General features: G+C 46.3%; 2 protein-coding genes and 1 long non-coding RNA gene across 6 annotated transcripts; 2 read left to right on the forward strand and 1 right to left on the reverse strand.

Moving 5' to 3' along the window:
- Nucleotides 1-14,303: 14,303 nt before the first annotated feature.
- LOC135913357 (glycine receptor subunit alphaZ1-like) lies at nucleotides 14,304-205,468 on the forward strand. Of its 2 annotated transcripts, XM_065445956.1 has the most exons (10): nucleotides 14,304-14,429; nucleotides 154,489-154,581; nucleotides 171,186-171,397; nucleotides 176,450-176,517; nucleotides 183,286-183,598; nucleotides 185,400-185,534; nucleotides 186,205-186,566; nucleotides 197,605-197,649; nucleotides 198,955-198,972; nucleotides 199,545-205,468. In XM_065445956.1, the coding sequence occupies exons 1-10, from the start codon at nucleotides 14,305-14,307 to the stop codon at nucleotides 199,743-199,745; spliced, it is 1,572 nt and encodes a 523-aa protein (XP_065302028.1). In that variant the 5' UTR covers nucleotide 14,304; the 3' UTR covers nucleotides 199,746-205,468. The 2 variants fall into 2 exon arrangements, with proteins under 2 accessions (XP_065302028.1, XP_065302029.1); XM_065445957.1 differs by lacking the exons at nucleotides 197,605-197,649; nucleotides 198,955-198,972.
- Nucleotides 205,469-209,282: 3,814 nt separating this feature from the next.
- LOC135913358 (sperm-specific sodium:proton exchanger-like) lies at nucleotides 209,283-232,695 on the reverse strand. Its single transcript, XM_065445958.1, has 21 exons — nucleotides 232,569-232,695; nucleotides 231,439-231,513; nucleotides 230,419-230,477; nucleotides 229,464-229,680; nucleotides 228,441-228,708; nucleotides 226,958-227,347; nucleotides 226,235-226,441; nucleotides 224,783-224,864; nucleotides 222,607-222,791; nucleotides 220,164-220,256; nucleotides 219,987-220,081; nucleotides 218,536-218,596; nucleotides 218,136-218,411; nucleotides 217,233-217,439; nucleotides 216,267-216,743; nucleotides 215,124-215,219; nucleotides 214,665-214,844; nucleotides 213,668-213,805; nucleotides 211,897-212,094; nucleotides 211,176-211,313; nucleotides 209,283-210,448 (listed from the first exon to the last, which is right to left on the reverse strand). The coding sequence occupies exons 1-21, from the start codon at nucleotides 232,580-232,582 to the stop codon at nucleotides 210,386-210,388; spliced, it is 3,519 nt and encodes a 1,172-aa protein (XP_065302030.1). The 5' UTR covers nucleotides 232,583-232,695; the 3' UTR covers nucleotides 209,283-210,385.
- A 15,610-nt stretch (nucleotides 232,696-248,305) lies between these two features.
- LOC135913359 (uncharacterized) lies at nucleotides 248,306-251,630 on the forward strand. Of its 3 annotated transcripts, none has more exons than XR_010567977.1 (3): nucleotides 248,306-248,637; nucleotides 249,699-250,164; nucleotides 250,676-251,630. It is a non-coding gene; the product is annotated as an uncharacterized lncRNA (long non-coding RNA). The 3 variants fall into 3 exon arrangements; XR_010567976.1 differs by having other exon boundaries at nucleotides 249,699-249,846; nucleotides 249,949-251,630; XR_010567974.1 differs by having other exon boundaries at nucleotides 249,699-251,630.
- Nucleotides 251,631-288,358: the final 36,728 nt, after the last annotated feature.

A 288,358-nucleotide genomic window follows, 5' to 3' on the forward strand; every position in this document is an offset into this window, starting at 1 on the left:
TAATTTGGCACGAAAATATCCGTAAACTGGAAAAAAAGGAAACAACAAGGATTATATTTGCAACTCTGTAAGTAGGGGATAAAAATGGCGTGATGATTCTGTAAATTGCGCTTAATGAACATCAGAAGCACAGGAAATTGATATTGCACTAATATGCAAGTCAGACGTTGTTTCCAAAAATATCGTAAGCAGCGCAATAATTGCACGCATGCTGTAAACTCCTGTAACAAATTTGTCCGCTTCAGATGTAGATTCACTTTACAGAACTGTGGTATCTGTTCTACGTTTGTCTAAACTTCCCAATTTGCGCAATTAAAAAAAACATATGAGACATTGCATCAACATTATCCTTCCTGCAGTTGATAGAATTTGGCGTTCTCTAAATGTAACACTTTTTATTCAACTTCGTTCAGAAGTAGTCTAACGAAATCCTCTCATCGTTTTGAATGTATTTCGAAAGGGAAAATTCTGGTTAGCAGCGCGATAAAGTCTCCCTTATAGCAGCTTTCTTATTCGATGTTCCATGCAGTTGATGATAAATGTAAACTATATTAACTACTTGAAATTACAGCCTCTAGCGAACTGATCAGTACTTTCAGAACCGAATCCTAAGAGGAGCATCCAGGCATAAAACACACTTCGGCTAACCCCATGTAGATGAATCTTGCTTCGCATGCTGGAGTGTGCTTTAGCCTTATTAAACTCCTTCCCGGAAAGCTTTGCCGTCATAATGGCTACGCGGATGCGAGTGGAGACGCAAGCGGTTAGATCGTTACGTACAACACAAGGAAAACGAGAGAACATTAGAATGTAGTCCCGGAGTAAATGGTGCGGAAGTCGCTTGCTTGAGTCTCCTGATTGTTTTCAGATTCGGAGCGCACATTGCGTACCGTCAGCGCCGAAAGTGCAGTCTGCTAGTAATCCCATCTCTGTTTCGCATGCAGGCACGTGCAGTGTCCAGCTATACGCAAGAAGTCCACCTTCTGAAGCTATGCGCAGCTGATGTTGCCCATGAGAATTCGCCATAGCTCTCGACGAACGTCATTCCCGGCGCCGTAATTAGGAGGAGCCCTATCTTGGAAATTTTGCGCACACTCACCTTTGTCTTCCAGGTTGGTAATTTGTTGTTTCGTTGTTCGCTTCATCCGATACAGGTGTGCTGGCAGAGGAAGCTTCAGCTGTAAAAAACTGCTGTAAGCGCTACGGGGCTGTTAGCGGCCCACTAGGGCATAAACATTAGAAGAGTTAACTGCTGGGCTAGTTGGTGATCTTGCATAGTGAAAAGATTTTGCGCCAAAAAACGACACACACAAGAAGGACGACGACACCACGAGCGCCCGTGGTGTCGTCATCCTTCTTGTGTGTGTTGTTTTTTGGCGCAAAATCCTTTCAGTAGGGCATAACCATTGTTATTTTAGTCAACGCCCGATTATGAGTGACACCCAGTCTTCTGAGTCAACCTATAGATAGCAGAGGCACATTTTTCTTACCGATGGGCATTTCATTAATATTGTCCCTTGCCAGCTTTTATCGTATATTTGAGACTGTGTAGAAGGGCCCACATAAATGAACATATGAAAGATATCAACCGCGCCAGTAGTGCGAGAGATGCGTACGCTAGCGTTGTTACTGCCATCTTGCAAGTCTCTACAGCCCACAAGCAACAGCTTTAGTGACTGAAGGGTTTCTTGAGGAAACTGCATATTGGTGTAAAATGTGACGGAAAGTTCCGGGAATGGTTTTCTGAACGGAAAATACCTGTAAAAGAGAAAAGAAAAAGCATGAGAAGGGCATAACCCACAGATGATCAGATAATCTTTCCGAGAACGGAAGACCCACGAACAGTTTTGCTATCATAAATGAAAGGTCGAAGGAGAGAGTGATGACCGGACGAGAAGGGCAGGTTTTAGCTGTACGTTTACAAAAAACACATTTTACAGGAAACGCCCTGAACATTACTGCAGACAGATGCCAGTTGATTTGGGAAAAAGAGCCGAGAGAAGTTACACTACACCAGACATAATGAAAGATAGTCAGAATTTACATAACCGTACCACCGCTCACCCCCCCGCGTCTTCCCCTCGCCAAACTTCGAGCCAGACACAACCAATACCGCCTCTGCAAAGCTTCTTAAACCAAATCTTCCGGTTTTGCGGCCGAGATGGCACGAGGTACGAAGTGGAAGGCATGACGCAATCCTTAGACAAAAATGGTGCAAAGCTAAAAAAAAGAATTGGTTGTTTCTCGCACGCAAGGCAATAAAGCGCAAGAAATTGTTCGTGCTTGTTGGAGACGGTAATGAAACTGAAAGCTTGCACGAAAGTCCGATACAAGTACTCAGGCGTGGGCGTTCAGTACCACGTGGGTGGATGAAGAACATATTTACAACGTTTGGCATAATACCTTACAAATCCTGGAATGGCTATGGCTGTGTTCAAACTATATATGCATAATGTGGCAGTGTTGTTTGACTGTGTTAATAATTCATTTTTTAAAGATATACTGCGGTTAAAAGACATGAAGCTGGAGTCACCAGATACAAGAGCTATGTTATTGTCGCACTGTATAACACTATAAATTGTTATAATGTAACAGACCAATCACGTACAAATTAAACGAAAATTAGCGCACAGTGTCACAACTACATAAACCGCGACATCAGCTGATTAAGGCAGTTAAAGAATCAAAGTACAATATAGCCGAGAAGACAGCTAAAAATACCCAATTTTAACTGCGAATAGTGAAGCAACCGAACATTCGAAGTACCTTGCAGAAGCAAAGGCGAGGACATCAGCCGGTAACGAATTTCACTCAGTCATTGTGTGCGGAACGCACTAACATACACAAACTATTTGGTATGTGCAGAATAAAGCAGGCAAATAGTGATCGTAACGCTGTCGGGATGGGCATGATGAAAAAGGTTTGATGTACGTGGGCCACGATGTTCCTTTAATGTGAGACATCCTTCTCCCACTCAAGCCGGTTTTCTGTATCTGGATGTGTACGTTTAACGAGCATGGCCTCGATGCGTTAAGTCTCCGTTCGGAGTCGAAGAGCACACTGAGGCGGCCAAGCTAAGCTAGCTACCTTAGACAGAGCAGGCAACTACTATAGGTAGTAAATTATCGGAAATAGCCGACGCTCGGGGCAAAGTGCACATAAAGATTCGGCTGTTTCGCCCTGAAGGCGTCGCATTCCGGCATCATTTGCCACAGCACATACGCCATGGCCGACGCATCGCGTTATCCTTTTTGACAGAGGCAGCGCGCGGTTCCTGCTGACAGCGTCTCTGCCGTAGTGTCACATGCTTTCGTTCGTATACTTCGACGCGTCCTATGTAGAGACGCGTGAAATGCTTCGAAGAAGATGCATCATTCACAATGAACGCTCGAGAATACCACTCCCTGAATGCAACCTTACCTTCGCTTTTCGGGCGCCATCGCTGCCGATCAGAAAACACTAGCTAATAGCCAGGTGCGTTCTCAGGATTTTCTTTTCAGGGAGGGGGTGTGGGGCTAAGGTTCCATTATTTCCTGATATGTTCTCCCCATGATTGGTGCTTAATAATACAACTATTATCTTGAGCAAGCCCTTGGTCTGTCTGAAGGCGTGTACCATCCTGTACCTGTCCGGGGCGGACGGTCCAAGGATATGAGTCTTTGTTCATAGGCGAAGTGCCAGGCATAAGAGGAAGCAGTGCGCCGGCCGAAAAAAATTGGGGGGCTGGGGGGCGCTGCTGAAGCCTAAAACCCCTTAAACTTCGTAAAGTAGTGCCACGCTTTGAAGAATACCGCCTCCTCCTCCAGCGCTCTGGCCGAACCGACGCCGCGTCGCTATTGGCCTAATGGCATCACGTGGCCCCTTGCGCCGGCTTCGTTTGTTTACAGTCGCGCTTCAGTGCCATCTTTGCTCGAGAAGCGGCGCTTTTGGCGGCATTCCTTCTGTTCCTATTCTGTGTTGTTTTGATCTTGTGAACGCCTTGAAGGATGTTTTGTGGCAAGTGCGACGTCGCTTCACGTCATTTTCTGTTACCATGACCTGCTGCGCGTTTGGATGCCAATACAATTTTCGCAAAGGCAAGAATATGTTCTCGATACCGTCCGGTAAGCGCAACGGGTTAAGAAGAAAGACATGGCTTCACCGAATAGGGAGGGAGAACTTCCGACCAACTTCCTCCGCGCGACTATGTGATGTAAGTTGTGGCTCTCTCAGAGTATTGTATGTGCCAGGCTTGCGTATTGTGCTGCGGGCAATAACGTAGTAGATATTGCACAGTTCACTGTGCATGTTGTCATTTGTACGCACGCTTTAACATGATTTTTACGCAACGTCTGCTTTGCGTATATGCGCACTACGTGGTCGTGTTAGACATATTTGGTGCGCTTAATCGTTTTGAACGCCAACCGGCTTGAGTTCGCGGGCACGCGAGGTTTCGTGCGATAACGTGATTACGAAATTTTTAAGATTCAGCGCAGTCCTTTTGATAAAATTTCAGTCCCCATCATGAAAGCGCCTCAGGAGGGCAACTCTCTGCCTTTTGTGGTTACTTACTAGCCTTCTTTAGATAGACTAGCTTTGCCACATTTGTTCGTGTTCCTCGTTGGCGGTCGCCCGGTGGATTTGCGATACAGAGGCACCGATGAAAAGCGTGCGTGCTCTCCCGAAACCGTGTTACACGGTGCGTTCGTCGTCGAGCAACCGCATCATAGGTAATTGAGACGTATGTGCTAATTCGCGTGAGCTTTAAAGAGTGCGAAGCTTAAGATGCGGCGGTGGAGCACTCGCAAAGAAAACATGCGGTCGCCCGCCCGTTCCCTGGCTGGTTTAGTCGTCGTTCGAGCTCAGTCGTTTGCTCGTTCGTTTAGTTAGCGCGCTCATATAGTCGTTCGCTTGCTCGTCTATGCCACTATTAGTTTCTACTGTCACTATGCCTAATTGAGACGCGCTTGCTGTAGGACTCTTAGGCTGGCGCGTTCATTTACACAATGAGACAATAAATGGTGCACACGGACTTGTGACTGCAAAGGCAAATCTGTAATGCATCTATGTGAAAATAAATTGTTAACTTGCAACTCGAATGCCGTTTCATACCATTTTAACCTATGGATAAAACATCATTTCACTTGCCGCAATTTCGGCCGCGTCATAGCGGGGGGATTTTTTGCGCGATCATGACTTTTTAATAAAGTCATGTCTCGCAAATGTTGCTCCGAAGGAAGTGCAACCGTCATTGCATGCACCTCAGTGCAACTCGGTTCGCGACAAGTACGTCACTTAGTAAACGGACGAACCAACGCACGATGAAGTGTTATTCGTGATAAGTCATTAACCTGAAAAAATTACTGAAGGCCACAGTGGTCTTGTTTGAGATTTAGTCAAGCAACCTAGTCGCGCTGACGCTTCGCGCACGAATGCTAAAAACTCATTTTATTTTCTTGTGTATACGGACAGTCCCGACTCGATGATCGGCCGCGGTATTTTTGTCGGCGTTGACACACGAGAAACATAATAGCACCAGCGCCCACCTCTGAGGCTTTGCGCGCGCTTAGATTGGCAAGCACGCACGTTGGCGGCACTGTAGCTTGTAATACACTTTCGAACCTCCAGAGCAGTGATCTCCGTCAGCCTTTGTACGTCATAGCTGATACGTGCCGCGAATTCACATGGTAAGGGCGGCGCGGATTCTTTAGGCTTAGGGCTTGCTGGAAGCAAAGAGGTTGTCATTCGATGGTAAACGTGTTATTTACAACCATTCGGAACAAGATCTTGCGACACGCCCTTCACAAATGTTGCGTGCCTAATTGTAGGGCACGCGATACATTCGCAGTCGTCAACGCACAGCGTTAACACTCCTTCATATACTGAAATATGAAACAAAAGCTGCCGTTACCGAATTTGTATAAGCATCCGACTAGAAATTCTATGCTGTACACGAAGTTCCGCGGAGCTGGAAAGCCATGATCTAGTATTGCTTGTGACACATCCCTTTGTGTGTGGCTTATTAAGCGAAAGCCTTAGGCCTCTGTTTCATGGTCCCGTTGTGAGCTACAGAAAATATCACGTGACCGAAGAAAGGCGGGAAGCGAACCAAAGCATGTGCAGCCGCGTATAAGAGATCATTAATGATTAGGAAAGTAATGATTGATTAGTGATTGGATTAAGATGAATTCGGGTGTATTATGGAGGAATAAAGTCGATTAACGTCAATGAAGGTGCATGAGGCCGAATGAAGATGGATTAAGGTGCATAAAGGAGGACTAGGTTGGATTAAGGTCGATTATGTTAATTAGGGTGGATAAAGGCGCATTGAGGACGATTAGAGTGGATTAACGTTGTGGGGATTGGGGGAATTCGACGCGCCATTGTGCGGGCGCATTTCACCCATGTCTGTAATCCCAGCCACGTCGCCCTTGCTTCGAACCGGATTTTAGCGGTGGCGTTCCACTCGCCATGGTTCGTAGTGGGGGCGGAGCTAGTGACGTCACGCAGCGGTCCCTGGTGGCTACTGCCGTGACGGTACGGGCTCTCTCTTCTTCTTGGGGACAGCACCCGGTACGTACGATGCTCTCTCTCATCCGCCGACACCTTTGTGACTAGGATTGAGCTCACGCACGGCGCCTTTGCCCGTGCGGGGAGCGCGTACCTCATGTTGTTTCCTATCCCGACGCTAAGCCTAAGAACGGGTGCCTAGTGCTCGCGCGAGGTCGTACCACGCCGAGCCGCACTCATCGAAGTCCCAAGCCGAAGGAGATTGCCCGAGCTCTCGCGAGTTGGCCCATTGGTTATCGCCAGAGCAAGTAGCATAGCCGCCGGGACTTTTCCTAGCGGCGCGTCCCAGCTTGAGCCTGTGCTCTCGCAGCGACGTGCTACAGGCGCCCCTAGCTGTATTTTTCGCCCTTGGTGCGGGACCCCTTTGGTTCCCCGCCGTCCCGGGACCGGGCGTTTGTGCAGTGTTGGGTGCCGTTGGAAACAATAAACGGTTTCCTTCATTTTAGGGCAATACTGTGTTTTTGCGTGCGTCGCTCGGTAGCCCCACGTGGCCTGAGCTCGCGCGCAGCGGCGCTAGAGGCTGACGGCTGACGCGGCCCTGTGGCTCGCTAAGCTCGAACCCACGGTGGTCGGTACTCCTGTGAGACCCGAAGACCCCACAAAGTGCATGAAGAAGGATAAGGGTGGATTAAGGAGAATTAAAGTGCATTAACGAGGTTTAGAGTAGATTAAGGTCGATGAAGGTGGATTAGGGTGCAATAAGGAGGACTTTCGTGGATTATGGGGGACTAAAGTGAATAAAGGAGGATTGAGGTCGATGAATGTGCATTAGGAGGATTATGGCAGACTAATCGGTCTTAATACTCAATGAACCCCAATTCCCCTTAGTACACCCTAATCCGCCTTAATGCTCCTTCATCCACCTTAATACTCCCAATCCACCTTAATACAACCTAATCAACCTACATCGCCCCTAATGCACCTTAGCCTACCCTATGCGGTCTTAATCCTCCTTTATCAACCCTAATGCATCATAATCCGCCTTAATCCTCCTTCATCCACCTTAATCCTTATTCACGCACCTTAACCCTGCTTAATGGTCCCAATCTACCTTAATACACCCTAATCCGCTTCTATCAAAGCTAATCCGGCTCCATGGTCCCTAATCCATGTTAATGTACCCTAGTCCATCCAAATCGGTCTTAATCCTCCTTTATTAACCCTAATTCACCTTAATTTACATTAATCGACCTTACTCTTCCTTTATCCACCGTAATCCTCCCTAATCCTCGTTCGTGACCCTAATCCACCCTAATCGGTTTAACACCCTTTCATCAATGCTTCACCTTAATCCACCATAATCTGCCTTAATCCTCCTCCAAGCACCTTAATCTTTATTCATGCATCTTAATCCTTCATAATGCACTCTAATCCACCTTAACCTTCTTTAATACACTCTAACTAACCTTAATCCTCCCTAATCCACATTATGTCAAGCACTAATGATTCATTAATTACCTTGGGTAATCATTCTCTTATACAGAGGTGGACATGCTTTAAGTTCCCTCTGGCCTTCCTTGGGTCACGTGATACTTCCAGTTTACAACGCGACCTTGAAACATAAAGATCTAAAGGCTTTTGCCTTAAAACTTAAAGAAAAGCTCAATTTTGACTTGTTAACTCTCGTCACCTGCAATACTACGGGTACACTTGCACTAATTTTTTCAGGGCGCAAAACAGAATCGATAATACTGCACTTCCGACTGAATAACAACAGTTAGCGACGCGAAGTGATGGGGCCACCCCATAATATTAAGCATACTGAGGACAACCTCAACAAAAAACGCTGGTGAGCAGGCCGGAAGAATGAAAAAAAGAAATGCAGCATTAAGGTAAGCTTTGCTATGAGCTATAAGAAAGACTCCTCAGCTCGCAAACAACGTTGTTCTTTGTCGGAACAAAGTTCTTTCGGCCAATGTCATGCAACTACTGCTTCCTACGCAAGCCGTCACGCTTTCGTTCTGGTATCATTAAAACGGCATAACCGTCTTCAATCTTCTTGCTGCAGCTACATGCGCAACAGCCTGGCATAGCGCTACATATAGACCAGAAACACGGCGTACAACGTTCGCTACGCCGAGTTAAAGCGCCGAGCCAGGCGTGCTCAGGAGGAAAATGGCGTGAAAGAAAAAGAAAACACAAGCAATACTCAAGATCCGCGCGTTTCCAAGGGCGACGGCAGGGAGACCAATCTTCGTGCAGAAAAACGGGGGCAAAACTGGTTGCCGCGGGGGAAAGCGCAAAGGGCGAGGAGGAGGCGCTGCGGCGGCAGAGTTCAAAGAGTGTCGCTACTTTCGAATTATCAAGCCTTTGCGAGGTTACTTGGGTGTGGGAGCGGAAGGCGCGCTTCCTCTTTGGGGTTCGGGAAGCAAGCGGGACGGACGTGCCGTGCCGTGCGTGCGCCGACCCATGCTTCTGCGAGACCGTCTCGCGTGGCCGCCTTGGAATGCGCCACCGTTCGCGTGACTGTACGCGCCAACGACCAGGCGTCGAGATCCAGCATGGGGCGAACATATTCGCTCGCGGTGAGTCGGACTTCTAGATTTGTCGCGCGCCCATCGGCATGTTTTGTGGATAGCAACTCGGCTAGCAGGCATTGATCTATGAAAGGTGCAATAAATGCCCTTGTGATTGTTTGCACTACTGTGTTGTCGTTCCTTTGTCCCAAGAGCACGGGAGGAGAACCCCACATCTCCCACAGTTGTAAGCTGGACCCATTCACGAGCTAAGGAGTAGCCGGCGCCTTAAATAGTGCGTCAACATCTCCTTATATCACATCAATAAAAAAAATCGATCTCTGTGCGCGAAGCACCTTTTGCTAACTCGTGCAACTTACGTTTGAGAGCACTAAAGGCGCGGCGCGTTAGCAGGCAGTCACGTGATATTTTTTTTTTAATTTCACGCACTTTAAAGAAAGGCTGGAGGTGGAGGGGAAACTGAAGAGCAGAATGCAAGGAGGTTAACCAGAATAACGCCCGGTTGGTTACCCTACACCGGGGGAATGGGAAAGGGAAAACAAAATGACAGGGAGAGAGACGAGGAAAGGAAATTAGCGGCGAGTTCGCTGACGCGTGTAGTCTTATAGAATATCCATTAAATCCACATCCGCACAAGCCCATCGTCCTCAAGATGCACAAAAGCACCTACACCGCTTTATGTGCCGACGTGCGATGGGGGCGGTGTTCCAGCAGCACCTGCACAGAAAGCAGCTGGAAAAAATTAAACAGGGTCGTTTACCAACAAAGTAGTAGATCTCAGCATAGGTGAAATAATGCGATGTTTATTTACTAGCGCTACAACTTTCGTATTGAAGATTTTTTCGCCAGAGTTACAATTTAAAAAGTTAAGTAATCTTTGATGATTACTCAGCTTTGTTAATTGAAAAAAATAGCATGACATGCTCCATATGGCTCAGTACAATACTGCACCGATTCAACACGTGTTGCGGCGGTAGTGCCTATGATTGTATGTTTAATAGCTGGCGCCGATTAGCTGAAGCACCCTGTATAACATACAGCGTATGACGCGCAGCGGTGTTATCAGCCACGGATAATGTTTGTTCCAATTGGGCTGGCAGTTTCAATAAATGAAATTAATTGCTGAATGATTAGCTGGTCCGGAGAATGGTGAAAATAGTATAGCCAATTTATTCATACAAAATGTGCGCCTAATCCTTCTTTTACGCATTGTTTGAATGACTGCATTTGACTAAAAGAACTTGCCAAAGAGGGTTAACCAGAGCTTCGCTAGCGGTAACCATTTTACATAAAGAGTTTATAATGTTCTCGTCAAATACCAAGATTGCTCTTAAAATGCAGTGTCTGCTATAACCAAGTAATAAGGGAATGCTTATGCTTTGCGCTACACATCACACAATGTTTGCAGGCAAAACTTTTCCACAAAATTTATGGGCAGGGAGAAAGCTCGCTTTATTTAAAATGCAGACACGGCGCACCTTTACTCTGCGAGAGCAGTAGACCTCTTTCATTCTGCATATCTTCTGATATCGAAGCCGCAAATTTTCACGAGTCGCGCGGTTTCGAAAATAAATCGAAAATTTGGGCGTACCGGGAACCGAAAGTAGCTGAAGTATCCTTAAGGAAGGACGGCTGGCGTGCACAATTATTCGTGAATGCGCAAAGCGAAAAAAAAAAAAAACCGCACGGCAACCAAGCGAGCCGTAGTGAGCGTCGTCCGCGGTCAGACGTCTCACGAGAAGGCACCCTCTCCAACTTGTACTCTTATTATTTTTTTAACTTTTATTTATGTATTGAGACCAGAGTAGCAGTTTACCCACCCGTTGCAATTGGAATGGCCGCAAATCGTCGTCGTCGCCGTCGTCGTCGTAATCATGATCATGATCATCATCATCATCATAATATAATGTCATTCCTGTATTCGCACTTTTCAAATACGCTGGTGCCGCCATGTGGATCTTCTCCGAAGCCCTTGAGAGCAGTGATAGGTTCTGGGCAGTTGCGGTTTCAGCAGTTTTGACCGCTCTTCGGAGAGGCAACAAACAAACGACCCGCGAGAAATAACAGCATGTTCATTGCGCCATCATGCGGAAGTCGAGGAGTGTCGACGGAAATAAGCCTGCACAATTTCCGAAGCTTAAGAAAGAAACAACGTTGTGGGCGATAAAGAGGCGAACTGGGAAGAAAATGAGTGATGAAATGGTAGTTTGTAGCGAGTATTTAAAAAAAGAAACCTTATTGTGGGGACATTTAGGTTATCGTTTTGGAGGTTGCGCCGCATTCAAGTGTTGCTGCATGAATATTTGTTTTTTTAATTTTTTTGCGAAGCAGTTGTGCTACATTGTTGAAAAGAGTTTGAATCCTGGTAATTATGGTTGAAGAGGAGTGCCACTCATTCAAGAGTATAAAATTTTGCCGGAAAACTGTAGTAAAAAAACTGTGGCACTAAAGCCACAGTTTTTCAGGAAATTCAGGATTCTTAAAAACGAGCAAGAAAAGCACTGCAAGACTAAAGTGACTAAATGTAACATGCCTCTGAATGGGAATAAACTTGTCGTCTACTTTAGGTAGCTTCGTTCATCTCTGAAGGATAGCGTGCTCACCATTAGTGCAGCTGGCGGGTGCTTACTCTCGAACATTAGAGATATTAAAACAAGACAAAGTATGTATTCATCTTTTGCGGCTCCAGCATCGGATGGGGCCACAAAATTCAACCTTTATCGTATACGCGACAGGCTTTTTACAGCAGTTGTTATATTTTTTATTTATAATTTATTTGTAAAAAAACCCTACAAGGCCCCTACATTGCTATTGAGTAAGGTGAACGTAGACTCAAGTAAGTACATACAATCTAGTAACATTCATAATAATTTAAAAAGAGCACCAGCCTAAAAGCATAGCCTAAAGGTTAGAGAAACATATTAGCTACATATTGCTGTATATGAGTACATTAAAAAAGAACTCTATAAGTTTGTAACAAACGTATTACAGTGCAAGAAAAAGGTTGGAAAAATAACACCGAACAGTGAGTGCGATATCAATGGTTAACAAGGGTTAAGGGAGTTGAGTAAGTGCCTGAATTTTTCACGGTCAGTTTCCGCAAATATGTTGTCGGAAACTGACAAGCAAAGAGACTAAACGCAGGCTATACGCTGCTCGTGTCTCCTTAATTCCACCAGATATAAAGTTCTTGGCGTTAGACCGAACGAGACACATCTGCATTTCTTTAGAAAAGCCAAGGAATGTGCTGGGTGGTACTAAAGACTCGTAAACCACCTGCTTCTCCAGAGGCGCTTACTTTTCTGATCGCTCCATCACTCCCATCCTCGCCAAGTTGAACTATCGACGCGCCACCTATAGGCGTAGGACAGTGCAAATTAGCGGTGGCAATAAAGAAGACGACGATGATGGCAGCTAGCGCACAGGAAAATTATCTGTTGAATCAATACTGCAATAACTGCAGTGTCGGCCATGTGCATTTATGAACTGGAAAGTAGCATTTATGAACTGGAAAGTAATGTGTTTTTGTTGGGTTTACCTCGTTCCTCCCATTATCATCCCCCATTGTGACCCTTTTTCTTTCCCTCTTCCCCTTCACTTACGTAGGGTAGCAGGCCAGATGCTCCATTTTCCGGCCGACCTCTCTACATTTTCCAATCATTAAACTGCTACTTCTTCTTCAAGTGTGGGTGGTGACGATGTAATGCTAAAGCGTTTCTCTGTGCACCTAAAGGTTACTGCTCTATACTTAGGCCTTCTTTCTTTTTTTTCTACCCTGTTTGCTTTGCTACATGCCGTACGCCTTGAAACTGTGCGAAGCAAGCAACTCAAGCCTCGTTTCGCAACTTGCTTTAATTTGTTCTATTACCACTTGTAAAACAGCAAGACCTGAAGTACGGACGATGTGCACAACATCCGCGCGTTTCCGCCGCAGACAGTTTGCAACCGAAGCAGACGCGTCTAGGTTCCGCGTGGCGAGAGCGGAGGAAATGACGACGCGGCCGAAAGCACACTGCGTGTCGAGTTGGCAGGCGTCGAAGCACGCGGTATTATAGGACGGCTGAGATGGACACGCTGACGGGAACCCGCCGCCGACACGCACCGCTGGCGTTCACCGCGGAATCCGGCGAGAAACTGTCGACTCGGCGCCACGCGAGCGCGACCTTCAAAACAAACACGCGTGTCGCGCGCCATCTTCCTGCTTTGGTGACGTCATCCGAAATCCTTGGGGCTATGGCAGCCACGCGCAAGTGGCAGGCCGGTTTTCGCACGTACTGCACTACAGTTTTCGCCCCGAAACGCGCTTTGACTTGTAGTAGTTATATAGTGTGTCCCAACTAATGTTAGCCGATCGGTTCAACGAAAAAAGAAGATAAACACGCACGCACGCACGCACGCACGCACGCACGCACGCACGCACACACGCACGCACGCACATACGCACGCACTCTGCAAGATACGATTTCAAGACCTATCGTGGTCCGTTGTCAGAACTCTGCCGACCGAACACGGTAGGTCTCATAATTGTATATTGCGCTGTGCTTTTAGAAAGAAATTTTTGTTTTTGTACAGCTTGGCTAACGTTAGCTGAGACGCGTGGTATAGACATTCGGCTCACAAGACGTGCTTTAGTACTGCGCGATTCCCCTGCACGAATGTGGTTTTATCTGTGACGTAACACCTCCGCCAGATGGGAGGCGGGTCTCCGCAGCCCTCTTCTGGTTGACCGACTCTTGGCTGTCCAGCAGGGCCACTATGCGGCCGAGAGGCTTGGCCTTCCAGTTCCCATGTGGGGCGGTTCGCTTCGTGATGATTCACAGTCTGTAGGACCTCAATAAAGTTTTACCATACCGTATACCTTCTGCATGCATCCAATAAGGATAGTGACATCAGTGTAAGCACACCCTTCCGTGCTCAGTGAAATAAAGGATATGTTTATCTGCAGCGATCCACAAGAAACTCGGGTCTGCAAGCCTGCAGGTTATTTGAGCGCTATGTTGCGCGTTTTACTTTGATTCACTCTGATATTAAGCGTGAAATCTTGTGCAATCCAGAAGGCTTGAGATGGTCGTACTAAACGCTCAGCTGCTGTCATACGCTTGTAATGCACACTAAAGAACAAAGTTACATACTGGGGTTTTATTTGCCGAAACTGCAATCTGATCACGAGGCATGCCGTATAGTGAGGGAGCGGGGCGTGGCATGGCAAGAACTAGTGGGGGAGCGCATGGCTCCGGAATTATTTTGACCACCTGGGGTTCTTTAACGTGCACACAGTATGCAGTACGCTAGCGTCTTTGCATTCCATCTTCATCGGAATCCGGCTGCCGTGGCCGAGATCGAATGCAGTACATCGACCTTGACTGCGCCACGCCCTAGCCACTATAGGCCACCACGATGCGTGTAAGCCATTTTCTGCTTGTTCCAGTTGTATGTGCGCTACAACCGTAAGGCCATCTAAACCGATAAAGTTACGCTACCCATTTGTCTGTGTTGAAACATTACCTTCGCAAAGCAATGCTTTCCGGGATTTAAGCGCAAACCGCACCGTCCGGACAAAGAATGCACGAAAACCTGCTCCTCGTAGAAACAAATTTTCCGCGAGAACCTTCCAGCGAATGATGCAGCAAGAATATTTTTAACGGCCAACATTTCTCGAACACTTGAGCGCCTCGCGTGGTGCCAACCTCCCAAATGGTAAGATATATTTCTAAGTAATTGCTAAAGTTATAGAAGAACATTCTTGCACCAGTATTTTGCTAGCATTTAAAATTGGCTGCTTTCAAGAAACTGCACGGATTACACCTGGTATTCGTTATAGCGGTGTATTTTACTGAAGAACTTTGCAAAACATTCCCGAGTCTGGAATGGTTTCACGTGCAGTGTGCTTGCGAAAGAGACGACCGCCTCCTGCTTTGACTTCAGGAATTTCTGACGCAGAGGGAATATCCGGCAACAAAAAACGCGACAGGAATTCGACGTACGAAACAAGCACGTGTAAGAAAGAAGAAAAAAGCAACACCAAGCGAAGATTTGCGTTTGCGACACGACGGGCCAATCACGGAAGCATAGCATAATGGAACAGGGTGTGTGGTCATGAAATGCATTCCACTGGTAGAGAAAAAAAAAACAGAATTATTGGAGAAGGGAGCAAAACTATTCTTGTTTCAGCAAGAAGCCCACGGCGAAGTGCTCGATGTTTTGTTGCCTTACCGCTTTTTGGCTTGAGCTAAATTTCGTTGTTGCCGCAATAAATGTTTTCCGGTTCAAATATTTTATCAAAGTTCCTGCTTTCGTAAGTGCGATGTAAGTGGGAGTTTTCGTAATGAAACGTTCCCGCAATGGGTTTTACTGAAGGACGCCAAATGGGAACTTTTTCGCACAGCAAACAAGTTGTTACCTTTTGCTGTATAGATAGGAAAATGTGAAGCGAGGCGGCATTGACGCTGAACAACGGGAATGTCAATGTGCATACCACGGCATTCGCGAAAGTCAGCCCTTGAACACCATTGCGCAGTAAAGAAATTTTCTACGCGTTTAGCCAACCTACGCCGTAATAATGCGTGGCCAAACAGTCAAATTCGAAATAAAAGTGTGCTTTACTTGAATGAATGCAATGCGAATGCACGCAGTCGTCTATGACAGTTCCTTTTTGCAACTCTTCTAGCTGAAACCATTTCATATGCATTGCCTGCTACAGAGCTACAGATTATTACAATTTTCATCAAACAATCCTTTTGATCTGCTAAAATGACTTCAGGCCGTGTAGCCAAAAAGGCTACAAAAATTTCAGTAGTACCAGGTACCACAGATGCGTATAGGAAAGCAGGCAATGCCACGAGCCACCATAAATTATCGTGAAACAGGAGGCACTATCAGGAGCTCGCGCAGGCCTAACGCACGATTTAGGTTGACGTTCGGTGTTGTTTTGCGCTAACTGTAATCTACTTCTCTACCGGACTAGATATCCCTGATTTCATTCAGTTACAGCGCGATAGCATTGGAACATTCGGCTTCTAGAGCGTCGCCGAATATTTTGCCACCTTAATGCCACGTCGTTTACATCGCTCGCCCTTCCAACTGCCTCATTGGTGTCCAGCTGCCGAAATAACGCGAAAACAAAGAAACCGCATGATATTCTATCTGTAACATTAGCGCCATCTGCCGAGTATGCAATATTTACAACAGTATTCCCTGCGCTCTATTTAGCCGTTCTGTCCGCATGCGTTAAGTTTGCGCGCTGTTATTTTTCGCAGCAGTTCATCCGTCATCGCATTATTAAAAATTAAAAATTACCGCCCAGAAAACAATCGCCGTGAAACAACGCAACCCCAAACTTCCATGGCTAACGTGCGATATACTGACGGCTATTAAAGAAAAAGATGCCCTTTGGTCACGTTGTAAGCGTTGCCCGAACAATACACACCTTAGAGATCTGTACAGATCGCTCCGGAAAAGGGTAAACGCCATGATTCGGTCGGCAAGGCGTCAGTATTACACCAAGATCTTTTATGAAAGCAAACACTCCCCCCAAAAGACATGGTCAGCTATTAATGAAGTATTCGGACGAAACACCAATCAACCTTTAGAAGAAGTATTCGCAAAGCATTTCAGCAACCTTACGTCAGCCGTTCAAGAATTTAATTACTCTTTTTCTGTAGTGTCTTCACATCTTCAGCCTTTTGCTCCAGATGCGTCTAGCGCTGTTCCTAATACTGTACGATCGGCATTCTTGCCACCAGTTACTGCAGCAGACTTGCACAGCATCTTATTTAGCTTTAGACCTAAGAAACCACCTGGTATAGACGGTATCTCCATTCATGATATTCAACGTAATTTTTCTGTGCTTGAATCCGTCTTTCTCTTCATTATTAATGGGTATATAGATCATTGCGTTATTCCCGACGATTTAAAAGTGGCTGTGGTTAAGCCGCTCTATAAGAGTGGTTCTCATAGCAAAGTAGAGAACTACAGACCGATTTCCATTCTTCCTGCAATCAGTCAAATAATTGAAAAACACCTGCTCGTAACGATGACCAATTTCCTAAATAAAAATAATGTTCTATCACAAGCACAGTTTGGTTTCATCCAGGGAAAAAGCACTATTTCACTACTAGAAGAATTTACGGACGCTATCTACTCAGCTTTTGATAATAATGAATTCGTATGCGCTCTTTTTTTAGATGCAAGTAAGGCTTTCGATTCCGTTATTCACACATTACTTCTTGATAAGCTAGAAAGAATTGGCTTCAGGGGCCCATTTATAAAGTTATTGTCTAGTTATTTTAGCAATCGCTCTCAGGTGGTGCGCATAGGTGACTATTCCAGTACAAAAATAATGTTAAAATCGGGTGTTCCCCAGGGGTCTGTTTTGTCTCCACTTTTATTTAACCTATACGTCAATGATTTGCCTCAAATTGTATCAAAATGCTGCATATTCCAGTACGCCGACGATACTGTCCTTCTATCAACTCATGCATCATTTAATACATGCGTTTATAACCTTCAAGCAGATACCACGTCTGTAATGGATTGGTGTACAAGTAACGGGATTGGAATTAATAGACAAAAGACAAAACTAGTTTGCTTTCATAATCCCCATAAAAAAATTGATCGTCCTGTGCCATTTTTGTTCACAACTCTAATTGTATAAACTGCAAATGCATACCATTAGAGTTCGCAACTAATGTAAAATATTTAGGCATCATGTTTGATTCTCATATGACATGTAACACTCATTTTACAGGTATTAGCAAAAAGTTACGTTCAGTATCCTGTCTTCTGTATAACTCTAGATACCTGTTCCCGTTTTCTGTCCGGAAAGTCATTGTTCACGCACTTGTGTACAGCTATCTTAGATACGGAATTACCATATTTTATCACTGTTCATTTACATGGCGCGCAAAATTGAATTCTATTCTGAAATCTGTTCTTCGCAACGTTGCATACAATGAGACCATTCCTCCTAATACTAACCTATTTTCCTTTTTGCAGTTACCCTCATTTGAAGCATTATTTTTCCAAACTGTGGTGATAAAACATTTTTGGTACAGTGATTTTGTTTTCCGTTGATTCCTGCCAGACCACTAAGGCACCATAATACGTTCACTACCCCGCGGAGTTATACCCGTTTTGGTCGTTTTACCAGAAAATATTATGTTCCTAACGTTTTTAATTCTTTACCCACTGAACTGTACTCTATCTCATCAAAACGGACACTCAAGCTGTACCTCAAAACTAATTATTCTTCTGTTTAGTTGTCATTCACTAGAGCCTGTCCTATAGTTTCGATTAGTCTCGTTTGGTCTAGATTGGTGTGTATCCTTGTCTGTTTCACTTTGTATCTTTTCTAGCTTGCGTTTGCTCGTAGCTAACGTTTTGTTTGTGGTACTTTGCTTTTGTGTTGTAGCCTCCTTTTTTGTTGTAGTTTGCTTTTTGTAAATTGCTTCAGTTTATGGCTTGCTAACCATGCTTTATTTCGTTTCTTTTAGTACTTGTCGCTGACTGCCGAGTACAGCCCGACAAGCCTCCATGGCTTGGGCTGACCGGTTTTTTGAATGTGTACCATTTTCATGAAATAAAGGATATTATTATTATTATTATTATTATTATTATTATTATTATTATTATTATTATTATTATTATTATTATTATTATTATTATTATTATTATTATGCTAACGCTTGGCCTGGCGCCTCTCCTAAAGAACCGGGTAGCATATACTGAAAATGTAGAAAGCACAGCACCTTACCAACCCCTGTGGAACGCGACTGGCTGAAAGGCCGCCTGCGACGCTCGACGCCTTTTGCAACGCCCTGAGAGAATGCCGCGCCATCTAACGCATTTTAGGCTAACCTAACCTAACCTATCGTGGGCGACACGCAAGGGCAATTATCTTCACGGCGGGACATAAGAACGTTGCCGGCGGCGCGGCGTCTCAGTCAATCGCGGTTGCTAAGGCCTTCCAGATTTTCAATATACGCAACCCGGTGATTTCTCAGAGCCTTTTAGAGCGCAGCTCTTTGGCGTCCGTTCCTGGGTTTCGCGTCGTCGTCGGCCTCGTAACCAGCTCCGCCCCCCTTTCATCCCCCCAGCGCTAACAGCGACCGACTGATACCGCTGGATGCCGCTGACGCCGCTAGAGATTCAAGATAACGTGACTGCATAGAACACCGTCGCCGCCATAAAGAAATAGGAGGAAAGGGTCCCCCCCCCCCCCCCTGTTCTTGTGTGGCGGATAGGGGTTGACTCACTATCGGCGTCAGCGGCATCAGTCAGTCGCTGCTATCTCTTCCCTTCTCCCTTTATCGTGTTGTCCGCTTGCTGCGCGCGCTTCTGCCCCCATCGTTTGCCGCTGGGTGTACACGCCGCCCCCCTCTTCCTGCGAGTCTCGGGTTGTGGGAGAATGCGGGAGAACATCCCGTTCCTCTCACTCGTAACGCGTCCCACGGCTGTGACAACCTCGCGAGGCACTTGTATAGATCTCGTCTTTGAGAATCAAGCATTGGTGTACCAAGTCGAACATATATCAGCCTATTTCTCCGACCACAAAGCTTCCTTCATGACTGTCAAGAACTGTTAGTTGAGTCTTTGTTAAAGGAATACGTGTGAAAAAAAATTCTGTGATAGCGCATACATGTGTTGCTCGATTTCTTTTTTAACAACTCCGTTGTCGCGACATTTGACACGGTCTTTTGAGACGACGGAAATTTGCCGAACTTGAACGCCGTGTCATGGGGGATCGCTCCCTTGGTGACTCGCGTTATAACTGATCCGCGCGAGGGATTCCGGCGGCAGCAGTGCCAGAAATCGGTCCGGAATCGATCGACACGGAGAAGGCTTTTTCGGTGGAATTTGCCGCCGCCGAATCAGATTATGCGCCGCGCTAGACACCGAATGTATCAGTTTGAACTGGCCTTTATAGTGAACAACGTTTCCGGGTGGAAGACGAAACGTTTTTTTAACATTTATGCGCTTTTTGCAGCAAAGCTGTTATGCGACTAGAAGCGCTCAAAAATGTTTCATGCCAGTTTTCCTCAGTTTTCTGAAAAAAAGAAAGAGAAAAATGAAACAATCACTCACGAAGTTTATGTTTTGAGAAAATGTGGGGAATACAAAGAGCAATTCGCAGGCAAATCTTGAGAAAATCTATGTTTATTAGGGATTAAGTGAAAATTGATAGACGCTCATTCCCGACACCTTTAGCGATGCTATATAGAACGCTTCTAAGGGTTTTCCGCTTTCCTAAGAGGAGCAAGAACGGCAGAAATGTCATATCTTCAGAAAATGGGGGAAATGGGGAGAGGGGTTGCGCTTTATGGGTGACGATTTCCGAAAGTTTGAAGTGTGTAGATTAATTATGTGCCATGAAATACTCTCCTTTTCCCAATTTTCATGCGTTTTTTTGGTTTACTCGGTGAACTGTGTGAGACACTGCGTTTATATTTCGTTGAAGTAGGAAGCATGTTGCGAGTGGCAAAGGATAATTTTTTTTAATTGTGTAGGTGAATCACAGCCTTTGTAGAAAGTTAGGTACTCAAGCGTTCCAGGGTTTCAAATGGCGATCATTCGCAATATTTCCCGAACTCCTGAAACAACTGCACAATATACCAATTCATAAATCAGGAGAAATAGGGGAAAGTCTAAATGCAATGTGTGATGAAACATTCACGTTTCTGACTTTAATAGAAGCACTAAATACTAGGGCGAACCAGAAAGTTTTTTTGCCGCTATATTTTATTAACCAAAATTAGGTGCATATACAGGTAATTACATATATACGAACTATTCTACGTACCTTACACCATTTTTCCACATAGTCTCCACACCGGTTCAGACGTTTGTCCCATCTCAGCACTAAAGTTGTGATGCCTCTGACGTACAATCCGTTCGGCTAACTGTGGAACCACCGTCGGCCTTTTGCTGACTCGCAACACAACCACCTCACACCCCTAAACCCTATCAAGGACACAATAAAGTTTTATCTCTCACGCTTATCAAAGCGAGGCGCTTTGAGAAGCGTCTCGCTTTGGTGAACTTTGGTCAAGTGGTCAACTATGTCCGGAGTACCCCCCTGCGGCGGCGTGCCTCATGATGAGATCGTGGTATTGGCACGTAAAGCCCAGAAATATATATATATATATATATATATATATATATATATATATATATATATATATATATATATATATATATATATATATATATATTGACACGTGTACTTATCTTTATCGCGCAACCACGTTTCGCCGCTTAACAACTGTAATCGCAGAGCGAGGGAAGCGCCTGCATGTATCCGACGTTTCTGGAAAGTTATCGACGCTTCTATCCGCGTGTCTGTTGTCGCCGAACCTTGTGTTATCAGATTTCATCGCGTGACACGAATGGTGTAGAACTTTGTGGAAGACACGCGGGTCCCATCAGTTAATCTGGAACATTCGACGACTGATCTATAAAAGCCGACGCGCTTGACCTGCTGATCAGATTTTCGACGATCGCCGAGCGTGTTCGCCGCTTTCGTTGTGCTATAAGAGTAGCCTGTTTTGTGGGCACAGGTTCGCCCAATAAAAGCTAGTTTTGTATTCCACCGTACTGCTTCTTTCTTCACCGTCACTACCACGTGACATCTGGTGGAGGTGCTTGTGCGTTCATGTACCGAACGCCCCCGCAAAGCCGCGATCCAAGCCCAAAGCCCGAGGACAAAACTAACATCGCCGAAGACCAGCGTGCTAGCCGCAGACTGCAAGGACTGCCCCCAGAGCACGGACTTCTACCTGAGTCGACAAAGAAGATCGTGGTCAAAACAACCCCAATGGCTGCCCCAGCGTCCCCCGTTATCCTACAACAACCTCGGGACCCACCGACCTTCCATGGAGCAGCGACTGAAGACCCAGAATCCTGGTTGGAGACCTACGAACGAATCGCGACTTTTAACAACTGGGACTCCGACGACAAGCTGCGGCATGTATACTTTGCCTTAGAAGATGCCGCCAGAATGTGGTTTGAGAACCGGGAGTCGACCTTGACGACATGGGACCTCTTCCGTACCGGCTTCCTGCGCACCTTTACGAGCGTCGTGCGCAAGGAAAGGGCCGAAGCCATGCTGGACGCCCGAGTGCAGCTACCTAACGAGAACGTCGCCATCTTCACGGAAGAAATGAAACGTCTGTTCCGCCATGCCGACCCGGATATGCCTGAGGAGAAGAAAGTCCGCCTTCTCATGCGTGGTGTGAAAGAAGAACTTTTCGGCGCAATGATACGAAGCCCACCGAAGACCGTAGAAGAGTTCCTTCGCGAGGCCACCAGCATCGAGAATACACTCGAAATGCGGAACCGGCAATTCAACCGCCATACAAGCTCTACCCACTACGCCGGAGTTCAGTCACTCGCCGCCGACGACCTACGCGAGACTATCCGAGCTGTCGTGCGGGAGGAGCTACAAAAGCTGTTCCCATCATCACAGCCTCAAGTGGCTTCGATTGCCGACGCCGTGCGTGAGGAGCTCCAACAACAACTTGGAGTAGCACCTGAATCGCCGCAGCGTGAGCCGCAAGCGATGACCTACGCCGCCGTCGCACGCCGTCAAGGACCCCCTCCGCGACCACGCCAGGGCCCTGTCACGCCACAGTTTCGTCGTCCGCCGCCGCCGCCGCCAGCACGACCACCCGTCGCCCAGCGCACCTACGCGAGGAAGACGGACATCTGGCGTGCTCCTGACCACCGCCCGCTCTGCTACCACTGCGGAGAAGCGGGTCACGTCTACCGACGATGTCCGTACCGGGAGATGGGACTGCGAGGTTTCGCCGTCAACGCGCCGCGTCCACAGCTTGGCGAGCGCCCACGTGACATCGCCGATTACCTCGCCGCTACTCAGCGGAGCCCTCGACGGCCGTCCCGTTCGCCATCACCAGGCCGCTACCTGTCGCCGCAGCGCCGACCATACACTGGCCCAGCCCGGGGCCGGTCAGCGAGCCCATACCCGGAAAACTAAAAGCAGCAACCGATGGAGGTGCGGTTGCTGTTCGTCGAACGAAGACGATGAAGAAACCATCTCGACGACCTAATGACGACACGCCGCCGTCCCGACGAAGTCTGGAAGCCAAAACTACACCGACGAAAGACGACTTGACGACGCGACGTTCCAACTTCATTTCAACACGACGCAGCCGTGATCCAACGCCAAGACCTAACTGCAATGCCAGACAAAGAACAACCGACCTCGACGTGCTTCTCGACGGCCACGCAGTCACTGCCTTAGTCGACACAGGGGCCGATTACTCCGTAATGAGTGGACACATCGCCGCCCAGTTGAAGAAAGTGAAGACCGCATGGGAAGGCCCTCAGATTCGCACCGCTGGAGGACACCTCATCACGCCGACTGGGATCTGCACGGCAAGAATAAACTTTCATGACCGGACTTACCCTGCCACCTTCGTTATCCTCCAACAGTGTTCACGAGACGTCATTCTCGGTATGGACTTCCTGGACCAACACGGCGCAATCATCAACCTCAAGTCGAAGTCAGTAACGCTGTCGGAAGATAAAGCAATGCCGCCGGAGAGTCCTCGTAGTCACCACGCCTTGAGTGTGCTTGAAGATCAAGTGAGCATCCCGCCTCGCTGCAGCATTGTTATTTTGGTCAGCACCGAAACACCCGCTGACGTAGAAGGCGTCATCGAAGGCGACCAACGTCTACTGCTAGACCGTGAAATTTGCGTCGCAAGAGGGATCGCTCGACTGCATGGAGGGAAAACTGAAGTGTTGCTGACAAACTTCAGCCAGGAGTTCAAGCACATCAACAAGGGCACGACGATCGCGTACATCGAGGAAATTCTGGAAACAAGTAATGCGTTTGTCCTATCGGATTCCGCCGCATCTACCCCGACGACGATGGTTCCCGAACCAGACTACGACATTAATCCAAATCTCCCTATGAATAAGCAACAGCAGCTGAGAAGTCTGCTCCGACGATACAAAGGCTGCTTTTCGACGTGATCGAGGATTCGACAAACACCAGTCGCCAAGCATCGCATAATCACCGAGGAATGCGCTCGACCACTCCGTCAGAGCCCTTACCGAGTTTCGGCGCGAGAACGTGAAGCTATAAGAGAACAAGTCGACGAAATGCTGCGCGACGACATCATCCAGCCATCGAAAAGCCCGTGGGCATCCCCTGTTGTTCTGGTAAAGAAAAAGGACGGAACCCTACGTTTCTGCGTCGATTATCGGCGTCTGAACAAGATCACGAAGAAGGACGTATACCCCCTCCCACGGATAGACGACGCATTGGATCGGCTCTGCAACGCTAAATACTTCTCGTCCATGGATCTCAAGTCTGGCTATTGGCAAATAGAAGTCGACGAAAGAGATCGCGAAAAGACCGCCTTCATCACCCCAGACGGCCTCTACGAGTTCAAGGTTATGCCATTCGGACTGTGCTCGGCGCCTGCAACGTTCCAGCGCGTGATGGACACGGTTTTAGCAGGATTGAAGTGGCAGACCTGTCTTGTATACTTGGATGACGTCGTCGTCTTCGCCGAAAATTTCGACGTTCACCTTAGGCGGCTGGCAACAGTACTAGAGGCCATCAGGACGTCAGGACTTATTCTGAAGCCGGAAAAGTGCCGCTTCGCTTACGAGGAGCTTCTATTTTTAGGCCACGTCATCAGCAAATCTGGAGTCCGCCCCGACCCGCAGAAGACAGCTGCCATAGCAAAGTTCCCACAGCCCATCGACAAGAAGGCAGTGCGTAGATTTCTTGGCATGTGCGCCTACTACAGGCGATTTGTCAAGAACTTTTCACGCATCGCTGAGCCGCTGACGCAGCTAACTAAATGTGACGTCGAGTTCAAGTGGGAAACGCCGCAGGCCGAGGCATTTCAAGAACTCAAACGACGCATGCAGTCGCCGCCCGTACTTGCGCACTTCGACGAGAACGCCGATACCGAAATCCACACTGACGCCAGTAGCCTAGGCCTCGGAGCCGTCCTGGTCCAGAGAAAAGATGGACATGAACACGTGATAGCTTACGCTAGCCGGTCGTTGTCAAAAGCGGAAGGCAATTATTCCACAACCGAAAAGGAATGCCTCGCCATCGTTTGGGCTACAGCGAAATTTCGCCCTTACCTATATGGCAGGCCATTCAAAGTCGTCAGCGACCATCACGCCTTGTGCTGGCTAGCGAATTTAAAGGATCCCTCAGGACGGCTAGCACGGTGGAGCCTCAGACTACAAGAATACGACATCACTGTAACATACAAGTCCGGACGAAAACACTCAGACGCCGATTGCCTATCACGCGCCCCCATTGACCCGCCGCCGCAAGATGACGAGGATGACGACGCCTTCCTTGGTATAATAAGCGCGGAAGACTTCACCGAACAACAACGAGCGGACCCGGAACTTAAAGGCCTTGTCGATTATTTGGAAGGGCACACCGACGTTGTCCCCAGGGCATTTAAGCGCGGATTATCTTCCTTCACGCTTCAAGACAGTCTACTCGTGAAGAAGAACTTCTCACCAGTCCGCGCCAATTACCTTCTTGTTGTCCCGTCAGGACTTCGTCCAGAAGTATTGCACGCCCTACATGACGATCTGACCGCTGGACACCTCGGTTTTTCCCGGACACTATCGAGGATTCAAGAAAAGTATTATTGGCCGCGCCTGACCGCCGACGTCGCCCGTTATGTCAGAACATGCCGAGACTGTCAGCGACGCAAGACACCGCCGACAAGGCCAGCCGGATTACTACAGCCAATCGAGCCTCCTTGCCGACCATTCCAGCAGATCGGGATGGACTTGCTGGGACCCTTTCCGACGTCAACAACCGGAAATAAGTGGATCGTCGTGGCGACAGACTACCTCACCCGCTTCGCTGAAACTAAAGCACTGCCGAAAGGTAGCGCAGCCGAAGTGGCGAAATTCTTTGTCGAAAACATCCTGCTTCGACATGGCGCCCCAGAAGTCCTCATCACCGACAGAGGAACGGCCTTTACAGCGGAGCTTACCCAAGCCATTCTGAAATACAGTCATACAAGGCACAGGAGGACCACGGCCTACCACCCGCAGACGAATGGCCTTACGGAGCGGCTGAATAAGACCCTCGCCGACATGCTAGCGATGTACGTCGACGTCGAACACAAGACCTGGGATGCCGTCCTGCCGTACGTAACATTCGCTTACAACACGGCGGTGCAAGAAACAACACAGATCACGCCGTTTAAGCTGGTTTACGGCAGGAACCCGACGACGATGCTCGACGCCATGCTGCCCCACATCACTGACGAAGAGAATGTTGACGTCGCTAGCTATCTCCAGCGCGCCGAAGAAGCCCGACAGCTCGCCCGCCTACGGATCAAGACCCAGCAGCGTACCGACAGCCGACACTACAACCTCCGAAGACGCTTCGTCGAGTACCAGCCCGGCGACCGTGTTTGGGTATGGACCCCGATACGCCGACGAGGACTCAGTGAGAAGCTGCTGCGACGCTATTTCGGACCCTACAAGGTCATCCGACGTATTGGCGCACTAGACTATGAGGTCGTGCCAGACGGCATTTCGCACTCACAGCGGCGCCGCGCCCGATCTGAAGTGGTCCACGTGGTGCGCCTTAAACCATTTTACGGACGCTGATGAACTTCCTTAGTTTGTTGTTTTCTTTGCTACGAGTGCTTTTCTTTGTTACTTTCGTTTGTTTGCAGCATCGGGTCGATGCTTTTTAAGAGGGGGGTAATGACACGTGTACTTATCTTTATCGCGCAACCACGTTTCGCCGCTTAACAACTGTAATCGCAGAGCGAGGGGAAGCGCCTGCATGTATCCGACGTTTCTGGAAAGTTATCGACGCTTCTATCCGCGTGTCTGTTGTCGCCGAACCTTGTGTTATCAGATTTCATCGCGTGACACGAATGGTGTAGAACTTTGTGGAAGACACGCGGGTCCCATCAGTTAATCTGGAACATTCGACGACTGATCTATAAAAGCCGACGAGCTTGACCTGCTGATCAGATTTTCGACGATCGCCGAGCGTGTTCGCCGCTTTCGTTGTGCTATAAGAGTAGCCGGTTTTGTGGGCACAGGTTCGCCCAATAAAAGCTAGTTTTGTATTCCACCGTACTGCTTCTTTCTTCACCGTCACTACCACGTGACAATATATATATATATATATATATATATATATATATATATATATATATATATATATATATATATATATATATATAACAATCCTTTAGTAAGTGCCCGAAGGTGTCACGCTGCCATTATCAACTACATTTCCTAGTGTTGCGAAATCACTCTGCATTGCACAAACTTTATATTTATTAGAAATTCGGGGCCTCTTACGTGCAGTGTATCGGGAAGGTTTAGTGTTTCTGGTTTTAATTAGGATCTTTACAAATCATTACTGAACCCTCGAGGTTCGTCTGGTGCACTTGGTGACCTAAACGAGGCAGCATCTCTACGTTGTTGTGCCATTACCACAAGCCCGGATTCCGAATCTGCAAGATGCAGAATCTATCCTGCGAGCGCCATAATTCTCCCTTCACAAGTCAAGATGCTGCGCCTTCGTGCGGGAGAAGCCTCGGCGAAGCAGCGTGTTTGGACGTGTCCGCGTGTGCCAGACAGCCCGGCGCCGCACCTCCCTTTGCCTGGAGGTCACCGCGCGCGCGAACTTTGAACCGGGTGGCCAGCGCGGTCGCTGGTTGGACCCCTCGGACGACCGTCGTGTGCTGACTTTGTATTGGGCCGTTTGAGTGACAATGGTCCTCGGGGATTATAAAAGCAGCGACAGGCCGCCTCGAAAACAGGATCCGCCGACCTCACCGGGAGAGAGTGTCGCTCCCGACTGGGGTGAGATGTGTCACGCGTTTTCGCCGGACGTCGTCGTGCGAGAACAGTCGCGTTTGTTGTGAGCACTCGGCCCCAGTGCCGACCCGTTCATGTCCTGTATGATAACCTGTATATAATGTATAAAGTCCCTTTTGTTATTCTCATCGACGCCAGGCTCGGAGTCTTCGCTACCAACGCTCTGTCACGAAACGGGTGACGAGCTCTACGGGACCACAAAGCCGTAATCGTGGTGCAGCGGTACAAGTTCGTAACACTGGTGGCACCGGTTGGAAGTTCGTAACACTGGTGGCACCGGTTGGATGTCGTAATACTGGTGGCAGCGGTGGGATTGACCGGCATCAGCTACCTCGGCGCGGTGAGTGCCTGAAGTTTACCTCAAACACCAGACTTTCTCTGACACAGGTTATAGTAGCTTAGGGAAGGATTTGGTGTTGCATTGTGATAACCTTGTGTGTTTCAAGCCTAGTAAGAGTGTTTTGGAAACCAGGGGATGCTGAGGGGGTAAACAGGGCAGTGTGTGATATACTTGCATATGTGTTACTAGTAGTGTTATAGTAGCGTACGGCAGGTATATTCAAAAAGGGTAAACAGCAGGAGGACAGTGTGAACGATGGAGAAGTACAAGGTGAAGGAACTTCTCGAAATTTGTGAGGAGTTGGGCATTGAGTTGGGCTCAACTAAAAGAAAGAATGCGATCCTTGAGGTCATGAGGACTGGGGACGTAACGGCTGAGGAAGCCGCAGAGGCCTTGGCGGGTATCAATGAACGTCGGGAAAGGGAGGAAAGGGAGAAGGAACGTTGCGAGCAGGAAAGGAGAGAACAGGAACGTCGCGAAGAGGAAAAGGAGGAAAGGAGAGAACAGCAACGTCGCGAGGAGGAAAGGAGAGAACAGGAACGTCGCGAAGAGGAAAAGGAGGAAAGGAGAGAACAGCAACGTCGCGAGGAGGAAAAGGAGGAAAGGAGAGAGATTCGTGAGCACGAGCTTAAAATGAAAGAGTTGGAGACCCGAAATAGCTCGCCAGCGCCTAGTCTCACTTCTAATGTTCCAAGAATACGCGATCAACTTCCACCCTTTGTCGTCGGAGAGGATATGGCCAAATACCTCGTGAAATTTGAGCACGTGTGCGAACGGAATAGCATTGAGCGATCCCTCTGGGCACAGAATCTGTTAGCGTTGCTTCCTGGGGAGGCATCAGACGTAATAACTTGCTTATCGAAAGAAGCGTTTGAGAGCTACAGTGATGTGAAGGAAGCGCTACTGCGGAAGTACAAATTGTCGCCCGAAGCTTTCCGGCAGAGGTTCCGGTATGCAAAAAAGGGTAAGGAGTCGAATGTTGACTTCGCGTTTCGTCTAAAAGCCGACCTGGTGGAATGGCTGAAGGGCGAAGAGGTGTACGACGACCGCGACAAAATTGTCGAATGCATCGCGTTGGAGCAGTTCTACCGTTGCATTGATGAGGATGTCCGGCTCTGGCTGCAAGATAGGCTAAAGGAGGTTAAGCTAAACAAGGCAGCAGAGTTAGCGGAAGAGTATTACACCCGCCGCAGCTTGCACAGCAAGGCAGTGCGCGTAGAAAAAGCTGATAGAAGAGATGGGTTTTCCGGGAAGTCCGACGAACGGAAGCAAATCACGCGTCGCGAGTTTCGGAAAGATGAGTCTCTTACCAAAGAAACTGTAAGGGAAGGACAGAATGCATCTCAGAATGCTAACGATGGTCCCAAGCAGCGAAACGATACGATGCGTTCTTTTGAAAAACGGAAGCCGTTAACTTGCTACAATTGCAAAAAGCAAGGGCACATCGCAGCGAGCTGCCCAGAGAAAATTGCTTTTGCGACAATACGGGAAACTAACAAAAACATACGACTATTGGAGCCATATATGCGGGAAATTAAGGTAAACGGCAAGAAGTGCCGAGCACTTCGAGACTCTGCAGCAGCTATGGACGTTGTCCACCCGTCTTTCGTCTCCTCGAGTGATTTTACGGGAGAGTGCGCTTGGATACGGCAAGTGGCCGAGGAGGAGAGTGTCTGTTTACCGATCGCAACGGTTACCATTGAAGGAGAGTTTGGGAAACTTAACACAGAAGCCGCTGTGTCTGCCGCCCTCCCGGAGCACTTTCCCTACCTCTTCTCAAATAGCTCGGAGCAGCTGCTGAAGGATCAGGGCAAATCATTCTTTGCCGACGTGGCGTACATGGCCCTCACGCGATCCAAAGCGCGCCAGCTGTCGAGGGAACTTGACTTTGAGTCGGTGAGCGAACAGCGGTGCGGCACGCGGACTGATCAGGGTAACTTGAGTGGCGAGCAGGCACCGGAGAGGCAGAGCTCGGAGGCTGGCCTGGTCGAGCGTGTCCTGGAAGTGACTGGGAGTGACGCGTCCCGTGCTAGCCGCGATAAGGACACGACGCCGCAGTTAGGCGACGCAGGATCCCTACTCGCTCCGGTTTCCGCCAGCTGGCAGGAGCTGGCTGCAGTTGAAAGAGAAACTCTGATTCGCGAGCAAAAGGAAGATTGTTCAATAGCCGATCTGATGAAGAGCGTCAAACTGGGAGTGAAAAAAAAGAGGGTTTCATTTTACGAGGAATCTGGCTTATTGTACCGCCGCTACACAGATAAGCAGGGTCGCAAATATGAACAGCTTCTGATTCCTCGGAAATATCGCCGACAGTTACTGGAACTCGCGCACGAAAATGCGTGGGCAGGGCATCTTGGCTTGAAAAAGACCAAGGCTAGAATGGCTCAGGAGTTTTATTGGCCGTATTGTTGGAAGGATGTCGAACAATTCGTGCGCTCTTGCGACACCTGCCAGAGAATCGGCAAATCCACTGACAAGTGGAAGGCACCGATGAAGTTGGTGCCAGTCATATCCGAACCTTTTCGGCGACTAGTAATCGATATTGTAGGCCCTCTGCCAGAATCAACGAACGGTTGTAGGTATGTTCTGACCGCCCTGTGTGTCGCGACCAAGTTCCCCGAGGCAGTACCTCTTAAGGAGCTAAATTCCTCCCAGGTCGTGGACGCTCTGCTCTCAATGTTCGCACGCGTCGGGTTCCCTTCCGAGATTCAGTGCGACAATGGCAGCGTCTTTACCAGCTGCCTAACTTCTACTTTTTTGGAAAGATGCGGCATTAAAGTAGTGCACAGTTCCATCTATCACCCGCAATCTAACCCAGTAGAGCGGATGCACTCGGTGCTGAAGCGAATATTGAGAGCCCTGTGCTTTGAGCGTCACTGTGACTGGGAGGCCTGCATTCCCGCCGCTATGTTCGCCTTGAGATCGGCTCCCCATGAGAGCACCGGTTTTAGCCCCGCGGAGCTTGTATATGGCCGGAGCCTAAGAACTCCGTTGCGCATGCTGCGAGAGTCTTGGGAAGGCAGTGACGACGACCCAAATGTAGTCTCGTACGTCCTTGACCTCCTCCAGAGGCTCGGGAAAACTAAAGATCTTGTAGAGAGCCACATGAAGGCGGCGAAAACCTTGTCAAAGGAATACTACGACAAGTCAGCAAAAAAACGCACCTTCGAAGAAGGTAGCCAAGTGATGTTGCTGCGACCGTCGAAAAAAAACAAGCTCTAGGTTCATTGGGAGGGGCCCGCAAAGGTTGTAACTAAGCTTTCCGATACCAACTACGAAGTTAAATTAGGGAAACGGCCCAACAAAATTTACCACAGTAACTTGATGAAACCCTACATTCAGCGTCGCGCGATTATAAGCATGACGATAAATGCTGACGATGAGGAAGGGGCCGAAATCCTGACGACGGCTGATATGAAGGGATGTGGTATAGAGCTAATGGTGGAACAGCTGACGTTGGAAGCGCGTCTAAGTGCCGCCCAAAAGGAGGATTTAAAGGGAATCGTTTCAGAGTTTAGGGAGGTTTTTTCGAGCCGTCCCGGAAGAACGACGGTCCTAGAGCATGACATCGAGTTAACCTCTGATCAACCGATCCGCAGTAAACCGTACCGGTGTTCGCCCGTGCAGAAAAAAATCATGGCTGAGGAGATTCAGCGCATGCGTGACTTGGGGGTTATAGTACCAAGTGAGAGCGACTACACGTCGCCCTTGATACTAGTCCAGGCTCCAGGAAAAGATCCGAGGCCATGTGTCGATTATCGGCGTCTGAACGCGATAACCCGAGATCAGACATATCCTATACCGAACCTGGAAGAAACGGTAGAGACAGTGTCTAAGGCAAATTATATCTCTACCCTGGATCTCGTGAGAGGCTATTGGCAAGTACCCCTTACGGAACGGGCTAGCCGCTATGCCGCCTTCGTTTCCCCGCTTGGAACATTCCGGCCACTCATGTTGAGCTTCGGCCTCAAAAACGCGCCGTATTGTTTCTCTAGCCTGATGGACAGAGTGCTGCATGGTTTAGGCGAGTTCGCATTGCCGTACCTTGATGATGTTGCCATATTTTCGGACACTTGGGAATCACATCTGGAGCACTTGCGAGTCGTGTTGAGCCGGTTGAAAGAGACAGGTCTTACTGTGAAACCAGCTAAATGTCACCTAGGTTGCGGTGAAGTGACTTATTTGGGCCATGTGGTGGGGCGCGGCCGGCGTAGACCGTCCGACATCAAAGTAGCTGCTATTTTGAACTATCCCCGGCCAACCACGAAGACGGATATACGGGCCTTTTTAGGTTTAGCTGGATATTACCAACACTATGTGAGAGACTACTCTGACCTTGCCAGCCCGCTAACCGACGCCCTTCGGAAGTCGGAGCCCGTTAAGGTGACGTGGGACTCAAAGAAAGAAAATGCGTTCCAAATGTTGAAGCGAGCATTAAGCCATAAGCCGGTTCTGACGGCACCAGACTTTTCGAAAGGTTTCGTCATTCAATGCGACGCGAGTGATCGCGGCATGGGAGCGGTACTATGCCAGGAAGATGCTAGTGGTCATGAACGACCAATTTTGTATTTAAGTCGCAAACTAAGTTGTAGAGAAGAGGCATACAGCACCTCTGAGAAAGAGTGCGCCTGCGTTGTGTGGGCCGTTCAGAAGCTGGCTTGTTATGTCTCCGGTTCTAAGTTTGTTGTGGAAACAGACCATTGCCCTCTAACTTGGTTAAGTAGCATGTCCTCTAAAAGCGGCCGTTTGCTGAGATGGAGCATGACCCTACAGCAGCACAGCCTCGTTGTCCGTTATAAGAAGGGAAGGTTGAACGCGAACGCTGATGCTCTAAGTCGTGCATTCTAGGCCTCGCTTCTTTCAGTGGCCTACTCGTTCCTGCTCGTTGCTTACCTTCTCTTACTTCGCGACGACCTGTCCTGTTCACAGGGAGATCGGGGCAAAAATGAATGACCTCATTTGCTTCCTCAGTAGTATGTTTTCGGTCCAAAGCGATTTCAAGGGGACCATTCTAGTTGTCATTATTATTGCTGATTAATAATTGTTTCTATTTTGTTGTGTTGTTAATTTGAAAACTGGTTGTTTGAGCCTTGTGTACTAGATCGCACACCTGCCTCTTGTTGCAGCGGGAGCAAAAAGAGGGATAGCAATTTAGTTAGGTTGATTTGAATTATGGCCTTGTCTGGTGTTTGACGGGAGACAGAGGGCACTTGTTCGTGTTGGGTGTTGCCTTTTGCCGGTCGGTTTTGCAAGCTGCAGAACGACCAAGCGGGACCAGTGGCGAGAAGCAAGGTCTTAGGAACGACCCGAGCGGAGCTGGTCAAGGTGCCTTGGCGACGACGTGGTGAGCAGAGCTCCTGTCCTGACGAGTCGGACCTGGGCACGTGAAGTTACCTGGCGTCCCGACAATGGACGTGAACTTGGACGAGCCTGACGAACGTGCGCGCCTGGCATCCGAGCCACGTGGAGGCAGCTCGTCTTCCCGGCGCCTTATCTGAGGGCGGGGATGCTGTTGTGCCATTACCACAAGCCCGGATTCCGAATCTGCAAGATGCAGAATCTATCCTGCGAGCGCCATAATTCTCCCTTCACAAGTCAAGATGCTGCGCCTTCGTGCGGGAGAAGCCTCGGCGAAGCAGCGTGTTTGGACGTGTCCGCGTGTGCCAGACAGCCCGGCGCCGCACCTCCCTTTGCCTGGAGGTCACCGCGCGCGCGAACTTTGAACCGGGTGGCCAGCGCGGTCGCTGGTTGGACCCCTCGGACGACCGTCGTGTGCTGACTTTGTATTGGGCCGTTTGAGTGACAATGGTCCTCGGGGATTATAAAAGCAGCGACAGGCCGCCTCGAAAACAGGATCCGCCGACCTCACCGGGAGAGAGTGTCGCTCCCGACTGGGGTGAGATGTGTCACGCGTTTTCGCCGGACGTCGTCGTGCGAGAACAGTCGCGTTTGTTGTGAGCACTCGGCCCCAGTGCCGACCCGTTCATGTCCTGTATGATAACCTGTATATAATGTATAAAGTCCCTTTTGTTATTCTCATCGACGCCAGGCTCGGAGTCTTCGCTACCAACGCTCTGTCACGAAACGGGTGACGAGCTCTACGGGACCACAAAGCCGTAATCGTGGTGCAGCGGTACAAGTTCGTAACACTGGTGGCACCGGTTGGAAGTTCGTAACACTGGTGGCACCGGTTGGATGTCGTAATAACGTTTGGTGGCAGTAAGCGACAGGTAAGGGTAATATCTAGGCAAAACTTAAATTGAGTATAGCTACATGGGGCCTCGGCAACACATTACGCACGCAACTGCATTCGAGTGTTATGAACGTATCAATGTGCCAGTGTGCTGGCGAAGTAAAATATATTTGTATGAATTACTGCTTTCCTAAAAATTTTCTTAACAAGTACTCGAAAGCATTACGTGGTTTCAGACAAGTCAATCATAAACGGGCGCGGTTTTGAAGTATCAGATGCGCGTGCGTCATCAGATATCGCGAGCAGGTCGGTGCGCCGCTGTCGATACGTGGCAGCAAAGCAGTGAAAGCGAAAGCTTGACATTATGCCAGAGTCCTTGCAAATAGGCGCTAGAGTGTATCGTTCGAGGTGTCCACTACCTAGTGATTCATTGTGGCGATTTGAACGCGTGCTCTCGGCTCAATGTTTGTGAACTTCTGCGTTAGCGGAATAGAAAGTACATTTTCCTTACATGAAGAGCATACGTAAGAACTCTGTAAAAAACACCTTCGAGAATGTGTACCATTGACGAAAAGGAAAGCTTTCGGCACTGTCATTGGCTTAAAATTATTCATTGCAACACATATCTCATGACCTTATTAAAGTTTTGCATCCATTCATCCATCCAACACTTATTGATAACGCGAAAACGAACGCATTCTTGTAAACCATGCAGGGTCCTTGTATAGCAGGTGCGATATAATCATACTTCGAGATTGAATCATATGGAGAAGTAGTGCATGGCGCACAGGGCATACCACAAATCTTTTTGCTTTTCTGTTCGAAGCGTACATATCTTAGCAAAAATATGGTGGTCATCACTGTGAGAGAACGCTGCTGTTACATTTAATGAACTCAGAGCCGAAGCAGACACTAAAAATCGTTGTCTTTTTTGGTGCAGTCAGTATTTTATAGCCATAAAAAGCTTGCGCAAACGGCGCGAACCGCGTCACTATAGAACGCTTCAATATTTGTCGATAGTTTCTGGATTGCTCGATACATGTGGGTCGTGCTATCAACGCTCACTGCCTTGTTACATAAGCTTAACTATAACACGAATAGTTATTTATGACTCATATGCAGGTTCCGCGCTGACAATATCCCTTGACTGTGTCTTTTTTTATGCGAAGCATATTACGAGGGCTCAACCCAGCTCCTCAGGCGCGGCGGTGACCATGAAATCACGTGACACCGTGACGTCACGACAGAGGAGAACGAGGGCTCAACCCAGCTCCTCAGGCGCGGCGGTGACCATGAAATCACGTGACACCGTGACGTCACGACAGAGGAGAAGTGGCTTTGGCTCAACTCTTGCAAGACGGGCTGGGTGGGAATCGAACCAGGGTCTCCGGAGTGTGGGACGGAGACGCTACCACTGAGCCACGAGTACAACGCTTCAAAGCGGTACAAAAGCGCCTCTAGTGAATGCGGTGTTGCCTTAGAAACGCGCTGTTTCTAAGGCGTGCGTCTCTTGCTCAGGCGCACATTTCGTTGCCGCGCCGAACGCTGCTTTGCTCGACGCTCACCGCGTCCAATGCGGGGCGCGTAGTCGCTGCCCTGTAGCCCATTCTCTTACACCCCTTGGCGGGTCGACGGGAACGCTGTCGCGTTCCACTCTTGAAGGCGAAGAAGTAATGCATGAGTTGTTTCTTCGTCTAGCCGAACCAAATATAGCCAAGCAACAGCAGTTCACCAGGCTAAACAGTGGTTCAACAACTAAAATAAAGGCTAGTATGCTTCGCATCCTGGGCTTAACCTTACCTAAGCCACAGCCATTTTTTTTTCTTGCCCTTGAACAACCGCGCCTGATTTGTCACGAATGTATGAGATCGAACCTCTGGCTGCCTGCGCTGCTTGCCTTCTTTTATTGTTTCTACACATGTAAAGGTGCTGGTGGTCGTTTTGTAGACGGAAGTGTCGAATTTCTTACCGTTTTCTGCCAGTGGCTGCAGGTGCAAACTGATTTGTTTTGCGTCATATAATTGCAGCAAAAATGTGTCTAGCAGCGGTAGACGTGCCGCCTGAAACACGCGCGGTTATCCCATAAGCAGAGTTATAAATGTTTAGGTAATATATGCTTCCGATGTGTACATGTACCGCATCAAATTCTTGCGGGACGTATTTATCCACCAGGCATTTAATAGGCCACACAATACGAAGCCACCGGTTTCAAGTCCAACTTGAGCGTTCATTTCCTGCGGCATCGCTGCCTTCATTGCTAATATTAGAGAGTCGCTGTAGCCTTGAGCATCCGTCACAATGTGCTTAGGCAGAAGAACGTGCTTTCTCCTCTGGCTCAACACGCAGCTATTCGAAGATCTGGCGTGACGAAGAGATGCTGCGGTTCATTGTGTACTGTCCAGAAAAATGTAATCGACTTTATTTCCGCACTGCGAGGCTACCACAGAGCAAATGAAGTTCTGTTTTACCTCGAATTACGCGCGTTCTTACTGAACTGCAATAGAAACGGCCTATTAAGTTGCGCGGTGTCTATCGCCCTGGCAACTGTAGGCGGTCAAGCGCAAGTCGAAAGAATGTGTGCTTCTGGAGAGATTGATGATTCGACAATGTAACTGCGCTCGCTAGCGTCTGAGGAGTCTGGCGCAATTGAAGGCGACTACATAGAGGCCACAAATTAGAGCCGCACGCCCCTCTCGGGTATCGACAGTGTGCTAGGGCATTCTGGCGCCCAACCACTTAATGTGTGTGCTAATAAGACGAAGGTCTGGCGTCGACTCGTGGCTGTGTGCTCAGAGACCGGAGAAACACGACACATCGAGGCATCATTATGAAACTTAGACCTAAAAGGGTGACAAACATCACTTACGGACGGCCGACCACAAAAACAGTCGGTATTAATGCGTGCACGTGAGCGCATTAATTATAAAGAGAATCAATGCTGAAAGATATTCAGGGAACAGAAAGCGAATAAGAACGATACTAGAAGCGTTTTCTGGCATGAAAAAAACTCGCTAGCCGCCCTTTCTAGGCTCTAAAGTACGAATGAAGAGATGGGTAAATGAAGCAGAGCAAGGAGGTTAACCAGGGTCTAGCTCGGTTCGCTACCGTATATTTATATGACGGGGAAATGGGATGGAAAAATAAGAAGGAAGATGCTCGAAATGGTCTCTTTATAGACGCTCAAGACAGTGCTAAATGGCTGATCACCAAAAGGGAAAAGGGCACGGTTTTGGACGCAGGCAATAAAAGCCGTCTTAGTCGAAGTGCATACACTTGTAAATACACTTACCTCTAGCATGCATTAAAAAGCCCGTTGTTTTCTTGGCAGCCAAAGCCTGCAATTTTTGAGGAAAGTATATTGAAACTGCTCTTTTTATTTAGCGATTTTTCCAAGATACGTGTGTTTGCTTCATGTGTATATTCTTTTCTGCCAAGGGATGCGTGATGCGGGAGACACATGGTGCGATTTTCCGTGCGATTAGTCGTACGGCGCGTCGTGTGCGACTTGCCGCATGCGGCGATTCGGGACACATGGTACGAATGACCGAGCGGCGGCTAGCTCCGCCCAGAACCGGCGCCCCTGCGTGGAAGTTTGGAATGCTGCATAACTTCGAACAGAAAGTGAAAGCAAACGTACTTGCACAGCTCTCTTGTTTGGAACAAACGATGACAATATAAACACGCCCATGGAAGCACTGTAGACGTGTTTCCACAAGGCCGCGTTAGCAGTAACGGCTCCTTTGACAGCCGCCGATGGCTGTGCCGGCAGGCACAGCTCGCTCGGCCACCGAATCCGACACCGGTGGCGCTTGTGACACGATCGCCGATCGCTTGCAGCTCGTAAAACGAAGCGTCTATGTTAGTCGGCACAACGTGTACGCAGTTATCCTACGCTTATATTGCAGCACATTTGATTTCATTGGCGCCGACAGAAGCGAACGAGCATGCCAGGCGAGCTTGCGATCGCTGGGAGACCGTGTAGGCCTAGCTCGCCGGCCGTCTATCCGAGGCCGAGGGCCCATGCCGATGCGTCCGCAGCTCGTAATTAAGCGCCTAAATTCATCAGCACAATCAATGCTTGAACATTTATGTTTTTCTTATGTGAAAATACGGTTAGTTTTCTCGGTGCCGTTAGTAGCGATGAGTAAACACGCCACTCAGGCGAGCCGCTTCGTATAGACGATTGCTGGCGCATCTGCGCTGACGGCGTCCGTTTACTATATCGCACGACGTTTCATAACATGCACTCTTTTGAGGCCACTTTATTCTATAAGTTATTTCGTGTCAGAAACAAATTGCTGCTTATTTATGTGCCGCCGTCAGCGGCGAAAGAGGCCCTCGTTTCGACCAGGGAGAAAAAACAGACATGATCGGAGCGGCGAGGCGCTCGCTCGCCGGCTCCGCCCCGTCGGGTCTATGACGTGGCCGTGACGTTCGCGCTACCTGCGCTGTCATTGGCTGCGGTCGCCCGACCGATGCGGCGGTCGCACGAGAATATTCAGCAAGTTGGTCGCATGCGCGGCGTGCGATTCGGCGCCGCGTGCGGGGGATTTGGTTGAGAACCTGTTGAGTGCGGCTGCCGGTGCGAATGGTCGTACGACCGTTCGCACGGAAAATCGCACCATGTGTCTCCCGCATGAGGCGCACGTTGCGTGACAAGAATAACCGCACGAATGAGCATATCGATTCAGGCCTGCGAATATTTCGCAGAAATGAAATATTTAAGGCGCTTATTCAATGAACAAATTGTACGGAAATGGAAAATGCGCGTGACGATGCAAGCGGACTCTTAAAGAAACGTTCCATGCCTAAATCTTCATGCTACAATAATATATTTTTAAAAGGCAGCATATTCTGACTGGGAAGTGTCAGTACTGGGCAGATGCTGCACATGTGGTATAGAGTACACGTTCTCGGAACTTGAAGAAAACATTTTGGAATAACCGTGGAGCGTTCATTTTCAATAGTTCTTTTTTTATATCAAAACACCGTAGGTGCAGTTATTAACAGCGGGCCAACAGCACCGAAGCTAGGGGTTGGCGTTGTTAATTAAATAAATAAGAAATGCCAGTCTGAGAATTTCTCGCCCTATGTACAGGCGCATGAGTGTACTGCGGAAACACAGATCTCTGCTGATCGTTTTTTTTGACACTTACGACCGTCACACTTTATACAACTGATGGCGCCATTTCTTGCTCGTTCAGCAATCATTCAGTTCCTCTGTCTTCTTCATCGAACACGGTCACTCACCTTGGCACAGTTGCGCTTAAAGGGTAACTCCAGCATTCTCTAACCCACATTAGGATATCGTCATTTTCAAATGGCATTGACAGTCCTGTTACCGGTACGGTTGCTTCAGCTATAGATTAGAAACTCGCCAATAACCTTAAATAACCGATAAACGAGGTACCAAAACCGAAACGAGCTTCTGTGACATCACGACGAGTCGATTACGTCGGATCCCACACTACCGCAATGTAGACACGCGGAACACGGGCTAAACACGCAGTACACGTGGAGCTAACGCCAAAAGAACGAAGTTGACAATGCCTTCTGACGACACAGGGAACTTTTCCAGCTCTTGCGAACTAGACCGCGGCAATTTCAGCGACGATTTCAGCAAGAGTATCAGCGCTGAATCATCGCCATTGCCGCCGCCCCGCTAGGCAGTTGACGTGTCCAAGCTCAATGCATTGTGTTGCGGCAAAAGGAAGAGAAGCACGGCTATCGCGCCTGTCAAAACGACAACTGTCGGCCGTTGTCTCGTAGAAGAAGGAGCCAGCTTCGTCGTTTCTGGGCGAAGTGGCGAGTTTCTGACGTCACAAACACAGGGCGGCGAGTAAAATGTCCTACATTCGTGGGCATAAGTCCAGAACATGCGACCAATATTTAAGATTAATTTTCAGCAAAACTACATGACTTACAGTCCTATCGTTTGGCACAGATAATCAGAATGCAAAAGGGGACATATATGCAGAATTTTATTAGGGTCAGTGGACACAGAAAAATCGCCGGAGTTGCACTTTGATGTTCCACTAAAGATGAGTTTGCAATCGCAAGATCGTCTTTAGTGGAACATTAAAGGGCGTTTATTTGCATCTGAAAATTAGAATTATTATTGGCTGCATTATACGTTTCTCGGTTTCTACGCTCATTTAAGTGCGAGTTTAACGTTAACCTTTGGTTGACAAGAATCCAGTTTGTATTTACCCCGCTCCCGATTATGTAATACTACAGGATCTTTCTGAAATCGAGGTACCGGTGATATTTATTACAGTGGCTGCTACTGAAGCGGCGCGTTATCTTGCCACTTTACACAAAAAAAAGGGAAGTGAACTTTTGTTTAAATAATCAAGTAGTAGTGAAAGCTTCAAGGGTGGCCTCACGTTGATGTTAGTATTGGAGCATTCATTTTGGTTTTTGTAACAACCAATACATCAAACCTACCATGTAACTGCTTCAGTTCATTTCGAATGTCATGTCGTTGCGAAATTATTGCTTCTTTTTTTGCGGACAGAGACAAGCCAATTAAGTACGCAGCCCTATGCACATTTACGTATAGTTGATTCCGGTGAATTCATGCTTGTAGAGCTTGTAGAGCATGCTTGCAAGCGCCGTCAGACGTAAGCACAAGAATCCAGGGCCATCTACAGGGGTTTAGCTTTAATAGTAGTCATGAAAGTTTCTTTTGTTTCATGGCAAATTATTGCTCTTTCACAGTAGTCTTCAGAAATTTCTCGGAGTCCTTGACGATTTTTTTTAGGAACAAATGCGTTTCAAAGGGGAACTCGCCACCATGTTTCTGGTTGGTACATGATACGAAAGTTTCTTTTGTGATGATAACGTGTTACTAATTAGCACATATCAGAATTTCTTTTTAGAGATTTAGTCTTTTTCTTATGCGTTATGCGTGTTAGATTAAAATTCGACAAATATTCATATTTAAAAAAAAAAGCAAATAAAACACTTCGGAGAGCTACCACTACCGGGATTCGAACATCTGTTTACACTGGAACTTACATGCCCCACATTGACTGGGTAGGTGAACTTTCTTGTTTCGCAACTAGAAACTAGAATATTTGCTACTAGGAGAGAGAAGAGCTGCCGGTGCTCGCCGCTTCTTGAGCATTAATTCAACGGCACTGTAGCAAGAAGTCACTTCACACAAAAGTAACATGGCCAGAAAACTGAACTCTAGGGAACTTTATATTCTTTGGAATTCTTTATACTTGAGCCCAGGTGCGGCGTTCATGAACTGAACCAATTTCTAGGCCTAATCTCAGGTTGAAGTGAACTGGGACATCTGTACCCAATAGAGGTGAGTGGTGAAGGCTGAAGTTCATCAATTAGAACTTCAGAGGCCTTAAGCTAATTATTTCGAATGCAAATCAAGATTGTAGAAGCGTAGGCACAGCCACATCCGCGCTTTCGGCGGCATAATTTCGGTCCGAGGTCCGTCCGAACGATTATATTGTTTCCGTCGCCTAACCAAACATTTCTTGAAAAGCCAACACAATAATTGCGTATTGGAACCATGGTAAGCTGGGTAAACTTATGCGCCATAGTTGGTTACAGTATCAAAGAAAGAATTGAGTGACGTTACCATATACAAGGACAGCTGATTACACATATGGCACTACAATAAAATTCATTTAATGTGTCCGACAATCAAATCTTTTGTTTTTTTAAGTGAATAGCAAATGTTAAGGTAATGCTGTATCGCGTCATGACAGTACTAATAACGGGCCACATATAAATTCTACTTTGTTTTTCGCGCGGAAAACCTTGTGTGCAATCTCAAATTAGCGCCTCGTGTGAAGCTAATGCTGTGGCATGGCATGTATTGATTTTATAAATTTCTGATAGCTCCCAAGCAAACAATTAGAATTTTATTTACAAAAACTTCAAAAGCCATTTTCAAAAGTGAAACACGCGCTGTAAGGAACAAACACCGAACGCTTCAGAGTGAACAGTTACTGAACTATCCCATTCAAGGCACCCCAGATATCTCTTTCCTGGCCACCTTCCACCTAGCGACCTAACACATTTTAAATCAAATAAATGTCCTCTCCCTCTTACTATCCGCAATACGAGCAAAAAGGCGCTGAAGGTGCGTACGGTTACAATATGACGGTTAGAATGAAATTCAGGGCTAAGACGTGCCAAAACCACGATATGGCTATGAGGCACGCCGTAGAGGTGGACTGCGAATTGACTTTGACCAGCTGAGGTTCCTCAAAGTGCACCCAATGACCGGTACACGGGCACTTTTGCATTTCATTCCCATCTAAATGCGGCCGTCATGGCCCGGATTCGATCCCGCGCCCTCAGGCTTAACCAACACCACCTAAAGCACAAGGCCTTTTCACCCCTATCCATGCCGTCACGCAACCGGCCCGAAATTTCTATTCACAAGATTGGCGTGATGAAAGCGGTGACGTCAAAATCATTCTTACCTACTCGGAAGCGTTCCCATTAGGTTCTATGGCAGTTGGGCAAGTAACATGACGTCATGGATCGGAGTGAAAATGCCTTGTGCTATCTATAGGTGGCGTTGGCTTAGCAGCGCAACGCCAAAGACACTATGCCACCGCAGCGGGTAATACGGCGGTCAGTGCTCACCAAACCACATAGTCATCTTCTGCGCTTTCATATAAAATGAAACCTCGGATACGCTAAGCGCGAAATTCGCTGGCTCAGTACAACGCTGAGTACATAGTGCCCGACGCTGACAAATGTGTTTTTTTGTACAAGACGAAAACACATTCTTTCCGTCGCATGAAATGAAAGCAAGAATCAAAAGGCGTCGAAAGAGGCAAAACGTGCTTCCGTGTGCTACCTCGTTGTTTCCACCACGGTAGGTGCAAGACGATGCATTTGGCTTAGCCAGGCATCCGAACGTCGTCCTAGGGCTTTCAAGCGAACAAACCGCTAACCAGTTTGGCGTTGCGCTGCTTAACTCGAGGTCACGCGTTCGACCCCGGCCAAGGTGAGCGCGCATTCCGATGGGAGCTGAATGCAAAAAAAGGGTCGTGAACCGGGCTTCGGTTGGGCACGGTAAAGAACACGAGGGGGTCATAATTAATCCTCACTATGACGTGGGCCTGATAACCATACCGTCGTTTCTTGCACACGCACATGCACACGCACGCACGCATATATATATATATGTATATATATATATATATATATATATATATATATATATATATATATATATATATATATATATATATATATATGTATATAAGTACAGCGCCATGCTGCTTAAGTAATGAGGCCTCTTTCGTGAACGTGCGTATTGTACAGTGCCTCATGAAACGATGTCAACGGTGTAGAACATGAGACTCTCGGTGCGTTTGCCAAAGTGTGTTGTTGTACGAACTGGTGCATATTTGGAGGATAGAAATGGGTACGAAATAAGAGAGACGATGGACATCTGCTTTGCTCGGCAGAATAATGATACGTGTTTTGCTGACACTTCGATTGCGCTCAGAGAATGTTAGTTTGATATGATCTGTATACTCAATTGATTACACGTGCGCATCTCTCAGAGACAGCAAGATGGGCTTTCATTTCGCCGTAGTGGTTTACAGTAAACATATGCTGTATATGAGGACCCTGTCATGGGTGCTTGCTTTTAAAGCCCTAAGACGTGAGGTTTTAGCGCATGTAGCGAGGACAGGGAAAAGAGAGTACGATTGGTGCTCATGCTTTGAAGGGGGTCATGCAGATTCAGATCTTTGCATTGAGAGAAAGGTTTCCCTGTCACGCTGACATTACGCTTGCATAGCGTGCTTATCACGTGTGCAGCTGATACAGTGATTCAAACTAGGGTGGTTAAACACGTAATGTAAATAGGTTGATGACCGCCTCAAAAGAAGTTAGCCAACAAACGTCTGTGAAAAAATAAGGAGGAAACAGAAACTTTGATCGGGTGAAAACGTTTACGCGATCAAACGTTTCATGTGTGGTAGCTATAGCAGAAAGAAGTAGTCAACGCATGCAATATTCTTCATGAAATATTTTAAAAGCTCTAAATAAGCGCTGTGAAAGTTGAGCAGGAGAGTTACACTCAGTGCTCATGGTTTACTACTCCAGAATATTGTATAAATGATCGCGCTTCGGCTTCCCTTGGCGTTTCTGACGCGTTTCTATGAGTGCCTTTTCGGAACTGACTTCAGGAATTGGCAGAGCGGAAATGTACCCTAGGCCAATGAAATTTATAGCTATGGTGGCCTTTGGAATGGAAAGTAGACGGTCGACATACAGCGGTAATTAAACTATTATTGCCGAGGTCATACAGAAAATGCGACGAAGCACATTCCCGACATTCTGCATCAATTCGAGGTATAGTAGGTCAGTAGACAGCGACTCGGCGAAGCAAAAGTCCACTTATTATATATAAAAAAGAAAAAAAAAACATTTGTGACTGTTTTAAACCAAACTGACCCATCGCAGGCTTTGGACGGTTTCTGTTATTGTTAGTGTCAAAAAAACATTCTCAAATTAAGTTTCAGCACTGGCGACAAGAATGACGCGACCGGAACCAACCACCGTGGTCGCCCACGCACCTGTTCCCGAACGAAGTTGCTGCACTTAGATTTAAAGGCGTCAGTAAAAAACCTCACTAATAATTTAACAGCAGTAAAAACCTCGCAAATAACCTGCCACTGCGAAGACTACGATACAAAGGATAAAAGCAACATCAGGCTGCTACGTTCGTCGCCTTCGGCCGGTAAGCTCGCACACAATAAGGTTGCAACGTATAGAGAAAGTGGATACAAAAAGTCTTGCATATTTATTTATTTATTTATTTATTTATTTATTTATTTATTTATTTATTTATTTATTTAATACATACTGTGGACACGAAGTCCATTCAGGGTGGATAACACAATATTAGGTGGTCACAAGAGGTAAAACAATGTCGATACAATAAAATGCGGCAACAATGCGACAATAATGCTGATACAAAAGGTAAACAGTCGTGATACAAGTTTTATAAAGGCAAGTCGTTCCAGTCATTTATGGTGCGTGGAAAGAAAGAGTATTTAAATAGGTTGGTTCGGGCAAAATAGGGGGTCACTGCATTTTGGTGGTGTTGGCGAGTAGGTCTCGTTACTAGTGGACTTAGATACACTGCCGGGTCGAGTGCCAATTTGTTAAGTAACTGAGAAAGAAAGTCAAGCCGTAATGTTTTTCCACGCGATTCAAGTCTAGGAATATTATTAGACCTCATTAGTTCAGTTGGTGAGTCGAATGTCGAAAATTTGTTGTAAACAAACCGGACAGCCTGTATTTGGATTCGTTCAAGTTTCTTTATGTTACATTGAGTGTAGAGATTCCAGATAATACAGGCGTACTCGAGCTTCGGTCGAATTATGTAGTAATAAGCAAGCAGTTAAACAGAGGATGGGGAGTGTTTAAGCTTATATTTGAGAAAGCACTGTTTACGGAAAGCAGAGAAAGATATATTTTACGCGTGAAGGTTCTAGGACAGGCTGCTGCAAAAGGTAACACCTAAATATTTATATTTAGTAACTTGTTTAAGTGCATAGGAGCCTAGCATATAACTATAAGAGAGAGAGAGACAAATGGGAAGGAAAGACAGGGAGGTTAGCCAGTGTAAATACCGGCTGGCTACCCTGTGCTGGGGAAAGAGGTAAAGGGAATAAAAGGAGAAGGACGAGAGAAAAAAAAACAAGAAAATGCACACAGTAACGCGATGTTACGCGCAACAATAGTCAAATGCGTTCACACAATTCACATGTCCTTAAGAACTTGAGCAAAGCCCTTAAGGCCTTGAGTGCCGAAACCCGAGAGATGTTTTCTTGCGGGAAATGGGAAGAAAAACACTATATATTTCAACATTCAAGGTCACCCCCCATCGAGTGCAGCAATAGAAAATTTACTGAGACTAACATTTAGGTCATCTTGGTCACTAGTGTGGGTAATTTCTTTAAACAGTACACAATCGTCCGCAAATGGTCTTATTTGAACATTCGGCTTTACAACGTCCACAATGTGATTCACGTAGAAGAGGAACAACAAAGGGCCTGGTACACTACCCTGTAGTACTCCAGAGGTCACTGGAAGACAGGCCGAGCGATGCCCACCTACATCCACGAACTGTTCACGATTCACACACGCGCACACACACGCGCGCACACACACACGCACACGCACACACACGCACACGCACACACACGCGCACACGCACACACGCGCGCGCACACACATCGAAATAGCAACTTTCGTTTCGATGTGTGTGCCATGAGACTGCTTGAGGCGCGTTCCCGTGATGGTCTCGTCTGAAATGTCCAATGTGCAGACCGCCCATGTTAATGGAAGAGGCTTCTGTCTTCCTTTCAGTAAGAATAAGGGTCGAGACTGCTTCGTTTTTAGTTTCTGTGCCGTGCCTTGTCTCATACGGAGTTCCAGGGTACGAGATTCCCATACTCTCCGTTATTTCTTAGAAGTGGTCATGTAGGATGCGTCAGGCTGCTTCCGTGAGAAAAAGGAAAATAGCTACCAGGTACTGGCAACGAGGGAAGAATGTGTTGTAATTTGTAATAACCCCTGAAGCTCAGTCATAAAATATGGTTCTCACTCATGCTCAGCCCAGGTCCGAGAATTTGGCGATCTTCGCAGTTTAGAATTAATAATGTAGCGTAAGGATTTCGTCCCCACCTTAGCAAATGACGCCAGTAAATTTGTGCGCTGTGTCACTTAATGGTTGGCCACAGCTCGTAGATGACGAGATCAAAAAAAAAAAAAAGCTTTGCGAGCACCTGCAAGAGTTAGCGGTCGCTCATCTGAAGCCCTCTTTGAATATTGTCGTTGAATCTTTACCGTAAGATTACTAATCCTTCAGATTCCCAAGAGCTGCAGGACGACCTTAACCGCGTAATTGAGTGGTGTTCTAATTGGTGCATGCAACTAAATTCAAATAAATGCAAGGTCATGCGTATATCTCGTAACACTGCCACGCACACCTACTTTATTAATGGTGCACCTGTGACGTCAGTTAGCTCTTACAAGTATCTCGGCCTTCACATATCAAATAACCTTTCTTGGCACTCGCATATTGACTATGTTACTAAAAACGCTAATAGCATGTGTGGTTACTTACGCCGTAATTTTAGCTCTGCCCCTTCTTCCCTAAAGCTAACTCTTTATAAAACTTTAGTTCGCTCCAAATTGGAATATGCTTGAGCCATTTGGGATCCGACTCAGCCGTCATTAGTTTCTACTCTTGAAAGTATTCAAAACCGCAGTGCACGCTTTATATTATCTAATTATTCTCGCTATGCAAGTATTTCTTCAATGAAACGAACTCTTGCCTGATCTTTCGTCACGCCGCAAATCTTCCCGTCTCTCCCTTTTTCACAAAGTTTTTCACTTGAACCCCCTTTTAAAAGAGACCCTTCTTGCCCCTCCGTCTTATATTTCTGCCCGCACTGACCAAAGCCTTAAAATCGGGGTGCCATTGTGCCGTACTAACCGGTACAGTGACTCATTCATCCCCAGGACAAGCACGGACTGGAATCGCCTTCCCGCCTCAATCGCACTCATCACCGACGCTACTAACTTCAAAACCGCCGTTCTGAATGCCTTTTGTTAATACTTTTTGTTAATTTTTTGTTAATACTTGTTTGTATTTTTTACTGCATTACTTCTTGTTTTGACTCCACTCCTTTCTGTAACGCCTTCGGGCCTTGAAGGTACGTGAAATAAATAAATAAATAAATAAATGTTCATAGGTGTTGCATTGTATTTTTATGAATCGCAATAGGTTCGCTACGGTTCTCTCCATGCATAAGGTTGAAAGAGAAAACCGACACCGCCTGTGTTTAACTTCCCTATTGACTTGGCTGAATATTTCAAATAAATGCTGGGAACTCAGACGCGTCGTGAAGGAGAGCTCTGTAATAATTTTGACCATCTAGGTCCAAATTATTAAACGTTTTATTAAACATAAAAACGTTTCTGTATTTTGCCGGACGTACGGATGCACCTCCCGCCTGGGTTACCACGACGTGAACAGACCATGCTGTACCGTCTCTGTCTAGGTGCTGCCTTTACGAACTCATATGCTTTTCTTATTGGAATGACCAACAGCCCCACGTGCGACACATGCAAGAGCGAAGAGACGCTCATACATATCTGTGTCTGCTCGTGATATAGTGCCCAGAGACAAATGATGTGTAGAGCCCTGGACCAGTTGGACAATCGTCCACTATCATAACTGAAAGCTTTAGGTCAGTGCTCTGAAAGAACATCCACGTTGAAGGCCTTATTCGCCGTATTAAGGTTCCTGCGGTCTACGGGGCTTCCTGATAGACTTTAAGAACCGCGCCCCCTACCGCTCTATAGTGTACGCGCTTTGTTAGTGCTCGTCTCGCTTTCTCTCTATCTGCCCCTTCCACTCTCTTTCTCTCTTTATCCCCTTTAACCCTTTCCCCCGTGCAGGGTAGCCAACCGGAACCACTTCTGGTTAACCTCCTTGCCTTTCTCTGTATTCTCTCTCTCTCTTGCCGCCATCTAAATATGGCCTTCGCGAGCAAGAATTATGCCCGCAACCGCATGCGGGGGTAGAAGTAAACAGGATATCAAGTGGAGAGGTTACAACCTCTCCATTTTCGATACTCCGTGCATTGCGCAGAACCACAAAACAATAATAATCCAGTACAGCAGTTGTTACTGACCTATAGCAGTGCAGAGAGGTGTCAATAAAGGAGCATAATATAACAAGCGATGAAACAGAAATGCTAGAACAAGAGGAACTAAAGTATCCTACGACTACTGTACAACGTGAAATACAGTCACAAATAGAGCTGCAGTTTTGATGGTCCAAAAGTTTATGCTTGCGCTTTGGCCTAAGCGCGTTTATTTATCTTGTACGTGGATGAGCTTTGTCATAGGGGGAGAGGGTGGAGTATAGGAATGGGCAACGCGCATGGCTGGTCGATGACGAAACCAAGTACCGCTGATCGAAGCAACGCGTCGCACGAAAGCATTCTTGGGAAGTGCGCTTAGATTTTCTAACGTGACAACAGCGTGAACACGCACTCTGCGTCCACCGTGTGCCTATATGGTTCTGGTCGGTGAACGAACGGAAAGAAATTCCAAGCGAAACAAAATGCGTAAGCTCTGGCGGCCCTGGTGTTCCATAAAACTGACAAACGCTACTCTGCATGGCTCTACAGCTGCACATACTTGCTGACGCACAAGTTCAACTTACATAGGCACATACCGTTCGCTACATATCTACATAGACGGGGTGCATGCTTGCATGCACGCCTATGCAGAAAGTGGTTATTGCGTGTGCGCGGTGACCTATAGCACCAAGGCTGCTTCTCTCACAGCAACGAAAGTGCATGCTTCGCACGAAGCTCCTGTGACATTTATCCGCGGACTAGTTCAAAACTCGCCAAACAGACGCACTGCTTTGATGATGAGCACATGCATGCGAAAGACGCTTTCACGATAGCATCCCAAATGCTTTATCTGCTTTTGCGCACCGTGATTGAAGGCTACCCACTTAAAATTAATCACCGACGATTGCATTTTATTACGTAGCTGCCGGCACGAGAATGCTGCCGACTGACTTCATCAACATAAATCAGCCATATTACGATATTGTCGGCAAAGTGTCCTCAGTGAGCCGTGGGAACAAAGTTGCAGCCGGGCGCGCCTCGAAAGCTTTTGCTGCTCTGAATAAAGGCTAGCAGGCGTCTGATGTCGCGGCATAATATACTCCTTGGCGCTTCAAGTGTACCCGCCTCCACTAAAACCAAGACGGCATAACAGCCTCAATATTCCGTTATATGGCGCTATGCAAAAGGCATACATTACGTTATGCATGCGTAAAACATTACACGCTAAAGGCGGACCCACTTGGAGCGTTGCTGCTCTGGGATCACGAGCGTGGGTCGTTTATAGTCAAGTGAAGTTCTTGACGCAGGCCTGTGCATTTTTAGCGTCAGCGTCAGTTGCTATCTAAGCCCCAGTGAAGAACAAAAACTTGCTATGGCTCGGAGTATTCTGGAGAAGGCATTTGGCGCACACCGTCTGCCTCATTAACTTCATTGGCAGTTATAGCTACCATAGCCGGTGTCATCAAAGCCAAACCTTGGCTGATTAGCACAAGTTGTTTATTGTCTTTTTTACAGCGAAAGCTTTACTGGCCGCGAACTTGCGATTTCGCTATGGCGGTGCTCCGAGGAGGCACATGACGTCACAACGCGCGTCTCACCGGGGTTATTTCTTTCTCTCTCTCGCTCTCTCGCTGCCTGGTCACTACTACGCATGCGCCGCTAGTAGCACCGAGCCACAGGCGTTCAGCCACCGCCCTTTGGTATGACGTCACACCGCGTTCCTCGTCGTTGCGCTAGCCGCCGCTCACTTCGCCAGCTGAGTCGCATGCCTGATAACATGTCGGAGGATTGAAAAGGAAAGCTCGCGTGCGCCGCAACCACAGTTGAGGCGGCAGTATGGACGGCGACAATTCTGATAAGCAGCAGGAAGCCTGGAATCGACAACGGAACGAAATGGAGAGGAAACGAATTGCCCAGGAAACAGATGAACAGCGCACCGAACGACTGGCTAAACGCCGCAGCATAGCTAGACAACAAGACTAATTTGGACTTGCAATCAAGATTAACCAAGGCTAACCATGCTATGCCTTAGCCTTCGCTACGTATATCCTGGCATAGTCGAGCTAAGCCACTGCCAATTTTTCGCACTGGTTGCCACGCTGAAATAATGCTGAAATGCTGATGTGCTGAAATAAAAGTGCGCAGGCCCTCTTAGTCCGGAAACTAAAAAGTAAGTTGCATGAATAACCTCGCATACTTGTTCTAGATGGTCCGTCCGTGTCCCAGCAAATCTAAGCCATTTCTGGGTGGAGGGAAGATTACTTCTGGCTGTACACAAGGTCTTTAGCTGCTGAACTCGAAGTCCACGCGTTACGAAAGGTTTAAAGACGAACCTGGGCCGAAATTGATATTTTGTTATTGTTTATCTTTGTTGTTACCTTTTTATGTATAGGAGAAAATAGTCGTAAGCAGCGGTTCGTTCAGCAAGTTCTTCAGTTATCGTCTATGTAAAGTTATGTCCCAAAAGTACAGCTCGCGTAAACTTGTAGTGTCATTCTACAAACTAGCCGAAACTCTGATATTGGCGGTACAACAACATGGATGTGATGACCACGTGAATCAACTCTGTTGTCTCAAGTCAAGTCTGTTGTGCTCGACGAGTTGGCGAACCTTGGAATTCGGTCTGTATATTCCGTCAACCGAGCGGACACCTACATTTTCCTACGATCTCTTCTTCGCGAGGCCAGTACCCCTGTCGGCCTTTTCGCAACCCAGCGGAATGGCGAACAACCAATGATTGGCCGATAAGTATCAAGTGCCGGCGCGTTGGCCACATTTCCCGCCGCTGCCGCAATACCTGGACATCAAGCCAATATCAGTCTGCGCTCCAACCTTACCACCCCTCCCCAGGTACTTGTCTGTCACTGCAAGATTCCACAGAGCCATACAACTCTACGCAGGCGTCTTCATCTGCACGGCAGAGTCGCTCACCCTCGCAACTACGACCCCTGTCTCGCTCACCCACTATTTGCCGTTCTCCGTCCCCCATCTACCTGCACTCTACGGGAAGCTGAAGGGTGCAACTTCGAGAGGTGACGATGCTAGAACGACAGGTATTGCAATTGTTCTACTGACCTTACTGACGGAAAGTAATTTACTTGATGTGACGTAGATGGTGTCCCTATATCTGCTCTGCTTGGTATAGGCAAGCACATCTGTGTGATGAGTGACCAGCTTCACAGACAGGTCACTTAAGTCCTAACATCTGCGGCGTCCTGTCTTGTGCGAGTCGCTAGCGGAAGAACACTGGCCACAATAGCAATGTGTGCCGCTCGCGTTGGTATCAGTTTTTATCAGTATCAGTATCAATTGGTATCAGGAACGCATCTTTCCAGTCACATACGCCTGTATGCTGATGATTGTTGCATATATCGCGCCATTACGTCCCCTGCCGATTCAAGTATCTTACAAAATGACCTTCTAACAGTGTCCATGTGGTGCGACAGCTGGAGCATGAAATTAAACTCTGCCAAGTGCAATGTCATTCGCTTCACTAACAAGAGGGTACCACTTGTTAAAAATTACTTTCTAAACACTGAACCATTGATCGAGGTAATTAGTTACAAGTACTTAGGCGTTGTCTTTAAAAATAATCTTTCTTGGAATGACCATATAGAGAGCGTGGCGTCTAAGGCTAGTCGTATGTTAAATTTTCTAAAACGTAATTTCTGGAGGCCCCCATAAGGTAAAGGAAACGCTTTATTTAACAAACGTTCGTCCGATGTTAGAGTACGGCAGCTCTGCCTGGGACCCAGAGACAAACACAGCCATTAATCAACTGGTACGAATACAAAAACGCGCCGCCCGGTTCGTTACTGCCAACTATGATTTCACTCAGAGCTCATCACAAATACGCGTTAACTTGGGATGGCCACTTCTCGAGAACCGACGGAAATATTTGCGACTTAAACTTTTCTTCAGTATTTACACAGGCAAGACTGGTTTGTGCAGGGACACATACATAAAGAACCCAAGCTACATATCACCTAGAACAGATCATCCGCTAAAGGTACAAGAGTACAAATGCCGTATCAACCTATATAAGCATTCCTTCTTTCCAAAAACTGTACATGATTGGATTAAACTGCCGCTCGAAATTGTTACAGCAACGCCATCTGTGTTCGAAACTTTGTTGTAGAAACATTTATATCTTTAGTTCTAAAATGTGTTTCGCTTAGGACATAATAGGAGATTAACCTTTCCTGTCCGTGGCTTTTTGCCTTACTCGCTGCTCCTTTTTTCCATAACTTTATTATAATTATATTTATTATTAATACTATGATTTCGTTGTATTATGTACTAAAGTGTATTTATATTGTATTTCATAGTAACCTTAGGTGTAATGTTGTATTAAGTACTGTGCTTTTAATATCAATATTTTGTTGTATTGTGTATTAGATGTATCCTTTTGTAACATCAATCATCTGTGTTTCCATCATTTGTATATTCCTTCCCCCTACTCTAATGCCCAACATTGGGTGCTGTAGGTATGAAAGTAAATAAATAAATAAATAAATAAATAAATAAATAAATAAATAAATAAATAAATAGTTTTGCTTACTGTTCTTTACAGTGTGCCCATGACGTTATTCTAGGCCTTGATTTTCTATCCGCTCACTCCACTCTTATCTACTGTTCCGCTGGACTTGTTCCATATTATTTACCTTGTCGTGACCCCCCTGAGGAAGTTCCCAGCAGGTTCTGCTTCGCTGAGCACATTAGACCAGCCCCACAAGCCATGACCAGCGACCTGCTTTATACAGCTCCACCGGTGCCTGATGGTGACTGTGTTTTGTCTCCCCTTGCGGAAGTCCTTCTTGCTCATCACGTTGCTCTTCCGCGAACCGTCGTCAGTATCACCAGCAACTCTACCAGCCTTCATCTCGTCAACTTCGGAATCAGTGCCATTTTTTGCCTAGGTAACGACGTCCCCACCGCGCCATTGCCTACGCCAGCCATCTACTTTCTCCATCTGAGCGGAATTATTTCATTACTGAACTTGAGTGCCTTGCACTTCTCTAGGAAGTGGCGAAATCTCGCCGTTACCTATATGGTCGCCCTTTACATTGACCACAGACCACCATGCGCTCTGCTGACTTTCGTCCCTCACAGAACCTACCGATCGCCTAGGTCGCTAGGCGCTACGCGTACAGGAATACCCGTACACAGTTGCTTGTACGAGTTTACACCAGGATGCCAAGTGCTTGTACCACCACCCAGACGATGCTCCTGATGTCCTTGCCACCTTCTGCTTCTGCATTTTCGCTATCTGCTTCGCTGACCTCGCTACCGAACAGTGCCAAGATCCAAGCATACGTGGTATCATGGACATGCTCACACCTAGGTCATGTGATCCTTCTCTTGGCATGTTCCTATTCCAGGACGGTACTCTATATCGGCACAGCATGTACCCTAGTGGATCTTGGATGGTGCTGGTCATTCCCTGGCATCTTCGCACAAATGTTCTGTCCAAGCTGCACGATCTACCAACTTTTGGTCACCTCGGGGAATCAGCACGTACGACCGTGTCCGGCGACGATTCTTTCGGCCCGGTGTGTACCAATCTGTCCGCCGCTACGTCGCTTCTTGCGAGTGATGTCAACGGCAGAAGAAGCTATCTGGGCTCACTGCTGGTTTACTCCTATCTCTTGGCGTTCCTACCGAACCCTTCTATCGCGTTGGTGTAGACTTCTTGGTACCTTTCCCCACATCTGACTGATGCAACAAGTGGATTGCCATCGCAACTGATCGTACAACTTTGTTCGCGTTCACCAGAGCCCTTCCAACAGACGTAGCCTACTTCCTGCTGCAGAACATTATTGTTCACCGCGGCGCTCCTCGTCGACTTATTACAAACAGGAGTCGCTCCTTCCTCTCTACATTTGTGGCCTACTTGCTCCGCTCCTGTTCTACCAAGCACAAACTGAGTACGGCATACTTCCTCAGACGAACGGTCTTAGGAGCGGCTTGTTCGAGCAATAACGGCAAAGCTCTCCATGTGTGTTTCTGATAACCATCGTGACTAGGATACTGCTCTCTCTTTTGTCACATTCGCGGAAAATTCATCACGCCGGGTTACTCACCATATTATTACTTGGACGGCCGAGATCCGGTACTGCTTTCTTGATTCCATACTGCCTACCACTCAAAAGTCCGTGTCTCAGTATACAAGTGATGTAATTGCTCGAGCCCAAGAAACACGCCAAGTTGCTCACCGTCACCTTTGTGCTTCTCAAAACAAACGGAAAAGGATTTGTGACAGTCATCACCGGGACGCCGCTGATTTTCCCGGGGATCTTGTCTCTGTGTGATCACCCCCCACCCCCCCCCCCCCCCACCGCTTCGGCCTATCGAAAAAACTAATGTCCCACTACCCCGGCCCTTGCCGGATCGTCTGTCAGGTAACTGACGTAACCTACGAGATGTCGCCGGTCGCCCCTACTACTTGCTCCATCCAGACTTCCCATCACGTCGTTCAGGTCTGCCGCCTAAAACGCCACCAGTCCTTTTCTGCCTAAAAAGCAGTGGAACGGCTCTTCCATGCCAAGTGGAAATATGGTGCGCACCTGTGCACAGTCCTAAGGAAGATGAGCACGAGCTTATATCTGAAGAAGTGAACGCTTCAATGAGTAGGCTGTTGTATGCTTGGCTTTGTAAATTACTGTAAATTACTGTACATTTTGTAAATTAATTAAATTATGGGGTTTAACGTGCTTAAACAAACATCTGATTATGAGGCATGGCGTAGTGCGGGAATCCGGAAAATTTAGACCACCAAAGGTTCTCTAACGTACACCTAAATCTAAGTACACGGGTGTATTCGCATTTCGCCCCCATCGGCGGGCGGCCGCCACAACGTAAATACGCTACCCGTCTTGCTTCTTTTCTCAGCAAAAATATTATTCTAAACCAAACTTAACGGGAAGCTTTTGCTCCTACATGGGAAATGAGCAATACTTTCTTATGACAATGACTCCACCGCAATTCGTGAGTTATGTTGAACTTAAAAGTAACATTTAAAATGAGATTTCAGAAAGCGAATATTTATTTAGCTGCCACTTTTCTAAATTCTAAAAAATGCGAGATTTCAAGAAATAATACTTGAAGTATACGACTCTGTATCTCAGAAATTACACAATATCACAATTCTGTAAACTGCACCTAATATTTCCTTTATAGCGGACAAAAATGATATATTGTATGCCACCCTGAAATACACCACTAACTTCTGAATATGGCATTCGAAAAAAAATCTTCACAAGCATTGTAACAACTTCACATAAGTTATAAATTCATACATCAAATTTGTCCGATTGAGATGCTCCAAGGGATGCAGTTTAGAGATATGCGATATCAGTTTTTGATGCAAACTAACGGATTTGTAAACTTCGTACTTCCGTTCTTTGTTCAGATTTATCTATTTCTGATAATTGTGGTCAATAATGCCATGGCCTAAATCAAAATCGTTAGTGCAGCTATCACTGTGGTCTAACGTTCTCTCTTGAATGCAACAATTCTCATTCAGATCGGTTGAGCGGTTGCGCGATTTTCTCATAAAATCATGTATGCGTTTTACATGTACTTGAGCAGCCGGCATCGAAGAAAGGCGCGAGCTAAAGCTTCCTCGTATTGCATCACACCGGTTCTATAGGAAACCCACGAAACATAACGCTGAATATACGGAAGCCCACGGCCGCAATGGTTCACAAATAATAAGAAAAAAGAAACAGCGAAGAAAGGAAATCCAACGGAAGCTTTGCGGGAGCCCCTATCTTGGCAAGACATCTCACCCGGAATGCCGATGAGCTGTCTGGCAAGGAGTCTAGCAAGGAGAGCTAAAGCTTCCTCTTATTGCATCACACCTCTTCTATAGGAGACCCACGAAACATAACGCTAACTATACGGAAGCCTGCGGCCGCAGTGGTTCACAAATAATAAGAAAACAGAAATAGCGAAGAAAGGAAACCCAACGGAAGCTGTGCGGGAGCCGTTATCTCGGCCAGACCTCTCACCCGGAATGCCGATAAGCTGTCTGGCAAGGAGTCTAGCAAAATCATCGATTCATTGCCAGTCGAGCAAGTAGCAGGTTGTCTTCAAGATAAGGCTGATACATAAGCGCGCTCGTACCGACGTGAAGCACCGACGCGAAGCAACAGTCTAAGGGTGCGCTTCTTTTTATTATGTTTTCCTTAGTTTTGCGTCATGGCATACGTCACGGCGCGAATTTCAAATATTTAATCTCAATACGCCACGTGATGGCGAAAAAAGAAACTAAACATATGTCCAGAATTCCTGGGTATGCCTGCAGAGCAGATTTGTGAGGAGTGCGCTGTATTTAAGAACACGGGAGGTTTACTGCTTAAAAACTGACACTTACGTATTCTTCCGTGATTTGAATGTGAAAGCACCATGACTTCTCTAATTAATTGATTACGTTCATGATACGTAACGTCATGCATTGTCATGTACCCTTCACAACTTTGCGCTAATCCACCTTGTTTTAATTTGTACTAACCTTAATTCACCTTGACCCACCTTAATCCACCTTGCTCGAATTTGAACCAACCTTAATCCACATTATTTCACTTTACTCGACCTTTTTAATTATGGGGTTTTACGTGCCAAAACCACTTTCTGTTTATGAGGCACGCCGTAGTGGAGGACTCCGGAAATTTCGACCACCTGGTGTTCTTTAAAGTGCAGCTAAATCTAAGTACACGGGTGTTTTCGTATTTCGCCCCAATCGAAATGCGGCAGCCATGGCCGGGATTCGATCCCGCGACCTCGTGCTCAGTAGTCTAACACCATAGCCACTGAGCACCCACGGCGGGTTTTTCCTCAACCTTAATCCACCTTGCTCGAATTTGTACCAACTTTAATCTCCTTTAATTAACCTTGCTCTAATTTGTACCAACCTTAATTCACCTTAATCCACGTTAATTTACCTTCATTCAATTTGCTCCTTAGGTCCCCTTACTCTAACTTAACCTACATGACGATGATGATGATATTTGTTACTATTCGTTGCGGACAATGCCGGCGGTTCTGCCTCATGGGACATATAATGGTTTCACTACACTAACAAAGGTATGAGCAAAGTGTCTCGGATACACGATAAAATTTTTGTGTCTTGATATTTTGAATCTTTGCTATTGTTTTGATCACCGCCGTAATGGAAGAACTTGGTTGCTTTCTTTTTCAATGACTCCTACAGTGTTACTAGGTAGAGTCCTGCTATTTCTTTTGTGCGTGGACTACAGAGGCTTGAATGATTTATAGCGGCCTCTCTCACTTTCAGGGATGTATCGGGATGTATCGGGATTCAGGGATTTCAAAGATGTATCGCGGTCGATGTGCGTAATAGCTCTTAAATTTTCGTAGTACACGTATGGGGTAGTACTGCCTCTGCAGTTCGTGTCATGTACGCTTCCAAAGACGTACACGTTTCACGAAATGACAATATGGTTGAAAAATTACAGCACAATTTGGAGTTCTGAACTTGTGGCAAAAACTTGTCAAAAATTTTAGGACAAAATTTAACGCGTGTATGGTATTTGAAGAAAGAGGCAGGCTAAAATTAATTCCTGCAACCTTCCGTGAAAGGACTGCTTTATACGTATCGAGCAAGTGAGAAAGTTGTGCCAGTTTATGTTGATGATCTAGAGAGAGTAGCGCGACCATTTAAACAATGTTAGCATCGTCGAGCGTGAATGCTGGGATATTGCAGAATGTTCAGGTCCGAAGTCTCATTTCATAAATGTCGCGACATTGACAGGATAAAGAATTGTTTATGCAAAAAGTACATAAATTCTCAATACTATGTTGTAAGCATAATGATGTCTTCCTTCTCTGATACTGTTATTGTCATGAAGCATATGTGTTCTATTTAGTATGTGTCCGAACCCCATACGCTGAAAGCTAGCGTAATACAAATAGCGTGACAAAGTTTCTTCCCCAATTTTTAGAACTGCTCTAGCCTCACGTTCAAACTCTGGTTGCTTAATTCAGATTACTAAACTTAAAGTTTCCTAAGTATCTGTAGCCAATCGGAATTTCAGCTGGGAAAGTACGTTTTCATTACTTTTTTTTTAACAGTAATGTCTACTGTACTTTCCTCGAATCGTTTCGCCGACTGTTTAGCTCAGTCTGTCTAACGGCACATTTCATCAGAGCGGTGCAATCAAACCCCTAAGTTCACTGCGCGCGTGCCTGTAGGTGCTTAACTCCTGCTAAGAAGAGATGAACAAGAACACACTATTATTCTACTGCTATCCCGACCTGTCGTGTACAGAAATATCACTCATTAGTCTCTGCCAGACGAGTGGGGTTTCAAGTGTTATAAAAACAAAAGATAGCGTTAGTACCCGATGCCGTTGGATGGGTACCTCCGGTACAAGTTTAGACCCCGACGCACCGAACCGTTACACTCCGCTTTGTGTTGCACGCGCGCCTTTGTGCCCACGGAATGCAACGAGCTCGCAACGTGGGCAAACGAAAGAAAAAGGCAAACTCCGGACGACTGGTTAGCTCTTGTTTACGCATTCTAACTTGACGGAGACGCCGCCAAGCATGTCGACGCTCCTTCTTCACCACCGTCCTTTAAACGTTTCCACGCCTCCTGGCAGCGAAAAGCGTTTAAAGTTCAATGAATACAGGGCAAACGTAGGCACGCCCTCTCTTTAAGAGGATAAATACTAGTTCAATAGGAAAAGTAAAAGTGAGACAGACCGACAGCCTCCCGAGAGAGAGTCCAAACCGCACGCCGAGAGTAAACGAATAAAAATGGGGGAGGAGGCGAGTGCGGGGGGGGAGACGGTGAGCAAAAGGGGAGAGCGACAGCCAGAGTCACGTGACTAAAGCGGCCGTCTCTTTCGCGCTCTCTCCGCTCTCGCTCGAGGCTCCTCTCACGCACCCTCTCGCTCTCGTCGCAGACTCGAGCGCCGGAGTTTCTGGACCCGGCGGCGGCGACGGAGGCACGGCCGGCACGCGGGCCGGAGTCGAGCGGCAGACGCCACGACGCGCGCACGCCTTTGCGACCACGACTCGCGCGCGGAGCAGCTGCTGCCTGCCGCGGCACCGGTCATATATACAAGCGGCGTGAGTACCGCTACTGCGGCCGCCAGCAGCGAACAAGCCGCGCAGTTGGCCTGTCGTCGGCAAAACACGACGCAGGCCGCGAACTTCAAGAGCTGTCTTTCCGCTGCAACGCATCGCCGCTGACGAAACAGGCAGCGGCGCCGATCTCGCTATTGCATTTGATGTCACCGGTTCGAGGCGCGGGAGCTGCGTGAACTGCCAGTCATGAGGTGGCAAAGCCTCGGACGGAGGGAACCGAATTCCTGGTGGCTTCCCCTGTGTTCTTCCTGCCTTGCAGTGCAGCTGCTCTTCGGGGTACTACCCGCGGTCCGAGCAGTGGAGGCTGGGTGAGTCGTCTAGCCACGATTGCGCAGTCGCGGGCGTGATCCCTTCAAGCTGTCGGGAAGCCCAGCTGAGAGACACGTTAATTACGTTGCTGATGGAAAGCCACTTGTGCGTAAAACCTACACGCTACTAATTTAAAGTATTTTGCTGTAGCGTGTGCGGAAGTTGTTACACTGCGTGGTTAAAAATGTCAAGAATAACACTGACGTTATAACGGGGTAGGTCAGTGGCGTTTACATTTCTTGGAGGCCTGCTTGGTATTTATTTCCCTGCGTGCCTTTGCTATAAGTTCTTCGTTGGAAAGCTTCGCAAAAGCCAAGCATTAAAAAAAAAAAAGCGAAACACCGTGGCTATTCGCTAGCTGCTCGCCGCCAGTTTTTATTCTTTCAGAGCGCGCTCAATTTGCACAGCAGCTGATAGTAACGAGTGTACGTTGAAGTGGTGCATAGGGAAAAAATAACCCTTACTTTCTTGACCGCAGTTTTGTAGCTGATCCGATACAGGGCGCTCAGATAAGAGAACTGAATAGTTGCTCGCGGGCTTTTCTACTTCAAGTGTTTACGATTTTGAAAACCATGTTGAAATCTTTCCTACTGTCTTGTCCATAGCTTGTCAAGGAAAATGATGGAAGTGTACTGCGCAACTTTTACGCAGACCGTGGGACGGAAACACGCTTGTTTGTGTCTTCCTGTCCTACGGTCAGCTTAAAAGTTGCGCTGTGTGTTTCGATCATGCATTTGTACCAACTCGACCAAGTGTCTGATCTTGTATCGAGGAAAAGGCAAGAGTTCAGGGCAGACACCTATACGATTACTGAAGTGCACGAGTCGAAAAAATAAAATAAAGATCGACTGCTACAGGGCAGCCTTAGCGTGTGTGACATATGTTTAGATGTGTTTCCGGCATACTGTTTTCTAAAGAAATGTGAGAGGTATTATTTATTCTATTCTATTAGTTTATTCGAAAGACAGCTCAGCGGCGTCCAATTGGAAAGTAATGCTTTCGCATTTACAACTCGTAAGAAATACTTTCGTGTTCTCGGATTTTTTCTCTTCTTAAACGACGTGGCACTGCCGCAACGCTTTGTGTGGGTTGCTTTGAGTTTTCGGTTGTCTGTATCACAAAACGCACAGAGAAATATTAGGCTTCGTAGAGTTATTTTTTACGTTATACGCAATTGTAAAGAAGAAAGACGGTTGAAAATTGAACACAGATACATGCGTGTATTATGTGAGGTCAATGTATCGGAGGTATAATGTCAACAAGACTCAATGATAGGCGAATTGTGAAACTAGCCATGGTGGCTCAGCGGTTGTGGCATTCGGCTGCCGCCCACGAGGTCACGAGTTCGACTCTCAGCCGTCGCGGCCACTTTTCGATAGAGGTGAGATGCGGTCGGTGCAGCTTTAGGGGAGCGTAAAAGTACCCTGAGTGCTAAAAACTTATTCTAAAGCTCTGTACTAAGGCATCCTTCATATCTCGAAAGTTTTCCTGGGACGTTAAATCTTATGAATGAATGAAGAAACTTGGGAACTGGCTTTTGAAGACAAACAATAATAAAATAGCTTTTTTTGTATTCCTTTGTCCCTGCGGCGGAGCTGATCTGCGGGTGAGTTTAGTGCCTTCCATTGTGTTTGCGAATAGCCGGTCGTTGGCTGGCACTTCGCAGTGCATCAAAACTGATAACAGCCTCTTGAGACACCCGCCCGATAAAAGTGAATGTGCAAAAGAATGGAAACACTGGAAAAGTAAAATGCTAGGCTTTGCAGAAAGGAGCGTGCGAGAGCGGTCTCCGATCGCGTCGAAACAGCGTTGAGTGGGTTTCTTTGACTATAAACGAATTTACTGCGTCAGCAGCATCCTTTCAGAGTGAAGACGAACACCTTATTTTTGCTGGCCTTCTCTTTTTATCTTCAAATAATTACGGTCATGCACTATGGGTGAATAGAGAAGCAGCCAGTGGTTGCCGAGTTCTAGATTAGGGCAAATAATTTGAAATCTACTGGAAAACCATCGCTAGGGAAATAAATGAGGGCTCACCGGGACTGCGCTCTCTTACGGCCGCTTGCTGGCTTTGTCACGTGACATCTAGAAGAATGACACTGGATGGAATATCGAATTACAAGCAGAACACCGGCTCTTAGTTCTATCGAGCCATTTATGACGCAGTGCTTCTTCAACGACTTCAGAACAACGTTGGCTTGATTACCAAATAATGACGCTCGTTTGGAAACATATTCTTACCTTCACATACAAATCTTTCTTATTCTTCTAAAGATCGGCACATTATTGTTTTGGTGCTTTTATGTTTGACAAATAACGACATGCTCCAGCACAGCTGTTAGAAGATAAAAGCAATCCTGTGAACCCTTTTACGTATGAGCGGGTGACCCACGTAGCAACTTTTACTCAAATAAGTTCCATTGAAGCAATATATGCTTCACGCAGAGACGGTCTTTGCAAGACATGGAGCGAACACAGCTATCAGCGTACTCCTTATAATGTTAGGACAAAAAGGGGGAAGAATACCTGTCTAGACATCTAAATTACGTACTGATCGCCAAATGCGAAACAATTTGTTGGACTCATTCTCTCGGTTTTTTCTTCTTAAAAATTGCTCAAAAACTCGTGTCCGTCAACGACACAAAGCAGAAAGTAAAAAAAAAAACTTTTGCCGGTAAGAGAGAGAGCGAAATGGAGGGAGAAAGGTAGGGAGGTTAACCGATGACGTGCCTGGTTGAATACCCTACACTTGGGGAGGGGGAAAGAAGAATATATAAGGAGAGAAAAGAAACATAATAGTCAGTCATTCAAAGAGTCAGTCGCAGAGGAATCGCCGCTGTCACAAGCTTTCGTACAATCCAGTATCGTTCACGAAATGAAGAAGTGCTTTTGCGGCCTTTTTCATTCAAGAATGCCTAAGCCATGGTTCTACGTTATTGGTTACGCGAGCAGCTAGAGTACGAAATGAGGCACGTTCATCATCACGTGCTCTAGAAAGGACACGACAGTGCCTTTCAGTGGTTGCCGGGCCATTGTAGAATTGTCTGTAACGACAGCGCAGATGAAGCTGAGCGTTCGGCTTATCAAAAACATCAACTATTGCATTCCCTCGACCCCTCTATGCAACTGCGGCTGTTACCAGGACTTCTGCGAAATGAGGAAACAATGCTGTGCCGCTTACGCTTGGGCGTCGCATTCACCAATGCATATACTTTTTTGATAGGAATGACTGATAGCGCCGACTGTAATGCCTGCGGTGCCGAGGAAACTAGAACATCTACTGTGCTACTGCCCATCTTTTCAAAACGAAAGACATGACCTCTGCACAGCTCTCAACCAGCTAGATAGAACACCGTTCACCTTGAATAAGATCGTGGGACCATGGCCTCGCATATCGCAGCTACAAAAGGCCACAAAAGCTCTGCTGCGATATTTGAAGGCTACGGGACTGAGTCAGCGTCTGTGATCCGGACTGAGTGACCGAACGATATTCCCAGCGGACTTTCTCTTCTTCTTTTAATCTTTCCATCCCCTTTACCCTTTCCCCAGTGTAGGGTAGCCAACCGGGCTCAGTCCTGGTTAACCTCCCTACCTTTCCTTTATCATTTGCTCTCTCTCTCTCTCTCTTAGCGGGCTCCTATACCACTCTCTAAAACGAATGGTACGCGATAACTTCAGTCACTTGCTCGCCACATCACACTTCTACGATGTTATTCACCGTAGTTCACCAATTCACGCTTAAACTCCCTCAACCTTAACTTGCGACTTCTTCAGCCACCTGGACTGTCCCGTTGTGAAACAACTTTACTGTGTCGCACGTGGTTGTGCGTCCCATTTACCAATATCTAGTCATTCCTCATAGGGATAGCCAACAGTGCGGCGTGCAATTTGTGCTGGCGCGATCAGACTTTAGAGCACCTTCTCGGTCACTTCCCATCTTTGGCACTTAACGACATACTCTACAAGCTAAACTCAACCTGTTAGATAATAGAGCACTCTCGGACAACAAGTTTGCCCGAAATTTAAGTGGTTGTATTGTAAGCCTCTGCTAGTGCATGATCAGAACACTATAACCACTTGACTTAATTGATGACTATTCAACAGTTCGTATAGCTACCAGATGCGCCGTTTTTCAGCATGCCTGACACATGATATTCATCACTGACACGGGATATTCTGCCGTAGTGACAGATCGAGAGCCAGGTAATTAAATTTGTAAACGTTGCTTATAGACACCTCATTGTTAGCAGAGGTCGAAGACGTATTTTGGTGTGTTCCTGTTTTTTCATCGTGATCGCAAGAGTAACAGATCCAATGCACACGTGACACTCCCTCAGCACGTAGTTGACGTTGTGGAGCACGAACACAGGTAAAGGCGTATAGAGTCCTTTTGTTCACAAAACAATGATCACGGTGGGCACGCACTGTAAGTTATAATGTGAGAGAAAACATTTAATTGAAATTCAAGCAAGAATTATCGCAGAAATGCGGGTAATTGATTCACTCTCCGATGCCTGTTAATCAGTCCCCACGCTGGCGAATATTTCTGGTGATACCATATGGTTCTTACAAAACAGCATACGAATAAACGGCCTTGGACTAAAATAACGTGTTGTCTTTGATATATGAGTACTCAACCTGTGCTAACGGCCGGGATCGAATCGGGATCAAGCCGGGTCAAGCCCGCAGAGAGCAAGATGGTGATGTCCATGAGCACTGCCCGGGGAGAGACAACCGTCGTTTGCAGAATTAGGGGCCCCTCAGTGTGCCGCGAAGTCAAAATGCAATGCTCTGGTATAATTTGTACTCCATGGAAAGGCTCGGCACTAGCGCTTTCAAGAACAGTCTCAAATATGAAGTGGCTGCGTTGCGAGCGTTCTAGATATGCGACACTACTTTACTTATAAATTTAAACACTTGCATTCAGAATCTGTCCCTCCCTCTCGCCACTGGTGAAACCACCAATGTTTTTTCTTAGAACCGAAACCATGATTAGACTGCGGTAGCAAGCGCGATGCGGGTATGGTTTTCGGAAACTTTACTAATATTTAGGCAAACACAGCATGGATATGCAATGCTCGCCCGGCAAGGAAGGAGAGGTTATATGGCTTCCTGCTGAAAAAAGAATGAGCACTACTATAAGGAGAAAGTTTATTGTTCTCTTCCGACATTAAAGTAGACCTCTTGTGAGGGCATGGACTTGTATATGAAATGGCCCGAGGCCAGATCTTCAGTAGAAAAGTTTATTTTTGCCAGGGTGTCATTGCATAGATGTCAGTAGGTCGACTTCTACATGCTCATACAAACTACAGTATGATCAATGCGCACATTGAACATTCGCTCTATGGTTCAAGTTCATCGTGTTCTATACGTCTGAGACAGCCGAGTGGCGTTTTTCTAGTTATCAAGCAGTCACCCGACTGTTAATAAAATGCTTTAGTCCTCGTGTACCCGGTATGTGTTCCTGATAGAAAGGCTATTTTATTAATAATTTTCTTTTGTTCAGAATGCACCGTACAAAGGCACCACGCTTGAATCGTTTCATTAGTTTTCCTGTCTACGTTTAATCAATCGAGCACCACAGTTGTGTCATATATGCACTTGCGCCTAATAAAAATATCTATACGTGAGGTTCCTGTTCGCACCCACAAACATTACTTAGAAAGCGGAACCGTATGGCTTTCAACCCCTGCATACTCTCGCTCCATACAGCTCGCTTTATAGCCACTTGTAACATTAGCACTTGTATAGAGGCTGCCCCCTTACTGCTACCCACCATTCCAGAGCGTTCGCCGAACACATCATTGAAAAACCGAACATTTAATTACTCGCATCAGAATAGGCAGTACAGCCCACGCTTCTTTCGCGTTCAGCACTCCTCCCGGCGCAAGACAGTTTAGAGACGCGTTAGCACTATCAACACGCGCCGTGGTTGCTTAGTGGCTAAGGTGTTGAACTGCTAAGCACGAGGTGGCGGGATTGAATTCCGGCCACATTGGCCGCGCTTAGATGGGGGCGAAATGCAAAAACGCCCGTGTACTTAGATTTAGGTGCATGTTAAAGGACCCCAGTTGGTCCAAATTTCCGGCGTCCTCCACTATAGCGTGCCTCATATCAAATCGTTCTTTTAGCACGCAAAACCCCATACTAAAATTTTTGAATTTTAGCAATGTCAACTGGCCCGCGGCCGCATATAACAATTATAATAAGCTATTTCCTTTCTTTGTGTGTGTAGGTGTCCCTTGGCTGTGCTTTACATCTACCCCTAGTAGGCGTGTCACTTATTAAGCTCACTTGTTCACCTGTGTATTTTCACTAGGATGTGACGCGTTCATCGCCTTTCTTAATGCTCAACTTGAGTTAAGCGCGTACAGGACGCAGCGACCGCAACCTGAATGGTGACGTACTTCCAGAATAACTTTGTTATGTCTTTCAGACGTGTAACGCGAGAAATAGTAACCATACTTCGCCAGACTGTGTGTTTCAGCGCAAAGCGGGACGGGGGACACAGGAAAAAAAAGGACAAGTGCTTCGCATTTACAAATGTTAGCGGCTCTATGCACGGTGTTTCAACTATCGCGCACCAAGATCTAAAGGCATCCAAGTGCCACGTAGCTGGACAGAACCAAGTTAATGTTGTTTGCCGTCGCTTGGCGATACTCAAACTATTCTGTTTTTCATTGTGCCTAATTATATAATTTATCTTAATTCAATAATCAACTGCTCAAGTATTTCAATTAGATGAAAAGTGTCAATGAGAAAATTGTAGAGCAACATGATAAACTCCCCATACAGCTTTGTGTTGGTCAGTGCGTGCTACATAAAGGTGTTTTTCCGAACGTCAATGAAGCCCGTGAATACATGCAATATTGCCGCGCGCGGCAATTCAAAACAATCGTCAACTTTTCAGGGTATGCCTTCGCATCTGTAGGTCATCTGAAGTCACTTCAAGGTGTTCTGTTGCTTGGAAAGAAAGACAGGAAAATAAGCAAACACGTAAAACAATATGGTTGTTAAACTTAAGGGAGTTGCAGTGGGATGTCTACGATAAAAAATTATGACATTACACCGCATATTGCTCTGGAGATACTCGTTTACGAAACCGATTGTCTCAAGGCCTGTGCGTATTGACCGTGCTGAGCGGTAACAAATGGCATTCTGATATCAACGTCACCACGAACGTTTGCAACACAGCGATTTTTCTTTCACTATAGCCAATGTAAAAGGGCGTTTTCCTCAAGCCCCTCTCTCTTTTTTCGCTGTCACAAAGTATCATTAAGAACACTGCTGTTAAATATCGCAATCAGAATGACGCACAATAAATATAATGGCTGCAGTATCATCAGCATTTCTCTTTTTTTGTCGAGAGTGACAGCGCACTAGCGAAAGCTCCCGGCTGGTGTAAGCGCGGATATGCTTCCTGTATTACCTGACAGAAAAAAAGAGGAAAAGGCTAAGAAAAAGAGCGCTATGCAAAATACCATATCTTTGAAGTCTGCCCCGGATTACCGCGCACAATGAACGTGGTCCTGTTATGAACTCCTTCTGGCCAGCCGTACCTACCTGAGACGCGCCTTACAGGGTAGGCCAAAAAAGTCATTTCGACGAAGGGCTCGTGTCAGGATGCGCGCTCCAGTTTTGAGCCGACCGAGTGCTTTCTCGCGAAAGCTAGTTCGCCCCATTCTTGAACCGCGCGTCGCTGCTCCTGAATGAATAATGCTTTCGCTAAACTTCGACAGAGAGAGGCGCCAACCAAGGGGACGTTGCGGTGCATGGAGCGCCGTGACCGGCTGGGTCATTCCCGGGAAAAGTCCCGCGGCTCGTACCCCTTCGAAGCAAACTTTCTGAGCCAAAGTGACGACACCTCTCCTGTTCGTTTCGTGTTGTTTCTTTTCATCGAAGAGTGTCACTCTTCGCGCGTCGCCTTTTTGCCGTACGCACCCGGCAGGAGGCGCAGAGCCCGCCTCCGCGCCTGCATCAGCCGCGGTTATTTCTGCCGCGCGCCGAAACTTAGTGGAAACACCCTGGCGTTCGCGTCCCGTGCCCTTCCTACGTGCAACCTATACGTGGTACCGGAGTACCGCAACACGCCGCCGTGTCGGCGACAGTCGTTTAGACGGCTGGTGCAGCGCAAGATTTATCGCCCCTCTGACACGAGAGCGCGCAAAGTCTAAAGAGCACTAGCCGCAAAAGAAAACAAAAAGGAGGCAGTGAGGAAAAGGGGATGAAGCTTTGGAAGTCGGGCGGCAGGGTCAAAGCTCAACCGCTACGAATGTGGCCGTTATGAATGGGTAGAGACGAAGCGTGACCATTTTAAAGGACGCCTTGCTGCTTGCTCGGGACAGCTTAGTTAATCCTTCTTCTTCTAACTGCTGCAGCAATGACACATTTTGTTTGTTTGCGTAGCTGTCGTGGTTTAAAATATGGTGTGCAACATAAACAACAGGGTAGTGCGAAGACGAATGGCTTCTCGGATTGCCGTCACTCACATAATCTTGATTTTGAACCTCTCCAACATTTATCGTTTGATCAGCTTCCGGCCAAAGTCAATTCCTGTTAACTTCCTATTATTTTTGTCAATTAAGTCGTGTAACTATTTGCAGTAATAATCAAGCAGCCATATACGCTTCTCATAAACATGTTCCAACATTATACTACTTCTTTTCAAAACGATACCACATAGACGTTCGTGGAATCATCTATTTTTTACAGCCCAAAAGCTTTCTTACACACTAAAAAGCTTTCTCTCTGTCTCCCTGCGTGTGTATGGAGGTCACCACACTCAGACACCGTATTTCCTTTTCTTTTCGTCATCATTTCTGAGAGGAAAGATGCCTCAAAATAACGAATGTTCCCTTCTCCAGTATACGACGGGAAGCCCGGTGCAATTAGTTAACCTCCTCGCATCCGCTTTCTCTTCCTCTCATACTATTTGGCAATACCTCACCATTGGAATGCGCCACACTTCGAGGGCAAGCAGCCAAGGATGACGCCTTTTTTTTGTCTTCTGGCGTTTTGACAAATTTACTCGTTGCCCCAAAGGTCATCGCTCTATGCAGGACGGCGATGAAACCGTGTTCCGTTTTGCGCTTTCCTATAGTTGTCGTTGTCTCCGGCGACCGGCTCCAGGAAAGCAAACAGACGATCTGAATACAACGCCATTGACAGCATTAAGCTGTACACGACAAGGACCCATGGAAGCAATGGTGGTTTCGTGCTTATGGTGAAGCGCAAATCGAAGAGGAGGATCCTCAGCTCTCCTTCTCCCGCCGGCAAGTACGTCAATCGTGAAGTTCACCTGGTTTCCTCCGCACCACAATATGATGTTTGTTCGTTTTGCTTTGTTTTGTAACACGAGCAATCTGAATCGTCAGGCTCCCGTAGCGAATGAGATAAAAGACAGAATTAACTACGAAAGTTATGCAGAACCCCACACCGTAGAGTCCTGCTAAGCAAGGGCTTTGTAGTGTACAAACTGCCGTTCATGTCACGATGTTTCAACAAAGGAAAGTCCAGGGATAAAAAATGAATGAATAGAGTATTTTGTGGCCTAAATGTGAGTGGCGCCTCGTCAAGAAAGAAGCTGAAACATCTGTTGGAAGATGTTCTTGTATACGACGTCCAAGAAGAGAATGCTTAAGTACTAATTCCAAACGCACGATTCTGGTTCATCTTGGTTCCGAATACTGGCTGTGGGTTTTGAACGACGGTAGCCTGACTTCTCTCGGGGGGATATACAGAATGGTCGTTAGAGGGACGTGTTGGTATGGGGACATATTACAGCAAACAGCGTAGGAAAAGACAGGACAAATCGCTAAATATACGAACGACACTCGACACCCGTACGGAAACCGTGTCAACCAGTCTGAATTACACTTGTCCAGAGTGCTCGAGATGTTGGCTGCGGACTGTGCCACCTTCTGCAGCTGCTACCTTGTGGTAGTCCTCCAGGTTTTGCATTTGTTTGTCCTACAGCGAATGAACCTTGTATGCAGAATGACATGGAGTGGTCTCATTGTGGCGTCGGCTTTATTTTCTTTGCGAAGAGAGAGAAAGAGAATACAGAGGAAAGCAGGGCGGTTAACCAGAGGTAGTTCCGGTTGGCTACCCTGCACGGGGTGAAGGGTTAAGGGGGATAAAAAGAGAAAGAGAGTGGAATGGGGACATAGAGAGAAAGCGAGACGAGCACTAACAAATCGCGTACACTACGGAGCGGTAGGGGGCGGCGTTCTTAGTCTATCGTTAAGCCCCGTAGACCACAGGAACCTTAATAACGTGAGTAAGGCCTTCAACGCAGATGTTCTTTCAGAGCACTGACCTGAAGCTTTCAGTTCTGATAGTGGACAATTGTCCAACTGGTCCAGTCCTCTACACATCACTTATCTCTGGGCACTTTACCGCGGGCAGATACAGATAATGTGTATGAGTGTCTCTTCGCTGTTGCATGTGTCGCAGGTGGGACTGTTGCCCCTTCTAATAAGGAAACCATATGAGTTCGTGAAGGCAACGTCTAGCCACAGATGGTACAGCATGGTCTGTTCACGTCGTCGTAAACCAGGCGGGAGGTGTATCCGTATGTCCGGAGACAACGAACGCAAACGACGCATGGTGAAAACGGCATTACGGCCAATCTATCGACTGACCCCTTTAGACAAGTGTGATGCTGAGTGTTCGTTCCCTTATTCTTTTGTCCTGTTTTTGATCATCTTGCCTTATCATGTCGAAGAAGCTACTTATAGAAGATGTTTGAGCTTGGCCTTTGTGTCACAGAGACTAAGTGCCAAAGTCAAATAGCTCTTAGGTATTTAAGTTGATGGCAGTGACCTTGTTCCTGCCTATCTGGGTATAAGGGGCCTCGATGGTTCGCTCTCCCCAGTGACCTCAAGACAGCTTGAAAGATTGACCGACAATCATATTGCCGTGAGACACAAGAAGACTGCAGCATCAGGCCGGCACTGATGAAGAGGAGGCAGAAGTTGCTCCTCGCCATCTTGGATGCTGTTACGCCTGTGATACTCGCTTTATCTGTAAATATTTGTAAATATAATTTTTTTTCTGCAACAATGTTCATTTTTCATTAGGAGCAGATGTAGGGATAGTCATCCCGCCCCTGTTGAGAACTTGGTCGTGCAAGCAACGCAGTAGTTTGACATCCTTAAGACGCACGGATTTTGACTTAGAGTTGAAGAGGTTTCGAGATATACACTGTAAAATAATTCACACTCTTAAAAGTATATAATGGCGTAATTTATTTTACAATGTATGCCAGAGATTTGAGGCACAGTATTGAAACTGTGCCTCAAAATTCATTGATAACGTCAGAGAAAGCAGACACATACAAGAGAAAATTCAGCGTCTGGTGAACAAAACTCGAGATCAATAATGCACGCTTGCGCAAATCGCGGGAACTTCGCCAGCCAATTGTGCACGATTGCGCTAGTTTCTGCAACACCGCCGCCTTTTCGTTGCACTGGCGTTATATAAAAGTTATTGAGAGCTTGAAATCGCTGGTAGTTTTGGTGCAAAGGTTGCTTGCGACGTGTACACATAGTTCTACAAATGTGAGCGATGAAAGCCGATCTCTCGTTCGCTCCGTATGTATTCACTGTCAGTCACTTGCGTACAGGAAGACCCACATATTTTGATGCGCTATTGTTGATGGTGATCATACCTGGAGTCCTCACGTTTCTTACCTGAAAATGAAATTCATTTCTAATAATCAAATAGTCATGTACGCCGCAGCAAATCATGGATACCATCTATACCTCCCATATTATAGACATCCAGAGCGCTTGTCTTACTCAGATTTCTAAGCTAAGCGCTAAGGAAGATCCTGCCTTGTTGGACAAATTTCACTAACCTCCGATACTGCAGAGCATACAATCCCAAGCAGTTCGGACTTGTACTCGCTTCCCGCGATGAGCGTCAGCTGTAGCAGTTCCCGCGGCGGCACCCACGACACCTGCAGCGATTGGTCTTGCACAATAGCACACACATACCCCATACATCACCGTTGAGACGCTCAGAATGCACATTCGACAGCTTTCACGGCTATCATCGCGCTACTTAGCTTCTTTGCCAGTGCGGAAACCACGGGCCACTTTCTCCGGTGCTGTAACCAGTAACCATCCTGCTTCCACCCTGAGAATCACCCAACATCTGCATTGTCATGTCCCCGGCGACTCTGTGTGTCTTTCAATTCTTGCGACCCATCGATATTAGCTCTGAAGCTACTGTCTCTGTCTCCTTGTTATCTTTCTTCAATGTCTTACATTGACCGTGTGTACATATCTACATGCACATATATACCAGTTTCAAAAACACTACCGGAACAGTGCTTGGTGCTTGGATTGGTTACATCAAGCTCCATCTCCTATACAGGTCAGACTTTCGCATGTTACTATATAAGCAGCAGACTACCTCGTGGCTCTTCCAGGCGGCTACGACTACTTTATTCAACGGCTGATGGGCTAATTTATGGTATGTTGTTATTCTAATGCAACGCTAAACAAACTCTGCAGTTTGTACGGCGCCATGGTTCCTACGAGCTCGTGTGTGTATAAAATTAGGTAGGCACCCCACCGAGCTCCCGAGAACGGGCGTGACATTCTATGATGATAATGATGATGATTTATTGGCATCCACTTTTAAAGGTGGCAGTGATCAATATTCACCTAACCTGCTTGGTTTAATGAGGTATGCTTTACATGCTTTTCATTCGATCATTTTTATATACATGTTCCTAATCTCATTTCTCTTCCTGAAAACTTCTCTAACTTGTACCGCCACCTATGCCTGTAACGGATTCAGTCGTATCCATCAATTCTTGCTACTTTTTTCCCACCATTACTCTAAATGTATCTTGCTTATCTTGACTGCTGACCATTGCGATGCTTCCGTCCGCTATAAATCCGAGCGCTTCTGGAAGGCGTACGACATCTATAGATATGGGTCTCATCGGGTGAATCCCTTCGCATTCCATTAGGACACGGCGAGTGGTTTCCGGATTTTCGCTGCAGCATACGGATGCCTCATCCTGTGCATGCTTCAATGATTGTAGCGCCATTGCGGAACTGTCGGCAACAATAATGCAGATGAAGTTCTGTGCTCGGCTCCCCAACAATATTCATGTGCGCTGTTGAAAACTGATGCGGTGCTGCAACTTTACTCGCTTGCTCGTTGCACAACACTGGGACAATGGAACACACCTGATTTCGCCAACTCTAGCTTGTTTTCGCTGGACCGTGACTTGCGATTCCACCTGCCTCTCGGACTCCCCGTCGCGAAGCAACTTCATTGTGTCGCCTGTGGTTAGGCGCGGCGTTTGCCAACGCCCATTTATTCCTCATTAGAATTTCCAGTAGTGCTCCATGCAGTTCTTTCGTGTGTGACGAGTCTGCGAGGCTCCATCTGTGCCGCTGTCCGTCCATCGTTGGTCAACGTTATGATCGGCGTATGATCTCCATCGCTTGTACAACCAATCGCTATCGAAAGAGGCTAAAACATTGGTTGAAGAGCCCTTGTACGCACAAGGTCACTGAAGCACTAACGCGCTTTTTAAAAGCAACTGGACTAGTCTACGACTTCTTGTGACTTTGTGAATGAATCGTCCTCTGCTGGTACGTGATGTTCTCTTTAGACTCTCACTTCTAACTGCTCAGCGATGAAATCATCAACGACGTACTGGGCGGAGAGGGGCATTGCGCTTCACGTCAAGGTTGCCATTTCACCTGTTCCCTCTCCGCACATATGCCCGTGAATACTTCAACTGGGATGTCATCAAAGTGAAAAATAAAAGAATGACGTAGGCAAACATTTCGCTGGGACAAATGTAGCAGTACATCGTACGAGTGAAAACCAACGTGTTCGTTCTTCTAAGGAAAAAAAAAGCGAAATAAATATGCAGGTGGCGCGCACAAAACAAATCAATGCAGGTAGTTGCAGCTACAGAGCGTTGTTTGGGGCTCTGCAGAGCCGTTACCAAGTGCACCAAAATACTTTTATTTAGGACGAGCAATTAGTGGGAAGCAAACGTACGAAAAATACGAAGGCAGCAGCAAGGTCACAATGGTACGATGGCGACAGCGACAGCATGGTGATTGATATGTTTTACTCTGGTGAAAAAAAAAAAAAAACACTACAACCTGTTCCGTTAAAACCTGCATTGATCCCGAAAGGTACAACAATGTAACGCTGTCTGCGCAGCGCTAGCCTGGATAATGTGCACAGATCCCGAAGGCCGTCGCGTTATGACGCAGCACCTCAAAGCGCTAGCTGCCCCTAGAAAAGAACGGGACAACTTGGCGTGCTCTCACTTTTATAGGCGACATGATGCTATGCGACGGCATGCACGCGAAAGACAGGTGGCATGGTTGACTATTCGAGTCTTCCATTTCTGCGCCTGCAACCCGATTGAAAACTGGCGCGCGCAAGTTCTCCCACATTTTAAACAACTTTTTTTTTTTTGCTGTGTGGCGTGGTGCACGAAGCAATCGGCTCAATAAGCTAGTTGGCAATGGCACGAAAGAAGTAAACGAGTGTCTGTGGGCTAACGGGTAATACATTGTGTTTTTGTGCTGAGCGACATTGGTTCAATCACACAATTGTTTAGGAAGCCCGAAACGGAGCCCCAAGATACGATCCCATTTCTCCACCGCAATGTGCCTGGCATGGGGCAAATAATGCGGTGCATTGAAACAGAACCACGTCCTTGCAAGTAAAGCTATTTCTCCCACATAAAACCGACTCCAAATCAAATCTGTAGAACGTCGATCTGACTGTAATTGATCGTGAGAGTGATTTTCACGCAATCACGACACTGTAGACAATAATAGCAAATCAGAATGTCAAATAGAAAAAGCAATAAACAACGAAAATATTTGTGAGCTTGGCCCTAGATTACGAGTAGACACAGGACTCTATAAGGAGGAGTAACTGTTGGGCTAGTTGCCGTCGCGTGATTATTTAGTCTATGACATCTCAGAAAGCAATTATACCCCTATCAATTAAAAAAATAATTTGCTTAGATTTGCCTCTCAATGACATTAGCTTATTTCTTTGGCGTCATGGCGGATGCAGAAATGTTCAATATCCGCGCCTCTCGGGAACTATGTTTCGCAACGCCGAGGTATACTGGCGGTGTGCAGAGGCAGCGCGGTGTGGGCTGATCTCACATATAATTGTTAGATTGTCACCGAGTACGAGTAGATTAGCGTCAAAAAATAGGAACGCGTATGTGTTCGCCTTTTTTGTTACGTTTTCATTATATCTAGCACTGATTATCTGAAAAACCAGACGAAGGCATGTCATAAGGACGAGAAATAAGTCAGATTTAGGTCTGTTCACACTGGCAGATGTGTAAGAAAGGAAACGCCGATGAGCTTTAAACTTCAGGTATTCTGTTGTAGGTTTTATGCCTGGTCCTATAACTTTGAAAGGATCCGTCAGAACTTTTCAAATCTGGCATGGCTCAAGTTTGAGAGCTAACTGAAAAAAAAAGTGCGTCACTGAAATTGGAGCATGCCGCGTGACTTCAACAAGGAATTAAAAATACGAGTAGCTCTACTAGTTGTAACTTTTGTTTTGTTACCTTTTTGTTTGATGCTAAGTTTTTTCTCCTTTGTCGTAACTGTTCCCATCCTTACTCAAAACCCTTTAATGGGCCTGTAAGGTATGGGGAACAAATAAATAAACTAAAGAACTACTCTGAATTAGCATTTTGGCTCTTTTTCTTCTGACATTTCGCTCTCCTGATGACGTCATGTCGTGTCAGAAACCATGGCATTGCACCGAAACCACGACACAAATTTTCCGTGCCAATGTGCCGAGCCCGCTCACTTGGAAAACGAAACATAGGCGGCGCATAATTTTTTCATCTAATCAACACAATCTCCCTGTGTTAAATATTAATTTGCCTGAATGAACAAAATCCCTGTGCGGCGTCGCGACAGAATCAATCCCCCCCCCCCCCACCCTTCTTTCCCTCCAATATAAGCAGTCTCTTAGAGCACATTTCCGTGACCTCCTTAAGTAGCTCGAGAGGAAGCAATTAACTCTTTCTTCCCTACGGATATTTTCGCGTGCGAGGTAATTAGGACAACTGATCAATGTCCTCGGGAACATTGTATTTCTTCTCGTGCGGCTCGAGTAAGATGAAGCGAGAAAAAACTCCGAGATAAAACATTCCATTTTTTCTGAACCAGAACTCGAAGCTGACACGAGTGGCTAGTCGTATATGCTTCCTTTGGGAGTTCCCGCGGTGCGAAGCTGATCTAATCATGTCCTGGCAAGCATTGCCTTTGGCACCAATTCAAGAAGGCATAGAAGTCGGAGGGAAACGTTGCCGGCTGACCTGTTTTTATTATGCGTGACCCACGCAGCTGTGGTACTTGTTACTTAGCTCGTGCGTTTTGATTGCCTTTGTCGATAAGGGGGCTGTCTGCCAGCAGAGAAAGGCTAAGCCGAAATGCTCACGCCTGAACCTATTACTGCAATTATTTAAATACCACATGTCGCTTATGTGTTGTTCACGTTTGAGTTGGTTTTGTTCAGTTATGTAGTTACGCATTCCTTTAAATATAACTATGTGTAGATACGTCAATCATCTTGTATACGAAAATATCAACTCTTGTACGCGTTTTCCGGACTGTTCTTTTGGGATTTTCGCTTGTTTATGGAGCTGTCTGCGTCTCTCCTGCAATTTTACTCTATTCTGAGCGTGACTTTGCCTGTGTGTCGAATTTTCATTATATTTTACCGTCTTCGGCATTTTTCTGCGTTGTTCGTGCATCTTGTTTTGTTCTGTGTAGAGCAGCAACTAGCGCCAGTGAAGGCGTCAACCTCTCCTTCAATGTCGCCAGAAAAAGAAAGGAAAAAGAAACGGAATAAGCACGCATTATACGGAGCCCATTTTTCATCAACTTCTTGCGCATTTTCAATATATTTTGAATGTGGCGTTTTACACTGCGCGATGATCCTACACGGTGAAATACCAGTGGAAGTGTCTTCCACGCGATAAAAACAAAAAACAAATAAGAAACCAGTGGTACACGTTTTTGCCCTGATAATGCCGAGTCATCATACAAAGTAAAGCGGATGACGGCGCGCAGTAAGTACGTTACAAACCGCTCCATGTTGTTTCTGTTAAGTGGGTGAAAAAAACTTTATTTAAAATGTCCAGCGATTTGGGCGGGGTTGAGCCACAAGCACCCCAGGCTACGTGACGGCCTCGAGTACTTGGACTCGGGCCGTTTTCTCGGGTACTCCTGCTGCTAGCTCCCGGCCCATTCCCACATAGCACGTGCACGCTTTACACTCGTCGGATTAATGAAGGTCTGGGTGGCAGAGACGAAGGATCGCCGGGTTCGGATACGTGTGTGCCTGCAGTTGCGTCCGAGGAACTGCCTGTTTCTTGTTTAGTTTGCCGTGGGGTGGTGGGCATTTGCATCTGTTAAACCTGCAGTGTTGCTTGACGTGTCTGAAAGTAGTCGTGTGATCCCCCCGCAAGACCACTCCCGCATCGTTCTCGTGGTGGGCGAGACGTAATCTTTTATTCGGGTCCATCGTGAATTTACCTTTTCAAGAACATGGGAAATCCGAAAATGATCGCGCTGAAATAACACAAAACGAACTTGAATATATATTTTTTAAATTTATGATTGACAGCTGAATTCTGCAGGTGGTAAAGGAAGCATAATTTCGATTTAGGATTCAATCTTGTCGTAATGTAATAAGCCATAACAATTTAAGCACTAAGTTCTGATCTCCATAACTCAACTCCAAAGGCGCATATCGCCAATGTGAAAACTCCATCTGTTAGAGAGTCTAAAGCGGATAAATGTAGGATATTACCGTTTTACCTCTGATCCAAAAGCGCTATTTGTTGTATTTCTCACTTTCGTCCGGTGTTTGAATTTGCGCTGTAGGTTTACAGCTTACAAGTCAACGCAGCTGTTGTAGTTTTAAAGTTCAACAGACCTACACAAGATTGGTGTTTCTATGCTGCAAGTGTAATTGTGCGGTGACAGTATGCGGGGATAGTGACCGGCTGTGATTCTGTCTGTGCTCCCTCCCTCTCTCTCTCTCTCTCTCTCTCTCTCTCTACTTTCCTACATCTTAGCCTCCCTCTCTCCCTTTCCGCGGTGTAGGGAAGCATGCAAAGCACATTTTCCTTTCTGGTTAAGCTCCCTACCTTTCGCCTTCTTTCATCTCTAACTACTACTAACGTGAACTCATTACATTGTCTATGATATATTTTCCAAAAGTCTTATTCCCAAATTGTTGGTATATTTCAGAGCAGTCTATAATATATCAACTTTATCTGTTTTAGTTGTTCTAATAGACACGTGACAGAATCGTAATAAGTTTCTTTTATTACTGAATTCGAGTTGGAAGAGGCACGGTTCGGTAGTTAGTTTTTTTAAAATAATCAATGTTTCAGCAATTTCTTGTTATGGCAGTTGATGGCTGAAATAAAAAAAAAATATTCTGTGTACAATAGATAAACTATAGATTTTTAAGCTCAAATGCAACTAACATAATCAAATTCAGTGCAGTGAAGGTTCATTAAAACGACTAGTTTCTATGCATATATACATAGGAACTAGACGTGGGCTTTCGCTTTGCACGTCTTACAGTGTTGTGCTATAGCACTTTCAAGCTCCCATTCTTGTAAACACAATTCACTTATTTTGGTCTTTTTGAATTAATCAAAGCAATTAAAAAAATGAACAATGCACATGCGAGGTCGAGTACAGACGTCGACATTCGTTGCCCATAGTAGCAGTTGAAGAAAAATTTTGTAGTTTTTTACATCGGTGCATGACTTGACGCGAATACCGCGCACATGCTACCAACTTCCACTCAAACAGCTCGAGATAAGAAAAATGTGATCACTATCGACAGGCAATTCCTTGGACAACACAGTGATCGGCACAGCGTGCTTCCACATGGAGCTCGTGGAGGGCGGCGCGAAGAGCTAGCCGCCATAGCCACGGCTTAGTTAGGCCGGCAAGCCATGGTGCCGCGGTATCTCGTGAGCGGCAGGTACAGCGGACGCTGAGTTCAAGCGCGCCAGGATGTTCTATTCTCGCGCTAGATGCAAGCGAGCCGTCTTCTTTTTTCGTCGGCTCTGGAGGCGAGAGTCGCGCCGCTACAGGCATTGTCAGGATTGGGGGCTCAATCCCATCGCTCGTGATCCGTTGTCAAGATTGGAGTCGGGCATGAATTAGAAGGTAGCTGGCCCATGCCGTCGTCCAACTTATCCACGCTGAGGACGTTGATGAAGGGAAGGACTGCTTCTAATCGAGAACGAGGAATATGGGTTTATTTACAGTATTTATATCAGTCTAACATGACTGTTCGAGAAAGTACATCAGTCTCACATGACTGCTTGAGAGAGAGTGACCTGAGCAGCCGCACAACAGCGGTTTTTAAACACTCGGTCCTCTCCCGATACAAGGTGATGCGAACGTTCGTTTCGTCATCGCAAACTAGCCGCCTTCCCTCAGGACGGTCTACACACACAAATGCATACACGTGCGAAGGTCCGGTGCCGACGTCAGAGGGGCCCCGTAGAACTCGGAGCCGTTCCGGGTAGCGCGTTGGGGAGTTAGGGAACAATAGTTGGCCCGCCGAACTCATTCCGTCACAACGGCGATGAGGCTAGAGGTTAGTGGCGGTTTCAGCACAAAGCCTGCTTCATCGAACGCATCCTAGCTGAAGCGACGTAGAGTGGGGGATGCCCGTATTGTTCCCCGACGCAAAGTCGATTTAGTCACGCCGTGGCTAGAAGTTGGCGGCGACGCTCCCGGAATGTTGTCGCCATAGTTGTAACTGGGTGGCAAACTTGCACTGCAGCTGGCCGTTCTTAACAGCATCCGATCCTATAGTGCGAAACGCGACTGAAATAAAGTCTAATGGTAAAGCTCAGGTAAAGGAACCCAGGTAAAGTGCGCAGATGGGATTGATAGTGTCGGGTTCACGCAATCGGAGAGATGTACCAGGCAGCATCGGCAGCGTAGGTTGTGAGCGAAGCGCAGCCACAATGATGCCGCAGTGCGAAATCGCGACCTGTCGCCGGTTCTTGTAGATGCCCGGGCCTGCATGCGGGAGCTCCCAGAGTAGGCCGTCTGGCAGCTCGGGACTTGCGTGTAGATAGCGCAAGTGTTGGTCACTCGCGTTGTTGACGTAGAAGTGATTATAGAGGTGAAGAAACCAGATGGCAGAGCGGCTCCAGTAAAACTTCGGCAGGCCATGCATCTGCAGGAGGTGTGAGTACAGAACATCGGAAGGCTCACTTGCTGCTGCCTGCGATGAAATCTCGAATGCCGACAGTATCAGGTTATGGTGGTCGCTGAATGCATCGCGAAGGTTGTGAGTGTGAAATTTTCGCCTAGTGGAGCCGGTGGGAGACCCTCCGAGTCGGTGATGAGTGAGTTGCCCCCGAACGGAAAGCAGACAGCTTGCCGGAACGTCCAAGGAAGGAGAGCGGCGGGCCGTAGAGTAGCTGAAAGCGCTCGGGTTTGGCCCAGTGAATTCCTCGGAAAGAGTCGTCGCGCAGCTGCCTTTGAGCTGCGGAGGAGGCTTACGAACCGAGTAGAGGTTTGATGCTGGGGCAGGCGCCTGCTGAAGATCGGCACGGGTGGACGCAGGCGATGTTGGACGGCAAGACGCGGAATGACGCAATGGTTCAGATGGCGAGAGCCGTTGTGGCGGAGCGCCAGCTGGAGGTGACTGAGCGTTCGAGGTTACGTAGTGAGCAAAGACGGCTGCCCGCAAGTCCGTAGAATTCGGGGCCTGGAACCTTGTTGAGAAGGTAGTGGCTGTCCAGTTGAATGAACCAGATGTCCGGCATGTCTATGCAGAATTCCCGGACATCCTACCACCACGGGACGTATACGTCTGCCGGACCGCGCGAGGCCACGTTACTCACACTGACAGAGTCGGTGCGCTGACGCCGGCATGACTGGGCTAGCTCGGTCGTCCGGGTCACCAATTTGTGGGAGGCGGGGCGAGGAGGCAGCCGCCGTAGCCACGATTTATTTAGGCCGACTAACCATGGTGTTACGGGATCTCGGGAGCGGCAGCTGCTGCGGCCGCTCATTTCGAGCCCGCTAGCATGTTCTGTTCTCGCGCTACACGTACGTGAGCTGTCTTCTCCGCCGGCTCTGGAGGTGATAGTCGAGTCGCTACAAGCTCAAGAAAACTTATGCCATGACATTATGCCATGACATCGCAGTCGTCATACGGTGCATACCGATAAGACAAGATTTTCGGCATTGTATACATTAGATAAACATTATTCTCATTTTTCCTTTAGCAAGCGCGGATTACATTAATCGGGTGGTCGGCACTGTATTACGATTATGCACACAAAGTGGAACTACGCTAATAAAATAATGCACCGACGAATCGCACTACCTCTAAGTCGAAGCTTTTGTGTACATACTCGGAAATATCTTCGTCAGATATCCAAACTGCTGCACCCCTCCTTGCGTTCTCTCATCATATGAAGCGTCACAACTGTGCGATGGGACTCGCACTAATGGCACTGAACACGCCCTGCTACCGGCCGTTTAAGCCAATCGAAACGACGTTCTCGCGATGAGCGTGCACGCCTGAAGCAGCAGGTGCGTTCCAAACCGCGCCTCTAATTTCGGACCAATTTTTCAGCGGTGGACTTTCTGGCTGCGCGTGGTTCGAGCACCCTCTCTATTCATTTTTTTTTAATCTCTTTCTTCCGTTTGTAGGGTAGCAAACCGGATGTCTAGTTGACCTCCCCGCGGTTCCGTTATCTCTCTCTCTCTTTCTGTTATTTTTTTCCAGTATTAGCGACGTATGTTGCCGCCGCAGGCCATTGTTGCAGTATAAAGTGATAGTATTGGTAAAAGTATTGGTATAAGCATAAGTGGTATAAAGTATTGCTACAACTTAGTGATTCTGAAAGGCGTGATAAATAGCAGATCAGTGGTGCTGCCGGAAACATAACCACGTCGCTGGATACAGTTATGCATTTAACGCCGTGTAGGCAATGAGTGCTATTTATATATATATTTTTTGTACGCTGTAGTGCATGCGGGTGCGCTATACATTGCAGTGTATGCATGGTGCACTATAGTAAGTGATCGCCATCTGCATTCTAGTCTAGTCTGTTCTGCTTAGTTGTGTCACTATGCATCGCAATAAGGGCGCATATTGCGGCATTTTGTTGTATGAAGCATGGTGTTTGAATTCGCGGCATTCGGTGTATTCTGTATGAAATCATTCGGTATTGCATTTTCGTTTCATTCTTCGTGAATAGTTGTTGTCCCTCTTTCTTTAGCAGGCATCAAAGTCAGCACTTTCCTGATTACGTGTACTTGTCAAGAGATAAAGCACCCGACTGTCGGCATGGCGCATGCTTCTCGCAAAAGCAATAGTGTACTAGCAAGTATACTAGCAGTGCTGTTGCTATGGTGACCACTGCCGTGCTTCAACTATGCGTGCCTGTATTTTACTAGGAACAAGCCCCTATTAGAAACATTAACGTTATCGGTGTACGCTGAACGTGTACGCCCAAAGTTATCGTGAGTGTCGCTCGCTTACGTCCTGACACGCTCCCTACAATCTATACAGTCTCCGCGGCCTCCAATGCGTTTCCTCCTCTCATGCCAACATAGGCGTCATGACTTCGCAACGGGGCTGCTGGTAATGGCATTCAGCACGTCAATTCCTGGGTAGCGATAGAAAACGAATAAAAAGAAAGCAAGTAGAACTAGTTTACTGGTAACAGCATCCACGCATGAAAGCGTTTGCTTTTGACAGCGCGCCTCTTCCCGTCGGCGACAGGTATTTAGCCTAAACAGGTGGGCTGTCAAGTAAACAAAAGAAAGCAGTGCCGCGAGACGTCTGAGCTCAAAACGGGACAGGTAGAGTGCACAGCTTTTGTCGCACAGCAAAAACAATGCTTAACGGCCTCGTAAATCTTTTTCCGATGCGTCTGTGCGCCCGCGTTGACGCCTGCGTTTCTTCCGTTGACGCGGAGGCCGTTGCAGGAACTATAAAAGCACAGTGTTGTCACCGCCAGAAACGGATTGTGCAATGCTTTTATCACGCATCATAGCGTGCGGGAAAGCTTCAAGCGAAGCTTCGAAGTATGGCTACAGGGGGCGGTAAGCGATGAGTGCGAGTACTTTAGGGTAAGTAGGCGCAATAGTCCCGCTATAGAGCTGTTGACTTAGCAGGCTCTTATCTCTATACTGCGCTCTCTTCAACTTCTATAACTCGAATTTGAGATGCCTCGAATGTCTTCTCTGTTTCCTTTATCAAGGTTATTATAGATCTATTTCGCGCAACATAATAATTCAGACATTTCTCTCTCCACCATTCTAGCGACTGTCGCTAGGGCGCTTCGCTGCAGTTTTGCGTGTAGCTTATTTTCCACATCGTAAAAGCCCATTTCTAACAAACGCTCTCTATAAGTTCGCTGTGTGCATGGTAGATTTTAGGCTCTCATAAGTAAAACGGTTCAGTTGTAAATGGGCAAAAGAGTTAGCGTGAGATTCTTTTTCTTCGTTTATATCTTTCCAGGAGGGAGGAAGACAAAGAGGAAAGACAGGGAGGTTAGCCAGTGTAAGTACAGGCTGGCTACCCTGTGCTGGGGAGAAGGCTAAAGGGAAAAGGGAATAAAAGGAGAAAGATGAAGAAGCAGAGAGGCTGACCGAACTATTTAGGCTGCAGCATACTATACAGAAGAGAGCATACTACTGTAAAAGGGAGCATACAGAGAAGGGAGCATACTATTTAGGCTGCAACATACTACATTGAAGGGAGCAGCATACTTGTTTTGCGAGTTTGCAAGAAACTTTTTGAAGATTTGTCAGAAATATTTTTCAGCTTCATCGCCTTAGCTGCCTCCCCCTACCCCACACACAGACCCGCTTTGCAGCATCTCGTCCAACATGAATGTCTTAGACCATTTCGCCTATGAATGCTCAATCTTGCACAACAATGTCCAGGTGGTACGAAGGAGTAAAAAGAAAATGTGATGACAGGAAGACGGTATGTGCACGTAAGCAACCTAACTGCCTCACTCACTCATGCTTAGGCACCGCTGAGCGTTAAGGACTTTTTCCACGCGCTTCAAGAACAATGGATATTTGATGGAAGAAACTGACAAAGCGCGCTCAGGTGAGCAATCGACCACGAGAATAGATACCTTGGTTGCGCTTCCCTGCTTCCTGCTTTTTTACTTTTTTATTTGCTTTTACAATGTTTCTCTTGTCTTTTTCTAAAAAACTTTTTTGCTTCCTTAGCGTGTTCCCTGCGAACGGAGACTGCCTTTCCGCCTGTTCATGAGTGGCCATGCAGCACAGTTCTGACCGAACTAATTAGCGCACTGTCTACACCTGTATATGATCGGTCTCTTCCCCGTGCTCTCCCTGTCATGCAGGGCCAACTTAGTGTCGACATACACGACGAGCTGTCACCGCGTCTTGAGTTGCGGCAGAACCCCTCGAGAGCGTAGCGGTATCTCCTAGTATACCTGCGCCGCGCGAAGCCGAGACTGCGGCAAGCGTCGCGTACCTGCAGAAGCTTCGTTCCTTATAGCAGCCGAAATGGAGAGTGGCTGTCGGTACCACGCCACAATGGAGTGAGCGCTCTGCTGACTTGGCCACGTGAGGTCATTGAGTGCGGTAGGCTGACGGAGCACCGTGCCCCAACCACGCGGCCTTAAATAGAGCCTCCGAGAAAGTACGTCCCGGTTCACTGAGCCCCGCCATGCTTCGTGGGAGCTTGTGCGCTCGTAAACGGATGCATCGTGGACGAGTGTGAACGAGTGAACGAGACGTTCGGTTTCCTCAACTCTGCTTTCTGTCCTGCTCTTGTGAGCCCGGCGACTGAATGATTTATAATGTTTACACCACGCTGCGTTTCGCTTCAAATCGAAAGGTGGTGTAAGCCCGTCATTGAACCCTTGAGAGCCAATAATTACTGTAATGATCGTAATACTTTATGAGGACTCTCTGGCCCCGAGAAGAACCGAGGCCGCCGCTTATCCATTGCAGAAATCGAAGCCGCCAGCACGCAACTATACATAACTTATGAGTAAATTGTACAACAGATCAATGGTTCTTTTGCAAGGTTACAGCAGGAAGCGGTTCATCAAAGTTAGGCCTCTTTTCCGCGTCTGTTGAATTATGTTGTATTGCATTTGCAGTATTCGGCTACTTCGTGACCATTCTTGGCAAATACTCTTAACTGGTGGCTTCATATGTGCTTGCACATGTGCTGGAAATATTTTTTTTATTTACCGCTACAATAGTGATAAGATGATCACAATGCAACACGACTACTTGAGAGTGAGTGAGTGAAGACACTTTGTCATGGGGAATGCCTGCTGAACAGTTAGCCTTCCCCTGTTAGGGAGGCGTCACCGTGACGCGGCCATGACATCTTCGCGGCGTGCTGCGCCTCTACTTCGGCCGCAGCCGCATTACTTCCTTTGGTCGACCGCGCCTGCCCCTCTTTTGGGGTGGCAGCCTCCCTCCGGTTTCGCTCGGTCGTTGCCTTTCGAGGGCCGCCGAAATCTGCTGGACGGCCTGGGCTTGGACATCCTGATCATAGCACCTTGTTGCGGTCTCGAGCCGCGGCGGGATCGTTGCTATCGTTGCAGCTTCGTGTGGATTTTCAGCACAGTCCCAAAGGCTGTGAGCTGCAGTGGCTCTTTCCTTTTGGCACACACAACACAGGTCACTTATAGAAACACTTGGACACACGTGCCTCATCAGCACGTGAATAACGACCCCGTTTGAAGTTGTCGGTATAGAACCCCTTCCTTACGGGTCAAGCCCGGATGAGGTGGCGGCATAGTCCTTCGCTCTAGTCTGTACCACTTCACAATCTCGTTGTAGGAAGTCATTTTGTCTTTGGTTTCCCACCACCACGACGAGTTGACCGCAGTAGCAGCGGCACGGTTGGTTAGTCCTCGCTTGGGACAACTGCGAAACGCCTTCAGCTGGTGTAAGTCTAGGTTCGGCCTCTTTGTCTGACAGCCCCACTGAATTAGACTTCCTGCTAAAGTCTTACATCACATCACGTCTGTCAGCGACATCCCCAAGTCCTGCTATATCCCGTTCGTTCTTATACGTCTCTCTTGGCCAAAGGGATCATCCTGTCGTTCGCAAGTTAGATAGCATCCGCGGTCAGAAATGTTTCTCAAATGTTTGATCCCGACAAAAAAAAGAAGAATACTAAAAAAAGCACCCCTTAGCACCAACCGTAACAGGCCCACCGATGCTTAACACCACGAGAAATTCCAATTCTCCGAGTTCTACGGTGTTATGGCTTTCCAACCGGTGCCACCAGTGTTATGGAATCCCAACCGGTGCCGCCAGTGTTACGAACTTCAACCGCTGCACCACGATTGCGGCTTTGTGGTCCCGTAGCGCTCGTCACCCGTTTCGTGACAGAGCGTTGGTAGCGAAGACTCCGAGCCTGGCGTCGATGAGAATAACAAAAGGGACTTTATACATTATATACAGGTTATCATACAGGACATGAACGGATCGGCACTGGGGCCGAGAGCTCACACAAACGCGACTGTTCTCGCACGACGGCGTCCGGCGAAAACGCGTGACACATCTCACCCCAGTCGGGAGCGACCCTCTCTCCAGGTGGGGTCGGCGGATCCTCTCTTTCCAGGCGGCGTCTCGCTGCTTTTATAATCCCCGAGGCCCATTGTCACTCAAACGGCCCAATACAAAGTCAGCACACGACGGTCGTCCGAGGGGTCCAACCAGCGACCGCGCTGGCCACCCGGTTCAAAGTTCGCGCGCGCGGTGACCTCCAGGCAAGGGAGGTGCGGCGCCGGGCTGGCGGGCACACGCGGACACGTCCAAACACGCTTGCTCGCCGAGGCTTCTCCCGCACGAAGGCGCAGCATCTTGACTTGTGAAGCGAGAATTATGGCGCTCGCAGGATAGATTCTGCATCTTGCAGATTCGGGATCCGGGCTTGTGGTAATGGCACAACAGCATCCCCGCCCTCAGATAAGGCGCCGGGAAGACGAGCTGCCTCCACGTGGCTCGGATGCCAGGCGCGCACGTTCGTCAGGCTCGTCCAAGTTTACGTCCAGTGTCGGGACGCCAGGTAACCTCACGTGCCCAGGTCCGACTCGCCAGGACAGGAGCTCTGCTCACCACGTCGTCGCCAAGGCACCTTGACCAGCTCCGCTCGGGTCGTTCCTAAGACCTTGCTTCTCGCCACTGGTCCCGCTTGGTCGTTCTGCAGCTTGCAAAACCGACCGGCAAAAGGCAACACCCAACACGAACAAGTGCCCTCTGTCTCCCGTCAAACACCAGACAAGGCCATAATTCAAATCAACCTAACTAAATTGCTATCCCCCTTTTGCTCCCGCTGCAACAGGAGGCAGGTGTACGATCCAGTACACAAGGCTCAAACAATCAGTTTTCAAATCAACAACACAACAAAATAGAAACAATTATTAATCATCACTAATAATGACAACTAGAATGGTCCCCTTGAAATCGCTTGGACCGAAAACATACTTCTGAGGAAGCAAATGAGGTCATTCATTTTTCCCGGCGATATTTTCGCGGAATCCGAAGCTGCTTATATTTGCGACCCTGCTTATCCGTGTAGCGGCGGTACAATAAGCCAGATTCCTTGCCAAACGAAACCCCCTTTTCTTTCACTCCCCGTTTGACGCTCTTCCTCAGATCGGCTAGTGAACAATCTTCCTGTTGCTCGCGAATCCGACTTTCTCTTTCAACTGCAGCCTGCTCCTGCCGGCTGGCGGAAACCGGAGTGAGTGCGGAGCCCGCGTCGCCTAATTGCGGCGTCGAGTCTCTATCGCGGCTAGCACTGCCCGCGTCACTCCCACTCACTTCCAGGACCCGCTCGTCTAGGCCAGCCTCCGAGCTCTGCCTCTCCCGTGACTGCTCGCCACTCAAGTTACCGTGATCGGTCCGTGTGCCGCACCGCCTTTCGCTTACCGACGCTAAGTCAAGTTCCCTCGACAGCGGGCGCGCTTTGGATCGCGTGGGGGCCATGTACGCCACGTCGGCAAAGAATGATTTGCCCTGATCCCTCAGCAGCTGCTCCGAGTTATTTGAGAAGAGGTAGGAAAATTGCTCCGGGAGGGCGGCTGACACAGCGGCTTCGGTGTTAAGTTTCCCAAATTCTCCTTCAATGCTAACCGTTGCGATCGGTAAACAGACACTCTCCTTCTCGGCCACTTGCCGTATCCTAACGCACTCTCCCGTAAAATCACTCGAGGAGACGAAAGACGGGTGAACAACGTCCATAGTTGCTGCAGAGTCCCGCAGTGCTCGGCACTTCTTGCCGTTTACCTTAATTTCCTGCACATAGGGCTCCAATAGACGTATGTTTTTGTGAGTTTCCTGTATCGTTGCAAAAGCAATTCTCTCTGGGCAGCTTGCAGCGATGTGCCCTTGCTTTTTGCAATTGTAGCAGGTTAACGGTCTCCGTTTTTCAAAAGAACGCGTCATTTCGTTTCGCTGTTTCGGACCATCGTCATCATTCTGAGATGCATTCTGTCCATCCCTTACAGTTTCTTTGGGAAGGGACTCGTCGTCCCGAAACTCGCGACGCGTGATTTCCTTCCGTTCGTCGGGCTTCCCGTAAAACCCATCTCTTCTATCTGCTTTTTCTATGCGCATTGCCTTGCTGTGCAAGCTGCGGCGTGTGTAATACTCTTCCGCTAACTCTGCTGCCTTGTTTAGCTTAACCTCCTTTAGCCTATCTTGCAGCCAGAGCCGGACATCCTCATCAATGCAACGGTAGAACTGCTCCAACGCGATGCATTCGACAATTTTGTCGCGGTCGTCGTAAACCTCTTCGCCCTTCAGCCATTCCACCAAGTCGGCTTTTAGACGAAACGCGAAGTCAACATTCGACTCCTTACCCTTTTTTGCGTACCGGAACCTCTGCCGGAAAGCTTCGGGCGACAATTTGTACTTCCGCAGTAGCGCTTCCTTCACATCACTGTAGCTCTCAAACGCCTCTTTCGATAAGCAAGTTATTACGTCTGATGCCTCCCCAGGAAGCAACGCTAACAGATTCTGTGCCCAAAGGGATCGCTCAATGCTATTCCGTTCGCACACGTGCTCAAATTTCACGAGGTATTTGGCCATATCCTCTCCGACGACAAAGGGTGGAAGTTGATCGCGTATTCTGGGAACATTAGAAGTGAGACTAGGCGCTGGCGAGCTATTTCGGGTCTCCAACTCTTTCATTTTAAGCTCGTGCTCGCGCCGTTCTCTCTCTCTCCTATCCTCTCTTTCCTCCTCGCGACGTTGCTGTTCTCTCCTTTCCTCCTTTTCCTCCTCGCGACGTTGCTGTTCTCTCCTTTCCTGCTCGCAACGTTCCTTCTCCTCCCTTTCCCGACGTTCATTGATATCCGCCCAGGCCTCAGCGGCTTCCTCAGCCGTTACGTCCCCAGTCCTCATGACCTCAAGGATCGCATTCTTTCTTTTGGTTGAGCCCAACTCAATGCCCAACTCCTCACAAATTTCGAGAAGTTCCTTCACCTTGTACTTCTCCATCGTTCACACTGTCCTCCTGCTGTTTACCCTTTTTGAATATACCTGCCGTACGCTACTATAACACTACTAGTAAGACATATGCAAGTATTTCACACACTGCCCTGTTTACCCCCTCAGCATCCCCTGGTTTTCAACACACTCTTACTAGGCTTGAAACACACAAGGTTATCACAATGCAACACCAAATCCTTCCCTAAGCTACTATAACCTGTGTCAGAGAAAGTCTGGTGTTTGAGGTAAACTTCAGGCACTCACCGCGCCGAGGTAGCTGATGCCGGTCAATCCCGTAGCTGCCATCCAGTGTTATGGCTTTCCAACCGGTGCCACCAGTGTTATGGAATCCCAACCGGTGCCGCCAGTGTTACGAACTTCAACCGCTGCACCACGATTGCGGCTTTGTGGTCCCGTAGCGCTCGTCACCCGTTTCGTGACAGAGCGTTGGTAGCGAAGACTCCGAGCCTGGCGTCGATGAGAATAACAAAAGGGACTTTATACATTATATACAGGTTATCATACAGGACATGAACGGATCGGCACTGGGGCCGAGAGCTCACACAAACGCGACTGTTCTCGCACGACGGCGTCCGGCGAAAACGCGTGACACATCTCACCCCAGTCGGGAGCGACCCTCTCTCCAGGTGGGGTCGGCGGATCCTCTCTTTCCAGGCGGCGTCTCGCTGCTTTTATAATCCCCGAGGCCCATTGTCACTCAAACGGCCCAATACAAAGTCAGCACACGACGGTCGTCCGAGGGGTCCAACCAGCGACCGCGCTGGCCACCCGGTTCAAAGTTCGCGCGCGCGGTGACCTCCAGGCAAGGGAGGTGCGGCGCCGGGCTGGCGGGCACACGCGGACACGTCCAAACACGCTTGCTCGCCGAGGCTTCTCCCGCACGAAGGCGCAGCATCTTGACTTGTGAAGCGAGAATTATGGCGCTCGCAGGATAGATTCTGCATCTTGCAGATTCGGGATCCGGGCTTGTGGTAATGGCACAACAACGGGCTCCACACATTGCGCCACTTCGCGAAATTTCGGTTTAAGCTGTAGCTCGAGTATGTGCGCAGTGCCTCAAGTGAAATGCCTGTTGTTGCGCGGAGGCCGCGCACCTGTGACAACTGCCAAGAATTAGGACCGTTGCTTTAGCCTGCTGGAAATACATACCGTGCTCTCTGCCACACAGGCCACCCCAACATCTGTTAGGTTAGCTGGCAGTTGTCATCCCGTCAATTCCTTCACTGGACCATCAAAGGGGTCTGTTGATGCTGCCGTAGGTACGCTACCGCCACTCGCGTTGTTCAGGGAGCTGCCGTTCGTGTATGGGTGTACGGATATTTATCGGTGGTTCTTTTCTGGCAACTGAAGCGGAATAGGTGTTCCATCAAGCACAAGACTGCTTGAAGGAGCACCCATTCCCTGCTGTTGCGGAGCTCTGCAACCTCAGCCTAAGTATACAGTTCTCTACAGCGACAAGGGCTGTAGCTCAATAACAAGTTCTAGGTGCACTGTGACGAACGCAAAACTTGCAGATCCGTGCACGGACATACACCGGAAGAGCGCTGCTGCGTATAACAAATAGACTTAAAGACATGTCATGCTTTGAAAACAATGCAATTGGCTTGAAAAGCACATAAGGACTTAAGGAGATCTATAGAATAACGACGGTTTTTTTACGCCCTACTATATAGGTGAGTCACCGATTTTGAGCCTGCAATGTGGTGACCGCATCTGTACAATAATCAGACAGGCTTAGAATTACGCACGGGCTTTATATACCTTCGTTAAGAGCAAGCTATCTACGGGACGTTACGTTGCGCATCACTTAAGTTTAACGTACGAGAACGCAAACGTGAAGAAGACGTGACTAGACAAGCCGCCGTCTGATGCTTGGTGCGAAACATGTCTAATCGAAGACAGTCCATTAGCATGCGTGATTTATGCCGACACGTCTCATCAAACCTATCTACCTGAATCTCAAGTTATGAACTCTTAGTGCGCCTCTATTCAGTGTTATTTCGGTGATTCTAGCATTCATTTGCCTAATAAATAAATTGTTGGTTTTTATGTGCCAACACCACAATCTGAATGAAAAAAAGAGGCACTTCGTAGCGAGGGACTGTGAAATAATTTTGACCACTAACCAAGCGGGTTGCAACCCTAACGAGTGGGCCACCTGCCCGGCGCGTGAATTTGCGAACCGTGCCCGAGCTAACGGTTCGGCTTTTTCACAGGATTGCCCCTTCAAAGATCATTTTACCACCTTTCACCAAATTAAGTCGCATTACAGACACAGCAGGAGGAAATTCCCTCCCCCCAGCCCGAAACTGAACAGCGCTCAGGCTGTTACTTTCAGGCTTTTACAGACGAGATCCTACCTCACCCCCAGAGCGGTTAATTGTATAGACCCCAACTGCCTGCTCTCATGCTCCAGATGCGGTCACGCGTGCTGCTCCTTCGACCACATGCTCTGGCTGTGCCCGTACAACGCGGCCTCCGCCTTTCAATACAAGTCCAAGTGGGACGCCTTGCTGAAGAGCTTGGATTTCACGAACCAACTACAGGCCGTCCAAAGAGCCCGCGACGTCGCGGAGAGTCACCACCTCCCTGTCCCGTCGTGGGCGGAGCCACCAACTTGATTGGGGAGCCTTAGGTTACCCCCATTAAGTTCCTCAGGACACTCTAATAAAGTTCTTGTCACTGTCACTGTCATCTAGGTATTTTTAACGTGCACTTAAATGCGCTTAAATGCACAGGTTCCACACTGCAGCGTGAGTCATAATCAGATCTTGGTAATGCCACATGTTCACTTAAACAGCGGTTAAAAAGGCAAGGTAAACAAAATTAATTCGGAGTCTACCACTACGGCGTGCCTCATATCCAGCCAGTGCTTGTGGCACGTAAAACCTCAGAATTTCATTTTTAGGCCTGTGAACGCCTGAAACAACCAACTATCACTGAAATTGGGTGCTCACAGCTCATAATTTGCTATTGCGGTGGGCTATAGAGAAAGCGAAAGCTTACTTTACCATTTATTCGCAATTAACGGTAGCGAAAGCGCCTCCATCTCGATGATTCAGTGAAAAGGGGGGTAGGGGACCCACAGGTACCGCCACATTTGACAGCGATTTTTTCTAGCGTACGTTGTCCAATAAGGCACGTAAACAAAGTGTGCGTAAGTCACAGAAATCCACAAGCGTACAGACATTGCGCAGAGAGCAACAAACTGTTTCTTTTCGTACGTAAAGCTTTTACGTTTGCTTGTGTACGCAAATATATATCTGTGCAATACTGAGAGCCGGTAACTTATTCGCCGCGCGGCTGAAACGTGTTGACAGTGCTGAGAACTGTACAAAGGACACAGGGCACACATGTGGAGAACTCCGTCCAAAGCGGTGATACAGAAACCACAGCCTTTAGTCGATTAGGCATTTTCTTTGACGTATTCCACGTCGCACTGTCTCCAGCAAGCAACTGTGCCGGCTGCACATGATTCAAGCAGCGCAACGACCTTTCCGCGCTTCCTCGGATGTCGTCCGGAAGGCATGCGGGAGCCAGCCGCAATTCGCGCACGACTGAAAGGACCGTACGACAAACGTGTAGCTGTCTCGCTCGGCGACCCCGCCAAGTTAACCTTATCTCGTAGCCCATCAGAGGCATGTGCATGCCTGCGTCGGCATCTATGAGTACGAGCTCCCCTTCTCTCTCTCTCTCTCTCTCTCCAGAAGGTACAAGCGCCACGCAGCCCGAGCAAATGGCTCGGAGTCAGGGGGAGCGTATACCAGGTGCTGTTTCATCACCGCGCGTACGCAACGGCTTTTTTTACGCATCGTAACGGTGCCAGTTGGAAGGAGAACTTAGGAACATTTGTCTTCGGCACGATGACGTGTGTGAAGCACTTGGTATCAGCGAAGCAGGCGGCGCGCAGGTGACGACCGCGGGCCAAATGAGCTGACTGCTTGCCGCGTTTTGCAACGTGGTGTCGTGCAGCTCTGATCTGATTGCAGCGTGCTTTCGTTGACAACACAAAGAAAGCCTTTCATTCCTTTGGTACGTATACGGTGTTGCACGAGAGTAACTTTCGCCCAGTCCCCTTGCTGGCAGGTGAAGTCAATCTTAATCGGTTCTGTTGACTCACCGACGTAGCGCCGTGTTTCTAGAGGTAATGGGGAGATTGACGAAATTGAATGCTTCCACGAAATGGAGGGCGTTTTTGAGAAGTCGAGCATTTCTCGTATTGTAACAATCGATATAACGAGAATGAGAGCTAAAAGGTGACAAAAGCGGCCGACGTGAAAAGACAGGAGCTTGCGCTCTCCCGCTGTTCGCCGTTACGCTTTACGTGCTGTGCTATCGTGCTGTTCATGTTTACTCAAACTATCGTAGACATTGCTATTTGACTATTGGTTATTATGATTAATATTATGATTATTATTTGTTGATCTATATTTATTTCCTTGATTATTGGCAGTTCTTAACAATATATATCGGCACACGATTTTCGAGAGGAGACCTTGTGGCAGAGACATCAAACACTGCCAGCAGAGACATCCTTGTATGAATCTTGTAGTGGGGTCGCAGCATACGAGGGGGCATTGAACGTACGAGTATGTAGAGCTTTCACGACAAAGATTAGCGATAACACGTGAACGCATGCGACAACGATTCCGAATACATTAAAACTGTACCATGCGAACTAATACGCAGTTATGTACAGGTATGGAAGATTAATGAATCTTAAATGGCAGTCTCCCTTTCGACAAAAGTCGCTCGCGCCCATAAGGTCACAAGACATTTTTGTAGTGGGAATAGCACTTAACATTTCTCCTTTAGAGCTCCAGAGGGAACAGGAAAAAAAATAGACGAAGAAGAGAACAAGATAAGTCTACGTTTGGCATTCCTTTACACTTTACACGCTTCTGGCAGGTCACACAAATCATCACCTTTGATCCTTCATAGTTTGAAAGATGATAATATATTTATCTTCATTAATGTTTCCGACATTAATGCCGAATAAGGTCGCCATTTTTTCAGTTAAATGCACCAGTTCAATGCACGAGTACAACAAAATAAAAAGGATGGTATTTCGCGTACCGAAGCTGCTCAGCATGCTTTGAGACGTGGAAATACACACACCATATTGGACGGCTACGGAATGAAATTTGACCGCGTGTATACTTCTAAATTAGACGTGGGTGAATATACCAGTACTCATGTACGGGGCAGAAAGCTGGAGGCTTACGAAAAGGGTTCTACTTAAATTGAGGACGACGCTACGAGCTATGGAAAGAAGAATGATGGGTGTAACGTTAAGGGATATGAAAAGAGCAGATTGGGTGAGGGAACAAGTGCGACTTAATGACATCTTAGTTGAAATCAAGAAAAAGAAATGGGCATGGGCAGGACATGTAACGAGGAGGGAAGATAACTGATGGTCAATAAGAGTTACGGACTGGATTCCAAGGGAAGGGAAGCGTAGCAGGGGGCGGCAGAAAGTTAGGTGGGTGGATGAGATTAAGAAGTTTGCAGGGACGACATGGCCACAATTAGTACATGACCGGGGTAGTTTGAGAAGTATGGGAGAGGACTTTGCCCTGCAGTGGGTATAACCAGGCTGATAATGACGACGATGATGATGATGAATATAAGCTTTTTTCGAATACGAATAGTAACTATCGAATATCGAATCTAATATCGAGTAGTCATATATTTACAGCAGGATTATTTATTTTAGTGTAATTAGGTACGATGCCTGTTCTGATTAGTGCAAAAACACAGTTAAAGATCAGGAACAAAGGACCAGTTTTGAATACAAGATCGCCAACTGCCAACAAAACGGTGCGTGGATAGCCACTCAACAACTTTAGGGTCTGGTTGCAAACAATTTCACCAAGTAAGAATGGCTGTTGTATGACTAAATTTCCAAAAACGCTAAATAAATAGTTGCCAGTAAAGGATCAGAAGTAGGGAAAAAAAAAGCTGCTAAATGACCTGTGTTTCGCAGACACATATGTAAAGCGATCCGTTGCATAGGAAACGTCACTAGTTGTAGCGTAAAAATAAAACTGCTAGATGACTACAGATTGTCAGAAACTGGAATTGATAGACTCGCAAGCAAAACTCACAAATTGTCACATATGTCTCGATCCTACGCGAAACGGGAGCAGAGTTTGCATTAAACATTTCTTTTAGAGCGCAGCTCTTTGGCGTCCGTTCCTGGGTTTCGCGTCGTTGTCGGCGTTGTCGTCGTCGGCGTCGGCCTCGTAACCAGCTCGCCGACGAATCTGCTGCTCCGCCGCCGCGCATGCGCGCTGTCGGCTCTCCGGGCGAGGGAGGATGATGGAAGGGAGGAGGAGGGACTGTGGAGGATGGCTGGCTACACAAATGGCTCTTTGGCGTCCGTTCCTGGGTTTCGCGTCGTCGTCGGCGTCGTCGTCGGCGTTGTCGTCGGCCTCGTAACCAGCTCGCCGACGAATCTGCTCCGCCGCCGCGCATGCGCGCTGTCGGCTCTCCGGGCGAGGGAGGATGATGGAAGGGAGGAGGAGAGACTGTGGAGGAGGGCTGGCTACACAAATGGCTCTTTGGCGTCCGTTCCTGGGTTTCGCGTCGTCGTCGGCGTTATCGTCGGCCTCGTAACCAGCTCCGCCCCCCTTTCATCCCCCCAGCGCTAGCAGCGACCGACTGATACCGCTTTCGTGAGTCCGCTACCGCACTCACGAAAGACGTCGTGCACTTCCTGCAACTCGCATTAACCGTCCATCGATCCACACCGATGTTAGTAGTGGGGGACTTTAATGTTGACATAAAGACAAACAGCAATTTCCTAACACTTATGCGGGAGAACATCCCGTTCCTCTCGCTCGTAACGCGTCCCACGGCTGTGACAACCTCGCGAGGCACTTGTATAGATCTCGTCTTTGAGAATCAAGCATTGGTGTACCAAGTCGAACATATATCAGTCTATTTCTCCGACCACAAAGCTTCCTTCATGACTGTCAAGAACTGTTAGTGGAGTCTTTGTTAAAGGAATACGTGTGAAAAATAAAAAAAAAATTCTGTGATAGCGCATACATGTGTTGCTCGATTTCTTTACCTCAATCTATCGAAAAGGTGAAACAGCTTATTTGCTGCGCTCAAATTTCGCATTAGGAAGTAACGTAATCGTCGGTAATTTTTTCTACATTACTTCGAGAACGTTAGCCGTTGTCTCAGTTCTGATGATTTGCGATGCTTTCTTTAGCTGAAGGAAACCAGTAACCAACCTTTCACGTTCAGCTGTTGCGAAATATTGGGTCTGTTCCAAGTATTCGAAAATACCGAATAGTCCCGTTTCCAAGACGAATACGGGTATTTATAGTGTAGTAGTCGACTTGTATGCGAAACTTCGAATATTAGGCCGTCCCTACTCTAAATATAAGTGCCCGGAAGTTCAAAAAAATTAGGGACGCCTCAACAGAGAGAGAACTGTTAAATGAATCTTGGCCTTGTGGAGTTCTTTAGCCCGCATCGGCATGTAAGCGTATCTAGTCTATTCGCATTCAACCCGTAGATTGTAATGGCACGCGCAACGATGTCGTCCCCAGCAGAAAAACGTAATAGACCTTGCGCCACATTGGTGCGTTCTAGGAAAGTAAGATGAACTGAAGCATGCTGACTCAACTAAACTGGCGGTTTGTTCAGCTGCAACTCAGTTAGTGCTTTGGTTAAAGAAGGTACTTGCAGCTTACCCTACGTGGCTCACTGTTTAACCCGTTCCTCTCCGGTCTGCTAAGGCATGCATACAGGCTGAGCGATCCAGTTTCCCTAGATGACTTCGGCTAAATGTGCTTCGGGGGGGGGGGGGGGCACGGAAAAAGAAAACTTTTTTTAATCTCATAAATTGTCCGAGGTGATCTGACTCCTTCTGCTCTCTTTTTCCAGTACACATTGTATTTCGAAGTACCAGTTTCTCGATTGCTTTGTGTTTATAATTCATGCCAACGACCTAGTCATGTGGCAAAACTTGAAGTGTGTTTTGAAGTCAAACGAAGAAAGTTGGCACCGGTGGGTCGCTGTAGCTTCAGCAACGGAAGACGCGCGAGCGTTGTTTCTTTCTTTTCTTTTCAACTTGGAACTATGATAATTCAATTTTTGCAGGGAAAATAAATAATGAGAAAGTAGGTTGAGGCAGCGTCACGAACAGCTGACTGAATTTCGGAATTCGGATCAGGCGTACTATTCGGCTCGTTGAAAAGAACGAAGAAAAAAGAAAAAAAAAGCGCGCTCCGCGGCTTCACGGAGGAGATTGAACGTGCCCTGAGGCTTACTGCTATACGTGGAACATGCGCCTGACATACATCCCTTCCGGCAGGCGACAGCAAAGTCGCCCGCCAGACTGGCGCGGTAAATGTTACTCCAGTTAGCCTCGAGGCGCTCGGCCAGGCTGTACTAACTTGCTGGATCGCTCGCGCGCACACGTTACCCTCACTTGAGACGAGCAGATGGAGACGACAGATATACAGCATTCGCCGCATTCGCTGCCGTGCCTAGACACTTCTCTTTTTGTTTGCATCCTGGTTCATGCGCACCCCGTGATGCGATTACGAGCAGTTTGTCGTTATCGCTTCGGTGAAAGCAACAGTCGCACGTATAGGTTCCTGACAAAATGGCACCGTACTATAACCTTTCACCGTAACCACCGCGTCGGATCCGCGTCGTACCCTTCTTTGAAAGGGCGAGTGCAGTTGAGCCGTGGTTGGCATTAGAGGTATAAATATGAACCGAATGAACCGTGCGTGCTTCCGGGGGCACAATGTGTGATGAGAAATCTAGAACTTGTCTGGTTACTCGGAACTCCTGCCGGCTCGCCGCGAAGGAAGCGCATGAACAAATCTATGCACACACCGTTTACCGTCGATGTAGTTTTGCCGAAGTGAGGTAGGCACAAGCGACAGCCTACTAGGTGGTTTTTTTTTTGCTAAAGGAAAAAAAAAGACACCTCCAAAGGCGAGGGCGGCGTATTCGACTTAGTGCTATACGTCTGCGTCAGACCGCGCTGAAATGATTAACGTTCAGACTATGTTATGTCGAAACACAGTAACTAAGGTTACCTAAGTAATTTCGAACCAAAAACATGTAATGCTAGCGGGCTGCGTGTAATCAAGGGTAGCGGTTATTATGGCAAATAGCGCTAACTTGTCTGCATAAGGAAATTTAGAGTGGATATACCCCCGTGCGTCAATCTGCACAGCATAACCCTGCTCATGTAGAAATGTGCTAGCGCAAGGTAACTGCAACAGACCAAAACACAAAACAGGAAATGACGGACGTTGCTAATAAATGCTTATTTATGGGGACAACCGATCATTATTGGCGTTACTTGAAACACAACTAGCCTAACAATATGTATTTCTTGTGTTCCTATATATATTATTCCATCACCTCTCTCTCTCACACACACACTCACTTCTTTCTATTCCTCTTTTCCTTTTCCCCAGCGTAGGACAGTCAACGGGGCTCCTGACTGGTTAACGTCCCTGCCTTTATTTTTTATCTCTCTGACTGTAACTTCCGTAGTACAATGGTTAGAGAATCAGGATCACAACCAAAGGTAATGTGTTTGAACCCAAATGGAGAAATGCATCCACTTTCGGCTCAGGGGAATTCTGGGATGACATTATTAAGGCTTACTGGCTGATCGACAGAGGGAAGGCATTACCTGAACCCTATTGTGATCCATATAATGCTTATTGCCACTCGAGAGTTAGGTATCTCAGCACCACCGCCATGATCATGAAAGCGAGCCTTTGTGGATTCCCTCGTTCGGGTTTATATATACATTTAAATCCTCGAAGAAAAGCTGATTAGTTTGAAGCCACTTCTGGCATTTACCGAGAGTCACTTCGAAACATCACCAAGTTTGCATCGCTCATTTCTCTATAAGCGTATACGAGCTTTGGCGTGTTTGTGTGTGAAAAGAACTGCATAAAGAAAGCACGCCTGACTTTATTAATTTTTCGTTTTCAACGTTGGTTAGTCGGAATTTGATGCGTAAGTGTCAGATACACGCCAAGGCAACCGCGCCAGCGATGGCCGTCATACGAGCGTTATTCTCGCTTATCGATTTGACCCGGGCTCTCGTTAAAGAAAATAAAATAAATGCAGCGCGTACGATTGACCCCAAACTGCCTCTCTAAACGCGTTGTGAGATTTAAAACGCGGGTACTTTCAACCTCGAGAATAAATCACGATTATGGCAGTTGTCTCTGGCACCTTATACATTTCCGGGGGATCGCTGTTATTACGCAAAGGGTCGCGCAGAATATCACGGCGTGCCAGTCATTCTCTGCACTCAGAATACCCTAAGCTGAGCACTTTTTTTTTGTTTAATTACTCGCGTCCGACCACAATGGCTTCTTCACAAAAGAGTGTTCATCACTGTTAAAGAAAATAAGATAAGGAGAGTTGCAGAAGAAGCGATTCTCGCACTCATGACGATAAGGCTTTTCTGACTCGTCGCGCGGAAGGGCAAATGGAGTTTGCGTAACCCCAACGCGGCTTAACGACGTAGCGAAACAGAGGCCCGCCGGACGTTGGTTCGTCGCGGCGTAGGAGCCGCACGGCGTCTGGACTTTAATTGGAGCGATTGCAAAACGTCGCTCACTGGACAGCCCTACAGAACACTGTCTCGTCTTGTACAATGTACAAGCCGAAGTTCGGAAATTCGTGCAAAATATACGCATTTACGACAAGCTCCACTATCTAAGACCATCTTAGTTAGTGCTTTCGGTTGAAAAGCGGGAATGGGGAGGGGGCAGAATTAAGGTGAAGCGTCTAACGCTTCCAATATTCGGACGACTGCAACCATGAAAATTACGCATCACGAATACTTGTATTGTTTCTTATATTACTTTTTCTTCTCAGCACCTTTATGTTAACTTCTATACGTTGGAAATTGTTTATCTGCTGTTGGTCGCTGCCTATAGACGGGGCCGTGGACCTAGTCAAGCCTTATTGGCTTTTTGTTCACGGTCTTCAACATTAGTGGTGTTGAAAAAAATATTTATTTGAATCGAATAGTTGAGAAAACGCTACGAGTGTCTTTAAATGTATTTCTTGGAGACTCGGTATTCAAGGAAAACTGACTTGAACATAAACCTACGTTAGATGGGTAAATTATCATTTCGGTGCTCTAGGAGAGTTCTCTCAGTAGGAAAAGAAAGTCACGTATTAGTACGGAATTCACCTGTCAGATTGTTTTTACAAGATTATTAAACGTTTATATAGCCTTTATGTAGCCCACATAGTTCTGCAGCAGCAGTACAGCCCCTGCGAACTGCACCTCCAAAACCACAACCTCTCTTTGACTGCCGTCATCTGCATTAATTTAGGCCACCATTAATTCACTGCCATCATTATTTCACAGCAGCATTAATTAACGCCCACCCTTAGTTGGACACACCAGGGCATTTGCTTAAGAGAACGCGTTGCTGCTGCGCTAGTTGGTTCATACTCGACAGTTTAATAAGCGCACAACTCACATGAGACAAGCGTTAACTCGGAACTAAATTTTAATTAGGAGCAGACAGCATAAGTCTAAAGAATCATGAAAGGTCTGCTGATCGCACAGTACGTTAGGGACAGCGAACATCGCTGTCACCTTTCAATGCACAAGACGAATCAAATTTGCGTATTCCTGTGCAACGAACACACAATGAACGCAAATTTCTAAATCATACAAGACATAAATGAACACAAGAGAAACCTCGTTTCTTTGTGCATAGGTTACAGGAACTGAACAATAACTCAATCATCTCATATGCAAAACGAATACGTGGCCGATGCTTAAAGAATGTCCACTACTCAACTGGGAGAGCGGACCGAGCAGACCTCAACGCAATCATCCGATCGCCATTTCTGTACTTTGCTCTTCATTTCATCCTTATTTCGCCACATTATTACACATACTGTTCTTTTAAGTGGCACGAGCGTCGAGTGACACCCTTGTTTCTTGCGCAGCACTTCTGGTTCACCTCCTGAGATGACCGGGGACGAAATTCAATATAAATCAGACGAATATAGAAAAAAATACTACAGTACAAAACTCATTGGTTACATTATAGAAACAATATCAGAGCGTAAGTTTTGTTACAAGTAGAGTTGCCTAATTGTCTGGAATAATTTGAATTAATAAGAAATCACTGATTACCGCACACATAAGCACAGTATCGTAGTCTGTTGAAATACCCACCACGTGAGGAAGTATTTGGCGAAATTCCTGGAAACCCGGAAGTAGAAAAAATAAGTAATGACGTTACTAGTGACGTCATTACTTTTTTTGGATTGATCTTTTAGAATAAATGAAATATTAGGGTCGCCTACCATTTTTTTTTGTTTCTACATTGTTTTTTGTAGCCATCTTTTGGTTTTGTTCACAATCAGCTCGTAGTACTCCTCGTAGCTGACTCTGCTCTCTGCTTCGTCCATTCCCTTCGATCTCTCTTTTTTACACATTCTCCTCATTTTGCAACGTCTTTGTTTGATGAAAACGCCACAAGATGGCTTGGGTGCTCGTCTACCATCTAGAAGCATGCGTACCGAATTCCTTTTCTTACGCTGCTCATTTTCTTACCCCATGACACTCCTCTTCAGGAATGTGTCAACGACTTAAACACTGCTAATGATGAGGGACGTGACTCCGCGAATGCGCGGCTAATACGCCTATTATCAGCCAGTAATCTGTTGAGCCCCCGGCCGTAGCCTTAGAAAAAAGGTCCGTCCACCGACCAAAACTGTTGGCAAATAAACCTAAGATAACCGCGAAGTTATGCCTCTTCCCTTTCTAAATACGGTTAGCCCGTTAAGAAATCTAATCATTACACACACACACACACACGCGCGCGCACGCTGTCCGGATTGGGGGCTCAATCCCATCGCTCGTGATCCTTTGTCAAGATTGGAGTCCGGCATGAATTCCAAGGTAGCTGGCCCATGCCGTCGTCCAACTTATCCACGCTGAGGACGTTGATGAAGGGGAGAACTGCTTCTCATCGAGAACGAGGAATATGGGTTTATTTACAGTATTTAAATCAGTATAACATGACTGCTTGAGAAAAAGAATGTCAGTCCAACATGACTGCACGACAGAAGTGTGTCCAACATTCGCACCACAGCAGTTTTTAAACACTTGGTCCTCCCGCGATATAAGGTGGCGCGAACGTTCGTTTACTCATTGTCAACTTGTCGCCGCCTCGCAGAACAGTTTACGTACACATAGGCACACACATTCCGATGTCCGGCGCCGACGTCAGAGGGGCGCTGTTCCGGGAAGCTCGGAGCCATGGTGGGTAGCTCGTTGTCCTGCGTCCCGGAAGGCGCGTGGGAAGCAACAAAAACGGCTTTCCCGTGGCAACTCGTTCACGCGTAGCAGATCAGGTCCGCGCTGGAGAGCTCGGGCACACTAGTTCGCCCGCTGAACTCGTTCCGTCACAATGGCGATGGGGCTGGAGGATGGCGGCGGTGTCAGCACAAAGCCCGCTTCATCGAACGCATGCTAGCTGAAGCGACGGAGAGTGGGGGATGCGTGTCTTGTTCCCCGGTCGTAAGTGGGTCTCGCCATTCTTAACAACGCACACACGCACGCACGCACGCACGCACACACACACACACACACACACACACACACACACGCACGCACACGCATATTAATGAAATGATAAATAAATGGAAATGAAAGTGAATGAAAAGCAACTGGCTGTAGATGGGATACGCACCCACGTCTACGCAACACGCACACACACGCACATACGTATGTATGTATGTATGTATGTATGTATGTATGTATGTATGTATGTATGTATGTATGCATGTATGCATGTATGCATGTATGCATGTATGTATGTATGTATGTATGTATGTATGTATGTATGTATGTATGTATGTATGTATGTATGTATGTATGTATGTATGCATGTATGCATGTATGCATGCATGCATGCATGCATGCATGCATGTATGCATGTATGCATGTATGCATGTATGTATGTATGTATGTATGTATGTATGTATGTATGTATGTATGTATGTATGTATGTATGTATGTATGTATGTATGTATGTATGTATGTATGTATGTATGTATGTATGTAACGTATAGTGTAAGAAGTTCTACTTCCTAAGAATTCTGGCCTATGTTTTGAAGTTGGATGGCAAAATATGATACTACGTGTCTAGATGCTGCTTGAGGCTGCCTGGTTGCAGAAGGCCGAGAAACTCGCACGCCGAAGTTCTGTGCGATACTAATGGGAATTATTGCGTACTTCATTCGCAACAGCTACATCTTGTGAAAAAGAAAAAAAAAGGACATGTGCGCACCGCGAGGCTCGCATTCGCGGTTGCCGAAGCGGGCGCTCTTGCCACGTGGTGTAAAACGGTGGGCCGAGCGGCGCGGAGTCGAGGCACGAGTCCGGGCCCTCCCCGAGACGTTTGTGGCTCTTTGGCTCGGAAGCCAAAAGCAACACACGAGCGTCCCTTTGTATTCCGGCCACAGCGGGGAACGCTCACCGCGGGCTTGGATGGCACGCGACGAAAACGGCGGCAACTTGCACTCCGTGCGCAGACGCGAAATAACGCGCAAAAGCCTTATTTCACTGGTCGCACGATGCAAAGGGAGCGCTAAGGATAAAATATTCTGTTATCTCGATATTCGCGCGTCGATACCGCAGTGCGTAAGGCACCCGAAACTCGCGGAAGTGGGAGGACGGAGTAAACAGACGGCGGTATTCTCACCACGCAGCCCCTATTTACTCCTCGGCTATATCTTGCCTTGTTTACTTTAGCGAACTGGAAGCGAGTGAGTAGCTTGCCGGGAAAAAGAAAAATTGAATTTCACGATTGCCCGAGCGTTTCTGGTTTGTAAGCATGACATGTGTACGTAGGAGCCTCTCTGCTCGAGCTTACACCGCCACTCGCGAGTGAAATTCGCGCAGTGGACAATAGACGTCGAGCTCTCAAACAACGAGTCCCATGTCCTTCAGAAGGGATCCCTCGTCAGTTAGACTGCGCACGCAAAAAGAAAAAAAAAACGAGGGCGCACAAAAAATCAAAGCCTATTCATTTCTCTGCCTTCGAACCGATTTGTAGCGGCATAATTAAGTTGTCATTAGTTGTCATTAAGTTGGCATTACTGTAGGTAACTCCCAAGCTCCGTAATGCGATCCTAGAAATCTGTGCAACTTGCCCAGCTGCAAGCAAGGGCCCCGGCATGATGGCGACGACAGCAGTGGCGGCTGTGACGGGAAGACGATGACAACGACGTCAGTATCACGACGACACCGACGTTGGCGTAGGTGGCATGGTCACCACATTTCCCTGAATGACATCGTATAGACAGCGAACAGCCATGCTTGCCAAGGGAATGCTGCGCACAAAAGCTTCGCTGCACGCAACTGTACGCCATCTCAGTGGCGTGAGTGTATTGTGACAGGCCCACATCGCAGTAGACACCGAGCTTTTATTACAACAGGCACTCACAGCGAGAACCGTGAAAACCTTTTTCGCGATTCGTCCAGCGTTGTCTTCGCCTGTTATGGCATGGCCGGCTGTGGCCTCCGAACGGCCTGCACAAGAACCCGCCGTTTCGAGTCTGCGTCACGCACATTAACCTCGCGCAAACTGTTTAGCGCCAGAGTTCCGGGATAGTTTGGATTAGTTTCCGTTTTCTAAGGGCGCATATCCGTTATAGGGGATTGGCTATGCGCAGTTCCTGCGCCGTCCGACAGGTTCGACGAAATAAAGAAACCGCGATACACGCAGCTTGGCATACCGCGTGCTAAATGTCTGCGAACGCAGCACTGTAGCTGCTTCAGTCATCCGCTTACTTTTGTGAGCATGCTCCCTGCCCATCTCCAACTTTATAGCTTGCGCAGGCATTTTAGGTACTGTGTGGTCTTTCCGGAGTCCGCCCAAAGCCTTCAAAACAGATATACGACTATTATACGTCGGAACTCATAACGATGCAGGAGGATGTTTTTTCTAGCTCATGACTAGTAACGATGCGGTAGGTCTACAGCATGTGATCATCCAGGCAGCTGTTAATTGTGCTTTTGGCTTTGTTCTTGAGAAACGCAAATCGGCCGGTTTACTGATAGCGTGTTACATAACTTACGCAAGCATTTAGCCACGAATAAGTTGTACTGCAGGGAACGTAACAAGGACAGTCATTTTTTTTTCTAGAGCAATAACTAAGACATAGCAATGAAGAGGGAAGGTACGGGGGTTAACTAAGGACCAATGAACGCAGGTACCCAGATGAAGATAACTTAATTTCGTTTCATTAGTCTGTTTCTCGATTTATGGCAGGATTAGTAGCTAAACGTGCTCGCATTTCCCTGTTTTATTGTGTCGGTACGATACTTTGAACAATGCGAGCACCGATTGAGTAACAAGGTCTTCCTCTCGCTCCCTGTCATGATGATAAGAAAAATAGCGTTCATAAACGCTACATCCTATGAAAGGATGGCAAGATGGCTTCGCAATAACACTGCCCATCCTAATTAATTTAATTATGGGGTTTGCGTGCCAAAACCACGATCTGATTAAGCTACCCTAAACCGATTTGGGGACGTATACGGTTCACTGCGCAAAAAATTGCCGCCTCGAGAGCAAACCGTATGAAGAAGTCTACCACATGTTTCAAATGTATTAGTTTGTCAAAAATTATTAAGGGCTCCTAAATCACCTATGACATTTTTTTTAACACATTTTAAGTAAACACGCGTTGCCCGTACAGCAGACCATGATAAACATCTCTCGCGAAAATTGCACCGCTACACGCCGCGGATAAGCCACAAATCCTGAAAGCAAGCCAGTGTTCCTCTCCTGGCTTTTCCGGTCCCTCTTTCGAACGTATTTACGCCAGCAGGGAGCTGCGCCTGACATCACCAGGGTGAAGTTACCGATTGGTGCACCTGCGAGCAACGACAGCATCAACATGATCAGTAACTGCTGTGTGTGCGTGAGATAGATAGATAGATAGATAGATAGATAGATAGATAGATAGATAGATAGATAGATAGATAGATAGATAGATAGATAGATAGATAGATAGATAGATAGATAGATAGATAGATAGATAGATAGATAGATAGATAGATAGATAGATAGATAGATAGATAGATAGATAGATAGATAGATAGATAGATAGATAGATAGATAGATAGATAGATAGATAGATAGATAGATAGATAGATAGATAGATAGATAGATAGATAGATAGATAGATAGATAGATAGATAGATAGATAGATAGATAGATAGATAGATAGATAGATAGATAGATAGATAGATAGATAGATAGATAGATAGAGAAAGAGAGAGATCATAAGGGAAAGGCGGGCAGGTTAACCGGGCTGAGCCCGGTAGGTTACCCTGCACTGGGGAAGGGGAAAGGGGATTGAAAGAGAAGAAAGAAAGAAGTTCGCAGTTTGCACTATTATATATATTTATAGTATACACGCAAGCGTTGATCGCTGAGTCAGTCACGGGCGGTTATACAGGCCGGTGCATTTCAAGAAACGCACCAGCGCCTTTGTGGCCCTGCACATAGCAGACGCACGAGGCCGCAGACCCAAGATCTCCTCTGTGAACGGCCGATCGTCTAGGTACCCTAAAGCTGTCGGAAGGGGCACGCATCTCATCTTCTTATGTGGGGCAGTCCCACAGGAGATGTTTGGTCGTTTTTTCGGCATCAAGTTTGCAGCAATTGGGACGCCATCGTCGTCATGTAGTTGCCGTCGTCCGCCTCTTGTCACACAGTCATCGTCACTCCATCGTCATCGTACAGTTGTCGGCACACAGCCGTCGTCACGCTTCTGCAGTCACACTCCTCGTCATCCCATTGCCTTCATGCCGTCGTCATTCCATCGATGTCCTTCCGTCTTCCCAATTCCATTGTAATCATGCTGCTGTCATTTAATCGTGATTTTGACGCCGTTGTAATGCCATTGCCATGCCATTGTCATCATACAGTCGTCGTCATGCATTCCTTGTCGTACCGTCGTAATGATCTCGTCGTGGTCCTTCTATTCTCGCGATTTGATTCCCAACATGGCGTTTGTTCACACGCTGTAGTTCGGTCTTTATTTACAGAAAGTTAGCACTGAAGGATATGAAAGGCTGTAGTGTCTATTTGTTACTAGGGTTAAAAATTGACAACTTCAGATGACAACTAAACTTAAGCTAAACTAAAAAAGAACATTAAAGAAAATTATTGGTTGGAATAAGTGAGCGGATACTTTAGACTACGTCCTATGTTAACAGAAAGCATCGGGTTTACAAGGCACCATTTCTTCGAGGCCTTAAAAGAGGTATAGTGCAGGTATACGCGTACTTCATAATTTCAACATCTTCAGTAGTCTCTGAATTTCTTGTAGTTTGCCATCATTGTTCTTCTTTTTTTATGCGTAATTTCGCATTCGCCTCGGTTTTTGTCTGAAATCAACTTCATTTTCACTCTTCTCACTTCCGTGCTGAGATTAGACTGATCATCACCCATGACTGGCACGCTCATGAGATACAATAACGTGCAGCCGGCGAGCTTTTTTTTGTCAGATCCATAAAATACAACGTTAAAGTAGTTCACCATGCGCACCAAAAAAGTTCACCATGCACTTTCGCAAAGGTGAATATGGTCGTGACTTTTGTTTCAGCCACAGCGTTTCATACAATTGCTAGAGGTAGCTGTGGCGCTAGTGATTACGGAACCTGCAAGCAGGGCAGTTTGCCCAGCATGGGAAGGATGAGTAGTACATGAATTTGCCTAAACTTTGTCCTTCTGGCTTCAACTGGCCTCGTGACCATGCAAGGGGATTAATATTTAATGAAAGTACTGCGTTTTAAATAATTAAATAAACGTTGTCAAAATTGTCTGACAGCAGGGTTCGAACTCCGTACTTCAAGCACAGAAGCCCGATATTGTAACCATTACGCGATGGAATCATGGACAAGCGGCTCCACTGTAATCATCAGCGATTATGCATGCTTGCAAAGTCTTATTACCAACTGCATTAAAAAAAGTCCAAATTGCTTTGAAATTTAATTCGATTTAGGCACAGATAAAGCGTAATAAACGAAGCCACAAGGACGTCTAAAGCCCCAAGCATGAAGATCAGACAAATTCGTGCAGTGCCCGTCATTCCCATGGTGGCTGGGCGACCGCAGCGCCAGAGTTCCCTCTAGTAATTGCAGGAAACTCTGTTTTCAACCATGTAACCGAGTTCAGGTCGGTCGCCTCGTACTCAGTGCGCAGGCTTTGCACACCTGTGTTTCAACGGTTGTGCTTGTAGTCGCAGCTGTGCATATCACTTCTTTGCCGGACCGTCCAGAAAACGCCCCCACCTGCTGGCAGTGCGGCTTGCTGTTTCAAAATGGCCTGCTTTCGTGTTGATGTGCTACGCACACATTTGCCAATGCAATTCCGTGAAGTAACGATACTTGAATGTGCTCTTCCACTTGATGTTTGGGTGCAATGCTTTGCTCTTCGCCCTTTTAGCCGGTTTTGTTCTTCCAGCAGCAGTTGTTGGCTTTTGTGTGTGTGTGTGTGTGCGTGCGTGCGTGTGCGTGCGTGTGCGTGCGTGTGCGTGCGTGCGTGCGTGTGTGTGTGTGTGCGCGTGTGTGCGTGCGTGTGTATGTGTGTGCGTGCGTGTGTATGTGTGTGCGTGTGTGTGTGCGTGCGTTCTGAGAACCTGGAACGATTAAGAGAAAGACCGAGACTGTGGTGGCTATTTGGTTTATTTAACACGATTCCAATGAATAGTCCGTTAAAGTTCGCATTAGGCCGCAGACCAATATCTCCATTGTCCTCCAGGGTTGCCGTTTATTTTTATTTTTTTTTGTGGACGGGGGGGGAGGTATGCTTTTTCGACATTGCGCGCTAAGTTTTGAGAAGCTTAGTCTTCCTTAGTCGAGGGATGGTACAGTGCTCAACTCGGTAGAGTGTAATAAGCGTTCCAGAGTGGAGGATCATTTGAGAATACGGGGGTTATCGGGGCTACGGTTCTCGATGTTCCGGTGCGACGGCTATAGTCTGCCTTGGTCCTAGTGGCTTCGATTGCGATGCGTTCTTGCCATGCAACAGAGGCGAACGGCGACGCGAAATTTGGCAACGTTGATGTTGTTTGTCGGGCAGCTAAGGTGCCTTGGTCACGTGATAAAAGCGTGCCCCGTGGTGGTACCGAAATAAGGGCCTTTCGGGCGTCGCACGCCGCGGGGCATGACTTTTTTTCAAATTTACTGTTTTCTGCGTAAAGTCAAGCATCGTTCGCACAATATCTGGTTGGCCAACAGGCGCCACGTCAAAAGTGAGCTGAAAACGGGTTATACTTGGATTAACGCACTATAACAGTTATGGCTGTAGAAGGACTCCGACAACACTGGTGCACAGGACAACTTCGCGATGGAAAGCCAGGTAGGGCACTCGCATGTCGCGCGGAGATGCTCACTGTACCGCGACGCCAGGAGACGCCTTCAAGCTGCCACGAGACCCGCGCCTCGTGTGACAGAGCGCGGCGCGCGTGGGACGGCGGCGGCGAGACCGAGCTATTTCGATGCCAAGCCGGAGACGCCGCTGTTGGCACCCCGCTGGAAACAGCTGCGCCATCGCCCTCAGCGAGAGTGGGAGGTATACCGAAGCTGTTGGTTCGCCTCCTCCCCCCCTCCCCCTCCGCACTGTAGGTTGCGCTGAAGGCGCTTAGGAGTGACGTTGCGAGGTCGTTACACGCTGTCCAGTCAACTCACCGAAACCTACGCGACGCGTACAGTTCGCGCTCCTCTTTCGTGTGCCTCGCCGGAGCAGCACGACATAACAATAAAAGCGTTACCTATATATTACATGACTGAGTTCCTTCCCCACCCAAGTTATGGCCTCAGTAAAAAAAAAGGGGGGGGGGGGGCAGTTTCGCCCGAACGGAGAAGTACTGACTGCGATAGCATGGTTTATCGCTGTGCTTGAACTTAACGCGGAGGCGACATAGGTATACGCGGGTGCGCCACAATTTTTGGCGCCCTTCAAAACTTTAACGCGCCGCGTAGGGCCTGTAATGACATCGCAGGGGACCCACTACAGTACCTAACCCACTATGGGCTGCCATTGTCAAAATTCTGAGGAAGAATTTTGTCAAGAACATAAGACATGGTATGAACAACATTGGTGACTGGACATGTAGCATTATAACCCTAATATACGGCATGAATAAGCATGTGGCATACATGTACCTAAATATATGCCCAGTCCCACGATGACGCCAGTGGAGACATCGAAGATTCGCTTCCAGTGTCCTGACAATTTCTATCGGAATAAAATCAAACGCAGAGAAATATTGATCCACATGGTGAAGTTTGTAAAGCTAAGTGTTAATTAAAAGCTATACAACTAAATGCGGTGCGGACGGATGTATTTACTGTCATACTATACAACATATATTCTCATTCAATGTGCATCTTCAGAAGCGCAAATATAGCTTTAATCTTGAGCTTTAAGCTTTAATCAAGCTCATGCAATGTTTACGTTTCTGCACTACGCCATTTACAAGCTATGCCGAAATGCGGACATGAAATCAAGCGGATTCACACCGCGAGAAATCGATGCACCGACGTCACAAGGACAAATGTCATGTATGATGCCTATATAGTAAAGAATAGTGAAAAAATGTTTATGGCTGAGAAAATTACAACATATCTAAATAGATTTAAACATTATATATCCCTCGTATCACAGTGGCACGCACTCTTTCGGGATGATGATGATGATGAAAAACTTTATTTGTCCCTCTTTAAAGGGAAGGGGGCAATGTAATAGAGGGTGGGGGAGGAACTACTTGAAGTAGGCCTCCTTTATCCTCTCAGCCCACTCCAGGATGGCCTCCTGAAGATCGGGCCTGGAGCTGCGCAAGGCAGCATCCCACTGCTCCTCACTAGATATTAATTGCTTGAGGAAAGGGGGAAGGGGGTGCTTAGGGCACCCCCACATGATGTGGTTTAAGTCTGCTTTGGGAGAGACACAGAATTTACAAGAGGGAGCAAGGTAAATGGCGGGATGAATGCGGTGGATGAGGTAAGGGGATGGAAAGGTGTGAGTCTGCAGCTGTCGCCACAGAATTTCACACCTACGCGGGGATTTACCCATGAGTGGCCGAAAGGTTAAGCGGTCTAATCGGCAGTGTGTGCAGATGTCGTAGTAAGTAATAAGTCGATCCCGCGCTGTAAACGGCGCCTCCTCCGTGGCGAGGTCTGACACATCTGATGCCTGAGCCCGGACAGTAAATCCTCGGGTACTGGCATGAGCCGCCTCGTTTCCGGCAAGGCCCGCATGCCCGGGAGTCCAGATTAATGCCACAGTTTGATGGAAAGGATGGGCCAAGAGGAGAGAAAGGGCTGGCTTAGAGACCCTACCCGCTCCGAAGTTATGTATGGCTGTTTTGGAGTCGCTAACGATAACTGATGGATTTCGGGAGGATTCGCCAAGAATGGGCACATATCCAATGGTGCATATTTATTTGACATGAAAAACACAAACAATACACAGAGAAAGGGAAATACGAAAGGAGCAAGCTGCAGCTGCCACCAGGAGGGGCGCAAAGCCTACCTACTCTTTAGGAAAGAGGGGATAGAAAAAAAGTAGCAGTTTCGCCCGAAAGGGGAAACATCGATTGTGACAGCAACTTAGTGGATAGCAACTTAGCAACTCCACTATACGAAGCAAGGGTAGTGGTTATACCGGTCGTATAAATTTGCGAACATACTCATACTAACTCAATTAACAAGCAATGTGTCACGCGTGCACAAGAAAACATGAGCACAACTCACTCGGTGACCGCGGAAACTCTCTGTCAAAACGCTGGAGTGAGGAAGCGTGTCAACTGCGAGCGAATTCACCTTCGCGCAGCCTCAGCGTGAACTAAGCCTTGAAAACGCGAACTAAGCCGCGAACTAAGCTCAACGCGAACTAAGCCGCCAAAGCACACGCAAGGCGGGCTCTGTCCTCATCGCAGATGGCTTTCAAGACAGAGCGGCCCGGCCCGGTGCGCGCGGCCGCCCGCAATGACCGGAGTAGAACGTGCCCCTTCCCCCTCCCTACCATCGCCCCTGAATCTTGTGCGCGACGGAAGACGGCGCGCTTCCTCCGCGCTTTTCTCTCTTGTGTGCGCGAGATTAAGCCACAATCGCCGGCTCACCGTCGCACGCTTTCTCTCGCACATACTGCACATGGTGCGCGGCGACGATTTTATCAACCTTGGACTTCATACAGAACCTCACGGCGACGGCGACGGCAGAGATGAGCCCGGATTATCCGTATAATTTAAAGCAATGAAAGGAAGTTGAAGCTAACGAAAATGGAACTGAAGAAAAAAGAAACAGCAAGATGAGAGACGCCAAAGATGAAAGCAAAGCAAGAAGATACAGTGAGCAAGTAGGAACAAAACATACACGCTGGAACAGAAAAGAAAACGCAGGTTGCAATCATTAGAGAAAAATGTAAAAATATGAAAACAAAGCAAGAAATATTTCCTCCCTTGCAAAGCCTCCCACAAGCGGGTAGCCGACGCATTTTCCCGATAATGAGGCACGCTAAATATAAAAAAAAAATCAAAGAAGCCTTTCAATACCAAACGCTATTCCATTAGAAAGTATGGGCTCTAAATATACGTAAAAGCCATCACATTATGCGCAGATAGGCGCTGATAGCCTCGCTTTGAAAAAGAAAATGTTTGAGCGAGGCCAGAGGCAAGTATAGGCATCACGTAAACTTCGCTCTAAACTTACAGAAGAATGTCTGCCGTATGTTTCTTTTTTCTTGTTCTTTTTAATCCCGTGGCTTCACTGGAATACTAGAATGCCGAATCATCGCTATGCGTTATCTTTGTTTGCGACACCCACACTGGAGTTGTCTCCGCTTTCTCCGTTTACGCACAGAAACACAGAGCTCACACAAAGGAGCAAACTGAAACCATCAAGCTCACGCCGCCAGTTTCCACCATCCCCCAACTATCCTTTTAAGACTGTCACTGCCTCTTTGGTGGTGACAGTCTCGCCGGCAATCTTCGCCCAGAGATCACCCCCTCTTCATCAAAATGTCGATGGCCTTGACGGAGGCCTAAATCAGTGAAAGGACACCGTTGTTGTGAGAAGGAGCGAAGACCCGTCCCCGTACGCCTTATGTGTGACAACGGGTCCCCTTTCAATGTCCCTGTTCGTAAACGGGTGTTAGAAGTTTAGAGTCGTTTTACAATTGGTCCAACATTGCGCTGAAAGAAAGCTCGTGCTCCCTCTCCATTTTCTTTTACTATGTTTCCGCAGTACATAAGTTAAAAGATAAAAAGTAGAAAAGAAAAAAAGAATAAGCAATAATGTCTCACATACCGAATTCATGCTAAGCGGAGCACTAAAGAACTCATGACGTCGTGGAGGGTCCTTAGCTATTGTAACTCGTTTTATTGCGATATCTATTGTCTGAAGTTCACCTTACCTTTTTTTTTTTAATGGATCGCAAAACACGGTGATCCCTCGTTTCTGGATCCGAAGCAGATGAAACCTTCACTAAGGCGACGGTGGTTCTATCTAACGCGGTGGTAGTCCTTATGTGACATCTCTTGATAAGTTTGGCTTGACATTTGTCAACATTAGTCAGTGTGGACGGCAATACGGCAGTAATGGCGTTTCGTACTATCGCCTTAAGAAGCCAGCGTTGTCCGAGTGTCAAGCAACCGTCACGCCACTAGCCATCTCTTCACTTCCATTAAGACGGTATGGCTCGCGTGGCAACCCATGGCAAACACGCACGCGCACGCACGCACAAACACGCACGCGCACGCACGCACAAACACACACACACACACGCACGCACACACCCAGCGGTACCGCGGGAGAATTGACACCTCTGTTGGCATCTAATCCGTCAGCAGAAGCATCGGTGCGGTCCCAGGTAATCACACACAATCAACTAGAGACATTTATATCAAGTCGAATCAAAGGTGTTTCCCCGACCGAGCGGATCATTTCCTGTGCCACTATCAATTATGTGGTGCAGGAACTGGTAAAGACGTAATCCATACCTTTAAAATCCTAGGGGGCCTTCAATCTATGCTATGTACCGCAAAAAGTGATAACGGTAGGCGATTGGTATCTGGAGGTTGGGACGAATCGTCATTATGTTTTTTTTTTCTTTCTTTTCTTTTGGTTCCTTTTCTTTTCTTTTTCTTTTTTGTGACGCACCCATGCCAGCTCACGGCTTCACTGTCGGAAACAACCACGCCGACGAGGCTATACATCTGCGCAGGCATCCCATAATTGATTCTTGAAAATCTCTCTTTTTTTTTCTGAGAAGGGTTGTTATACTGAACCCGCCGTCCTAGCTTTCTGAAGCTTTTGGGTTGTCTTAAACTGTAGCCGGCACATTATAGATGACTTATCCTCGCTGTAGCTATGCTAGAACCCTCCATCTGGGACGCACAGCTACGCCGCCTCTGACTGCCAGTGGATTTTGCAAATGTCCATTCGTTACCACATTTGCAATGGCTGACATTTACGTGCGACAGTTGCAGGCTCCAGTCGGTCTTCGCCCACATCCTGTGCCTCTTCCCACGCTGCGCTCTTTAAGAATATCTTTTTCTAAGGAGACACCACTCTCTTTTTAGAACATCAGTTACGCTTTAAGCTTTGAAGCTCTGCACTGCCTAAACTGCTTTGGCACGCTACCAGTCTTTAGTCCTATATATTATTCATCCTTACATTTGCTAGTATTTCATCTTTGCTAAATATAATAGGCGTTCTGAGTCTACCAACCTCTCTTTATTTTAATTAAGCGCTTATTTACTCTCGCTATATATATCTCTCTTTCTCGACTGCGTCGAACCGACTGGGTATTGCTCATTTCTTTAGATATTCTAAATTAGATATTCGGCTTGTCTATATGGTTAAGATGAAATGGCAAGGCCGAGAAGAGAGAGAGAAGCAATGGGGCCAATGTCGGCAGGTTAACTAAGGACGTGACCAGCTGGCTACCCTAAGCCTGAGGAGGGGAGAAGGGGAAGAACAGCTAAGATGAGAAAATACAATATAGTCAGACGTTCACAGAGTCAGTCGCAGAGGAATTCCCGCTGTCACAAGCGTTTGTACGAGCCAGTGTCCTTCACAAAGTGCAGAATGGCGTTTGTGGCCTTTTCATGCAAGAATGCATAGGAAGAAAAGATCTTTTCTTCCGAGAGCGCTCTATTATCTAACAGGTTGAGTTTAGCTTGTAGAATACGTCGTTGAGTGTCAAAGGATAGGTAGTACGTGTCACAGAAGGTGCTCTAGAGTCTCGTCGCACCTGCACAAACTGCAGGTCGCACCGTTGGCCATCCCTATTAGTAATGAATAGACAGTGGTAAGCGCGACGCCCAACCACACGCGTTACAGTAAAGTTGTTTCGCGACAGGAGATTCGAAGTGGCAGGCGAAGTCGCGAGTTAGTGTCGAGGGAGCCCAAGCGTGCTTTGGTGAAACACCGGTGAATTCCATAGCAGAAGTGTGATATCGCGAGCAAGTGACTGAAGTCGCCGAGCAGCATCCGTTCTTGAGAGTGGTATAGGAACACGCTGACGTTTTTGATGAGCCGAACGCGCAGCTTCGTCTGCGCTTTCGTTGCCGACGATTCCGCAGTGACTCGCCAACCATGAAAATACAATGTCGTGTGCTTTCTCGAGCGCACGATGAAAAGCGTGCCTTATTTCGTACACTAGGTGCTCGTGTAACCCATGACGTAGGACAAATTGCCGAGTTCGTAGAGCTGCTGTGGAATCGCAGAAAATGGCCCAACAATTTTCTGGCTGCTGGAGCGCGTAATTGAGTAACCTAGAATATGAGCAAGTTCTGCCGCTGTGCCACGTGGTATTGTGCAAATATTTATATGTCTTGAAGAAGACATCCGATGGAACAACTACTGCTTCGATAGAGCTGTTGGAAGAGGTGGCACCAAATGCAATCACCAAATTAGACGAATGCACAGTGTGGGACGTTTACGCAGTGATGTCACGAGAACGAAGATGATGCTTGTGGAGGGAGGAATGACGATGAGAGGTACCATACATTTCTAAATATATTTCAGCAATTATTTATCTCTGCCTCACAATGAACATACCGAGCTAGCCCAAGAATGTTGCAGCACAAATCTAACAAAAAAAGTTAACCAATGAAGCCGTAAAACATGCACTATATTATTAGTAAGTGTGTGCTTTAGAAATGCTCATTAGCCGACGTTATATGCACAGTTCTGTCACGATAGCGTGCACGGCTGCTGCGCCATAAAAATCCCAAATCATCATCCCCTCTTCGCTGTTCTCGGTAGCAACCTTGATGCTCTTTCGGTATTTTCTTTCCGATCCATTTGTTCTATGCCATCCGCTGCTGTTGATTAGTGGGATTCGCCTTATGCTGATGAGCACGATGTCTTGAGCTCGATTCCAAGTAGCAACGGCCGCATTAGGTTTAACTTGATTACAACATTCTAATCAATGCATGAGTGCGCGTCAAATAATCGCGTGTGGTAAACTTTAGCAGGAGCTCTCCACTAAGCGATGTTTCTAGCAGCCCCGGTGTTTCTTTATAGATTGCAGATTGTTAATTTATTTTTAAAGATATTGCGGTACATAATTACATTGCGTTAGATTAAATTCACAAAAAAGGTGCCTTAGCTACTCTTAATGACAAATACCAATAAACAAGTGGCAGCAGGCAGTAGAGAATAAAAAAGAACAGAAACTACGAACCTGCCACAACAAAATATGTGAACCAGTGACCTGTAAAGATGCTTACTAAACCAAAAATAAAAGAAAAAAAAGAAAAGCAAGTATATTGCCACGACAGTGTGGGCAGAGGTATATGTATAAGATATAGTTTAGGCTGAATGGAATAAATACGATAAGTCTATTTACCCGGATAGTCCCACGTAGAGACTAGCCTGCTAAATATGTTTATCGTATCAAGTTCTTTCACTCACTCACTCACTCACTCACTCACTCACTCACTCACTCACTCACTCACTCACTCACTCACTCACTCACTCACTCACTCACTCACTCACTCACTCACTCACTCACTCACTCACTCACTCACTCACTCACTCACTCACTCACTGACTCACTCACTGACTCACTCACTCACTGACTCACTCACTCACTGACTCACTCACTCACTCACTCACTGACTCACTCACTCACTCACTCACTCACTCACTCACTCACTCACTCACTCACTCACTCACTCACTCACTCACTCACTCACTCACTCACTCACTCACTCACTCACTCACTCACTCACTCACATATTTACCCGCACGCCGCTGTTAAATCGCATGCCGCTGTCCATGATTTGACCTAAAGTCAATCAATGACGACTGGGCTATTCATTTGGACGATATACTTTAACACCGATTCGTCACTGTTCAGCCCGCACGCTGGTGAAGCCAATTTTGTGCTTTTTCATGACGAGGGGCCTGCAATGGGGCCTGTGCGAACGCATCTGTCTGCGTGGTGCTGTCTATGTGTGTGCACGCCTGCGTAACGCTAAACTTCTTTTGCCTCCCCTTCCGGGTTTTTGCGTGCTTGCTGCTGTCTGCTGTTGGGTCACTCGGTGTATCCGTGGGCATATTTCTGGATTTATATATATACAAAGGCTAGATTTGCGTCGAATGCAAGTATCAACAGAGAGGTGAACGTAACCCCCTGCGTGCAGACCGACAAAACAGTGCCAGTAAGCGCTCAGTAAGCTCCACTGTATCGCGTAATAAAAAATAAATTCTTATGCAAAGCGTGAAAATATAATGTCGGCTCCTACATAAACTTCTATGAAGCACACCTACTTGTTAAATATTAAGCGCTATGCGCGATTTACTTGATTCACTTACGCTGGTTGTCATATTCGTTTGTTGCTGCAAAATTCTGTCATTTCTTTCCTGAAAGGTTGCGCATTTGAGATCTTTGAGCTAGCTTAGTATGGGGTCATGTCGAAGAACTGTTGTTCATACTTGCTGAAGCCGAGTTTCTTCGCCGCTGGTCTACGCGGTACATAACCGTCTCCCGAGGCAAAGTCTTTCTACAGCCAGAATAATGCTCAATTCTGTTGCGTGAGACTGTATTTGTATGTGCCCCGGGTATCTTTCATAAATTCGAGGCTGACAATAACGCTTTTGCGTGGACGCTGTAAGAGTTTTGTTGTTCTTGTTGTTGTGTGTGGCAAAGCCAGTGTCACGCAGACACCATTTATTATTTCATTTGCTAGTCTGCTTTGTTTACATTAAGTATTATTTATTACAGGTGATGTACCTTATATTGTACTTTTCGTTCATGCCACAGGTGTAAGTGTGCCTACGGGTGAAACAGTTTCCTTGTCAGCTAACATTGATACAATAATAAATATGGAGGACGTGAGCACAGTATCTTCAATAAACAGCAAAAAGAACGGTGTTTTCGTTAAGTTTATTTAACAGTGTACTAAGCGCTTCACGATTATTGCACGTGTTTAACGAAAATTACGCCGACTGCCGGCCAGTTAACCAAAGCAACAATGGAGGTTCTGTTTTAACTCGTGAAGTATGTGCAAATGGACGCAGCGATGTCGTCTAGACAATATATTGCTGTCTCCACAGCATAGATAGGGGCGTTTCTATACATTATATCTGTTACCACAGCTGCTGGATAAAAAGGAAGGCGTGGCCTGCCTCGTGCATCGAAAACGCTGTCATCCGCCGCGGTGCCTCACAAGTCGGGGTCTCTTGTCTGGGATGGGCGTAGAAAATGCGTGAGGCTGAGCACGAGGTCGCGGGATCGAATCCCGGTCACGGCGGCCGCATTCCGATGTGGGCGGAATGCGAAAACACCCGTGTGCTTAGATTTAGGTGCACGTTAAAGAAGCCCAGGTAGTCGAAATTTCCGGAGTCCTCCACTACGGCGTGCCTCATAATCAGAAAGTGGTTTTGGGACGTAAAGCCCCACAATTTAAAAATGCGTGAGGAACGCTCTTCGAATGCCGTCGCCCGTGGAAGCCGACGCGTCCCGTCCTCGACCCCTAGCGACGTTCGGTCGAGCCATTTTCTTTCTCTATGGTCGAGCCACGCGGCCGAGAATGTAGCTATACGGCTGAGACATTCGCAACCATTGTGGCCCGCCTGACGCGTCGGACCGCACCTTTCATTTCATTGTATTTTAATCCAGTGGCCGTGCTCTTAACAACTTCGGGTGCAGGCCAGCACAGTGTGGTGGCCCGGCGTACGCTCTACACCGGCTCGAGTTCTCTGTTACGTACCTACAAAGTGGGCGTAGTGCGCCTATAATGCGATGAAGAAATGCGTGACCGATGGTGAGATCGGTCCAGCACGCGGCGCAGTGCTGCAACCATTCGGCTGCCATCGCACTCACGCTTCCCTCGCGCCAAAGTCGCTCTCTGGAACGTCTGGCGCCCGCGCGACGTGCAACCTTCTCGCATTGCACTCTCGTGACAGCCAGCACTTTGAGAGGCGGCGTTAGGCTTCACTCCTTCGTGATCAGCCTACGCTTTTACGCCAGACGACGATGCATTAAAAATGGGTGAAGTCAGCCTGTAATGCTATCGCATTAAAAAGAAAAATTCGCTATTTCTTCTTAGCGTGTGAATTAACGTTGGTGGACTAGTTACGATATTGCTAATGGCGCAGGAGCCGTACACGAATTTCCAATGTTCTGGCGTCAGGGTGAACCCAAGTACTTCAGTTCGGCGACTACTCAACCACTCTTTCCGCATGCGACAGAAGAAGAAAATGTCTGTCAGCAAGTGCATGGCCTACGAGAGTCGCACCAAACGCAGTCCTTGCTCTCCGGGCCGTTGTAAGTATCCCGACGAGGCGGCTAAGGCGGTGCGGAACGTTCGGAGTGTGGACCGCGGTCGTTTGGAGACAGAAAGCCCCCACTGAGAGCGAGTGGCGCACCCTACCGGAGTGATGCGCATCACTTGGCGCACGCTCCTGGCTCTGGCCCAAAATTCCGAGACGCCGCTCCGTTTTGCCACATGATGGATCCACGTGCGCTGCGGCATTCGGGAACAGACGGACGTTACGCAATTCGCTTCCCGTGGCACCGCACGACAAAGCGACACGGCCGTGTATCTCGAAACAACCGTGCCAAACAAACACGCAACAAGATAACAGACGGAAATTGCCTGCTCATTGAGTGGCACAGTCGGTCTCACCTCATGTGGTGAAAATCAAGCCGCTGTCACTTATATATAGCTCCAGTGCTGCTTTGAGACGATAAAACCATATCAGTGAATGAACCAATACATCAATAAATCGTAGCATGTTAGCAGAGCTAACTCCAAAGAACTGCGAAACGCGTAAAGAACTTCTGAAAGAGCGCAATGTTGTCTTGTGTGCATTTGGTTCCTTCCGAGCTATGACCTATAAAGAAGCAATGAAACCCACAGGGCGCGGTTTCAATCCTTGTTTCTTCTTTTTTTTTTCACTTTCTTTCTTAGTGCTGTCAGTGACAACTGCGGTAGCGAGGAAAGCATCGAGCGTGTTCTTGGTCATTGTCCTCCGTACAACCTCGAGATATAGTCGCTCGCGGCAGCAATACCCCTTCTGTATAGAAATCAAATCTCGACGGCCGGCCGCATTCCCAGCAGCCAATCTCGGAATACCGGCTTATAAGATCCTCACATCAAAAGCCAACAAACTATATAGGCAGTTTTTACTTATTATCTGTTTGGTTAAAGTGACCTAGTTAAATTACTCTAAGGGAGCCGCGTTTTTTTTTTAATATGCGCAATATTTTTACTCTCTGTCGTTGCTCGTGTATGTTCTTTGTCATCTTTCTGTGTTCCTTTACCCGTTCCCCAGTGCAGGAAATCAAACGATGTTTCTCTTCACCTTTTGCCTGCAATTTCTCTCTTTCTCTCTCTATCTTTATTTTTATTAATTGAACATTTCATGCAGATGCTTTTCTTTTCCGCTGTTCTTCCGTTAATAAAAGCAAACAAGGTAGAGTTTATTGGTCGGTTTAGCGGACAGCGAAATAGTAGACGTAAAGGACAACAATATATATATATATATATATATATATATATATATATATATATATATATATATATATATATATATATATATATATATATATATATATATATATATTAGCAACATCTGTGGAAACATGCGTCCTAAGTTGGGAAAGCTAACTCGAATAGTAATAACAAGAAACGAGTAAGCTTAACGCTGCCAGCGGGATCCAAGCTGCTGCTTTTAGCGTGAAACAAAATGTAATATCTTGACTTATAAACCACTAAGCCTACATACTTTCCTTGTTGGAAATAATGTGCTCACATGTGCTTCGTTTGGATTGAAAGGGATTTCTGTGGGACACTTTGGCAGCTGATATTGGAGTGTCGCGGTTTCAGTGCGCAGCGCATGTTGCTAGTGAGAGACTGTCACCTCCTTGGCCTGCGGTGTACGACGCTCGAAGAGTGGTGGTTGTGGGTCTCGAGACGAACAGGCTTATTGCACTCTCCTTACTTTTCTAGAATTAACCAGCGTTTGTAACTGGGACACTATTTCTTCTGTTTGAAATTCTTCAGTGGCGTGAGCTGCTGTGACCGGCACCACTGTGTGTGACCTGTATTGTGTGTTCTAATTTATTCTTTCAGACTTGTCATGTTGCTCCTTCTTTCCTGTTTCCTCCTCTCCTTCCTGTCTTCCATTCCTATGTTTGTGTCGTTTCTGAAGAGTAGGCAGGCGCTGTGGCCCTTCCGATGGCTGTTGCCGGCCTGCTCCTCGCTTTCTCTTTCCTGTTAATTGTATATATGTGTTCAAAGCAAATAATAATAATAATAATAATAATAATAATAATAATAATAATAATAATAATAATAATAATAATAATAATAATAATAATAATAATAATAAATTCTTTATCTGGTTGTAACTAACAAATCAATCCTCTCTGATCCTTTCTTTTTTCTCGCTCAATACAAGGTCTGGCTGTAAGCAGCGATGCATCCACAACTAAACTTCGACAGGACTTGCAAGTGAACTGTCGCCTTGCGCGTGGCCATTGCGGGGGCAATGCAACCTATTGGCGTGGTTTCAATTGGCTCAGAACTCTTGGATGGTACACACTAATAGGCTTCATTGTACCTCCTTGTATTGTCGCCTATACCGTGGTATTGTTTTGTTACTATTCTGTACATTCTTACATAAACACTTAATGCCCTCACCATCCCTCGCTCCTCCACCTTCCAATGAATAAGTCATGCGCCCGCCTTGGGCGGGACGGTTACGCCTTTCGCGGCAGGGCTACTCTCTTTCTTATGGTCTCTCGTTATTCAAATAAAAAGAAAGAGATTTAGTCACCTCTATTGGGGATGGCTAGTCCTTTTCAATTAGCGGTAATATACTAAGAAAAATATGGTAAAGTAAGACGCAAAATTTCTTGGTTTATAAAAATATAGAGTGGAGTTACACCAGGGAGTAACAGAAGTCCACATGTATTGCAAACACACTGGAACATGCAAAGACAATTGGAGAGGGCAGGTATAGCACCCCACACTATACGCATGCTCACGTTTGGTGCCATTACCAGGCCGTTGTGCCCACGTGCAGTCTACTCGAGAGCATCTGCGCAGGTTCGGTAGCATTTTTTCCTTTTACACCGAACCGAAGCTGGAGTGTGCTGGAAATTTGCTTAAGCCGTGTAAAGGATGAATGGATGGATGGATGCGAAACTTTAATGAAAGTCCTGAGGCACGCGACTCAAGGATAATAGGGATGCTTTTCGGCTGCCCCAATTAGCGTTGTATACACTGAGTTTTCCGGACATTGATCATTCAGGGCAAATGTGAGCCCGTGACTCTGTATCGATCGTATATATGTTTCTGTTTTCTTTCGTAGCAGAGGCATTTGTATGGCGCAGCGTTAGCATGCCGGTGCAAGCGCGAGCTCGCCGTGCCAGGGGCGACGACTAACGCAGCACAAGGCGGCATGTGTCCCGCCCTAAATGTCAGGAAGCGTGACAGTTGACAGCGAAGTCGCGCGGCGCAAGCCGCGGACCCACGAGCCTGCTTGCAGCACCTAAAACGAAAACAAGCCTGCGAGCCGGGAACAAAGGGCAAAAAGAAACGAAAAAAACTTCCCCATGGAAGAGCGGATAGAGAGATGCCACACAAAACGAGGCAACGCCACTAAGAGCAACAAACGAAGCAAAGTGGGAAGCACGTCCCTGCAGAGGCGCTGAAAGAAGAAAGACCTCAAGGATGAAAACGGTTACGAAGGCAAAAAAATAAGAATAGTGTGTCGTCTGACAGAGCAGGTCGCGGAGTTGAACGGTTAGGAAGGCAGCGGCGACGCGGGGATATATCGCAGCGTTTGGGCGCCTTGCCTTGCCACGCGCACAAGATGTTTCATCTTTCTCACGGAGGATCATTTGTCCGGCCAGACGTATTGGAGTTGGCTTTGACGCGCTCTGACGGCACCGCAACCCGTGGACACAGCTACGGGAGGCGCTGGTTTCTCGCCGTACTCCTTCGCCGTGCGGCTCTTCCGCCTGGCGCAGTTGCGCCACTGACGCCTCTAACCGACCTCGATGGCATCGCGTGGGAAGATAGTAGACGAGAAGCTCACACGGCCATCCCGCCCCCCTCTCCCCCCCCCCCCCAGATAATTTCGCTGGAAGTAGTTTGTTCCCAGCGAGAGCAAAGCTGTGTCTCCGCTACTAATAGTTGGCAGCGCGTGTGTCGTTGTTGTTCTTTCTTCCTAGCATTTGCGCGCAAACTGGCGTATTTTGATTACTACTAATACTACGACCACTATATACTCCTACTTCTGTTGTTATACTATACAAGGCGATCACTTTGATGCTTTTTTTTATTTTAAAAAATGGCGGGTTGCAGGTAACGCAATTCTAGCCCTTGAGCTGGATTATTCAGAGGGGCGAACATTACTTGCACGAGAAGTCGAAACACACATTCCGCAAATTAACAAAAAAATTTGTAATTATATTTTGAATGAATTACATTGCGGCACATATTACAATTTACTAATTGTCTCCGGTGAGTTTGTGAGGCGGGTCCACTTGTAATGAATTTCCAGAGTGACGCCAGTTTAGGGAGATGAGCCGTCAAACTTGCCGTAAAGATTCGCTGTTGTTCCACTTACTTGTCTAACATAACGCATTTCAATGCTTTTAAGCACAAAAGTAACTGCAACGGCCACGTATTTCATTCCGCGCTTTGGGAAATAATATCTCGAAACTGGTGTCATCCGGAAAATTCATTTCAAAGCAACACGTCTTGCAAGCTCATCGCTACAACTACTTGTTTCGATTTCGCGTGCTAGTAATGTCCGCCTCATCAAATAATCTAGCTAAAGGACAGGAATTATGCTATTAGCCACAGGCGATTTCTAAAAATTCCAGATGAAAATGATCTACCTGTATACTACATCCACTTCCTAGCGCGAGTAACTTCAACATCTGCAAGTGCGGCTTCGGCTGGCCTAACTACTTTTACTGTACTATTGCTACAGCTGCTGATTGCAATGAGTAGTTGAGAAAAATTATACGTATGAGAAAAATAGGACAGATCAAAGGAAATAGAGAACTAAGAAGAAACTATGGTAATGCTTGGCATTCGCGTTAACATACATTTTCACTATCCTCGGGGTCCACGTAATCTAATACTTCATATTAAATATAAGTTTCGCCTGAAATCAGGGCGCAATTCAAGTGTCTGTAATGGTGATTTTCCGCATTACCCGCCAGTACTGAATTTTCAATCCCGCCAAGCATTCGACCCTTCGAAACACTCCTCCGCTTTTCTGCCAACAGATAACACAGGGTATACTGGGTTTCTATGGTGGTCCGATGAGTAATAACTCTTTGAAAAGGAGAAAAGAAAAAATTTTTGACTTCGTGCCTGCTTGCGCAAAATAAAGAGAACAAGCCATAAACCTAAAGGGAACGGTATACATCATATCTAGTCGCATTGATGCAGTAGAGGCGTGACTAGAGATGAGAAAGTGGAAAAAACTGCGTTCAGCCCATTGTGCCCCAATTTCATTACGTCGTATGCGAGCATCTTGCAAAGTATGGGAAGGGGTGAAGTCAAGGTCGAGAGGGCATTCTAATAAGAGGCCGAGTGAGGCTGCGCACAAGGCATTTGATTTCTGCGGGTGCCACTGCTATGCAGCTTGAGCAAAGACAACTGCTCGCCCAGTGCATCTCATACGCATTTCACAACATCACATTGGAAAACAAATGTACTTCCTTGAAGCATACCGAATATGAATGGAAGCTAATTGAGTTGTTTGACTTGCAAGAGGTCGCTGGCGCAGAGCCACCGCTTGTATCTTTTCTATTGCAAAAAATGCCTTACTGTCCAGAGGGTGCGCTAACTTACCCATAATAATTTAAGACACGCGCATGTTCTCGGATGATGCCTCAGTATGTAAAATATAAATTCAAGAGAGAAAAATAATATTCTTCTCGGACATACTGTCTGGTACGTGTTCACGAATGCGCTGTAAGCTGTATCAAACCATCGGGTTTCTTGATGTCCATATAGGGAATCCCTGGATTTGAATATTTGGTGTGCGAAAAAGTTAGCATGGTGAAGAAACCTTCGGCGCGATTGAACATAGCCGCGGTGCCTGCGCAACAGTTCGACATGCCTGTGCAGGCCGATTCTCATTGTGGGGAAGGCAACGTAATGCATTGCGTGAGTTCTTGTTTTAAATTAAAGGGACCCTGAAGCACTTTTTACTGCAATCGATAAATGCAGCGCAAGTTAAAATAGACTATCTCTGAAATACTTTGCTTCAAACAGTACTTCAATGCGTTCAGAAGAATAGTTACTGACAATCGGAGGCCGCTTATGATGTCGCCCCTGTGCTGCCATTCCGTCTTCAATGACTTGTACTCCAAAGGCTACGGTGGAGCGGGGCATGCCCCTAACGCTGCGTCTACTGAACGTTACCGTGGCGCGCGCGGTTCAAATGTGATTTTGGATGTTCACGTATAGACGCCACTACTTCCGTAGACGTCACCACCAAGCCCGACGGGTGGTTCAGGACCCGTTCAAGACTCGAGTGCCTGTTAAGGTCATACATCCTACAGTATCCCAGCGATGAGCGAGATGGTGCTCACGCTGGCCGATTTGTGACCGGTGCACCACGAGTCGCAATTTATTACCCGATTTCAAAGGCCAACAACCTTGTGATCCGACCTATTAAGATGTACATCTAAATTATCGCGTTTTACTTCCCGAAAACCACAATATGATTACGAGGCACGTTGTAGCGAGCGGTTCCGGATTATCCGTGACCTCCTGGGGTTCTTCAACGTGTAACCAATGCGCGCTACACGTGCTGCACGTACCAGCCGTTGCCGGGATGGAAACCGCGACCTCATGTTTGGCAGCGCCTGCGCCATGCCACTGGGCTACCGCAGTGGGCTATCACACCTGGTGCGTTAATGCTTCTTGCGCCACAAAACGCTTCAACTGACAAACAAACAAGACACACGCTTAGATTTTTTTCACGCCAAAATGTATTGCACCAACAACGCAAGCATGAAAGCACTTCTATATTTACTGCGCATGGGCGGATCGAATGCTGGCAAAACAAATGTAACAGCGCTGTGCATTCAATGCGAGTTCCGCGTTTTGCCGTGCAGCGAAAGAGGTAACGATCGGGTCAGCAATGCTCGAAACTGGGCTATAATTCGTGGGTTTCCACTGTATGCTAACGTAAAAGACAAAAAGGACAACCACACCAAGACAAAGAAACAAGACTAAGCAAGTCTTGTTTTTTTTTTTTTGCGCTCGTGTCCCCGTCCTTGCGCGATTACACCCGCGCAGGACCCAAGGGAAGGAACGGCTGCTCTGCAAACCCCGCACGAGGTTCTTTTAGCGTTCGGTAAGACGCGGTCAATAGCGCGGGTACGTCTCACATTCAACTCAAGCTGCCGCTTTAGTGCTGCCTCGCCGCACACCGACATCAGAGTGGTTACGTAGGAAATCGCGTGCTTGCCTTTCTTCAGGCCGGGCTCCCACAGGGCGCGTGAGGATTGCGGTGTGTAGCTTTTTTCTTATTTTTTGTTCATTCTAGGAGGGCCTCCTTAAAGTGTTCTAGTATTTAAAGAAAGAGGACTCATAAATGAACGAAACTTCGCACCGTGCAGAAGCTTTACGGTGACCCAATAATAACCTGTTGGCTATCGAATTATTGTAGCGAAGCTTGCATGCTTATCGGTCTGCGGGTCAATCATTGTTTCTTAGCTTGTGTACGAGCGCTTTTCGAGACGCTGCAGACTCGTAATTATAGGGTTCATCGACGTGCACATAACGCCTCTTCAGATTCCGGGAAAGCGTAAAATTAGCAATGAAACACGTCAAAAATTCGTTTTGTACATGAGAGGCGAATTCAATGCGCAAAAGAAGGCAGGTGAACTTGTAATATAGCGTTATGGCATTAATTTTGTTTGAATAGCAAGCCGCACTCTTAGAAAAGAAAAGGCCACTAACTTTAACGTAGTAAATTCATATTCAACAATCCATATGCCCCGTAACTCTCATATCCAATAATTCGATATAAAACATATAGGATCCTATGCAAAAACCAGTTTTTCCTATATGCCATATGATGTTGTTGGATATAGGAGTTATGATGAACAGGGGATTTTATTGAGTAGGTATGTTTGTCACAATATTGACTACGCAGGTATATAAGTGGAGCAATTAACGGTAGGGGTAGTAACTTTACTTACTAAAGGTAGTCACCATTACTAACTGGACTCACAATAGGGTAGCAGCTGTAATATTGGGCTCATTATTACAGCTAAGAGCGCTACTAACAAAACTTCAGTTTAATTACCAGCAATATGGTAGGGACATATTATTTAGAAGCGCTCTTTCTATTATAATATTAGGTAGATATTGTGTAAAGCATATTCGTCAAAATTTGTAACCAATTTGTCAAGAAATAAATTGCGAAATAGCGAGGTAACCAAAAGTAAACCGCATTCTTTTTGTCACATTCATTCACCATGGTATGTAGTAATCGAGCTTAAACATGGACAACATTAAGGGTCAGCTTGGATAAACATGAACAGAAACTCATGAACAAACAGCAAACAACAACACCCATACCAAACAAAAGGTACTACGCGAGACGTAATTCATAAACAATTTGAGGAGTACTTATAGCCGTACATTGGGGGATTGCAGATAGTACTGGTGAACACCTGTATATTAGGATTAAAGCTGTGCACCTAAGTTTCTGCTGCGTACTATCGGAACATATGTGCGCGACAACGTAGCACGTAACCGCTAATGCGATATAATGAAAGACACTATACCTCCATCTATATTTTGCATAAATAAAACTCTCACAGCAAGGCTTAACTGAGAACGTCGAAGACGAGGTAGTAGATTTGCTACAGCTTCCATGCACTTTCATAGCTCACTTATGCTAGCAAAACGCAGTAAAATGTCAGTAAATGTCTATCGGAAATAGTAGGTGCAGTAGTTACTAACTTCTTATAACGTTTTTTTTTATTTTTTGAGGAATGCACAGCTGCTGCAAGACACAGATAAGGGGACGAATTGGCGTGGATTCTTTACGTAGCTTCACAAGACGTGGAATAAGATGGAGCGAGCTGGCAGGAAATACACGGGTGTTGTGAGGAAAGTGCACGTTCGGTCTTTTCCAAGTTTATTTGCCTTTATTTTGTCAATTTACCTAGGTCAGCTACGCAGGTAACTGCTTCTGAGTACACCATAAATATGATCGTTTGGCGCAAACAAGGAAGGAGGGGAAGCAACAAGGGGAGCGCCAACTTTCGACTGTTTATTCTCTATTGTACAACATCCCATATATACACGCAGGTGAATGCGCAACACACAGAACAGCTTCAATCGCGCGAAACCATAATCACAGCCGGCTATCAAAACACCTTCTTTCTGCATGCAAAAAGTAAAACTGATGTGTCGCTAATACAAGATGAACCTCGCTCTGTAATATGAAACGCCACAAACAATTCACGTGCCGTGGTGTCCCTGCTTCTTCCGAGAATCCGTATCTTGTCCAGTCGTGGCTCATACGGACGTGAATTGCAGTGCTTAGGTAAATGTGCTCCGTTTTTACCTTTAAGTGATAGCTCATGTTCCCGCGCAAAGATTTGGAACTGATAAGACGCATGCTCCATTGGAAATTGCAAGAACAACGCCCAGGGGTTCGCGGTTAGGGCAATTGTGAGTGAACGCGGTAATCAGCAGGAAATGATTAGCCAGTTTTTAATGAAAACATGAGCTGTCCGCCCCATGGCGTTTCTCTTCTGTGCCGTCCCGCATAACGCCGATAATTTCCCGTGAGTTTTCATGCAGTACAAGCTGACGCCTTTAAAAGCTGAACAGAAAAACCAAAAGTTCACTCGGCATCGAAAGCAACCCATAGGTGGCCACAGGGAGCCTGTAGCTTTTGCTCGGTTACCTCTAGTTGTCAGAGCGCGGTGACAAGCTCTTGTATGCGTCATGGTGCGACCCTGCGGGTGCCTATACGAAAGGCATAGAAGAGGTCGTCGAATACGGGCTATCCTTCGAGGGAAAAAAATAATAATAAACACAAGCGAAGGCAGTGAGGTCAAAGTGAGATTTGGTTGATTGTACTGAACAGGCTTAAAAACAAAGAAATGGAATGATAAATAAAAGAAAAAAAGGGAATGGAAGGTAAACTTGCATAAGAGCGACGGTACGGACTACGTCTTATATGGCTTACGGCGCACGTAGTGTCCTCGAGAAGCGCCTCGACCTTATCGAGGAATCCGTGGAGACATCAGATATCAGACTCCTACAGAATGCTTCTCTACGAGAAAATCAGGACTTCCTTCCTCGCTTGTCTAGCGCTTATACAAGGAAACGCTTCGAGCTTCTCCCCCATTGTACACTGCCGGTCTGCCAAATTATCTAGCGGTTATCGAAATGTTTGACTGTGGTCGGGACCTCGTCTCGTACGTGATACAAAGTGAGATAGCTCGCACTGCAGATTCGGTGTTCTGACGCCTCTGTAGAAACGCGCTAATTTTACCCGTGGGCAAAAACCATTTTCGCATGGTTTCTCGAAGTGTACGTTGTCTCAAGCAAGCGTGTTTTTTTTTTAAAGAAAAGGTGTTTTGTGTGAAGCTGTACATTGTTATCTACGAAACCGTCAGAGTAAGCGCCACAGGGAGACTGACAGTTACGCAGTCGCAATAATGTAACCAGCGCGCGACTGCAATGCGCCTCTGCCGCACACGCCGCTATCGGGGCCCCGTTACGATGTATCCTATGCGAGCGGCATTCGCAAAGACGCAGTTTAATGCATGACGAGCGCGTTAACTTCAGAACCTTAACCCAGCGTCGCGAAAGAAGAAACACAGTGTAACGGTTATGCGGAGATGAAATGTTAATGGGCGGGTCGTCGCCAAGCTTGTCTCGCTTGTCGCCGTGAAAGACTCGCTCGTGTTCCGAAGAAAGAATGAAGAGAGGTGCGACAGCTTTCCTTAAAGCGAGAACGGTTAAGTACCTCGGTGTCGAGCACCGCGAGGTCGTTCCCAAAATTGCCGCCGGCACTCTCGACGCACCCGCTCCACTTGATTTGTTAACTATTCGCGAGCACGCCACGTTTGATCAATATGGCGAAGCGATTCCAGCCCTGCGGTTTCCTAGTTTTCCGCTGACCGGAATCGCTTCCGTCAAGTCGTTCTGGCGCGATTCGAATGCTCTTCGCGTAACGGGCTGCTACATCTAAGCGCTTCTTCCGAGCTTTTACAGTGTCGCTGATGTCGTTGCGGTGTGATAGCGACTAACGAACCGTGGCAACCGAAAGCACCAAGCGTTTATACGTACATGTCATAGCCTGCATATGATGGCCCTTCACCGCAGCTGCTGACACGTCGCGTTCGTATGATTGTCCCAGAATAAACACTAACATTAATGCCGTTGAGAGGCTGTAGTTACGCTCGTGCAAACCGGCGTACATCACGATTATCAGCTCTCCACCGGCGTGGCAACAGACCTGCTGCCCTTTGTTGTCACTTGTTCGATTTCGTTTTTGTTCAATACATCGCATAGAACTTATAAGCATACTTGCTCCAATCTGAGCGAGTCAGGCGGGAAAGCATTGTTGTTGCGTGACACGCGATAGACACTTAAGTCTCTATAGCTATAGCTCTCTGGCCATATGTGTCTGAAATGTAATTAGCGGGGCTTCTGCAGTGATTCTGGCGATAAACAGTTGAAGAATAGTGTTTGCAACCAAACGTAAACGCATTACGTACGTAAAGAAATAGCATCGTCCTCACTGCGCACGCTCCGAACGTTATTGGGCTTTTGTAGCGTACGTGCGCTATGATAACGCACGTTATTTTGCGAGTTTGGCGTTCGTAATGTTTACGGACGCTAAGAAATAGCGTTGTCGAACATGGCGGCACATATGGCTCCCGCTTCAGCGGCCATTCTCGGGATATAGCTAGGCTCTCACCCGTGCTGATCGCCAGTAACTATTGTAATGAGCTTTCGCTTTCTCTAAACTTACCTGAAATGTTAGTTATGAGCGCATCGCGCATCCATTTTCAGAGATCATTCGGTGATTCTGGTGACCGTAGGCCTAACGAGACGCGTCCGCATAGCAACAGACGAGACGTTAGAGAGTTTTAGTATTGGGGACGCAAGGCGTTGGGGCCCCAAGCGCTTGGGTGCGTTTGCGTTTGCGTACGCAAGCAGAAACGTGTTATAGGTTAGCGGCCCCAAACGCAAACCACAATGAGGTCGCATGCGCTCGCAGCACCACCAACGTCTGATCGTTGCTGTGTTATCATGTTATAAAATATTAAATGAAGCATGTAAAGTAAAGTACATTAAACTCTTTTTATTAGAAGCAGTTAATAGAGAGGTTTACAGCGTCCGGGAATCGGGTAAACGCAGGCTGGGGCATTGGGGCGGAGCCATGAACTAGAGCGGCCTGCATGGTGCTGCCACCTGGTGGCGCAAAGCTCAAACAGACAAAAACAGCTAATATTGCAGTAACCAAGTGTATTTTACTTTGTGGGGGTATAAATTTTTGGCAGCAACACAATTAAGCCAGTGCCGATAATTTACACCAGCAGCGAAGTAGAATAGACTTGGTTACAGCAATATTAGCTGCTCTTGTCGATTTGAGCTTTGCGCCGCCAGGTGGATGCACCAAGCAGGACGCTCCCGTTTATGGCTCCGCCCCAACACCCCAACTGCGTTTATCCGAATACCAGACACACTAAACCTCTCTAATACACATAAAAACGACGTCTGTCGACACTTGGCGAAAGATTTATTAGATTATCTACCCGCTAGCTACTCGTAAGTTCTCCTACACCGCAAGAGTCACGTGGGTAACGTGACCTCTTAGGGGCAGCGATGTTTTCGGCCGCTCCAACAACCCAAGGACGCAAGTAGACGTAGCGGTCTGCGCATGCGCAGTAACGTCGCCCCTAGTTCTTGCGTACGCAAGCCGCTTGCGTCCCCAACACTAAAACTCCCTGTTAATTTGAGGGATTGCCAGGCGTTTGGCGCAGGCGCGAGTAAGAGCAGGCGCGAGAGAGAAAAATTGGAGGACGCTTAAGCTTCGCCTTCAAGAGTGGGACGCGACAGCGTTCCCGTCGACCCGCCAAGGGGTATAAGACAATGCGCTACGGCACAGCGATCACTTACGATGCGCCCCGCATCGGACTTAGCGCCCACCTATCACGCGGTGAGCGTCGAGCAACGCAGCGTTCGCCGCGGCAACGAAACGTGCGCCTGAGCGAAAGAAACGAACCAAAGAACTCGGTGTCTCGGAGGGGCCAAACGTCGTATCAGCCAAACGTCGTGATCGGCACGGGCAGAGAGATAGATAGTAATCTAAAGCGGGAGCACGGCGAAGCGTCGTCAGGGGAGAGGGAGTCCCGCGACGCGCCTGGCAGCGGTCCCAATGCGCGCGCGGCGCGCCTCCTGTCGGGGCAGCGCCGTACATTGAGAGGAGGGGGTCTTCTGTGTTTGCCGCAAGATGGCTCTGCGTGTGCGGAAAGCGCAGAAGAAATGCAGCGGAAACGCACTTCGCAACTCGTGTAATTGTGACTTCTGTACGTTACATGTTCATAATTACCGATATACACCGCAGTATAACTTTCCACGGCTCGTTTCGAAGGCAACACCGCATTCACTAGAGGCGCGTTTGCACCGCTTGGAAGCATCGAACTCGTGGCTGAGTGGTAGCGTCTCCGTCTCACACTCCGGAGACCTGGGTTCGATTCCCACCGGGCCAATCTTGGAAATTGCTTTTTATTTATGAAGCGCCTGCCGTCATTTATCGCTCACGGTCAACGCCGCCGACGCCGACGCCGACGACACCGGCTTTTCTGCGACACGAGCTCCTTAACGCTATCGCGTTAAAATGTGGGGGCTTTAGCTCCTTGAATATAGGACTCTGCCTAGGCACTGCGGGGGAGGTTTCTTACCGCGTGTTGTATGCGTTTGTCCCCTAGACAAGCCAGCATTGCGTAGTGCGGCCTAATTTGTTTACGTTCCGCCTGGCTGCCCGCGCGGTGAGGCAGTGGGCACGGACGCCCCATTTGGTGATCGCTGTGTCTGAAGAGGCAAGGTTCTCACTGGCGTTGCATAAGTCACGGGTCGCTTTTTTCGTCGCGATGACAGAGTGCATTTTTTTACAAGCACTGCTCCAGGAGGGCACATCGAACAGGCAAACGGAGGCCTTAGGAGGGCACCTGAGGTTATAATAAAGCAGGCGGCGCAGTTTCTCCATGGCACCAAAGGGGTAGAGGGGGGATCAAAGCTGGGAGCAGGGCGGCCCGTGGTTTGGGGCCGCGGAGGCCGGAGCGTTCCAGGGGGTGTTCGCATAAAAAAATTGTCTGTCCGGGATAGCGGACAGCCGATCATATATACACCCCTGGCACGCGCAGGCCTCGGCGAGCCCCGACCCACGGACCAGACCGGGTTCTAGCTTTGGTGTTCGCGTTGCCGCTTTGGTGTCCTGGAGGCGGCGCCGCCAGTAATGCGAAATAATGGCACGTTGTTACAATTAGTAAAACACACGATTGAATAAATACGATTCCGTCCAGCCGCCAACTTGTGACGCTAAGTTCAGCACTACCGCGCCCTGCAACTTTAGCAACACCAGTCAGAACTTTGCCTCTGAAGGTACGTCGAACAGACTTGCTAAGGACTTCTAGATTTTCAGTATATATGGCCCGGGCTCTGCTACGGTCTCAAGCTATGATCCGCCACGATTGACTTAGCACGCGACTCGCAGGTGCGAGACACTCTGTCTGACACAGCGTTCGTCAAATCGGGCCTCAGTGCCCGCTGCTTCACCTATTTTACCGCGCCGGCAGCCAGCGTCCGAGCATAAACTCGACCACACACGGCAATGCCGGCATTTCTAGGGGACAAACGCCTACAATACGCGCTAAGAAACCTTCTCCGTAGTGCCTATTGGCAGAGTCATATATTCAAGGAGCAAAATCTCCCAAACTTTCTCTCTCGCGCCCGTGCTTACTCGCGCCTGCGCAGAAACGGCTGGCGATCCCTCAAATGAACATCTCGTTTGCAACAGCAGGTTGGTTGCTAATGGATAGTCTTAGCTTGGATACGTTTGGCACGAGGCACCAGACGGCGCCCAGTTTTCTAACGTCTTTACGTTTGCGTTTCTGTACGGTAAACTAAATGACTTTAAAGGACGTGCGCCGTAACGTCCCGCAAAGGTGCTCACGTTTAATGTACGTAACGCGACAAACGCTATTCTAAAACTATCTAATGAGTTTGAAATGGCCGGAGATTATTACGGCGCACTTAATCATAGTGTAGTGGTCCTTCTGCATGGTCGCCGTAACGACGTCAGTTTAAGTTATCTGTGCGTGCTGAACGCGTTGGTATTAAGACGTGCTTTCACATGGCAGTTGCAGATACAAAATGTTTCAAAGAAGCAAGTCATTTATTAGGCGATCTTGGGACCAGCAGAACAAAGCAACTCAAAAGCAGCAGTAATGATCTTGCTGTGGGCGGTCTTCGAACCGAATAGGCTCGGCCTCTCTTAGGAGGTTTATCGTACATTAAGGTTGGTCGGTGGTTGCTGCGGTTTCAGGTTGCTGAAGCGGTAGTTCGTTTTCTGAAATCCACAGACCTTGCGACAGACGCTCTGGCAACGATGCCTGCTGTCTCTGATTCGAGCACGTAATTTAGGCAATTTTACGCGTCTTTACCTCTTGATTCATATTCATATCCCTCTTTACGGTTTGCTGCCCAAGCAAAAGTAGCAAACCAAATTATTCTGGTAAACGCTTTCTCTCTCTCTCTCTCTCTCAGTGTGAACAGAGCAACAAAATGGGCTAGTTGACGAAGAATAATATTGGCTAACTGCGCAATGAGTTTTACTAGAAGTACACAAAAGAACGCCTTACATGACGAGTGCTTCGCGTGTTTCGTCTGTCCCGACAAAGTACAGGTAGCCAATTTGGCTTTGATAAAAAAAGAAGAAGAAAAAAAGACACTTTACGTATTTCTCGCTACGGACGCGCCGATCGCCACAACAGAAATGTGGTATCGTTGCACATCTGCGCCTAAAATACAATGCAAGGTAAACGCGCGGGTTCACTCCGATCTCCAAAAATCGCACCATGCGATGCAGCCGACAGGCGTGCCGCCCGCTTTCTTCTTCCTGCGGTGAGCGAAGTCGTTCGAGTGGGACACGGAAGTCGCCAGTAAGTCGAGCTTGGTTTACTCCACCTGATCTATGTCAAACAGCTCCGTTGTAGCGCACCGAGAGAGTGTTTCGCAAGAGAAAAGGACATCGCATGCTGGCACCAAGCCCGGATGTCGCGTGAAGTGCCGCCATGAGTGTTTCGCGAAGCGTTATGCGGACGCTGGTTTAGAAGCTGCAGGCGAAACAAAGAAACCGAAAAGGAACTTCCTCGCATAAAGCGTTTGCAAGCGGCACGGTGTACGGAAGCGATGCAGTGTATACTGAAGGCGCACGCCAGTCAGAGACCCATGGTGTCAGCGAATGGACAAACGAATCTCGGCAATTCGAGCGGGCAGAGCGCCCAAGTATAGCTTTCTTGCCCTCCCGCATGGCGAGCCTTTCTTCTCTTGTTAATTTTTTTTTCGGACGCCATAACAATCAAAGCTGCTAAACCAGACCCTAAGTATAGGGTTATACCTAACACGATAACGACAGTTCACCTCGTGTTTCCTTCGCACTTGCGTGATCACAATGTTCGTCTTTGTTCCTTTCGCACTTGCTCGAGCATCGGCGGAAGAGGGTGGTACGGGCACGACAGGAAAAAAAAAAAAACAGTGATTACGTGACCCATTGCTTTTGCTTCTTGTCTCATTCAAACTCCTGCACGGCGGCTGCTCGCTCTTTCTATTTTAACAGTTCCGTTCGTGAAGCTCGGTCTTTTTTTTTTTCTCTCCAGTGAGCGCAACCCATCATGTGAAATAAAAGTTTATGTAGTCTCGCTAGAATTGAGACTGCAAAGCGCTGCTTGAAACTTCTTGAATCAGCAGTTTCTGCGCATTTGTTTGAAGGCGCAAAGTACTCTGAGGAACTAATTGAAATTCAGTATCGTGCTTAGGAAAGCGCCGCAAGAAGTGTTTTGCTTCGCACATAACATATTCTCTTTCTTTCTCGCTTCTCCCCTGGACACAGCATAGGAGTCGAGCACCTCGGGATGGCATGAATATTTAAGGTGGACACGAGGAAACCGAGATGATATCTCCGGTCTGGCACGTCCCTGATATTGAGGCTTATTGATTTCTTACCCCGTTATACACTTGCCCGAGCAGGGTGGCTCGCGAATTGCCGTCAATAAGTGAAAGCTTGGCCTCAGGAGCTACTCTAATGGCCTACCGAGCGTTACGAGTGCACAACTTTCTAATTCCCGAAAAGTGGAAATTTCGAAGCAATTACGCACGCGGTTGTGGCTGCGTGCCGAAGGGTTTCCGATTTCTTCTCCTGATTACGCGGCGCATCGTATAACTACGCTAAATGCAAGGCAGCATTTACAACTAACTCGGCTGATACACGTAGTAGTAGTCTTATATAGCTGCTCTTCGAAGGCAAGCTATACTACCACCTGCATTTGGTCTTGCAAAAACCTGCAGCATTATGCTTGAAAGGGGCCTTCCAGCATCACGCTTCTTATCCTACGTGCTATCGCCCTTCAGCTCACGAAAGCTAGCTCCGTCTTTCGTTTTTTTTCTCAAGCTGCTCTGGCTTAACGTGCAGTCGGGTACAAATGGGAAACGACACTTATTGAGTGGTTCCTAGTGATAAGTAACATGGTTGATGCTACTCACCGTTCATTTTATCTGCAACGGAACAGCTGCGCAAGCTTAACGGCACCCGCCGCGGTACAGCCCAGTGGCTATGGCGTTGCGCTGCTGAGTTTTGAGGTCGTGGGTACGATCCTCGTCGCGGGGGCCACACTTCGATGGGATCGAAATGCAAAACACACTCGCGTATCAGATTCCGTTGGACGTTATAGAACCCCAATGTGGTCTAAATTAACCCCTGAGTCCCCCCATATACGGCATGCCTCACACATGGTATCGTGGTTTCGGCTAGTAATGCCCCGGATGGATGGATGGATGTCAAACTTTAACGAAAATCCTGAGGTACGCGACTCAGCGCACTGCGGGCCGCTCCCACGATGGGACAGTCAGGCCATGCCCGACCGCCGCATCGTGGGCCCTCTGGACAGCCCATAGTTGTGCCCCGGCATCGGGGCTCTTGATAGCGGAGAGCCACTTGTCCTCATCGACTTGTTCCGTGCCTCACAATGAGGAGCAACGCCAGTGCATATGGTCTAGACTAGCGAAGTCATTGCAGTACCTGCAAGAACTACTGGCATGAGTGACGGGATAAAGCTTGTGGAATAAAGCCGGGCTGGGATACGAGCCTGTTTGCAATAATCGGAGGGTCAATGCTTGCGCTCTATTTAACTTCTTGTGAGGAAGCGGAAAGACTCTCCTGCCGAGATAAAAGTGCTGCGTAATTTCATTGTACATTGTCGGTTGATCTCTGTTCTCCACCACTGCGGGCCCGCGGGGGAGTTCACCATGGTCGCGGAAAGGGAGACCTCGCGCCTTGGAGTGGGCCACCTCGTTCAGGTCTTTTTTTTTTTTGTTCAGGCTTAAGAGTCGATATTTTCTTCTTTACTTTTTCTTTTTTAGCTGCCATCGAAAGCGCACGTGTGACAGTGGTTATGTACGTGGATTCTCGGCACGCGCGCTACATCATCGCGCGACCCTTTTTTTCTGTGCGTTATAGCTGGTTTCTACGCAGCATTCGTTTCTCCTGAAACGCTCGCGAACGGACGAGTGGGCATGCGAAGGAAGGGTGCAGAAATGGGCAGCGGCGGCGCCGTCGGAACCACTCGATCGCGCTCGGCGCTCACAATTCCCGCGGTGGACGCCCCCGTGGCCGACGTGGTGGGGCGGCACGTCGTCGCTAAGCGCTCCACGCCCAGCTTATAGCCGGGTCCCGGCGGTCTGGACTCCCTCGCCGACCGAGCTACCGTGCGCCACACGCGCACATCGTCCGTCTGTTTGTTATGCGCACCGCAGCTCGAGCACGTGCGATGACGTAAAAATGGCCTCCCCCCCTCCCCCCCTTTCCCGGTCTTCTGCGAACCGCCGAAACCATCACTTCCTTTCGTCGGCGAGCTCCAGCTATCACCAGAAATAGTAAAAGAACCAAGAAGGAAAAGAACAGAAAGAGAATGCGGCCTCGGTGAACGAAGTGCAGAAAATGTGGTAGACGGCAGAGTTCACGAAAAGAGAAAAAAACGAGAAAAGCAAACAAACAACAAAAAGACAATAGAAAGATGGGCCGTTAACTCCCTGGTGTACGTATGCCGCGTAGAAACCAGACAAGGCTAAAATGCTAATGCGAAGGTCGCGGCTACGCGTGCAAGAGTGAGAGACAAAAAAAACCATGGCGCCACAATGAGCAAGCATGTCGTGTTTCTAGGTTTTTTTCTTTCTTTTTTCTTGTTTTTTTTTAATACGGCAAGTGCGCTGCATGCTGGGAGTGCGTGTGTCGCAAGTGAAAGTGATGAAACTCAATTCTACAGTAATCCAGATTCCTTTTTGCCGTGACGCAAGGAAGCAGTGAACGTGCCGGAAGGGAACCTCTGCGCTGGGGAAAGCCCGTACACTCTGTGACCGAGAATAGCAGCTTAATTCGCGCTTTGTAGGCGTTCGTGCAATCTGGAAGGATTTCATTGTGTGTATCGAATGCGTCGACAGAACATAGAAGGAATCATGCGATGGTTTCTAGATAAAATTAGTGAACAGCCTCACGTTGCATTTTGTTCTAGACGCAATAATGTCTAACACTCCGCTAAAAGACGCCAGTTCGCATATTCACTGCACTGTTACTCTCAGTATTAGCTCAGTGTGCAAACTGGTGTCTCTTCACTACAGCCAGTTATTGGGCCAGCAACCTTTTGCCTAACTTCGCAATATAACGAGTTGAAGTAAAAAAAAAAAAATTGGAGTGGGAAATAACCACATCAAGTTATCATGAAATTGACCAAATCAAATAAATCGCATTAAATTACGAGCCTCTAGGCCTTTTCTGTGGTTTCTGCAGTGACAACTTCTGCAGTTTAAGATCACTGACAAACTTCAAGAACAATATATTCGCACAAGAACATTTCACGTTTATTCAAAACTACGTATCGTATGGTGCATAGCTTTTGCCTACAAAGGTGTAAAATGTAATAAAAGAAGTGCAAAAACAAGTTTTATTGATACCTCCGCGCTTTCCAGCATTAAAAAAAATTGAGGAGACCATATCTATGCCTTACACATTGTACTGGGATTGTGCCATATGACAGTCACAGGATAACTTGAAGGCCACTTGCCTTGCGCACAAGTCAAGTCGCAGGCTTAAAATGTCTTCGTTACTCTGCATTTGTTTCTCTGAAGCTTTGCGCATTAAGGTAAATTCAGCAAAAACAGTAGTGTATGAGGTGGTGTCTTCATGAAGCAAATGTCACTGTCATACGTACCGGCCAGGCAACTCAGTGAACGCTTCAAAATGTATTGGCAGTTGCTTGGAAGTTACAAACGTGATGACAATACTGTAAGTGTTCTGCTTAGCCACAATGGCGGACGTTTACAGAACGCGGTAAAAATTTAATGTTCGTGTTCCCGTTAGCTGACTTAGTCTTGACCAGAATATGTTAATAATTTTTATTATTAGCTGCTTCTCGCGCCCATTTTATAAGCCACAAAAATACTTCTCACGCGCTGCTTTTATTAATGGGCGCCATTTCATTGCAACATCACTGCTTGAATATTCCACGCTATCTTACCCAGAGATTGCACGATTTGCAAGCGTGAATGCTTACTGCTTTCTTTCATCCATCGCGCCCTACTAACCTTTCTAGAGTTAACTAACTTAAGTTCACGTTTGTAGCGTGAACATTCAACATTCTGTATAGTAGCGTGACTTTCAGTGACCGGCCCTACTGCGTGTGATCTGTACTGTGTTCTAACGCGTCTTCCTTCGAAGATGGGAAGTGGCGGGTTAAAACACCTTGTAGTGTACATTGTGAACTGACTACCGGTGAAACCGTGATTGCGTGCAGCTTTACTTAGCGTCTCATCGTGGAGCGCACAATTAGCCGCATAATGAACTAGCCATGGATGTGATTGATAAATGTGGAGGCTGTTCGACGCGGCGTCACTTTAATTCCGGCTGCAGAGTCGGAACTCGGCAGAACAACGTGCGTAGTGTACTGTGTTGCCTGCTCCTTGCTTTCCCTTTCCTGTTAACTGTGTATATGTGTTCAAAACACATATTAATAATAATAATCCTGCCCGCGTATTGTCTTATTTACATAGTACTGTCGAAACAGGAATAGCCTTTTGCGCCAGTACACCGGTGCAGTTCTTAAAATGCATCGGCCTTAGTGACCGTTTATGGTTCTGCGCATCCTTCAGCGCCTACGCAGTGTACCCTCTTTCCTCTTTCCATCCCCCTTTCATTTAACCCACACTCCCCGTGCAGGTTAGCAAACCGAACGCTCGTCTGGTTAACCTTTTTATCTTTCGTCTCCTTGCTTTCTTTCTCCCTCTCTCTCTTCGCTGTTCAAAACAAATTTTGAAAAAACAAGCATGACGTGTTGTTCGTATAGCTATTTTTTTTTAAACCAAGCCACAGTGCAAACGAAGGACCACCTTGGCGAATCCCTCCTTCCTTTTCGGTGTACGGACTCACCAGCTTAACAGAAACAGAAGCTGTTATTTTTCGTTTCACGCATGGCAAATGGGAACATACAGTGAAAAAAATATATATATTGACTGCATTCTGTGGCTCGGAGGAAAAGAAAAGTCATAAAAAAAGAAAACGTTGCAGGGCACGAAGTGCGTGGGACTTCTTTCGCTACAGCGGCTTCGCCCAGTTTCTCCCATTACTCAAGTTGGGTAACACTGTAAACAAGTTCACAGTGCCGGCCTTCGAAGAACAACGCGGCTGCGAGAACGAAGTAAGAAAATCACTCAGAGGGAAAGCGAAGAAAAACCAACTCCCTTACGTTATGGTGGGTGGAATGCAGACCCGTCTCTGCAACGCGCAGTTCACTTTCCAAGCAGCAGAACAAATGACGCGGTCAGTTTATAGTCTGCGAAGAGAAAGCAAACGGAGCGCCCCTAGTTTTTGGCATCGAAAGAACTCTGGTCCATTGCGCGTGGGGTGCTAGTTGTGAAACAAGCGCCCACGGGTTCAGCTAGGCTTGCCGCCTAATAGAGAACCCTTGCCGTACTGCTGAAATAGTGCCAATTTCTTCCTTGTGGATTTTTATTTATTTGATCGTACTGTCACATGACAAGCTGCCCCACAGCCCGTTAAGCTGGCAGCGTACGAAACACCCAAGAAGGGTAACCTGAAGTTCTTTCTAGAGTGCGTGAAATATTTAATATTCTGATTTATGACCGCCGGCGTACTATACCGCACGGCGGAGTATAGGTGTCAAAATTAGGCTGAGCCAGGATTTTCCATAAAAGCGTTTATGCATGGTATTATTCGTTCACGATATAGCGCAATAACGCAGAGAAACGCCAAGCTTGAGGAGGGGGGGGGGGGGGACGTTCGCGTTTGCGAAATACGAGGGTGATGCAAGGAGTGAAAAGCTTTGGCTGAGTATATATAGACGCAGGCGAGTACGATTGCGACGACTGCCGCAAATGCTCGTGCGCTCTAAAACTTTCCTGAAGATGTTAGCGAAACTATTTTAGAGAGATCGAGTAGGGAGGTTACAAGGTACCTGCGCATGAATGGTGCGGCAGTGCCTTGAGCGCGAGGAAGACGAGGGTGTGTACAAATGCTGCACGAGATGGCGGTCTCTCCTGCAGGTTGATCCCACTTTACACAGAGTGTAAATGCACTCTTGCTTCCTTTCTTTTACGTATGCGTAATGCTCGTAACAGTTTTAGGTACATGCTGAGACAATTTGAACAGTCTTACTGGTGTTCATAACGGTATACGTAAAGTTGCAGATTAGACTAAAAGCTACAAAAAAGGTTTAACTGTGTTCCCGGTCACCTTGGTGTTTATAAGAAATTGTGGCGAATCCGGAGGATTTACCATTTCCTCGTACGGCCCTTCTATGGTGTCTCGAAAGAAGAAGTCCAAAAATAAGTAAATGAAGCTCTGTTGAACCACCCAGCCAAATCAGCTAGTGGGGACTTTGGTATCAAATCATTTCCCTTAAGCGTATTTTCCCATACCGTATACAGCACCTAATGTGTATTGGTTGTGGTTAGCAATGCGGGTAACAATGCTTCAGAGCAGCCTGGCCGGCCTCCCCTTCTTCACTTACATGCATCGTGCAGACACTTTGTACGCCGAGCGTACCCCGCAGAAAAGCTGTATGCATATGTGAAACCTCAAGGGCCGTTTAAATTGTACCTGCCGCTACAAGTGTTGTACAGCCATGCTCGACTAATAAATCTTCTCTGGAAGCGCTTTAATGGTGAACCACTACAATAGGGAGCTATAGTAGAATGCTTCCGAGAAAAAAAAAAAGGATACATCTGCTTATTTCTATAGCTGAATAATTCTGGTCCCTTTAAAAATTGAAGGTATATATAGGGCCACTTGCGTCAATTTCAGCCGCTGCATTATTCAGTAAGCGCGCTATCTTCGGAGACCTCTGTCTCGCCTCACGCTGCAGTCGGAAGCGTTTGCCGCCGGTGGAATGACGCCCATTAGGAATGCGCCCTCGCTTCCGTTATAATGGGACTGAGCTACTGCAGGTCGTTGCGTTAGACGAGCGATGGTCAATCGACGTGCGCCGCGCGTGTGTGTTACCGAAATTCGATTACGCCCACGCTGAACGAAGCCGTGCGGTGTTTGGAGAAGCGGCGGCGGTGGCTCGGGGTAATGCCGTCTCGGGCGGGAATGCGCGAGATGGCGCTATGAGATCTTATGAACGGCTTGTTGTGCCACGCGTTCAAACGGAAATTTCAATCGGGAAATGCCAGACTGGTGTATGGAGGCCAGTGTGTGTATGGGTCAGTAATGGCAATTGCCGAGGAATCGGTCTACGATTGGCCACGCAGAAAAGTCGTCTGAAAGCCACATCTGCCAATGTCGCAGCATCGCAACGCTAATTGTCGCAATATACCGCTGAATGTAAACGCGAAAAGGAGCGACGCGATGGCGCGCGGGAAATAACTTTTTTCTGTGTTATCGTTTCAAGAGTCAACGCTGAATACGCCACTACGGGGTTCCTATGGGAGTAATCCACTGCTAAATTCCTGCTACACGTTACGCACATTGTTGATAGTGAAATTTAGGATTTTGTGTGCTTTGATGTGAGCCACATTTAGCCGAATCTGGTGCAGGCGAGCTTAATGCTGCGGAAGCGACGAGAACGGCCATGGTCCGTCACGTGATTAAGTAGGCGAACGGGAAAGATGCTGCAATAGGAATGTGCTGCACTGGAAGCAAGCGTGCAGCTGCAAGCCTTGCTTCGTGGCAGCGATCCAGCACAGGTGCCGCTGGTGGTAGTGCTGAAAGACAGCCTTGTTGGAAGGCCGTACCCTGTGCTTTAGGACGGCGGTGAAACAAAGAAATACGTATTCGGTGCAAGTGCCAGTCACGCGTATTTTCTTTTTTTTTGCCTGGCATTTACCACTAGTAACTACACCGCCTATGTTCCTGTATCCTGTGCATAAAGGATTTGAGGCCAAGAATTAATGGCGCTTGAGGAACCTGGAGAAAGAGAGGGGAGGAGCAGACTGTTACCTCCGGGACGCCGCAGGCATGCTTGTGCTTCCGGACCTGTGGCGCAGTAGCGCATTCGTTGATTTTGTAGGAGCGGGCTGATATGCATATAGCCCCTTCGGGAATGGGGCGATAAAAGGTCGTCAACACAGAAACAGTTTTTTTTCTTGTAGGCTACTTCAGCTGGTGTGCGCGCCGTCTGTTGTCTCAAAGCCATTCAAGTTGTACCTAGCCTGACCTACCGGTAAGTTGGAGGGAAAAACCAGTCACAAAAGATGAAAGACACAAAAGAACCTATCTTTTTGTCGTTTTTGTCTTTTTTGTCTTTTATTACTGATTTTTTCCCTTCAACTATGTACCAACTGGCCCGGTTGTCAACCATTTTTTTTTTATTGAGATGAATATTAGGAGAGGTTGGCGCCTTTATGGTGGCACCGGCTACTCCTTGTCACTTGGCAAAGGAAACAAATTTCCGTAAAAAGGGAGAATAGCGACAAGAAATATGGCACTCAGTAGAATACTGGATGAATAAAAAATATACAGTCCAACAGTACATGAGTCGCAAAGTTCTGTGCATTAGTCCAGTCCACGTACGCATATATAAAGTCAGATATTTAGAACAGTCATAACACACAACACATGTAATGCACTGCAAGTACAGAACAGAGTTATACATATTGCATAAAAGTTGCGATCGCCACATACACTCTACTGGTAAGGTCATTCCTTATCGTGAGTACGGGCTACTTGCCATTCAATATGTGCAATATACCAACCTAGCTTAATAGCACAAAGCTCGAGCAGAATTTTACATCAAGGAGCATTAGCGCTATTGCCTCATCTTTATTTCTGGCCTTGGAGAGGGCATTTATACAAAAAAAATCTAAAATGTGGTTCCAGTTAGAGCTCAGTTAATATAAGTATAAATTAATTATTAGTAATTCGTGTTTGTTTATCGATACACAATTCACGTTTCACTCCAGCACATTGGAAATGACACGTGGAACTTCGCGATATGTTAATTTAGTATTTCACTGACGTCAGCGTCCTTTCGAACGGTGACCACATGCGACGCACTTCCGACGTGTTTACGGCGTGTCATCGGCCTTCGTCGATGCGTCCGCATAACGACGTGCAATGACTACGCTGGCCAGAATTAGTGCTTTTGAACATCCACTTTAATCCACAGCCGCAGGGAACGTACATTCCTAGGTCGTGACTACAGCGGGATCACCGCGAATCAGAAAATGAACTCCTCAAACCGCACGAAGCCGCGTTGGTAAAATGCCGGGAATGCGCGTCATTCTTTTTAACAGTGGGTGAGCAAAGGATACTGCCGCCCGTAGCCAACGTATTCGACAAGGGAAGTTGTCTTCATCAGCCGGCAACAAATTCTTTCCTTCGTAGAGTTTATGTATACCTCCCTTTGCTCTGAGGGCGTGGAGTTTGAGTGGGTAGGAATCTGGCGAGAAGGCGACGATGCAACAAGACGCTGATAACGAAGGAACAGGAGCTCGCTCGGGTTAATGAGAAGGATACTGACGCAGGTAGAAGCTGCACGCTGGAGTTAGACCACTGGGCCAAGCATGCCACCAGGGACTAGATGTCACCGTGGTCCGCACTGACTGTCTTCTAGGTTCCGCTGGCATCGGTTCACGCAAGGAAGCTGGGCTGGTCGAGGTGTGCCGCCTCAAGATGTCGCCGCCCGCAGTTCTTGACAGCCAACAATGCTTATCCATATAAGTGTAAATATACATAACCATATCAAGCAAACTGACAGTGAAGTCACGGAAATCATAAGAAAATTAACTGTTGTGCATAATTGGAATGTATAAGTAATCGGGTAATGGACAGTGAAAGTGGACGAAAAATTTACCGGCCGCAGGTGAGAGCCGATTTCACAGCTTCCGCGTCACAGTTGCGGTTATTTACCCATTAAGGTACCGCGGCGGCCACCATTCCGCCTGCTGTAAAGCTTGTGTATTTTTGTGTGTGTACAAGATTAGCCCTGAGAAGGTTAGCCATCGCCGCTCACGGTGGGTTGCGGAAGAGCACCCTCTTGACCGCAGGCTTCAGGTAGTACGGGACCTTAGCAGCAGAAAACTGGCTCATGAAACCTCGTTCGATGCGCCATGTTATCAAGGCTACCAAAATTCGAAATTCAGGGTCCTCGATATGCAATGTACGAAGATAACAAAGACCTCCGAAGGGCTGGGTATTTTGCTAATCACAAAGTACTTATCCTGAGTTCGTGACTTTCCCGCCTAAAGCGTGTGCTGTCTCATCAAGACCTGTGTCGTTTCAGGTGGTGCGCGCGCGGAGTTAAATGACGAGGCGGAAGTAAAGTCAGTGCTGGTTAAGGGAAGTGGGAATGTTCAAGAGGAGAAACCATTTCGACATTTGCATAACCGTTACCCAGTCCCCACCTTACACTCGCCTCTACCCACCTATAGGCTCCTCGCCTTTGGTGAGCTATAACAAAAAAAAAGCAAGAAAGCAGCTGTCGCCCTGACGAAGACAAACCTCCTTCTTTGAAGCATTGACTCAGCGCTGGGGCTTCCGTTGTCTACACACTGTTGATCGCTCGGTCTCCATCTTCCTGTGAACCTTCTGTGCTGTGACAGTTAGCTGCCACTTAGGCGTTTTTTCTCACGACTGCATTCAGACCTCACATTGCTGGTGTTTATTGGCCTTAATGCGGGGCACAAGGCTTCACACTCGTTTGTAAGTGGGTCGACAACATAGGCCGAAGTGAGGCAAAAAACGTGCAGCTTCTTCAGGTGCCCAGTGGCAAGCAGGACCTTGCATGCTTTTACGAGTGCAGAGGCGTTTAATTCAGTCTTTCGTGTAAATTAACTGCGACATCCGCGCACTCCGTCGTGTTCTTCCGCTGAGTCCCGTAGGGCCCCAGACCCCTCCCCCCATCTTCATCATTTGATATCTTAATGTAATAAGATGGACAACTTGGTAAGCATTCATAGTGGTAACAGCACGAAAGGAACGACGGAGTGGTGAAATAAACACAGGACGAGCGCTGACTCACGACTAATTGAGTTGCCCGTGTCACTTATATTCCTTTGCGTCTGTATCGGTAAACTTAGTTGTGAGTCAGCGCTCATCCTGTGTTTGTTACACCCTGTCCACCGTTTTTTTCGCGCTGTTAACATTATGTTATGGTAATGCCTAGCTTTGCTTGTGAGGTGGGCCTCGCTCCTGAAAAAAAAAAGACATTCGTCTGCTTAGTTGTCCTTGTACCAGTCTTGATTAGCGCCTGAGTCCTATTGTGATCATGAGCAGAAACAGCGATAAGCAAGGAAAAACGTTCTAAACGGGAAGGTAAGTTAGTTGCTTTCAAGAAGATAAACGTGTGTGATGAGCCTTGTCAGTGGCTGTACCTTGTACTACGGGTTTGTTCTGTGTAGAATTTTTTGTCATCTTTGGTGTAGAGCCTCCTATCAGTTGTACTATACATCCACGGGACCTCTGTCGTACTGTTATTTGAGATGCGTTATTTTTTTTCGTATTTATACTTCTCCGCTACGTGACAAGATTGAAGATGTATTTCTTAAAATTATATTTTTATATATTTCGAGTTATTTCGACATATATTGCCAGGGATGAAGAGAGTAAATGTATAATAACTCGGCTTGACTATGGTCCCTCCACTTGTACAGTGCTCAGTAGCACTAAGTAATCAAAGGCTTTCTTTCGCATAAAGCAACAGGACCAATAACACAAATATAACGAAAGAAGGATCAGTGTCGCGTCAGACATTTGAAATGGCAAGAAATGTGAAAAAAAGAAATAAACACTCAATGCACCGCCGTTAGTCCTCAGCAAAAAAGCACTCATGTGAAAAGTAATCAGAGTTATATACGACACAAAAATTACCAGCATTCTTTTTTTCGTTCTTTGGGTTATTGTAATGCATGCCAATTTCCTTCTTTTTCCCCCCGTCTTCACCGTCATTTTGTAGTTATTGATGCCGTAAAGCTTTAGTTTTTCTGGTGAATAATATTTTTATTCTCCTCTCTTTTTCTCTTCCTTTTCTATCCTCTTAATTCTAAATTATAAGCAGGCGTCCTGTCCCGTCCTGTTGTATAGTCGCCGGCCCGCTTTTGGCGAAGACGATCCTGGAATGCCGGCCTGTACGCGGTCGTCATCAAGGCCTTATTGAAGCTTTTACGCTTGAATGACCTATTAGAGAGAATTTCATACTCCCATAGGGCCTCCTTTATCTTTTTTTCGTGCGTTTGCTCTTTCTCCGCTGTTCTGTCAGTCGTTATTGTTCTCTTACCCTTCCCCCAATGTAGAGGGTAGCAAACCAGAAGCTTTTCTTCCAGTCAACCTCCCTGCCTTTCCCATCTCATCTTCTCTCTCTCTCTCTTTCTCTTCTATGCTTCTGAACTTATATAAACAACCGCAGCAATACTAACAGGCAGGCCAAGGCGATTCCTACTTCCTCTATGCCCGCCTAAGTAAATAATGACAACTCTGACCAAGCACGCACCAATAAATTCCTGCCCTGGCAAAAGCTTTTCTTTCACTCGTATCTCGAAAGTAAATGCTGGGATAAAAGTAAGTAACGGAGTTTCTCGGTAGAAAAATCGCAACAGGTTCGAATACATCACAACAAGCGCTGCTACCAAACTTACATCTTCACATAGTCTTCGCACTCCATTTGTATTTCCTGTCTGGTACTGCGTCTGAGCATCCATAAAGCATCAGCTATCATCGTTCACATCGGCCGAGTTCTCTAGCTTCCCAGCGTTCAGCCACGCGCTGCATTAACGAAATAAGTGCGGCAGCCTGTCTGTTCCCAGGCGTAGGCAACCGCACGAAACCTTGCTCTGAATCCCTTTTCAGAACTTTCGTAACGACTAGCGTCGCTTGTTAATGAAGTTTTCACACATATTTTACGATTAATGTACGCACTGCGGAAGCATTACTTAGTCTTCGTTAAATCTGCATCCGACAAACAACATTACCGCCAAACTTGTTCATATACCTTAAACACACTTGTCGAAACTTATTTGGCCTTTTTGCATTATTTATTTATTTATTTATTTATTTACGCGCAGGCGTATTGTGCTGAAGCACGCACCGCAAAGAAACTAATAATCCCGCAAGCACACAATCTTTCTGCCAAATGATGCCCGGTACCTTTCTTCACAAGCTATGTACATGTGCCGTTAGCTATGCATGCGTCTAGTGTGTTCATTATCGTCATCTGTCTTTATATTGTTTTTATTCCGGAGAAGAACTGTACGTGAAAATATTACCACAGAAAGCTCATCGTTCATAGCTGACAACGAGCTTTCGCGAAAACGCGAGCGACCAGACTTTCGGACGCATTTTCGGCAGCGTACAAAACTCTGCTCTTTGGGGCTTCCACGGATGCAAACACACTGGCGCGAACACGTGGAAAGTACGGAACCCTACGCTACTTATCCTGGATGATTTAGGACTCGATCAGTCAATGACTTGATGTTCCTGCAGATTTTGGAAGCGCGCTATACAGTTCTTTCTACATGCCTTTCGCTCATTAGTCACACGCACGTTCATCTCTCTTAGCGGCTGTATTGCGTGCCTGTAGGAACTGCCGTGAGTTTAAACTGCCTTAACTGCGCATGAGAATTCTGGCGGTTGCATACTTCGTTGGAATACTGGAACACGAGCACACCTCTCGGGGAGCCTAATCACCCTAAACGCGTTTGCTCAGATATTTAGTTATTGTTTTTCTTGAAGCAGGCTGGTGCTGTTTCAACCCGAATGAGCGATTTTCTCTTGCTTGACCACACGAAGTGCAGCCGCGTGTGCCTTCACGTTAGGTCGCATGGAAGGCCTGCGGTGTCCTTCATCATATCCTCGAGGAGGAGGAGTGTTAATTGCTTGCTGCAGACAAACGTGGCCTTGCAAAAATTACCAGCAATTTCTCCGGCTGAGCGCCACTTATCTAGCGCTGGGTGAAGGCTGAAGCCCGTCACACTAAATCTGGAAACACGAGGGATTATTAATGACGAAGATGAACTTGAACCCGGGTGCAACAGGCTGTGCGCCATCCGTTCCACGTCGCCCCCCCCCCCCCCCGGCTCCCAACTTACGCTCTATAACCCAGTATCACGGAGAAAACTTACGAGGAGTCAAAACGCCTCCCTCCTAATTGTACAGTGTACTCGCAGGAACAAAAATATCGCGTGACTTTCACCCTGTCGTTCTTACTATGCTTTCGCTTTTTTCTTTCCGCCACGACGATGTGTAGCTACTAGTAGCGAGGCCTGTTGTTAAGGCGACAACATGAATTTGCGTTTACAACACGAGCACCTTTCTTGCAGAGTACTCTGCGCCGAAAATTGTGTGATTGCGCAAAAATTGCGCGATTGAAAATCGCTGGTATGCGGCATATTTTTCCCAACTCCCGCGGTGGCTGCTCACGTGAATCGACTGTCTACACTCGCGTAACTCGCGTGACTTGCCCGCCAGAAATGAGAGGCTGCGCGTAGAAGAGCTCGTATAGCTGAGAAATCAATGAAACGTAGCCTCCGTGATCTTTATGTCTCCCAATTATTGGAGGCCCTCTAACCTGGAGGCTGCGAAAGCATAAGCTACGTTTCATTCTGTTCCGGTCCTTTAGAAATAGAACAGTGCAGTTCTATACGACAAGCTCTCGTTTGCGTGTAATGTCGCTCATTTAAGCCCACCCACTCGTGACGTGATAGCCTGGTTTACGTGCAACTTAATCCCCTATACTTCATCTTAGAGCGAGCGAGAGAGAAAGATAGAGAGAGAGAGAGACTATATAGTGAATCCTGGAGATGTTTGCCTGGCAGCATGCCTAGCACGCTACTCCAGATGAAGAGGATGAAAAACGAAATGATGCGTACTGTTCACAACTAAGATACACAACGTGCACAACACTCAACATTCGAATGAAGTGTCTCGTTGAGACCAGTGCCTCGAAGGAAACACAAAAGCGCCTTCGTTGCCCGAGATGCGCAGGTAGCACTGTAGTTCGTGGGCTAAGGACGTGACTCAAGAGATGAGGCAGTCTTGAATGTCGAGTGCAGTCATGACAGCCATTCTTTGTAGCTTAAATAGCCTGCCAAGTGCAGATTATATGGGATACGTGTTTCCGCACTTTTATTTTTTAGTTTTTGCAGAGAACGCGAACTGACTAAGAAAACAGAAAGAGGACGGGAGAAACGCTGAGAAAAAATGGATAGGTTACAACTCGCCCGCTTTTCTATTCTGTAGACCTTACGCGTTTGGTATTAAATAAGAAGCAGTTTGCGTGTATCGCGTTTAGAAGAATTCAGCGTCAACATTATTTATTTGCTACAACACTACGGAATATGCGGTTAAATCACCGCAACAATGGCTGGGTGCTGTCGCTCGTACAAAGCTGACCAATCTTCGAATTGGCTGTAATGGCTTTAATGACTAATGTTAACGGAACGTTCTTGGGTAGAAATTTAGCAAATTCGTGTGCCCTATTTTGTTCCCTACCATTGGATGAAGCAACACTAATAAAATAGCTACTTGCTTCATTCATTATTGGCTGAGATTATGAAAAGAGAGGAGGAGAAGGAAAAAATTACCGACGATTACGTTACTTCCTAATGCGAAATTTGAGCGCAGCAAATAAGCCTGTAAACTGTCGCCGGAAAGCATTTGTTGCACCCTGACTGTTTGCGAGCCTTTGTTTGCGTTTGGCCTCGGCCTCGGCCGCGCGAACGGTAGAGTCTTCTCTGCGACGGCGATGAGCTTCTGCTTCAGCCTCGCTTACTGCTGGTTGCTCTTGACGGCGGCGATGAGCCTCCGCTTCGGCGGTGCGAACGGCAGGGTCTTCTCGGCGGCGGCGATGAGCTTCTGCTTCAGCCTCGCTTACTGCTGGTTGCTCTCGACGGCGGCGATGAGCCTCCGCTTCGGCGGCGCGAACTGCAGGGTCTTCTCGGCGGCGGCGATGAGCTTCTGCTTCAGCCTCGCTTACTGCTGGTTGCTCTCGACGGCGGCGATGAGCCTCCGCTTCGGCGGCGCGAACGGCAGGGTCTTCTCGGCGGCGGCGCTTAGCCTCTGCTTCGGTGACGCGTACTCCTGGATCATCTCGACGGCGGCGACGGTAAGCTTCTGCTTCGGCGGCACGCACCTCTGGATTCTGACGGCGACGGCGCTGGGCCTCTGCTCTGGCAGCTCGTTTAGCAGCAGCAGCAGCAGCAGCAGCAGCAGCAGCAGCAGACGGAGGACTTCCATCGGTCGTCTCGCTCATGGCTCAGAAAGAACTGGCAGATAATTTCGCAGTGGCGAACGGCAGCGGCAATTTCGGCTCGGGCGGTGCACATATACAGATCCGCCGCCACCGATCTGGCTCTCTGATTGCCACCGCACAGGGGTTGCGTTGGAGGAGGAGCGAAGAAAGGAATTAAGTTCGAGCCGGCGCTTTGACAACCGGAGACTCGCAGGAAGAGGGGGGGGGGGGGGGCGGCGTGTACACCCAGCGGCAAACGATGGGGGCAGAAGCGCGCGCAGCAAGCGGACAACACGATAAAGGGAGGAGGGAAGAGATAGCAGCGACTGACTGATGCCGCTGACGCCGATAGTGAGTCAACCCCAGCTGCGGAGTTGGTTTCAGGGACAACGCCGCCGATGCCGACACAAACAATATGATACCCTCGCTTCCGCAGCGCTAAGAACCAGGTCTAGCCGTGGGAAGGTGGTCACGTATTCGTCGACGTGCCGGGGCCTACGTGAAATAACCGGCGCGTCGGCAACTGAAGAGCACCCTATCCGCCACACAAGAACAGGGGGGGGGGACCCTTTCCTCCTCTTTCTGCATGGCGGCGACGGTGTTCTATGCAGTCACGTTATCTTGACTCTCTAGCGGCGTCAGCGGCATCCAGCGGTATCAGTCGGTCGCTGCTAGCGCTGGGGGGATGAAAGGGGGGCGGAGCTGGTTACGAGGCCGACGACAACGCCGACGACGACGCGAAACCCAGGAACGGACGCCAAAGAGCTGCGCTCTAAAACATTCATTAAAAAAAAGAAGAAGACAAGAAGGTGTCTTTCTGCTTGTGCTCTTTCTGCCAGGAGGCGCCCTCAGTTCATGGCTCCTGCGGCTCTTGCTGTCTCCCGGTCCCGCCGCGCCATTTGCAAAATGAAGAAGACCCCTCATTTTGAACCGTACGTTAGTCTGCTCTTTAACTCTCACGTGTTGTCGTCGTCAAGTCCTTAAATTCCGCGCTCTATATCCTAGAAACTTATTGGAATGCAGGAATTCCGTTACAGAACGTAATGCTGTCTGTTTCTTTCGCTACACGACATTAAGTCATTTTCACAAAGAGCGTCGTACTCAGAACAAATGAACAGTGAATTGGGTAATCGTATTGCCTCACCTCGCTTCAGCCACAAAGCTCTTAAATGACAAAGTGTCCATGTATTAATGAGCGCATGTTCATATTGAGAGTCCCTAAACCTAGCGAGATACCTTGCAATAGGCCTTGCGTTTTCATGGTATCGCTGCTTTGAAGACTGTCCACGCTATGGCTGTGCGGTCGTGTCATGCTTTGTGTCGTACAAGTGGCACAACGAACCCAGTTGGCCAGCGATTCGGTGGTGCTCAAGGGAACTAACACGATAACGTCGTCTGAGTTTCTGACCCGGCAGGGCGCTCAACAAAGTAGACTTAATTTCTGGGCTGATAGCCCTAGCAAGTGACTAAACGCGCCTTGACGTGCTTATTCACAATAACAACTGGATGCATTGGCCTTCCTAACAACGCAGTAGTGGCAGTTACAGCAGTGCAAAGACTGATTTTGCTTCTTTGCGTTTCTTTTTGCATTGTTGCACCCGAAGGTGCCACGCGAGGTTGCCGAGCACACAACAAGCAGACTGCACGGATAAGGGTGGATGCACCCCTGCAGGAGTTGTGGTTCTCCAAAAGCTTGAGGTTTCTGCAGCTTTCGCATTGTTGAATAATAATAATAATAATAATAATAATAATAATAATAATAATAATAATAATAATAATAATAATAATAATAATAATAATAATAATAATAATAATAATAATAATAATAATACCAACACCACCATCGGATGATGAGCCACGCCATAGTGGAGGACGCTCCGGGTTAATTTGGACAACTTGAGGTTATTCAACATGCACCCAATGCACGATATACGGGTGTCTTTTGCATTTCGCGCCCATCGAAATGCGGTGTCCGCAGTCGGGACTTGATTCCGCGACCTCGTTCTTAGCCGCGTAACGCCGGTGACACTGAGCAGGCACGGCGGGTTTCGCAGCGCTGAAGGGAACTACCTGAGATAAGTGTAGACCTACTTCGGGGACGCCCAATTCCGGTTCTGCTTTCCTGGCCTGTACTTAGATTTCTTGGATTTATCTCCAGTGCACGCTGATGTTCTGTTTCTTCGAGCTACGATAGTTGATGCCTACTTCCGACGGCACCCGTTGTCTTCCGTTAGTCTCACTCGTTCTTTCTTTTCCTTTTTTATTTCTCTTCTTTTGCCGCGTCGTACGCGCACTCATCCCTTCACACATCTGAGCTCGAGAAGCTGCGCTATGCCGCCACCGGCGCGAGATCGAAAAGCTGCGCCGCCGTACGGTCACGTTTCCCGCCACCCAGATAGCTGGCTCCCTTCACGACGTGCGTGACTCGTTCCTATTGCAGGTACGAATCAGGTCGGGCTGCTAATGGGGAGGCTCCTCGGGCGTCGTGCAGTGCGCAGTAGCTTTCGTAACAGGCTCCATCTGGTGGGAAGGCAATAAAAAAAAACATCGCGGCACGGTGCTGTTTTACGAGCAGCGCACGTAAACGCGAAGCAAGAGATGACGTGGCCGTCGTGGTCTCCATGGGCTCTGCTCCCTGTCTTCTACGCAGACCTCGGCCAGGCGTTTCCGGTCGAGTGTTCCTATTCGGCTGTCGCGAATGGCAATGATAGTAGGAGAATAAAGGGTGACGTCTTTGGCGCTTCCGCCTCAACAGGTATACAAGCTCTGAGAGACGCTGCTGCAGCGTCATAAACCACGAAGACACGCTGTTATACGGATTCTCTTGTTAGGCTGTCTCGGTCGTATACCTTGCGAATACGGGTATTGTCTGGTGAAGCCGTGAAAGCCAGTAGCGAGTGCTGCGATATCCGTGATATGCCTTGGGACACAAAAGAAATTGAAATGGCAGTACTAGCACAGCATTATACCACGGTGTAAGGACGTCGCTATCATCATCTCTTCATTAAATAAAAAGAAAAGCTGGGAATTCGTGCATATACGCACAAATGCTACAGCATTTTTGTGCCAACATGTGAAACTGTTTACCGCGAATAAACACGTTTACTGAACTAGATGTACAAGGGTCTAAAAAAAAAAGATCCACAAGATTAGAAAGAAAAGAGGATTTTTTTTTTGTGTGTGCGCAGTAAAAGTGAAGTAAAAAGCATTAAAAACTTCCACATAACAGTTATACTTGCCATTTACTGCCGTGTAACATAAGGTTCTAGAATCGGCGAGAATAAAACGTCAGCGTAGATTTCCAGCCTCTTTGTTACGTGGTTTCAGTTGCGTTTTGAAACGTAGCGTAGCTTTCAAACGTAACGGAATACAGGACCTCTTCTAGATTTTGATCCAGGTCTGGCGTATGGGACTCCACGAAGCACGTGAACCGTCGACCTGGTGGCAAGGCCTTTGCACTAATCAGCCGCGTGCTCCTACAGCTTCTATAGGCTGCTGTAGATACCGTCGTCATCTGCCAATTTGTCAACGAAACTGGTCTCTGTTTGGAGATGTTCATGACAACCTTCGCAATAGACTCGCAGGTAAACATGTTCGAAAACTCATCTACGTACGAATAACTTTGAATGTGGAAGCAGCTGTAATAGATTCTAATGCGAGTGTGTCCAGTGAGGGTGACTGGGACACCGAGTGACCTTTTTCTGTTATCAAATTAGGAATATTTTGAAGAAGAGCACAAGGAGCTCATTCCATTGTCTTCGCGTTCTCTGCGTAATGCTCGCGTGTAAAATTGCGTGATCACGCCATTTTAGGGTAATTATTTTTATATCTGGAATAATAACTATCAGTTAGTTTTACTGGTGTTTCAATTTTTCCTCAGTTTTCCTAATTTCCGAAAAAAAGAAAACTAAATAAAACGGCTTTTTTTGCCACCTGCTCAGAATTTCCAGAAAATTTGCATCCCTCTACGGAATACGTGACGTTGCGCTGTGCAGCTTGTACAGACAAAGCACATTTAAGTTAAGGTTTCGTAAAAAAACTATCGTCAAATTTATAGAGTTAGATCTCTGCCCCACGTGTGCGGCATCTCGTGCGATAAAGTAAGGCGGTCCTTTAAGGCGACTTTCATTTGCCCAAAGTGCAATGTGGTTCAGCTCTGCATGTGTTTGCAAGCGCTTGCCACTATAAATTAGAGGCCGAATTCGCAAAGCTTTCCATTTGTGAGTGCTTTTCGCCAATAGCAGGCCCTCTTCGCTAATATGTCCCTAATCAGAATTTGCTGGAATTTTTTTTCTTACGAACAACTCTAGCGTAAGAGCTTTCTTGTGAATACGGGCCACGTTTCTAAAGTTGTCGCACATATTAAAGCTCTATTATTGGCTGAATATAATCAACAAATGGCATTAGGCCACGATAGAAGTATTTCGAACCATTAGGTCGCAAGACATTGTACGTCTGATTCGTGGCTCAAGTTATGACTATGTAACGGGAACGACAACGCTCTGATACAGGCCACAAATTCTTGTTCCACTACAACTCAAACTGAAGCACATATTTATTTCGTGTACTGAGTTCCGAGTCACGAAAAAGCACAGCCACTACTTCAAGGAAGAGGAGGAGGAGGAGGAGGAACGTTGCTTGTAGGCGGACCTAGTCTTGCAAAAGTTGCCGGCAATCGCTGCGCCTAAACGCCACTTATTAAGCGCGATACGGTGTGAAACACTTCGCAGTCCAGCTAACAACACCAGGCATCAAAAGCAAGCTGACTCGGAGCCCAATACGTTGCGTGCTCTCCAAACCACAACGACCCGCACTACTTACCAATCAGTTCCGAATTGTACATCACGAGGTAACATTAAAAGGAGGCGAAGCACCACTCTCCTAAATACTCAATGTCCTCGCGGCAAGACAATATCACTTGCATTTGAGTGCGGTGCCGTCTTGCGCGTGAGTCAATCTATTATTTTCTCACGTTCTTCTTCAAATTCAGGACACTTAAGTATGTAATGCTGGATGTCGCTAAGAGCTTGACAAGGCGCACACGACGGTGATGGGCCAAGTGTTGCCTTGCACCGCCAAGCAGTAGTTTGCGCTGACCCTGCAAGGGCGCGATGTAGGCGAGTGGCGTCGGTTCTGTTAAGTCTTTTAATCACACAAGGTTGATGCGACGGAGACCACAAGGGACGGAGGTGCTTTAAGATGACCTTCTCCATGACTTTCTTGCGTCCTGAGGAGCCTTCTTTGTGGGCTCGAATTGCAGCGCTTTGTGCGCCAGACTGTCAGCGGCCTCGACGCCTACTACGCGGATATCTACGGGAATGTACCCACTGGAACACGATGGTAAATCCTACTTCCTGCAATTCTTTAGCTGCATGTAATCCTCGCTGAATGCACTTGTTAAAGAGCAAGTCTCCTCTGGGAGGATGAAAAGCGGGACGCCTTATGATCCCAAATAAACAAGATAGAATGCGTACACACTGACGCCACAAACATTGGTCTGCGATTGACATATGATTGACACGAGGCTGAAGCAGGGACACAGACTAAGCCGCTCAGTCTTCGCAAAGCAGCCTCATTGAAATGCGCCCATTCAGACGACTTAGTTACCTCAGTAATACAACCGAAGAATTATTTATACATGCACGGTTCAAAAATGGTCTTCACTTAAACGGCATTCCGCACTCTCGTTCGGGTTACCGGTGTCGTGGTGAATTTTGTAGTTCTCCGTTCCGTCAGGTAGATGACTAAGGACTTCCCAAAAATCAACACTTTACCAAACAAAAAAGTTTACCGCGCATGCATCTCACTATGCTCCGAGTAAGAAAGTCTATATCATATTTTTAAAGTGGTGCTACCGCATTTTTCTCTTACTCTCTATATCTTTTGATGCCAACATCTTGGAAGGGCAAATATTGTTTTCTTTCATTATAACGGCCGTAAGACATACTTATTTTGCATAAACTGGCTACGCTGACACCATTAGGACTTATGTTCAACCGTTTAACTACTACCTAGTCTGCCTAACCGCGCTAATTCAAGGAGGCGAAGCTAAGACTGATGCATGATGAGCTGAGTGATAGTGTCATCAAGTCGGCGCAAACAGTGAAATTTGATAGTGTTTGTTGATGTCACCTAAAGTGTACTCGCACGCCGTTATCGGTCACAGCCGAGATAATTTTGACCGCCAGGCGATCCTTAGCGTGCTCCAAATGCACGGGACACGGGGCTTTTTGCATTTCGCCCCCATCGAAATGCGGCCGCCGCATTTCAATGGGGAATGTCTTATCTGGTGGAATGTCTAAATGCGGAATGTCTTATCTGGTGATCACTATAAACTTTCTATAATTATAAATTAGACAAGCTCGGTGATTTCATTATTTTTTCTAAAAGTGTATCGTCAACCGCAACTTTGTGTATGCGTTCGGCATTTAAGCTTGCGCCTGCTGATTTTTGCTATCTGAGCGCGGAGAGAGAGAGATGCAGATTTTGGAAAGGCTGGGAGGTTAACCAGACGCAAGCTTATGTCAACCTTATCGTGAAACAATTTTGGCCAATACTATACCATCATCTGGCAACTGTGCCATTGGAAGCAACAAAAAAACAGGGGCTATACAAAATCGACACAGACGAAGACAATCACCGCCATCTTGTAGTGTTTCTGTTGCTTTACCATTTGTAATAGCGTGTAGTTGCCGCAGAGTTACGGATTGACCATCCAGCTCCTAGAAGCCGCATTGGTATACGTAAAGCTCTATTCTCTACACTCTGCACTGAGCAATCGTATAAGCCTCGGCTACAAAGGCAGATGTTCAACGTGCATAAAACATTGGGAGTGTTACGTCATATGTGCAGAACGCGCATCTACTTTCTTTAGATGGACAGCACTTCCTTAACTTTCGCAACATCTCGCAGTCGCCCAGTCCCGCCTGAATAATGATCGGCACATCGCGACTGTTCGATCAATGTCACAAAGTTCCCAAAGACGGATAGCACTAAAGTACACCAGTGGGGAACATCCGTTCATGTGGCCGTTATGTCCACCGCGAAGCTGTCCGGTTGATCAGCTGTCTGGTCGATCAACGCCAGGTTCAATAAAATTCCTCGCGAATCAAGGTTGGCCGCTTGGGCGCCGGGGACCAGAGATAACAAGGTATGCAAGTAAAGAGAAGCGCAAGAGAAATGACTCGACGTGCAGCGAAATGCTTGAAGAGTTACAGGCGCTGTGTTGCGGACATTTATTTCCCGCCGCACTTCGTTGCGACGATCCCCAGGTAACAAGTACGAACTGTCCCGTTCCACGCACCGTGACATGGTTTGGCGTGCTGCACGCGGGGCTTGTCACGAAGGGAAGATCACTGCGTAGACCAAAATGTGAGCAGCGCGCTTATTGAGTTAATCGGGGTCTCCAGCCACACAGATAGACAGCAAGGTGCTCTTGCGTACGAACACATACAAACGCATACAAACACGTACAAACACGTACACCCTGCCACACTCTCACGCACAAAACCACGGTGGAAGGAAACTACCAGGAGGTCACATTTCGCAACGCTATTGAAGCCAAGCGGATCGGCATAACACGTGGTCGCCGCGTCCGAACGAGTGGTAGGTTTTAGTGCTCCTGCTCCACAGACACAGCTGCAGTGGGGCAACCGAACAAGTGTGCATCTATTACAAACTACCGGGAACCAAATATTCTCGGCCTGCGCGCTGAGTGTCGGTGGTCACGTGTTGGATGGATACTGTGAGGGAAAAAAGCGAGAGGGAATGGCGTCACGGAGAAATGGCTAATTGACAAGGCTGACGCAACACTCCCTCGTAGTTTATTTCCTTCCTCCATGCACAAAACACACAGTAGACGCGCATGGCGATACATATTATGCATGCTACTTTATGGCATGGTCTTGAAGAAGTAAATCTGGACCAACTGCTAGCAAATGTGGGCTGTCGTACATTCCTTCGTTTGGACGTATGGTTTAGACTGCAACGTCTTGTCCACAACAGCAGCATATGTTGGCATGGCTCACCTCACTGATACGTGAATTGGACCTTTCATCCTTCTTGTTCTTGTCTCTATCGTGTCATTTTTGCTTCCCGAGCATTATGAAACAACTAACTCAGCAACCTGTTTTATTGCCGCCATCGTTTTGCAGTGATGTAACATTATTATATTTATATAGCTGCTGGAGGCGACGTACTGCGCTTTACTTTGGGAGCATCGGTTACCAATAGAAAAAGAGCAAACAGAAAGACAATATTGACGAGAGGCGGGAGGTTGGGAAGGAGAGAGGAGCCAGGACGTGCAGTCGACGGCGTCTCACGTCAAAAGAGAATTGTAATGCCAGGAAAACCACCTCGCCATTGAGAAATGGCGTGGTGCTTCCCCAGGCATACCGCTTGCAGGGCGTCGCTGTGTCAGTATCTTTCTTGTTCCATTATTTTCACGGTTTCCTTCCTAAATACCATGTTGTGAATAGCCCAACCACTCTTGCAGCCTTTGGTCTGTAGAGACGCGCCCGTAGCCCGTTTTAAGGGGCAACAGGTGCAACATATTCCCGACCTGTACTTAGGCCGTGGTGTGTCCATATAGCGCTGAGCTATAGCCGCGCTCTATAATCTCAGGGTGTTACACGTGCTTAACGTGCTGGGCGAATTCACTCAGTGATAAACGCTTTGGCCATCATTATCATAGAGCTTATTGCGAAGAACATTGCACAAAGCTTTATGATCCCTAGACCTTGAAAATATTGTAGGGTGGTCAGGTGCCCTGTTGGTCATAATTAAGCTGGAGTCACCCACTAAGGCGTGCCTCATAATTACATCGGGGTTTTGGCACGCTAAACTCCAGAATTCATTCAAATTCTCATTCGCTGTGACGCCACGTCACGGTCGCGCCTTCTCGAAGCAGAGCGGGGGAAAGGGAACACCTGATGCCACAGCAGCGCGCCAGGTGTTGCGTAAGGGGAGAGGGCATTGCGGCGACGCCACGCCGCCCTCACTCTCGCTCTCGGAAGCCTGTGTTACCACGCCTTTCTGGTCCTGGCAAGCTCTCACCCGCGTTCTAACTGCGCCTCGCTAAGGCAAAAAGAAAATGCACCAAGCGTATCGACGCGCTCACTCTCCCGCGAGGAATTCGTAACTCGGCCTGCTCAGCGGCGTTCAAATGCACGTTAATGCTTTCGCATTCACAGCTCATAAGGTGTCCTCTTAGGTGTCCTCTGATTTATTTATTTATTACACCTAGGCTGCTACCCTCTAGATGCGCATGATTTTTCGCGGGAGGCACCGCGAAAAAAAAAAGAAAAATGGAAATGGCAGTTGGAAAAGGAGTGTGTGTTTGAGCTTCCAGGTAACACAATTATGTTTTCCCGTATAGTCGAATTACAGTCCGATGCTGTAATGTCTCTAGGCTGTGTGTAGGTCTTACTTTGCAAATTTTCTGAGGCATTTTACTTTGAGAAATTACTTCAATAGCGCACTTGCGGTAGGCGGATGGCCTACAAGAACGAGGAAATATGCTGTGCTAACGGTACCGCTACCTAGCGGCCGCGGCCACTCAGACAGACTTCAAAAGGCAGCTGGAAAAGGCTTTCTCCTTCAATTTTCGCCTAATGAATTTGTTTTCTCGCATATTCGAATAACAATCCGAACCTTCCGTGTCTGCAGCTTGTGTCTAAGCCGTGCTTTACACAGTTTCTGACGCAATATACTTTTAAGTATTATTTTAGTTCAATAAGGCACTGGCGCTTGACGGATGGCCTAGAAGAATGAGGATGTATGCTGCACTTCTGCACAGGTGCGCGCGAGCGTGGCGTACGGCGCTTGTGGTGGTGGTGCTTCTGTAACGCTGTCTAACGTCCACGCCAGCTTCGCTGTACATACGTTTTCACAGGGGGGAATGGAGGCGGCGTTTTTATTTATTTATTTATTTATTCTGATGTTGTAGTGAGGTGCTGTAAACGTCACAAATATTGTTTTCCCGGAAATTGCTGCACGGCCTGCAAATTCAATCGAACCCTGCTAACTACAAAGCGGCCATCGAATGAATTAGTATTCATCCATTTCTGTGGTCTCACTTAGATATGTGTAATGCCTTTTTGTTTCGCCGTTAATGTAAGAAAAAAGGTCGAACGCTTACGCAGTATCTCAAGGTATATTATGCTTAGAGGCATTTGTTCCGAAAGAAATTAATAGTTGTGGTTATTTCTAAAGTGCGGTTTTGATATATGCTGATTAAGTGCTTAGAACAATACATCAAGGCAGCTCAAAAAACTTGTGACGGTTGTGTAAGAAGCCATGATTGTCGTATTATGATCAGTTCGTTGGCTCGTATACGTCTCGTATTGTCGTATATGTCGAGCGGCTCTGCAGTTAAGTGTGTATCGCCATCTTTTAATATTTAACGTACAAGCATCTTTTACTAATCTTCAACGCTGAGCAGCTAACGCTCGCATCAGCATTAAACCCCTGCGCTTCTGGAAGCTGGATATTTCGTAAACGGTCAGGCTCAATTTATTGGCATTCCATCACAACGTGCTGACTAGTGACCGGATTATTTTAAAACGAATAGTTTGACTCTTTCATGCGTTTTCATGATCAGTAGTTGCTGGCCGTGTCGAACAAGAAGTTAAATAGATTTCATACTTTCTGCCAATCGAAGCCTAGTGAAGGATGTTGAAGTGTTAGGTAGAGTAAAGTGCAGTGATCATATGTTGGTTAAATCTAGGACCTACCTTAATTTGAACAGCGAAAGAGTAAACTTGATCAGGAAGAACCATGCCAACCAAAACGCAGTAAGGGTAAAAGCAGACCAATTTAGGCTGCTACTTGCTAGCCAATATGCAGTCTTAGAACAGGGAGACGAAGATGACATCAAGATAGTGAACGAAACCGTAACTAGGCTGGCTTCGCAGGCCGCGACTGAAGTGGGAGGTAAGGTGCCAAGGCATTCAGTAGGCAAACTATCCCAAGTAACAAAGGACCTAATAAAGAAACGTCAAAAATGAAAGTGTCCAACTCAAAAGATAAGAGAGAATTTGCGGAAGTGTCAAAACTGATCAAAAAGCAGGAAATAAGGGATATTCAAAATTACACTGTGAAAAGGACTGAGGAAGCCGTAAAAATGGACGCAGCATGAAATCGGTGAGAAGGAAACTTGGAATAGGACAAACCAAGATGTATGCACTGAAAGATAAGCATGGTAATATTATCAGCAATATTGAAGGTACAGTAAAAGCAGCGAAAGAATTCTATACTGACCTGTACAGTACCCATAGGAGCCACGATACCTCCATTCGAAGCAGTAATGAACAGGTTGCAGAGACTTTTTCTATAACTAGCGATGAGGTTAGAAGGGCCTTGCAAGGCATGAAACGGGGAAAAGCGGCAGGAGAAGATGGAATAATAGTAGATTTAATCGAATATGGAGGAAACATAATGTTTGAAAAACTTGCGGCTCTCTGTACGAAGGGTCTATTGACTTCCAGAGTTCCAGAGAACTGGAAAATTGCAAACATTATACTAATCGACAAAAAGAGAGACGATAAAGAATTGAAAAATTATAGGCCCATTGGCTTACTCCCAGTATTACATAATATATTCGCCAAGATCATTTGCAATAGAACAAGGGCACCACTGGACTTTAGTCAACCAAAGAAACAGGCTGGCTTCAGGAATGGATACTCTACCATAGATCACATCCAGGTCATTATTCAGGCAATCGAGAAATCTGCGGAGTGGAATCAGCCTCTCTATATGGCTTTCATAGATTACGAAAATGCATTTGATTCAGCAGAGATACCAGCAGTCATAGATGCAATATGTAATCAAGAAGTACAGTACGCTTACGTAAATATCTTGGAAGATATCTACAGAGATTCCACAGCTACCTTCGTTCTCCACAAGAAAAGTAGGAAGGTACCTATAAAGAAAGGGGTCAGACAAGGGGACACAGTCTCTCCAATGCTATTCACTGCGTGCTTGGAAGAAGTATTCAAGCTATTAAACTGGGAAGGCTTAGGAGTAAGGATCAATGGCGAATATCTCGGCAACCTTCGGTTCGCAGATGACATTGTCCTGTTCAGCAACACTGGAGACGAGCTACAAATGACTGAGGACCTAAACAGAGAGAGTGTAAGAGTGGGGTTGAAAATTATTATGCAGAGTACGAAGATAATGATGAATAGCCGGGAAAGCCTCTAGACACTCTGAAAGAGTACGTTTAAGTAGGTCATTTACTCACAGGGGACCCTGATCATGAGAAGGACCTTTACAGAAGAATAAAAATGGGTTGGAGCGCATACGGCAAACATTGTCAGCTTCTGACTGGAAGCTTACCATTATCATTGAAAAGGAAGGTATACAATCAGTGCATTTTACCGGTGCTGGAATATGGGGCGGATACTTGGAGACTGACAAAGAATAAAAAACAAAAACAGCGCGACGCAGGACGAGCTATTAAAGAGCACTGTTCACAGGATAGAACAGCGGCCAGAGCAGCACAGGACAAAATACAGGACAGCGCAGCGCTCTGTCCTGTGTTCTTTACTCGCTCGTACTGTGTCGTGCTGTTTCTGTTTTTTATCCTAAAAATAAACCAACCAGCCCTTTTGAACATACTACTGACAGAGAAGCTTGAGAACAAGTTAAGGACCGCGCAAAGAGAGATGGAACGAGGAATGCTAGGCATAACGTTAGGAGACAGAAAGAGAGCGGTTTGGTTCAGAGAGCAAACAGGTATATTCGATATTCTAATTGGCAGTAAAAGAAAAAAAATGTAGCTGGGCATGTCATGCAATGCGTAGGTTAGTAACCGGTGGACTATTAGGGTTACAGAATGGGTTCCAAGAAAAGGGAAGCGTAGTCGAGGACGGCAGAAGACTACTTGAGGCGATGAAATTAGGAAATTCGCGCGCGCTAGTTGGAATTGCTTGGCGCAGGACAAAGGTAATTGGATATCACAGGGAGGGACCTTCGTCCTGGGCATAAAATAGGCTGATGATGATGGACTTTTACCGCCCATGCAAAGACGCCGAAGCAAAGAGCTCGCGCTCTTGCACAATCATGTTGCGGTGCGCATTCGTTGCCGAAAGCCATCTCTTATGCTTTGTTCACATCGAAAAATTTCCGGTCGACGCCAAATTCGCCGACAGAAAATTCTGTGTCGTGAGACAGAAAGAAAAAGCCATCGTTGCGTAGATCTGTCTGAGACGAATTGTCGTCGCCGAAAGAAAAAAAGAAAGAAAGAATCGCTTCCCGCAAGCCAATCAGAACGCCGGATTACGAGAGAATGTAGGAGATAGGAGCAGATAGCTGGCCCAGCAGATCTCGGTTGTAAATATACGTTCACAGTGAAAGGACAGGTGCTCCGACAAAGCGCGCACGACGCGTCTAACAAATGCCAAGTCCTGCCGCAAGGAACATCACAGATACTAGTGTGCCAGCCCTTCTTCTACGTCCAGGAGTCGCACGAGCTATATATTAAGGCCAAACTTTTACTGCCGCACGTCAATCTGCCTCAACCCACAACTTCCGGAGGGAGCTGCGACTCTCCTATTCATGTCACACAGGGCACGCTACACATGCACTATCAGTCACGCTACGCAGGAGTGAATCCTTATCTACTACAAATGTGAACACAGCTGCCGGTAACAAAATCTGCCACGTCGCCTTAGAAGCATCGCAACGTCGGCGAAATGTCGGCAATAATGGCACTGTGCTCCATGTCTCGCCTTCTCTCGTGTGCTGAAATACTTGCATTTTTTCAATGTTGCCGAGTATTGTCCAACCAGCACAGCCGCCTCCATTATCATTATCAGCCTACGTGCGCGCATTAGCGTTTTCAGCATCTCATAAACATCGACCGCATGCACGGCCCGCGTAAAAGAAGAAGCGACAATGTCTTTTCGGATCGCGCTTTCTCGGAGCGAGCAATTCGTATCTATCAGTTTTAGAACGCATTTTCTCTATACAAGTACGCCGCGTCCCGATACTGCTCGGTAAACCAATATAGTCTTTCGCGCACAGCTCCGGCGATGTCCTTCTCGTGCCTAAAACCAGCGGCGGATGCATTTTCCCGAGCTGCGCGTACTCCCCTGAGGCGTCGGGACTGCGGCCTTCAAGTGCTTTTCGTCATCGCTCCGCACAGTAGCATCGCATCTTCGTACGCAGAGCTTCGGCGACGCAAAACACTCAATCTCACTGAGCTGCCAACACACGCTTACAGAGAGGCGCTGCAGCATGGTGGGGGCTTGCGCTGCAAATCGAATGAGCCTCTCGACAACCACGGCTGCAGCGACCTTGCTGCGGCTGATTGACACCGTACCACATTCGATACTCCAGAGGACACTCGACGTCTACGTTTATTGCGTTCTTTATTTTATTCCCTCTCAATGCGATTTGCAGGGAAGTAGGATGTTAGCTCTGCGGCAGTGTTAGTTTCTTCGTAGAGGACGGAGGCGTGGGAAGGCTAACATTTCACTTTATCGCAAATAGTTCACAGGAACAGTGTAGCCAATAATTTTTCTCGATAACGGAGGAAGGTTGGGGGGGGGGGAAGGTTGTGCCCAGTAAGCATATAACCCTCCCCCCCCCCGCCCCTTTACCGCCTCTTTTGGCTACCCCACTGCGCAGAAAGCCATGCCATCTGCTTGTGGTGTGAAACGTTATTTGACCGCTTCTTCTTAGTGTTGATTATGGTACTTGTCACCGCCCTCGCGGGATTATGCGCTTAAAATGAAACCGTTATCTCCATTAGACAACTAGCCGCTCCAATGGCCACTGTGCTTTCACGACGGTCAGAATATTGTCACGTGGTAGGCGGTGAAAAAGGCAGCAAAACTGTGATTAACGAAACTAGCGTTTTATTGGGCGAACTTGTGCCCTCAAAAGCAGGCTACACTCAAAGAACGACAGCGGCGAACACACTCGGCGATCGTCGAAAACCTGATCAGCGGGTCAAGCGCGTCGGCTTTTATACATCAGTCGTCGAATGTTCCAGAGTAATCGCTGGGACCCGCATGTCTACCGCAAAGTTCTACACGATTCGCGTCGTGCGTACAAGCAATCAGATTACACAATGTTCGGTGACAGACAGCGGATGAAACCATCCATAACATTCCAGAAACTTCCGATACAACCAGGCGCGCCCGGCGCTGTGAGATAACATTTGTTAGGCGGTGAAACATGCTCGCCCGATAAAGATAAACAAGTACACGTGTCAATATTGTTACGGTGCATTTAGAGAGGACCATACGCGCAAGAGGGGAGAGAAGAGGAAGTGGTCGAGTATCTCCTGGACCTGTCACCTTTGTACCAGCCTGCGTGATTACCGCTAACCTTTCCCTATGTAAATAGTTGTACATACCTTTGAGCATACCTCCACCGAGTGCTACGAAGAGGAAGCCCGATGCACAAATGTATATACAGCTGTTTACATGGGGAACAGGTAATGGTAATAGCGCAGGCTGGTAAAAAGGTCTCAGCTCCAGGAGACAGTCTACCACTTCCTCTTCGTATCCCTCTGGCGCGCACGGTCCCATCTAAATGCACCGTAACAATATGAATAGTAAATAAAGAAAAAAGTGAACGCAACAAGTGATAGGATTATGAGATTACTATGAAATTGGGCAACAAGAAGCGGATGTGGCGAATATCCAGTGATCTGCAGAGAACCTCCTGAACTGCCAAGAAGTATTTCTAGCGGAAAATTTACAATTTAAACTTTGGTTTCTCACTAACGAATTCAGCGGCCCGTATGGCTTGCGTGACAGGTTATGGCATTGTCTTTTCCACGTATATCTGTGAAAATATTGTGACACTTCTCACATGGCCTTCACTACTTACACCACGAGAGTCTTCTTTGTTCGCACAGCCAATGCGAAGAACCACGTGGTCTTTTGATAATCTTCCATACTTGTTTAATTAAACTTAATCAACATTATCTTTAATAATATGTTTCTCCTTCTCTGTACACGTGCTGTGACGCAAACAATGGCCTCGCTCCGAAAGATGTCTTTTTTGGGGATGAACTGGTTCCGGTTGTATGAGCTTCCACAGTCTATCAATACCAGGCAACTTCCGTAACATGATTAAAAAGAGTTCTCGATTGAGGTTTTCAGAGACACTGGCCCTGCTTACCCCGAAGAGAGGAAAATATAGTCGCTGGCACATTTGGGGAGCGGTGCTCCCCGTCTTCCCGGTGTATCGTCAAATCCAACAATGGAATCGGCCGCCGTCGGATAATTAGCCGAAGAATTTTTTAATTAAAAGTGCGTACGACATTTGCCGCAGTATCTCGGTGCACTGCATATATTTTTTTTTTTGTAAAGCGTTAACCGAGCGACGCAAGGAAACGACTTCATACGGAGATGTGTTTTTCATATGAAATTATCTGGGAAACGTCCTCGCTGGCGTAGCCCGCACCTCGTTTTACTGAAACGCTGTCACAGAAAGCGACGCACCGTCTGCGTTTCCGCGTGGATCGTCGTACTTTGAACTGCGTTGATAGCACCGAGAGGGAAAGGGCTCGAATTAGCGGTACGAATGAAATGAAGGCGTCTAAGCCTCATATAAAGAGATGAATATGTCTTCCTTTGTAACACCTCAATGTTTTAAATCTCGTTCTTTCACCTGACGTGAGCACACGACCGGTATTACGTTACGGACTGTTATTAAAAGCATTCCCTTAAGCGGAAATTAGTATCAAACACGCCTGTAGGAAGCGTGTCTTATCTACGTCATGATATAGCGGTGTTGATAATCACAATTTCTTTTTCTTAAGCAGAGCGTAATAGTATCACTAGACTCCATCTTTCGAATGAAAACAATTTCGTCACGTATGTGCTATATTTAATTCGGTTAGTTTATGTTCTGCCGTAACAAATAAAATCAAGAGAACTAATAAAAACTGCAAACAGCTTTCTGGTGAAAATACAAGCAGGGGCAACGCTGTCAGCGTATCCATGCGTGACAGCTTAATGGCTGGTTGAGTAGTGGAGGCCCACACGCCTTGAACGACGCCGGCGGCCGTTCAAAGAACATCCAAAGCCCAAAGAACAAAGAACATCGAATCAGGAAGAATGTGGCAATCTTGAGAAGAAGGGGCACGCGTTTGGGAAAAGTACAGCAGGGGAATACGGGCAAATGGGCGTCATTTGAGTCGATTCCCGACTCCTATTAGCAATTTAGGAAAGAAAACGGCCACCAAGTTATTGTTGTCAAAGAGGTTGAAGTTTGAAAGGTTAAAGTTTTGAAACACGGTAGCCCTGCTCATTAACTTGATGGGGAACTTGGTCTGTTCACTAGTTTGGCGAACAAACTTGGTTAGTGAACATGGCTTCCATGTGGACGCCTAAATATGTCAGCCTCTTCGACAGCCCCACTTTGGTCGGTGTTCTGCTTTTGTGTTTCTTATAAGAATTTACTTCCCGACAAGGCGGGATGTCTTCCAGTTGTCGAGTTCACGTTTAGTGACGACGCGAGTGATGGTTGGGATTCTGATAACAAACGACGCTTCACTCGCGTTTCGTTCGTGCAGCGGCAACAGCGGAGGCACAGGCAGCAGCAGCAGCGAGGTGTACCTGAGCAGCGTGGAGCGCGAGAGTGACTCACCCGCGACGAGCTACTCGCCCGCGACGTCGGCCGAGACGCCAGGAGGAGACGACCCGGTGGTGCCCACCCCGCGGCTCGCCTTCCTCGACAAGATGCTCGAGCAGTACGACAAGCGCGCGTGGCCCACCTACGGAATGGGTGAGAACGAGACCGGTGCCTCCCTCGGTGCGGGGAGGTTGACGCTCTTCTCGGCTGCCGCTCGTACTTGTTGAGATTCACGGGGGGCGTCGGGAAAAGGGTTCGGACACACGCATGTGCAGGTACAACCACACAGTATGGTGCGTGTGTGTGTGCGCGCGCATGCTGAGTGCAGCGGGAGTTGCGCTGAAAGCAACTGGCGGTTGATCATTATGGCTATATACATAAAGCATGCCAGTGCTCTGATGCACTGCAGAAGGGCAGCGGATTGAGCGAGTTGGTGTTGCATGGTAACAATAAAATTCAAACAGCGCTAAACGACAGGACCAGAATGAGGAGGAGACAAACACGGCGCTGAACTTACAACTGATTCAGTTGTAAGTTCAGTGCCGTGTTTGCCTCCTCCTCATTTTAGTCCTGTCGTTTAGCGCTGTTTGAATTTTATTGTTACTCTGATGAAATTCGCGAGTACTATATTTTAAGCTGTCTCTAGCTAAAATTCGCATTTGGTTACTGCTTATATTTAAGGAGCAAAAAAATAAACTTCCAATTTAGGGTGCGTTTTTATTCGTTTATCTTCTTTTTCTTCAGCTGACACGCAGATATGAAATAGAACATTCTGCAACCGCTCGAGACTTATTAGCGGTACACAAAGCCCTCCGGTTATGGGCTTCGTAGCGCGCGGAGGTGGTCCCTATGAGATTTCCGCGACGCAGTATATACGAGATCTTATCGCGTTTTTTTTCGACTCGGCAAAGCATTCTGTACACGTGACGCAACATACGAATTCAGTGTAAGCTGCATGTTTTTGTAGATGTATGTTCTTGCATAATTATGGGCCGCAGTGCAGCGTCTGTTTTCTGTTTGATACCTACCGAGGAATACGCCTGCGCCTCCATGTATATGAAGGCTTTAAGGTTGTACGATGACGTGTAAAAGAAAGTTAAAATCGAAGCTTTGATCAAACCCAAACAAGCAAGCTGTAAGGCAGGATTGAAAACGAAGGTATGACGGAAGAGATACGTAAATCATAGTGCATAGAAGGAGATATGCAAAAGCACTTCTTCAAGTATAGCATTGGAGACAGCTGGAGGGGTAGAGGAAGACGATGACTACGTTTCGGCTGGTTCCCAGGATATATATGTTGCTTATAATGCCAGAACAATTACAACAACTAGATATTTAACACGCCTCTCTCATAACGTCCAACAGAATCATAAGGTCGATGTTAAAGACTATATTATGTATGGCCTAAAACTTCCATGCTTCGAAGTGCGTTTCGTGTAGATGCCGTCCTGGGCAATTGAAAATTACGGAGTATTCTTAAATTGAAGCACAATAAATGTTCTTGACAGAATCTTGGGAGTTACGCTGAAGCAAGCATGCAGTTTTGCAAGCACTCACGACGCAATATGCTCGGCCACGTTCTTGACTTGAACGAAGACTGCTGCTGAAATAGGATGCATGTAACTAATACATGCACAATATACGCATTTCATTCTTCCAATTCAATTATGAAGAGAAAGAATCACAGACAGAAAGTTACAACTCAGTAATTTTAGATTGTTTAAGTCTTGCGAATCCATGCTGAACACATAGAGAGGAACTGGACGTCCCCATGACAAGGCCGCAATAATACAATGAGGCATTAGCCGCGCAAATTCGCGTTCGTAACTTAATGTGAAATGTGCGAGACCTATGCTGCGCTCATTGCTCTGGAACATAATCATCGACGCAGTCTCTTGAGAAATGCGTATTACATGCGACATCAGGTCTAAATCACAAAGGCTGTGTTAGCAGAGGCTCATTAAGCATATAGGTGGGTTTGTTCGTGGACGCGTAAATGTGTCCGCGTGGGAGATCACAGTTCTATGCCCAGTAATATATTCAAGGTTGTTTTTTATAAACTTACGAGCTACCGCTTCAGCCTGTGCCTTTTTTATTTCAGAAACCACATTATTATAAGAATTCTTTTCTTTGTACTTTCTTCCTTTTTTTTTGGGGGGGGGTGAGGAGAATTGTACAAATCAACATCTAAAATTTTCTTTTCTTAGCTTTCTATACCTGTGGTGCCAAACCTAACAAAAACTAAAGAACTATTTATGTTCCGGTGACGTTGAAACCCATCTGCGGTGATGCGCAGCATTTGCCCGTCACCGCCCGTATGTAATACATTACCGTAATCACGTAACAAACTTTCACTAAACTGCATACAAAAAGGCTGCAGCCACAGCTTCGTGATCAGAAGACGGAGACGGGAAAAAGATAATTCATTGTTCTTAGTTGTCGACTCTATTCTGAGACGTTGAAAAATTTCCGGTGAAGTTCTGGACACACGCGCGGAAGTTGTGGGAGATTCCATGTTATCGATTGGCAAGTTCATCGAAACAAAATTAAAAAAAATATTCAGAGTGCCGTCGGCTTTGCCTGTTCAAACAACAGCTCACGTTCACCGCAGCTTTATGCGTTCGCACTTATGTAGTATTCAATGCTTGCAAGCCTTTTACGGCAGAGTTACGGCAAGATTGGCGGGGTGGAACTGGAGTGGGAATGCCACTTGCGGTCTTTCGTCCTGGACACAGATAGAACACATGAAGAAGCTTGTAGTGTAGAAAGCTTGACGAAAGAAATATTGATATCTCTTAGTTTGTTATTTCTAGCTCATTTTCCTCTCTTTTTTTTAATTAGTGGTAAGCTATGTTCCCATGGGTATGACGATAACGAGTTATCATAGCATTCAACACGTAACATTTGATATTGAATAAGCCACTTCCAGGCATAAACTTTGTTGGGACCCTTTTGTACCACCGCCTACGGTTCACGTGCGACTAGGGCCATTCGCCCGCACGATCACTGTGGACACGCCATTCCAGCTTTATTTTGGTACGTGTATATTCACCACGACCGCTGGCGCCGGCGTGACGTGGAGCCTGCTGCATGCGCGCGCGGGTCACGTTACGCCGTGAGTCGGGCGTATAAGCAGTGCCCGAGGAGCGGGCCCCTATCGCCCTCTCCTCGACATCTCTCTACTTCAGCATCCGAGGTACGCAGGTGCTTCCGCCACGTAGAATCACCTTCGGTGCTCTTGGCTGTCGGACGTGCGGACCCACTTGGTCTCGCGCACTTCTCAGCAAGGCGGGCCCCTTTGTGTGGCGAACCCGTAGCTCGGAAGAGCCTGTGTCGCTGAGCGGACTTCCCGGGAGCTTTCACCCGTAGTCTGCGACTGCCACCCTGGCGAAGTAAACCCTGTATTGTACGCACTTTTTATACATAACAAGTAATAAACCCCCTTTCGTTCGTACCACGGCTGTGGTCTCCACGTCTTGCATGTGAGTCAGCGAACCCGACCCGGTGTCCCTTTGTGTGCGTCGCGGAGTAGGGCCGAGTCACGTGACTCCCTTAGCAAGCCCGTACAGCGCACGTTAGCCCGAACACCCACAACTCCGGGTGCGCGCATTACACTACACACAGGCAATAGTGCAAGTGGAGACAAAGCAATAGAATGCTTAAACTGCGCGCACGTGCGAAATGTGAAAATTGCGATTGATTGATTGATTGATTGATTGATTGATTGATTGATTGATTGATTGATTGATTGATTGATTGATTGATTGATTGATTTACTGACTGATTGACTGATAATTGAAACTAGCGGCCTCACTATCGCAATGTAGCACCAAGGTTGCTGCCAGCCACTGTAGCGCGTACGAAAAATTTACGTACGGGATCACGCTTACCACAGTAGGGGCCGCAGGCTTGACATGCATCCAGCTAGCACGAAAAGAAACGTAGAGCGCGAACAATCCTTTGAGTCTCTCTGATCTAATATATATTTATTAACATTCATACGTTTATTTAAAAAATTCAGAAGATGAAAGTAGTATTTGCTTAATGAAGGAAAAGAAAGAGGGAATGCAGCGTTGAAGGGCTAACGTGTAGCCCCTCAGAACCATAACTAATCGCACAGGCTGGGGACGAAAATACTCTCCTGCTGCTTTCCTGCGAATATCTTTCGGTTACAGCTGCCTCCTACTGATTGTTATAGAAAGGAACTGCGATTCATAGCTGGTAAACATAACCAAACCGAAAACAAACGCGAATCGCAGTAAGTGTGCAGTAGGGAAAAAACAAGCGAAAAAGAAATCGCTTCCAAACACATTTGGTGTAATATTCAGGAAAAAAAATATAAATATACAATCCGCCAAGAGTGCTAGATTCCACAAACAAAACAGTGACTTCGTACTGGGTTATTACTAGTTGTGCGAAACGAAAATAGACATGAAAAGCTCTGTAATTGCTTCCGGGGTATGTTCCATCGACTAATCGAGCAGAGCTCGAAGCGCGAGAGAAAATGTCCCTTCGTGCTTTGCTCTTTCGTCGTAGGGATTGGAGGGAAGCCGCACGAAATGTGTGCAGGTTGTACGGACGGGGGCGAGAGTCATTCGTCGTCGTTTCTGACATAGAACCGTGCGTCATTCTGTAACGGAGGCTGGCGTATGCCGCCAGCAGCTTGCGGGCGAAGCAATTATCTCGCGCGCTGCTGAAACTGAGACCACCGAAATTGCGCTCGAAGTTTCACAGTTTCCCATCAATCGACGCGTATATATGTGGCTGGCCCCCTGTGTTCATTCGTGTGCCTTTTCATTCCTGCAACATGTGGGAACGGGAAGATTACTAAGGTGCGTGTCGCCAAAAAGAAGAAAGTGAAAAAACAAACAAACTATTAAATGATACATTGATCGTTTGCCATTAGTTAAAAGAACCGCTGCTGCATCGGGTTCTCCCGCGGAAGTCGCTTCAGCTTTCCAGAACTGTGCCCTTCGACCAGACCGGAGAAAAACGACATGTACATTTTTTTCTTGCTTCCCTCTTTGATGATTGCTTAAACTACGAAGCGTACCTGTGTTCTTTACCGTCGATAATGTTTTTGCGGCTTATTGTGATCCGAATGCAAACAACTTTGTGCCTTATTTCTTGCGTTTTACCTAACTCTCACTCTTGACAGTGTGTCAGTGTGATACCAACGCGCGTTATGTTTCTTTCTTTCCTTAGGGCATCCAACGTACGTCAAAGTGAACATATACGTGAACAGCATAGGCCCTGTCAACGCAAACAATATGGTAAGCAATGTTCGCTTGTGCAACCTACTTGTGGAGCCATATTGCACGACAATGATTCCAACCCGAGGAGAGCGTTCTTATCGCTTGTCATTTAATAGCTGTAGCATAAACATCGACGCCACGGAACAAAAGAGAAGCCACAGGTATACAAAAGTGGTAAAGTACACGAGTACATGTATAAATAGTACTATTTATTTCATGCAGTTGTTCACTCGGACTATCTAAGCATCCGCGGTTCTCAGATAGTCCAGACAACACCCCTGCGCGTGGTCCCATGCGAGTACTACTCCGATCGCACTACTTCGCGTTAATACCTTCAACATTAGGCACAGAGCTCGCCATGCTCATGCGGAGAGCACAGGCTTGCAGACTAGCGTCCCCCGTCCGCCATTAGTACATTTGTGGACTCTTAGGCCTTCCCGCTAAGTATATATAATCACTATAAGGCCATCCAAGAATGCAAAGCAGCAGCTTGCTCTACTAAAAGAATAAAATGACTGGCAATGCAGTAAGCAAGAACAAAGGCTAAAATCCCTATTTCGACATCATCTCAGTACTATGATACATGATACAGCGCTAAAGAAGAGGAAAACGTCAACACAAAATGCGCGTCCGTTACTTGTGCTCCGGTTTTCATCTCTTGTCATTATCGAAGTGAGCCGACATCGCTAGTTGCAGCTTCGAAGTACTTAGGGATAACTGACGATGGTACGCTAAACTGGCAACAGCAAGTCCAAGCGAATGCTAGTAAAGAAAAACCTGCAACGGTATTGTTGCGTGGGTTAAGTAATAAAAGGACATCTATACGTAGGACTACGTTGCTGATGATTTATAAACATTACGTCTGCCCCATTCTCAAATTCGGCTGTTTTCGCTTTTCAGGATGTGCAGCAGCATCTTTGTCTTGGGCTGCCAAGTTTTTTGGCCAACTAAGTGCTTTATCTGGAGGCTGGAATTATTCCGCTTGAGTCCAGATTTAAGGAACCTACTGTCCTGACTTTTCTGAAGCTTTACAACGCATCCCTCTACAGTTTGCCGTCCGTTTTCATCAATTCTCCTGATTAATTTTGCAGAACACGTTGGTGCCGTTATCGACAGCCACAAGTTGTTTTTGTTCAGACGCTGTTTTCAAAACTTCAAGTTCGTTTACCGTGCCTGATTTCTCCAAAAACAAGTTCGTTGAAGGTGAAACTGTTTTTGGGGGATATCTTTACAAAACACGCGAAAATTTTTCCAGCTCGCATAATTGAAGGTCTCCTTCAAGATCTTCTTAGAAAATGTCCGCCTCACTTTGTTGTTTCTACGGACGCAACACAAAATTTAGAAAAGGCTGGAGTTGGCATCATTACAGATCAAATTAACTTCTCTTTTGCTCTCAGTCTGACTGATTACACTCCGATATTTCCTGCAGAGTTTCTGGAAATTATTCTGGCCAACAGAAAATTGGGCCCGCAGAAATATAAAGTAGTAATTTGTTACACATGCACTTTCCGTTCGCACACATTTAACTTCTAATAATCGGTCAGACCTGCTGAATATATTTTCGACTCTTGCCCTAGACAATTTATCTGAGGTCAGCTTTGTCTGGGTCCACAGACATAGTAGAATCTTTTTATGTAAATCAGCTGACTCGCTCGCGTCGTCGTCACGCAATGGTCCAGCCTTAAATATTCTTGTTGATTTCGTTTTTACAACGGGAGCTAGGTTTAAACGCCTTTTATTTCTAAATTCTAATGAATCATCCTTACTTTCAGCCGATGATTTTCGACATCTAAATTTCCGGTGGAACACAAGCACATTCCTTTCACGACAATGCGAGATGACGTTATCAAGCTTCCGTTGTAGAGTTCACGGGCTAAATGTTTATCTTCGTAGATCTGGTTTATCCATAACTAACCACTCCTCTTTTAACGCGATAGCGTTAAGGGCCCAGTGTCGCAGAGAATCTGGTGTCAGCGTCCAGCGTTGACCGTCTTGTGCGCGACAAATCATTGCGAACCACGCACACCCAACCACACAGACTCTACGTGTAGCACATGGACGTTACCAGCATAATTGAATTTCTGAAAGTACAATGCGTCAGAAAAATCTTAAAGTACGACTTACAACCCACACACATGATAGCCTCGGAATGTAATTTGAATATACGGGAAAAACAAAATTCTGTTGCGTGGAAACTCAAACACAAGCTCCTTTTCCAGCCTCCCTACCATTCATAGAGCGGCGCTCCCGGTTCCTCGCAACACCATCCAGATGGCGCTTGCGTTCAGAGAGGTCGCGTTTCTACCAGAGAGTTCGCCTTCGTGCATGACGTTCGTTCCCAGCGTTTCGCGGTAACCATTGCGGTTATATGAGCTACAGTTGCCGGGAAGCATGAGCAGCCGTCAGGGAACTTTGAATACCATCGCGCTCCACTTTTGTAGGCGAAGCTTAAACGACCTCCAAATTTTTTTAATGAAGCAGCAACTGCGAACCATTTTTTTTATTTCTCGCCGCCGCTTCTCCTCCCTTCGCATAATGTTCTTCATACTTCAAACTGGTTATCTACGTTTAGCGCTCACAACAGCAAACATTTTGTCCTTTGGTGCTTGCCAATTAGGCACAAGCCATGTGTCTATGATTACTGCTCTACCCAAGGTCGCAGAAGCGTCCGGAAGGTTACGATGCTAAGGTACCGACCATGGACACTTTATTTTGTTTTATTTGTATTTTTACTAAGTTTATAAGTAGGCCCTCTCAAATTTTGTGTTAGCATTTAGTTTCCTAATGCTTCGTTCTTGATGTTTGCCTTTACCCCGATTGGTATTTTGTCGGGTGCCTTTTTCAAACAACCCAGCGTGGTCAATGACCTCTGTGGATACGAGCCATGTTTTGAGGCAAGAACAACAGCAAAACTCCATGACTGGAAAATTTCACTGCTGAGCACAAGGAAGCGCGTTCGATCGTCGCAGCGGTGGTCGATGAATGCGCAAACGCTCCTACACTGCGTATTGGGTGCAATTTAAGCAATTCCAGGAACCACTCAGGCTCGGATCTACCCGTGAGTCTGAGTGTGAGTGAAGCCGGCTGGGAGTAGTCTTGGCAGGCCTGAGTGTAAGTGGGCCCTAAGAAAAAAAGAGGGGGGCGGGGGTATTTTGTCAGCGAGTCTGAGTCAGATTAGTTTATCTGACGACCTACGAGGCTCCGGGTGGTCAAATTTATTCCGGAGCTCTGCACTACGGTATACCTCAGAATCGGCTGTTCAGTTTAAGGATGTTAATCCCCACAATTCAAGTAATTTCTTTTTTTTTAATTTAGCGAAGTGCGCGGTACAGAACAAGTATGGACGCTGTGAGACGTAAACCATGTTTCATAATGCCAGTAGACAACTAGGCCACCTTTTCATCCATAATAAGTGAACTCGGCATCTTTCTCGCTCTCCCATCTAAAAGGACTGTACTCGCAAGTATACCCGTCTTTGCATGTGCTCACGCGTGACCAAACTTTCCATCACGTGACTTGTTTCCAAGCACCGAACTCTCGCTCACGAACTGAGTTGCTATTTTCTGCGAAGGCAGCGATAAGACCTCTAGCGCAAAACGTGCTTCGGTACGGCAGGCAGTTTTCGTGGACGAGGAGGGCCGTCGAGAAGCGCCTACGTTCAGCGCCACCTTCACGGTTTCCGCGAACTCGGAGTGCACGGGTTGCCATCCGCCAGCTTCACTAGTGCGCGACGGCACCGCACAGACACCGAACACCCTCGAGTTTCGCCAGTCATCTCCGCCGGCCAGTCGGCGTGATATCAGCCACGTTTCTGGCGGGTACTAGAAGGGAAACAGAGAGAGTACAGCACCGGGTACGACGTGCATGCCATTTAAGTCGGTGACGGTTTTCGATACACGGACTGCATCGGAAGTGAGCGCGTCGTTTCACTGTTGCCACTCGATTGCACGCAACAGTTTTGCGGAGCGGTGCTGAGCGCAAGGCAGGCTTCTCGCGTTCGTTCTTCGGTGGAAACATTGTCTAGTGGTGCAAGCCCTGGAAAGACACTTTCCGTATCGCCACTTTCAGCCGCCGCAATCTTTGCATAGTTGACAGCAGAGTTCCAAAACTCTGTCGTCTCTCTTTCTTTTCTTTTACTTTATTTCCTTTTATTTTATTTTATTTAATGTGCGTTTATTCTTGCTCATAGAAGCGACAAGAACACGACTGCTGAAATCTTGAATATCTCGTTCTACAATGTGGGTTGTAAGATTTTCTTTCTTTAATTTTTCTATTTTTTTTCATGTACATCCACGAACATAAAGCTTTCATCACAGGTCACGTGCATTGCAGTCGCACAAAAAGAAAAGAAAAAGTGAGGTTATGGTTGGCTCTAGTTAAAGTTGGCTACTTGTACACTAATGCTATGGGAAGTGATCTGCTTCTTCCGCTATTTAAAACGCTAAAGAAAATAATAACCGTAGATAGAGCAGTGGAACTGAAAACCATGCGCTTGATTTAAAAGGCAGAAAAGCGACAGCGCAGAACAAAGCATTTTAAAATCTTATTCTGGGATATTACGTGCCCCAAACCACGATCTGATAAAAAGGCACAAAGAAAACAAGCAAAATACGGGTAACGCAATGGAAACGTGGGTAGGAGAATAGGTGGTAAGTTTTGTTACACGAAATCGAAGGTAGCAGAGAATTATGTTGAATGATGAGCTTCAGAAATTTTGCGAGGCTTCGGAAATTTCTCAATGCATCATTCGCTAGGCTATAGGTCCGCCCGCAGCTATAGGAACATTCCTTCTTGCGATGGTGCAGGTAGGGAGAGTTGGACATCTGAGGGAGAGAGAGGTCTTTGCTTTGCATTGTGCTTAATGAGAGTGACAATGGGGATGATTATGACAATCAGGAGAAATTCAAGAAGTAAATGCCCTACTAATGTTAAAATTAAAACAAATAATGGGGTTTTACATGTCAGAACCACGATATGATTAAGAGGCCCGCCGTAATGGCGGACTCCGAATTAATTTCGACCACCTGAGGTTCTTTGACGTGCACCTAAAACCAAATACACGGGCGTTTTTACATTTTTCCACCCTATAATTGCGGCCACCGTGGTTGGAATCGAACCGGCGACCTCGAACTCCGCAGCGCGACGCCAAAGCCACTCCTCTACCGCGGTGTGTTAACTTGTTTCTCAGTTGTGCTGTGCTCACCCTGCTGTGCTCACGCCTGTGTTGTGCGGACTACGGTGGTGCTGTACTTACTCTCTCTTCTTTTACCTTTTAGTCTTCCATTTTCTTCTTTCTCCAAGCAGGGTAGCAAACTACGTTTTCTCGCCTGGCTTAACTCTCTGCCCGTTTCTGTTTATCCCTCACTCGGTTTTTCTCCGTTTCCAAACTTTGCTAACGTGCATAACAATAAGACTTTATCTCTCTGTGCTGAGAGATAAATGCCGTCTTTTTAAGCCTTAGACAGCAACTACGAAGGCGAACGCCTGCAGGACGACTGTCTGCATGTTCTCAAGCTTTGCGTCTCGTCTCCACGGTCGCGTAGTCAGGCGATGCGCCACGTAATTACAAGAGTGTTCAGGCGAAGGCTGCCACCAGCACGAACAGGCGTGCCGACGTACACACTGTGTAGCCCTGTTTTACAATTTCTTACGAAGCTGCAGCAACAGGGCCCCAGCTGACATATAGATTCGACATCGCGAGCTAGCACGCTTCCTCGAAAAGCGAAGCTAGCGTGGAAACGGCGAAATCTTAGTAATAACCCGAGGCGGCTCCTTCGGCACCTCGCCGCTTGACGTCTCGTATGTGTTAAGATAGCCTGAACACAAGGCGGATGGCGGCAAAAGGCGACGACAGAAGAAGCCCCACGCGGCGGCTAGCGTTTGCTCGGCTCACTGGCGGGAAAACTCAGGAAGCAGCGATACGGGTGCACCGAGGAAATGAGGCTGGTGTTGAGGGCAAGCGCAAATATAACCAGCCCACACCCCGTACGGTCGAGGAAATTTGCTCCCAGGGAAGCCTGAACGAAGGTGACTCCCCAGGCCGTCCTTTCCTCTTTCTTTTTCCCTTTCCTGTGTCGAATCGCCGGAGCTGCCGCACGTCGGAACAGTTCCTGTCACGCGTCCGCTCGCCCAGAAGCGAAGACGGGTTCCCGGTTGCGTTGGCGACGGCAGAAGCCGTTTCGCTGTCGAAAGCACGCAGCCGGCTATTTGTCTGCGTCGGCGCTTGGTCAAGTGATGCCACAGGGAAAGCGGGGTCTAGGTCATTTCGTCCCCTTTCGAGACTGGACCGCGTCGCGCCCAGCCGTCGTGACCGTTCTTTTGTTTTCTCGGAAAGAAGAGAGGAAGATAGGCGAGAAGAAATGTGGTGGCTGTGTATGCGATGCTTCCCCGCCTGCAAAATGGGGCGTATTCGTCGTGGTTGGGGCTCGTGCCTGTTTTAATGGCAGGAATGCTTTTGGCGCGGGTAACGCTGACATGGCTTAACAGTACTGCAGCTGCTAGCAAGCAAGAAGATAGGGACATCAATGTATTATGCTTCCGTTAAGCGTCTACGTATACTTTTGCGTATTTTCCGAGTTACACTTACACTAACTGATAAGGAAATGTACATCGCAACCATTCGCGGCTTGTCGTCAAAGTAGGCCAAAGTTACAGGCTTAGAGAAAGAACTCGCTAAGATAAAAGTGAGCGGGTAATTTGGGCGCACATGCTCGTGCGTGTCTCTAATGTTTTCTGTTCTCTGGAGATGACCCCGCTTGACTCGGTGTGCCGCGACAATTCGTGCAGGAGTACGGCATGGACATCTACCTGCGCCAGTCATGGCAGGACCTTCGGCTCAACGTGACCAAGTACGGCGTGACCACGCCGGTGACCATCAACGGCGAGGACATCATGAGCAAGATCTGGAAGCCCGACCTGTTCTTCCGCAACGTCAAGGAAGCCAGCTTCCACTACGTGACCGTGCCCAACAAGCTGGTCAAGCTGGGTCCCGACGGAGAGGTGCTGTTCAGCATGCGACTCACGCTGCGCCTCGCCTGCTTCATGTCCTTCAAACACTTTCCCCTGGACACGCAGAAGTGCCACATTCTGCTTGGACCCTGTGAGCAGCAGTCTCCATTCCTCGCATACTTTAGTGTCGCTAGAGTAGATCACACTGTGTGAATGAGAAACACTTTCGGTGTGTTGAATGCTCAACGTAAAGGAGCGTAATAATGGAAGGAATGGGCGACGCATGGGACAGTGGCGTCCGTGTGCAAGGGAGCTAGGGTATATGACGTTTGTCGGCTCAAGTCAACACAAAGTAACAAATATACTGAGTACATTATGTATTTTTGAGTATAACTTGTATTTGCTGAGCACTTGTGTATTCCTCGTTCAAGCGTCCCTAGTTCGTGATTGAGTCTTACATTGTATATTTGATGGACTTTCTTATTTTTATTTTTTTTCTATTGCTTATTTTGTTTGCTTGAACATGTATAAGCCCATCGTACCGAACGTTTTTTTTTTTTTTTGCGCCCACTATATTGCTTATTGATCCAAGTGCGCTAAAGCTAAGTGCTCGCCATTGGGTTTATGTGTGCGCCCACATTAATTTTTTTTATTTCTTCATGTCATTTCTGTGTATTCATTAAAATAAATTAAATTATGGAGTTTTACGTGCTAGAACTATGATCTGATTATGAGGGGCTGTAATCATCAGACAATCAAATGTTGTCACAAAGTCGGCGACAAAAGTGTCCACTATTAAATCTTGTGCTGCGCGTTGAATGAGGATACACTGAACAACGTACCTATAGTCTCTAGGTTTGTTATGCTCTGCTGAAATGGTGGTGCTGCGGTGAAGCAATTATGACAGAGAGAGGGAGAGAGAGAAGTAGAAGACAGGAAAGGCACAGAGGTTAACCAGACGCTCGTCTGGTTTGCTACCCTGCACTGAGGGTAGGGGGTATGGGGATCAAGAGAGAGAGGAGAAAGCAATTATCAGAAATTCCAGCAAGGAATCCACGTGCAGCCAACAACGTATTCCCCTTCCTCGAATCTAATGCATGAAGTAAACATATAGTTGCTATGACCTACCCCATTCGTCGATGCAGCGAACTTCCACAGCCTGTCAATTATTCAATCTTGAACTTGTGATATTATTTGGCCGATACCATTCGCCTCGGTTGCTCGTCAGCTAAAATTGATTCTCCAGGTTATCACGAAAACATGATGGTGCTAAAATGCTCGTTAGTGCACAATTTGTGCACTGTGATGCGAAATTTCGCCTGGTTGCTAAAGTGTCATTTTTCTTTTCTTATTTTTAATAATAGGAAGCTTGTGCAAATTGCTTTAAAATTGTGAATGTGCTTTTCAGATGGCAAAATCATTCAGTTTCTGCTTAGCCTTCCTACATTTATCGCCTCAGCGTTCCATCCGCAGATAAGCTGGATAGAACAAATGAAAAGTGCATTTTTAAATATTTTTTATTCATAAATACCAAGTTTGATTACATGGGCGTATTGAAGCGACGTTATACAAAGATAAACAGAATGTCCATTATAGTGTAAAACATTCATGTAACAAAATTTTAAAAAGTTGTGTGAACTTCGGGTGTACTTGCAAAGTGAGCAGCAAGCAAAATAAGATTCACTTCAAAACAGTCACTGCTCACGCAGTCGAATATCAGTACATTAGAGTTCCTGTCGGAGGCCCCTTTAGTATCTAGGGAAATTTAAGCAATATACAGACTTAAGGCGGATGGTTCGTTATGACTGCCTTATTTTGCCAGAGTACAAAGTATATCCATAAGGTAGAATCTGAAACAGGATATGCAAAAATTTGCAATCAACTAAAAGTATCCGTAGTGGAAGGCCTTGTTATTCAGCACATTGTTCTCATATTGTTGCTTAAACTTGCAGACGCCCAAACCATAGAACAAACAGCCATTTCGTGGCAAGACACGGACCCCATTGTGCTTGAACGCCCCATCGAAATTCCCGAGTTCGACCTGGTCCACAACTCTTACGGACATTACAACCGGGCGATCGACACAGGTTGGTACACGCTTTTTGTTCACGAAACACGTGCTTAGCGTTTTCACAACATACTTTATTACCCTTTCGACTCCATTCCAAATGTAATCTAAAGTACAACGCTCACTAACTTTTACCTTTTCTCACAATATAAGATACTATTTGCCTTAAATGTGAACGTGGGCTTACATGCCAACCATACACTAGATTGTACACTGTGAAATACTAGTCGATGCAGCAGTAAGTCAACTGAATCTTCACTAGAGTGTATTAAGAAAACTAAAAGCAGTGTGCTGCATTGTTCACCATTTATACTGTGGGTAAATTTCGCATTTTCCTTTTTTCAAAAAATCCCTAGGAGTGGTTTCAAGGCGCCAAATGTTCTAGTTTATATGTACGCTAGCGCTCTTACTAGGGATAGTCAAAGCCAGTGGACTATAGAGTCATCCTAATGTAAATTTACAAATTTTCTACTCGTGTTGTGAGCGTAATCTAAGGCGTCTTCTAAATAACAGTATTTTCGACTGAGCCAATCATGGTACTCTTTTTTGCGATGTGTAATGGACATAGCCTCGCAGTGAGTCGACACAGCCCTTCATATGACTTCTGTCAAAAATTTCGCTGTAATATTTCGAAGCTTTTATTATATATCACAGGCTTGTCCGCGAACTACTCACCTTCCGCTGCGCAGGCGTGTTCAGTTTCCTGAACGCGACGTTCATCCTGGAGCGGCAGAACGGCTACCACCTGATACAGACGTATCTGCCCACTTTCCTGATCGTCATGATCTCCTGGGTCTCCTTCTGGCTCAACGTGGACGCCACGCCCGCGCGAGTCACCCTCGGAGTCACCACGCTGCTCACCATGACCACCGTCGCGTCCGGTGTGCGCACCCAGCTCCCGCCCGTGTCATACATCAAGGCCATCGACGTGTGGATAGGCGCCTGCTCCGTCATGGTCTTCGGAGCCCTGCTAGAGTTCACGCTAGTCAATTACCTCTCCCGAAGCAAACTACGACCCGAGGAGTTTCGCAAGTCCATCAACATCTTCAACGTGAGTTTTTCTGCTTTCGGTGACCTCCTGTTCGTTGATAGGCAGTAGCTATGTCGTTTTTATCGTTCCTTTCTTCTTTCGGCATATTAGGTATTCTTTTGTTTAGGAATCACCCTTGTTTGAAAAAAAGATATCCTATTGAAACGTTCTTCAATCTTGCGTAACTTTCTTGATAAGTCGCCCAACCAACACCGAACTGACTCGTACATGTTAATCCCCCTTCGTTACTAAAGGCCTTCAATATAAAAAGGAACACAAAGACAAGACAATAGTACAAGCTTGAGATAAAGCTTTCAATTGCTTATTTGTGCGAGAACAGTGCAAATTTCTGTAGTTGCTGCCTTAAGAGACAAGCAAAATGAAGTTACTTTACAATCAAGCTGCCATTTGCATGCCTACTTGTTAGCAGTGGTAGTAGTAACAGCTGCGATGCTTGTCGTACCAAAGTGGTGATGCCACATACAGTTGATATATAGACCTCTTAGAGCTCTTTCCAAGGCCCTGTCTATTTTTTATCTTTGAATATTTTTACTAGGTTTAAGCTTCTTCAGGACCGATCTGGTTCACTTCATAAACGTATTAATATTTCTATCTTCAACATAGAGGCCACAAGGTGGCTCCAGGAGTGTGACATTGGCGAATAAAGGTCTCTCGCTCAAGATTTTTGTCGTTTTTCTTCCACGCCTTTTATCTACATGTGACAATGACAAGTTCAAGAAAGGAAGTTAACGCTGACCCAAGCGTCTATAAAACAATCGGCTTCTCCTTAAAGGTTGCTACACCTCGTAAAACATGTGCACAAGGCAAAGCACGCTTTGAAAATAAAGACAAACATCAGTAGCGGGCGGAATTCCGTTTGCTGATTATATATATTATATATTCAGTGTAGACTTAACGGTAAATGCGAGATAAACGCGTTATAATTAGGAGATCGCACCTCTTTGAGGTCCTGCATCCATGATTTAGACCGAATTCGCAACATTGCAAAGTGTTGTTCAGCAGCTTACTGGACACACGTCCTGCCTCTTCGAGGACACTGACAGGGGCACGGGAGCAGACCACAGTCACGTGATATATACACACACACACACACACACACACACACACACGCACACACATATATATATATATATATATATATATATATATATATATATATATATATATATATATATATAGTGCGGGACCTCTACCGCATGACTGGCTTTCCCACTTCACTCCATACATTTCATGCCCATTTCACATTCCCACTGCTAACGCATTAAAATAGCAAGGTTCACACGCTTATCGGTTCTTTGTTTATTTCACATAAATTTTTCAGCGCTGGCAATTTGCACTCTAACTGATGAATTATGACCGTCAGATACCGAAAAATAATAGCGTAAATGTCTTTGACTAACTTTACTCATGTGAAGAGACAATGAAGCCAAAGAAAGCATTGGGGTAATCATTAGTAGCTTTAACTGAAGTAAAAAAATGACAAGTTAAAGGAGAATAAAAGTGGACGAAAAAAATAACTTGCCGCCGGTGGGAGCCAAACATGCAACCTCCACATCACGCGTCCGTTGCGCTACCAAGTGTACAATTGTGCGTAGCACAATTGGTAGTGGAACGCACGCGTAATTTTGCACTACCATTTGCGCACTGCCAAATGTGCATCAATTGGTAGGGCCCATTTTGTACCAATTATTAGTACTGCTAATTATGCACTGCCAATTGCGTACCACTTGTAGCAGAATCGGAAGAGCAACGCATGCGTAATGCGGTAACATCTTGATAAGGGCTAATTGGTTCATACTTAGAACTGAGATTGAACAGCGCAAATAAAACAAGGACAAGAGGAAACACTTTTCTGTGGTAATGCGGTGGTTGTGGGCTGGGCTCCCACCGGTGGCAAGTTGTTCCTTTGTTTCTTTTTGTAGAGTTTCATTTCTCTTTAGCTTGTGATTTCTGCACTTCAGTTAAAATTATGAATAATTGCCCATATGATTTCTCGGACTTCATTATATGTTGGCGCCATATTGTGGTTACTAACAAATATCGGGCCCCTCGGTTTCCCTTTTTCTCATTCGTTCCGACTACCTTTATTATTCGAAAATACCGTCAGTTTATGTAATCACACACATTCTTCAAACACACAATACAATTGATTGTAGTCCGCTTTAGCCGTTACATAATTTCTTGGATAATTTTCGCATTATGATGGCGTCAATGCCCTATGGAGCGATAAAATGCCCTAGGTTTTGCTACGGGGAAAGCGATTTTCCTTCACGTGTTTTTCCGTCTTCCTTTTGTGGTCTGAACGTTTCTGCTTCCTTCCTTAAGCCATTTAAGAAAACCGCTTTTCTTTGCTCATTATTAGCGCGGTCTTCTATTTTGGTTTGATTTATCTCTTGCTCTGTGTTTTAGTTTTCCGCGTAAGAATAAGAAAGGCGTTCCGTTTTTCTGGCAATATTCTCGCAAAATAGGTCACTTTTTTCCTTCATGGCTCCCGGCGACGCCAACCCGACCCCACCGGCTCCGACACCTGCTGCCACTTCGACGACCTACATCACCCTCTCCGCTCCCCGTGATCCTGGCGTATTCTCGGCAAAAGATGGGGAAGACGTCGAGGACTGGATCAGCCTTTACGAACACGTCAGCCGCAATAACCGGTGGGACCCAACTATCATGCTCGCTAACGTCGTCTTTTACCTCGGTGGCACACCTCGAGTTTGGTATCGGACGCACGAAGATGAGCTGACCAGTTGGGATTCGCTTAAGCAAAAGCTTCGAGACTTGTTCGGCAACCCCTACGGTCACCAACTTGCCGCGCAGAAGGCGCTTTCCGGTCGTGTGCAGACGTCAACGGAGCCCTACGTCACGTACATTCAGGACGTCTTGGCTCTATGCCGCAAAGTTGACGCACACATGACTGAGTCCGACAAGGTCTCCCACATCCTCAAAGGCATTGCCGATGACGCCTTCAACTTGCTCGTATTTAACAACGTCGCGACGGTGGATGCAGTTATAAAAGAGTGCCGCCGCCTGGAATTTGCTAAAAGCCGACGTATCGACCAACAGTTTGCCCGTCTGCCCAACACCCCAGCGACATCTTCCTGTGCCGACGCTCCTCGTCCCAACAACACTGGCGATGTTACCAGGATTGTCCGGCGTGAGCTCGAGGCCGCCTATCCGGCTGCGTTCGACTCCAGCCCCCCCAATGCACCTGCAGTCACTGTTTCCCTGATCCAGGCAGTTGTCCGCCAGGAGTTCGCCAACATGGGTACTCACACCATCTGCTCGGCCCATCGCCCTGATCCCCACCCGGCATCTTCGATTCCACCCCGTCCCGCACCTTCTTACCCACCACGTTTCCGCAACCCCTCTGAATGGCGCACTGCAGACGACAAGCCAATTTGTTTTCACTGCCATCGAATTGGGCACATTTCTCGGCACTGCCGCAGTCGCTGGAGTTCCCTGAACCAGTCAACATATACTGCCTACTCTCGCCCCCCAGATGGCCTTTCTCGTCGCTATGCTGCCCGCTCAGATAATGCCGCCACCGATTCTCCTGCGCCGAACCGCCCCTATTCTCGTTCACCTTCGCCCCAACGACGACAATCTCGCTCTCCCCAGCCCCGTCGTTCCTATTCGCCGACTCCCTTCGGACGCCGCTCCCAGCCGGAAAACTAGACGATGCAGCGCCTCGAGGTGACGCTGCATTGCTCCCTACGCCGCCAAATCCTCTCCTGACGCTGCCCACTCATCTGAACCTTCTTTACGTGCAAGTCGACGGTGTTCCTGTATCAGCTCTCATAGACACTGGGGCGCATTTGTCGGTAATGAGCGCGGATCTTCGTACCCGGCTGAGGAAAATAATCACGCCCGCCATGACGCCTGTTGTACGTGTCGCCGATGGCGGAACAGCCCCCGTAATTGGTATGTGTGCCGCCCGCGTCTCCTTCGCCGATCGCTCCACTACCGTGCTATTCACAGTCATCGCTCACTGTCCCCACGACATCATCCTCGGCCTCGACTTCCTCTCCGCCCATTCTGCTCTCATCGATTGCTCCGCCAGTACTCTCCGGATCGACCTGCCTGTTCTGGATCCCGCTGAACAACACCTTCCTCGCCTCAGTTCCTTCGACTTCGTTCGTTTGCCACCTTCGGCACTGACTTACGTTGACTTCGTGTCATCCCCGCCAGTGCCCGACGGTCACTACATCGCGGCTCCTATGCAAGACGTCCTCCTTACACACGGGATCACACTACCTCATACTCTTTTATCTATTACGGCGAATTGCGTCTGCCTGCCAGTGGTCAATTTTGCCTTGACGACACAAGTGCTGCCACGCGGGATGTCTCTGGCCCAACTTTGCTCATTCGAGGATCACTCTGTAGCATCGATTTCAGTAGACGACTATTCAACCGATCCTCCTCTACCATCGCAGTCGGCAACTTGTACCATCGCCAACTTACAGAAAATGATTGCACCCGACATGCCGTCCGAGCGCGCTCGTGCGCTCTGCCGCGTTCTGATGACCTACCAAGATATTTTTGACTTTAACGATCGTCCTTTGGCCCAAACAACGGCTGTTAAACATCGCATTAATACCGGAGATGCCCCTCCTATTCATCGCCGCCCGTATCGAGTATCACCGGCTGAGCGTCAAGTGATTCACACCGAAGTTCGCAAAATGCTTGCCAAGAACATTATTGAACCGTCATGCAGTCCATGGGCGTCACCGGTTGTGCTGGTAAAAAAGAAGGATGGCTCATGGCGCTTTTGCGTGGATTATCGGCACCTTAACAGGGTTACCAAAAAGGACGTGTATCCCCTACCTCGGATTGATGACGCCCTTGACTGCCTCCACGGTGCTCGCTATTTCTCCTCTATTGACCTTCGCTCCAGCTATTGGCAGATTGCCGTGGACGATCTCGACCGCGAGAAGACTGCCTTTGTGACACCCGACGGTCTTTATCAATTCAAGGTGATGCCGTTCGGCCTATGTAATGCTCCTGCCACTTTTGAACGCATGATGGACTCCCTTCTTCACGGTTTCAAATGGTCCACATGCCTGTGCTACTTGGACGACGTTATATTATTCTCCCCAACATTCGCTACGCACCTCGAGCGCCTCTCAGCGGTCCTGGACGTTTTTCGGCGAGCCGGTCTGCAACTCAACGCATCGAAGTGCCAATTCGGCCGTCGCCAGATTACTGTCCTTGGACATCTCGTTGACGCGAACGGCGTGCAACCGGACCCAGGCAAGATCCATGCTGTTACGCACTTCCCTGTTCCGAAGTGTGTCAAGGATGTGCGCAGCTTCATCGGCCTTTGCTCGTACTTCCGCCGTTTCGTCAAAAATTTCGCGGCCATCGCACGACCACTAACCGAGCTTTTGAAAAAAGACGCCCCTTTCCAGTGGGGCGATAACGAGGCCTCTGCATTCTCGCTTCTCATCGATCTTCTCACAACGCCTCCCGTTCTGGCCCATTTCGATCCTTCTGCGCCTACCGAAGTCCGTACTGATGCCAGCGGTCACGGTATTGGCGCAGTACTGGCCCAACGCCAGCGTGGCCACGACCGTGTTATCGCTTACGCCAGCAGGCTCCTCTCACCCGCGGAGCGCAACTATTCCATCACTGAGCGTGAGTGTCTGGCCCTAGTTTGGGCGGTTGCGAAGTTCCGCCCATACTTATATGGCCGACCCTTTTCCGTCATCACAGACCATCACGCGCTTTGTTGGTTATGCTCATTGAAAGACCCTTCAGGAAGACTTGGTCGCTGGGCCCTACGCCTCCAAGAATATTCGTTCTCTGTCACCTACAAATCTGGCCGACTACACAAGGACGCTGACTGCCTGTCTCGCTACCCGGTAGACGAGCCTGACAACGCCGACAGTAGTACCGCCGACGGCATTTTCTCTGTGTCTGCCTTCGCTAACATCGCCGATGAGCAGTACCGAGACCCATCGCTGCGAGTACTCATCGAGCGTCTGCGCTCTACACCTACCGACGCGTCCGTTCGCCGATATGTCCTCCAGGGCGGCATTCTGTACCGAAGGAGCTTCCTCCCTGACGGCCCTGATCTTCTTCTTGTCGTGCCAAAACATTTACGACAGACTGTGCTCTTTCAGATGCATGACGCACCCACTGCAGGACATCTTGGCGTAACCGGCACGTACGACCGCGTCCGCCGCCGCTTCTATTGGCCTGGTCTTGCTCGCTCCGTCCGACGCTATGTTGCGGCCTGTGATCCCTGCCAGCGTCGGAAAACGCCTCAGGTGCTACCTTCCGGTCATCTCCAGCCGATCCCCATCCCTGTGGAACCGTTTTTTCGTGTTGGATTAGACCTCCTCGGTCCCTTTCCCACGTCATCCTCTGAGAACAAATGGGTAGCCGTCGCAACTGATTACGCCACCCGATACGCTATCACGCGGGCTCTTCCTACCAGTTGCGCCACTGACGTCGCGGACTTTCTCTTGCGTGACATTATCTTTGTGCATGGCGCCCCGCGACAGCTGCTTACTGACCGTGGTCGTAACTTCCTCTCGAAAGTTATCGCCGACATTGTGCGTTCCTGCTCTATTCAACACAAGCTGACTACCTCATACCATCCTCAAACCAATGGCCTGACAGAGCGCTTAAACCGTACTCTTACTGACATGCCGTCCAAGTACGTTTCGAAGGACCACCACGACTGGGACGTTGCCCTTCCTTACGTCACCTTTGCTTACAATTCTTCCCGGCACGACACCGCCGGATTTTCTCCCTTTTATCTACTCTACGGTCGCGAACCGACCTTGCCCCTTGACACGGTACTTCCTCCTGCTGCGACCTCAACAACCGAGTATGCGCGCGACGCCATCGCCCTCGCCGATCATGCACGCCAGCTTGCCCGTGCTCGACTGACGGACTCGCAAACCACGCAGCAGCGTCAGTACAACGCCCGCCACCGTGACGTACAGTTTTCGCTTGGTGCACTCGTGCTCCTGTGGTCGCCCTGTCGTCACGTTGGACTTTCCGAAAAGCTCCTTTCGCGGTACACAGGGCCCTACCGCGTGCTGCGCCAGGTGACGCCTGTGACTTATGAAATTGCTCCTGTGAGCTCAACCTCGTCATCTACTCTGGCGTCTAGTGATGTCGTGCACGTCAGTAGGCTCAAGAGCTACTACACTGCTTCAGAGTCCAGCCTTTAGTCGCTCCGGGACGGCGCTTTTGCCGCCGGGGGTAGTGATACGTGGTAGTATTCCCAGTGACGAAGAGCCGAGCAGGTAGAAGAAGAAGGCGACGATTGGAAGCTAGCGCGGGCTGTTGCCTCTTGGTCAACTGCGGCGTATAGCCTTGTAAATATACTTGTAAATAGCTTTTCGTCGGTGTCTTCCTACGTAACAATATTATTATCGTACTATTTTTCCGAGTGATCTTTCCGGAAAACATATTTGCAGCATTTGAATGAAGATTGGTATATGTAAGGGTATTCAGCATGTTAATTTGTTCAAAAATCGTTCCTACACTTAATAAGATGCATTCTTTCACAGCAGCCTAAAAAGGAGTGCCTGGAGCTCTGGCCAGTTCAAACTCTGTTTACTTCATTTTTTTGCTTCAAATGAAAATGCTGCTTATTATTGCATGACACCATTAATCTCAAACTAGAGCACTTCCTCTCCCTTTTTTCTTTAATCCAGTATCCCAAATGACCATGTATCACAGATAAAGTTCATATCTTTTCTTTAGGAAGACGTCCTCGGCTAAATATAAATAAAGAAATACCAAAGGCACTGCAGACTTAAATTAATGAAGTTTAATTGTGAGAATTCAATTGGGTAATTATCTTAATTTCGGATATAGTCACAATATCCCCGAGTGTTTCTTCCTAACGTACTTTATATGGCGCCGTTCTTTTCGCCTCAGTACAAATAAATATCGGCAAAAAGTAAATATCCAAAATTAGTTTAGTTATCTGTAATTTATGAAGAGCACAAAGTCGTGCGGAGATCTGCGAAGAGCCTTCACAGTATTTTTTTGTGTGTGTGGTATTACTACTGCGGCAGCACTTGCAAGCGTTGTCAGCATATGCAAGTATGCATATGCATATGGCTGATTTTTCTATTACAGTAGCTTAATTTATCTGTTCCATTTCTGTAGAAACTTAATTCATGCGTTTACAGAAATATCACCGGGAATTAAAGGGTTAAAAAGAAAAAAAGAATCATAAATGGCGGCTCTTCATTCATTTATAGCATATTTTTTGTTTACGCATAGCAATGTGCAGTATAAGTTAACGTTCACACGACAGGAAAACCAATATTACTTTTGCAGCTACCAGGAATGTCTGTGAGTAACAAATTAAGCGCTCATTAATTGCAGTGTAATGCACGTACTTCTTGTGAACTGAACAATAACTACTTTACGAGAATCATTTGCCATCGTACTATTTGTGGCAGTCACCTCGCATGCCTAACTTGCGATACTATCAAGCGTTTCGCTTGCGTACCAAGAATAATGATTCTTCGATTACACCACTGTGGCTTCCGCTTGGTGGGACTACTAAACCATTAGTCTAACTAATTCAAACCGCTCGAACGCGCATCGAACCGAAACAGTGAGAGTGGCTATTTTGAATATAAATGACGATATTCTTAACGTGAATAAGCCTTTCCATGCTGACAGCGAAGAGAGAGAGAGAGAGAGAGAGAGAGAGAGAGAGAGAGAGAGAGAGAGGGCTCTTTATTAGAAAAACAGAGAATTTTGCCGGCGCGTATATAACCGCTGGCATGCTACTCTGTATAGGGATGGTGAATCGGATTAAAAGATTCCAGAAAAGAGTGGGAGAAAAAAAAGGATAAAAATAATACAGCGAAGTCAACCAGCCATTCCCGTAGCCTTGCATGTGTGTCGATCGTTTCGACAAACAACTTTTTATGACTTCCGCGTTCTCGCGTATCGCTCTCGCGCATCGCTGGTAGAGTACGAAAACGCCGCACCCGAGACCTAAATTCGTTTCTAAAAGCCCTCTTCAAACGTTCATGTTCTTCCATGCTGCAGCAGCTATCAAACTTACCACGACATCCTTCACGTTTTTTTTTTCCCCCGCGAGGTCGAGAAATGACTTGGAAGGTGATTTACGGTAATCTCTGAAGTATGAGTTTCTCCCTTCTGTGGGGGGCACATTTTCGGGTTTTCCCTCCACAGCGCGTGAGTCAGAACGCGTAAAAAAAGGCGAAGATGGTGAGGATGCGGGAGCAACGGCGTTCCAAGATGAGGCAGAGGCTTGGACGACGAGCGTCGTGGGTATAGACTTCATGACAGAAAAGAAACGGAAATATCTAAGTTGCGAGAGCGAACAAAGCCATTACGTCAGCACTGTAGTCATTTGCACGCCCCTCCACCCCCACCCCCCCCCCAAAAAAAAATAATGAACAGAGAAAACCAATAAAAGAAAATTTTGGCTCAAAGGAAGACTAGATAAAAGGTCATTTCAAGCTGCAATTTAGGCGCTTGGTAAAAGTCAAAGAAAGAAGAGAGAAAACTGCTTGCGTAATATATATATATATATATATATATATATGTGTGTGTGTGTGTGTGTGTGTGTGTGTGTGTGTGTGTGTGTGTGTGTGTGTGTGTGTGTGTGTGTGTGTGTGTGTGTGTGTGTGTTACAAGAAGAATATGCAGTATCACAAGTGATTCCGATAGACAACATTCAAAAAGCATGGAAATGAGAAATGTGCAAAGTGCACGTCTTAAGCGTGAGGACACGTTGAAACGCACAAAGACGACGAAACTCATTGCGACAAAAAAAATAAAAAACATGTATGGCATAAACTCGGTGCCTCGTTTATTCTGGCGCTACCGTTCTCGCAACTCGTGTAACGTAATCCTTTCCCATATTTTCACTTGTGAGAATGCAGTAATGGTGGTTTGGAAGCGAGGCGCGTGCCTCGCATCCCAGCTTTTCGCGATCAGCGTAAATGGAGGAAAGAGAATTTCCTGCAGTTGCCTTCAAAAGGCACTCGCCACCACGCCAGGTATACAGCAAGTTTTCACTAGCCTTAACAGCAACGCTATCAACGTCATGAGTACCCTACTTTATGGGTCAATCTGCCGAGCTGTGTACATTCTTCTTTTTGCTTTTAAAGTGAGTTCTTTAGTTAGTAGTGGGGTTTGCTGGGCCAGTTGCTGCATGGTGAGCGTATAAGGGGTTCCAGCAAGTGAGTACGCGAGCACAACTAAAAATAAACAGAGTTTTGTGGTATGTATTCCCAATAAATTTCATTTGTAAGCCCAGCGTTGTCCTGTCCGTTTCTTTTTACTGGTGCTCGCGTCCGTACTTGCTGGAACCCCTTATACGTTCTTTAGTTAGGCTGCATCTTAAAATACCTAATTGTCAAATGAACTTGTTTTATTTGTCCTGTTCAGCAGTATATGGCTCGGCATTTCTTTCTCGTTGGGTCACATAAACCGCGATCCTATCTTAAACGGAAAATATGCATATAAATACGAATATTAAATTCATGTGTGCCACTTGGCCCTATAGTAGACTGGGAAATCGTTACCAGAGCGCTATACTGGATTCGTTCAAATTCCTCTGTGTTACCCAATATGATTTGCCCGTATTAAGTTCAAGGCTTCACAGATCGGCTCTAAGGAGCAAAAATTTTGGATATTGTAAAGCCTAGAATAGCATTTCCTCTTTATAACTTTATTACGACATGAACTAGTACTCAAGGACTCTTTTCTTTCAATTAATTTCAAGTTCAGCGTATGTGCGTAAGTGCCCCTCAGTTCCCTTTATTTGCATCGCATTATCGTTTTTTTTTTCTCTTCCTTTTCTTTTTGTCGTCGCATTGAGTTCATCCATATCTCATTGTTTCCTTGTCATCTTGCGCTCTCATTTTAATAATTTTGGTCTTGAGTAGCTTTTGTGGCTCAACAAGAATAATGCGGCCACTATTATGTGCACCTTAAGGCAATGGCCCTTTAAAGGCACAAAATTTCCCAGTGCTTCTTCTGTCTGTAAAGTTTTAAGCATTAACCACTGTTGCTTCTTCAGCTTTGCAAGAACCGAACCTGGGACGTCGAAACAAGTGACGAAGAGGTTAGCCATGGTTCAAGAACTTTGTTCACTTCCTCACCACTCGCGATTCAACACGTCAACGTCACCGATTTTCTGTTTTTGCAATTTTCATGTTATTATGCGTGTGTGCATTTCACGCTCTCGTGGTGTGTTTCTTCATGAGCGTCCTTCGTTGACGATGTGAATATCGCTGCATACATTTATGCAAAATTTGGTTTTCTAGCGCCTCAACTTGGCGCTTAGAATAACAGTAGGTTCAGCCAGTTTTTAGGGACTCGTGGTGTAAAAAGGTAGGCGTACAGACCCGGACACAAGTAGAGGGAAACGTGCCACTCTTCGGGCCACTGACGCAGTGATTGAACCGTTTACAGATATATAAAAAAAGTGCGCAAACCGTTCACAATGACGTGCTCGCTCGTCGACTGTGACGTCGAACTCTCGCGCTCGGACCGCATTATTGCGTACGCGCTAGCAGAGCAGGTCTTTAGCGCCTCGTCTGGCGATATCCCAAGTTGGGCTGCTCGTTAAAGCATGCAACGCGTACCCCGCCACAAAACTTAAGGCGCGACCGAAGCGAAGGCGAGAAGGCACAATTTGCTAAGGAAGGAGTTTTCGGCGAGGCTGTCCTGGGAATTTCGTGCTCGGCATAAAACTGACCTACTAAGACACGACATCACGCGCGGAAGAACTTTAAAAGGAGCCTTTAACGCGAAGTGCCTCTTAACTACAGCGTTTCGTCGCCTGCAGTAAAACTTTACTGCTGCACAATTTGGCCTTTATTGCGACGAACTTACAGTTATTCGCGCCTAACAAACGTGACCTTAACAATGCGGTATATTTTCATTAGTCCTTTTTTTTTGCCCTTGATTAGAACACAGACATAATACGCGAGACAAGGTGACGCAATGGGAAAGCAGCATATTGAGCGGCTAGTAAAACCTGCATGAAGGAAGTGATGACTTTTATCCTGCTGGCGATGGCTATCAAGATCCCTTACATTATAACTTGCACACATTCCTTTTACATCTTCCGTGGTACCTGGTTACAAATGAGTTTGGGAATGCTGGGATTGTGTGTTTTCTATTACCGCTTGCCTTACGACACTTCCTGTTTTTTGCTCTCAGTTTACGAAGTTTTTTTTATTCCTGGCACCGACCTCAATCAAGCATCATCGCTTTTTTTTGTCTTCTTTTGTTGTTTTTTATTCTCATTTTTTTTTTGCTCTTCTGGATGAATAAGGATTGCACCAGGAGCATACAGCGTCAGTCGTAATGCTTACCATGCATGGCGCATGTCACACATTTTTCTTTTTCTACTTCCTTACAGCAATCAAGATTCACAAAGGTATCATCAGTTTTTTTCTCTTTTTTAAGAGAAACTGCAAACCTTCGTGAAATGTTCCGAATGAAATTTCGTATATTTTCCTTAAACTTTTTTTTACTTTTTAAGCAATTTATGCCGATTAAGAAGGTCGTTTAATCTCAGAGAATGATACGAAGAATATCTCAAGTTATTGGAATGCACGCTGAACATATTGAGTAGGTTAGATATGTCTAACTAGATCTATGTCACGTGTGAACAAAAGGAAGATCGTCGAACTTATATTCTTGAACGTCATTATAAAACTGCATTCATGTCAGCTGATGATCTCAAAAGGAATAGCGTGGACAACGCGTGTGAAGCTATAACGACGAATTCCTTTCTGTCAGCTTGGTGTTTTGTTGTTTCAGCTACATCTACGCTCAGTCTAATCACACTTACGATAGCCATATATGCTAGGCCATTAAAGATCAGCCTATTCTATCGCGTTAGGTAGGATGAGCAGCCTTAGCGAATTGTGTTTCCGTTTTTTTAGAAAAGATAATAAAATATCAATTTCTTTACTCTTTGTTCTACCTTCCTTTACGCTTGTGCAGCGTAACCGAAAAAGCGGTGAAAAGCAAGACGGCGAGGAAGGCCCCAACAAGTACGAGACACGTGGGCACATGGAACTTCAGAAGAACCTCAAGAGGTCCCAGAACGTCGACAAAGTGTGTCGCATCATGTTTCCCTTCGTGTTCTTCGTCTTCAACCTCGTCTACTGGTTCTACTACCTCTACCAGAGCGAGTTCACTTGAAACGGAAGTTTGACTTTTTACCGGAGTTACCGGACTTTTTGAAGAAGGTCAACGCGGTCCGCGGGAACGCATGGTCTGTGCCGACTGCAAAAAAAAAAGGAACAAGGGACACTTCGGTGTTTTTGCACTACGGAAACTTTTTACGCTAGCCTTGTGCTATATGTCGATCACTGAGGTTAACGACTCCTGCTCCTATGATATGTGCGGGCGGAATTCGGAGACACATTTGAATATTTGAGCTCATAAACAGAAGTTTCAGCTGTTTATGTGAGTTGCGGTGCAATGTGTGCGTGCTAACCAACGTCGGTAGCTTTGCCGTGTTCCCATCTCTACTAATTCGTTAGGTATAACTGCGATTGCACACCCACTGCTTGAGAGACACAACGCGAGATGAAGACACAAAACAGGACGTCTGTGTACTTCCGTTTGGAGCAAACGTGCCTACTGCTTGTGTTTTCTTCGCACCGCAGTGTGTCTCAAGCAGCGCATACGAAGCATTGATTGCGTCGACAGCATGTCTTTTGATTTCTAAAGCAGCTGCTGGCTAGTAAAGATTCCATTTAATTTATTGGAGTAGCCCTTGTGGGCGTCGTTCGTGTTTACCGATGTAACATCGTTCAGAGGTGTTGAAACTTTCGTTAGTTAAGCCTTTTAATGGTGGGGATGAACTCGCAACAGCTGAAGACTTTGACTTTGGGCTTTTCTTCTGTTGCTGTTAAGCATATTGGCTCGCCAGCGTGTGATCGTTAAATGCACCAAGATTGGAGTTTTTTGCGTACTGTGTTCTGACGAATGTTTTTTAAAAATTATTATTGACTGTTATGTTTTACTGTCAGAGAAGCAGAGCTGGCGATTACACTTTGCCCTCCTTTTGCTTCTTTGTCCTGTTCGCCGAAACAAAGACTCTGCACACTGTATTGCATTTATTCAGCAGTTTTGCACTTCGCAGTTGTATCATAAACCCAGGCGCTGGACAGAAATAATGTCAACCGCGATATTTCTAAACAATCACATTGAGCCGCCAAGGCAGTGCTTATGTTAGTATGTTTTTTTTTTTTTAAGTTGCTTAGTTTGTCATTTGGATATGTGCGTAAGAGAGAAACAACTCTAAACAATGGTGCTGTGCTGCTTGACTAACTTTACGGAAGCGTTTTCAGCAAGGCCATGCTTGCGCATTTAAAGCGCCGAAAGTTAGATGCGCGCGAGTACGAGCTGCGCCCTTTAAAGGGGTCCTCAAACACTTTATTCCCGTTTGTTCAATTTCAGTCCTTCGTAAATTCTAATTGACTTTGTGGTGGAAGGCTGCTTTCTTTATTGTATCGAAAGTTAAAAACCTTAAGGGCATAGTACAGCGCGTTCTGGACCACGACAACGAAAGAGGACAAATTTAAACAAGACGTACTTGCGGAATAATTTTTGCATAAGACTGGATCACAGCACGCATGCGAAGTGCTAATACTTATGGCGACTCGTTGGCCCTTCAGTCACAAAACACAGTGCTACAGAAATCCAGTGTTTTTTTTACACTAATTGGTCACGATACCACAGCTGTAACATAGTGCGTAAGTTTATGCACAAATTCGGAATAGGCCCAGTCAAGAAAGATTCGAGGGAATAGATGACACAGAGTACAACGCATTTATCTTCAACTGTTCGGATGTGGTCTCTATGAGATTGCAAACTCGTAACCGTAGCACCTGCGTTTCACGCCATAGTTACCCTCACGCCACTCGTTACGAATATAGTTTTGTTACGTGCGCGGTCATGGTCCAAAATTTCATCTGGAGCCAAGCTCAGAACCTATCCTATTTTTTTTTTTCTTTAAGTGCAAAGAATGCACCGTCAAGACTCTGCGTGCAGTTACCGTCAAGTGCTGCATCGGTATGTGCCTGCATCACTAGAGATATATGTGACGGAGAGGTGAGCTCGGAGGCAAACAAGTGTCAACAATAAGTGGCTGAGGACCTCTGTAGGTTGCGAACATGCTCGAAGTTGCGTACAACTCCTTGTTATAGGCAATGGCGAAGGCGGACGACCAAACCACGAGGCACCTGGTGGGACCAAACTTGCCTCTATGCCTGGCACTGAGAGCCACGATGAAACCTTTACGAGCGCGATCTGCATTTGCTGCATCCTTCCCACGCATTGTTGTTTCCCCAGTTAAGCGGTATGTCGTGTTCTCTAGTCAAATGAGCGTGTCCAATGGAGTGCTACGCATTCTTTTTCATGTCTATTGCTGGTTTTCCGTAGACAGCTGTGTGAGTTCCTCGTGAAACCAAGCAGGGTATGTGGCTGTACTGTCGATGCCTTCAAGTAGGCAACCGGCAGGTCGATCGCGCTACTATCCGCGCCTGGTGAACGATAGTTGTTTTGTGCCCCAAGTCATCGCCTATCCTGTGTATATTCATCAAATGCTTAAACATAGTCAGGAAGGACGTGCGTAGTATTGAAAGCGCCGATTTCTTCATCATATGCATCTCATCTCTGCAGCGAGAATCTTGTGCGTTAGCACGAGCGTAGCATCATGACTATAAGTGTTTTTTTACGTCTCACCAGGCAACAGATGCCGCGAACCAAACAAGAGATTGCTTTTATCGTCTAACCAGAGCTGTAAATTAGAAATAGGCATGATTAACGGGAATGCCAGATAGTTTGTTGACTGGCCCCTGTTTGCGCTCCTAACATAGCCAAGTTATACTGTTCGCAATTGATGCTAGAGGTATTCCTCGATTTTTGAGAGAGAAGTTCAACGTCAGATCCAAACTTACGCTAAGCCAATGGTCATACAGGCGTAGGAAAGTAATCGTGTTAAGCCCTTTAAGAAACCAAGAGCTTACTAGGAACACAACGCCGGCAAAACAGCATTATGTGTGGCAGAGGGTGCCGTTATGATACATTAATATGTGGTTATTGTCGAGTTACACATGCACTCACGAGTGGTGCCGTGGATTTGAATTTCGTTGTGCTAAGCCTCGCCATGAGATATCAACAGCTCTGAAGCTCAGTAGTACCTAAATGCGAACGCTCTAGAGACCTTGTCTTCAGACTGCGCTTAATTCGTATGTAGAGTCAAATGCTATTGCGCTATTGCAGTCATAACGAGCAAGCTTCCTATAATTAAGATAGCTTATTTCAACCGCACCAAGAGCACCTACTTTCGATTGCTCCTGTGAAAGTAAAAGCTTATACTTTGTTCGAAGAAACGCTCAGCCAGTGCTGACCATAAAGCTTTACGAAGTAATTCCCCGCAAGTAGCCCTCAAGCTCACAGCACAGCCGAAATCATTTTACATTTTGAACTGTAAGTTTGCACGTCAGTACTTCTTATCTCGCCCTCATGTGCACACAGCCGGCCTCTCGTAGTCGGGAGACCCGCTCGTAGACATGGTGGCACGGCGATGTCTCGACGGTATTCCCATGTACTAGGCTTAAGCTCGAAGGTGATTAAGGTTGTGGGGTGTAACTGATGCGATCTCTTCACTGTCTGCAGTCGCAGTTGTATCATGGGAATTCTTTATATTGACGTTCTACATATAGTGTGTATATGAATAGTTCGCCTTTTCGAACTGCAAACACTGAATAATTTTACTGGGTGTGAATCATGAAAATAGTTGGAATAATCGATCACCACGAATATGAAACACGTCTGCTAGTTAAACTTACAAGGAGCGATTAGAATTGATAATGGGAAACTCGACGCCCACATTTCAGCTGTGTTTTCTTTTCTTCTTTATTTTTTTTTTTGAACGCTTGAGTCTGAGACATGACACACGCGTCGTTTAATACAGACCCGTCTACAGACTTCCACGTTAAGCTGGGCTATAGTAAGTGCTACAATACAACCGCTAAATTTCATACAGGCACCCCCACTTAATGCAAACGTCATTTCTATAACTTTAAAGACGCTAGCATATTTTTCTACCGTCATTCTGAAATTTTCTGGAAGGTCGAATAGGTGCCTCGTAGCCTAAGTATTCATCAATGATCTTCATGGCTATCAGGTTCGCTTGGATCAGAATTCGACAGTGATTATGCGTTCCTATTTTAAGTGAGAGGCGTAGCATTTACCCGGATAGGCGCCGGTGAAGCTTTCTATTGAACTTCTGCGCGTACTTGCGCTTTCGTCCGACAGTAAGGCTCAGATGTTGGGAAAGGTTAGGAAATCACTGAATTCACGGAATTGTATCATAAACGTATTTAGTTTCGTTGGCGGCACTTTTCCTTGTACGTAGTCAGGACACGCTGCTTTTTTACGTATGTACTACCTGCATGAGCAAGCGCGGACCATTTCAGGAGCCTGCGCATTCTGCCGGTAGTCTCGAACATTCTGCAAACAAGACACCGCACCTCAGCGGTAAATGACCATCCAAAATTTGACGGGCAGACTCTTCAGGTGACCAAATATCTAACACGATCGCATGCCATTGCCAGCAGATGGCGGTTCAGTACCGAGCGGCGGCAGTTCACAATTTCTCACTGCGCATGTCTAACAGTCGCGTTCTGTCTATGTAGCACGCATGTTAAGTCCCCACGTGTAACTTTTAAAATATTCTGGGACCTGAGCAAGAAATGATTTATTCGAGCGATAAGTTGGCCACTGAAGAATTTGAGAGTATTTTGATTGAGTTCACGATGGTGCATTCTTCTTAATGTCATCGTTTACCGGTGTTTACAGTGTTCTATAGGAGTCACTATTGGTGTAGATGGCGAAGACGGAACTTTTAGCACTTTTAACTGTACGAAAGTATTTATTTCTAAAACCTAAGCAAGATTGCTTCGGTATGAATCTTGAAAGTAATGCTCAGAAGTTTGCTTTGGCCGTAACGTAAATAATAAAATTTAAGAAATGCCGCAGCATTGCTAGAGACAATAGATTAGACAGTCGAAAAGCTCAGGAGTATTGCTTCATGGGCAGTTTCACCCGTGGATATGGGTAAGGCGTAAAAGCATCTCACAGTGTTCAAGAGCTTAAGTCACGCGATTATATATTTGGGGTCCCTGTTTACACAAGGATGTATCGCTTAAACTTCGTACCTATAGGGTGTCACTTGATATGGGCTGTACAAATTTTTAAATATTACGTAGTGTAAGATAATATATGCATCAAAAAACTCATCAGCAGTTTGCAAAAAAAAAAGAAGACCCAACAGCAAGGCAGCTCCTGCCATTGCACGCCAACGCTCATGTGTACTACTTGTTTCTTCAGGCGGTGAAAATGCAAACAATCCAGGAGTGTTTTCTGTAGTAGAACCGAGGAGGCTTATGTAAATTATGCTTGTTTTTAAACTGCTCTATATAACCTTCTTCATGTGATAAAGACGCTTTCTGATAGCGGGATAATGTGGCCGGACGGTCAGCGTAACGTATAAATCAAAATGGACGGGGTTTCTGGAGCACTCGCAAGACATTTTTTTTTTATCGACAGCTGTCCGGGCAAGGTTAGCTCAAGTATGACACTGAGAGACAGGCGAGACAGAGATGCAAGTAATCGGAATCAGGGCTTGGTAGCAGATATGATAACCACGATAACTAGGTCTCCAATTGCGTTGCGTCGGTTGGATCACTCACACGTTCAAGCGTGCTGCAAATCGTTCGCATCGTGTTCATATTCACACTTCCACCAGTCACCGTTTCTGTGCCCCCGTTAATGTGCCATTGCTCACAATAAGTGTCGTTTTCGATATTTCAGTGTTGACGATTTTAATAAAAATTATTGTTTTCCCACCTCTGTGTCAAAGTATAACAAAGTACACTCAGTATGACTACTGCCGGTGGTCCAACAGAAAGCACGCCAACAGGTCCAGTCACGTGACCTCGCCACCAAGACATGGGACTCAGATGGACTGCGGCAACGTCGACAGAGACTAAGGTAGGGTAAAACAGTTTCTCTCTCTCCTCGCATGTTCATCTTCTATAACATACACCGTACGCACTTGTGTACAACACAGTTTAAAGCATTCCGAGCACTTTACAAAAATAGTGGTGCTTAGTAAAGTTATGGTTGTAAAATGCTGCTCAGTACATTTAAGCAAGTACTAAGGAGTGACTTCCATGCCTATAGGTGAGCCGAAAGGGAGCAATAGCAATCGCAGTAATTCTTTCTGAAGCAGTGGCGCGGCGCGATCTGAGTGAAGGTCCAGATACGATAAGAACGGAAAATGAAGGACACAGAATGAGTAACCCCGAGTCAATGACTCCGTTCACACTGGCAGGGCTTTGTTTCTGGTCGCGCGACTTGGATTTTCTAGTCACGTGACATATACGCCACTGCCGTGACGGTTACGGAATGGGGCGTTTGACCCGTGTGTAAATCAGGTCTTCGACGTTCGACTGCAATGTACCTCTTTACATGACTTACATTTCTCCTTACTCCAGTGAGGAGTAGCAGCCTAGACAGCACTTAGCCTGAATAATTACCTCCCTGCCTCTCCCTTATCACTTTCTTTCTCTCTTCTTTCTAGTTTCTAAAACATATACATATCTAACCGCATGACCTAACAAATGTCACACAAATGAACGAAAGTTTACGGAAGCAATGCTCAAGCTTGGTTTTCACACGAATGCCACTGTGCAGTGCTCATAGTTTAGTGGCCCTGCAAAGTGACAAATCCATCCTAAATAACCATTCGTGTTAGGGGTGACGTGGTGAAATTCGCAGTTCTTCGGCCCGTTAGATGCACGAATCAGGAACACCTCTAAAGATGTACACCGCGACAACAGAAGGGAATGACTGTCACAGCCGGCGCTTGTTTGTTTGTTTTTTCGAGATGGAAGGATGCTAAGAGAATGTACTCGTATGTTACTCGTTCGATTAGTCTTTGGGCTTTCTTAACACTTCATTTTAACCAGAAAAGTAGGCCTGTTCTATATTCAGACGCTGTGTATAATGTGAATCGACAAACCATTTTGTGAGCACAGTAAAACAGCGGCTTGCTTTTTTTTTCTCTCTCCCTCTTGCTGATGCAGTCGTATATTATGAGTAGACCACCCGCTTCGAAGATGTGGGTTCTCTTGAAATTCGCGAACCTTTTTTTTAGCTTCTGAGACTTCAATCATGACGTTACAAGGGGCCGTGGTGTTAGATACATATATATAGATATCTAATAACTGCTTAGCGCCATAATGAACAAAAGATTACACATGGATGAACTGTTGTAAGCAGTTGTTGAGGGTAGACTTAATCCATAACGAGGTCGCGGGATCGAATCCCGGCCACGGCGGCCGCATTTCGATGGGGGCGAAATGCGAAAACACCCGTGTACTTAGATTTAGGTGCACGTTAAAGAACCCCAGATGGTCAAAATTTCCGGAGTCCCCCACTACGGCGTGCCTCATAATCAGAAAGTGGTTTTGGCACGTAAAACCCCATATATTATTATATTAATCCATAACGAAGATGATGGCAAAGTAAAGCTGGTTTCGCTCTTAGTATATCTTTGCAGAATTAGCGAATACGCCGATTCCTTCCTTTCAGTGCCAAACTCGGAAAGCTAAATAGAGATCGTAGCCACCCCTTTTTAGCTAAAACTCCAAAACGTCAAAAGAGAGAGAAAGAGAGACAACTTCATGTAGTCGTGTGCAGAACGACACCATGACTAAATGGCGCCGTGACGCGGGTCCTGACGTCACCGAGCTGGTGGTAGGGAGCAACCGCATACGGGGTGTCCAAATCAACACCTCAGGGACGGCTCCCCCTAGGCAACAGAAGCGGATATCGAAGGCCAGGTTTTTGCTAACTGCTTGCGCCGAAGCGATTGCAGCGCCAGAATAACGCAATAGACTCTTTGATTTGGACATCACTTATTACCGGCCATGCGCCTTCGCGAAGTATCAGTTTCAGCGCGAATTTATTATAGTTGATTACTGCGGGTACGATTGCGCTGCATCTTTCGACGCATACGTCGTCTCTGTTCGAAACTAAGCTGTTCAGTGCCACATCACGCAAAGCGTCCTTGTTCTGTGGCCGCGATGTACTTACGCAGCTCCATGCCATCGACGACTAACCACTAGAACCACTAGGCAGATGAAGGCTACGCTGCGCTGACACCCTTAAGACCAGGTGATTGCCCGACAACCACAACTGGTTGCGCTACGTTGCAAGGAGAAATCGCAATTTTTTAGATTAAAGCAAAACCATATCGAAAGGACTTGCAATGGTGCACCTAACTTAGAAGTTAAAACCCAAATCAGTTAAGTATTGTTTGATTACATCGCGCAAGTTTTCTGCCGTGCGACACCGCTGGCTCTATACCATCACTGGAAGAACAGAAATATAGAAATTTATAAAATGCCTATTCAGTTTTGCCTTTGCAGAACTGGCGAGTGCTCCGATCTGAGTTTTTTTTTTCGTTGATACATTGGGTATAGATTATTTGCTCAAACATTCTGCCTGGAATGGAAGTTAGCAAATTGTCTCTAGTTATGCATAAAACATTTTAAATGCTGGGCAGTTTCGCCCACGAAGGGCTACACATTTGCAGCGCTAGCAAAGATAATATGGTCTATCCAGAACAGCACGCTCGCTTCGCTCGCGTGAGCCCGTCCTTCGCTCTCCAAGCACGCCGTTATGTCGCGGGTGAGACATGTCGGCGCGACGCAGCTCGCAAGGTAACTTCTTCTGGGCGGAAGAAACATTCCCCTCGCAGCTATATACCAGGCGCCTCAGAACGCTGGAGCGATGAGGAATGCCACCAGTGGCCTTGCAGCCGGCACACTTCGGTACTGCACGAGATCATAACGATAGCAAAACCGTCCGCGTTAGTGAAAGAGAGAGAGAGAAAACTTTTATTTTTACGTCAGCGTCCGGCGCTCAACCCTGGTCGGTCAGCTACCAGTCCTCACCCAACACGTCTCTGACGTGCTGGATAATCACCGGCAGGAGGATGTTAGTTGCATCGGGTGGTGGAGCGAGCCAGTCCGTCCATGACCGTGGCTTGATGTTAGTGGGAATGTTAGAGAGGGCTGACTGCAGTTTGGGTTGAGTGTGAGGGCAATGCCATAGACAATGCTCTAGGGACGGATATTCCATGCAGTTCGGGCATTTCGGTGGCCCAGGTAGGCCTTGAATACAGTGACGGAAAAGAGGAGTCACTATTGAGTTTGTTTGAAGTCTTCGGAGAGTCCAGTGAAATATTAGATAGCGTTCGCTTGACGTTACCTTCCCATTTCCAGTAGCACAGCAGCTCAGCAGCAACGCTGGTGTGCTCGCGGTGCGCATGCGGATAGTGCTCGTGCCAGGAGAGGAAGGCAGAACGCAGCCCAGACTCCATCGCCACCGAGGCGATTGAGCGTAGCGTTGACGGCGCGTACATTTCGCTCGGCCACTTTTGCAGCCAAACGTGCTCCGCGTGTCTATATACACTATGGATCTAACCTTCTGCGCGTGTTCCACGCATGCGCAGTCTTGGTATAACAATTTCTATCGCAATATTACATGCGCACGCCAACATGACAACCTACCTTCACTTGCGAAGGGCACCGTGCGAGCTAACTTCATGAGCTATGTATACACATTTAATAATAATGATAATAATGGGACTTTATTTCCAGCCATACAATAATAATGGGACTTTATTTCCATCCATACAGTGACGGGGGAGAGAGAAAAAAGCTCGAAATGGCTTGACTAACCCATTTGTTAGTATACGTTATTCCTATGACGTGAGAGAGCTTTGTTGCAATTTAATCCCACGTCATAATTTTTCTGAAATGATCTTGCTACATCCATTCGATTCTTGAGCCAGTAGACATACTGTCGTTAATTAGGTGTAGATTTCGATTTTTAGGACCAAAAAGAGTGGCCTTAGCGTTAGTGATTGCAATTGTGATGTGAAAGAGAATAATGTATGGTCAGCGTATATGACGGGTTCTATTTCGGACGAAAAAGAGTGGCCTTTGCTTCAGTCTTTAGTTGTATCAACTTTTAATGCATGTGTCCATTTCTCTATATGCTCAAGCGTTGAATTAGCCTTCGCAATTCTGATGTGATTAAAAAGAATCTGGCCCAGTAACATGGGCCCTTTACTGCTGGCACACGTCAGGAGTCCCCAAAGGTAGTAATTGGGGGACTCCACACGAGATTTTCTTAATGTCAAACGAGTGTCTATGTTGATGTATGTAGTCTGTGGGTTAAATAACTGTGCGAGAGCAATAGGCATGTTTTGTCGCGTAAATAAAGAAAAACAAACAGGAATCTACATGCAGATAGAACGATATGCGTTTTAAGTAAATCGCTCTACTGATGATGCACCTTTTAACATAGCAGAGTATTAGTGAGCGGGCAAATATTACAAGCACGTAATCGCGGCGGCAATACATGCGCGCACATACACAAAACACATACACATACGCAGCAAAAGGCTCGAGTACCAAACGGCCTCTTTGGCGGACAGAAATCGTTGTCCTATTGTCTACGCTGGCTGCAGTGCTTAGTGCCTCGGGAAGGGATCGGAAAGGGAACCAGACGCCCTGCAGCCTTCAGCGCACAACGCGCCAAGTTCGAGGTGAGCTCCCTTTGCCAATTCACCCAAGCAGCAGCTCAGTATCGATAATGTTTACGTAAATAAGAAGAAAAAAAAACACATCTAAATAGCACAGATAGAACGACGGAGCCGGATCATCCAAAGGCAATGTTGGCGACGGCTAGAAGTCCGGCTCTGTGTTCCTGCGCTTGTTCAGGTACCGGTACTCCCGTCCAATGTCGCCCTGCAGAAAAAAGAATGCAAATAAAAGCGTTACTTGCTTTCGTGTAGCTGTAGTCTAGCCTCATGGAATGAAATGACGTCATCCATCTGCACGTATTTAAAAGCGTGCGTTGATAAGTATAGCAAAGACGAAGGAAAGAAGCGAGTTTTATCAGAAAACAGCAAGCCAGCCCTGTCACATGCCTATAGCTATGTCGTCGGCCATTCGCTCTCACTAACTCAATTCGCGCGAATCATGCCAACTAGATCGATCACATTTGCTCTCTACAGGCTTTATGTCGAGACGACGTGAAGGGGGGTTGTACGGATCGATTCTTTTGTAAAACTATGAGCGGTTCTAACGCCAGAGTTGAAGTAAGACTTGACAGCACAGCAGCTCGGTCCTGTTAAAGCTTTCTTCATCCCTGCCGTTAAAGCTGCTCATTCATTTACGATCTGTTACACCAACTGGCACAGCAGACTACTATAATGTGCTTTTTTCGCATTCCCATACCCTAGAACTTGTTTTAGCAATGTAATCAAGTTCACGAGCTCTGTCTGTTGAAATAGCACAACAGAAGGTATTTATTTGGCAATCGAAGTCTTAGCTTCTGCTGGTGCACAGCCACTCAATTTTATGTGTAAGCCATTTGAAGTGTGAGCAGACTGCACGCAGCCGATGCGTACACTTTGCACAAGTACATCGTTCGAATTGGCGTCGTGCTGCCAGCATTTGCGTGCTCTCTTACCCGTCGACTGGCTTCCATCTCTGCGATACGCTCCTCTTCCGTGGGCACCCGGCGCAGCCAGTCGAACTCCAGCGGCAACTTGTACTGCTTATTCGAAATCACAATAATCACTGGTCGCGGCCGTGTCGCGAAGTCACCCTGGAAAGCGAAGAGTAATCGCAGCGTTAATTTCGTTGCTGGTGCACATCAGGAGCGTTGGCGTTAGCGAATGTGTGGCGGAACTGTTGGTACAGTTCGGCAGCGTTTGATTGCTATTCGTTGTACTGCTTACTTGATCAAGTCGGAGTGCACCACACTGCCTTCCTCTTCACGTTACTCGACAACTCCGTGTCTCAACAGACATCGAGTCGCAGCTCGTCTTGGCAAGACTAATGTGATTATGCATACGTTGACTAGCGTAAACATTTGCTATTTGGCGCGCTTGCTTACTCTACGGGACATAGCGTTCTGTGGGGAGGCTCTGGAGTCGTAGGCAGTGCAACGCGTTACTGCGATTTTCACTGAAGTGCACTGAAATGATATCGAAGGCAACGAAGTTTTCTCTTGTTAAACATTCACAGGAAGATGAAAAAAATATTGCCACTTCGTCGGTTTCAAATTCGGAAGCGCAAGCAACACAGTCGTCCCACCAGCAACTCACGCCGCTGAAAACCTCCTCGGGTTCAGGACATGCAAACGTGCAATGTAGCGTGCCCAAAAAGAGCAAGACTTGTCAACTCACGGGGAAAATGAACCTCTTGACGGAGCGGGGAATGTAAGCCGGCGCCACGTAGAGGTCCCCGATGTTCACGTCTACTAGCGTTCCCTGTATCAGGAGAATGTCCTCGATGTCCGGACTCACGAGGAAGTCGTGCGCGCTTGCCAAGTCCGGGAGCAGGAACGAGCTCAACCGCATCTTGATCTTCTCCACGGGCCACGTCTGGCGAAATAGCCACCACTTCTCTCAGAAGCGCATAGAGACATTCACTGCGCTCTAGCGTCATCGTAAGTATACGCCGACCTACCAGTGTCGGTGACATTTTTTTTAGATGACGTTGCCAGATATCAGTCGAAAGCACTGCCATTTTGACAAGAAGTCATTAGGTGATGAAAACAATTATGATTATTATTATTATTATGACGATGATGATGATTATGATTACCTGTTCAGGACTTCGTTTTTTTATTGTTCATAGATGTCTTGATTATTTAAAATATAACTGCAAGAGGTTTCACATACTACCTGCTGTGGCGAGTCAACGGTTGAAATGCGAAACGAGTTCTGTTTTCGCAGAACAACCACCGAGTTTATAAAAACGAAAGGCCGCAAAGTGACGATGATAATGGTAACAGGTACGAAATTTCTTACGTAAATTTTCTATATATTTTAATTGTGCCTACACGACTTTTTCATTATTGTTAACCATAAACTTGCGGTGATAACGGTGCTTGTGTTTCTATAGCTCTAGTCGCAAAAGTGTGAAGCATATGTTACACAACTTTACGATTATATTTTGACACTAGCATCCAAAAGGCATCAACACTTTGATGACGACTCATTACCGGCATAAACGTTTCTCTTCGCCGCTAATTTTATGATTTTATAATACGTCGTAGCTCTAAGTTTTAAGGTTCTATAACAAAAAAAGTCATATGAAGAGACAGCCACTGTCCCATAGTCAGCGATGTTTTTCTTGGGGGGGGGATTCTCTAATTAAAGCCGCAAGAACAAGCGCAATAAATCACGAAGCCAAAGGTTCCTTACTTCTTTTTTGAGTAGAGTGAACGTGTGGCGGCTTTCTGGAGACGAGCTGTAGTACGATAATATGAGTACACTTTCTCACGTGGTCCTGCAGCTTATATTTGTTACCTAGAGAAATGGTGAGGCGAGCATTCAGCGTATTTATCTCTTACAGCTTACACCTTTATGCCCTTGAGTGGCAGCAACCGCTTCATTACATGAACTTAAAGGGACACTAAAGTGAAAAGTGATTTCTTCTGCATCAGTAAATCACCGTTCTACAACACCAAAAACACCACTCTTACAACGATAAGACGTTTGGTAAGGCAGAAAAAGCGCAAAAACGAAATGCGGGTGGCGACGCCTACTTGAGTTCCCGCACCTGGGGGCTGTGACGTCTTGGATTTTGATGGCATCTTCTAGGGCCTACTAATTATATATAGCGGTTCAGATTGACTACATTGTGTTCTAAAGGAACCAAATAATAAACATGCCAAATTTCAGGAACCTTTATTCAGCCAACGCGGCCCAAATGCGAAAACAAGCTTTGGAATCCCTGACGTCACGCTGACGTACCGGCGCTGGCATTTTGGCGCGAAATTCAAATACTGATAATTGGACCTTCATTTTCTCATCTAATATTCAAACTATTTTCTTGAAATGACTGCCTGCAGGTTTCTCAAGCAATGCTTTATTAGTCTAAACTGATTTATTGTTTCCGTTTAGTGTCCCTTTAAGTTCGCTGCACTTTCTTGCATGGTCTCCGACTCACCTGGTACTTGGCTTGAGTTTGTAAAATGAGCACGCCGAAAATGTTGGCGATATAGTACCATATCTGGTACAGGAAACTAGGAGACTTGGTGAATATCTGTATCGCCTCCACAACGCGGCTCCGGGGAATAATGTACGCCTACAAAGAGAAAAAAATAAAGAATACGTAGATGTCATGTGGCAAAAGACACTGGGAAAGCCTAAGAGATTAAGCTTATTCTAGGGATGTTGTGACAGTGAAATTTACGAAACCAGTAGATTACGAATACTTGAGGAAAGCGACTGACCTACTATCTTATACTGAATATTTTCTCATCCCGATTGCGTTCACTGCATCAAGTAGAAACCTGGGTTAATTCCTCTGAGTATTTTGACATCCTTACAGTGCTAAAGACGAATACACAACACGAAGACCAGACAGGCGCTGAATATTGACTTGTTTGCTGATACACAGGCAGTAGCGCTCTCCAACAGTGCTGGCAGCGAGAATAAAAATGAAGACAAAATCCTCATTCATGCCACTTATGCCTAGCACAGTATATCCATTTTTGTTTTTCGAACTAGAGAGAGCGATAAACGGCATACTAACGAAGTTCCATTGTTTCTCTAGAACGGAAAGGGCTTCAAATATTAATTTTCTGTTTTCCGAAAGACGCCTTCCGATTAAAGGCGCGCTCTCAAAAACTGATGCGCACCCTCCATCTTCTGCAATGATTTGCAAGATGACCCGAGCCCGCCAATGTCTGCACCTTAGGGAGCCATCAAAGGCATGCGCGCTCAAATGCAGGCGAGCTTATATGAAGTCTCCGTAAAGCACCTGCCCACGCTGCTCCCTCAAACGACTCCGAAGACATCGCCCAGTCTGACCAACGTAGCACTTCACCTACCGCACGACAGTGGCATACAATACACCATTCTTGTCTCTAAAAACGTGGCAAGGAAAAAATAAAAACGCGTGAAAGAAAGCATGTAATGCGGTTCACCTCGTTACCACTCACATTGACGGGCGTCTCGGCGGATACTCGCGTCACGGTGGGCTCGTCACTGACCAGGCCGAGGGCTCCCAGCGTGACAGGGGCGCCCAGGTAGTCCTCGAAGTACTCGTCGCTAAAGAAGAACAGGGACGACGACGAGTTCGGAAGTGCGCCATCCTCACGGTACTCCACCTCGCCCTCGATCTGCGTCCACCGCGGCGACAGAAAGCAGAATGGCAGATTAGAGTGTCGCGCCATAGTTTCGGGCCACGCCATAAAGTGGCAGACGTCCAGTGCATTATCATGACCTACGCAGTATGAAAATTATTAAGCTTGGATTGCATTAATTTTGAGATGACGAAGTCGTCGAACGTCTTGGTGAGGGAAAACAACAATGGAAAGCGCTTCAACCTTGTGGTGTAGTCACTGTCGAGTATAGCGTTCGTCAAGTAATTAACTCTCGGCGAAAAGATGGCAACTCACTTTGACAATGCCCGAGTATGTAATGAGGACATGGCTCTCGCAGCCTTTCTCGACGATGACATCGCCAGCCCCGTAAGCCACTGGCCTGAGCTGCATCTGTAAAGAAAACGGAAAGTTTGGTTATCTGCCGAGTGGGGCTTTGTGTGTCTTCGCGATTGGACTTCCAAGTAAAAGAATGTTGATAGCAGCCGAATGTTTCCTTCTTGCTTTGCTTTTTGGCAAGAATATTTCGGACATATCTTTTATTCAGCTTATCATGATGGCTACAGAAAAGCCGGACACTCCCTATTATAGCTCGTTATCGTTGTGCTGCCTCTGCGGCTCCTGCGACCACTCCTGTCTCGCGTCTGGCTCGTACATTATTCGCCTCTAAATTTGCCGATGTGACACGTCCTGTTACAGTCTTCTGTCTTCCCTAGTATTCCTCTGTCTCTTTTCGATGCGTCTTTTAGTACGTTCTTCTACATGGTATGGCGTTCTGTACTTTTTTCAAATTCCGGCATATTCTCGATTTAGCCATATTGTCAACTCTGATTGGACAACGGGGCTGCTTTGGCCTGTCTGATAGGCTCAATACGCTGCCATTTCAGAATTGGACAATGTAGCAGAACTTGACAGTGTGCAGAACATAGCACCCTTAATTAGAATTCTGCGAAGGCTATGTCTCGCACAAATCCACTCTTTTATCTACGCGCTAGAATATTCTCCCAGCGTGCCTTTGCTGTGAATCAAAGAGTTCTTTCCTAAACCCCAAGTACTGCATCGACTACGTTGTTGTTCTGCCAGCTAACCAAAGTATGCAAGTGCTTTATGAAGCACTGGTTCCCTGCCCCCGCAAGTTAGCAGCAACAGTTGTGCGCTGGCTTGTATGTTTTCAGAGTGTAATTTCATATTTAGATCAATTGAAGTCGTAGCGCCGGATTGAGAGGGACATGAAAGACGACAGGATAAGCTTTCTCATCTAGCGCACGTCCTGGCGTCTTTCATGTCCCTGTCAGTCCAGTGCTACGACTTGAATTGATGCAACGAACCAACTAACACAAAAATCTGCACTCCTGGATTTTTTGAGTCTTACAGTCAAGTTTCTTTTGGGGGCGGGCGTCGCAGTCAAGCCGTGATGAGGAGCGGACGCGATTCACTTACAGCGAGGAACTGCCGAACGCTGTCGGACCCGATCCAGGGAATGACGCGCAGCACGGCGATCGGCTTGTAGCTCGCCGGCAGGCTGTTGGGCGCGCAAATGATGCCCATCATCTTGTCCTTGAGCATCTGGTACAGCTCGCGGTGCTGCTCCTCGGTGAAGAAGCCGTCGCGCTGCATCTCGGCCACGTGCGCCGACACGTCGTTCAAGATGGTCTGGCCCGCCTGGCGACTCTTGAAGGCGACCGCGATGCCCGGGAACCGCGACTGGATCTCGACCAGGTTGCGCAGCACGATCAGCCGGTTGTTGGTGGCCCGGCTGCGCGTCTCGAGCGCCAGGTCGGACGAGTGCACGTACTTCCACACGTTCTGCTGCACCTCCTCCTCGCCCGTGATGATGGCCAGCGAGGTCTCGTACGCCGCGTAGATGATCTTGTCCAGGTACCGGTGCAGCAAGTCCAGCAGCCAGTCCTGGACCACCTGGTTTTCCGGAAGACCAAATAACGTTTCTTTTTTACCGTGACGCCACAATTTATGGTACTCCAGACACGGCAGCTAGCTAACTCGAATCTTTCGATAGAAGATCAAGGAGCACAAGTATACTGCCATGGTGTTCTAGCAATACGTAAGAACAATTAAAATTTGCCAGTTTTTGATTCCGCCCAGCCTTTCCTTTATTCGACATCTGACGTCCAAAGTATGTCAATGTGCTCGTGTCCCAGCGCTGTACCCCAGCCAATGAGTAACGTCGCAGTAGAGAGCTGTGGATTGACTTTAGCCATCTGGATTATTCAATACACTGTTAAATCAAATTATAAGGACGTTTTCTTATTCAATCTCAATTGGACAGCGGCCGTCGTGGCCAAAAATTGAAACAGTGACCATATGCTCAGCACAACAACGCCGTGGCCACTGGGGCATTGCAGCGTGTTTATGACTTCTCCAATTCAACTCGAATGGGCGTGGTACCTCGATGTACTTGACGGCGTGGACCAGCCGCACAGACATCGCCAGGATGAAGATGGCCGTGGGGAGGGTCTGGTACTGGTACTGAGCGGCGACCAGGAAGTATATGGTGAACTGGATGACGAACACGAAGATGCACGTGGCCACCAGCACCAGGTCCAGTTTGTTGTAGTTGTCCAGCCGCACGAACCGGTGCCCGTAAGCCGTTATCTGCAAAGATCGCGTTTCCAAGCCTCAGCAGAAATAAGATAAGCTTTCTCATCTGTCGCGAATGTGAGAAGCATTGAAACAAAGATGTGAGGCAACCATGAACCGTGAGAACTTTGACTTTATGCGGCTGTGTGAGCGCCTGAATAAATTATGTGAAGAAAAAATCTATGGGATAAATTCGGTGAAAAAAATTGCATCGTGAAGCGAACAAAGCAACCATACTACTGCAGGAAAGATGTGGGAAACGAGGCACGACCTAATAAACAATTCGAGGGTACATTTAACACAATAGTGCAATTTCTACGCATCGTAAACTGAAATAGTTGAATTTCACCGACCAAATGGTGCCAATATACGAGTATAAGCTGGAACCGTTGCCACCTAGCCTTAATATAGGCATGTTTTGCAATTTGCAACCCTCTACCATGGCTCCAGAAAGAGTAGCATTGGTGCTACGTGCATCGACTGGACGCAGAAGCAATCGTGAAGCTTCAATAAACATCGAATAAATATAAAATATACAGCCGTATTCCACTCTTAAGCCTACCGAGCCGGTCAACTTGACTGCCCGAGATATATGGCGATGTACGTTTTATTTTTAGCGCTCATTATCTAATCTGATTTCCTTAGCGCGATTTTCGGGCAACCGTTCACCCGCGGTCGACGAGGAACGGAATGGAGGACATACACACGTACCATGGTGGTGATCTCGGCGGCGAAGAGGATGATGTAGACGCCTTCGATAACCAGTATGGCGTCCGAGCGTGGCTTGGGCGGCAGCGGCGTGTTGAGCAGCATGCCCAGCAGGCACGTGAGGAAGGTGAGCGTGGTGCTGGTGATGACCAGTTCGTAGTACTTGTGCTCGAACATGTCGATGATGCGCTCCTGCAGGTTCCGCTCCAGTTGGCTCTGGAAGGACTCCGTGTCGTCCATGAGGTCCTCGCCGAAGCTTGACACCGACAGGCGCTCTTTCTGCGCGCGTGAAAACCGAAAAAGAAAAGGTCAGCCACTTTCTCCTGCGAAGGAGAGCACTTAGCCCTTGCCATCGTCGTTTCTATTGCTACAGCCTGCGCAAACGTTCAAGAGGTATACTCACCGTCCATTTGATCCAATCGGGAATGTCGATGAGCGATTCGATGGTGTCCGCGCCCATGTAGCTGCAAGTTGTTTGCACCACAATATAGCTTACTGGCAGCAACAAGAGATGCACTGTCTTGCATAGTTTCAGCAGTCTGGATGGTTAGCCGAGTTAAGCGTGTACTTTGCTCCTATTTTTCAGCTCTTGTGACATAAATTGAAATTAATGTAAAACCAAACAATGGCTTAAAAGTAATATGAATGAATCGGCATGCTGCCCCTTGAGGAATGCAGGGGTGAACACTTCTGTAAAAAAAAAGAACACTGTCTAGTTCAGTTGTAACTGGCTATAATTTGCATGCTACACGGGTCCGTGGTCCTTGTGAATTTGCGCTTCACAGATGCCGCTGTGAAAGTTTCTCTTAGTCTTGCTGACGCAACTCCTTTCATAATATGGCTGCACAAACTCAGCCCACTAATCATTCAGCTTTCGATTTTCGCTATTCTGAGCTTTCACCAGGCGCCAGGTGACGTATGGTCTGCACTCCTTATGTCTGCATACTGTTTTGACAATAAGGAGCTGTACATCGCAAAATACAAAATATACACTGCGGGATAGTACTTATCTCGTTGCCTACTGCTTTCTTTCTGAGGAATACGCATTTGTTTAAAATTTTTAAAAACCCCGCAAGGAAACGAGGCAGAAAAAAAAAACATAGCGCTTGCCTCTCTTTCTTGTCCCTTTTCTTGCGCTGTTTTTGTTGTAAAACGTTTTATTTATTTATTTATTTATTTATTTATTTATTTATTTATATTCAATTATTTATTCATTAATTCAGTCATTCTGCACAGCGCCAATAGGCATGACAGTCAGCGGAAAATAATAATACAACGTAAACACCTAAGATACAAATAAACATGATGTGAAGAAAGTGTCATCACTCAAAGCTAAAATAAGTTACATGCCTAATTGATATCTACAAGAATGTGGTAAGCACGTTGTTCGAGAATATGTTTGCAACATCACCTCGTTCGATCCCAATATTCTACGTGGGAAGGTCATTTGAAACAACTCCGTTCTACAATTAACGTCTATAACTTTGTTCGCATGATCTGTCCGGAGAAACGCAATCTGGCTTTAACGGATATCGGGTTGAAGCATGTTCTAGTGAAAATATGCTATGAAAACATGTGACTCAATATTTTTCTGCATTCGTGTAAGGTCTCTCATCTTAAAGTTACTTTAGTTTTTTTATTCACTGAATACGTCATGTACCAACCAGCCCAACAGCAAACACTCCTGCCGTGTTGGTTTTTCTGTAGCTTTGTGGTGATAGCTTTCAGGAGATTCCAATTTTCTCATTTAAGAAACTTCCTTTACACGTTGAGGGTCCTTAATGTAAAGTTCCGTATGACCGACTACTGAGAGCTACATTTACTGCGTACTGTCTCTTGCAGATGCACACTCACACTTTCTTGTCGAACGGGTACTGCAGGGCAGCCAGCAGCGTCATCATGGTGCTCTTCTGGATCATTCCTTCTCGGTACTGCCTCGAATAGCTCACCTGTGGAAAGACGCAACCGCGCTTAGCGTGCGGCCAAGCTCAAGTTTCGCCGTCTACCTAAGATAGTAAACGATCTGCCCACCTGCTCGATTCTCAGCACGTTTTCAACGGCGAAGTGCTCCGCCCTTGTCTGGGCTTCACGTTGGCCAGGCCTCCTTTTCCCGGCAATGTTGAACTGCGAATCAGTGACGAGGCGTTGCCCGTTAGAGCCGGGAAAGCTACATAACTGCACGTTATAGCAAGCCGCGCACCTTCTCTCGTTCTTGGCAGACCAACATTGCGCAATAGTGGTCTCTCGTAGGAGTTTCGCTGAATTTGATTAAGGTTCTGTCAAACCGGGACTTCTTTTTTCCTCCGTTAAGTAAAGATTCTATAATATGAATGCGAATGACGCAACTCGCAACCGCGTTCTGGTGTTTCATATGCGCTTTGAACATCTTATGCATTGATCTCCGCCAATACTAGTTTCTGGAGTTAGAAGGACGTGACCGCGGCTGAAGAGCCGTGCTGTCGTTCCTACGTTTACTCCGACAGAAGAGCGACAAAGGCGAGCCGAGCGGCGGCTGCGGCGACCAACGTGGCAGGCTTCCAGGACGACACGGCGCGTGCCGAACTTGTACCTCGAGCACGCGCTGGCCATCTTTGTTCTTTTCTTCATTCGCAGCCGGTCGAGAGCGCTGACCGAAGAGCCCCTCGTTGCGGCGTCGGTGGGCTCTAGAGGGCTCTCCGCCCAGAAGGAACGGCAATAAAGCAAGTTAGTGAAAGCGGATGTCAAAAGGATCCGTGGGCAGTACAAGTAGTGCGAGTCCGTCCACAGGGAAGGGGACTAGCAAATCCCTCCGGTGCACGAGGCTGCGAATGACGGACGAACGGAGAGTGCGAAGGCAGACTCCTCTGCAGCTGTTCACGCAGGCCATGCGAAACAAACTGGAACCGGACGCTGTCAATGGTGGACACAGGCTGCAAGCTTGTTCGTCACGCCCTCGCCGATGCGTGAGCCGTGACGGACGCAGCTTGTTCACGCGCTTGTCCGGTCTTGCCTGACCAAACGTTTTTTTTTTTCTGCCTTTGCCGTCACCTAGCGTGTGGAAGTGGTCGATATTCTATTCGATATCGGACGGTCGATCTTCTTACTCGAACACTCGTAATTGCGATTCCATTCGAACATTTTACCAGTCGAACACCCTTATAAATTTGTTTTGTTTTGCTCTTACTGAGTACAGATGACAAAGCAAAACACAGGGAAGTGGCAGGGCCCGTCGAGTCACCGCTCCGTGTGCCGCATTATTTTGCGACGACACTGCTTACGACCGTCTCTGCGAGTGTGACTGCTGTAGCTGTGTAACCATAAACTTCATTAACACATATGTCAAAAACACTGATTTCTGTCTCTCATGTGCCAGAAAGAGCATTTCTTTCATCTCTTGACAAAGCCAGCGCTAGCGTCATGCGGACAAGTCGATGGCGCTCTGCAGCATTTCGGCCTAAGGCAGGTTAAAGTTTTCTGTGCCAAACAGGTCCAGCGTTGCAGACCGTTAAAACAATTTCTATTTATCCATACCGGAACTGAACCGGAATCAAATCGGAGCGCGCTGAACCAGAACTCAAACTGAAGCAGAATTCTTTTTTCGATTCGACACCCTGCTTTAAGTGTTATCTATATCTCTCTATTCTGTCTGTTTCCTTTTAAGGCTCATTATTCGCTAATTTCTTATCTTATTCTGGCGTATTTCACGTGCAATGACGTCAACCTTGGCTTCTTTAGCGTCGACACTTGGCTGACCCTTTCTTTTCTTTGACCAACAGGCCAGGTGGCCCGATCCAAAGCATAGTTCAGTCTATGTCGCAATGCGGTTATTTTTACTATACTGAGGTTAATTACGCGAGTACTGTTAATTTTACCTACTCTGCGACTAATACTGGCTCCTTATGCGCACTGGAGAAGGCACCTTCGAGACACCATTTTCTTGCGCGAGCCCTGATTAGTCCAAGCGAACTTGCTCCATTTTCCAAAAGTGTGTCTTACAGCGGCTTTGCCTCACCATATATATATATATATATATATATATATATATATATATATATATATATATATATATATATATATATATATATGTATATATATATATATATATATATATATATATATATATATATATATATATATATATATATATATATATATATATATATATCTACAGCGGTGCACTCTCTACAGGGGTAGAGCACATTTTCGTTCTTTTTGGACTAGATTGGCACTAGTTACGACCATACTGTTCACGTTTCTAACTCTGCGACTAATTCTAGCTTCTTATCTCGTTTAGACCTACATTGCGGTAATTTTTTTCAGGTTTCTACATAATTCCAAAGCAACAAAATGGTGTATTTATTTAACGAGATTGAATACATAAATAGCCAGATTTCAGATACGCCAAACCCGCATGATGTCAGCAATTCAAGAAAGCTAATGCGCATGTCATTGTTACGTCATTCTTTGCTTCACTGTCCACTACCAGCCCGCTCACCCACGGTTTCTGTCCCGAGGCGAACGGATTCTCGATGATGGTGTGGCGTAGTACCCACTTCCAGTCGACCGGCCGGAAGTAAGAATCGGCCTCCTGAACTCGGCTGGACACCATCACGTGGTCCTTTAGGTACGTCACAGCGCTTGACATGGTGCGTTGCTCTATCTCGGACACCTCCAGCACTCCTGCGATTCGCACGCGTGATGTAGGAGGAAAGAGAGGTCGCTACGTTGGCAGTTGTAGCGGCATACGCTTGACATCCACTAACAGCGTCAGTTAGCAATAGCGTACCTCCCATTTCCATACTACCGCGAAGCTGAAAAACAGTTTGATAATGTTGCAGATACAGTTGCTTACAAGCGAACTTATTCGATGTTTACGACACATGGCGCCTATCGTTCACACTGTACGTGGAACCAAGCGTAAGAAGGCACGGCTGACATATACTGCAATATACTCGTATATTTAAAAGCATCCGTGCTTGCCCTGGTTTGTCTGACATTTATTCTGCTTAATTATCTTGCATTATCGGCAGCCGCAATTTAAAGACGAAATAATAAATTACTTTAAACTTTCTTCTTGCCCTTTAAACTAGCATCTCCGAACTCGAGTATAAGCCTCAAATTGTACTGCGGAAATTTCCCTACTAATATATACCAACAAAACATTTTGCAGATCCCACACACATGTTGGAACCTGTGCGAAGCGGAGCTTTAGTGAAATGGTTAATGAAATGGCAATAATCTTAGATGCGATGTGTACAGTTCTCTTTATTTTATTAGTACTTTCCAATTAAGAGTGTTAAAACGGGGAAAAAGTGTAATTGTCTGTCTGTCTGTCTGTCTGTCATATATATATATATATATATATATATATATATATATATATATATATATATATATATATATATATATATATATGACATATATATATATATATATATATATATATATATATATATATATATATATATATATATATATATATATATATATATATATATACCTCAGCTGACGGTGTTTGCTGTGCGGTGAAAGTGGTTGTTTAAATCATACATCGGGGGCGTCAGACGTATTGCTCAAACAAATGTCTCGCATTCATCGCTAAATCACCATTGCAGTTTTCATCATATGCAATACATTGCAAAATTTAAGTTTGCAGCACCCAGGTCACACATTTAGATCGCCTTAAATGTTTATGCTTACGCGCTGCATCGTTCACAAACAACGCCTAAATACAAACACGAAATCAGCAGTGTAAGACCTCGATGGAGCAAAGACGATCTATATGATGTCTGTGGAAGGAAGAAGAATGGCGAGACGTGTGTGCAGAAGGTAAGTGATATTCTAACCCTTGTACCACAGTGCCACATACCCCTTCTGGAAAATACGCTATGCACGAGCACATAACCAAGTAGGAAAAAAAAAACCCCAAGCACAATTTTTTTAAAAGCAAGGAATCTGTTGAATATAATGCGCAGTTTCATATGCAGCCAGTGTGCTTCAGAAATACCTGTGAGCCAACATTATACATACCGGCTTTACGTCGTGATGTATTGTTTTATTGTGCAGAACAGAGGGCGTTCACTGACCCTGTCGGTCTTTTAGTGTGGCTCGTGTGCCTATTAACCGAGGAAACCGAAAACCCGCTTCACACCGCGGAGAAGTAGGCAAAAGAAAACTTGACCATAGAGCTAGACTCGGGGTCTGAGCTGTCCTCCGCAGGCAGTATCGGTGACGATACACTTAGAACAGGAATACTATGGACTACAGTGCTTCATGGACGGCAACAACAGTTCCGGTGGCAGTATTTAGTGATGCTCCGGTGTTCTTGAGTCACACGACATTTGTCAAAAAGGAATGAAGTGCCGTAAATAGTTATAAATTATGAATATGTTGCCGAGGCGGGCACATTTACACAAGCTTATGAGTAAAACAGCCTCCCTGACCACAATCAAGTCTGGACGAATCGGTAGAAAACAGCGCAAGTTATCGCCACAGTGGTGCCCTTTCAGTGTAAACCACTGGCGCCACGGTATTATGGTAGCGGCAGTACAATGACGTAGAGACGAAACTGATATATAGAGAGCCAAAAAGCTCCGTCCTAGTCTCGGCTCCTAGTTTGACTGTACTAAACACGTCTCAATTATTAACATATCTTCGCAAATATTTCTTACCAAAGGTCCTAAATATGAACTCGAGGAAAGCGACGTTTATCAGCTGGCCCAGAAGTATGTCGCACACGATGTAGGGAAACGTCTGCAAAAAGTAATAATAATAATAATGAGAAGAGAGACAGTACTATTTCTAAATAACTTTTAGAAACGGGGTTTTACAGCTCAAAGCAATATTGAGCCATGTGGTGTCGTGGTTAAGGAACATGATTAGTTTGGTATATATAGCGTTCAAAATTATTGCGGCCGCGATGAAAATTATTTCCAGACTGAACTAAAATGTGTAGAAAAACCGAAACGCACGATTGTTCTTGCTTTTCATCTTTTGCATTTCCGCCACCGCACCTGCGAATCGATTCCAGAATCCCGGGCACACGAGCAGGATGTCATAACCACTGCTCCCGACGCGGCTTATCGAAATCGCGGTTGTCTTTCCTGTCTTTTGTCGTACGGCACCGCATTCTATTGTCCCCTGTCGCTTGTCCTCAGGACATAGCGAGATATAGTGAACTAGCGAGTTCGTACATGCACATATATACGTTGCACAACGGTCTCCGCATTTGTATTACATTGTTGTTTTCTTTGGTTGGACGCGTTCAGTAACGCTCGCTTGCCTCTTCAACTTATAGGTGCAATAGGTAAACGATGCGTTCAAGTCGCTTGCCTTTCGATAGGCACTTATTGACGCCGGTCGACTTTGTGCCTCTGCATGCGGGATGTAGATAATTGTCCGGACTGTACAGCTTCACACTACCTTAGTACATCACCCGAAATCAATCCGTTACTACTGTGATCAGCCTAATTGATGATCGATAAAAAAGGATTAACCGGAGAGTACTTAGTGAAGCTGAATAATAAACTTTCGCACATTGTTCACTTGAAGTTACAGAACACCCGGCTTCGTGTCCTTCAGGTTAGCTTCCTGTGCTCCTAAATGGCTGCGGCGCAATCCCAAAAAACGCGCGACTGAAAATTCTACGGTTTAGGAACTTATTGTAAAAGCTTCAATAAAATATCTAGCCCCCTCTCAAGTTTACTCAGATCCATTCAAAACGCTTGCTATATGACTGTATGATGTGGTCTACGTTTTAGCATTTAACTTTAATAGTAGAAAGTAGATAAACCAAGTGAGGCAAACATCTATGCATTCAAAGATTTCTGCAGACCTTTGTGTCATTATCGCTGCAGCTCAGACGACAGAATACAAAGAATCTGTCATGTCGTACGACTTTGTAGAACAATGAAATTGTTGGAAGACAAAGCAGTATTTAAATTTTGCTGCAGAAATTAATGCAAGCTCGTCAAGGCTGCTACATCAAATGGGCGAAAAGAATTTAAAGGGGTCAATTTTTTTTTTTAGCAGGACACCCTCCGAAATAAAACTCGCAGCTAGCAAAATCGCGTCTACGTAACGTACTCTCTAATGTACTTTACCCAGTTCAATCGAGTTCTTACCCCTCCGACGTATTCAACGTTGATGGTCGACTGATGGTGGTAAAGGAAGGTGACAACAGTGATGTTGAGCGGCCCCTTGAGTCCCATCCAGACCGTTACTGCAGCCTGGCGCCACGACACCGGGTAGCCGAATTGCTCGATGATCGGAAACAGGGCTACCACTGAGAACAGCCTTGCGAGGATGCGCACACCGTACGCCAGCGCCACCTGCGTAGTTGCAGTCGAGGTGAGATCCTCGCTGAGGAGTAGGTGCACAGTATACTGAGCCATAGGTCATTATTACTGCATCTCACCGATTGCAACGGTTTCCTGCCCGTGAACCTGCTACCGAAAATTCATTGATCATCTATGATCCGTTTTCTTGTGGTCAGCGCCGACTTTAACCAAGCAATAGGCTTAACAAGGACTGCGTCCACTGGTAGTGTAAATGCAATGTGCAAGGATCGACCAAACGGAAAGCGACAAAGCTTGTGGAAGCAATCTCATATTTCATCAAAGGTGCTTCTTCTATCCTCGCTATGGGACTTGAGGTGTAGTCGAATACATATCTTCAGTAGTCTTCTACAGATTTGAGTGGACTTATGCAAAAGTGTAAGTACAGACGAAATAATTTGCATCTGGAAGAGTATATACTCTACCGCGGCGCATTTCAGGAAATACGTCGTCGCCGTAAACGAAACGTCACGACTATACGGGAGCATCGGGTGCACTAAAGCGACCTACCTGCGAGAGGATATTGCTGCGGGCGAAGATGAAGAGCAGCTCGCCGCCGTACAGCGACGACATGAAGAGCGAGAGGAAGCCCGAGACGTCATAGATGGCCGACCAATACTTGTGCAGCAGGCCCTCGAGCTCGGTGCAGGCGACGAGGCGGTGCGAGGTGGTGATGAGCGTGAAGGCCACCACGCCGTCGACGCCCGAAGTACCCATGACCTCGAGCAGGCAGAAGGTCGCGTACGTCAGGCAGATGTGCAGGAATGTGTTGCTGCTCTGGCTCTGCGGCGCCAAGCGCAGCGACCAGATGGCCACGGCGCCCATAGCTACGCCGCCCAAGGCGCCCATCACGTGCGACACCAGCAGGTGGTTCAGCACGGTCGTCACGCCCTGGTTGTTCTGTATACGAAGACAACGTGCCCCAGTCTTTCGTGGCACAGTCTACGTCACATCAGGCGCTGCGCGGGTATACTCGTATAGCTCAGAACATGTGTGCGCATCACGTTCTTACAAACTGGAAATGCAATACAGAGGTGCTTGTGACTCGCCCAACTTCAGTGTCTCGGGCGTACTAGGGAGGGCAACGCGGACCACACATAAAAGCTTCGGGGGCCACATTTTTCGAGACCCCTAAGCTGGTTACGTGAGAAGAGCTGCCTGCCTGCTTCTGCTGCTATCGCAGTAAAAGAGAAACACTTGTTTAAGATTTATTGCAAAATACAAAAAGTCTGGATATCCTAATAACGTAAACTCTTGTAATTTATCATAATAAATATTTTTAGCAAGTCCTCGCTACCTCTAGCAACTTTTGCAAGTGCACTATTTTGCTATCCCGTAAATCAAATAAAGTCTACTATATGATAAGTGCTTTTTATACAACACATGGGAGTTTCAGTAAGGGAATTCTGCGAAACGCGCGGAATTAAGGCGGATTTGTAGGCACAAAATTGTTCTTCCAGAGCGGTTTACATAAGAAAAAAACGAAGTGGTAGACGCTAGTAGGATACTCGCTCCCATCGCGGTTCAGAAAGCGAGCGTGGTACTGACCCAACGCGACCGCGCACAATACAGAGGCAGCGCTGTAAAGTAATGCGAGAAGAATGGACTCAGGATGTCACCACTGAAAACGAAATAGATAATTACCCCCCCCCCCCCCCCCGACAACATCAGCGAAAGTTAGCGTGTGGGAGTATCGGTATTGCAACGAGAAGCTGAACATATTCCTGACAGCATGTATAGTCCCCCTCGCACTTGTATAGTGCGCCGCAACGGTGCACTGCACACATATATGCTTCCACCATTCACTAGAGGTCGCTGGGTGATACAACTTGGCGCCAGAGCACGACGATAATTGATGCGCAATTAACTAAACCGCCTTTTATAGAAACACCTAGCGCAGGTGACGTTAACGGCTCCTTTCAGTTTGCGACATCGTGTTGCGCCCCGCAGTGGGAGTTGCGAATTTCAGCGTTCCGCAGGCGCGCATTCATACGTGGGCCTCGACGGTGTCGAGGACGGACCAGACGAAGAGGTTGTTGACAATGGACTCAGCCTGCAACATGGTGGTCAGAATGGGGTAGCGGCCTTCCTCGAGCAGCTGGTCGGCGATGGGCAGCCGTTCGCAGGAGCAGAGCAGGATGCCAAACAGCAGGCAGTTGTTGATGCCCTTGGTGCCCAGGAAGGTGTACGCGTACAGCGCCGACACTACCGTGCTGATGCCCAGTGTTCCCACGGAGAACACGGTGATCTCCCGGTGGCATCTGAACGCGGGCAGTGGACAGAAGGTGGCGTACGCAGGGTGCCGACACTAAACGAAAGCATGGCCGCGATAACGCGACGATTGTATTTGAATCCTTTTCCTTCTAAAGATTCCTTAAATCTGTTGAAGGTTTTAAGCGTACAGCTTTCTTTCGGGATCAACCGCGACTTTAGTACAACTGTTTATCAGTTTTCAAGGGCCGTACACGAAAAGAGTGCTCTAACACAGGTAAAAGCCGCACGATGGTACCGATGGTGCTGTGCGCTAACGTACGGCAGTGCCACACGGTGGCGCAACAGGGAAAGCAGCGTTCTTGCGTTTCCCTCGTGACAGCTAGCATTTTGAAATGCCTTTGTTGAGAGGCTGCACCTCTGGTCGAAGACCGAGACGCTGTCGTTTCAGGCGCTGTGCTCAGGCGGCCGAACACGCAGCACAGAGTTCCGAGCTGGTCCTTAAAGAGGAGGCGCTTGAAGTACCGGTAGGCTCCCGCATACAGGTAAGGCACGGTGGTAAGGGGAACGCCCTCTTCACAACACAATGCGGCATAGTGCCACAACTGCCCACCTGCCAAAGCATGCTAAACGGATTCCTGGATTACAACCGGGCCGGTCTTTCGTATTTTTTTTGTGTAAGTAGAGCTCAGCGCTCTCTATGTTTTTATGAGCACTCGTTTGATCCACCTAAAGCAAGCTCGCGACCTTCGTCTTATATATACAGCTGTAAGGTGCTTTGCACAGCCTCCATCGCGTAGCGTACCTGCGGAAGATGAAGTGGTTGATGCCCTGCGTGGCGTACACTGTTGCCGCAGGCACGAACACCATGAGCACGTGGAACTTAATGTTCCGCAGCCACATTGAGAGCGAGTCGAGTCTTCTCTCGTTCTCCGCGTCCTGGTACGAGAACCCGAAGCCCGCGATGAACATGAACACCGTGTACGGAAAGTGGATCCGGCGCTGCAGCTTCTTCAGAACCACTGCAGAAGAGCAGAAACGGAACGAAAAGCCTCGCAGGCACATACAAAAAGCAACCGTCCTCGCCTGCGCGAAGTAAACGAGAGGGTATGCCCGGTCTTCATTGCAGGCCCCCATATTGTATGGCTCGTACGATGATAAGCTCCACGTCTTGTTGATTCTCAGTGGTTGCAGCTCAGCGATCATGGTCACTGAGTATCGCGGCGCGTACTCGCCAGCCTTAAAGATGGTAAGCCTGCCTAATAACGACTTCTTTATTTTCTTGCGAGAAGCTATTAAGTACCAAGTGAGTTAAAGGCCTAAACATCTACAAATATATGTGTCTGCACCCGCGCAACTTTGTATCCTCTATCCTATGTCTATCAAAAGAACGGGCGCCCTCGATAATACTGCATTTACCATCGCATCGTTGCTACATACCACGGTAATACATTTGAATCCCGCAGTCTCATTAAATCGAACAATCGTCGAAGTAACCATTCCTTCGCAGCTTTGATGCAGATGCTGGAAATGCGATCGGCAGAAATTACCGTGCGTCGTGAAAGCAAACACTTTCTATGAATAAACTCGGGAAGCCATTTAACATATTTTGTTATTCCAAAATAGTGAAGGATGTCTCGTCTCTGAAGCTTAGAATGTGGCCGGCCAGATTTCCTAAGCCTTAATAGTGAACAGTCTAGACTATCTTGATGCAAACGTGATTTTCGCTTAGAGATCGATGCTTGAAGCGCACCACCCACCTGCTGTGATGAGCACGGCGCAGATCACCAGATAATCATAGGACTCGCCCCTTCTTTGCCTGCAAACAAAGGCCGAATTACATTTACAAGCCATCGCATATGCAACTTCTCCCAGAATTCCTAGCACCAATCAATCAATCTAAGCCCCCTACACAAGACTTCACTGCCCAGAGATGTCTAGACCGGTTACACGTACCCTGCGTCAACCAGGCTTGCTTTGAAAATTTGCTGATGAATCTTCTCCTGGCCTCGACAGGCACGCCTTTTCTTTAGACAATCATTCAGTTGCTATAATGGGCCGCCGGTTATCTCTTTTATGCATTACAAGACGTGTCCAGCTCTATGTGGTTCTTATTATCTCAACTAGAATGCCAGCAACCCTTGTTCTTGTTTTCGCTGTCATGGATACTGCCGTCTATCTACAGTATAGTAACGTTACGCGTATGATTTTTCCAATCCATCCCTCACTGCGCCGTCTTCATTTTCATTTCAATTGTTTTATTATCCTTCATAACAATCCACGTAGGCATGAACCTACCAGCTACGATAACTGATAGAACACAGAGGTTATAGTTATTACTGGCAGATTACATGGATTATGTACTTATACATTCAATGAAGCCTGTACGCCACAGTTTAGGAGCTTCGGCCCCAATCCAGTTTAATCCTTCTGCCATATTTGATTCTTACGATCATTTTTACGATCAAAAGGCCGACTACCAGTCATGAAGTCGTGTCCATAGTATGCCTAGAGTTAATGTGCGATGCGCGAGCATGTCTACCTAAATGAGTGATTTGATACGCCGTGGACCCAGTGAGTGCATACATGGAAGTTTGTGGAAGCATCTCCATAACATTCGAAAGATAACACATATCTGACAGCCTTTTTCGGAACGTCGATCTAATCATCCGCCTTATTTCAGTTCGCGCCAGGTTGTGGCATACCACTAGAGCAAATCATCATCAAAGCACCCGCCTCTCATTTCGGGAGCAATCGGTTCATTAACTTTGTTTACTCACGATACGCCACCGGCGACATCTACTTTGAACTTGACCTCTTCCTCACTGCTGTACTTCGTCGTGCGCGGCGTGGTGCTGGAAGAAGAGAAAGAAGAAAAAAAATAATTCTAAATACCTAATTACCTAAAAGCCTAACAGCCGGGATTTCACGTTAAACTGTACACTAGAGTCACGTGCCCACAGGGAGAGGCGCACAGCACCATAGCTACCACTATGTCAGACATATTCCAGCGTGGCTCAGCGGCCCCATAGTCGCTTGAAGAGACACCAGGTAGATATACTGGGTAAACTTAGATTAAGTGGGTCGGGTTTACAAGGATCGGACGGGAGCGACGTCACCCACCAAAGACACTGAGGTTCCTACAACAGCGTTACGTTACGCATTTTTTTTCAGCATCTTCTCAGGTGGGGTTGATTTATTGGTAATATAAGGTGGTTACATGGTTACATGGTTACAGGGCTTTTGAGCCCGCAAAAGGCTACCAGGAAGCCACATAGATTAGGGAAAACAGCGTAGCATTCGTAGTCCTAAGTGTAGCTCGACATTTTAAAAATGAAAGCGTGATTATTAGTTTCCTCCTCAAGTATTCGCCCTGCTCTTACGTCAAAGAAATCTCAAAAGAATGGTTCGATAGTATTAGCTGACATGATGCCCGAAGCAATAAGCCGAGTCAGGTCATCGGGACCCCACGTTACTTGGTCGGTGGTGCTAGTAGCATTTGTGGTAGCGTTTGTGGTTATTGTACGCAGCCTGCGAAGAGCTTTCCTCCTCTCCCAATCCCTTCTCCCGTGACCCAAGGCTTCGCCGCGTGGAGGGAACAGGCGCCTCGAGGTGCAAATGTACCTACACGTGTGAGGGCAGTGAGCTAGTTGTGGGCGATCGAATCACCCGCAAACTGCCGCCCCGGATACCTTGCCGCAGCCATAATCAAGTTTCGTGTGATACTGCTTTAACGCAACACCGTATTCTAGCATTCTCTACCTTAATTACAGCGCCAGCATCGCATCCAGCAACCTATTTTGGAAGCGGCATAATAACTCGCTCAAGATACGTTGGAGAACGTTTATCAGAAAGCCAATTCCAATACCAAGCTGACACACGCACTCAGGCGAGATGACTGGAGGCTTACCTGACAGTACTCATGGTGTCTGAAGGCCGATTCCGGCGGTGCGATTGGCTTCGAATATTCCCGATAAGAACGCGCTGCGTGACCGTCTGAACCAACCGCGAGCCACGCGTACCACCCGCGTGGCTTCCTTCGCGTTTCTTCTTTATCTTCCAAAGTAATTAAGGGGCATACAAAGTGAGAAAAACAAGAAAGAGGGAGGGAGCCATATTCAAGAAAGTATGGTTTTAGCTTTCTTATTAGGAATAAAATTTAAAAAAAAGAAGTGTAATTCTTTGTGACTAGTAAAAGATTGCCAATTTACCAAACCAAACTGAATTAACTAGAACACTAGCTATTGCTGTAAGGCTGTCGCTTGAGCTACGACCAAGGACGGAAGCAAGAAATATAAATATTCTTATGTTCATACCTTAGTTGCTTTTGCGCCATAAAACCTTCAGTAACTTGTGTTCATGCGCAGGTAGTCGTCTTTGCCTTGCTGAAAAATGGTCTTCCGGCAGCGATGCCACGTAACGCAAAAAAAAAGAAAAACAGCGGCAGTAAAGGGAGGGAAATGTTGTATTGCTTCTGGACATGACAGAAGCTACGTGAAGGAAACGGCTAGAACCCTCGCGTTCCTGATTTTTCTCTCTCTACTTTGACTGAACCATGTGCCCATGACCCGCATGCAAACATTCGGAGGGTGCGTCCGAGTGTTTGCTAAGGCGGTCCTTAAAATTTTAAGAATAAATGTCGCGGTGGCAACTCTTCTTGCAGCAGTAATCATACGTGTTGTGTATACATATAGATACTTGAAACAACAAGATTAAAGGACCTCTGACACCAGAATCATCCACCGCGGTGGCTTAGTGGCTATGCTGTTCCGCTGCTAAGACCGAGGTCGCGGAGGCGGCATTTCGATGGGGGTCTGAGAGAGAGAGAAAATGACAAACGAGAGGCAGGGAGGTTAATCCTGACTGAGCCCGGTTGGCTACACTACACTGGGCGAAGGGAGAAGGGGAGGGGAAGATTGAGAGAAGAAGAGAAAGTCCTCTGTGGATATAGGCGAAGGTTGACAGTGCCATCCACGATTTTATTTCAGGATCAGAAAGATTTTGACTTGACGTTTTGTTATGTTTCTACAAAATCCATCATATTAGCTGTATTTTTTTATTGATTTATTCCCACAATCTATTAAAATCTCAAGCAGAATCTATTTATTATTTCCCGTATACCTAATCAGCTATTTTGTTTACAGTTATTTTGCAATGATTTTTTATGTTTTTTTTATATAAAACTAGACGGTTCTAGACCAATCCCGCAGACTGTGTTTGGGCCACTGACGCCTAGGCTCTACATCTACATAGCCGACATAGTGGCGGTTCTCTGCTCCATATCAGAGACGATCACTCGATCTGGTAGCTTTCAAAAATCGCAGCAGCGCTTTTTTGGCCTTTTGTAGCTGTGATATGCGAGGCCATGGTCCAGATGTCTTATTAAAGGTGAATGGTTTTCTATCCAACTGATCTAGAGCCATGCAGAGGTCGCTTCTTTCATATTCAAAAGATGGGAAGTAGCACAGTAGGTGTTCTATAGTCTCCTCGACAGCGTCTTCATTGCAATCGGTGTTATCAGCCATTCCAATCAAACATGTATATGCATTGGTTAACGCAATGCCCAGTCCTAAGCGGCACAGCATTGATTTCTCAATTCGCGGAAGCCCAGGTAACAGGCGCAGTCGCATAGATGGGTAGAGAGAATGCAATCAATGCTGTGAGAATTCAAGTGTATGTCACTTCTCCAATGACCCGAATTGTTCACCGGATCCGCGACGAAGAGCTGACGAAACACACTATGGGGCCGCCTTCGGGTCGCAGAATATTACCCACTGATTATTTGGTTGGTTGTTAATATAATCAACGGCAACTCGGGGGTCAACTGGTCAGTGTTGTGACGTGTGAAATCTTGCATCTGATGCTTATTGATCGTGATGGTGTAACCACTACGTCGGTGAACCTGGTCTGAGTGAAAGAACTATCCGTATAGTGTTCAAAGTAGAAAGTGTGCAAACAATCCAGAGTTAGTTGTTTCAAGGCCAAATTAGGCAGGTCAACCTTATTTCTTATTCATGAAACAAAAACGCGCACTTCAGGTTGTTTTAAACACCACAAAGCTGACGGTGAACGTGCCGAGGGTGTGAATCCCGGTAATAGGGAGGCACGAAGAGTGCTGACTACGTTGGAGAATGACCCCTGTGGTTGTCGTTCTGGCGAGCAAGCAAGACAGCTTGACTGCATCCGCGAAATGGGGTGAATATGCGCTCTAAGCGTGTAGGTGGTAATGTAAGTCGTGATCGGATAGTCTAGAACCATTAGAACTGCTCCTGCTGTTGAGGCGCTTCACGGAAGGCCGAGGCAAACGTGTAGTGCCTGTGCTTGCACCCTCTGAAGTGCTCGAAGATTTGACTTGTAAGATTTACAAAACACGGTGGAGCTATAGCGTAGAATTCCTGTCCCGTATATTGGAAGCGCACGTTAAAGATACCCTGGCGGTCAAAATTACTCCCCAGTCCCCCACTACGGCGTTCCTCATAATTAAATGGTGATTTTGGCCCGTGAAACATCAGAATTCAACACCTAAATATAAATCTTGATAAGTTACTGTGGTTCAATTCTCCTGCATACATGGGTACATCTGACGGAGTATTAATGGCGAACGCTGCCTAGAACATATTTTATTATGATGTTAATGTAAGTGGGAATGCGCATTTAACTCGGCAGCACCTCATGACACCGTCATCATAATGACGTGTCTAATGACTGCTCGGGCTCTCTCTGACGTTTTGCAGGCTCCACGAGTATTGTCGATGTCATATGCGTAGTCTTCCGCCTACAAAAGCGCCATTGATGGCTACCTAGCAGGCGCTTTCGAAAGCATCCTCGTGAGCATGTCAGACGACCCGCATTTGCAGCAAGGATGGGCAAAGTTCGCGGCTTCGACTTCCCCTTTGTTCGGGTGCCCGAGTGTTTATTGTGCTGTGACAGCTACAGGAAAGGCACGGGCTGACATGTGTACAATGTTACGGAGTTTGGGACAACCCAGTCCACATATGTGCCAGGTGCCTCCTGCAGACAAGCGTAACGAAGCCCATTTGCGAAGTGGAGCTCGAGTTAAGAAACCGGGTCCAATAAAACTTGTTGTTGGGCGAGTTGGTTCGTACTGCGAGTAAAAAAAAATGCACTGCACTACATTCAACACAATGATGTAGTAAAGGACACGGACAAGAGCATTACCAGCGCCATAGCGCTGGTAATGCTCTGAACGACTGAGATCGTTCGCAATCATTCTTACTAGTAATAAAACGATTCCGCGTCAAAGCCGCACGTGGTTCAGCAGTACAAGCGAAAATAAAAAATGCCACGCAGATCAGTGGAGCCGGCGTGGCGTGTACCAACTGGCGTTTAACATGCGCGCGCCCAAAACCGAAACCGGAAGGTGTTGATACCATCCGCTTGGTGTGCTACAGTCAATTCGGCAGCTAGGCTGTATGGGATTGTCCGCTATTGTTGAAATTTATTTTTCTGTGGATACGGTGGCTCAATTATTCTTCTTTTTTTTAATTCTAGCCTTGCCGTGTGATGTTTTCTGTAGCTCAATAATAGGCAAACTTGTTCTATGCAGACATAAATATCAAACGACTCCGCACAGCACGATGCCGGCACACGTTGTTGTGGTCTTGCTACCGCTGAATACACGTGATATTGCTGAATGAAAGCCGTGATAATTGCATCATGAAGAGCAATTGTGAAATTATTAATGGGAATGCGTACCATTGTCAACGACGTCGCCAAAAGAACAGGTGAATGCAAGCGCAAGCTAGCGCTGCGCCACCAATACGATTCTGCTGCGTAAGTTCGCGAACTGCTCTTCTAGCTAGCGCGTTAAAGAACCGGCTGGTCCAAATTTCCGGAGTCCCCTGCTACGGCGTGCCTCATAATCAGATCGTGGTTCTGTCACGTAAAACCCCATAATTTAATTTTCTTTTCTTCAGGCTAGTGCTTTCTCAATTTGAATTTTGTTGTGTTATCATCGCCGCTTGAGCGATAGCGGCGGCGCGACTATCGCGACAGCTTGCTATTTTAGCCCAGTCATGCGGCCACCCGGCCGCATTCCACTACGAGCCGTCATGGAATAAACCACGTTTGGTTCTGCTTACGCCTCTTCCTTCGGCTGCGGTTTTGACCACGTGAAGACACTACATTGGCGACGAGGATGGGATGCGGAGCAATTCTGCGGCAAGCTGACATGGCAACGGAAGGCCCGGCAGCGGCGGGTGCAGTGGCGCGAATCGTGGGTCGACTGGGACACATCGAGCCCTTTGACGAGTCCACAAGCGCCTGGCCATCGTACGGGGAACGCTTGTCGTCGTTTCTTCAGATCAACCGTATCCCTGAGAACGACAAGGTACACTCTTTTTTGAGTCTCATAGGGCCAAAGACGTACAGTCTCCTCAAGTCATTGACCGCACCGCAATTGCCGTCAGCTAAAGGTTTCGAGTTTTTAAATAGACTTCTTGGTGACCATTTGTCACCGAAGCCGTCGGTAATAAGCTAACGCGCAAAATTTCACAGAAGAGCACAACTTGAGACTGAATCAATTTCGGAAAATGTTGCGCAGTTGCGGAAATTGGCACAGACCTGCGAATTTGAGTCCGCCCTTGATCGGTCATTGCGGGACCGTTTTGTCTGCGGTCTGTTCCGAGAAGATATACAGCGCGTGTTATTCATGGAGGATAACAAGCTAGCCTTCCAGAAGGCCGTAGAACGAGCGCTAGCCATGGAAGCGGCGAAAAAGAGCGTTGCAGAAGTGCACGCTTCGGAATCAAGCGTATCAGTCGTTCACAAAGTCGGAGCGGTTGGGAAAACTGATATGACGCAGGGAAATTGCTACCGCTGCGGATCTGCGAAACATGCAAGCAGACTGTGCCCGCACGTGGCGGCCATCTGTTTTAAATGTGATAAGAAAGGGCACATTCAAAGATTGTGCCAAGTTAACAAGAGAACGACGAAGAGAGCGCGTCGAAGCACGATGAAGGGGTTAAGTCCCGTTCAAGCTTCTGTTAGCGTGAAGGGAATTGTCTCGCCTGGTATGGAGCCGATAAATATTTCAGTGAAAGTACAAGACGTACCCTTGGAAATGGAACCGGATACGGGGGCTACTGTGTCCGTAATGTCTTTGTATCAGTTTCGTCACATGTTTCCCTCCATCAAGGTCGTGCCAACGACGCTGAAGCTGCGGACGTTCGACGGAGCCATCATCCAGCCTGTCGGAATTGCTCATGTTGCCGTGCTGTGCGGAGAGCAGAGGGCCCAGCTGCCTTTTTACATCACGAGAGAAAAGGGACCCCCTCTGCTAGGTCGACAATGGTTGCAAGCCATCCGACTCGACTGGAACCGTATTTTCAAGCTCAACGCTATTCCCACGTGGGACGATTCTGCCTGTTCCAGACTGCGCGCTCTTCTAGACAAGTACCAGAGTTTGTTTCAGGATGAACTGGGGACAATTACAGAAGAAAGAGCGACATTGTCCCTGAAAGAAGGTAGCGTGCCAAAATTTATGAAGGCAAGAAGTGTGCCCTTTGCATTGCAACCAGCAGTCGAGGCTGAACTTAAAAAGTTGGAAGACATGGGAGTCATTTCGCCAGTCGAGACAAGTGACTACGCGACGCCGGTTGTGCCAGTAGTAAAGAAGGATGGTTGCATAAGATTATGCGGCGAATATAAGACCACCCTAAACCCTTGTCTTGAAACCGATCGCTATCCACTCCCGAGAATCGACGAGCTGTTCACAGCACTCGCAGGGGGCCAAGAATTTTCTAAAATTGAGCCTACCAGCAGGTAGTAATGTCAGAATCGTCAAGAAAGTATTTGACACTAAATACTCGCAAAGCACTTTTTTCCGTAAACAGGCTGCCATTCGGGGTTTCTTCGTCACCTTCTATTTTTCAAAGAATTATGGACACAATGTTGAAAGGCCTGAAAGGCGTCAGCTGCTATTTGGATGACGTTCTCATCACCGGCAAGACGTCAGACGAGCATTTTGCAAATCTCGAAGCGTTTCTAAAGCGGTTAACGGAGCGCGGCGTTCGAGTAAAGAAAGAAAAGTGCTCATTTTTCCAAGCGGAATTACGGCATCTGGGTCATGTTATCAGTGCAGCAGATGTTAGCGCAACGCCAGACAAGATAGAAGCACTGATGAAAGCGTCCGCACCCACAGGCAAGCAGCAACTACAATCGTTTCTGGTCGTTGTAAATTACTACGGGAAGTTTGTTCCTCGATTGTCTACTCTGGCGAGTCCACTTTACAAACTGCTGCGTCGCGACCAGCCATGGCTCTGGGATGAATCGTGTCAAAGGGCATTCGAGGAAATCAAGAATGCGTTCGCGTCATCCTCGATCTTGGCGCATTACGACCCAGATAAACCTTTGCAAGTGGCATGTGACGCTTCCCAATACGGCGTGGGCGCAGTACTTTCTCATGTAACTGAAGACGGAAGCTCTCGACCTGTGTTTTATGCGTCGCGCACATTAACTGAGGCCGAAAAGTACAGTCAGCTAGAAAAAGAAGCGCTGGCCATTACCTTTGCCGTCAAAAAGTTTCATTTCTACATCTACGGGAGATGTTTCACGTTGATTACGGATCACAAGCCATTGCAAACAATTCTGGGGCAAAAAACTGGCATTCAACCAATTGCAGCGGCACGCTTACAGCGATGGGCTGTCACATTGTCCGCTTACAAGTACTCGCTCGTGTACAAACAGTCCAGTGACAACGCAGAAGCAGATTTTTTTTTTTTTCAAGGTTCCCGCTCGAGGTGAAGGCGAAGAATCGTTTTATGCTTTGCGTCTGGACTCTATGCCGGTGTCCGCTAAACAGATTGCGCTCGCTACAGCACGTGATCCCGTGCTCATTAAAGTGCTCCAGCTTACACGCATAGGCTGGCCATTGCATTTGCGAGATGCGAGCTTAAAATCATTCTTTGACAGACGTTTGCAGATCAGCGTGCATCAAGGGTGCCTCATGTATGGCCTGAGGGTTGTTATTCCGTCCCCTCTTAGGGAAGTCGTGCTCGACGAACTGCACCTTGGTCATCCCAGCATTGTGCGGAGCAAGGAGCTGGCTCGCAGCTATGTGTGGAGGCCGTCAATTGATGCAGACTTAGAGACAAAGGTACGAAGTTACCGAGCCTGCCACGAACAACGGAATGATCCAGTTAAGGCACCTCTGCATCCCTGGTCATGGCCGACCACACTATGGAGGCGAATTCACTTGGACTTCGCGGGACCCTTCCGAGGAACTATGTTTTTAGTGGTTGTAGATGGTCACTCGAAGTGGCCGGAAGTGTACGTTATGCGAAGCACAACGTCCGAGCGTACTGTTGCCTGCTTGCGTGAACTTCTCTGCAGATTCGGAGTGCCGGAGACGGTGGTGTCCGACAATGGACCACAACTGGTGTCCGAAGAGTTCAAGCGTTTATGCGGAACATCGGGGCCAGACACGTCGTGAGCGCTCCTTATCACCCAAGCACAAACGGTCTGGCGGAGCGTTTCGTGCAAACGTTGAAGTCTGCTTTACAGTAAAAGCTCGTTAATTCGAACCGCAAGGGGAAGCCGCTTCAGTTCGAATTAACGAAAGTTCGAACTAACGAAAGTGAAGGAGAGCAACAGTACAATGCGATTTGGAAGCAGTAGGGCATGTCAGAAATTTGGCGTGTCAGAAAGTGATGGCGTGTGCCGCGGGCACACGCCATCTTGAAGTCGAAGCTCTGGGTCCGACTGTGCCACACCACCGATGTCCACCGAAACGAGCGTTAGCCGAGGCTTAACACCATCACAATGAATCGCGACGGCCGATGCCTCCTAAGCTGAAAACAGACGTACACAACCGATGAAGACTGCCGAGACAAAGACGCCGAACATGTGAAGGTGGCGAAGGCCCTGATTCGTTGGTTCTTGACTGCAAGCGCAGCTGCGATGTACTTGATTCGCTGTGTTTCGGAGATGGCGCTTGCCGTGTCATCTCCGCACAATATTAGCAGCTGTACAAGATTTGCAAAGCCTCCGAGATTCGCATCGGGCATGAAGTCTCGGAGGTTACGTAGAACGGAGAGGCGGCAGCCGCCGCTGCCTTCTGGCTGACCCCGCGTCGGTTAGATTTTCTTCCGATTTTGCCTTCTCTCGCCGTTCTCTCCGTTTCGGAGGCAATACAGCCTTGTGTGTAGGCAGTAGGCGCGTTTCTCTGGCCATGTGCCAAGCGAGCGTAGTTCGAATTATCCGTGAGGGAACCTTCTCGCGTTCGAATTAACGGACTTTTTTATACATACACTTCTGTGGAGCTTGGCCGGACTAAATCGTACAGTTCGAATTATCCATAAATTTGAATTATTGAAGTTCGAATTAACGAGCTTTCACTGTATATACGCAAGTCATCTCCCAGTGAGTCTATCGAAGAAACACTTCACAACTTCTTATTGGCGTAAAGAAATACGCCTCACCCTACGACTGGAGAAGCTCCAGCTAACCTGTTGATGGGTAGATGATGGCGCACCAGGCTGGATGCAATGAAGCCTACAGTGGAGGGGAAGGTGATGCACAGTCAGTTCACCCAAATGCAGCAGCGCAGGAGCAACAGGGACTGCTTTTGTGTTAATGACAGTGTTCTAGTTCGCAATTTCAGAGGCCCAACGAAGTGGGTTCGTGGAACCGTTCTGAAGAAGACTGGACCAGACTCGTACAAAGTCATGGTAACCACCCCCCGAGGCAAGTTCATCTGGCGTCGACATCTCTACCAGCTGCTGGCTGGCGCAGGCTCTATGGCGACACCAAGGGCATCCGACTCCGGTTTCTCGGAGGGGTTCCTGGTCTTCCCTGAAGGTCAGACTTCTGACCAGCCAACGTCAGAAGAGCCGATGCCCGGGGAGTCCGTCCCTCCAGCTCCCGCTCCTCCATCAGAGACATCGGCTCCGCACAGGCGCTACCCGTCAAGACAACGCCGTCCACCCGAGCGATACTAAGCCGTTCTTTAACTATTGTATAAGGATACAAGTGCACCCTCTAAAATAAAGAGGGAAGAGTGTTGTGTTATCATCGCCGCTTGAGTGATAGCGGCGGCGCGACTATCGCGACAGCTTGCTATATTAGCCCAGTCATGCGGCCACCGGGCCGCATTCCACTACGAGCCGTCATAGAATAAACCACGTTTGGTTCTGCTTACGCTTCTTCCTTCGGCTGCGGTTTTCACCCCGTGAAAACACTACAAATTTCTCTTAGTGACCTCTTTGCAAGCGTGCACAGCAAGAGTATTACCAACTTTTCAGTATATTTTTCAATGTTACTGAAGAAAGAAGCCACACTGTGTATTGAAAGGCGGAGCAGTGCCAGTCTAGGTTGCTGGGCGCTAGCGGTGATGCCGGGTTTTACTCTTTCCGTCGTGTGAGCAAAAAACGTAAAATTATCATGAAATGATAGACGTACACTGTGAAATGATAGGTGTTTCACTTAGATGTGAAACAGACAAAGCACTCTGCGTGGCAACTTTACTCAGGCAGCAGCAAGCTTTATCCACTTCACAAACATGACGCAAAATTATCACTGAGAAAGAACAGCAATACCGTTTGCAGCTGCAAGAAGCAAGCACCGTCCTGAGCCACCTCCTTTCTAAAACAGTTTCCAAGTGACCACAAAAATAGATGTCCTCGCGCAAAAATGAATAGGCTGATAAAGAAAGACTTTCCTGTAATAATTATGATAAGCGTCAATTAACCCCTCTACAAACGAGGGGAGGCAGAACTCTCTTACCTGAATATCAGCAATCCTGCGTGAAGCAAAAATCAACAGTTCAACATGCGCGAAGGCATACATAATATAGATCAACACACAAGAACTGCTCGGTCGCCGCTTGGCTAACAGGCCGCGCAAAACAAGCAAAATCGGTGCTTGCAAGCCCCAGCACCATTAACACGCAATGCGGCAAAGAAACGGCAAAAGGTGGAAGCGTCATATTGCATTCAGAAGGTAAGCGAAATGCCTTTACCCCATATGCTGCACGGCGGACAAAAAAAAAGGTGGGTAAGTCTCATTTAACTTCGTCGCTTACAAGTGTAAACACCACCAAATGCAACAAACACCGAGATGTCAGAAAGTGTGCGAAAAAGTAATGTCTCGCGGAACAGCGGTGACCCATTGCTGCCGTCATTGCCACACATGAGGTCTCGCGGAGAATGAGAAGACCCATATGTCGCCGGCAAGCTTTTGTAGGTACTCTCCAAAGTAAGTTTTTGAAAACTTCAGCAACTAGCGGCCCCATAAACGGACAAAGAAGCCTTAAGTGGCACGTGACATCTAAAGCAATATACACAATGCATCTTGAAGACATACCACAAGTAGAGTCCATTAAATATCTCTCGATGACTTATGACACGCCTCTCAACTGCGCTTGCGTACTGATTCTGGAGGCGGAATACATACAGGTGTACGTGTCATTTGCATTTTGCGTAGGCTAAGCAATCGCCTTATTAGAAGCAACAGCCACTCAATCGTATATCGCATGTACTTTCATGCTAATTGGTAGTTTGGTCGCGTACTTTTCTGGGGTGCTCCATCCACTTTTTCTCTTGGAACGAACAGCTGTGCGTCTGTGCTTAGCCTAAGGATTCCTTAAAGCTGTGACAGATATTCTACGACTAGAATCGAGATTTCATTCTCTCTCACGCAGCAACCGCTTTTTGGATCTACATACGTTTTTGAGTACTTACGAGTCACCTCTAAGACGTTCTGGAACTGTTTTCATTTCCCAACCAGCGTTATCGTTGACGCGCGTATTTGCGATAAGCTTGCGCGGGAGACTGGTCAAGCTCAGACTCTGGGGTTCTCGAGTCGAGGGTTCTGGGGTTCTCGAGGAGGACTTATCCTCCCCCTCATAGCAAACTGGCTAGACCTCTGGCGTCCACTTTACGCATGCTTCAAAGTCCTGTTCAAACCTGACTCTTTTCCATACGATCACTCCAGAGGCTTTTAGCTCTACTTGCCCCGGCTGTGGGGCTGTTAGCAATCTCGCACACGTGCTCTGGCGATGTCCCTCGTTACAGGGACCCAATCGCATCACGGAGGAATGGAGCTCTGCCATTCACAGCTCAGAACTTTCGCGGAAAACTTGGGCTGTCCAGAGAGCCCAGGATGTGGCGGTTAGGCTCGGCCTACCGGTCCCCGCGTGGGAGTGGCCCGCAGCTCTGCCCTAGGGCAAAGCATCTCAGGACCTTGAAAAATAAAGTTCTTTGTCTGTCTTCCTGTCAGTCTGTCTCTCTCGCGATTACCAGCAGCCCTTATTCTATTTATAATCAATGCGATGTCATTTTTTCTGATGATGTAACATTGCTTCGACATCGTCGTTTCGTCGCCATTGCCACATGTGCGCACGCTACGTGAAGTAACAGGTGAGAATTTTGAGTCAGTCTATCGGCAGAGCCTCCTCTTTATTTGATTTCTCGGTGTCTGACACGCCGAGTGAAATGCTTTGCCTCGTATACGAATGTTTACGATCTTCAAAAAAATAATTTTTTAGCCGTGAATTAACCCCGTGCGTACTTGCCTACCTTCGCTTTCCTTATTAAAGGCCAGAATACATGGAGCGAACTTTCACGACGAAGTTCGGGCGGCAGAAAATCTGCCGCGGCGCGACGCAGTATCTTCGTCGGGCTGCGCTACATGGAGCGAAGACACGGCGGCCGCCGCCGGCGATTCGCGGCGTTGTTATCAGTGTGGCTAGACGAGGCAAATGCGCTGTAGTGAAACACATGACAAAAAAAAAAAACCTTAACGACAACTATTATCGCTTTTGAATTGCAGAACACTCGAAAACACGTAAAATTTTGTTTAGAAACGATTTCTAGTATATTTTATGTGTTTTAGGCATTCATGTGCCGATGTAGTTTAAAGAAAGCGGCGATGCTATGCGTTGTGGCAACACTGGGCGGAAAGCCTAGTCGGAAGTCGGGCCGGAGAGTGAGGCCTGATTGGCTCGCTTTGGGGCGCCGCTCGTTTGCCGCTTCCGGTATCGTCGACGCCCGAGGAACTTTTCTGCGCCAGCTAGATCGACGGCGAACGACGATTTCTCCGCCACCGCGCGTCGCGCGTACACCGCCGGGCGTCGAACGCCGACTATTCGTCGCATATTCGCTTCATGTATTCTGGCCTTAATAGTGCAATTTATACATGCAAAGGATCCTTTCACAACCTACTAAATAGCGCATTCGACTTGCGTTGCCAAGTAAATGAGCATTGTTTGAGCATCCACAAGCGCCGGAATGTGACTAATCAACCGGCGAGGGACAAACCGAATTCATTTTGCGAGCAGACCCAGGTCTCCCTTTGACAGAGCTACTGAAACGCCTCTTATCACAGCACGTCGCCGCACGTAACATCGCTACAAAAGCGGGTCATGGATGGCTAGATCGAAATGTAATTTAAGCGTGTATAACAATTCGGCCTTGTACTTCGTCATAAAGCACTTCGGTAGCAATACAGACGTGGAACGCAGGTGTGCGTCTATCGCGGTGCAGTTCAGCTACGCCGCCGCAAAGGGGACGCTCTGCAGTGTAGCCGAACCACGTATCCAGCGTGACTGGCGAGTGTTACCTTGGACAGCAAGGGAATAGAGTACGCTGCTATCTCGACGGAAGAATTAACTGTGAGAACGCAGGCTGCAAGAATGGCCTAGCTGGCCCAGCTACTTGCCCAATAAAAGACCCTATGTTACTTGTCGATGAAACAACGCCGGTTCCTGTGCCATTCCTGTAGCCGAGTCGGTAAAGTGCTCAGCTCGAACCCGTAAAAGCGGTGGTTCGAAGCTCGGTGCCTGCATTTCTCAAAAAAAAAAAAGGCAAAGCGATGAGCGTGCCTAGGCTCCAACTGTCGTTGATTTAGGCCCAGCTGGATGCGACGCGAAGAAGTATACGTAAGTACCGCGTGTGCATCGCTAGCGGGCGGATTACAACGGGTGCGGATTACGTTACTGGGACACAGGCCACCGAGTCCCGGTACAGTAGCAGTAACTCGGCCAGGAAAATATCAATTTTGACCGTTAACATAGGTTCCCTCGAAAGCGCTCGATCTTCGAATACATCTCTCGCCACGAACGCCCTGAAGCCCATATACGCGATCAATCAACGAATAGCCAAAGAAATATTTTCACAGAAAATTAGAAAAAAGTAAGCTTTCGTGAAAATTTATTTTATGGGGAAAAACCGATATTTTCGAGGGCAATGAGCTTACCTTTTTTCAATTTTCTAAGAAAATATTTCTTTGCCTCTTCGCATATTTATTGCGTTGATCGACGTGAGGGCGTGCGCGAGGAGTAATATATGCGAAGATCGGGCGCTTTCGTGAAAAATTATTTTATGGGGCAAAATTGATATTTTCATGGGCTTATAGGCTTACCGTTTTTTCGATTTTCCGAGAAAATATTTCTTTGCCTCTTCGCATATTTATTGCGTTGATCGACGTGAGGGCGTGCGCGAGGAGTAATATATGCGAAGTTCCGGCGCTTTCGCGAGAAATTATTTTATGGGGCAAAATTGATATTTTCATGGGCTATAGGCTTACCGTTTTTTCGATTTTCCGAGAAAATAATTCTTTGCCTCTTCGCATATTTATCGCGTTGATCGAGGTGAGGGCGTGCGCGAGGAGTAATATATGCGATGTTCCGACGCTTTCGTGAGAAATTATTTTATGGGGCAAAATTGATATTTTCATGGGCTATAGCCTTACCATTTTTTCGATTTTCCGAGAAAATATTTCTTTGCCTCTTCGCATATTTATCGCGTTGATCGAGGTGAGGGCGTGCACGAGGAGTAATATATGCGAAAATCGGGTGCTTTCGTGAGAAATTATTTTATGGGGCAAAATTGATATTTTCATAGCCTTACCGTTTTTTCAATTTTCCGAGTAAATAATTCTTTGCATCTTCGCATATTTATCGCGTTGATCGAGGTGAGGGCGTGCGCGAGGAGTAATATATGCGAAGACCGGGCGCTTTCGTGAGAAATTATTTTATGGGGCAAAATCGATATTTTCATGGGCTATAGCCTTCCCGTTTTTTCGATTTTCCGAGAAAATAATTCTTTGCCTCTTCGCATATTTATCGCGTTGATCGAGGTGAGGGCGTGCACGAGGAGTAATATATGCGAAAATCGGGTGCTTTCGTGAGAAATTATTTTATGGGGCAAAATTGATATTTTCATAGCCTTACCGTTTTTTCAATTTTCCGAGTAAATAATTCTTTGCATCTTCGCATATTTATCGCGTTGATCGAGGTGAGGGCGTGCGCGAGGAGTAATATATGCGAAGATCGAGCGCTTTCGTGAGAAATTATTTTATGGGGCAAAATTGATATTTTCAAGGGCTATAGCCTTACCGTTTTTTCGATTTTCCGAGAAAATAATTCTTTGCCTCTTCGCATATTTATCGCGTTGATCGAGGTGAGGGCGTGCGCGAGGAGTAATATATGCGATGTTCCGACGCTTTCGTGAGAAATTATTTTATGGGGCAAAATTGATATTTTCATGGGCTATAGCCTTACCATTTTTTCGATTTTCCGAGAAAATATTTCTTTGCCTCTTCGCATATTTATCGCGTTGATCGAGGTGAGGGCGTGCACGAGGAGTAATATATGCGAAAATCGGGTGCTTTCGTGAGAAATTATTTTATGGGGCAAAATTGATATTTTCATAGCCTTACCGTTTTTTCAATTTTCCGAGTAAATAATTCTTTGCATCTTCGCATATTTATCGCGTTGATCGAGGTGAGGGCGTGCGCGAGGAGTAATATATGCGAAGACCGGGCGCTTTCGTGAGAAATTATTTTATGGGGCAAAATCGATATTTTCATGGGCTATAGCCTTCCCGTTTTTTCGATTTTCCGAGAAAATATTTCTTTGCCTCTTCGCATATTTATCGCGTTGATCGAGGTGAGGGCGTGCACGAGGAGTAATATATGCGAAAATCGGGTGCTTTCGTGAGAAATTATTTTATGGGGCAAAATTGATATTTTCATAGCCTTACCGTTTTTTCAATTTTCCGAGTAAATAATTCTTTGCATCTTCGCATATTTATCGCGTTGATCGAGGTGAGGGCGTGCGCGAGGAGTAATATATGCGAAGATCGAGCGCTTTCGTGAGAAATTATTTTATGGGGCAAAATTGATATTTTCAAGGGCTATAGCCTTACCGTTTTTTCGATTTTCCGAGAAAATAATTCTTTCCCTCTTCGCATATTTATCGTGTTGATCGAGGGGAGGGCGTGCGCGAGGAGTAATATATGCGAAGTTCCGGCGCTTTCGTGAGAAATTATTTTATGGGGCAAAATTGATATTTTCATAGCCTTAGCGTTTTTTCGATTTTCCGAGTAAATAATTCTTTGCCTCTTCGCATATTTATCGCGTTGATCGAAGTGAGGGCGTGCGCGAGGAGTAATATATGCGAAGATCGGGCGCTTTCGTGAGAAATTATTTTATGGGGCAAAATTGATATTTTCATGGGCAATTACCGTTTTTTCGATTTTCCGAGAAAATAATTCTTTGCCTCTTCGCATATTTATCGCGTTGATCGAGGTGAGGGCGTGCGCGAGGAGTAATATATGCGAAGTTCCGGCGCTTTCGTGAGAAATTATTTTATGGGGCAAAATTGATATTTTCATGGGCTATTCGCAACTCCAGCAATTCATGCGACACCTAGCGGCAGTAGGGAGAAACGAAATACAGAGGTCCAGTCGCCGTGTGTGCCGTGGAGGCTGCTGTCGCGGACGGAAGAATGAAGCTGCTAGCAAAGAAAAAGCGAACGGCCAAGCAGTTCTGCTGTGTTCCTCGGTGCGTGCCAGCGAGATGGAAGGACCGCGATATTTCCGTTCACGCACTTCCCTCCGAGTGGAAAGGCTGAAGCCGCAGAACCAGGTGGATCGCTAACCTCCGCATCGGCAAGGCTGTGACGCTTACAGTGACTGTTTGCTCACGGCATTTTGCACGGGATAATTTCTCCTTACCAGGTGAGACACTATTGTGAACTTGTGAACTCGACCCTAATGCATGACCATTGTGCGTGGCCATTATACATGTCACTGTGTCACCTTATGTAAACACGTTTCGCATTGCGGGCACTGGCGATTGGGATATGCATTATTTGCTGCATATGTTAGCCGCAACGCGAAATTCGAGCACAGGTTCGAGACCTATCACAGCGGTTTCTCCGAGGAACGTCTCTTCTGCACTCGTTAACCACATTGGCTGTAATTAGAGCTCATGTTCGACGCTTCACAGCGGTTTCTGCGAGCAACGTCACCTCTGCGCTCGTTGGCTACACCCGGCTGTAACTCGGGAGGCTTTTGATGCCCAGCACGTCTCGCGCAACTTATACGGGCGTCGGAGATTCAAATGTTTACGAATGATGTACTAGCAAGTTCGGGAAGTGTTGAGTGTAAACGTGCCACGTATGTGGCATGCTAAAGCGGAATAAATATCATGCGTGGTGCGGATGAACTTGCAGCACAGGCGCACTGCACGCGGGCACTTCCCAGCGCGACTGATTACGAATTTGCCACTTGCACTTGAGAATCTCCGACGTGCTCAAGAGTGGCCATATGACACTGGTATTTCGCACCGACGGCGAGCCTATCGCGTTCATTGCAGAAGTTTGCCACTTACGCGACAGCCACATGTCAATTTTACACGCGTTTGCTAGTTTCGAGGAAAATTTACGGCGTCCGCCGTCTACTGACGTGTCGCATATGTATGTGCAGTATTAGTACCTAAGCTACCTTTATCTGTGTTATTAAATCATCCCCAACTCAGTGGCATAACTACTCCGGTCATGTGGTGGTGTTTGCACCTGTGTACTTTGTGTTATGAGCAGCTTTCAACTACGTTTTGCAGATGCTACATTCGGTGTACATCGTTGCATAGCCTTGCACACTCAAACCGTGCTTCATTTCCTTGCAAATGCTTTTTTATAAATATTGTGGCTTTGTTTCTGAGGTAAAAAGAAAAAAAATTCTGGGTGCAGCCCATATTGAGGCACAACAAAGCATAAACAATTCATTTATTTTTTCAGATGTAGCATGTCAAAGACAGCGGCTGAAAAAAATGCAATACCAACTGAAAACCTGCCAAGGACGTCATGTTATGATGAGAACAAGGATGCTCATATGAAAGAGCTTTCACTGGCAAGACTTCGCCGACATGTGTATCGGTCAGCCAGAGTAAGTTAATTTGACTACATGGTGCAGCACTTATATGCTTATGGTACATACACCATGTCTACAAGCATGCAATAGATGTCAACACCTTTTAATGCATTACAGAATGAATCAAGCAAAGAAACTGTTGCCTCCCCATTAGAAGCAAAGGTGTTGCCCCATGCACCTGTCAGCACGACCACCATGGTAAATTGGCTGCCTGCAACTTGTGCACACATTGCTTCACCACTAATTCCTTGGGATTAAACTCTGACATTGCAGGACGATCTCCCATCCCCTGACCGCAACAGCATGGACCAAATAAGTGACAAAGGAAATATGGTAATTTCTTTTTGTATATGTATGTGTTGTGGTAGCTGTCTTTACCTAGACGGTGGCATGCTTTCTGGATTTACATCGTAAAAGCATTGTAGCACGTGGTGTGTGATGGGTGCACATTAATTGCAACTTGTGCACACATTGCTTAACCACTGGTTTCTTGAACTGAACTCTATCTGACATTGCAGGACGATTTCCCATCCCCTAACAGCATTGACCAAAGCCTTGCAAACACCATAAGGGACAAGGACACAGCAAATATGGCAATTTATTTTTTCTATATATTTGTGATGTGGTAGCTGTCTTTACCTAGCCGGCAGCATGTTTTCTGGATTAATTCGTGAAAGGATTGTGGTGTGTGATGGGTGCAAATTAACTGATGCAAAAAGCTTGGCTTTCCTACTTCCAACATTGAATTTAATACACTGACGTGCATTATTGGAATGACAAAAAGAAGCTGCATTTCGCGTCAGATATGTCAGACATTACAACTCTTGCTTTTGTTTTGTGACAGGAATGTGCTTGCCAACCTGGCCTCCAGACATTAATGGCAGAGTACTCAAGAGAAGAAAAAGACGTGGCAAATTTCCTACTAGAAATGGCTTCACGGACAAGGCTTACAGAAAGCAAGGCTGCCCAAGTGACATCGGGTACTTTTCCACAGAAGTTTGTGAACACGATAAATAGTAGCGACGTAAATACATTCACAGGCCTGCCATCATTCGATGTTCTGAATGCTCGTGTGACGTGCTACACAAAAATTCATCCACTTTCAGGACGGCACCAGTTATGTGTAAAAACAATTGCATTGACATTGGTGAAATTGAAGCATATTTCCACTGCATTCTTGAGTCACCTTTTTAACTGTTCTCTAACTACATGTAGCAACATAATTGCAGAGACTGCTCAGTTGATGTGTGAAATTTTAAAAGTAACTGTGGCTGTGCCACCAAAAGATGAATTCCAGTGGCGCGTTTGCATATTCGGCATTAGGTGATTCACCTGAAGTCGTGCCATGGCTGGCGATATTGCAAGTAGCCTGTATTGCATAGAGGCATTTGTGTGTGTGACCTTGGCTCCATCAAAGCGTGGCGGCCTTGAGAGTAAGTGCAGTCTTCTGTTTGGAAATCCAGCATTTTTTATGCCACTCAGCCACTTCATACTTTTCAGACACGGTCGTTGCCATGTGATCTACATGCTGCACTTGTTTGCATTGGCCAAACCTGCAGACTTCAACTTCAACACACTTTTTGTAAATTAGCAATGCACATTCTTTTGCAACTTGTATTCTTCATTGAAGTGCTGATTTACACTACGCATTCTGATGCAAGTTTTCATCTTATGGTATTCCGAGATATTTGCAGTTCACTTATGATCTGTGTGCATAGAGTTGTGGTTATTCTTCAATGGCGGTTTGTTGTCCCTTTCCTTACTTGTATTTTTTCACAAAATAAACCACATGCACTCAATATTTTGTTCACTGTACTTGCCTCATACGTTTTACTCAAGCCCATTTTTGTTGCACTTTTTAGCATATGAGGGTATATCTGGCCAAACAGAACATGAGAAGTAACATGGAACAGTGTCAAACCTGCATACGATGAGTATTTAAAAAGTTTGGCCACCAGAGTTGAGTACTCTGAAAGAATGGTTTGATTCAAATGACCCCAGCTGGTATATGTACCATAATTTATGCTTCTTCCCAGTTTGTTGAATACAGTGCAAATGGCTGTCCTGGGAAGCATAACTAAACCACTGGTAATACAACATGGGGAGACACTTGTGCAGACTTAACATCAGTGAATGATAATTATTGACCTCCAGAGAGCATATAGAGCTGTCCTTACTATCAACATATCAATAAATGGAAAGTAAGTGACATAAAGGTTTAACATGCACTTAAAGCACTTAACAAGCACTTAAAGGGGCACTGAAACACTTCCGACTGATCATAGTTACCTCACTACAAAAGGACACCGCCTGCTGCAAAAATTTTTCGAATCATTGAACTGTAAGCGGAATTAGTAGTTATTGCACTGATGCATTGCTTTCTCCTTTCGCCTCAGCTAGTGTGCTGGAAGCTACACGGTGCATGGCAAGGTAGCAAGGTCCTGGTCAAGTTTTTTTTTTTTACACATTGCTACTTGTGGTTCAGGCATGTGTGGCACTCTCTAAACGCGAGATGGACGCCTGGAGCTACATCACTTACAGAGACCAATAAATACACACGGCTGTCTGATCGTCCTGCGAACAGAGCTTGTGGTGGTCGTGGTATCTATATCATGCGGCATGCCAGTTTCAGGGCCCCTTTAAGAAGGGCACTAACAAAGACAACAAAAGTTGGTTTCATGAGTTCTGCCTGAGTCGCCACTGATATCACGCAGTTGCTCGAGCACAAATTGTGAAACAATAGCGTATGAGCCATAGGAAACGAACAGTCATGTCGGCAAAAAAAAAGAAAAAAAGCAGGATATGTATTGTGATAGGTAACCCCAAGCGCCACAGCACAAGGTGAAGCTAAGTTGCAGTTCGGCACATAATAGGATCTCTTCTGCTTACAACGGTGCACGCACATGAACATTCCACTTTACTACGATCTTCGCACTATGAACAGCATTGAAACGCAATGTAGAGACGAAACGTTAAAGGGACTGACAACTACACCAAATGTTCCAGGATAAGGTGCCAGGAGAAACAGCCGAGATGTGCTTGCACTTTTGCGACAATCCAGCAGTGCACGAACACTTTGCCTCCACGATCGATGGGTCCCGGAATGCGTCGGCGATTCTCACCACAATCTCGTGCGGGTCCGCTGTCACGCCGGAGGTTTGCACACACGCGCGACCACTTCTACTTAATTACTCTTTGTACCACTGGTGCCGACTAAAATGAGGTGCTCGACGTCCACTACCCGTTCTCCCCCCACAAAACAGCGCGAATTAACATCGCAGTGCAACAAACTTAATGTTTTCACCAAGGAAAGCGTACGCGGGGACCTCCGTAAAGCCGCCATACTGCACAGTGTAGCCAGACCGGGTCAGGCTCCGCAGCGCCCCCTAATGTTGATTTGAGTTGCCAATAGCCTTACCGTTTTTTCGATTTTCCGAGAAAATATTTCTTTGCCTCTTCGCATATTTATCGCGTTGATCGAGGTGAGGGCGTGCGCGAGGAGTACTATATGCGAAGATCGGGCGCTTTCGTGAGAAATTATTTTATGGGGCAAAATTTATATTTTCATGGGCTATAGCCTTACCGTTTTTTCGATTTTCGAGAAAATAATTCTTTGCCTCTTCGCATATTTATCGTGTTGATCGAGGTGAGTGCGTGCGCGAGGAGTAATATATGCGAAGTTCCGGCGCTTTCGTGAGAAATTATTTTATGGGGCAAAATTGATATTTTCATGGGCCTTAGCGTTTTTTCGATTTTCCGAGTAAATAATTCTTTGCCTCTTCGCATATTTATCGCGTTGATCGAGGTGAGGGCGTGCGCGAGGAGTAATATATGCGAAGATCGGGCGCTTTCGTGAGAAATTATTTTATGGGGCAAAATCGATATTTTCATGGGCTATAGCCTTCCCGTTTTTTCGATTTTCCGAGAAAATAATTCTTTGCCTCTTCGCATATTTATCGCGTTGATCGAGGTGAGGGCGTGCGCGAGGAGTAATATATGCGAAGTTCCGGCGCTTTCGTGAGAAATTATTTTATGGGGCAAAATCGATATTTTCATGGGCTATAGCCTGCCCGTTTTTTCGATTTTCCGAGAAAATAATTCTTTGCCTCTTCGCATATTTATCGCGTTGATCGAGGTGAGGGCGTGCGCGAGGAGTAATATATGCGAAGTTCCGGCGCTTTCGTGAGAAATTATTTTATGGGGCAAAATTGATATTTTCATGGGCTATAGCCCTACCGTTTTTTCGATTTTCCGAGAAAATATTTCTTTGCCTCTTCGCATATTTATCGCGTTGATCGAGGTGAGGGCGTGCGCGAGGAGTAATATATGCGAAGATCGGGCGCTTTCGTGAGGAATTATTTTATGGGGCAAAATTGATATTTTCATGGGCAATTACCGTTTTTTCGATTTTCGAGAAAATAATTCTTTGCCTCTTCGCATATTTATCGCGTTGATCGAGGTGAGTGCGTGCGCGAGGAGTAATATATGCGAAGATCGGGCGCTTTCGTGAGAAATTATTTTATGGGGCACAATTGATATTTTCATGGGCTATAGCCTTACCATTTTTTCGATTTTCCGAGAAAATATTGCTTTGCCTCTTCGCATATTTATCGCGTTGATCGAGGTGAGGGCATGCGCGAGGAGTAATATATGCGAAGATCGGGCGCTTTCGTGAGAAATTATTTTATGGGGCAAAATCGATATTTTCATGGGCTATAGCCTTACCATATTTTCGATTTTCTGAGAAAATATTTCTTTGCCTCTTCGCATATTTATCGCGTTGATCGAGGTGAGGGCATGCGCGAGGAGTAATATATGCGAAGATCGGGCGCTTTCGTGAGAAATTATCTTGTGGGGCGCAATCGATATTTTCATGGGCTATAGCCTTACCATTTTTTCGATTTTCCGAGAAAATATTTTTGTGCCTCTTCGCATATTTATCGCGTTGATCGAGGTGAGGGCGTGCGCGAGGAGTAATATATGCGAAGTTCCCGCGCTTTCGTGAGAAATTATTTTACGGGGCACAATCGATATTTTCATGGGCTATAGCCTTACCGTTTTTTCGATTTTCCGTGAAAATAATTCTTTATCTCTTCGCATATTTATCGCGTTGATCGAGGTGAGGGCCTGCGCGAGGAGTAATATATGCGAAGATGGGGCGCTTTCGTGAGAAATTATTTTATGGGGCAAAATTGATATTTTCATGGGCTATAGCCTTACCGTTTTTCGATTTTCCGTGAAAATATTTCTTTGCCTCTTCGCATATTTATCGCGTTGATCGAGGTGAGGGCGTGCGCGAGGAGTAATATATGCGGAGATCGGGCGCTTTCGTGAGAAATTATTTTATGGGGCAAAATTGATATTTTCATGGGCTATAGCCTTACCGTTTTTTCGATTTTCCGAGAAAATAATTCTTTGCCTCTTCGCATATTTATCGCGTTGATCGAGGTGAGGGCGTGCGCGAGGAGTAATATATGCGATGTTCCGGCGCTTTCGTGAGAAATTATTTTATGGGGCAAAATTGATATTTTCATGGGCTATAGCCTTATCGTTTTTTCGATTTTCCGCGAAAATAATTCTTTGCCTCTTCGCATATTTATCGCGTTGATCGAGGTGAGGGCGTGCGCGAGGAGTAATATATGCGAAGTTCCGGCGCTTTCGTGAGAAATTATTTTATGGGGCAAAATTGATATTTTCATGGGCTATAGCCTCACCATATTTTCGATTTTCCGAGAAAATATTTCTTTGCCTCTTCGCATATTTATCGCGTTGATCGAGGTGAGGGCATGCGCGAGGAGTAATATATGCGAAGATCGGGCGCTTTCGTGAGAAATTATTTTATGGGGCAAAATCGATATTTTCATGGGCTATAGCCTTACCATATTTTCGATTTTCCGAGAAAATATTTCTTTGCCTCTTCGCATATTTATCGCGTTGATCGAGGTGAGGGCATGCGCGAGGAGTAATATATGCGAAGATCGGGCGCTTTCGTGAGAAATTATCTTGTGGGGCGCAATCGATATTTTCATGGGCTATAGCCTTACCATTTTTTCGATTTTCCGAGAAAATATTTTTGTGCCTCTTCGCATATTTATCGCGTTGATCGAGGTGAGGGCGTGCGCGAGGAGTAATATATGCGAAGTTCCCGCGCTTTCGTGAGAAATTATTTTACGGGGCACAATCGATATTTTCATGGGCTATAGCCTTACCGTTTTTTCGATTTTCCGTGAAAATAATTCTTTATCTCTTCGCATATTTATCGCGTTGATCGAGGTGAGGCCCTGCGCGAGGAGTAATATATGCGAAGATGGGGCGCTTTCGTGAGAAATTATTTTATGGGGCAAAATTGATATTTTCATGGGCTCTAGCCTTACCGTTTTTTCGATTTTCCGCGAAAATAATTCTTTGCCTCTTCGCATATTTATCGCGTTGATCGAGGTGAGGGCGTGCGCGAGGAGTAATATATGCGAAGTTCCGGCGCTTTCGTGAGAAATTATTTTATGGGGCAAAATTGATATTTTCATGGGCTATAGCCTCACCATATTTTCGATTTTCCGAGAAAATATTTCTTTGCCTCTTCGCATATTTATCGCGTTGATCGAGGTGAGGGCATGCGCGAGGAGTAATATATGCGAAGATCGGGCGCTTTCGTGAGAAATTATTTTATGGGGCAAAATCGATATTTTCATGGGCTATAGCCTTACCATATTTTCGATTTTCCGAGAAAATATTTCTTTGCCTCTTCGCATATTTATCGCGTTGATCGAGGTGAGGGCATGCGCGAGGAGTAATATATGCGAAGATCGGGCGCTTTCGTGAGAAATTATCTTGTGGGGCGCAATCGATATTTTCATGGGCTATAGCCTTACCATTTTTTCGATTTTCCGAGAAAATATTTTTGTGCCTCTTCGCATATTTATCGCGTTGATCGAGGTGAGGGCGTGCGCGAGGAGTAATATATGCGAAGTTCCCGCGCTTTCGTGAGAAATTATTTTACGGGGCACAATCGATATTTTCATGGGCTATAGCCTTACCGTTTTTTCGATTTTCCGTGAAAATAATTCTTTATCTCTTCGCATATTTATCGCGTTGATCGAGGTGAGGCCCTGCGCGAGGAGTAATATATGCGAAGATGGGGCGCTTTCGTGAGAAATTATTTTATGGGGCAAAATTGATATTTTCATGGGCTCTAGCCTTACCGTTTTTTCGATTTTCCGAGAAAATAATTCTTTGCCTCTTCGCATATTTATCGCGTTGATCGAGGTGAGGGCGTGCGCGAGGAGTAATATATGCGATGTTCCGGCGCTTTCGTGAGAAATTATTTTATGGGGCAAAATTGATATTTTCATGGGCTATAGCCTTATCGTTTTTTCGATTTTCCGCGAAAATAATTCTTTGCCTCTTCGCATATTTATCGCGTTGATCGAGGTGAGGGCATGCGCGAGAAGTAATATATGCGAAGATCGGGCGCTTTCGCGAGAAATTATTTTATGGGGCAAAATTGATATTTTCATGGGCTATAGGCTTACCGTTTTTTCGATTTTCCGAGAAAATATTTCTTTGCCTCTTCGCATATTTATCGCGTTGATCGAGGTGAGGGCATGCGCGAGGAGTAATATATGCGAAGATCGGGCGCTTTCGTGAGAAATTATCTTGTGGGGCGCAATCGATATTTTCATGGGCTATAGCCTTACCATTTTTTCGATTTTCCGAGAAAATATTTTTGTGCCTCTTCGCATATTTATCGCGTTGATCGAGGTGAGGGCGTGCGCGAGGAGTAATATATGCGAAGTTCCCGCGCTTTCGTGAGAAATTATTTTACGGGGCACAATCGATATTTTCATGGGCTATAGCCTTACCGTTTTTTCGATTTTCCGTGAAAATAATTCTTTATCTCTTCGCATATTTATCGCGTTGATCGAGGTGAGGGCGTGCGCGAGGAGTAATAATTGCGAAGATCGGGCGCTTTCGTGAGAAATTATTTTATGGGGCAAAATTGATATTTTCATGGGCTATAGCCTTACCGTTTTTTCGATTTTCCGAGAAAATAATTCTTTGCCTCTTCGCATATTTATCGCGTTGATCGAGGTGAGGGCGTGCGCGAGGAGCAATATATGCAAAGTTCCGGCGCTTTCGTGAGAAATTATTTTATGGGGAATTGATATTTTCATGGCCTATAGCTTTACCGTTTTTTCGATTTTCCGAGAAAATAATTCTTTGCCTCTTCGCATATTTATCGCGTTGATCGAGGTGAGGGCGTGCGCGAGGAGTAATATATGCGAAGATCGGGCGCTTTCGTGAGAAATTATTTTATGGGGCAAAATCGATATTTTCATGGGCTATAGCCTTACCGTTTTTTCGATTTTCCGCGAAAATAATTCTTTGCCTCTTCGCATATTTATCGCGTTGATCGAGGTGAGGGCGTGCGCGAGGATTAATATATGCGAAGTTCCGGCGCTTTCGTGAGAAATTATTTTATGGGGCAAAATTGATATTTTCATGGGCTATAGCCTTACCATTTTTTCGATTTTCCGAGAAAATATTTCTTTGCCTCTTCGCATATTTATCGCGTTGATCGAGGTGAAGGCGTGCGCGAGGAGTAATATATGCGAAGATCGGGCGCTTTCGTGAGAAATTATTTTATGGGGCAAAATTGATATTTTCATGGGCTATAGCCTTATCGTTTTTTCGATTTTCCGCGAAAATAATTCTTTGCCTCTTCGCATATTTATCGCGTTGATCGAGGTGAGGGCGTGCGCGAGGAGTAATATATGCGAAGATCGGGCGCTTTCGTGAGAAATTATTTTATGGGGCAAAATTGATATTTTCATGGGCTATAGCCTTATCGTTTTTTCGATTTTCCGCGAAAATAATTCTTTGCCTCTTCGCATATTTATCGCGTTGATCGAGGTGAGGGCGTGCGCGAGGAGTAATATATGCGAAGATCGGGCGCTTTCGTGAGAAATTATTTTATGGGGCAAAATTGATATTTTCATGGGCTATAGCCCTACCGTTTTTTCGATTTTCCGAGAAAATATTTCTTTGCCTCTTCGCATATTTATCGCGTTGATCGAGGTGAGGGCGTGCGCGAGGAGTAATATATGCGAAGATCGGGCGCTTTCGTGAGAAATTATTTTATGGGGCAAAATTGATATTTTCATGGGCAATTACCGTTTTTTCGATTTTCCGAGAAAATAATTCTTTGCCTCTTCGCATATTTATCGCGTTGATCGAGGTGAGGGCGTGCGCGAGGAGTAATATATGAGAAGTTCCGGCGCTTTCGTGAGAAATTATTTTATGGGGCAAAATTGATATTTTCATGGGCTATAGCCTTACCGTTTTTTCGATTTTCCGAGAAAATATTTCTTTGCCTCTTCGCATATTTATCGCGTTGATCGAGGTGAGGGCGTGCGCGAGGAGTAATATATGCGAAGATCGGGCGCTTTCGTGAGAAATTATTTTATGGGGCAAAATTTATATTTTCATGGGCTATAGCCTTACCGTTTTTTCGATTTTCGAGAAAATAATTCTTTGCCTCTTCGCATATTTATCGTGTTGATCGAGGTGAGTGCGTGCGCGAGGAGTAATATATGCGAAGATCGGGCGCTTTCGTGAGAAATTATTTTATGGGGCAAAATTGATATTTTCATGGGCTATAGCCTTACCATTTTTTCGATTTTCCGAGAAAATATTGCTTTGCCTCTTCGCATATTTATCGCGTTGATCGAGGTGAGGGCATGCGCGAGGAGTAATATATGCGAAGATCGGGCGCTTTCGTGAGAAATTATTTTATGGGGCAAAATCGATATTTTCATGGGCTATAGCCTTACCATATTTTCGATTTTCCGAGAAAATATTTCTTTGCCTCTTCGCATATTTATCGCGTTGATCGAGGGGAGGGCATGCGCGAGGAGTAATATATGCGAAGATCGGGCGCTTTCGTGAGAAATTATCTTGTGGGGCGCAATCGATATTTTCATGGGCTATAGCCTTACCATTTTTTCGATTTTCCGAGAAAATATTTTTGTGCCTCTTCGCATATTTATCGCGTTGATCGAGGTGAGGGCGTGCGCGAGGAGTAATATATGCGAAGTTCCCGCGCTTTCGTGAGAAATTATTTTACGGGGCACAATCGATATTTTCATGGGCTATAGCCTTACCGTTTTTTCGATTTTCCGTGAAAATAATTCTTTATCTCTTCGCATATTTATCGCGTTGATCGAGGTGAGGGCCTGCGCGAGGAGTAATATATGCGAAGATGGGGCGCTTTCGTGAGAAATTATTTTATGGGGCAAAATTGATATTTTCATGGGCTATAGCCTTACCGTTTTTTCGATTTTCCGTGAAAATATTTCTTTGCCTCTTCGCATATTTATCGCGTTGATCGAGGTGAGGGCGTGCGCGAGGAGTAATATATGCGGAGATCGGGCGCTTTCGTGAGAAATTATTTTATGGGGCAAAATTGATATTTTCATGGGCTATAGCCTTACCGTTTTTTCGATTTTCCGAGAAAATAATTCTTTGCCTCTTCGCATATTTATCGCGTTGATCGAGGTGAGGGCGTGCGCGAGGAGTAATATATGCGATGTTCCGGCGCTTTCGTGAGAAATTATTTTATGGGGCAAAATTGATATTTTCATGGGCTATAGCCTTATCGTTTTTTCGATTTTCCGCGAAAATAATTCTTTGCCTCTTCGCATATTTATCGCGTTGATCGAGGTGAGGGCGTGCGCGAGGAGTAATATATGCGAAGTTCCGGCGCTTTCGTGAGAAATTATTTTATGGGGCAAAATTGATATTTTCATGGGCTATAGCCTCACCATATTTTCGATTTTCCGAGAAAATATTTCTTTGCCTCTTCGAATATTTATCGCGTTGATCGAGGTGAGGGCGTGCGCGAGGAGTAATATATGCGAAGATCGGGCGCTTTCGTCAGAAATTATCTTGTGGGGCGCAATCGATATTTTCATGGGCTAGAGCATTACCATTTTTTCGATTTTCCGAGAAAATATTTCTGTGCCTCTTCGCATATTTATCGCGTTGATCGAGGTGAGGGCGTGCGCGAGGAGTAATATATGCGAAGTTCCGGCGCTTTCGTGAGAAATTATTTTACGGGGCACAATCGATATTTTCATGGGCTATAGCCTTACCATTTTTTCGATTTTCCGAGAAAATATTTCTTTGCCTCTTCGCATATTTATCTCGTTGATCGAGGTGAGGGCGTGCGCGAGGAGTAATATATGCGAAGATCGGGCGCTTTCGCGAGAAATTATTTTATGGGGCAAAATTGATATTTTCATGGGCTATAGGCTTACCGTTTTTTCGATTTTCCGAGAAAATAATTCTTTGCCTGTTCGCATATTTATCGCGTTGATCGAGGTGAGGGCGTGCGCGAGGAGTAATATATGCGAAGTTCCGGCGCTTTCGTGAGAAATTATTTTATGGGGCAAAATTGATATTTTCATGGGCTATAGCCTTACCGTTTTTCGATTTTCCGAGAAAATAATTCTTTGCCTCTTCGCATATTTATCGCGTTGATCGAGGTGAGGGCGTGCGCGAGGAGTAATATATGCGAAGATCGGGCGCTTTCGTGAGAAATTATTTTATGGGGCAAAATTGATATTTTCATGGGCTATAGCCTTACCGTTTTTTCGATTTTCCGTGAAAATAATTCTTTGCCTCTTCGCATATTTATCGCGTTGATCGAGGTGAGGGCGTGCGCGAGGAGTAATATATGCGAAGATGGGGCGCTTTCGTGAGAAATTATTTTATGGGGCAAAATTGATATTTTCATGGGCTATAGCCTTACCGTTTTTTCGATTTTCCGTGAAAATATTTCTTTGCCTCTTCGCATATTTATCGCGTTGATCGAGGTGAGGGCGTGCGCGAGGAGTAATATATGCGGAGATCGGGCGCTTTCGTGAGAAATTATTTTATGGGGCAAAATCGATATTTTCATGGGCTATAGCCTTACCGTTTTTTCGATTTTCCGAGAAAATATTTCTTTGCCTCTTCGCATATTTATCGCGTTGATCGAGGTGAGGGCGTGCGCGAGGAGTAATAATTGCGAAGATCGGGCGCTTTCGTGAGAAATTATTTTATGGGGCAAAATTGATATTTTCATGGGCTATAGCCTTACCGTTTTTTCGATTTTCCGAGAAAATAATTCTTTGCCTCTTCGCATATTTATCGCGTTGATCGAGGTGAGGGCGTGCGCGAGGAGCAATATATGCAAAGTTCCGGCGCTTTCGTGAGAAATTATTTTATGGGGAATTGATATTTTCATGGCCTATAGCTTTACCGTTTTTTCGATTTTCCGAGAAAATAATTCTTTGCCTCTTCGCATATTTATCGCGTTGATCGAGGTGAGGGCGTGCGCGAGGAGTAATATATGCGAAGATCGGGCGCTTTCGTGAGAAATTATTTTATGGGGCAAAATCGATATTTTCATGGGCTATAGCCTTACCGTTTTTTCGATTTTCCGCGAAAATAATTCTTTGCCTCTTCGCATATTTATCGCGTTGATCGAGGTGAGGGCGTGCGCGAGGATTAATATATGCGAAGTTCCGGCGCTTTCGTGAGAAATTATTTTATGGGGCAAAATTGATATTTTCATGGGCTATAGCCTTACCATTTTTTCGATTTTCCGAGAAAATATTTCTTTGCCTCTTCGCATATTTATCGCGTTGATCGAGGTGAGGGCGTGCGCGAGGAGTAATATATGCGAAGATCGGGCGCTTTCGTGAGAAATTATTTTATGGGGCAAAATTGATATTTTCATGGGCTATAGCCTTATCGTTTTTTCGATTTTCCGCGAAAATAATTCTTTGCCTCTTCGCATATTTATCGCGTTGATCGAGGTGAGGGCGTGCGCGAGGAGTAATATATGCGAAGATCGGGCGCTTTCGTGAGAAATTATTTTATGGGGCAAAATTGATATTTTCATGGGCTATAGCCTTATCGTTTTTTCGATTTTCCGCGAAAATAATTCTTTTTCTCTTCGCATATTTATCGCGTTGATCGAGGTGAGGGCGTGCGCGAGGAGTAATATATGCGAAGATCGGGCGCTTTCGTGAGAAATTATTTTATGGGGCAAAATCGATATTTTCATGGGCTATAGCTTTACCGTTTTTTCGATTTTCCGCGAAAATAATTCTTTGCCTCTTCGCATATTTATCGCGTTGATCGAGGTGAGGGCGTGCGCGAGGAGTAATATATGCGAAGTTCCGGCGCTTTCGTGAGAAATTATTTTATGGGGCAAAATTGATATTTTCATGGGCTATAGCCTTACCATTTTTTCGATTTTCCGAGAAAATATTTCTTTGCCTCTTCGCATATTTATCGCGTTGATCGAGGTGAGGGCGTGCGCGAGGAGTAATATATGCGAAGATCGGGCGCTTTCGTGAGAAATTATTTTATGGGGCAAAATTGATATTTTCATGGCCTACAGCTTTACCGTTTTTTCGATTTTCCGCGAAAATATTTCTTTGCCTCTTCGCATATTTATCGCGTTGATCGAGGTGAGGGCGTGCGCGAGGAGTAATATATGTGATGTTCCGGCGCTTTCGTGAGAAATTATTTTATGGGGCAAAATTGATATTTTCATGGGCTATAGCCTTACCATTTTTTCGATTTTCCGAGAAAATATTTCTTTGCCTCTTCGCATATTTATCGCGTTGATCGAGGTGAGGGCGTGCACAAGGAGTAATATATGAGAAGATCGGGCGCTTTCGTGAGAAATTATTTTATGGGGCAAAATTGATATTTTCATAGCCTTACCGTTTTTTCGATTTTCCGAGTAAATAATTCTTTGCCTCTTCGCATATTTATCGCGTTGATCGAGGTGAGGGCGTGCGCGAGGAGTAATATATGCGAAGATCGGGCGCTTTCGTGAGAAATTATTTTATGGGGCAAAATCGATATTTTCATGGGCTATAGCCTTCCCGTTTTTTCGATTTTCCGAGAAAATAATTCTTTGCCTCTTCGCATACTTATCGCGTTGATCGAGGTGAGGGCGTGCGCGAGGAGTAATATATGCGAAGATCGGGCGCTTTCGTGAGAAATTATTTTATGGGGCAAAATTGATATTTTCATGGGCTATAGCCTTCCCGTTTTTTCGATTTTCCGAGAAAAATATTCTTTGCCTCTTCGCATATTTATCGCGTTGATCGAGGTGAGGGCGTGCGCGAGGAGTAATATATGCGAAGATCGGGCGCTTTCGTGAGAAATTATTTTATGGGGCAAAATCGATATTTTCATGGGCTATAGCCTTCCCGTTTTTTCGATTTTCCGAGAAAAATATTCTTTGCCTCTTCGCATATTTATCGCGTTGATCGAGGTGAGGGCGTGCGCGAGGAGTAATATATGCGAAGATCGGGCGCTTTCGTGAGAAATTATTTTATGGGGCAAAATTGATATTTTCATGGGCTATAGCCTTCCCGTTTTTTCGATTTTCCGAGAAAATAATTCTTTGCCTCTTCGCATACTTATCGCGTTGATCGAGGTGAGGGCGTGCGCGAGGAGTAATATATGCGAAGATCGGGCGCTTTCGTGAGAAATTATTTTATGGGGCAAAATCGATATTTTCATGGGCTATAGCCTTCCCGTTTTTTCGATTTTCCGAGAAAAATATTCTTTGCCTCTTCGCATATTTATCGCGTTGATCGAGGTGAGGGCGTGCGCGAGGAGTAATATATGCGAAGATCGGGCGCTTTCGTGAGAAATTATTTTATGGGGCAAAATTGATATTTTCATGGGCTATAGCCTTACCATTTTTTCGATTTTCCGAGAAAATATTTCTTTGCCTCTTCGCATATTTATCGCGTTGATCGAGGTGAGGGCGTGCGCGAGGAGTAATATATGCGAAGATCGGGCGCTTTCGTGAGAAATTATTTTATGGGGCAAAATTGATATTTTCATGGGCTATTGCCTTATCGTTTTTTCGATTTTCCGCGAAAATAATTCTTTGCCTCTTCGCATATTTATCGCGTTGATCGAGGTGAGGGCGTGCGCGAGGAGTAATATATGCGAAGATCGGGTGCTTTCGTGAGAAATTATTTTATGGGGCAAAATTGATATTTTCATAGCCTTATCGTTTTTTCGATTTTCCGAGTAAATAATTCATTGCCTCTTCGCATATTTATCGCGTTGATCGAGGTGAGGGCGTGCGCGATGAGTAATATATGCGAAGATCGGGCGCTTTCGTGAGAAATTATTTTATGGGGCAAAATCGATATTTTCATGGGCTATAGCCTTCCCGTTTTTTCGATTTTCCGAGAAAATAATCCTTTGCCTCTTCGCATATTTATCGCGTTGATCGAGGTGAGGGCGTGCGCGAGGAGTAATATATGCGAAGATCGGGCGCTTTCGTGAGAAATTATTTTATGGGGCAAAATCGATATTTTCATGGGCTATAGCCTTCCCGTTTTTTCGATTTTCCGAGAAAAATATTCTTTGTCTCTTCGCTTATTTATCGCGTTGATCGAGGTGAGGGCGTGCGCGAGGAGTAATATATGCGAAGATCGGGCGCTTTCGTGAGAAATTATTTTATGGGGCAAAATTGATATTTTCATGGGCTATAGCCTTACCGTTTTTTCGATTTTCCGAGAAAATAATTCTTTCCCTCTTCGCATATTTATCGCGTTGATCGAGGTGAGGGCGTGCGCGAGGAGTAATATATGCGAAGTTCCGGCGCTTTCGTGAGAAATTATTTTATGGGGCAAAATTTATATTTTCATAGCCTTAGCGTTTTTTCGATTTTCCGAGTAAATAATTCTTTGCCTCTTCGCATATTTATCGCGTTGATCGAGGTGAGGGCGTGCGCGAGGAGTAATATATGCGAAGATCGGGCGCTTTCGTGAGAAATTATTTTATGGGGCAAAATTGATATTTTCATAGCCTTATCGTTTTTTCGATTTTCCGAGTAAATAATTCATTGCCTCTTCGCATATTTATCGCGTTGATCGAGGTGAGGGCGTGCGCGATGAGTAATATATGCGAAGATCGGGCGCTTTCGTGAGAAATTATTTTATGGGGCAAAATCGATATTTTCATGGGCTATAGCCTTCCCGTTTTTTCGATTTTCCGAGAAAATAATCCTTTGCCTCTTCGCATATTTATCGCGTTGATCGAGGTGAGGGCGTGCGCGAGGAGTAATATATGCGAAGATCGGGCGCTTTCGTGAGAAATTATTTTATGGGGCAAAATCGATATTTTCATGGGCTATAGCCTTCCCGTTTTTTCGATTTTCCGAGAAAAATATTCTTTGTCTCTTCGCTTATTTATCGCGTTGATCGAGGTGAGGGCGTGCGCGAGGAGTAATATATGCGAAGATCGGGCGCTTTCGTGAGAAATTATTTTATGGGGCAAAATTGATATTTTCATGGGCTATAGCCTTACCGTTTTTTCGATTTTCCGAGAAAATAATTCTTTCCCTCTTCGCATATTTATCGCGTTGATCGAGGTGAGGGCGTGCGCGAGGAGTAATATATGCGAAGTTCCGGCGCTTTCATGAGAAATTATTTTATGGGGCAAAATTTATATTTTCATAGCCTTAGCGTTTTTTCGATTTTCCGAGTAAATAATTCTTTGCCTCTTCGCATATTTATCGCGTTGATCGAGGTGAGGGCGTGCGCGAGGAGTAATATATGCGAAGATCGGGCGCTTTCGTGAGAAATTATTTTATGGGGCAAAATCGATATTTTCATGGGCTATAGCCTTCCCGTTTTTTCGATTTTCCGAGAAAATAATTCTTTACCTCTTCGCATATTTATCGCGTTGATCGAGGTGAGGGCGTGCGCGAGGAGTAATATAAGAGAAGATCGGGCGCTTTCGTGAGAAATTATTTTATGGGGCAAAATTGATATTTTCATGGGCTATAGCCTTACCATTTTTTCGATTTTCCGAGAACATATTTCTTTGCCTCTTCGCATATTTATCGCGTTGATCGAGGTAAGGGCGTGCGCGAGGAGTAATATATGCGAAGTTCCGGCGCTTTCGTGAAAAATTATTTTATGGGGCAAAATCAATATTTTCATGGGCCTTACCATTTTTTCGATTTTCCGAGAAAATATTTTTTGCCTCTTCGCATATTTATCGCGTTGATCGAGGTGAGGGCGTGCGCGAGGAGTAATATTTGCGAAGATCGGGCGCTTTCTTGAGAAATTATTTTATGGGGAAAATTGATATTTTCATGGGCTATAGCCTTACCGTTTTTTCGATTATCCGTGAAAATAATTCTTTGCCTCTTCGCATATTTATCGCGTTGATCGAGGTGAGGGCGTGCGTGAGGAGTAATATATGCGAAGTTCCAGTGCTTTCGTGAGAAATTATTTTATGGGGCAAAATTGATATTTTCATGGGCTATAGCCTTACCATTTTTTCGATTTTCCGAGAAAATATTTCTTTGCCTCTTCGCATATTTATCGCGTTGATCGAGGTGAGGGCGTGCGCGAGGAGTAATATATGCGAAGATCGGGCGCTTTCGTGAGAAATTATTTTATGGGGCAAAATCGATATTTTCATGGGCTATAGCCTTACCGTTTTTTCGATTTTCCGCGAAAATAATTCTTTCTCTTCGCATATTTATCGCGTTGATCGAGGTGAGGGCGTGCGCGAGGAGTAATATATGCGAAGATCGGGCGCTTTCGTGAGAAATTATTTTATGGGGCAAAATTGATATTTTCATAGCCTTATCGTTTTTTCGATTTTCCGAGTAAATAATTCATTGCCTCTTCGCATATTTATCGCGTTGATCGAGGTGAGGGCGTGCGCGATGAGTAATATATGCGAAGATCGGGCGCTTTCGTGAGAAATTATTTTATGGGGCAAAATCGATATTTTCATGGGCTATAGCCTTCCCGTTTTTTCGATTTTCCGAGAAAAATATTCTTTGTCTCTTCGCTTATTTATCGCGTTTATCGAGGTGAGGGCGTGCGCGATGAGTAATATATGCGAAGATCGGGCGCTTTCGTGAGAAATTATTTTATGGGGCAAAATCGATATTTTCATGGGCTATAGCCTTCCCGTTTTTTCGATTTTCCGAGAAAATAATCCTTTGCCTCTTCGCATATTTATCGCGTTGATCGAGGTGAGGGCGTGCGCGAGGAGTAATATATGCGAAGATCGGGCGCTTTCGTGAGAAATTATTTTATGGGGCAAAATCGATATTTTCATGGGCTATAGCCTTCCCGTTTTTTCGATTTTCCGAGAAAAATATTCTTTGTCTCTTCGCTTATTTATCGCGTTTATCGAGGTGAGGGCGTGCGCGAGGAGTAATATATGCGAAGATCGGGCGCTTTCGTGAGAAATTATTTTATGGGGCAAAATTGATATTTTCATGGGCTATAGCCTTACCGTTTTTTCGATTTTCCGAGAAAATAATTCTTTCCCTCTTCGCATATTTATCGCGTTGATCGAGGTGAGGGCGTGCGCGAGGAGTAATATATGCGAAGTTCCGGCGCTTTCGTGAGAAATTATTTTATGGGGCAAAATTTATATTTTCATAGCCTTAGCGTTTTTTCGATTTTCCGAGTAAATAATTCTTTGCCTCTTCGCATATTTATCGCGTTGATCGAGGTGAGGGCGTGCGCGAGGAGTAATATATGCGAAGATCGGGCGCTTTCGTGAGAAATTATTTTATGGGGCAAAATTGATATTTTCATAGCCTTATCGTTTTTTCGATTTTCCGAGTAAATAATTCATTGCCTCTTCGCATATTTATCGCGTTGATCGAGGTGAGGGCGTGCGCGATGAGTAATATATGCGAAGATCGGGCGCTTTCGTGAGAAATTATTTTATGGGGCAAAATCGATATTTTCATGGGCTATAGCCTTCCCGTTTTTTCGATTTTCCGAGAAAATAATCCTTTGCCTCTTCGCATATTTATCGCGTTGATCGAGGTGAGGGCGTGCGCAAGGAGTAATATATGCGAAGATCGGGCGCTTTCGTGAGAAATTATTTTATGGGGCAAAATCGATATTTTCATGGGCTATAGCCTTCCCGTTTTTTCGATTTTCCGAGAAAAATATTCTTTGTCTCTTCGCTTATTTATCGCGTTGATCGAGGTGAGGGCGTGCGCGAGGAGTAATATATGCGAAGATCGGGCGCTTTCGTGAGAAATTATTTTATGGGGCAAAATTGATATTTTCATGGGCTATAGCCTTACCGTTTTTTCGATTTTCCGAGAAAATAATTCTTTCCCTCTTCGCATATTTATCGCGTTGATCGAGGTGAGGGCGTGCGCGAGGAGTAATATATGCGAAGTTCCGGCGCTTTCGTGAGAAATTATTTTATGGGGCAAAATTTATATTTTCATAGCCTTAGCGTTTTTTCGATTTTCCGAGAAAATAATTCTTTGCCTCTTCGCATATTTATCGCGTTGATCGAGGTGAGGGCGTGCGCGAGGAGTAATATATGCGAAGATCGGGCGCTTTCGTGAGAAATTATTTTATGGGGCAAAATCGATATTTTCATGGGCTATAGCCTTCCCGTTTTTTCGATTTTCCGAGAAAATAATTCTTTACCTCTTCGCATATTTATCGCGTTGATCGAGGTGAGGGCGTGCGCGAGGAGTAATATAAGAGAAGATCGGGCGCTTTCGTGAGAAATTATTTTATGGGGCAAAATTGATATTTTCATGGGCCTTACCATTTTTTCGATTTTCCGAGAAAATATTTTTTGCCTCTTCGCATATTTATCGCGTTGATCGAGGTGAGGGCGTGCGCGAGGAGTAATATTTGCGAAGATCGGGCGCTTTCTTGAGAAATTATTTTATGGGGAAAATTGATATTTTCATGGGCTATAGCCTTACCGTTTTTTCGATTATCCGTGAAAATAATTCTTTGCCTCTTCGCATATTTATCGCGTTGATCGAGGTGAGGGCGTGCGTGAGGAGTAATATATGCGAAGTTCCAGTGCTTTCGTGAGAAATTATTTTATGGGGCAAAATTGATATTTTCATGGGCTATAGCCTTACCATTTTTTCGATTTTCCGAGAAAATATTTCTTTGCCTCTTCGCATATTTATCGCGTTGATCGAGGTGAGGGCGTGCGCGAGGAGTAATATATGCGAAGATCGGGCGCTTTCGTGAGAAATTATTTTATGGGGCAAAATCGATATTTTCATGGGCTATAGCCTTACCGTTTTTTCGATTTTCCGCGAAAATAATTCTATGCCTCTTCGCATATTTATCGCGTTGATCGAGGTGAGGGCGTGCGCGAGGAGTAATATATGCGAAGTTCCGGCGCTTTCGTGAGAAATTATTTTATGGGGCAAAATTGATATTTTCATGGGCTATAGCCTTACCATTTTTTCGATTTTCCGAGAAAATATTTCTTTGCCTCTTCGCATATTTATCGCGTTGATCGAGGCGAGGGCGTGCGCGAGGAGTAATATATGCGAAGATCGGGCGCTTTCGTGAGAAATTATTTTATGGGGCAAAATTGATATTTTCATGGCCTATAGCTTTACCGTTTTTTCGATTTTCCGCGAAAATATTTCTTTGCCTCTTCGCATATTTATCGCGTTGATCGAGGTGAGGGCGTGCGCGAGGAGTAATATATGCGATGTTCCGGCGCTTTCGTGAGAAATTATTTTATGGGGCAAAATTGATATTTTCATGGGCTATAGCCTTACCATTTTTTCGCTTTTCCGAGAAAATATTTCTTTGCCTCTTCGTATATTTATCGCGTTGATCGAGGTGAGGGCGTGCACAAGGAGTAATATATGAGAAGATCGGGCGCTTTCGTGAGAAATTATTTTATGGGGCAAAATTGATATTTTCATAGCCTTACCGTTTTTTCGATTTTCCGAGTAAATAATTCTTTGCCTCTTCGCATATTTATCGCGTTGATCGAGGTGAGGGCGTGCGCGAGGAGTAATATATGCGAAGATCGGGCGCTTTCGTGAGAAATTATTTTATGGGGCAAAATCGATATTTTCATGGGCTATAGCCTTACCGTTTTTTCGATTTTCCGCGAAAATAATTCTTTCTCTTCGCATATTTATCGCGTTGATCGAGGTGAGGGCGTGCGCGAGGAGTAATATATGCGAAGATCGGGCGCTTTCGTGAGAAATTATTTTATGGGGCAAAATTGATATTTTCATAGCCTTATCGTTTTTTCGATTTTCCGAGTAAATAATTCATTGCCTCTTCGCATATTTATCGCGTTGATCGAGGTGAGGGCGTGCGCGATGAGTAATATATGCGAAGATCGGGCGCTTTCGTGAGAAATTATTTTATGGGGCAAAATCGATATTTTCATGGGCTATAGCCTTCCCGTTTTTTCGATTTTCCGAGAAAATAATCCTTTGCCTCTTCGCATATTTATCGCGTTGATCGAGGTGAGGGCGTGCGCGAGGAGTAATATATGCGAAGATCGGGCGCTTTCGTGAGAAATTATTTTATGGGGCAAAATCGATATTTTCATGGGCTATAGCCTTCCCGTTTTTTCGATTTTCCGAGAAAAATATTCTTTGTCTCTTCGCTTATTTATCGCGTTGATCGAGGTGAGGGCGTGCGCGAGGAGTAATATATGCGAAGATCGGGCGCTTTCGTGAGAAATTATTTTATGGGGCAAAATTGATATTTTCATGGGCTATAGCCTTATCGTTTTTTCGATTTTCCGAGAAAATAATTCTTTCCCTCTTCGCATATTTATCGCGTTGATCGAGGTGAGGGCGTGCGCGAGGAGTAATATATGCGAAGTTCCGGCGCTTTCGTGAGAAATTATTTTATGGGGCAAAATTTATATTTTCATAGCCTTAGCGTTTTTTCGATTTTCCGAGTAAATAATTCTTTGCCTCTTCGCATATTTATCGCGTTGATCGAGGTGAGGGCGTGCGCGAGGAGTAATATATGCGAAGATCGGGCGCTTTCGTGAGAAATTATTTTATGGGGCAAAATCGATATTTTCATGGGCTATAGCCTTCCCGTTTTTTCGATTTTCCGAGAAAATAATTCTTTACCTCTACGCATATTTATCGCGTTGATCGAGGTGAGGGCGTGCGCGAGGAGTAATATAAGAGAAGATCGGGCGCTTTCGTGAGAAATTATTTTATGGGGCAAAATTGATATTTTCATGGGCTATAGCCTTACCATTTTTTCGATTTTCCGAGAACATATTTCTTTGCCTCTTCGCATATTTATCGCGTTGATCGAGGTAAGGGCGTGCGCGAGGAGTAATATATGCGAAGTTCCGGCGCTTTCGTGAAAAATTATTTTATGGGGCAAAATCAATATTTTCATGGGCCTTACCATTTTTTCGATTTTCCGAGAAAATATTTTTTGCCTCTTCGCATATTTATCGCGTTGATCGAGGTGAGGGCGTGCGCGAGGAGTAATATTTGCGAAGATCGGGCGCTTTCTTGAGAAATTATTTTATGGGGAAAATTGATATTTTCATGGGCTATAGCCTTACCGTTTTTTCGATTATCCGTGAAAATAATTCTTTGCCTCTTCGCATATTTATCGCGTTGATCGAGGTGAGGGCGTGCGTGAGGAGTAATATATGCGAAGTTCCAGTGCTTTCGTGAGAAATTATTTTATGGGGCAAAATTGATATTTTCATGGGCTATAGCCTTACCATTTTTTCGATTTTCCGAGAAAATATTTCTTTGCCTCTTCGCATATTTATCGCGTTGATCGAGGTGAGGGCGTGCGCGAGGAGTAATATATGCGAAGATCGGGCGCTTTCGTGAGAAATTATTTTATGGGGCAAAATCGATATTTTCATGGGCTATAGCCTTACCGTTTTTTCGATTTTCCGCGAAAATAATTCTATGCCTCTTCGCATATTTATCGCGTTGATCGAGGTGAGGGCGTGCGCGAGGAGTAATATATGCGAAGTTCCGGCGCTTTCGTGAGAAATTATTTTATGGGGCAAAATTGATATTTTCATGGGCTATAGCCTTACCATTTTTTCGATTTTCCGAGAAAATATTTCTTTGCCTCTTCGCATATTTATCGCGTTGATCGAGGCGAGGGCGTGCGCGAGGAGTAATATATGCGAAGATCGGGCGCTTTCGTGAGAAATTATTTTATGGGGCAAAATTGATATTTTCATGGCCTATAGCTTTACCGTTTTTTCGATTTTCCGCGAAAATATTTCTTTGCCTCTTCGCATATTTATCGCGTTGATCGAGGTGAGGGCGTGCGCGAGGAGTAATATATGCGATGTTCCGGCGCTTTCGTGAGAAATTATTTTATGGGGCAAAATTGATATTTTCATGGGCTATAGCCTTACCATTTTTTCGATTTTCCGAGAAAATATTTCTTTGCCTCTTCGTATATTTATCGCGTTGATCGAGGTGAGGGCGTGCACAAGGAGTAATATATGAGAAGATCGGGCGCTTTCGTGAGAAATTATTTTATGGGGCAAAATTGATATTTTCATAGCCTTACCGTTTTTTCGATTTTCCGAGTAAATAATTCTTTGCCTCTTCGCATATTTATCGCGTTGATCGAGGTGAGGGCGTGCGCGAGGAGTAATATATGCGAAGATCGGGCGCTTTCGTGAGAAATTATTTTATGGGGCAAAATCGATATTTTCATGGGCTATAGCCTTCCCGTTTTTTCGATTTTCCGAGAAAATAATTCTTTGGCTCTTCGCATACTTATCGCGTTGATCGAGGTGAGGGCGTGCGCGAGGAGTAATATATGCGAAGATCGGGCGCTTTCGTGAGAAATTATTTTATGGGGCAAAATCGATATTTTCATGGGCTATAGCCTTCCCGTTTTTTCGATTTTCCGAGAAAAATATTCTTTGCCTCTTCGCATATTTATCGCGTTGATCGAGGTGAGGGCGTGCGCGAGGAGTAATATATGCGAAGATCGGGCGCTTTCGTGAGAAATTATTTTATGGGGCAAAATTGATATTTTCATGGGCTATAGCCTTACCGTTTTTTCGATTTTCCGAGAAAATAATTATTTGCCTCTTCGCATATTGATCGCGTTGATCGAGGTGAGGGCGTGCGCGAGGAGCAATATATGCAAAGTTCCGCGCTTTCGTGAGAAATTATTTTATGGGGCAAAATTGATATTTTCATGGCCTATAGCTTTACCGTTTTTTTCGATTTTCCGAGAAAATAATTCTTTCCCTCTTCGCTTATTTATCGCGTTGATCGAGGTGAGGGCGTGCGCGAGGAGTAATATATGCGAAGATCGGGCGCTTTCGTGAGAAATTATTTTATGGGGCAAAATTGATATTTTCATGGGCTATAGCCTTACCGTTTTTTCGATTTTCCGAGAAAATAATTCTTTCCCTCTTCGCATATTTATCGCGTTGATCGAGGTGAGGGCGTGCGCGAGGAGTAATATATGCGAAGTTCCGGCGCTTTCGTGAGAAATTATTTTATGGGGCAAAATTTATATTTTCATAGCCTTAGCGTTTTTTCGATTTTCCGAGTAAATAATTCTTTGCCTCTTCGCATATTTATCGCGTTGATCGAGGTGAGGGCGTGCGCGAGGAGTAATATATGCGAAGATCGGGCGCTTTCGTGAGAAATTATTTTATGGGGCAAAATCGATATTTTCATGGGCTATAGCCTTCCCGTTTTTTCAATTTTCCGAGAAAATAATTCTTTACCTCTTCGCATATTTATCGCGTTGATCGAGGTGAGGGCGTGCGCGAGGAGTAATATAAGAGAAGATCGGGCGCTTTCGTGAGAAATTATTTTATGGGGCAAAATTGATATTTTCATGGGCTATAGCCTTACCATTTTTTCGATTTTCCGAGAACATATTTCTTTGCCTCTTCGCATATTTATCGCGTTGATCGAGGTAAGGGCGTGCGCGAGGAGTAATATATGCGAAGTTCCGGCGCTTTCGTGAAAAATTATTTTATGGGGCAAAATCAATATTTTCATGGGCCTTACCATTTTTTCGATTTTCCGAGAAAATATTTTTTGCCTCTTCGCATATTTATCGCGTTGATCGAGGTGAGGGCGTGCGCGAGGAGTAATATTTGCGAAGATCGGGCGCTTTCTTGAGAAATTATTTTATGGGGAAAATTGATATTTTCATGGGCTATAGCCTAACCGTTTTTTCGATTATCCGTGAAAATAATTCTTTGCCTCTTCGCATATTTATCGCGTTGATCGAGGTGAGGGCGTGCGTGAGGAGTAATATATGCGAAGTTCCAGTGCTTTCGTGAGAAATTATTTTATGGGGCAAAATTGATATTTTCATGGGCTATAGCCTTACCATTTTTTCGATTTTCCGAGAAAATATTTCTTTGCCTCTTCGCATATTTATCGCGTTGATCGAGGTGAGGGCGTGCGCGAGGAGTAATATATGCGAAGATCGGGCGCTTTCGTGAGAAATTATTTTATGGGGCAAAATCGATATTTTCATGGGCTATAGCCTTACCGTTTTTTCGATTTTCCGCGAAAATAATTCTTTCTCTTCGCATATTTATCGCGTTGATCGAGGTGAGGGCGTGCGCGAGGAGTAATATATGCGAAGATCGGGCGCTTTCGTGAGAAATTATTTTATGGGGCAAAATTGATATTTTCATAGCCTTATCGTTTTTTCGATTTTCCGAGTAAATAATTCATTGCCTCTTCGCATATTTATCGCGTTGATCGAGGTGAGGGCGTGCGCGATGAGTAATATATGCGAAGATCGGGCGCTTTCGTGAGAAATTATTTTATGGGGCAAAATCGATATTTTCATGGGCTATAGCCTTCCCGTTTTTTCGATTTTCCGAGAAAATAATCCTTTGCCTCTTCGCATATTTATCGCGTTGATCGAGGTGAGGGCGTGCGCGAGGAGTAATATATGCGAAGATCGGGCGCTTTCGTGAGAAATTATTTTATGGGGCAAAATCGATATTTTCATGGGCTATAGCCTTCCCGTTTTTTCGATTTTCCGAGAAAAATATTCTTTGTCTCTTCGCTTATTTATCGCGTTTATCGAGGTGAGGGCGTGCGCGAGGAGTAATATATGCGAAGATCGGGCGCTTTCGTGAGAAATTATTTTATGGGGCAAAATTGATATTTTCATGGGCTATAGCCTTACCGTTTTTTCGATTTTCCGAGAAAATAATTCTTTCCCTCTTCGCATATTTATCGCGTTGATCGAGGTGAGGGCGTGCGCGAGGAGTAATATATGCGAAGTTCCGGCGCTTTCGTGAGAAATTATTTTATGGGGCAAAATTTATATTTTCATAGCCTTAGCGTTTTTTCGATTTTCCGAGTAAATAATCCTTTGCCTCTTCGCATATTTATCGCGTTGATCGAGGTGAGGGCGTGCGCGATGAGTAATATATGCGAAGATCGGGCGCTTTCGTGAGAAATTATTTTATGGGGCAAAATCGATATTTTCATGGGCTATAGCCTTCCCGTTTTTTCGATTTTCCGAGAAAAATATTCTTTGTCTCTTCGCTTATTTATCGCGTTGATCGAGGTGAGGGCGTGCGCGAGGAGTAATATATGCGAAGATCGGGCGCTTTCGTGAGAAATTATTTTATGGGGCAAAATTGATATTTTCATGGGCTATAGCCTTACCGTTTTTTCGATTTTCCGAGAAAATAATTCTTTCCCTCTTCGCATATTTATCGCGTTGATCGAGGTGAGGGCGTGCGCGAGGAGTAATATATGCGAAGTTCCGGCGCTTTCGTGAGAAATTATTTTATGGGGCAAAATTTATATTTTCATAGCCTTAGCGTTTTTTCGATTTTCCGAGTAAATAATTCTTTGCCTCTTCGCATATTTATCGCGTTGATCGAGGTGAGGGCGTGCGCGAGGAGTAATATATGCGAAGATCGGGCGCTTTCGTGAGAAATTATTTTATGGGGCAAAATCGATATTTTCATGGGCTATAGCCTTCCCGTTTTTTCGATTTTCCGAGAAAATAATTCTTTACCTCTTCGCATATTTATCGCGTTGATCGAGGTGAGGGCGTGCGCGAGGAGTAATATAAGAGAAGATCGGGCGCTTTCGTGAGAAATTATTTTATGGGGCAAAATTGATATTTTCATGGGCCTTACCATTTTTTCGATTTTCCGAGAAAATATTTTTTGCCTCTTCGCATATTTATCGCGTTGATCGAGGTGAGGGCGTGCGCGAGGAGTAATATTTGCGAAGATCGGGCGCTTTCTTGAGAAATTATTTTATGGGGAAAATTGATATTTTCATGGGCTATAGCCTTACCGTTTTTTCGATTATCCGTGAAAATAATTCTTTGCCTCTTCGCATATTTATCGCGTTGATCGAGGTGAGGGCGTGCGTGAGGAGTAATATATGCGAAGTTCCAGTGCTTTCGTGAGAAATTATTTTATGGGGCAAAATTGATATTTTCAAGGGCTATAGCCTTACCGTTTTTTCGATTTTCCGAGAAAATATTTCTTTGCCTCTTCGCATATTTATCGCGTTGATCGAGGTGAGGGCGTGCGCGAGGAGTAATATATGCGAAGATCGGGCGCTTTCGTGAGAAATTATTTTATGGGGCAAAATCGATATTTTCATGGGCTATAGCCTTACCGTTTTTTCGATTTTCCGCGAAAATAATTCTATGCCTCTTCGCATATTTATCGCGTTGATCGAGGTGAGGGCGTGCGCGAGGAGTAATATATGCGAAGTTCCGGCGCTTTCGTGAGAAATTATTTTATGGGGCAAAATTGATATTTTCATGGGCTATAGCCTTACCATTTTTTCGATTTTCCGAGAAAATATTTCTTTGCCTCTTCGCATATTTATCGCGTTGATCGAGGCGAGGGCGTGCGCGAGGAGTAATATATGCGAAGATCGGGCGCTTTCGTGAGAAATTATTTTATGGGGCAAAATTGATATTTTCATGGCCTATAGCTTTACCGTTTTTTCGATTTTCCGCGAAAATATTTCTTTGCCTCTTCGCATATTTATCGCGTTGATCGAGGTGAGGGCGTGCGCGAGGAGTAATATATGCGATGTTCCGGCGCTTTCGTGAGAAATTATTTTATGGGGCAAAATTGATATTTTCATGGGCTATAGCCTTACCATTTTTTCGATTTTCCGAGAAAATATTTCTTTGCCTCTTCGTATATTTATCGCGTTGATCGAGGTGAGGGCGTGCACAAGGAGTAATATATGAGAAGATCGGGCGCTTTCGTGAGAAATTATTTTATGGGGCAAAATTGATATTTTCATAGCCTTACCGTTTTTTCGATTTTCCGAGTAAATAATTCTTTGCCTCTTCGCATATTTATCGCGTTGATCGAGGTGAGGGCGTGCGCGAGGAGTAATATATGCGAAGATCGGGCGCTTTCGTGAGAAATTATTTTATGGGGCAAAATCGATATTTTCATGGGCTATAGCCTTACCGTTTTTTCGATTTTCCGCGAAAATAATTCTTTCTCTTCGCATATTTATCGCGTTGATCGAGGTGAGGGCGTGCGCGAGGAGTAATATATGCGAAGATCGGGCGCTTTCGTGAGAAATTATTTTATGGGGCAAAATTGATATTTTCATAGCCTTATCGTTTTTTCGATTTTCCGAGTAAATAATTCATTGCCTCTTCGCATATTTATCGCGTTGATCGAGGTGAGGGCGTGCGCGATGAGTAATATATGCGAAGATCGGGCGCTTTCGTGAGAAATTATTTTATGGGGCAAAATCGATATTTTCATGGGCTATAGCCTTCCCGTTTTTTCGATTTTCCGAGAAAATAATCCTTTGCCTCTTCGCATATTTATCGCGTTGATCGAGGTGAGGGCCTGCGCGAGGAGTAATATATGCGAAGATCGGGCGCTTTCGTGAGAAATTATTTTATGGGGCAAAATCGATATTTTCATGGGCTATAGCCTTCCCGTTTTTTCGATTTTCCGAGAAAAATATTCTTTGTCTCTTCGCTTATTTATCGCGTTTATCGAGGTGAGGGCGTGCGCGAGGAGTAATATATGCGAAGATCGGGCGCTTTCGTGAGAAATTATTTTATGGGGCAAAATTGATATTTTCATGGGCTATAGCCTTACCGTTTTTTCGATTTTCCGAGAAAATAATTCTTTCCCTCTTCGCATATTTATCGCGTTGATCGAGGTGAGGGCGTGCGCGAGGAGTAATATATGCGAAGTTCCGGCGCTTTCGTGAGAAATTATTTTATGGGGCAAAATTTATATTTTCATAGCCTTAGCGTTTTTTCGATTTTCCGAGTAAATAATTCTTTGCCTCTTCGCATATTTATCGCGTTGATCGAGGTGAGGGCGTGCGCGAGGAGTAATATATGCGAAGATCGGGCGCTTTCGTGAGAAATTATTTTATGGGGCAAAATTGATATTTTCATAGCCTTATCGTTTTTTCGATTTTCCGAGTAAATAATTCATTGCCTCTTCGCATATTTATCGCGTTGATCGAGGTGAGGGCGTGCGCGATGAGTAATATATGCGAAGATCGGGCGCTTTCGTGAGAAATTATTTTATGGGGCAAAATCGATATTTTCATGGGCTATAGCCTTCCCGTTTTTTCGATTTTCCGAGAAAATAATCCTTTGCCTCTTCGCATATTTATCGCGTTGATCGAGGTGAGGGCGTGCGCGAGGAGTAATATATGCGAAGATCGGGCGCTTTCGTGAGAAATTATTTTATGGGGCAAAATCGATATTTTCATGGGCTATAGCCTTCCCGTTTTTTCGATTTTCCGAGAAAAATATTCTTTGTCTCTTCGCTTATTTATCGCGTTGATCGAGGTGAGGGCGTGCGCGAGGAGTAATATATGCGAAGATCGGGCGCTTTCGTGAGAAATTATTTTATGGGGCAAAATTGATATTTTCATGGGCTATAGCCTTACCATTTTTTCGATTTTCCGAGAAAATATTTCTTTGCCTCTTCGCATATTTATCGCGTTGATCGAGGTGAGGGCGTGCGCGAGGAGTAATATATGCGAAGATCGGGCGCTTTCGTGAGAAATTATTTTATGGGGCAAAATCGATATTTTCATGGGCTATAGCCTTACCGTTTTTTCGATTTTCCGCGAAAATAATTCTATGCCTCTTCGCATATTTATCGCGTTGATCGAGGTGAGGGCGTGCGCGAGGAGTAATATATGCGAAGTTCCGGCGCTTTCGTGAGAAATTATTTTATGGGGCAAAATTGATATTTTCATGGGCTATAGCCTTACCATTTTTTCGATTTTCCGAGAAAATATTTCTTTGCCTCTTCGCATATTTATCGCGTTGATCGAGGCGAGGGCGTGCGCGAGGAGTAATATATGCGAAGATCGGGCGCTTTCGTGAGAAATTATTTTATGGGGCAAAATTGATATTTTCATGGCCTATAGCTTTACCGTTTTTTCGATTTTCCGCGAAAATATTTCTTTGCCTCTTCGCATATTTATCGCGTTGATCGAGGTGAGGGCGTGCGCGAGGAGTAATATATGCGATGTTCCGGCGCTTTCGTGAGAAATTATTTTATGGGGCAAAATTGATATTTTCATGGGCTATAGCCTTACCATTTTTTCGATTTTCCGAGAAAATATTTCTTTGCCTCTTCGTATATTTATCGCGTTGATCGAGGTGAGGGCGTGAACAAGGAGTAATATATGAGAAGATCGGGCGCTTTCGTGAGAAATTATTTTATGGGGCAAAATTGATATTTTCATAGCCTTACCGTTTTTTCGATTTTCCGAGTAAATAATTCTTTGCCTCTTCGCATATTTATCGCGTTGATCGAGGTGAGGGCGTGCGCGAGGAGTAATATATGCGAAGATCGGGCGCTTTCGTGAGAAATTATTTTATGGGGCAAAATCGATATTTTCATGGGCTATAGCCTTACCGTTTTTTCGATTTTCCGCGAAAATAATTCTTTCTCTTCGCATATTTATCGCGTTGATCGAGGTGAGGGCGTGCGCGAGGAGTAATATATGCGAAGATCGGGCGCTTTCGTGAGAAATTATTTTATGGGGCAAAATTGATATTTTCATAGCCTTATCGTTTTTTCGATTTTCCGAGTAAATAATTCATTGCCTCTTCGCATATTTATCGCGTTGATCGAGGTGAGGGCGTGCGCGATGAGTAATATATGCGAAGATCGGGCGCTTTCGTGCGAAATTATTTTATGGGGCAAAATCGATATTTTCATGGGCTATAGCCTTACCATTTTTTCGATTTTCCGAGAAAATATTTCTTTGCCTCTTCGCATATTTATCGCGTTGATCGAGGCGAGGGCGTGCGCGAGGAGTAATATATGCGAAGATCGGGCGCTTTCGTGAGAAATTATTTTATGGGGCAAAATTGATATTTTCATAGCCTTATCGTTTTTTCGATTTTCCGAGTAAATAATTCATTGCCTCTTCGCATATTTATCGCGTTGATCGAGGTGAGGGCGTGCGCGATGAGTAATATATGAGAAGATCGGGCGCTTTCGTGAGAAATTATTTTATGGGGCAAAATTGATATTTTCATGGCCTATAGCTTTACCGTTTTTTCGATTTTCCGCGAAAATATTTCTTTGCCTCTTCGCATATTTATCGCGTTGATCGAGGTGAGGGCGTGCGCGAGGAGTAATATATGCGATGTTCCGGCGCTTTCGTGAGAAATTATTTTATGGGGCAAAATTGATATTTTCATGGGCTATAGCCTTACCATTTTTTCGATTTTCCGAGAAAATATTTCTTTGCCTCTTCGTATATTTATCGCGTTGATCGAGGTGAGGGCGTGCACAAGGAGTAATATATGAGAAGATCGGGCGCTTTCGTGAGAAATTATTTTATGGGGCAAAATTGATATTTTCATAGCCTTACCGTTTTTTCGATTTTCCGAGTAAATAATTCTTTGCCTCTTCGCATATTTATCGCGTTGATCGAGGTGAGGGCGTGCGCGAGGAGTAATATATGCGAAGATCGGGCGCTTTCGTGAGAAATTATTTTATGGGGCAAAATCGATATTTTCATGGGCTATAGCCTTCCCGTTTTTTCGATTTTCCGAGAAAATAATTCTTTGGCTCTTCGCATACTTATCGCGTTGATCGAGGTGAGGGCGTGCGCGAGGAGTAATATATGCGAAGATCGGGCGCTTTCGTGAGAAATTATTTTATGGGGCAAAATCGATATTTTCATGGGCTATAGCCTTCCCGTTTTTTCGATTTTCCGAGAAAAATATTCTTTGCCTCTTCGCATATTTATCGCGTTGATCGAGGTGAGGGCGTGCGCGAGGAGTAATATATGCGAAGATCGGGCGCTTTCGTGAGAAATTATTTTATGGGGCAAAATTGATATTTTCATGGGCTATAGCCTTACCGTTTTTTCGATTTTCCGAGAAAATAATTATTTGCCTCTTCGCATATTGATCGCGTTGATCGAGGTGAGGGCGTGCGCGAGGAGCAATATATGCAAAGTTCCGCGCTTTCGTGAGAAATTATTTTATGGGGCAAAATTGATATTTTCATGGCCTATAGCTTTACCGTTTTTTTCGATTTTCCGAGAAAATAATTCTTTGCCTCTTCGCATATTTATCGCGTTGATCGAGGTGAGGGCGTGCGCGAGGAGTAATATATGCGAAGATCGGGCGCTTTCGTGAGAAATTATTTTATGGGGCAAAATCGATATTTTCATGCCCTTACCGTTTTTTCGACTTTCCGAGAAAATAATTCTTTGCCTCTTCGCATATTTATCGCGTTGATTGAGGTGAGGGCGTGCGCGAGGAGTAATAAATGCGAAGATCCGGCGCTTTCGTGAGAAATTATTTTATGGTGCAAAATTGATATTTTCATGGGCTATAGCCTTACCGTTTTTTTCGATTTCCCGAGAAAATATTTCTTTGCCTCTTCGCATATTTATCGCGTTGATCGAGGTGAGGGCGTGCGCGAGGAGTAATATATGCGAAGATCGGGCGCTTTCGTGAGAAATTATTTTATGGGGCAAAATCGATATTTTCATGGCCTTGCCGTTTTTTCGATTTTCCGAGAAAATAATTCTTTGCCTCTTCGCATATTTATCGCGTTGATCGAGGTGAGGGCGTGCGCGAGGATTAATATATGCGAAGATCGGGCGCTTTCGCGAGAAATTATTTTATGGGGCAAAATTGATATTTTCATGGGCTATAGCCTTACCTTTTTTTCGATTTTCCGAGAAAATAATTCTTTGCGTCTTCGCATATTTATCGCGTTGATCGAGGTGAGGGCGTGCGCGAGGAGTAATATATGCGAAGTTCCGGCGCTTTCGTGAGAAATTATAATATGGGGCAAAATCGATATTTTCATGGGCTATAGCCTTACCGTTTTTTCGATTTTCCGAGAAAATATTTCTTTGCCTCTTCGCATATTTATCGCGTTGATCGAGGTGAGGGCGTGCGCGAGGAGTAATATATGCGAAGATCGGGCGCTTTCGTGAGAAATTATTTTATGGGGCAAAATTGATATTTTCATGGGCTATAGCCTTACCGTTTTTTCGATTTTCCGAGAAAATATTTCTTCGCCTCTTTGCATATTTATCGCGTTGATCGAGGTGAAGGCGTGCGCGAGGAGTAATATATGCGAAGATCGGGCGCTTTCGTGAGAAATTATTTTATGGGGCAAAATTGATATTTTCATGGGCTATAGCCTTACCGTTTTTTCGATTTTCCGAGAAAATATTTCTTTGCCTCTTCGCATATTTATCGCGTTGATCGAGGTGAGGGCGTGCGCGAGGAGTAATATATGAGAAGATCGGGCGCTTTCGTGAGAAATTATTTTATGGGGCAAAATCGATATTTTCATGGGCTATAGCCTTACCATTTTTTCGATTTTCCGACAACATATTTCTTTGCCTCTTCGCATATTTATCGCGTTGATCGAGGTAAGGGCGTGCGCGAGGAGTAATATATGCGAAGTTCCGGCGCTTTCGTGATAAATTATTTTATGGGGCAAAATCGATATTTTCATGGGCCTTACCATTTTTTCGATTTTCCGAGAAAATATTTTTTGCCTCTTCGCATATTTATCGCGTTGATCGAGGTGAGGGCGTGAGCGAGGAGTAATATATGCGAAGATCGGGCGCTTTCTTGAGAAATTATTTTATGGGGAAAAATGATATTTTCATGGGCTATAGCCTTACCGTTTTTTCGATTATCCGTGAAAATAATTCTTTGCCTCTTCGCATATTTATTGCGTTGATCGAGGTGAGGGCGTGCGCGAGGAGTAATATATGCGAAGATCGGGCGCTTTCGTGAGAAATTATTTTATGGGGCAAAATTGATATTTTCATGGGCTATAGCCTTACCGTTTTTTCGATTTTCTGAGAAAATAATTCTTTGCCTCTTCGCATATTTATCGCGTTGATCGAGGTGAGGGCGTGCGCGAGGAGTAATATATGCGAAGATCGGGCGCTTTCGTGAGAAATTATTTTATGGGGCAAAATCGATATTTTCATGGGCTATAGCCTTACCATTTTTTCGATTTTCCGAGAAAATATTTCCTTGCCTCTTCGAATATTTATCGCGTTGATCGAGGTGAGGGCGTGCGCGAGGAGTAATATATGGGAAGATCGGGCGCTTTCGTAAGAAATTATTTTATGGGGCAAAATTGATATTTTCATGGGCTATAGCCTTAACGTTTTTTCGATTTTCCGAGAAAATATTTCTTTGCCTCTTCGCATATTTATCGCGTTGATCGAGGTGAGGGCGTGCGCGAGGAGTAATATATGCGAAGATCGGGCGCTTTCGTGAGAAATTATTTTATGGGGCAAAATTGATATTTTCATGGGCTATAGCCTTACCGTTTTTTCGATTTTCCGAGAAAATAATTCTTTGCCTCTTCGCATATTTATCGCGTTGATCGAGGTGAGGGCGTGCGCGAGGGGTAATATATGCGAAGATCGGGCGCTTTCGAAAGAAATTATTTTATGGGGCAAAATCGATATTTTCATGGGCAATAGACTTACCGTTTTTTCGATTTTCCGAGAAAATATTTCTTTGCCTCTTCGCATATTTATCGCGATGATCGAGGTGAGGGCGTGCGCGAGGAGTAATATATGCGAAGATCGGTCGCTTTCGTGAGAAATTATTTTATGGGGCAAAATTGATATTTTCATGGGCTATAGCCTTACCGTCTTTTCGATTTTCCGAGAAAATATTTCTTTGCCTCTTCGCATATTTATCGCGTTGATCGAGGTGAGGGCGTGCGCGAGGAGTAATATATGCGAAGATCGGGCGCTTTCGTGAGAAATTATTTTATGGGGCAAAATTGATATTTTCATGGCCTATAGCTTTACCGTTTTTTCGATTTTCCGCGAAAATATTTCTTTGCCTCTTCGCATATTTATCGCGTTCATCGAGGTGAGGGCGTGCGCGAGGAGTAATATATGCGATGTTCCGGCGCTTTCGTGAGAAATTATTTTATGGGGCAAAATTGATATTTTCATGGGCTATAGCCTTACCATTTTTTCGATTTTCCGAGAAAATATTTCTTTGTCTCTTCGCATATTTATCGCGTTGATCGAGGTGAGGGCGTGCACAAGGAGTAATACATGAGAAGATCGGGCGCTTTCGTGAGAAATTATTTTATGGGGCAAAATTGATATTTTCATAGCCTTACCGTTTTTTTCGATTTTCCGAGTAAATAATTCTTTGCCTCTTCGCATATTTATCGCGTTGATCGAGGTGAGGGCGTGCGCGAGGAGTAATATATGCGAAGATCGGGCGCTTTCGTGAGAAATTATTTTATGGGGCAAAATCGATATTTTCATGGGCTATAGCCTTACCATTTTTTCGATTTTCCGAGAAAATATTTCTTTGCCTCTTCGCATATTTATCGCGTTGATCGAGGTGAGGGCGTGCGCGAGGAGTAATATATGCGAAGATCGGGCGCTTTCGTGAGAAATTATTTTATGGGGCAAAATCGATATTTTCATGGGCTATAGCCTTACCGTTTTTTCGATTTTCCGCGAAAATAATTCTATGCCTCTTCGCATATTTATCGCGTTGATCGAGGTGAGGGCGTGCGCGAGGAGTAATATATGCGAAGTTCCGGTGCTTTCGTGAGAAATTATTTTATGGGGCAAAATTGATATTTTCATGGGCTATAGCCTTACCATTTTTTCGATTTTCCGAGAAAATATTTCTTTGCCTCTTCGCATATTTATCGCGTTGATCGAGGTGAGGGCGTGCACGAGGAGTAATATATGCGAAGTTCGGGCGCTTTCGTGAGAAATTATTTTATGGGCCAAAATTGATATTTTCATGGGCTATAGCCGTACCGTTTTTTCGATTTTCCGAGAAAATAATTCTTTGCCTCTTCGCATATTTATCGCGTTGATCGAGGTGAGGGCGTGCGCGAGGAGTAATATATGCGAAGATCGGGCGCTTTCGTGAGAAATTATTTTATGGGGCAAAATCGATATTTTCATGCCCTTACCGTTTTTTCGACTTTCCGAGAAAATAATTCTTTGCCTCTTCGCATATTTATCGCGTTGATCGAGGTGAGGGCGTGCGCGAGGAGTAATATATGCGAAGATCCGGCGCTTTCGTGAGAAATTATTTTATGGGGCAAAATTGATATTTTCATGGGCTATAGCCTTACCGTTTTTTTCGATTTTCCGAGAAAATATTTCTTTGCCTCTTCGCATATTTATCGCGTTGATCGAGGTGAGGGCGTGCGCGAGGAGTAATATATGCGAAGTTCCGGCGCTTTCGTGAGAAATTATTTTATGGGGCAAAATCGATATTTTCATGGGCTATAGCCTTACCGTTTTTTCGATTTTCCGAGAAAATAATTCTTTGCCTCTTCGCATATTTATTGTGTTGATCGAGGTGAGGGCGTGCGCGAGGAGTAATATATGCGAAGATCGGGCGCTTTCGTGAGAAATTATTTTATGGGGCAAAATTGATATTTTCATGGGCTATAGCCTTACCGTTTTTTCGATTTTCCGAGAAAATATTTCTTCGCCTCTTTGCATATTTATCGCGTTGATCGAGGTGAAGGCGTGCGCGAGGAGTAATATATGCGAAGATCGGGCGCTTTCGTGAGAAATTATTTTATGGGGCAAAATTGATATTTTCATGGGCTATAGCCTTACCGTTTTTTCGATTTTCCGAGAAAATATTTCTTTGCCTCTTCGCATATTTATCGCGTTGATCGAGGTGAGGGCGTGCGCGAGGAGTAATATATGAGAAGATCGGGCGCTTTCGTGAGAAATTATTTTATGGGGCAAAATCGATATTTTCATGGGCTATAGCCTTACCATTTTTTCGATTTTCCGACAACATATTTCTTTGCCTCTTCGCATATTTATCGCGTTGATCGAGGTAAGGGCGTGCGCGAGGAGTAATATATGCGAAGTTCCGGCGCTTTCGTGAGAAATTATTTTATGGGGCAAAATCGATATTTTCATGCCCTTACCGTTTTTTCGACTTTCCGAGAAAATAATTCTTTGCCTCTTCGCATATTTATCGCGTTGATCGAGGTGAGGGCGTGCGCGAGGAGTAATATATGCGAAGATCCGGCGCTTTCGTGAGAAATTATTTTATGGGGCAAAATTGATATTTTCATGGGCTATAGCCTTACCGTTTTTTTCGATTTTCCGAGAAAATATTTCTTTGCCTCTTCGCATATTTATCGCGTTGATCGAGGTGAGGGCGTGCGCGAGGGGTAATATATGCGAATATCGGGCGCTTTCGTAAGAAATTATTTTATGGGGCAAAATCGATATTTTCCTGGGCTATACTCTTACCGTTTTTTCGATTTTCCGAGAAAATATTTCTTTGCCTCTTCGCATATTTATCGCGTTGATCGAGGTGAGGGCGTGCGCGAGGAGTAATATATGCGAAGATCGGGCGCTTTCGTGAGAAATTATTTTATGGGGCAAAATTGATATTTTCATGGCCTATAGCTTTACCGTTTTTTCGATTTTCCGCGAAAATATTTCTTTGCCTCTTCGCATATTTCTCGCGTTGATCGAGGTGAGGGCGTGCGCGAGGAGTAATATATGCGATGTTCCGGCGCTTTCGTGAGAAATTATTTTATGGGGCAAAATTGATATTTTCATGGGCTATAGCCTTACCATTTTTTCGATTTTCCGAGAAAATATTTCTTTGCTTCTTCGCATATTTATCGCGTTGATCGAGGTGAGGGCGTGCACAAGGAGTAATACATGAGAAGATCGGGCGCTTTCGTGAGAAATTATTTTATGGGGCAAAATTGATATTTTCATAGCCTTACCGTTTTTTCGATTTTCCGAGTAAATAATTCTTTGCCTCTTCGCATATTTATCGCGTTGATCGAGGTGAGGGCGTGCGCGAGGAGTAATATATGCGAAGATCGGGCGCTTTCGTGAGAAATTATTTTATGGGGCAAAATCGATATTTTCATGGGCTATAGCCTTACCATTTTTTCGATTTTCCGAGAAAATATTTCTTTGCCTCTTCGCATATTTATCGCGTTGATCGAGGTGAGGGCGTGCGCGAGGAGTAATATATGGGAAGATCGCGCGCTTTCGTAAGAAATTATTTTATGGGGCAAAATCGATATTTTCATGGGCTATAGCCTTACCGTTTTTTCGATTTTCCGAGAAAATATTTCCTTGCCTCTTCGCAAATTTATCGCGTTGATCGAGGTGAGGGCGTGCGCGAGGAGTAATATATGCGAA

This window comes from Dermacentor albipictus, chromosome 4 (genome assembly GCF_038994185.2).
Source record: "Dermacentor albipictus isolate Rhodes 1998 colony chromosome 4, USDA_Dalb.pri_finalv2, whole genome shotgun sequence".
Lineage (NCBI taxonomy): Eukaryota > Metazoa > Arthropoda > Arachnida > Ixodida > Ixodidae > Dermacentor > Dermacentor albipictus.

Excerpts from the sequence above, each read along its gene's own strand:
- LOC135913358 (XM_065445958.1), bottom strand. Across the intron at positions 229,681-230,418 it reads CGCCGTGCTCATCACAGCAG|TGGTTCTGAAGAAGCTGCAG; the intron begins GTGGGTGGTGCG and ends GCTCTTCTGCAG. Across the intron at positions 220,082-220,163 it reads ACGTGCTGAGAATCGAGCAG|GTGAGCTATTCGAGGCAGTA; the intron begins GTGGGCAGATCG and ends GTCTTTCCACAG.
- LOC135913357 (XM_065445956.1), top strand. The coding sequence starts at position 14,305 with ATGCAGTACGCTAGCGTCTTTGCATTCCATCTTCATCGGAATCCGGCT. Across the intron at positions 185,535-186,204 it reads CAACCGGGCGATCGACACAG|GCGTGTTCAGTTTCCTGAAC; the intron begins GTTGGTACACGC and ends TCCGCTGCGCAG. Across the intron at positions 186,567-197,604 it reads AGTCCATCAACATCTTCAAC|CTTTGCAAGAACCGAACCTG; the intron begins GTGAGTTTTTCT and ends TTGCTTCTTCAG.